The sequence below is a fragment of the Aotus nancymaae genome, unplaced genomic scaffold (assembly GCF_030222135.1).
Source record: "Aotus nancymaae isolate 86718 unplaced genomic scaffold, 86718_ANA_hifiasm-v0.15.2.pri h1tg000064l_1, whole genome shotgun sequence".
NCBI classification, from domain to species: Eukaryota; Metazoa; Chordata; class Mammalia; order Primates; family Aotidae; genus Aotus; species Aotus nancymaae.
The window spans coordinates 10,285,601-10,527,241 of record NW_026988479.1 but is presented as its reverse complement, the minus strand read 5'-3'; the positions used below and the strand labels follow the sequence as shown (position 1 = coordinate 10,527,241).

The window sequence follows — 241,641 nt, the reverse complement described above, 5'->3', positions numbered from 1 at the left end:
AGCCAGATGTGTCCAGCCAATAAGGTAGGTAGAAGCCAGAGGGACTTGAACCCAGGGGAGGGGAGAAAGCCTGGTGGGGCTGGGAGGAGGGCTCCCCCAACACACACTCTCTGGAGTGTCTTCCTCCTGCCTCATCCCACAGGATGGAGTTGCAGGCTTGGGTTTCTGTTTGCCCAGAACAGCTGGGATCCAAAAGGCACAGGACAGGCTCTGGTGGACGGGCTCCTCTTTGGTGGGAGACCTCTGTGAGCTCTGGATGGTTCAGTGGAGCAGAGAGTAAGGCTACACAGCAACAGTGAAGCTTTCTTCCTGAGGGATTCTTCAGGGTCTCTGGGCTGTGAGATTAGTTTCTGGGAGTTGAGCTCTTGTGTTTCCAGCCAGGCCTGAGAGCGTGGTTGCCCAGCCCAGCTGTCCTTGGTTCAGTCTATATCCCACACCTCAAGAAAAGGCTTTCTGGCTGGGCATGGTGACTTACGCCTGTAATCCCAGCAATTTGAGAGGCCGAGATGGGCGGAACACCTGAGGTCAGGAATTTGAGACCAGGCTGGCCAATGTGGCGAAACCCCATCTCTACTGACAATACAAAAATTAGCCGGGTGTGGTGGCGGGAGCCTGTAATCCCAGCTACGCGGCAGGCTGACACAGAAGAATCACTTGAACCTGGGAGGCGAAGGTTGCCATGAGCCAAGATCACACCACTGCACTCCAGCCTGGGTGACAAAGTAAGACTCCATCTCAAAAAAAAAAAAAAAAAAGCTTTCTTTTCTTTTTTGTGAATCTGCTTCTCCCCAGTAGCTGGTTCCCTGCTTGGCTCAAAGGAGGACTACAGCCAGATGGGGTGTGGGCAGAGGCATATGTGTGTCTGTGCCTTAGGGGAAAGGGAGTGCACTGAGGGGCTCCCTCACTAAAAGACAAAAAGGTCCCAGCCATTAACCTACTGCATCTAAAAGGCAGGAGGGGCAGCAGGTTCAAGACCTGGAGGGACATTGGGATCCAGCCACCTGCAACAGACCCCCTGCCTCAAGGCCTTTGAGACCCCATCCCATTTGTGGTTTCTCTGGGTGATTTCACCGTGTGGTGGAGGGGGGTGAAGGGGTCTTCTCATTTAGCCACTTGGCAAATGTGCCCTGGACATTTATGGTGGTCAGGCTCTATCTGTGCTGGGCAGTGGGACACAGGGCAGCAAGAACTGCAGCCCCAACCACACCCAGCCCTCAGGAGGCCTCAGGGACAGGGAGAGGAGCTGCGGGAAGACAGGACAAGGGCCCACAGAACTTGGGCATGAAATGCAAAGATGGAGTGAATGGGGAGTAAGGATGGCCAGGTGTCCTGGGGGATCCTCCCTGCTGTGGGAGTCAAAAGGCAGTGAAAGGTCACCTTTTCCAGGGAAGGGAGCTTCCTAGGAGAGGTAACATTTGACCAGGGCCTTGAACCATGAGCAGTATTTGGACACAGAGTTTGGGATGGAAGAAGCATTCTTAGGAGAGAAATAATGTGAGCAAAAGCCTGAGGGCGTAATTAGTTATTCAAATCTGCTCAGCGCTTGGTTCTGTTGAAGGTGATGGCAGGTCCTGGGCCATATAGTGTTGGTAGATATGGCAGAGATTGTGTTCCTCAAACCCATGCAGCAACAAAGCTGGCCATTGTAAGTGGCCTTCCAGCAAGTGCCAATAGTAACCACTTGGAGCGTGCTAGCTGTGTTTACTCTTCACTGGGGTTTCCAGGCAGCCTTTCTGGTGGCCAGGGCCTGGCTAAGCATCCTGCTTCTGTGTCCCTCCAGACATCATCCTGGAGCTAGAAGCACCTCTCTCCTCCACCAGTGGGTGCTCCCGAGTGTCAGGGCTCAGTTCGTTGTTAAATCTGCTTCTCCCCAGCAGCTGGTTCCCTGCTTGGCTCAAAGGAGGACTCAGCAAGGGTTTGTTGTGTGACTGTCAGAGATAAGGAAGGTATAGCCGGTCTGTCTGCCCTTTCCTTTCCAAGAAGCAGGGCCAAATTGTCTCCCAATAACCAAAAGATCACCAAAACCCTACCCTGCAAGCCAGCATGCCTTATCCCTTTCGTAGACAAGGACAGCTATACCTATACTACAGAAATCCAAACATCACAGAGAGTAGGTGGCATGTTCTATTTGGAATATGGGAGAGATTAAGCTCATGACCTTCCACACCAATTCCAGCCTTGGCTCCATCCTGGCTTGGGCAGAATGATTGTACGAATAGGCACAGGGCCCCTGAGGTGGGCCAGTGTGTCTGGGCTCAGGGAGCCACAGAGGTCTCTGGCTCAAGCTGAGCCTATGTGTCCATGTTCCATCTTCCCAGGCCTTCTTCCATGGAGAAGCCTCTCACGGTCCTGCGAGTGAGCCTGTACCACCCCACGCTGGGCCCATCTGCCTTTGCCAATGTCCCACCATGGCTGCAGCATGACGCCAGCCCTCTGCTGCTCGGACGGGGGCAGGACACCCACCTCCAGCTGCAGCTCCCCCATCTCTCCCGCCGTCACCTGTCCCTGGAGCCCTACCTGGAGAAAGGCAGTGCTCTTCTGGCCTTCTGCCTCAAGACCCTGAGCCGCAAGGGCTGTGTGTGGGTAAATGGTCTGACGCTGAGGTACCTGGAGCAGATCCCCCTTAGCACCGTCAACAGAGTCTCCTTCTCAGGCATCCAGATGCTGCTTCACGTAGAAGAAGGCACATCCCTGGAGGCCTTTGTCTGCTATTTCCATGTCAGCCCTTCACCCCTGATTTACAGACCTGAGGCTGAGGAAACTGATGAATGGGAAGGCATCTCCCAGGAGCAGCCTCCTCCTGGTTCAGGACAGCAGACTCCAGGTTGCCTGGGGTTTCTCCACAGCCCTTCCTGATTTGGGACAGCCCTCTCCAGCCAAGCCCTGGAGGAGGAACAGAAATACAGCTCCAGAGGGAACCCCTAGACAGTGCACTCTGCTAGCCCTGCCACTAAAGCAAGCCTCTGCTAGATGAAACAGGGCTTGAAATATTTGAGCTGCATCATGCAAGGTTGACATGCAAAACCCGCTGGCTGCCTTGCTCATAATGAACCAATTCTGCAAACACGGAACAAACAGCCCGGGGTGGAGAAGCACCCTCTGTGGCCAGAGCTATGCAAGGTAATGGGAACTTCATATATTTTTAGAGGCCCTGAGGGGTTCTGGGGAGCCTCTCTCAGCATTTCCACACATTTCCCCCTCTTGTCTGACTAGGAGTTACTTTATGTTGTTCATTTTGCGTGCTGCTTAAGAGCGGGAGTTTGAGGTTGCACCAGGAATGCGTGGACACATGTAACAATTACGTTTGTAGTAACTTGGGGTTACCTTCAGCTTTCAAATACCCACAGGCACTCGGGGCTTAGGAAAGCCTGAGTTTAATAAACTGCAGGTATTTCATTAAGCTGGCACACCCAATAGGATTCCCTGATCCCCAGATGGGCCACATGCACGTCACGTTGTCATGCAGAGGTGGGAGTGGGAAATACAGACGAGGTGTAAGAGGAAATTGGAAAGGTGGGACTCACGTGTCTGGAAAGGATGGAGGCAGGGCTCGGTTTCCTGAAGATGGGAGCTGGGAGCTGGGAACTGGGTCTGCCTGGAAATTCATTGTCCCCATCATCATCTTCATCCTCACACTCCCCATTCTGTCACTCCTGCATCAAAGCCTTGGCTGACCTAAGGACAAAGATCTTCAGGGAATGAGGGGATGGGGTGGGGGTTTGTATAAGAATTCAGCCCAGCAGTTATTTCACTCAGGGTGGGTCACACACCAACAGGTATGGGGTGGTCCTTCCAAATAAGAGACTCGTTAGGTAGGATCCAGGCGTGCCAAGGGTGGGAGGATTTTCTCAGTGAAGAAGGGAAGCAGCCACTTGCCACGCTATGCTGAGAAGGGGAGAGCATGGTTTAGAAACAACATTTACCAGTGTGATGCAGGGAGGGATCTATGTGGTCACCATGATCCCAGACCCCACTATCCAGGGAATCCGAGGCGCCGAGGGCATGGCCCTTTTCCCCTGACTGACAAATCCCCAGGTCTGCAGCTGCCAACAATTTGTTTTCTGCCCGAGAGGCAGATCGTTTTGCACCCAGCACAAGCTACAAGGAGGTCCAACATCACTCACAGGCCCTGAGCATCTTCTCCATGAAGGAAACAGCAGCGGGCAAGACCCAGGATTGCCCTGGCTTGGGAAGCTTCCTCTCCTATAGGGATGAAGCAAAAACACTCAGACCACAGCCACAAGGCAGGGAGAGCAGGCTGCCAGGAAGGGACTGTCCGATGCTGCGAATGACCCCAAAGCAGTTCCTCATGCATTCAGCAAAACTTCACCAAGCACCCACCTTGTGCCAGTTGTGTGCAAAGCCACAGAACAGAACCAGAAGTGAATAAGGCAAAATTCCTCAGGGAGTTTACGTTGTGCTCCGGAAAGTCAGCATTCAGGAGTGACTTACTTATTCGATTGCCACCATGATTAGTGCTGTAGTCATTGTATTTTTCTCTCCCCTCCAGCTGGGCTCACATTCTCTTAAGTGGCCTTGCCTGTTGAGTGCCTACTATGTGCTTGGCACTCTGCTAAGTGATATGTGTATTGCCCCATTTAAGGCTCATGACATCCCAGAGAGACAATGGTATTAACCACACTTTACAGATTAGGAAACTGAAACTTGGAAAGGTTCCATATCCTGCCCAACATCACACTGTCAGTAGCTGTGTGCTTTGGGCCAGTGATTCGGCCTGCTCTTGCATCTATTCCTCCCTCTGGAAAATGGGTAAGGTAATAGTACTACCTGCTAGAGTTACAAGGGTCTTAGGACGTGGTACCTGTAAAGCACTCAGTCGGTGCCCGGCACACCTTAATAAAGGGTAACTACTATCATGAGACCTGAGAGAGGAGGGCTCACCATCCACATGGAGCTAAAGAAGACTCACGCCCCAGTAAGCTGGCTTCAGAACCCAAGGGATTACCTATGCTCCCTGATTCCTCAACTAGGGATTTAGTCGTAGCCATGGACCTGGTGGGCAGCCAGGAGGGGATTTTAACCTGTTCCTTGCATCAGAAGGTCCAATAGGCAGGGTTGGTGTAATGAGAGATGCCCTGGTAGGGCTGGCAAGGAGAAACCAGTATACTTTGGTCTGATATAGTTCGCTATCTTGGAAGAGTCTTCATATTTCACATAAGGATTAAAAAAGCAGCAGTGATCTGTCACAGACCAAAATGGTCCCCCTGCCAACTATGCATTACAGAGCAGCCGCCCACATACAGAACCTGAGAAGCCACGGCCTGGAGACTGCACCTGAACACCAAAGGCTGGAGAGAGGAGCTGGTGGGGAAACACCGGAGCCCCCAGGGTGCTGTTACCCGGCTCCACCACAGAACCTTGGGAACCAGCTGCTGCTCCAGGGCCTGAGTGAGCAACTCTTCCCTCCAATGAGGAGTAAGCCCTTCCCAGCTAGGGTCCTGCGAGAGGGAGCAGTTCACTTCTTCCACAGGGGACTCTGCAACTCAGACCTTTGGGGTGAAGCATCTGTGAGGCCCTCAGGGACCCAGGATGAACTGCACAACAGCTGAAGGAAGACAGCCAGACCAGGGTGGGAGGGAGCCAGGAAACATCTGGCTTGCTGTTTTAGACTCCACCAGTTCACAGTTCACACAAGCTCCCCAGGAAACTCACACCTTGCCCTGTACCAAGTTTTTAAGACAGTTAAGCTCTGCCCATCTGAGACTTCACTTCTCTTGAGTAGAAAATCACTGAAATCATCAGATCCATGGCACGCACCCTCACTCTCTCCTAACAGCTGGAGCTGTCAGGCTGGCTTCAGGTCCCGGTCTTCACACTTAATATGACTCTCCTTCACTTGCTCAGACAGCCAGAGCAGGCGGGTGAGTTCCTCGCAACAATCTCCACTGCATTCTCTCAGCTCCCACCGCAGGGCAGCTCATGTGCCTGAGTGAACATGCATGCATGTGCACACACACACACATGCACACACACAGGTATGCACAGACATACACCAAACACAAACATACAGTGACCATGAACACTGCTCCAAGCTAGGACCCTCTGGTCAGACTGCTGCCTGGGTTAGAATTCTTCACCCCCGCCCCCCAACCACTTCCTAGTTCTGTGATCTTGGACAAGTGACTGAATCTCCCTGTGCCACAGTTTCTTCTTGTAGAAACTGGGAAAGATCACAGTACCTACCTTCTTAGAGTCATTGTGGAGGTCAATGTGAGGTACCACATCTAAGGCACCCAGGCATAAGGGTCAACAGCATTAGCTATCACTGTCCAGTTTGGCGGATGAGCCGAATGCATGTGAACACATGGACTCAGTGTACACGCAGGCACAAAAGGAGCTACATTGGTTACATTCAGGCATATACCAGAGCACTACAATTCTTTGAGACATTGTCTGGAAATCTGGAAATCATCTCCTTGCCCTTTAAGGCATTTTAACCCTCACATTCCTGTTTTTCCAAGAATGTCAATCTTCTCAAGCTGTGCGTGAGAGACACAGCCTTCCCTCGAGGGAGACATGCAAATGCTCCATAAACAGCCATAATGTGGGGCTCTGCCATGAGGAAGAAACAACAGACACGCTAGACAGCACGGTCCTGGCTGCAGCCAGGAGGAAGGAAGACCCGTGGTGGAGCATTCGCTCCATGCCTGTCTGCCCAGTGAGACTTCAGGCTCCTTGCAGACAAGGGCCATGGGTTGTTGGCTGTTGTGTGCCTGGTGGCCTTCACAGAGATGAGCAAGGGACAGACACACAGATATGTGGGGCTTGGGTGGTCAAGGCAGCAGTCGCCTTGGATGCTAAAGTCTGAGCCAAGCCCCTCAGGCCCAGCATGGACAGGGCAAGGCCCATAGTGGTGGGAGGTCGGTCGACCAGCTGGGTTGAGAAGGTGACGAAGCCATGGGCAGATAGGAAGTAGAGGTGAATGTCTCTGCCTCCTGTGGGCCTCCTGTAGCAGGGGCAGTGTAGACCCTCTAGCTGGTGCTTCCTTCGAGTCCTTGAGCCTCTATAGCTCAAACCCAAGCAGAGTTTTGGGATTCTGTGTGGTGATTGCTGAGGAAGGTTTATGGATTTGACAGGGTGCATGCCACGGGGAGGCAGTTCTCACTCAGCACTTCCTGTCCCCAGCAGAGGCTCACGGGGGACAGCCCCAGCAAAGGAGACCCCAGAGGCCCTTTGAGGATAGCAATCAGAGGTCGGGCTGGCTGGACGGAGCCCAGGCCTGTTGCCCACCAAGCCTCTGTAGGCTGTAGTCTGACCCCTCTCTCCACCCCTGGGCTATGCAGGCCAGCCGACGCAGACCACACCCCATGCGTCCACTAGCAACACCCACCTCCCTGTGCCAACACTCCATCCAACAGGAAAGGACTGAGAAGGCAATGCTTAACCCCAAGGAGTGAGTTTTATAGAAGGAGTGGCATTAACAGTTTCACAGCAGGCCATTGAGGAAATATGTTCCTGCCCCTTCAAATGGACGGTCACTACAGAAATGTGTAGAGTAAGACTGTGTCTAGGGGGTGTTTCCAGGTCTCCCTGTCTAAATAGCAGAGCTGGAATGGGAACCGAGAACAAATTCTTTCCACAACCACCCACTGAGCAGCAAGGTCGCAGCCAGCAAAGAGGTGTGCAGAAGCAAGTAAGCCCCATGTGGTGTGGACAGCGCATGGCCACTCCACCGCCCCCTGCGACAGGCTGCCAGCTGGGCCACCTGCCTTCCACTGTATCTACTGTGTGAGCTTCTCCAGTTCTGCTTTGTTTTCTCTTCCTCAGCATCTGCCCCATGGCACCCCATGGCATGCAGTGGTGGCTGATGTTGCCACAGTACCATGAGGTTAACAGGTCTTCCCTCCAGCTGCCCTCATGGTGGCAGCCTCAGCTGCATTCCTGCCATTCACCGGACACCGCCCCAGACCCTCAAAGCCCGTCCAAGACTGTGGGGGAGGAGTAAACAACACAGCCCAGTTCAGAGGAGATGCTGAATTTAATGAACTCTATTTGAATTGCAGGGCTGTGATTCCTCTTACCTTTCACGTGAACTCACAGGCGGATTAAAGTGAAATAAAACCTACCATTTGAGGTACATTCTCAGCTGATTGGAAACATGCATTACCTCCCCATGACCGGGCCGTGAGAAGGGAAGTTATTATCTTTCTTCAGAGTTTGTAAACGCTTTATGGCTGAGGCAGCTTTAATCCTGCTGAGGGAAAAAAGATCCGGGAATCAGTTGCTCCCATTTACCTTTGTTTTCCAATCACACGCTCCAGTGGGAACGAAACATCCTAAGTGAAGGGATACGGGGAGCCAGGTGATCCCTGACAGAAGAGTTTGATTATTTTCTTCTCTAGGCATGTGAGTTGAAGGAGTATTAGAGTGGCATTTGGCAAGGGGGCTCGTTTCACAAAAATGTGCACCCCAGCAAGGATGTCACCACTCCTGGGCCATTACGAGTTCCTCTGCCTTTTCTTTCCAGAGGAAGTGCCCTCCATTCCCCAATCGTGCCCACATCTTTAAGGGGTACTTGCAGCAAAGGGTCCAGCTCCAGGCATTTGGCCAGGAAGGAGTCTGAGAACAAGCAGATTTGAATCCAAATCAAATCAGTCCAGGAACAAGGAGAAAACCTGCAGAGACTGGAGCTGCGGAGGAGGCTCTAGGCTCCCTTTCTGTCTCTGCCGCTTCTCCGACCTTCCCTGTGTGTTACAACACAGCTCACATGCAGCAGGTCCCGAGCAAGGCCAGCAGGAGGGCTCAGGCTCCGAGCCAAGCACTCTAACTGCTGCAAAGAGGCTGGGCTGCGATGTCTGCCTCGCTTTCCTTTAAGGATGTGGAGGCAGGGCATAGAGATGGGAGTCTTCAGAATAAGGCAGAGGCAGGGGCCTTTGGAGCGAGAGCTCAGCCAGGCAGCCAGACATGAGGCTCCCATAATTGTTTCTCTGAGGGCTCCGGGGCTGTCATGATGTCATTCGCTCAGAGAGCTTGCTACAGATGGGCTGGGAACATGGACCCTATTAAGTCACCTTGTTTACAGGGAGGCCCATCATTCAGGATCCAGTCAGAAACACAAAAACCAGTCTAAGTACGCAAGCAATGTAATTCAGGGAATTGGATATGGAATCACTGAGAAGCCAAACAGGGGATGCACTTCAGAGATTAACAGAATTGCTCCCACTGCTGGCTGAAGGCTGGAGGGCAACAGAGAGGGGGTGTTACTGGAGTCACGGTGGGGAATGTCCAGCCCAGGGCTAGAATACCGTGGAGGCCCCTACGGTAGCTAGGACCTAGAGGGAGGGGAGCCACAGAGGAGAGGCAGCTGCTGCCAGCAGTTGATGAGGTGACTCCACCTGAGAGGCTGACAGAGGAAGAATACCCTGGCTTCTCTCTTACTCTGGTCCCCCAAACCCCATCAGCTGAACCCAGCCAGAGGCAAGCTGACCAGCAAGCCTGAGAATGCAAGCTGCAGGGGCCAACTTCCTCACAGTACAGAGCAGAGGATGAAAGAGAGAGCATGGACCTGAGGACAAACAGCCACATGGTCAGCACAGGGAGCATGCCATGTCAATGCCACTCAGCCTCGCCTGGGGCCCTGGAGCGGCCACCACGTAGGGAGAGCAGGGAAGGGAGGTCACACTGCAGAGGACTCTACCACACAGGGACCCTTGAGGGGCAAACACAGATCCCTGCCATCACTGTCACCCCAACCTATGTGACCTTCAGCATCTGTAAGGAGGGAGGGAGAAAGGCAAGTACCACACAGTGAAGCAGAGAGAAGAGCCAGGCACAGCCTGGCTGGACCCACACACCCCTAAGCAGATGCCCTGCTTTGGACACCAGCCACCAAGATAGGCAGGGGGCAGGGCAGAGACACCTGTCCTCAGGAAGTCAACAGGCCCAAATCTCTGCTGCCTTCCACTTACAGACTCTGGAAACTTCCCTCCTCTCCCAAGCCACTTCTTCCTCACCTACATGATGAGAGTACTATTAGTACCTCCCTCACCTCAGTGAAGATGAAAAACACAACATAAGTGTGCCAGGTGCAGGGTCGGGCCCATTTCACATGCCAGCTGGCCGGAACCTCCCACCGGCAGAGCCCAGCCTGCGGCAGAAACCATCTTGGACATGTCTGTAGACAAGCAGCCACCTACACACAGTAGGTCTTCAGTCAGGGGTCTCTGGGCAGGAGACAGAGAGTTGAGAGGAAGAATTTGGGTGGGGTGAACACAGAACACTAGGGAGCAAAGCTCTGAGAAGAACCTCAGGCAAACTGCAAGACAGCCGGTGACAAAAAGGAGAAAATGCACTTTAAATAAATAAGTGATCTGAGTGAGAAGAGAATAGTCAGTGATCTTGCTCAGTGAATGGAACCACAGCATCCAGGGGACCCTGAGCCCAGAAGCCCATGGTAAATTCCAGCAGGGCCCCACACCCCGTTCCTCTGCTACCCGCCAACAGGGTTTCCTGTTTCCAGATGGGCCTCGTCTCCTCGGTGCGACACGACCACCCAGCCCTTCACCACTCAGAAACACACGCACAAGGTCCAGAGCTCCCAAACTTGGAGAGCTGCCCCGGGAGTATTAGAAGCAGGCAGGCTGGAAGCTTGATGTTGGAGGCTTCCAGATCCAGCGCTGGGCCTCATTACTGGGGAACACATGGTCATCCCCTGTGGACACTCTTGGAGGCCAAGGCAGGAAGCTAATCCTCTGGGGTCTCTATCTTTCAGTTTTACGTTCCTCTTCCCCTGGGCCTGCAGGGTCTGTGGTTGCTGTGCAGAATTCAAGTCGAAACATCAGAAAGCCTCATGTGATCTGACTTCTTCTTCCCCTCCCCATTTCCCAACACACACACACACACACACACACACACGCACGCATGCATAAACGCACACACATACATACATACATGCATAAATGCACACACATACATATACACACGCATACACACACACACGCAAACACACACACCCCTGCCTCTGGGCTCTGTCAAGCACCCCAGGTAAAGTGTCAGTTAGAAAACCACATGATGGGCTGGGCATGGTGGCTCATGCCTGTAATCACAGCCAAGGTGTGTGGATCATGAGGTCAAGGGATTAAGACCCTCCTGGCCAACATGGTGAAACCCCATCTCTACTAAAAATACAAAAACGTAGCTAGGTGTGGTGGTGCATGCCTGTTTTCCCAGCTACTCAGGAGGCTGAGGCAGGAGAATTGCTTGAACCTGGGAGGCGGAGGTTGCAGTGAGCTGAGATAGTGCCACTGAACTCCAGGCTGGTGACAGAGAGAGACTCCGTCTCTAAAAGAAAAAAAAAAAAAGGAAAAAAAAACACGTGATAATTATGAGCTGTGGCTTTTCCTCCACAAAGGAAGGGAAAATACTTCCACTTGAGATTCTCAGCTTGCTTTACAAACCAGAGTGAATGTTTTGGCTCAGCTCAGGGGAAAACAGAAGCAGAGAAGTGACTCCACCAGATGAATGGTAGGGAAGCATGCTGAGAAGGCCAGAGTGTTCTGGATAAAGAGATGCATGCCGTAAGACCTGGCCACCAGTTCCTGGGAAGGCTGGAACAGCTAAGTCTGATGAAGAAAGCACTGGATTGAAAAAGACATTTAACATGGCCAAGCAATTCTGAGAAAGTCACCAAGAGCTCTGCACACTTCATTTTGCCAATATCTGTAGTCAGAATTGTGCTGGCAAATGTTTAGCAGCTCTCTAGAGTGGCAGGGGAGCTCTGATTGTAGTGTTTGCCGATGTCTGTGATGTGAATTGTCTTACCATGGTCAATTTCAAGGTATCAAAAAGACATCACTGAATGTAGAGTTGGAAAGAGACGCACAGTAAGCACACCATCACATGGCATTCCCACCACACAGATACAATCTGTGTAAATAGCCCCAAGGGCATAGATATAGTAACATACAGTAAAATAATTAGGAAGCAGTGAGTTTTGATTATTTATTCACTTTGCACTTAATATCATTTAACAGTAAGTTCAGATAATTGTTCATAACTTAGTTACATTAAAAATTTAACAGTTTAGTGAGTGATTACACATAATTTAATCATTTAACAATCAGCTTTTATGAAACAGCGTGAGACAGCGCCAGCTCACTACTGCGTGGAGAAAGTTCCAGAGCCTTGTGCTCGAGTGCTGGCTGGAGAAACAAATGAATGCCTTGGAAATAAGCATGGTACCTCTGCAGAAACCCTGGAAAGGCCAGAGTCACTATTCTAAGAAACAATACAATATTTTGCTATTTAAAAGTGAATTCATTTATATTTATCATACTAAATGTTTAAGATAACTTGAGAATGTTAAACCATTCCATGATATAGAAGAGGAGGCAGGATCAGAGAGGGAGAGGGAGCCCAAGCTCACTCAGCTGGTCAGGGGGACGCAGCATTTGATTTACTCTAAATCCCTCTCTTGTCTCCACCCCTCCCTTCGTGGGCTTGGTGAGGGGCAGCCCACACCAGCCCGCAAGCTCTTATTGCGCACCACGGTCGAAGCTCACCTAACAGGCGTCAGCAGACACAGTTCACAACTGGAGTGCCTGTGCCGGGCCTGGACTCAGCCCTTTGGCTTTGAAGGAATGTGAAGTAAAAGGCCACACTCACTTCTTTCCTAGGACCTCTGTCACAGAGCTCGGGGGCAGTGACAAGTTGCCTAGCCTTCAGAGGCTGCTTTCCTTCTAAGATTGGAGGAAAACATAGCTCTCTGAGCACCACCCCTTTCTCCGCCCTCCGGGACGCAGGATGTTAATGTCTCTGCTAAACTGATCAGAAGGCAGCAGAGGGGCTTTAAACTCAATTCTCTGAGCTGTAGCCAAACCCCAAGGCCTCCTGGACACCAAGAGCAGGGCAGTGCCTGGCTGGCCACCCAGGCTGCATGCGGCGTTACCCAGCAGCCCCTTGGAGAGCCCCAGACAGGCGACTACCCCGCCCTCCGACCTGGAGCAGCCAGCACTGGATTCCAGGACCTCTGCTTGGGGCTCAGATCCCAGATCGCCAAACTCACATGTGGCTGGAAACCAGCCCTCACAAAGTCCACCCGTGCAAAGTGAGCCTTTCTCCCCGCTCCCACCTTCTCCCAGCTTGGCTACTACCTCTCCAGCTTCTGGTTGGGAGACACCCCATTGCCCAGGCCACACCCCCTCAATCCTTTGTCATTTCAAATTTTCTGGCATATAGGTTTGGTATGCTTGGCTCTTTTAAACATCACGCTTTATGGCCTTTTGCAGTGTAATTTTGTTCCTGTCCTGCCATTCAATTTGAATTAAATATCAAACAGATGTGAGTCATTTTTTTTGCTCTTTTTAAAGAAAAAGTTTAATATTAGAGAGCATGCCCTCCTATAAGATCAGGAAAGCCATTTGGAGAAATAAGCCCCTTCAAATTAAAAAAGAATCACATTGATTAATGTTAAGATGCTTTCAAGTGATACATTGCGAAGTGCTAAGGGAAGGTGTTTCCAGCAAGCTATAAAGCAGCCCGTAGAAAGAAGGGGAAGATATACGGCCCAAGGCTGATGGGGAAATTGGAGCTCTGAGAAGGGGCAACCCCACCTGGGAGGAAGCTCTGAGCTTGGAGATGAGGTTCACAGATGATGCTGGGGGAGGCCATCTTCCCTGAAGGCCTTACGTGGGCCCCTGTGCTCTGCAGCCTGTGTGGTCAGGCTGGGAAGAGAAGCAGGAAGGAGCTCCATTCTGCTGAGAGAGCCGGCCTGGCCTGAGGGCCCATCCCTGTTCCTCACCTGCTTGTGCTAGCTTGCCTGTCTCCCTCAGCCAGCCGTCTCAGGTGATTTTCATGTGTGGACATGCTGAATGGCTTAAGCCACTCATTCCTGCTGCAGGCTCTCGAGTAGCACAGTCTTTAGCTTTTTGTGGGTCTTGGACACCTCAGAAAATGCTGGCTATGGCTTCTCTTTGCACATAGGAATGTGCGCAACTTACATACAACCTCAGGAGCCTATGGTTTCCCCCTCACCCAAGAGAGCCAGAGCATAGAACATTCCATGACCTGGACACTCGGTGCACAGGGCCACAGCCCTCCTCTCACAGAGAACAGGAATCTATGTTTTCTGAGCACCACGTACCTAGCACCGTGTAGGGGCTTTTGCATGAGCCAGAGGAGCTGGTCAGTCTCCAGACCCCTCTCCCTTCTTGGCAACATGCATACCTGGAACTCGGTGTGATTGGACCTGCTGCCGTTCATGGCTACAAGCCAGGGCTGCTCCAGTGCTGCCTCCGGCTAAAGTATTTCCATGTGGTCCTTCGACTCGCTGCACCTAAAGGCAGCTCTTCAACCACAGCCGGCTCACTACAAATGGCATTTCCACGTGGCAGGGCGAGGGGCCAGAAGGCCTCTGATTCTAGCTGGACTTGAACGTCCTGGACCCTGGGATGAGGCTCTGCATACCCAAGGTTTGCCTCTGGGGATGACGTGCAAACACCCAGAGACCATGGGGAGCATCAGGCCCCACTGATGAGAAACAGAACCAGCACTTCCTAGAATTCCTCAGACAAAAGAGAAGTTGAGCAGAGGGATTTAGAGCAAAGAAAAGCCTTGACTTTGGAGTCAGACAGCCAAAGTCTGGATCCCGGCTCTACCACTTACTGGCTCTGTGACCTTGGGCAAGAGCTTAGCCTCTCCTAGCCTCAGTTTCTTCTGTCTGTGAAACAGGACTATCATAGGTCTTATAGGGTATCTGGAAGGATAAAATGGGGTGACTGTGAAGGACCCTGCACCATGCTTGACCAACACCAAGGCCACAATGTGTAGAAATCATCTTTTTGCCCCCTTCCCGCCAAGGTAACAAGCCTCCTACATGATGGCACTTGCTGGGGCCTCGGGGACTGGGAGGTGAGTCAGAGCCAGGCTCAGCCCCTGAAGTAACCACACCAAATGCAAAAGGAGTGTGTGTCACTGTCTCACAATTCCTGTTTCAGGGGAAGGAAGAGGTGGGAGGAGAGAGGAGAAGAAAGCAGCAGAAATATCTGCAAGTGGTTTTAGAAGAGGAATTGAAATTCACAAGCCACTGCTGCTATTCCAACCGTTATTTTCATCCACGGCAATTCAGTCAGAATGTACCAAGAATCATCCTCAGAGCCTTGGGTGTGGGGGCTGTGTCGGGTGCAGCACAGAAATGGTGAGGCCCGGCTCCTGCCCTCCAGGGTCCCAGAGCCACATCCAGATTCTAGAAAGGCTCTGAGCTCAGCCTGGCAAAGGCTGGACTGGTCAGAAGGGGTTTCTGAGGGGGCAGGGATGGAGTCATATGTTGAAGGATGGGTTGTCTGCTAAGGGAGAGGGACAGTCCCCCTGTATGCCTTGCTGCCCACTGGGCGGGGGCCCAGGGACAAGGTAGCCAGCTCTCTGAGGTCTCCATTTAGCCCGCTCCACCTCCCAGTTCACATAGCCCCACACAGCAGGCATTTATTTGTGTTTCACTAAGAACAAGAGGTCCTTTCTAAAGGGGCTGCTCAGTGCCCAGCCTGGGAACTTGTAACAGCAGTGAAAACACATTTCTCTTACTCTGCAGCTAACAAGGTCAGCAGAGTGTCACTCACAGTCCTGAGGATGTGGGTGAGGCTCCCCTCCCAGGCCCTCCTTGGGAGCCCAGGCCTCTCTCCAGGTGATGGGGCAAAGGGACACATGAGGCCCCAGGCTGTTAGAGGGGGCTGACTATGGCAGTGGCTTAGCACCATACCCTCCAAGATCCCCAGGATGCTCAGTCTGAGCCCGGAGCCTCGTGTGGTAGCCACACTCATTCTGATGACCCTGCCTCCTTGTTCCTCACGGGGCAAAAGCTCAGCCACAGGCTTTTCTCCAGCCTTTGGGACCACATGCATTTTGTTCTGGACTGATGACATGGGGTCTCCTCCAAATAGGAACTTGATAACTTAGACACATTCCTACTGGTCTCTGCTCTTATTTAATTTTCATGTTTTAATATGCATTTAACGATGTGAATGACTGAAACATATTTAAGTAAACAATATTCACTTACATCTCCCTCCAGTCTTCCTCAGGGTACACACTTTCTGACAGTTGTAATCAGGCTATACAGACCCATTTTCTTCAGTTATTTCTTGGACATTTCATATGGCTCCATCCTTGTCATATTGATCTTATTGGTTACACATTATTGCACCACAGCCACCTTAGCCTATAATTAACCAATGAACATTTTAATTGGTTAAAATATTTTTGCGGTGGTTAATACAATACTTCAAAATAATCATAAAATAATTTTTCTTTGGAATAATTCCCTTGAGAATGTTCCCAGGAGCTGCATGCTCTGTGGATCCTCTATGTGCTGATGTTTTGCAGACCCTCTCATTAATCTATGTGCTGATTCAGCGGAATTTGTTCCTATGATGCCTATTTTACAGATGGGAAAACCAATGTGGGCAGGGCGGGAGTGGACATTTGCCCAGAGCCAGCCGGCATGTCTCTGTGAGCATTTCTTGGGATGCCCCTCCCTCCAGGTACACTCTGAGTGTAAAGGGAGCCCTGAGTGCCTTTACTCAGCGCAGTGGATGACAATGGTGGGATGCTTCTACAGCAGCATAGAGCTATTATGGGATGAAGAAAGCTGCTTCTTCAGCCTCTGAAACTACCGCTACAGATGGCCATCTTGAACCAAGCCCAGAGCCGCCCTCCTCGACCCCTCCAGAGACCCTTTAAGTAAAGGAGGAGGTGCTTTTTGGACCTCTAAGCCCCTCTGAAGATGTGAAAATGGGGGCAGGTCAGCCACATGAAGTGCTGGCTACAATGTGTAAACACACCTCAGGGCGATGCTAATCTCCAGGTCAGGCCCTGGTGCCACCAGCCGCCCACTGCAGATGCAGAGGCTGGGGTGGCTCTGGCCAAGGGTGCTGTGTGATCTCATGTCCATGGCAGAAGGTCACCGGGTTCCCAGGGCCAGGCAACGGAGCACTGGTTGGCACCTCTGTCTGCCCTGCAGCAGTGTGAGTGCCCTGCCCAGCCTTCCCTAGATGCAAAGCTGCCACAATTGCCAGGCCAGAGAGGGGCCTGGGGCTCATGCAGGCATCTCAGCCCCCGGTTGTGCCCCTGGGTGAGGTGCACAGGGCTAATCAGAAACACCTGTGTACATGGAATTTCCTGCCCCAGTTCAGCCTTCATTTCCTCTGCCAGTAAAAACCCAAGACGTGCAAAGGTGAAAGAAACCAGCCAGTCAATCACCCAGACGACGGCCACCAGGGCCGCAGAGACAGGACTTTCTAAATTAAATTTTAATTCCCACCCGATGGCCCGGCTGGGACAGCCATGATTCAAACCGTGCAACTGGCTGCCTCAGCTGGGCAGACCCTCACCCAGGTCCAGGAATTAACCCCACCCCCTGGCCAGTGGACGGTGCTGTCTGCCTGGGCCATCGGGTTGTAGAATGAGACCCCAAGAATGAAAGGGACCCCCTTTACCTTCAACTTCCTTGTGCAGCTGCAAGGTTGCCCAGCTGATTAGCTGCTCACTACTTCAGACTGTTTGAATTATTAGGTGCTGGAGAGATCAGAGGCCGCCAGTGACTCGGGGACATTTAGCAAGACAACATCAAAGCCAGGGGCTGCCCGGGTCCAGAGTGTAGGATAACGCTCAGAGCCTGAGGGTCTGGGCTCTATCCTGGCCCAGCAGGTTTAGGTGAGGAGAGAGTCGTAAAAATGCCTCCGTTTTTTCCAGAACATTTTTCCAGAGATTCCTGCAGGCCCGGGGAGGAGGGGCTTGGAGTGAGAAGAAGGGAAATATTGAGCTGACCACTTGATGGTCAAACTGAAGCATCTTCTGGGAGAATGACTTGCCTGACCACATGGCTGACTGGGAGTGGGTTGCCAGGCTGAGCCCATCACCAGAGACTGAGTCATGACCCCCATCTCCCAACCTCAGCCAGATATGGGAGGGGCAGGGAGGTGGCCTTTAGAGGCAAATATCCAGGGCTAAGAACTTGGGCTTGGGAGTCGCGGAGTCCTGGATGCAAAGCCTAGCTCGTGCCCTTCTGCAGGCTAACTTTCCCCAGTCTCAGCCTTGTGGTCCACAAAATGGGAAGAACTGTAGCCCCCCCAACCCCCGCCCTCATAAGGTTGCTGCAAGAAGAACAAGGGCATGGGGTGCTTTACGCTGAGGAATGTGATGAGTCAGGGGCCAGATGTCATCGATCTTTGAGACGGAGTTTCTGCTTCTCTGCCCCTGGCATATCAGCGACAGTCACCATGGGAGCAGGAAGAGATGGCCCTCCTTTCAGGAGGATCTGAGCCCCTCCTGGACACCCAGTGCCCACTTCCCACCAGCCTTGTGTCCAGCACACCATGGTGAGACCCACACTTTCCCTTCTCCATCTTATCTAATTGGCCTCCTTGTCAAGGGACCCACACACACAACACTGGTGATGGTGGGCGAGCCGGCAGTGTCAGGAGGATTGGCACAAATCCTCCCTGGTTTTGGAGAAGCAACAGCACAAGAGAATCTTTGGGATCTTCAGGGCAGCAGATGGGGCTGGAGGCCGTGGACCGACTTCCCAGCAGAAGGACTGTGTAGCGCTCCCCAGGAAGCAAAAAGTGTCCCAGGGTTTCAAAATCTGCTGTCTTTTAAAAATAGCTTTATGATTTTTAGATGATACACACTCGTTCTCTACTGCAAGTACATACAGTAAAAACATGGGTGAATCTCACCAACTATGTTGAGCAAAGCGAGCCAGACACAAATGAGTTCACACTGTGTGATTCCATTTATATGAAGCTTAAAAATAGGCAAGCAGAATCTATGGTGTTTAAATCAGGAATTGGGTCAGCCCTGGGGGGTGGTGACTGGAAGCTGACACTGGAGGTGGGAGCACCTGTGATGTTGTTCCCTGATCTTGCTGCTGGCTGCATGGGTATGTCCACATAGTGAAATCCCCTGAGCCACACACTTACGACTTGTGCACTTTTCTGTATGTCTGTCATATCCAATAATAAATTTCCTTAAAATAAGTGGTCAGGCTCGTTGTATGTCCAAATAACTAAATATAAAATATTGGGTTAGGCACGGTGGCTCATGCCTGTAATCTCAAAGCTTTGGGATTCTCAGTGGCCATGGATTACCTACATCAGAGACATTGGGATGCTTGTTAAAAAGGCACATCCTGGGGCCCTACGCTGGGCTTCCTGACTGAACCAAGATCCACCTGGTTTTAAAAATTGCAAAAAAAATGCATAAAATAAATATAAAACATTGACCCTTATTGAAAAAATGTTTTTACAATAGAAAATTGGAAACAGGACATTTATCCTACCATCCAGGTTAAGTCTTGCAAGGTTTTATTGTATTTCCTTCCCACCTCATTCCATGTACTGTGTGTATGTATTTGATACTTTTAGTATTATTCTTCTATGTAAAATTATAGGTATAACTTTTGAGTGTGTGCTATATTGTGAGGGTTTTTGTACGTATCTTTAACAACTTCTAAAAACTATCCTGATGAGTATGTTATGCCGCCACATGGACACATCATGCTTTAACTTAGTGTTTCTCAACTGGAGTGGATGTTGCCCCTCCCCCAGAGGGCATTTCACAACCTCTGACTGGGGGAGAGGATACTACCAGCATCCAGCAGGTAGAGGCCAGGGAAGGGCTGTGTCTTGTTCACTTCCATTTCCCAAGGAGCTGGTCCAATCTGGCACCTAGTCGGGTTCAGTAAAAGTCAGTGGGATGAAAGAGCGACCCTCCCTTCTTCCTCCCTTGCTTGTGAGATGACTGGTACTTACATTTGAGTTTCTAGGCCAGGCTCTTCTCTGTCTTTTTCCCTGGATGGGACATATTAGAACAGTTTCTGAAAATGTGTCTAAGGGACTCAGGGTGAAAGTGAAAACCAATCTCAAAGAATACCTGAGTTGCCAGGCAACAAAAAGACACCGGCACACATTCTCGAAGATGAGCCCAGATGTTTCGTAATTGCCCAAGACATTCTCATTACTAGTAATTTGCTTACTTACATGCAAAGAAAGACTTATTCAAAATATACAATATATTATGCTGATTCGTGGGAGTAGAATACTGGAAGAGTGATCATATACGACCGATGGAAGAAGTACAAACCTGACCCTAGCACTGGGAATATTAGCGAGAGGGAAGCATCTCTCTCTCTCTTCATTAGGGCACAACCATATCTAACAAAAAGCCAGAACCCAGAGTCACCTCCCACCTTGGGCCTTTGCTGGACCTAGCAGAGGTGGCTGGCTGGAAAAAGCAGTGTGGACAAGGAACCAGGACAGGGCTCTGAGGCCGCCCTGGAGATGGGTAGATGCCGCTGCAAGGCCCCAAATCTCAGGGCCACAGGGTTGATTGTACAGTCACTGCTAGTCCTTTAACCCCAAGACTGCCATAATCAGACTCAGCCTGGATAAACTAATGTGCCCTCTGGACTCATTGGGACTCAGTGAACCCCTGGACCCCTGCATGGAGTGGCACACCTTCCTCCTCGCAATGTGGAAAGTGCTCTGCTTTCAGGAAAGCTCAGGAAACAGCGTGAACTTCTGTTTTGTTTCCTTGTTTTACACGAGAAAGCCAGTTGGCACAGCCTATCTGTATTTCTAAAGTGGCCATGGATTACCTACATCAGAGACACTTGGGATGCTTGTTAAAAAGGCACATCCTGGGGCCCTACACTGCTCTTCCTGACTCAACCAATCTGGGAGCAAGTGCCAGGAATCAGCATCTCAATAAGCTCTTCAGGTAATTCTTTTTTTAAAAAATTGTGATTTTCATAAAATCAAACACCGCATGTTCTCACTCATAGGCGGGTGTTGAATAATGAGAACACATGGACACAGGGAGGGGAGCATCACACACTAGGGTCTGTCGAGGGGAAATAGGGGAGGGACAGCGGGGGGTGGGGAGTTGGGGAGAGATAGTATGGGGAGAAATGCCAGATATAGGTGAAGGGGAGGAAGGCAGCAAATCACACTGCCACGTATGCACCTATGCAACAATCTTGCATGTTCTTCACATGTACCCCAAAACCTAAAATGCAATAAAAAAAAAATAAATAAATAAAAATAAAATAAAATAAATAAGTTGTGATTATATATATATGTGTGTGTATATATATATATATACACATGCACACACACACACATATAACATAAAACATGTCATTTTAACCATTTTAAATATTCAAGTTGTTGTGATTAAAATTCACATTGTTGCACAAACATCTTCACTATTTCCAACACTTTTTTTCTGTGTGTGTGTGACAATGTCTCATCCTGTTGCCCAGGCTGGAGTGCGATGGGGCAATCTCAGTTCACTGCAACCTCCACCTCCCGGGTTCAAGTGATTCTCCTGCCTCAGCCTCCCGAGTAGCTGGGATTACAGCCGCCCACCACTATACCTGGCTAAGGGTTTTGCCATGTTGTTCAGGCTGGTCTCGAACTTCTTACCTCAGGTGATCTGCCCACCTCAGCCTGCCAAAGTGTTGGGATTACAGGTGTGAGTCACTGCACCTGGTCAGTTTAGAACATTTTTTATCACCCCAGACAGAAACCCTGTCCCCATTAAGTATAGCTTCATGTTTTCCCCTTCCCCCAGCCCTTGTAACCGCTAATCTACTTTCTGTCTCTGTGAATTTATCCAGCCTAGACAGCCATCTGAGTGGAATCATACCACGTATGTTCTTTTGTCTCTGGTTTAATTCACTCAGCATGATGTTTTCAAAGTTCCCCATGTTGTATCACGTATCAAAACTTTATTCTTTTTATGGATGAATAATATTTTATTATATATATGCACGCTACATTTTGTTTATCCACTTATCCATCTATGGACACTTGGGATATTTCCACCCTTTGGCTATTACAAATAATCCTGCTATGAGAATTAGTGTTCGAATATCTACTTGAGTCTCTGCCTTCCTTTTTTGTGTATGTATATACCTAGAAGTGAAATTGCTGGGTCATATAGTAACTCTATGTTTCACTCTTTGAGGAACTGCCGTACTGTTTTCTACAGTGGCTGAACTATTTTATATTTCTACCCACAATGTGTGAGCGTTCCAATTTCTTCACATCCTCACCAATGCTCATTATTTTCTCTTTTTTTTTTCTGCCTAATGTGCATAGCTTTGGGATGTGGGAGGAAACCCACACAGATATGTGGAAAATGTGTCAACAGCACACAGACAGTGGCCCCAGGCAGGAATTGATTTTTTTTTCTCATCAGTATTATAACGAAGCAACATTGGGTGAACGGACATTATCGGAGGACCCACTGTGTAGCCATCTTAGTAGGTGTGAAGTGGAATCTCACTGTGGTTTTCTTCAGATCATTCTCACACACGCTGAAGCTGGAGAACTCTGTTGTCAATAAAAGAGAACATTCAGTGGAGAGGGACCCAGGGTAAAGGGAAGGGGATTTTTGCCACTTTTCAAACCGTTCATTTTTTTGTTTTTCTTTTTCTTTTTTAACAAATGCTGGTTGCTAATGCTGAGTTCAGTGGCCCATCACGAGCACTTCATAGTCCTGAAGTGAATTTGAAGAGTTTGGGGGCTGCAAAGACTGGATTTAGAGTTGTGAGGCTGCAGGCAGGCTTGAGTGAGCAGGGCAGCAAGCCAGTGCGGGTGACAGTGGTGCTGTGGAAGCCCACGGGCAGGGCTGCACGCTCATTAAGCTTTTGCCTGTGGAAGGGATTGAGTCTGAGCATCTCTCCAGGGTCTAATAACTTTATGAGTCAGCTTTGTGGGATAACTTTGCTTTTTTGGAAGCACTGTAATGAGAATGAATGCACAATAGGAAAAGTGCCAACTGGCTTTTTAATAAAGTCATCTGAGGCAGGGGTGAGAGAATAACTTCCCGGCCTTCCCACCAAAACGGTTTGTGCAACAGGACTCAGAGGGGAAGATACCAGGCTTCGGGCCCATCTTGACAGACATCAAATAGAGGGATTTTCTTGTATTCCAGGACTCTGGTCCAGGCTGAGTAATAAATCCCTCTGGAAGCAGGGGGATGCCTCCTTATGACCCTGCATCAGCCTGACCAAGAAGCAGGTTCCCATTAGTCGTGGGGGTTCTGAGGGTCTGAGAAGGGTTGGGTGGTACCCAGAACTGACCCGTAAGCCCCGTGGAGGCTGCTTTCTTCCAAATGCCAAATCCTGCCAGAAGAAACACTCATTGTTTTAGGTGTGATTGTGCTTATTTGGCTACACTGGGACAATTAGCAAAGCAGAACTCTGTGGGTAAGAGCACTCTCAATGGGACTTGTAAGAGCCACAGCCAAGAGATCAAATAACCCCTTTGCTCTCTGTGCAGCAGGCCTGGACTCCATCAGAGGGACACGCCCAGCCAGCCATGATGTAACTTTAGTGCAGACAGCCAGCGGGGCAGTGAAGCAAGCAATAAAAAGGCCTAATCTCTTAAGGCAACATGAATTGTTGGTGAGAACATAAGGAGAAAGCAACATTAGCCGAGGATCATTTTCTTCTTGTTATAGATGCCTGCTGACTGCTTGGAAAAACCAAAGTGGGGAAAAATCATGCTAACACTGGTGGGCAGCAAGATGCAATTTACAGGACTGGTTCTGTACACTGTTAGTCGTCCTGTAACGATTAGTGACCACCATCAACTGAGCGCTTCTTCTGCAACAGGTATTTTACATTTAATAGCTTGCCTAATCCTCATGATCCTGAAAAATTAGTAGTATTATCACCCTGTGTCAGTCAAGTTCAGTGTAAGAAACAGAAGTCACTCTAAGTATTTCAAGCAAAAGAGGATTTTCATAGAGGGAATCAAATGTTTATAAGATTGTGGTTAGGTCTGGAGGAGCACATGCATGGGGGTGCTGATGAGCAGTTGGATACATGGACACATCACACAGCTGAAATATCAGGAAGCTGCTGTAGCTGCTATCAGAGCCACTGTCGTGACTACTTCTCCCACCCTTGAAGCTGGTGACCACCTTCCTTGGCTGCCTCTAAACTCACCACAACCAAGTTTACCAGCAACCTCAGAGGGAGGAAGAAGGTGTCCCTCAGCTCTGCCTTCCAGATTTCTCTCATAAGAACCAGGACTAGTGGAATTTACTTCTAGCCAGAGCCCTAGCTGCAAGGGAGTCTGGGAAGCTTTCCAGGCTGCCCAAGGAAGGAGAGTAGAAGTGAGAATTCGGTTGAGTCCAGAGAGGTTGTCATTTGCTCAGGGTCACTCAGTTGGTAGTGGAGCCATTACTTGAGCCCAGGTTCGTAGGACTCTGAAGCCTGATCTTCCTATTGCTTTACAGAGAAGTTAGGAAAAAGAGCATTCTACATATTTTAAGCATCCTCTTTAATCATAATTACATTGGATGGTTATTATATGATCTCAGATTAAATTCCCAGTGGATTACTCTGAGTTTTAGAGATAATGACTCTGGCCATTGTGAGACATGAATTGTTCCAGTATGAGGGAAGAGAGGGTAAAAAGGGGAGTGGTGAGAGAAAATAAATGGGACTAGTCTGGATTTAGCTTCAGAGCAAACCTGTTTTCCCCTGGATCCCCATTCCAGGCTCCAGGTTCTTGAGCCCCAGCTATGGGCAGCCTGGGGAGCTTTACAGCATCATTGTTGAAGGGCAAGCATGGAAAAGCAACACTCACAGCTTAGTCTTATTGGCACTTAGGTGCCATGGATTAGGGCATTTCATCCACACAACAACATATGAAGTAGGCAACTATCTCCTCCAAATTTCATAGATGAGGAGATTGCGTCTCAGAGAGGTTGAATGACTTATCTAATGTCATACAGACCATCTGTGGGAAAGCCAGAATTGGCACCTGAGTCTGTTTCAGTCCATATTCTTAGCCCTTGGCCATGTCTATACCTCCCTGACCTTATGAGTTCTGGCAGCCTCTTAGAGCACACACAAACCTGGACTAGTCCAAAAAGGCTGACCACCAGTTGCGTGGAAACTGCCTGTGGCAGAGCCGTAGTGACTGACTCCATTCTGGAGAACTCAGGGAAGTGGGCTCTAGCAGGCTTGGGACCCACCTGGGGCTAGGCCATCTCTCTCCGCCAGTGATTCCTTCCAGATGCATCGTTCAGTTGCCCACTGCACCGCGTCTTGTGAGACCTGGGGCAAGTCCTGAAACCACATTGCTCCAGTTGAGAAATCTTAGTGGTTTGCTAATTCAACCCTCCCATAGCACAGATGGAGAAGCAGAGACTCTAAGAAAGTCCCCTGCCAAAGATAATTCCCATGACTGGGATCGGGGAGGGCAGACTCCAGGCCTCTTCATCTTCTCTTCAATTTTAGTGCTAACATTTTTAAAAAGAGGCATTATAGCCCAAAATAATGGGCCAGACACCGAACACCACTTGAATTCCTCTCATTGCCGAGATCTCCTCCACCTGCCCTTCTTTGCTGGTAGCTTCTAAGACAGTGGTAATGTTCCATTTCTTGATCTGGGTGAGAATTACTTGGCTATACTGAAATGGTGAAAATTCACTGGGCTGGATACTTAACTTTGTTTTTGTATTTTTCTGTATCATGTGATGCTTCAATTAAAGAAAAAAAAAGAAAGCAAGCTTACTTAAAGATAATGTTGGCCGTACACCTCTCCCAAGACCAGAAAAATATTCCTGTGTTTTAATTGAAAGGTATCTTCCTCTAGTCTTATGACGCTGAAAAAACTGTATCCAATGCTGCTGTCAACTCAGGAGTTAAGTAGACTTGGAGATGAAAAGACCAAGCAGGTTCGAGAGTTCTGATGGAAGCTGAGACATTCCTTTTACTTTACCTCAGAAGGCAAAAATGCACCCACACAAATGATGCCTGTGGCAGAGACTTGATAGTTGTTTACAAACTATTTACGTCTTCCTCCTGGGCAACCAGCTAGACTACATTTCCCAGTCTCCCTTGCAGGTAGGTGCAGTCATAAGGCTGAATTCTGGTGGGGCACAGTGGCTCACACCTTAATCCCAGCACTTTGGGAGGCTGAGGAGGGCATATCACGAGGTCAAGAGATCAAGACCATCTTGGCTAACAGGGTGAAACCCTATCTCTACTCAAAATACAAAAATTAGCTGGGTGTGGTGGCGCGCCCCTGTAGTCCCAGCTACTTGGGAGGCAAGAGAATTGCTTGAACCCCGGAGGCAGAGGTTGCAGTGAGCCAAGATCACACCACTGCACTCCAGTCTGGTGACAGAGACTTTGTCTAAAAAAAAAAAAAGACTGAATTCTGGCCAATAGAATGCCTAAGGTGATGGATGCACATTCCGAGTCTGGCCCATAAACACTCCCTTGTACACCCCTTGATTGCCTTTTTCAATCTACTGAGTAAATAGAAAATTTTCTGAGGCCCTAAGGAGAGTGGTGCCATTAGATGGGAGGAGATTGTGTCCCTGTGACATCACCTGGAGGAGAGCCACATAGGAGAGTTACCTGACCAGGAGGACTTATGATGGGTCAGTGCATGAGCAAGACATAAACTTTATTATGCAAAGCATTGAAGTGTATAGCTTATTTTTGGCAGCAGTTAGCTTACTCTGAATAATACAAGAGCCATTTTAAAATTAGGCAAATCATTTTCTCAACCTAAAGTCAGCTCCAAAGTATTTTTAAAAATCTAAGAAGCTACAGTGGCCTCTTGCCTGTTACCTATCGACTCATAAATCAGAAACAGTTTTAACAAGGGCAATTCACCTGTTTCCCAGGTTATCAGGGAAGCAAATCAATGGAGAAAGACTCATTCTTATAAAATGTGAGATTTGGCGGTCATGTTTTTAAAAAACTATTGTTCTGTCTCCTTCCTTGTTGACAAAGAGCCTGTAACAGCAACGTTCTGGACCCCTTTAATACAGGGGCTAACAGTTCTGTACCACCAGAGGGCGATACTATGTAATAGCTGATGCACAATAGAAGAATCCTTATGACAGTGAGCAATGGAGTCAACATTTATAGAAAGGGACCAGAGGCAGACACCAAAATTGTGGGCAGGTTCCTGGGCAATAGGATGGGAGAAAGCACAGGAATCTCCTTTCACATTTACCCCACCGCTACCATCTTCTTTGCAATTGTCCTCACAACTAAACTCTGCCTGTATTTTTCCTGCATGTATAAAAATTCTCCAGCTGAAATACCTGATTGCATAAGGCAAGGAAAAATATGTACTCAAGCTACCTTCTACCAAAACATCCAAACATGCAGAGCTGTTAGAAAATGAAGACACTGAGGGAAAAAAAACAGAAAGAAGAAGATAGGCACACAAGGGAACAGGCCCCTTTTGTTCTCTGTTGGGCCTGGGGCCTGTAAGAGTCTACAAGAAAACAGCAGTTTCTCCAGCATTACCCTGCGGTTTCCGGTTAAAACCATACGTTGCGACTTCTGCTTCCTAGAATGGGGAGCTAGCTTTTTTCCAGACCAAGCCTCTGGCTGAAAATAACCAGAAAAGGACTAAAATATTTCATTTAATCTGTGTGATGGCATTGAAGAGCAATGACAGACCTGGAGAAGCAAGATCTAGAGGAGAAGGAGGGAGCCCAATTTTCTTTCTTCCTTCCTTTCTTTCTTTTATCTTTTTCTTTTCTTTTTTCTTTCTTTCTTCTTTTTTTTTTTTTTTTTTTTTTTTTGACAGAGTTTCGCTCTTTTTGCCCAGGCTGGAGTGCAATGGCACCATCTCGGTTCACTGCAAGCTCTCCCTCCTGGATTCAAGCGATTCTCCCGCCTCAGCCTTCCAAGTAGCTGGGATTACAGGGGCCCGCCACCATGCCCAGCTAATTTTTGTGTCTTTAGTAGAGGCAGGGTTTCACAATGTTGGCCAGGCTGGTCTCAAACTCTGAACTCAGGTGATCTGCCCACCTCGGTCTTTCAAAGTGCTGGGATTACAGGCATAAGCAATCACACCCAGTCAAGGAAGCCCAGTTTTTAGCAGCCCTTCTCCTTGGGATATTTGCCAATTTGAACTTTTTGATCGAAAAGCTGATCAGAAAGGTGCAGCTGAGAAGCTGAGAAGAACTTTTGACCATCTCTCATCAGGGTGCAGGTACAAAAATTAGAGTTCAAGATGTGCCAATCAGGAGAGGCTATGATAAGCAGCTCAGGTTTTCAGCTGGGATCTCAAATACGTACATCATAGAAATAAGAGAATTTTGGCCCAGGTTTCCTAGAATACAGAGCCCAAAGCAAAAGCTTGCATGCTTCCTAGGAAGTATAATTGCAGGGAAGCTGGAGTGAGGAAAAAAGGTGAGTGAAGCAGAGAAATGTGAGCACATATAAGGAAGTGGATCACTGAGCTTTGCAACAAGCACAGCTGACTGCAATGTTTCACAGGAAATGCTATGTGTCTTTGAACAGTCCTTCCAAGGGCATGTGGGTTGAAAATTTTCCTTCCAGTGCCTTGCATTTCTTGTCCCCTAAGGTAAAAGTTCACTCCATAGAGGGTTAACTCCTACATTTCAAGATTATACACCAATCCCTTTTGCAGCCTCAAGACAGCTGTATTCCACACCCTTTATATCTGTGTGTAGAAGCTGTAGGGGAAGCCAGAGACACTTCACAGCAGACTCATGTGTCTTGAATGCCTTTTTCAGAGTCAGTAACCCTTGTGTTGGCCAGGGCTGAACAGGTAACCAATAGCCCTAAAGACAGGTGAAACTCATAGGATCTGAAAAAGAATGTAAGCGGTATCTGGTCCACAATGAGTAGACCAGAACTAGAGCAGCACTAGCCAAATCCAGCTTCCAATATTAAATCATTTCAATCTCTGATTGAATTATGGAGATCTGCCCCTGGAAAGGCAAGACTAAGATAAAGTCCAGTGAGGGACTCCCACTGGGTGCAAAATTAAGGGGGCTCAAAAAAGTCTTCATGCTTGTGATAAATAATCTACAATTGCAATATTTAAAAAATCAAAATTAATGCAAAATATTTATGATGAAGAAATACCAAAATGGTGCTTTGATTGCGAGACTAATGACAAAAGGAACTGCACAGAAATAAGGAACTTTACTTAGTGAAGCTGTTCCTCACAGGGGTATAAGTTAACAATTCTGAACCTGCTGCACATGTGTGATAGGACTGAACAAATGAGTAAATGAAAGAGAGAGAGGTGGTCAGAGCCAGGCTTCTCACTGTTAGAGCTAGAGGGTGTAGAAAGGAAAGTGGGGAAGGCTAGAAAAAAGCATGTGGTTTTAGATTAGTGCAGACAGCAGTACTAACTCATGAGTAGCTCAAAATAGATACAGATGGAGAGACATAGAAATAATTACAGACATGTATGTATATAAATATATATGTGGGTTATTATACATATGTACATATATTTCCTAACTCTGTCTACTGAGAGGGCCTAGGAGCTATGGTGTTCTAGCAACAGTGAGGAGACCCAGTGCCCTAATCTTGGTTTCTGCTAAAAGCACCCAGGGATCTTTGGAGAAATGGCTGATTCTAGGGCTGGGCCTGAAGCTCATCTTGTAGTACCAGAATATAAGGAAGTGCTCAAAAGAAGTAAAACCACAGGGACATGACTCAAGAGCCATCCTGAAAGAGTTCTCAAGAGCTAAATCTGAACAATTTCAGCAACGTGAAATTACAATACTGGATTATAACCCCAAGTGTAAAATACATATCCATGAAGCAATACTGATACCAATTATTGAATAAATAAATCAAGGAATTCCAGATAATTAATGTGGTTAGTCCCTGCTCAGGAGGTGGACTTCACTCTCCTCACCACTTTCAAATAAGCCATGCTCAGTGAATTGCTTCCTAGAAATAGAGTACGAAGAGGGGAAAAAAATTTACTTTATGGAGGAGAAAGTTGGCCAGCACTCCCTCAGCCCAGGGATAATCAATGATGAGTCATGTTGATGGCATGTACCCTTGATATGATGTGATAAGACTGGCATCTCACCTCTGGTCTTCCTCCCCCAACCATGAGAAAAACATCAGATAAGCTAAAATTGAGGGACATTCTACAAAACACCAGTACTCCTCAAAACTCTCAAGGTCTGAGAATCTGGAGAAACAAAGGAAGTCTGGGACTGTCACAGCCCAAGGAAGGCTAAGGAGACATGAAAGCTGAATATGATGTTGCAGAAAAAGAGCGTTAGGGAAAACTAATGAAATCCAAAGGAAGTGTGGAGATTAGTTAAAAGTTATGCACCAGTGCTGTTTTCGTAGTTGTTACAAATGTACCATAATAATGTAAATGTTTAACAATGGGGGAAATTGGGTCCAATATACGTGGAACTTTCTATACTACCTTTTCAACTTTTCTATAAATTTAAAACTATTTAAAATAAAACTGTCATTTAAAAACAAGATAAACAGGTAAATCCAAGTGAATTTTCACTGTTGAAAACATCAATAATAATGTCTTGGGGGGTTATATACATGATGTATGATATTATTTATAATTAAATCACATAATAACAGACAATATATTTATCAAATGTTAATAAATATATTGTCTGTTATTATGTGATTTAATTATAAATAAATAATTACATTCTTTACATATTAAATCTTAATAATATAAGCATACATAGTTATAAACATAATTAAAATATGCAACAATAATAGCACAAAAAGGGACTAAATGGAGCTAGGATGTTCTAATATCCTTGCATTGTCTGGATAATTATAAAAATAGTCATTTATACTAGATTTTAATAAATCAAGAATGCATACTGTAATCTCTAGGTTAATCACCAATAGAATGTAACTAACAATGAACAAAGAAGAAAGCTAGAAAAGTAAAAATAATACAAAAGGGAGTAAGAAAGGAAATGGAGCATAAAAGAGGTGAAACAAGTAAAATAAACAGTAAGTTATAATGCTGAAACCCAAATACATCATAAAATTAAACATAAATGAAGAAAGTGCTCTAAATAGAAGTGTAATTAGATTAGATTTAGATGCAATAGCAGTGACAACCAAAAGCTGCTTTAAATACGTGCTTAAATATAAGGATACAGAATTACTTTAAAATAATACGGTGAAAAAACATTTAATTCAAACATTAATTTTTAAAAGGTTGATGTAGCTAAGGGGACTTTAAAACAAAAGCATTACTAGAGGGAAAAAGGGGTAATGTATGTTTAAAAGATCAATCTACCACAAATATACAGCAATTCCCAATTTGTATTCATTTCATAGGTTCAAAATATAAAGAGCAAAATTCACAAAACTAAAAGGAAAAAGACAAATCTACAACTAAATGGGCAATTTAAATACATTTATCTTAGTAACTGATAAAACAAGCAGAAAATAATAAGCAAAGAACAATATGATTAAAAGTTGATCTAATTAACATACGTAGAGTATGACCTCCCAGCAGTGAAAGAATATACATTCTTTTCAACTGCACATGAGAATTTGCCAAAATTGTACATACATTGAGCCACAAAGTAAATTTCAACAGATTTCAAAGAACTGAAATCACACAGAAGATATTCTCTACCCACAGTAGCATTAAACTAGAAATAAATAACAAGAAAATTACTAGAAAAATCCTCAAATATTTGGAAATTAAGCAATATATGTCTAAGTAAATCATGGGTCAAAGGAGAAATCACAGTGGAAAGGAGAAACTAACTGAATAACAGTGAAAATACAACAGATGAAAACCATACAGTAAACCCAGACTTAGAGAGAAATGTATACCCTGGTATTCATATAAGGGAAAAGAGGAATGAGCGTCTATCCCTAGGCAGCTAAAATTATAACAGCAAATCAAACTCAAAGAGTTCCGCTTTTTAAATAGATGAAGTAGATAGTGGAAAGGCAATGCTCCTGCTAAAATGACCTAGAAAAATCAGAGATCTTATAAAAATTACATATTCAAAAGCATCAGAATTACAGAGATTATGGAATAAGGAAGTAAAATTCCATTGAAAGGAGAACCTTTCAGGGCCAAGCGGAATATATCTATCCTTGGGGTATTCGTAGATCCTGGGCACAGGCCACAGATTGAGAATCTGGGGTGGGACCTGTACAGGGGTCTCTTAGGGCAGAGTTTTAGGAAGTCACATGAGACTAGACTCATACAATTGGAGACTTGAGGAGCTTCAGACACATGGCAGGTTTCCTTTTCAAGACCTTAGCTGAAATCTCAAACTTCACATGTCAGGAGGCTAAATAATTAATCCAAATTCTTGGAAAGCTGAGAATTTTCTAAAGTCTTAATATGCTTGGTAGATAAAAATCTGCTTGGGGAGTGAGCAATGAGAGCCCTAGGAATGATAATAATTGACACTGACAATCTCCCACTCCCTTCGCTAACAGCTGGGCATACCTGGAGGTCAAGAATCCAGTTTTGGTGCCTAGCAGAAGGCTACTGCCATAGGACTGAGAAGCCAGCCTGAGGTAGTTGGAGAGCCTCAAATACATAGTTTTCCCTTTCAGAATGACTGCAAAATTCTGAAAGTACTCAAGGTGGGAGGCTAAAAGTTTAAGCCAAAAACCTCTGAAAAGCAGAGTGAAAAGTTCCCATGTCTTTAGAGGCTGAGAAAAAAAAAAACACAGCCTCTCAATTCTGGAGAGCCACAACCTAGAACAGGGACAAACCAAAGGTAAAGTGCATTGAACTTAATTTGTGCCATAGGTATAACTGAGTGTTATAATGTGTAAATTGTAATAAATGCCGTTAATGACCTGATCAGATTTCTTTGGGCCATATCACTGTAGCACACAGTGACCTAACTTCCAACAGTTTGATGGCTTTATTCGAGATGCTGAAGCCCACTCTATGCATGCACACATAAGAACCAGAGAATCAGTGTCTCCTGGGAGCGGCCTTCAATGAATGACTAATGAGAGCTAATTAGTAAATATCTCCACTCCTTCATCTGTCAGATGGGCAAACTCTTAGCATGTATTCTACATGGATGCTCAACATTCCCAAGCAAAAGAAAGCTCCAGTTACTCACAGTGAGAACTTGCTGGATAATGAACCCTTAGTTGACTGTATTTGCTCTCCTGTCTCACTTCCCCATTCCATTACCAATGTTTTCTGGGATCATATTTTACATGAACAATTTGTTCTCAAATTCAATATCAGGGTCTACTTCTAAAAGAACCCAAAGAAACCAAGCAGAAGACAGAATCAATAAACTTGAAGACAGATTAAGAGAAAAATCCAAGCTGAATCACGGAGAGAAAAAGAATGTGGGTGGGGGGATGGGGAACCAGGACCAAATGTAAGAAACCTAAAGAATACAGCCCAAAAGCTTAACTTGTGTAACTGAAATTAGCAAAAGAGGAGAAAAAGAATGAGGCAGAAGCACTATTAGAAAAAAATATGGCTAATTATTTTACAAACCTTACAAAGGGCATCAAACCACAGACCAAGAAACCTAATAAAACTCCAACAAGATAAATACAAAGAGAACCGCACCTAGGCACGTTACCACAAAGCATTGAAAACAAAGACCAAGAGAAATCATGAAAGTAGATAGAGAAAATAGACACACCATCCTCAAAAAATCTCAGTAAGAGGGAGAGAGAAATTATTACCAGAAATGAAAACCCAAAGACAATGAAATAATTCTTACTTGATGTGCTAAAAGAAGCTAGACATGGTGGCATGTGCCTGTAGCTTCAGCTGCTTGGGAGGTTGAGGCAGAACCATGCCTTGAGCCCAGAAGTTCAAGGCCAGCCTGGTCAATATAGCAAGACCCCATCTAAAAAAAAATGAAGTTTCAAAAGAAAATAATTGTCAACCAAGAATACTACATTCAGTGAAAATATTCTTGAAAAATAAATATGAGGAGTTCTAGCTTCTGGTCAGACTAACCATTCTGCAGATAACAATCTTTTAAATTCAGACAGATTTTAAAATATAATTATTTGAGGATATTGAAAATTGAATAAACCGCACAGAAATTAGATGTAAGCCCCCCCTTGAAAAATGAACTGTAACAGATGAATAGTAAATTTACTGAGCTATAAGTGGTGCACATGGCAGAAAGCCACAATCTTACTGGCTTGTGTTGTTAGAGAACGAGAGTGAACAATCTTCTCTGTTTGCCCAGGACTATCAAAGCTAAAACAGGTACAACCCCACACAAACCAGATCAGTTAGTCATCCTACACAGAGTTCTGTCAAAATACCCAGAAAATTAGGAGGAGAATCTTTAAAATAAGAATACACAGAGGACAGTGGGCCCCAAAGACTGCACATAAAATTAGCCCTAAATCAAATAAAGTCCTGGTTGACTGGATATCTATACATGGACAGGGAATCACTAGAAGACTCAAAGAAAAAAAGCAACAGCCGGAATTGTGAAAGAAGTAAACAGAGATTACAGTTGCTGTCCAGCATAAAAGAGAAACAGTTTTGAAAAGTTTATTTAATGGACTCAAAGTTAACTGTTTACTAGAATAAAGATTATTCTTCAGAGGAACGTAACAGAACTCAGTTCTACAAAATACTACTCATGTTGTCCACTATTCAATTAAAAATAAACAGACTCATGAAGAAACATAAAAATATGACCTACATTGAAGAAGAATATCAGTTTATGGAAACTCAGATGTTGCAAATAATAAAGCATTTAAATAACCATCATAAATAATTTAAGTACTTAAAGGAGATGATGGACACATTAATGGAGAATCTCAATAGAGGAAAATATTGTTTTAAGCCAAATGAATATTTTGGATCTGGATAGTACAATAACTAAAATGAAAAAAAAATTCACTGGATGAGCTTGACAGCAGATTGAAAATGATGGAAATGAGAGCCAAAGACACTGCAAGAGAAGTTATCCAACCTGAAGAAAAGAGAAGTGAAAGAATGAAGAAAATGAACAGAAATTCAGAGACATTGTGGCCAAATATCAAGTGGTTTACTGGTTTAACACACCTGTGACATGCAATTGAATTCCCAGAAGGAGAGGACACTTTTATTGCTTGTATTAAAAAAAGGAAAAAGAACTTAAAATAAGTGATCTAAGTCTCTGCCTTAGAAAGCTTAGAAAAAAAGACAAGCAAATAAAACCCAAAGTATGTAGACAGGAGATGATAAAGATAAGAACAAAAGATCAGTGGAATAGAAAACAATGAGTGGAGAAAATTAACAAAGCCAAAAGTAGTATCTTTGGAAAAAAAATCTATACAATTGATAAATCTTTAGCAAGACAAATAAAGAAACAAGAAGAGAAAGCACAATTACCAATACCAGTAATGAAAGAGGGGAATATTACTATAGTTCTTACAGTCACTCAAAAGGGAAAAAAGAGAATAGTATGAATACCTTTATGCAAACAAATCTGATAACTTAGATGAGATTAATATATTTTTTAAAACACCCTGTACCCGCGGTGAGCCGAGATCGTGCCATTGCACTCCAGCCTGGGTAACAAGAGCAAAACTCCGTCTCAAAAAAAAAAAAAAAAAAACACCCTGTACCCAAACTTTCATAGAGACAAAAAATAGAATGTAGTTGCTAAGGGCGGAGGGGAGAAGAGAGTGGGGAGTTATTGTTTAATGGGTAGGGTTTCAGTCTGGGAAGATGAAAAAGTTCTAGCAATAAGATGATAGCTATGGTTGCACAACAATGTAAATGTACTTAGGCCACTAAAATGTTCACTTAAAATTATTAAAATGGTAAATTTTATGTTATACATATTTTTCTACAGTTTAAAAAATGATTTAAGAAACTGACACAAGACAAAATTTATAATCTTACTACGCTAAATCTGTCAAAGAAATTGAATTTCTTATCAAACCCTTCCACAAACACACACATCTCTCTAGAATGAGATGATTTCTCTCTAGAATGAGATGATTTCACTGGTGAATTCTGTCAAACACTTAAGAAGACTTAATGCAAATTCTACATAAACCCCTTCAGAAAATAGAGAAAGGAGAAACACTTTCCAACGCCTAAGACCAGAATAATTTTGATAACAAAACCACACCAAAATATTATCAAAAAATAAAATACAATTATAAACCAACATCTCTCATAATATTGATATGGAAAAAAACCCAACATGATACTTGTAAATCAAACTGAGCAACATATAAAATGGGTAGTATATCATGACAAACTAAGGTTTCTTCCAGGAATATAAGACTGATTTCACATTTCACAATCAGCTAATAAATTCCACCATACTAACAGAATAAAGGAGTAAAATTATATGATGCTAGAACTGCAGAAAAAGCATATGACAGATTTCAATGCCATTATGAAAATTCTCAGAAAAATTGAAAGATACTGGAATTTCTTTCATTTGTAAAAGGACATCTACAAGAAATCTACAGCTAACATCATACTAAACATTTTTCCTCTATTATGAAAAGGTAAAACTGGCTTCTATCACCAGTTTTATTCAGTATTATACTAGAGGACCTAGTTAGTGAAATAAGATAAGAAAAATAAATAAATTGCATTCACACTAGAAAGAAAGAAGTAAACCTGCTTCTATTCTCAGACAATGTTTTTTAACCTAGAAAAAAAACAAAGAAATGAACACCAACAATAAAACCCCTAAATATGATAAATAAGTTTAGCAAAGTTTTAGTATAAAAGTTTATATATAATACTCAATTGTATTTATATTAGCAACAAATAATTACAAAAATGAAAATCAATTGCATTAAAATAGTATCAAAAACTTAAAATGCATAGAAATGCACTTAACAAAAGACATGCAAAACCTTTACTCTGAAAAACCACGAAACACTGCGCCAAGAAATAAAAGACCTAAATAATATGGTAGGTGGATATTCCATGTTTATGGATTGGTCAATTCAATTTTTTTAAGTTATTAAGTTTCCTTAAATTATATTTTCTTTTTTTTTTTTTTTTTTAAAGAGAGAGAGAGAATAGGAAGGAGGAAAAAGGAAGAGAAAGAGAGAGAGAGAATGGGGAGGAGGGAGAAGGAAAAGAAAGAGGGAGAGAGAATGGGAGTATTGCTTTCTTGCCCAGGCTAGAATGCAATTTAGTAATGGGTATTGAAAACCTCTTTTATACTGATAATTATACTTCATGATGTAGTCAGGAAGGAATAAGGGAAGAAGATAACAAACAGCCAACCAATATTTAATTTAAACCTATGAAATGCTCTGCGATTACTGAGGAGTGATTTACTTCCAATTATATAGTCACCTTTGGAATAGGTGTGAGGTGGTAATGTATGTTTTGTGTATTTGAAGTGGAGAGTTCTATAAATGTTTATTAAGTTTACTTGTTCTGGGTCTGAGTTCAAGTTCTCAATATCCTTGTTAATTTTCTATCTCGTTGATCTATAGAATCGTTAGCTCTTCTTGTTGCATTGATCCTTCTGCCATTATGTAATGTCATTCCTCGCCTCTTTTGATCTTTGTTGCTTTAAAGTCTACTTTATCGGAGGTGAGAATTGCATCTCCTGCTTTTTGTTTATTAGTTTATTTTTACTCTCTGTTTGGTTGGTAAATCTTCCTCCTTCTCTCTGAGTCTTTGTGTATTGTTGCATGTAAGATGGGCCCGGATGCAGCATACCGATGGGTTTTGGCTTTTTATCCAATTAAAAAATATATATGTTTAATACCAGCGTTTGATGCTAGCTGGCTATTTTGCCCATTAGTTGATGTAAATTTTTTATTGTGTTAAAGTTCTTTGCTTTTTGATATATTTTTGGAAAGGCTGATATTGGTTGTTCCTTTATATGTATAGTGCTTCTTTCAGAAGCTCTTGCAAAGCAGGCCTGGTGGTGGTGAACTCTCTAAGTACTTGTTTGTTGGCAAAAGATTTAATTTTTCCTTCGCTCATAAAGCTTAGTTTGGCTGGATAGGAAATTCTGGGTTGAAAATTCTTTTCTTTAAGGATGTTAAATATTGGTCCCCACTCTTTTCTGGCTTGTAGGGTTTCTGCTGAGAGATCTGCTGTGTCTGATAGGTTTCCCTTTATGGGTAACCTGACCTTTGTCTCTGGCTGCCCTTAGTATTTTCTCCTTCATTTCAACCCTAATAAATCTGGCGATTATGTGCCTTGGGGTTGGTCTTCTTGAAGAATATCTTTGTGGTGTTCTCTGTATTACCTGGAGTTGAATATTACCCTGCCTTGCCAGGTTGGGAAAATTTTCCTGAATGATATCCTGAAGAGTATTTTCCAACTTGGATTCATTCTCTTCATCACATTCAGGTACACCTATCAAACGTAAATTAGGTCTTTTCACATAGTCCCATATTTCCTGGAGACTTTGCTCATTCCTTTTCATCCTTTTTTCCGCATTCTTGTCTTCTTGTTTCATTTCACTGAGTTGGTCCTCGACTTCTGATATCCTTCCTTCTGCTTGATCAATTCGACTGTTTAAACTTGTGCATGCTTCGCGAAGTTCTCGTGTTGTGTTTTTTAGCTCCATCAATTCACTTATATTCTTCTCTAAATTGTCCATTCTCGTTAACATTTCGTCAAACCTTTTTTCAAGGTTCTTAGTTTCTTTGCATTGGGTTAGAACAAGTTCTTTTAATTCACAGAAGTTTCTTATCACCCACGTTTTGAAACCTGCTTCTGTTATTGGAACACACGTGTAATCTATTAAGCCTTGTTCTGTTACTGATGAGGAATTGCAATCCCCTGTAGAGAGAGAGGCATTCTGATTTTGAGTATTCTCTACCTTTTTACGCTGGTTTCTTCCCTTCATTATATATTTGTCCGTCTGTCGTCTTTATAATTACCGACTATCTAACTGGGTCTCTGACGTCCAACTTGTTGATTCCCTGCGCCGAAATCTGAGCAATCCACTGAGCCGGCCAAAACAGCGGTGTTAAGATTGATGGTGCTTTTCTGCCCAGGAATCTCCGGACTCTGCACCAAGAACTGGCGTGCTAAGGCACCAGCAAAACCGCCACGCCGGCCACAAGAGTCACCCTGGCGACCCGTGGAGCTCCTCCACTGGGAATCTCCTGGTCCGTGAGCAACTAATATTCGTCTGAAAGTGTGGCGTCCTCTCGTTCTTTGCGCTTTCACTGGGAGGTACGTGCCCGAGCTGCTAATCATCAGCCATCTTGGATCTCTCCCTTAAATTATATTTTCAACACTGTCTTAGTCATAATACTGAGCTGTTTTTAAAAATAAGAATTAATGACTGACTTTTAAATGTATATGAAATGCAAAGGACCTAAAATAACCAAATAATCCAGAAAAGATGGACAAAACTGAAGGACAGATATCATTTAACTTCAAGATTTAGTATAAAGTTAATCAACAAAGTTTAGTGTTAGTACAAGGATAGACAAATAGAGCAATGGAACTGAATAGAGAGCCTAGAAATAGAATGGCATATATAGTTAATTTGTTTTCAATAAAGGTGTCACATCAAGTCAACTGGAAAAGAAAAGCCATTCTATCAAATGGCGCTGAAGCAACTGTATATCCATATGGAATAAAATGAAGCTTGACCTCCTAACCTCACACTTTATACAAAATTTAATTTAAGATGAATCATAGACCAAACTGTAAAAGCTAAAAGTGTAAATATGTATAAATACCTATCACCTGGGGCTAGGTGAAGATTTCTTGGATAAAGCCAGAAAGATATAATAAGAAAGAAATTTATTGATGAAAATTGAATTTATCAATACTAAAATATTATGTTTATTAAAAGACACCATAAAGAAAATAAATAGGCAAACTACAGATTGGAAGAAATTATTTGCAAGATACATAACAGAGAAAGCACTTGTATACCAAATACATAAAAACTCCTATAACTAAATAATAGAAGTGACAAAAAAGTCATAAAAATGAGCAAAAGACCTGACAGACACTTCACAAAGGGCAATACTCAATTAGCCAATAAGCCCATGAAAAAAAAATGTTGTTGTAGTTGTTGTTGTTGTTGTTATTGAGATGGAGTCTTGCTCTGTCGCCCAGGCTGGAGTGCAGTGGTGCGATCTTAGCTCACTGCAACCTCCACCTCCCAGGTTCAAGCGATTCTTCCACCTCAGCCTCCAGAGTAGCTGGTACTACAGGTGCGCACCACCGCACTCAGCTAATTTTTGTATTTTTAGTAGAGACGGGGTTTCACCATATTGACCAGGCTGTCTTTGAACACCTGACCTCATGATCCGCCCACCTCAGTTTCCCAAAGTCCTGAGATTACAGACGTGAGCCACAAAACCCGGTCTGCAATTTTTCTTTTTAATTAATTTTTAATTTTAATTTTAATTTTTTATTTAAATAGCCTTAAGGATACAAATGGTTTTTGGTTACATAGATGAATTGTACCATGGTGAAGTCTGGGATTTTAGTGCACCCTTCACCTGAGTAGTGTACATTGTACCTAACAAGTAGTTTTCATCTCTCACCCCCCACCCAACCTCTCTGCTTCTGAGTCTTCAATGTCCATTATTCCATTCCGTGTGCCTTTGGTAATTTCTTATTAAGTTAAATATGCACTTATACTTTGATCCAGCAATTCCAATTCAGCCATTTATACAAGAGATATAAAAAACAAATGTACGCAAATCAGCTGGTACAAGAATGTTATCTCACTTTTATTCACAATAATAAAAACTTTGAAAAAAAAACATTCAAAGTTTGAAAAACACAATTTAAAAAACTAGAGCTAATTGACATTGCACCAAACAACGATAGAATTTACATTATTTTCAAGTGCACATCAAATTTTTGACAAAATAGGTCCATGAGTGGAACCAAAAAGAGGCTCAATAATATTCCAATGTTTACAGTCATCCATAGTATAGTCTCTGAGTACAACTGAATTAAGAAGTAAATAGCAAAATCCACAAGTGTCTAAAAAATCAAACATGTACTTCAAAAATAATCTGTAGTTTAAAGAAGAAACTACAGGTGAATGAGAAAATATTATGAACTTAATATAATGAAGAAGCTATATATCAAAACTTGTAGAATACAACTAAATCAGAGAAAAATTTATAATTCTAACTATGTATGTTAGAAAATTTTAAAAAAAATCAATTACCTAAGCTTCTGTCTCAAAAAGATGTAAAAAGAACAGTGTGTTAAAGCCAATGAAAGTAGAAGGAAGGAAAGAGGAGCTGAAATTTAATTAAATAGAAAACTTTAATAGAGAAATTAAATAAAGCCAAAAGTAGGTTCTTTGAAAAACTGATAAACCCTTAGAAATACCAGTTGAAACAAAAGAGAGAAATCCCAGGTTATCAGTACCCGTAACGACAAGGAAGACGTCACTACAAATGCTGTATTAAAAGGATAAGGGAGTATCTGAACAATTTTTCTTCAAGCCAGAAAAAGAGCCCTCATCAGTAACTGAATACGCTGACATCTTGATCTTGTATTTCTCAGCCTCCGGAAGTGTGAGAAATAAATTTCTGTTGTTTAAGCCACCTAGTTTATGTTTTGTTTTGGTGGTTCAAGCAAACTAAGACAAGTAGAGAGCCTAGAAACAAATCCACAATCAATCACTTGATTGATGATGCTATGGTGCAGTGTGGAAAGTGTAATTATTCATTAACTGGTGCTGGAAAAATTAGAAAAAAATTATCTTTATTGTATTTTCGCATTCCAGATGGATTGCAAATTTAAGTGTAAAAGATAAATTTTTCTGATTTCTTTTTTAAAATGTTTTTATTTTTTAATATTATATGTACTATAGTTTTTATATACTACATATTATATATAATATATATAGTATACATATAATATGTAGTATATATACTATAAGTATATAGTATATATAATATATACCATTATAGTATATACTATTATAGTAAAGATGTCCATTTTTCCAAAACTGATCTATAGGTTTAATGCAATTTCTATCAAAATTGAAAGGGTTTTCTGTATATATAGACAATCTTATTCTAAAATTTATATAGAAAGGTATAGGTTCTAAAATAGCTATGACAATCTTGACAAAAAAGAACAAAGCAGAAGTAACCACTCTCCAGGTATTAAGGCTTAATATATAGTTCCAGTAATGAAGACATGGACTGACACTGGCATATAGAAGAGGAAAGAAAAAAATCTTAATCTAAGCCTCACACTTTATACAGAAATTAATTTAAAATGGATTCTGGACTTAAATGTAAAATATATGTCTGAGCGCCGTGGCTTACTCCTGTAATCCCAGCATCCCAGCACTTTAGGAGGCCGAGGAGGGTGTATCACTTGAGGCCAGGAGTTCGAGACCAGCCTGGCCAACATGGGGAAACCCATGTCTCTAACTAGCTGGATGTGGTGGCACACACCTGTAGCCCTCACGACACAGGAGGTTGAGGCATGAGAATCACTTGAACCCGGGAGGCGGAGGTTGCAGTGAGTAGATTGTGCCACTGCACTCCAGCCTGGGCTACAAACAGAGACACTGTTGAAAAGAAAAAAGAAAGAAAGAAAGAAGGGGGGGAGGGAGGGAGGAAGGAGAGAAAGAAACAAAGAGAGAGAAGAAAGAAAGAAAGGAAAGAAAGAATAGAAATAAAAAAAAGGAGAAAAATCTTTGGAATCTAGGGCTAGGCAAATAATTCTTATTATGATGGAAAGAATGATCCATAAAAGGAAAAACTGATAAACTGGACCTCACTGCAAATAAAGAGAGACACTAGAACAATAGAACATTATTTAACAACAACAACAACAACAAAAAAAGAGTGAATTACTGCTCCATAGAACAACATGAATGAATCTCAAAGATAACAGGTCAAGCAAAAGAAGCCAGACATACAAGAATATATATTGTATGACTCCATTTATGGAAAGTTCAAAACAGGCAAAACTTATTCATGGTGTTAAACATCAGGATAACATCTACTTTGGAGGCTGGAAACCGAAAGAGGGTACAGAGGAGGAGATTCTAGGATGCTGATAATATTCTGTCTCTTGATCTAGGTGCTATTTACACAGGTATATTCACCTTGTGAAAAACTACACACGCTTAGAATTTGTGTACTTTTTTGCATGTTTATTATATTTCAATAAACATTTAAAAATTAAACCCCCAGTAGAAAGAAATAAGTAATAAATAATAAATAAAATAATAGAAATTGATGAATTAAGGAACAAGCACAATAAAGATGATCAACAAAGTTGGTTCTTTGAATAGGCTCATAAAGTGGATAAACCATAGCAAAACTGATTAAAAAAATAGAAAAGACGCTCCTCCAACACAGCTTATCCATCCTGTGTCCGCTCTCCCAGGGGTCAGAAATGTTGGATAGAGAAAACCTTTTGCAAACGGGAATGCATCTTTGTAATTCCTAGCCCAAAAGACCCTAACAGGTGTTGCTGTGGCCAGTTCACCAACCAGCATATCCTCCCTCTGCCGAGCGCAACGCCCAGCAAAAATGAAGAGGAAAACCAACAGGTGGAGGCTCAGCCTGAGAAATGGTCTGTCGCCAAGCACACCCAGAACTACCCAACCGATTCCTACGCAGTTCTTGAATTCCAGGGTGGCGGATACTCCAATAAAGCCATGGTGAGAAAGGCATTCAGACATGGTGCCACTGGGATCACAGCTGTCACTGGCGGCCAGTCTCCCAGCCCCAAACTGCAGATACTTGGTCCCCTTTATGGCTGTGGCTCAATCTTCCTAGATAATTTCATTGAAAAACCAAGAGATATATCTGTGCACATGGCTTTTAGCCATGAGGCTTGGAACTGGACACCACTGTAAAGAACGCGTAGTGTCCCGTAAATCCATACCAAAGCTCCGAATCCACAAACCAGGCTCTGGCCCAGCCCTGCAACCATATTCCATTGCTCCATCTTCAGTAATGAAAGACAAATTCCTTTTTCTAATAACTGTGGACCTTCAGTCCCCTTAGATGGGTTGAGAGTCTTTGGAAATATTTTCCTCTGAGGTCTGTCCACAGCTTCCCTGAGCCTGCACCCAGCAGGCCCAGGAAAGACCAAGGTCCCTCACATTTGCATGTAAACAAGGAGTGCCCTCTGCCCTTCCAGTGAGCCCTGCCAGAGGCGGGAGGCTTCAGCTCTGTGATCTGTTCCAGCTCACTCTGAATTACACTCCCACGTGCCCAGTCACAGCCTTTTTGCAATTTCATTTTATTTCACTGGCCCAACATCATCGTTCAAATAAAATTCAGTTGTGTTTAAAAAAAAAAATAGAAAAGACACAAAAAAGCACCAGAAATTAAGAAAGACCTATAGCAATAGACCTATGGATGTGAAAAAAGAGAATTATGTAATATTATTAGTAATTTAATGTCATTTAATTTGAAACTTCAGTTGAAATGAATGAATTCCTAGAAAAACACAATTAACCAAAATTTACACAAGAACAGATCATCTGAATAGTAGATGTGCTTATTGCTACAGGGATGTCTTTCATTCTTGGCCCTTTAAGCAGACAGAGCTAGGAAATATATGCATGTGTATACACATATACACACACACACATGCATATGTATGTATATACATGTGTGTATATACACATACATATTTATATATACTTATTTTAAAAATCATGACTTCACATCTTTGCCTCTGATTCCAGTACATCCCTATGTGGTATTTTCTTGTCTTCCTCCATTCCATTGTTCTATATCTCTTCTTCCACAGGGAGAAATTTGGCCCTCGATAACATCAGCACATTTACTCATTTGCTAAAGCCTATAATACATCAAAAATTATTTTAGAATGGATTTCCCCATGCCACTACGAAAAACAAACTAAAATAATAATAGTTCAGGATGTGTTTGTAATTCCTCCCTGTCTCTCTTCCCCACCATAGACTGAGAATATCAAATACTGTGGTCATAAATTTCTTGAATTATTTCTTTCTCTCCCTTTTAGTGGGATTATGATATTCATTTGAAACACAATTAGATTCATTGGTTTTAATTTGCTTTATGTTTTAGGAATTTTCTCATTGCCCGTTCTTATAGGTGTCATTTTAGTTTTTGAATATGTAGAACATTAACACCCTTCTAAAAGTCAAAAGTATACAAAAAAGTATACTGATAAGTGTCACTCTTTTCCTTATTCTTTCTGCCCCTCACTCCTTATAGGTAACTATTGTCATCATTTTATAGTTTATCCTTCCTGTGTTTCTAGTTGTATCTGTAAGCAAATAGACATATGTTTTCTCAATTTCCCTTTTTTCTTACACAAAATGTAGCATATGTATGTTTTCTTAATTTCCCTTTTTTCTTACACAAAATGTGGCATACTCTCATTTGCACTTTGCTTTTTTCACTTAACAATATCTTCTGAATTCACCTCATATTAGTTTATAGAGATCTTCATCATTCTTTTTTACAGCATCTAATATTCTTTGTGTATATTATATCATAATTTATTCAACTAATTTTCTATGCTTGTACATTTAAGTAGCTGCCAATATTTTGCAATTACCAATAACAAGGCAATGAATAACCTTGTACATATGAATTTTTGTATTATTGGCAATGTAGCTTAGGGATAAGTTCTAAAAGCATAATTATTTGGTTAAGGGTAAAGGCAGAGATAACTTTTATTAAATATTGCTAAATTTCCCTCCATAGAACTGAAGCAGTTTGTATTTCTACAAGTCTCTTCAGAGAAAGCCTGTTTCCTACAGCCCTGCCAATATAGTTTCAAGCTTTTTAAATTTTGCCAGGCTGGTAAGTAAGAAAGGGTTTCTATGTGTACTTCTATTTGCACTTCTCTTACGAATGAAGTTCAACATCTTTCCATATTTTAAGTACCATTTTTATATCTCTTTCTATTAGATGTTCATATTTTCTGGATATCTTTCAATGGGACATTAATTAATTTTCAGAAGGTTTTTTTGTTTGTTTTTTGTTTTTTTTTTTCTTGAGACAGGGTCTGGCTCTGTTGCTCAGGCTGGAGGGCAGTGGCGTGATCTCAGCTCACTGCAGCCTCAGCGTCCCTGGGTCAAGCATCCTCCCACCTCAGACTTCCAAGTAGCTGGGACTACAGGCACATGCCACCACACCAAATTAATTTTTGTATTTTTTGTAGAGATGGGTTTTTACCATGTTGTCCAGGTTGATCTTGAAATCCTGGGCTCAAGCTATCTCCCCAAGCTGTCTGCCCTCCCGAAGTGCTGAGATTACAGGCATAAGCCACCCCGCCCAGCCAGAAGATATTAGGGAGTGCTGTGACCTGAATTCTGCCTCCCACAAATTCATATGTTGAAGCTCTAACCTCCAATGTGATGGTAATTGGAGATGGAGCCTTTAGGAGGTAACTAAGTTTAAATGAGATCATGAGGATGGGACCCTAATCCAATACAATTAGTGTCTTTATAAGAAGTGACATCAAAGAATGCTTTCTCTAGCCTCCCAAACCACCCACACACATCCATGGAAAAAAGGCTATGTAAGGACAAAGCAGTTGTCTACAAGCCAGAAAGAAAGCCCTTTCCAGGAACCAAACACTGTTGGAAGATCTTGGACTTTCAAGCTTCCATAACCGTGAGAAAACTAATTCCTGTTGTTTAAGTCACCCAATCTATGGTATTTTGTTGTGGCAGCCCAAGAAGACTAAAGCAAGGACAATAGTTTTTTTTGTGTTATATTTTGCCAATGTTTTCTTCCAGTTTGTCATTTGGCTTTTTAATGGTGTTTTTCTTTCCATGCAAAAGTTTTGTTTTTCTTTTAAAGGAAGGAATATTACAGTACCCTTTTCAGATCATTGTGGATATGTTCTCTGATTCTATACCAAAACTCAAAACATCGCTAACTTTTCATACTCTGTGACATTAAATCCATCGGTTTACCTTGCACTTTGAATGGATCTTTTAATCTATGCATGATTTTGTGGCATCATACGTTGGTCACTTCAAAAATATTGGTTTGCTAACATATGCAGATCTTTCAAATGTTGATAGATTTTAAAATACAACATCAAAAAGTTATATTAGTGAATACTATCACCAATCTCATCAGAAAAGTATTGGGAAGCTCTCAAGTTTATGGTAGTAGATACAAGCTTTTAAATTTTTTAAAAAATTTGTTTCACTAGGGACATTCTTAATTCTTAAGTGAAACTAATGCTCTCTTTCTGTGGGCTGTGTCTGTGTGTGTGTGTGTGTGTGTGTGTGTGTGTGTGTGTGTGTGATGAGGTGAAGAATTCTATGACTGCTGGTACAGTTTGGGGCCACTGCCTTGATTCATGCTAAGGCTCCAGCAGTTTACCCACCAATGCTTTTGTGTCATCAGTGCAAATATCAACACAATGAAAAAGGCACATTATTTTGAAAGTAGTTTTGACCGCAGACCACATGAAAAGGTCTCAGGGATCCCATAATGGTCTGTAGAGCACACTTTGAGTTTCACTGCTCTATAGGTATCCTAAATCCTTCAACTAGTAGTTTCAATCCAGCTCTCACCTCAGGGGGAAAAACACATTTAAATTTAGAGACGCCTCTAGGCAAGAAAAGAGGTAATACAGCCCTCTTCCTTCCTACCAACTCTTTAGGATGGTTTCCCCTGGCCCCTTTGTTATTCCTTATTAAGGGTAACTATTCACCTATACTTATCTTAAAGAAGGGCATTAACTGCTTAAAAAAGCCAGGTGGGGTTGTTGAAAACAAGGAAAAGTGTCAGATGTTGCCGCCAGTTGCAGATCAAAGAGTAAGAACCCATCCCTGCAGTAACCAAGTGAGGAAGAAAGGCTTCAGCCTACAAAGATGCCATGAATCTGTTCGATGGAATAAAGCACATGTTTGTTAGTGGAGGGCAGAGGACACTAAGGGGGAAGTATGGAAGGTTTGCCTGAGGCTTTCTTTCTGGATCTCCCCTCCCTGGCTACCCCACTCATGCACACACATTCCTCTTGGTTTGAAGTGTGTTGATCAAAAGTTTAGGAGACCTACTCTCTGTCCTTCCACAAAGGAAGTCAAGATAAACTGAGGAAAATGGTGACACCTCCATCGTTTGACTCTCAGATTATCATAGGTCTTGGGGAACACTCAGAGTAGGGCAAGAAGGTTGTGGGGAAACCAGAATGCTCAGCCTTGCCTATTGGCCCAAACACTGTCCCAGCTTCTATGGAGAGCCATATTTGACAACCTGTGTTAAAGCTTTTAAATTGGGATCTTTAATTCAGCAATTCCACCTCTAAGAATGTATCCTTGATAACCAGATGTACACAAATATATATCTTTTTTGGGGGGAGACAGTGTCACTCTGTCACCCAGGCTGGAGTGCAGTGGCGTGATCTCAGCTCACTGCCACCTCTGCCTCCTGGGTTCAAGCGATTCTCGTGCCTCAGCTTCCTGAGTAGCTGCAGTTACAGGCCCTCACTACCACACCCAGCTAATTTTTGTATTTTTAGTAGAGACGGGGTTTCACCATGTTGGCCAGGCTGGTCTCAAACTCCTGACCTCAAGGAATTCGCCCATCTTGGCCTGCCAAAGTGGTGGGATGATAGGCGTGAGCCACTGCGCCTGGCCAATCTTTAAGAATATTCATAACCCCTTTATAATAGAGTTGGAAGCAGCCTGAAGGAATTAAAAATAAGGAGTTGTTTAAATTAAGAATGGCCCAGCTTGTGGATGTTGTGAAGCAGTGCTTCTCAAAACGTGGTCTGCAGACCCCCGAAGGTCACTGAGGCCCTTTCTGGAGGTACCAAAAGTCACAACTATTTTTATGTTAACATTAAAACATTATTTGGCTTTTCACTGTGCTGATCTTTGCACAAATAGTGCAAGAACAATAGTGGGTAAATCTGCTGGTGACTTACCACAAATTAGCAGTGGCATCAATGATCATCATTTTACTATTATTATTATTATTTTATTATTACCAAGCACTCACAGACATACAAATAAAAAGAACCAGTTTAACTTAAGAATGTCCTTGATGAAATAGTAAAAAGTATTAATTTTAAATCTGACACTTTGGAACACAATTTTAAATATTCCATGTGACCCAAAGGGAGGTATGCGTAGAGCACTTCTGCTAGGATGGTCGCCTTGAGGAAAACACATGTGCGATTGAGCTGTGAGTTAAACTAGCTGCTTTTCTCATGGAATACCAGTTTTTCTTGAAACAAGGACTGACGGCAGGGCTGTGTTACACTTTCATGGCCCTAGGCACTTTTACCTTCCTGAGTTCCCTCTTCTATAAAACGATAGAAAAAAAATTTACCACTGTTTGTAAAAAGACAAATATATTAACATTATATATTAAAATATTTTCTTCAATATAAAAGAACTAACCTTCATTTTATTCTGATTTTATTTTATTTATTTTTTATTTTTGAGATGGAGTCTCACTCTGTCACCCAGGCTGGAGTGCAGTGGCACAGTCTTGGCTTACTGCAACCTCTGCCTTCTGAGTTCAAGTGATTCTCTTGCCTCAGCCTCCCGAGTGGCTGGGATTACAGGCACATGCCACCATGCCTGGCTAATTTTTTTTTTTTTTTTTTTTTTTTTGAGTAGAGACGGGGTTTTCACCATGTTAGCCAGGATGGTCTCGATCTCTTGATCTCATGATCCACCCACCTTGGCCTCCCAAAGTGCTGGGATTACAGGCGTGAGCCACCGCACCCTGCCTTATTCTGATTTTAAAAGAAACAATATTTTTGTGGTCCCATAAAGTCATGGGAGCCTGGGTACTGTTTCTAATGGAGAAACTACACCTGACAGACAAACTATGGGTATTCAGAATTGGGTGTATGTAGGGCTGAATGCTCCATGAGGCACAGTCTTAATATATAATATTAATGTATTTGTCTTTATACCAGTGCAGTTGTCTTTTTAGTGGAGGAAGGGGCCCATGAAGGCAAAAATGCCTATGGCCCTTTAAAGTCATAATGTGGTCCTTCGTTTGTGATAGACATTTTCTTGAAAATGAATGAAATGAACCTGTCCCTTCTAGGAAAATCACTGTGACAGTATGTTGTCGTGATAAACTTCAGCTTTCAAGCAGAAATTACAGTTTTGGGAAACTCATATCTGCTACCATGAGCTTGACAACTTCCCAATACTTGAAAACCTTCAGATGAGATCAGTGGTGCTATTAATAGATGTGATTTTCTAATATTGTACAATGGAATGTGTTTATATTTGGAAGATCTGTATAAATCAGTGAACTGATATCTCCCAAATGGCCAATATATGATTTTACTAAATCATGCATGGCTAAAGGACCCAGTCAAGATATAAAATAGGCCAATGGATTTTAATGTATTAACTGAGTTAAAAAGTTTATTGATTTTTTTTTCAGGTTTTACATTGCACTTAACCTTTAACAAACTACTCCTTTTTGCATTTTGGTGTAGGGGGAAAGAAGAACATCTGTAATTACCTGAAAAGGTGATTGAAATCCTCTATTCTTTCCCATATACATATCTACATAAGACTGAATTTTCTTCACATATTTCAAACAAAACAACATGTAGTACAGACTGAATGCAGGAAGCGACAAGAAACCAGCTATCTTCTATTACACCAGACATTAAAGAAGTGTGCAAAATTGTAAAACAATGCCACTCTTCCCACTATTTTTTTTGATAAATACAATTATTTTCCTAAAATATATTATTTATGTAATATAACTCGTTTACATGTTAACATTTTAAAAAAAATAAATATTCACATTTTCTCAGTTTTTATTTCTAATAAAGCAGATATTGACAGATGTAACCTGTAAAACAAAAGCTCTTCAGGGTTCTCAATAATTTTTAAGAGGGTCAAGGGAAACCCAAACAGTTCCAGTAATGTTATTGTAGAATAACTACCCGGTAAAATGCTCATAAAGCACCATTAAGTTTAAAATGCAGGTGGCAATCACTAAACAGAGTAGAAACTCTATATGTTTAATATGAAATAGATACAAAGGCTGGAATGGGAGCAGCCTGTTCTCCTAGCAATGAACATAGATTGACTTTTATTTTTTGAGGGTTTTTATTTTCCATATTTTCAGAGTGAGTATACTTTTTTTTTTTGTAATTGGGAAAAATAAAAACCTTTAAAAGAAGAAGCAATAGCAGCAGCAGCAGCTGGTATACTTCTCTGAGCCAGATTAGGGGAGGGGACAGGTTACTGAAGTGGAAGAACAGGAACCACCAAGTGCAGGAGGGAAAGGGGAGAGAAGGTGGAAGCTTCTGGAGAAGGGTGAGGTCAGAGCTGCTGCATTGAACAGCTCCAGAGGACGAAGGTCCTAGTGTGTTTTATGAGAATGGCACGCTGTGGAGCGGCATGGAGGTGGAGCCACCCCAAGATCAGCTCTTGGAGGAGTGTAAACTTTAACTTCAGCTGGTGGTCCCTCAAGAACTGAAAGTCCTTGCCCAAGGACCTAGAGAAGGATCGAACCACAAGGTGGGGCATGGAGGGAGGGTCTCTGCACCTTTCCTGACATCCCTTCCCTAGGAAATCCTCATACATCCATAATGCTTTGTTTTGGGACCAGAAGCATCATAAGCATCATCATTTTTCCAGCTTCATCTCCTTTTACTTTCCCCCTCACCCATTCTACTTCACCCATTCACCCATTTGGGAAGCTCATATCTGCTACCAAGAGCTTGACAACTTCCCAATACTTGAAAACCTTCAGATGAGATCAGTGGTGCTATTAATAGACATGACTTTCTAATATTGTACAATGGAATGTGTTTACATTTGGAAGATCCGTATAAATCAGTGAACTGATATTTCGCAAATGACCAATGTATTATTTTACCAAATCATGCATGGCTAAAGGACCCAGTCAAGATATAAAATAGGCCAATAGATTTTAATGTATTAACTGAATTCAAAAGTTAAGACATAGTCATAGTTAGAGACATAGTCAAAAGTCAAGACATAAGTCATAGTCAAGATACTCACTGTGTCTCAACTATTTTGGACACACTCCTACTCCTAGCCATTGCACGTGCTATTCCTCATGCTTGGAGCAATTCTTCCCCAGACATCCCACAAGGCTTGCTCCCTCAGTTTCTTCAGACCTTTGCTTTAAATGTTGACTGCTCCCGAGAGGCCTTCTCTTATAATTCAGCCTCTCATCTCACACTCTTATCTCACACTTCCTATTCCCCTTCTCCGCCTTATTTTTCTCCACCGCATCAAGACCCTCTGACATATCCTCCCGTTTGTTTTTCTTTCCCCCACTAGACTGCAAACTCCAGGAGGATAGATATTTCTGCATGTTCTCTTGGGTGCTTCATACCCAGCACCCAAATTGATGCATGACACAAAATACGTTCTCAGTACTTAGTTGAATTAACGAATACATGAATGGCAAGTATTGGACATTGTTTTGCAAACTTTTAAAGTAAGGTGTAAAGCATCCAGGTGAGGTGGAGGTTACTGCCGCTGCGATTCCCAAGCAGCCTGAGGACTGGGGGTCTCTAATTACCTCCATAATCCCCAGCAGCGGCACTTTAAACTTCACATCAACCCTAAGGGATGTGTATTACTATCCAAATTAGTTCACAGCTGGATGGAGAAGTGGCTTCCCGCTCCATACTTTGGAGGGAGGGGAGTAGAAGGAAGGCCTCTATTTAAGTACCCGGGATGAGACATTAATGCCCTCAGGCGATAAACCAATTTAGGAAGACTTGGCGGGCTTTGTGGCGGCCCCTCCTCTTTCTGCCAGTCCGTAGTTTTTAAAAAACGTGTGTGATGATGAAGAATCACTGTTTATATTAGTAATTCCCAACTTGGGTCCGAAAGAGAACTTTTGCTGAAGCAAAGTAGGAAACCGCTTCCAGGCGCAAGGCAGGTTCCAGATTTCGGGATGATGGAGGTTAACTGAAGAACCCCAGGGGAGCCGGGTGCGCAGTAACTGATCTTGGGGCAGACACCGGCTTGGGGGTGGCCTGTATCTAAAGACAGCGGGGCCTCTGAGGCGGGGGAATGGGAGGGTTGACAATGACTGGGGAGGGAAGAACGATCGCGATCCCGGATAACCGCCGTCGTGCCTCCCCACTGAGTTAGTGGGAAGGTTCCTAAGGATGCAGTGGCGGCGACAGTCCCGTGCTCAGAGCCAGGCACACAGCAGGCGTTCACTCGAGACGCAGAGGCTGGGACGCGCCCTGGAGAAGCGCCTCTAGAGGGGAGAATTTGGCCCTTTCCAAGGACTGGGCTCTGGGCGCCCCCGGGGTCACGGGTTGGACCTCGCGTCCGGGGCGCGGGCGGGTGCTTGGGCGCACAGCGGCCGGCATCAGTGGGCAGGGCGCGGGCCCGGGGTCAAGGCCGGAGCGCAGGGCGGCGCGGGCGCGGAGGCCGGACGCGCGGGGCAGAGATGGGATGTGACGAGCAGCGCGCTGTGCATTGTGGGAAGCCGGCCGTGAGGACTGGTTCCAGTTCACTCCGCAGCGGCGCCGGGCGGAGGGGGCGAGCGCGGGCTGTGCGGGCGGGAAGCGAAGAGGCGGGCAGGCCAGCGAGGAGCGCAGAGAGAAAAGGCGCGAGCGGCCGGGAGGGCTCAAGCCGAGACACCTTGCAGCTGCAGCCGCCGCCGCCGCCGCGTAAGTGCCGCGGGGGCCCCCTTGCCGCACGCCCCGTCCCGGCCGCTCGGGTCCGGCCGCGAGTGCCTGGGAGCGGCCCGGCCTGCGCACACCGGGGTGTCGCTCGGCCGGGCTCGGGCCGCCGGGCTCCGCGCGGCCCACGCCGGGTCCTCGCGTGCGCACGACGCCCTCCTAGGCCCTGCCGGGCCGCGCGGGATTCCCTTTGGTTTTGTTCAAAAAACAAACCCGGAAACCAACTTCTCTTCGGAACACATCCCCTGCCCGCGCCTGGGCGCTTTTGTGGGAAAAAGGCAGTGCTGGCGCCTCCCCTGGCGACCCTTCCTGGGGCGGGTGCACGGGCCGGGCCCACAAGCCGGGCCCGAGGCCTCAGGAGGCCCCGCTGCGCTGGCTGGCCGGCCGGCCTGGGCCTGGGCGCCCGGGAGCTGCTGTGCGCGGAGTTGTACTTGGTGAGGCTCCCGCCGGCCAGTGAGTTGCTGGTCAGGGCACAGTAAGTCGGGCCCGAGCCCTGGGGGGCCGAGGTGTAGGCGTCTGGCTCGTTATCTGTAGGGAAGGTAGGGCGGGAGCTGCTCACGGGGCCGGACTGCAACGGGGGACGGGGTCAGGGAGGTGGTACAAGGATGGGCTGGAGAGGGGCCACGGGAACCCCCGCTGCTCCCGATGGTCTCGGTATCAGCCTTTTGTTTGCTTTGTGGCAGGAAGGGTTTTGTTTTGTTTTGTTTTTTAAGGTAACTCCGGAAGGCTGTAGGCTTCCCTGGGTGGAGAAGGCCAGCAGGAAAGAGCCTCGCTGGGGGTGGGGTGGAGTGGGGAGGTGAGTGCGCAGGATGCTGCTGGCAGTGTCACCTGACAACAGGTGTGCGACATGGCGCTCCCCACCCCCACTTCTGCAGGGGCCACAGATCACTCAAGGAGCTGGTCAGTACCTTGCTTGAAAGCTTCTTTTAGACAAGATGTTAGGGGAAATGTTTTTGAGTTTGAAAGTGAGAGACTTCTGTACAAACAACTGGGACAAACCTTGAATTTAACAATTACAATGAGTATAAAGTCCTTGTAAGATTTTAATGACCCAGTAAACAGCACATAGGAATAGACAAAGGGGGCACTCCTGCTAGCTTCCCTCTTTTCTTCCACCTTTGTGGTTTGAGGTTTTACCGTTAAAGTGAGGGGGAGTGCTTTGTTCCGAAGCTCCCTGCTCCAGGGAGTCGGGCATTTTTTAACAGTCTTAGGTTTGAGTGGGAGACTCGAGTTGTAAATTAGGTGGAATTCACCTACTGCAGGCCAGCGTTAGGCTACTAGCCTGCTGTCAGAGGTGTTAACTCTGAATAGACACCTCATGCCTGCAACTGGAATTAATACCCTTTGTACACATTTAACCAAAGTTGGGCAGCAGCATCTCGGTCTTGCACAAGAGACTCTCCGATGAGGAAGAGTATGTTTTTAAACTTACTTTTTCTTAAACACAACAACAAAACTCTTGAAAGACTTCAAATTCTTCCCCCTTCTAGTTTTACAAGGAGAGAGAAATCGCTCCAGTCTGTTCTTTGGTTTTGATCTGTTACCATTGTTAATGCTGATCCCTGGATAAGGGATTAAGAGGGGTGTGTAAATGAAAGTTGTTTGAGGTGAGGCCTTTAGAAGGAGGCACAATTTAACTCACATTTTATTAAACTTTGAGAATTGTCTGGAACTTCACATGTGGCATTCTAATACACAACCATGCCACTGGTTTAGTTTTTACCAAATGGGCCAGTGTCAGGGAGTGGTGCATCTCCATCTGCTGTTTCTTCTGGTGCCTGAGAGAGGAGAACTTGAGGAGCACCTCTCCTTCCTTCCCCCATTGAGAAGCTCAGAGTGCATGTGTTCTGGGACCTGCCTTCAGAGCTAATGCGGCCCCAAGTCACCTAAAGGAGATTTATTTAAAAGCATAAACTGAAAACCTCAAGCTGAAGAACCCAACAAGATTCTATATGTGGTGTTCATCAGAATTGCAACAGCCTTTGGTTCTTATTTGAGTCTCCCCAAGGATTTGTGACAGGCTTTTCAGAGCCCCATTCCCAGAACATGGGCTAGGAAGGGGAAGAGTGAGTGAGGCTCAGATCTGTCTGTGGGTTCTTCCCACATTCTGTAGATTTAGAGGTCCACTGGACCCTGCCTCAACGATTACAAATGAACCTGAGTGAGTCAACTCTTCATTCCTAAGAGTTGTATAGCTTGTTTGCTTGGACCAAACCTGTCAGGTCAGCGTCTCACAGTCTTTCCATAAATATTTCCTGAGAATTAGCTCCTGTTCAGGCACTGGAGACACAGCCATGATTAAGAAATGCCTAGCCCCTGCCCTGGGGGAGCTGACGTTAGGGAGAAGGCAGGCAAGTGGCTGTTGTGAGGTCAGTGCAGAAGGACCCAAGTAGCCCCCAGCAGGGACAGTAACCTAGCCAGGATTGAGCCCTTATCTGACATAGAAAGGTCAAGTAGGAGTTGGCTGGGCAAAGAGGGGAAGGTGGGGACAAGTGTTTGGGGCCTGGGGAACCACATGTGTGCATCTTAGAAGAAAAGGACAGAGGTTATGTGGGGAACTGCCAGAGGCTCGGGATGACTAAATCCTGGTGGGGAGTCAGATGAGGCTTCAGGGAGGGACAAACAGGACAAATTACAAAGGATCCTGGGCAGACCCACACTGTATCCCAAGAGCAATAAGAACTGCTGAAGGGTTCTAAGCCTGAGAGAGACAGGATCAGGTGTTCTTTTTATTCTTATTGGGACCACGTCTACTCAATAAATACTGAGTGGATTCTACATGCTAAACCTGATCAGAGTCCTGCCCTCTGAAGCCCACACTTTGACTTTTCTCTAAATGGCCTTATCTTAGACTAGTTGGTTATCCTAGAGTTTGGCACAACCTTTAAAAGAGAGAGGAATATGTAGGAAAGTGTTTTTGTAAAGTAGGCAGGCAATGACTTGCTGTTAAAATGTAGAAAGCTGCACAGTTCCTTCAGTGCATCTCTGGGAAGCACATCAAGGAAAGGGTTTGCAGAGGTGTAATTTCAACCCCAGACTAGCTTCCCCAAAACTATTTCTTGCCTGTGGTGAATGACGCTTGTGTTTGTGTTTTGTTTCTTCCTGCCACTGAAAATCTAACACAGGAGTAAGGCAGGTCTGCTGGAACAAAATACATGGCTTACAATATATTTACTATCTTAGTTGGTCTGTCTCTTCTGTTTGCAATCCCTTGGTTCACTGAGAGTGGACTGCAGGTTCTTTAATCATCTGGCTCACTTTATGATGTGGTGTTTTATGAATGGAGAGAGATATCTTTCCTGATTGGCTAGAGTACAAGAACAGGTCTCTGTTCCAAGCCAATCAGAGTGCAGCTTGTGAACCCCAGCTCTGTGAGCAATGGTTGTGTAGTATATCCACGTGCCTCTGGGGACATGACAGTGGTGACACGTTAATCATTTGGTGCGATAGGGAAAAGAATACCGTAAACAGGATTAGTGTCGTGCCCTTCAGAATTAAGTGTCTCAGGTTTGCCTTTGTGATTGGAGTTGATGGGAAGGTGACAAATGCATGTGGATATGCAGGCATTTATACAGCTGCCAGAACAGATGGGGCAGTTCTTCCTCATCAACAGTGATTTGAGCACTGATAGCTCAAGCTCCTCTATTCTCAGGGGCTGAAAATAGGGCTCTTTGACAAGCAACTCCCCAGCAGTTCTAATCAATATTGCATGGGATCAATATGCATGTATTCATTGCTTAGATAATAAAAGACTTCATGATTAACTATTCCAGTGGTTTCATGAGTGCCCTGATTGTTTAAGCGTTTCCTGTGCTGAAACTTTAACAGGAGTCAGTCTCTTATAGGTGTGAGGAAGGTAAGTATTTTCTTGCAGTCTAGGGTACTGAGCTAGAGGCAGGAAGAGAGGTCACTGGAACCATAGAACTGTCACAGAGTCATAAGGCCTCTGTGTGATCTATGCCTAGCTGTCAGGGCAACTGGAGTGTTCCTTTCCTGAGAATTCCCAAGGTAGCTCCACAAGCTCCCTGAATTTTGAGTGTCTGGGCTCCCATAGGGATTTTGCCAAGTATATGTACGTGAATGGCCCAAGAGAAGGTCCCTGATTGGTGTCCCACTAGCCATAGCTCCAAGTCCTGTGGCCCTTGGAAATGCTGTCCTCTTTTTTCTCAAGGGAATCCCATCCACTGTCAGTGCCAATGAGTCAGCTACCATGTAGCCAGCATTTGAGTGTCTACCAGGTGCCAGGTGGGGTGGTGGTGGGTGCTTGGAGATACAGTTGTGTGCAGAGCAAATTGGTTCATTTCATCAAAACAGACAGGTACACAGGCAAGGACGATACAGTGAACTGAGTGCTAAGAATGGGATAGCTGGTTTCAGAATTTATGTGTAAATGGGATCTAGAGTGGCTGGCAATCAAGATGGAAGGAAGGGCTGGAAACTGCATTTGCATAGTACTGTACATAACACTGAGAAGAATAATTGAGTATATTAAAGAATAGGGGCAGGCTGAAGGAGATTGTGAGGCACTTTTAGCTGGGCCCTGGGTTCTGCAGCTGACATATCCATTGAGGGAACTAAGAGGGAGAGATTCATCCTGGTGGATCTCTGGTTGCTGCAAATAGAGATGGGTTGGAGGTCAGCAGGGCCTTTGCACAAGGTTGGAGTCTGGACATGCAGCTGCCCCAAACTAGACTGTGACTGACAGAAGGCATGGGCACGGCAGGAATGCAGAGGAAGGAGTGCCTTGATGGATCATCGCCAGAGAAGGCATTGGGACCACTAGGCAGGATTACCCTAGACAGAGGGCTAGAGCAATGTCCAGACTGAGCATGCTGGATGTGCTGAAAGTGCCAGTGGGAATGAGGGTGTTTTGCAGTGCAGGGAGCAGCAGCCTGTTAGGATGCCTGCTGGGGAGGGATAGGAAGGTGTGGCAGGGCCTCCATGGCACTTTGGTTCCTCGCCCCTACTTCCCCTCATAGTAGTACACAGCTTATTGTTCTCATGTTCACCTTATTTATGGGGTCTACGTAGCCAGCCTTCTAATTAGTCCTGTGCTACAAGAACAGACTGCGTTGTTGCACTCACATCTTGATTGCTGAGGGGCCGGTGGTCAAACTCTTGCTTCTCATTCTAGTCTGACTCATCTCTCCATACAGCTCCTCTACAAAAGTTTGTCTTTGGGTAAGCTTTGAGGTTCTGTAAACAAGGTTAATGTTTATTGTGATTGACTTGTAATTGGAGGAGTTGCAGAAATAAAGACCACAGAGATCCCTTCAGGATCAACCACAGAACCTTCATTTTCTACCCTGATAACAGCCAAAAGGGCAGTCAAGTTAGCATGCAACGATGAACGGACACAGTTGCCTGAGGACCTATCATTGTCTTCAAAGCATGCAGAGCCATCAACATTAGTGAAGCCTCCTGGTTTACTGAAGGAAGAACATCTTTGTCAGTTTGACCAGATAGTATAGCTGTCTCCTGTGACCATCTTCGCTGCCCTGCAGAGATGCTGAGTGCTTAGGAAGCTGCTTTGTCTATGATATAGGGCTGTCTATTTCTCAGACCAGGCTGGATGCAGAACATGGGTCAAACAGGATCCAATAGGTTTTGGCTGGTCACTCATTCTGGCGTTAGGGTCAGCATTCAGATTGGTTTGTTGTGTGACAGAGACTGGTTGTTTCCTCCTTTCTTCTGAGTAAATAGCCAGAGTACATTTCCCAAACTCTCTTGCAATTAGCTGTGGCCACATGACTGAATTCTAGTTGATGGATCATGGTCAGAAATGATGTGCCCCACCTCAAGCCTGGCCCCTTAAAACCCTCATAGGCTATTATCCATGATCTTTTTCTTTCCATGCAATCCTGGGAATCATGCATTGAAGATGTCAGAGTCACAATACGGGAGGCATCATGAATCACTATATGGAGGAGAAGCACCAGCCAATCACGGAAACCCATTTTGGACTTTTCAGGAGTAGAAATAAGTTGTAGAGACTTATCTGTTACAGCAGCTAGCAGTATCTTCAGTGCAAATGTCCAAGATCTGTTCTGCAAGAGGATGGCCTTTCTTTCATCTTAAACAGATTGTTGTTTTTGTTAACTACTGAGCATTTGCTCAGTGAGTGAGTATCAGGCCCTTACATGGATGCTTTGGTTCACTTCTATCACCAATGCTTTGAGGCCCTTACTAGCATCATCCCCACTTGTAAGATAAGAAAATAGGTTCAGATGGGTTAAATTACTTACCCCAAAACACACAGCCAGTAAGTGGCAGAGCCATGGTTATAATCAGGTCAGTCTGGCTTTGGACTTCTGGTTATTAATCATAATGTTCAATTGTCATTGGCCTCATAGTCACTCTCCCCCTCATCATGGGTGCCTGACTGGAGCTTCCCACACCTGCATAGATCTTGGAAGAGCAGGATGGACCTGGCACATGCATGGGTTTATCTGAGACTGCACAACTATGAGGTGATTTTCCAGAGGGTATTTTGAAACCCACCACATGTTGCTAGATGTCATAAGGCTTCATGGCTTAGTCAGAATTCTTTCATAGCTGTGGCTGCAGCTTGGGGAACTATAGTTAGAAGTGCAGGAAGAACATGGGGAGGGGTAAAGAACAGAATCTCTGCAAGACAACCCCGTTGGTGGGGAGGCTGCTTTATTGGACAGGAGTCTGACTCAAAATGAGAAGTGAAGTTCTTCTGCCAGCAGGGTGGCACCAGAGGAGTTGTGATATTTCAGGCCTTTCTTGGGATGAGTTGACTATAATGCCTCACATCGAGTGGCTTGCAGTTCAGTCGAGTTGTAGAGGCATGTGCTGGGATATATACCATGGGAACATGGAGCAGTGAGTAATTCTAGGCTGTGGTCACATCCACAAAGTCTCTATGGCAGAGGGAGGCTGTGTCAGTTCAGCAAGTTGACAAGAGGACAAAGGGCATTCCAGACAGAAGAACTGCATGTTCAGAGACATCCTTAACACAGTATGAGAGGCTCAGGAAGTCAGGGGGGTCCTGAGGCATATGAGCCAGGGCAGGGATGGTGGGAAGCAGTGCCGCGGAAGTAGCTGAAGGGTGCTGTTTGTGGCTAGCGTAGGAGCTCAGGCCAAAGGGGAATCATCAGAGTGGGCAAACTGCCTCTTGTGTCCATGGATAAAGACTGGTGCAGTGAGAATAGGTCAGAAGTAAAGAGGCTGAACCAACACAGGGAGGGTGAAAAGAAGACACCTGAGAGGTTCTGCACGCTGTTTAGCAGAGCTTGGCTAATGCTTGGGTGCTGTGGGGTGGGCAGAGAAGTTAGGGCCAGGTTGACTGCTGCTTGGCTAGCTTGGTACATGGCATTGCCACTGATATGGCTGAGAGACCCAGAAGAGTTCAAAGCACCCATGGGACTTGTAAGTGGGCCCTTGCCATCAGTAGTCAGAACAGAGCTCTGAGGCTCAGCAGCCAGGTGTTGCATTGGCATAGAGACCTTGGAGTCACTGGCATGTTGATGTAAAGATTCGGGTAGAGTCAGAGGAGGGAAAGACAAGGAACATCACTTTTAAGGAGTCAGTGTGTCTAGGACCTGCCAGGTCCCTGAGTGCTAATGGCTCCTCCTTGGAGGAGAGCACTATCCAGTTCCCACACAGGCAGCCCCAGACATGCCCAGCAGGTCAGCTGGAAAACAAAGCTGAAGTCTGTGCTCTAGTAGGAAAAAGGATTGAGCTGCTGTTAATCGTCACTGACCACGGGCCTCCCCTGCTTAAAGAGGGGAGACATTCTGATTTAAAAGCTCTTAGTCCAAAGGCATCAGGTTGTTGGTCTGTGAAACACATTTGTAGTAAAGCAAAAGACTGTTAGGAAACCCAATGACAGCTTTCCCTGAAAACACAGGCACATACACATGTACACATACCATTTCCTGCCCAGAGTAAGCACAGGCACCTTTTTGCAGGGAATGTTTTAAAATGAAGCTCATTACAGCAAGGAATGGATCCAACTAATTGTTGCAGAAAAACTTAGACCCTTCTGGGTCTTTCTAGCTCTCAGTGAGCAGTTAAAACTTGGTCCCTTTGACAGGGTGCTCATAACAGGGGCCTTTACTCTTCTAACATCACTCCAGAACCAGGGCCTTCACCACCTTACCTCTGTTGGGCCTCTCAACACAGCAGCCCCAGAGTACTCAGAATTCTGTCTGCTGCCCTCACAGCCATCTGTCAGGCAGATGATTTGAGATGCTGCTGGGGTCAGAGAGGTGTTAAGTGTGGACCATGGCATGTCCTGACACTGTCCCTAGTATAGGTGGAGCATCAGAGTAACAGGGAATCCTATTCCTGTGGCCTGCAGTGGTCACAGCATCAACTGCTGGAGCCAGAAGGCCCCAAACACGATGGAGCCTGACCTCAGTTTATCAATACATGGGAGACCTGCCCAATTGGTTCAGTGAGCATGCATGTTCGTAGGACTTTAGGGGGCTCTAGAACAGGCCAAGTCCCCTCGTATACCCTCTCCCAGCACGCCGCACTGGCCCTTTGAAGCATACATCACATTTATCTTTTAAATGACTAGGGGGTTATTTATTGTCTTTTTTCCCACCAGTTCCATAGGGACCACATCTGCCCAGCAGAGTCCCTGAAGTGAATGCATAAGTGAACAGGATGCTGTTAGTACACATTCAAGAACTTGGGTGGCACTACAGTAGGAATATGGTTGGGGCACCCCTCCACCTGCCTGAAGTCTGATGGGAGAATGGGCCCTTGTACATCAGTGCTGTGGTGTGCAGCACATGGGGCCCTGAGGATGGAACAGCCAGACCCCAGCATTTGGGAGGACTGGCAGAAGACAGAGGCAAGCCTGAGGGATAATGGAGGTCCCAAACAAAGCGAGCAGCCACTGCCTAGGCAGGGAGAAAAGAAGTGGAAGAGCATTTGGGGGGAACCTTGCGTGGCTCCCTGTGTTCGAGTTTAGACCATAAGTGGCCCAAGGCAAAAATGGACAGGTGTGCCAGGCATAGATTTCTAGGGCATTTTGTGGCAGGCAAAGAGTCCTGGTTGTGTCTTGAAAGTCGTGGCAGCTACAGAAAGCTTTCAGGCCAGGGCCAGGGCATGTTCAGATGTGTGTGTACCCAGATTGCCCCACCCATGGGGTAGAGAGTGGATTAGAGGAGAGGGGGCTGTGGTAGGGAGACATTCTCAGGAGACGTTTGTGACCACTTGATTAAAATAGTGATGACCAGGATCCCATCACTGGGGATGGAGATAAAGAGCTCACAAGAGGTGTAGAGGAGGGTTTTCCTCTGGACTGGGTGGCTGTTTGGATGGGGACTGGAAGCAAGAAAGGAAAAACACCTCTCTCTCTTCTCTAAAGATTGGCCCATCTGGCAGACTGGAAGTGTTCAGGTTGCCTCTTACTGCAACCTGGCTATGTACTGTACTGACTCCTGTAAGCTGTTCTTGCCTCTCACAGATAAAGAATCATAAGATAGGCCGGATGCAGTGGCACATGCCTGTAATCCCAGCACTTTGGGAGGCTGAGGCAGGTGGATCACAAGGTCAACAGATCAAGACCATCCTGGCCAACATGGTGACACATCATCTCTACTAAAAATACAAAAATGAGCCAACTGTGGTGGCATGCACCTGTAGTCCCAGCTACTCAGGAGGCTGAGAAAGGAGAATCGCATGAACCCAGGAGGTGGAGGTTGCAGTGAGCTGAGATCACGCCACTGTACTCCAGCCTGGTGACAGAGCGAGATTCCATCTCAAAAAAAAAAAAAAGAAGAAGAAGAAGAATGATAACATAGAGACACTGCTCTCATCAAAGAATCTAGGTACCTGCCTTTACATCATCTTTCTAGGGGCAAGTGTCATAGTTTTCTTTTCTTTTATTAAGCCTTCTGTAAATTTATCAGCCCTGGTCTCAAGTGTATGAAAATGCAATTATTAAACAAGTGTATAGAATGTGGCCAAGAAATCCCATTTTCCTTTTCATCATGTGGCATAATGGCAAGGCACTTAAGAGCAGTCATTGTCAGTAACATTTAAGTGGAAGTGGCCAATAAAATCAGTGTCATGCTATAAACTATGCAGAGCCAAGCCTTTCTCTTCACAGATCAAACTGTTCCAGCGGAGTGCATCATGTGGACTCGGAGGGCCACACAGCTGCAGACAGTGGCATCTGCAGGCAGACCCCATTCCTTCCAGGGGACCGGCGTGTACCTGGAAAGGGGACATGTGCTGTCCCCAGCTACCCTGACCAGTGTGCCTCTTGCCTTCACAGTGTACTCACTGATCCGCCTCCAAGGTCATCGTCATGTCGAGCCGCGGCGGGAAGAAGAAGTCCACCAAGACGTCCCGGTCTGCCAAAGCAGGAGTCATCTTTCCCGTGGGGCGGATGCTGCGGTACATCAAGAAAGGCCACCCCAAATACAGAATTGGAGTAGGGGCGCCCGTGTACATGGCTGCCGTCCTGGAATACCTGACAGGTGAGTGTGCCTGAGTCAACCTGGACAGTTCTTACAGCTCTCCAAAGACCACTTTCATTTCTTTTATTTTGAAATATCTCAAACCTGCAGAAAAGTTACAAGAAGAGTGCAAGGAACATTTTCACCTAGATTCTCTAGTTGTTAACGTCTTGCCTCATCTACTTTATCTCCCCTCACTTGTGTGTGTGCATGTGGGCATACATGTGGATATTTCTGTATTTATTTTTGGCTGTTATATAGTCCATTTTGAAATTTCCTCAGTTGTCCCAATAATGTCCTTGATAATTTTGTTTGTTTTCTTTCCTGATCCAGGATCCATTTCAGGATCATACATTGCATTTGACTGCCAGTTTGTTAGTCTTATTTAATTTTGAACAGTTCTCCAGCTTTTAAAACAATCTTTCATGGCATTGATACTTTTGAAGAGTCCAGGCTAGTTGTTTGGCAGAATGTCCTCCAATCTGGGTTGGTTTTAGGATTAGATTTAGGATGAGCATTTTCTTAGGAGAATGGTATCAGAGATGCTGCATCCTTCTCTGTGCGTCACGTCTGGAGGCATCTGACGTGGTTCGTCCCATCACTGGTGATGTTCTGCTTGCTCATTCAGTTAAGGTGATATCTGCTGGATTTCTGTACATCCCGGACCATGGTATTTCACCCAGTGGCTTCAGTAATCCTTGATGATTTTACCTGAATCTGTTATTACAGTGGTGGTTACAAAATAGTGGGTTTTTTTTTTTCATTTCTTGGTGGTTATAAAATAGTGATTTCAAAAATTCTTTTATTTCTGTATTTCTTAGTTGGCATTCTTCTGTAATAAAAGCTTTCCCTGTGCCTTTCTTTTTTTTGTTGTTTTTTGTTTTTTGAACTATAAATGTTGGTTTACAGATTTTTTTAAATTTAGTAAGTTATTTCATTACTCACTTTAATGCTTACATTACCTTAAATTTGATCTTCAAGCTGGTTCTGATGTCCTTTTGCCATGTCTCCATCAATTTCCATATATTTCCTTGCCTTCTAACACAGTAAGATATTACACCCTCACCCTGGACTTCCCTTGCCCCAGTCTTGGACTCAGCCATCTCTCCAAGGGGTCCTTGGTCCTGTTCACAGATACAATCTTATTTGTGATTTCATAGCACTTGTGGGAGGCCAGCTGGGAAGGGAGAGAGACTACCCCCATTTTTAGTGATGGAAACACCAGGCCTCAAAGCATAAAGGACTTCTCTGGGGTTTGTGTACAACCTATAAGGGGTTGAGAAGGGACCCAAATCCTGCTGTCCTGTCGTAATGCTTTACTATGTGTTGCTTGAAACATGATCAGGTGGGTCGGTAGGTGCCAGGAAAGAGTACTCTGATTCTTGCAGCCACCTTTGCTACAGCCAGAAAGGGGCGACTCAGCAAGACAGGATGCCTCTCCCAAAGTGATACATCCAGGCAGCGGAAGAGCTGGGTGGCTTCCTGCACTCCCAGCTCTCTCAGTAAGGCAAGGTCAAGGGTTTCCCCATAGCAAACACAGTCATCAGGAAGGTAAAGTTTTTGTGTTCTGTTTAAAGCCTCTGGGCATGAAAAGTAATAGTGTTAGATTTAAGAATTTGTACATATTTTGGGACTTTTGACTTTCTGCTTAGCAAAGACTTTTATAGGTGGCAGGCCTGCTAATGTGAGCTAAGCATGATTTTTCAGTGTAGATGAGGAGACAAGCCCAGAACTTAGGTGACACACACAGGAAAGCTATGTATAACATTGGCAGTCAGCCAGAGAGACTGGGAGACGTTGCTAGATAGGAAGCAGAAGACATTCTAGTTCTTGCCTGGTTAGTGTACATGCTGTGCAACCTAAAGGGAGTCACCTAACTTCTCTGGACCCCAGTTTTCTTACAACTCAAATGGAGTCAACTGTCCCTACTCCAACTCCAGGATGCTGTGAGGGCCAAAGGGGCTTTGAACATAATGGGAAAGCTAATGTGCTACACAAACCCAGGCAGCCCCTGGCTCCCGAATGCCATGATGCCTGTTCCTGAGGTGTTCAAAGACACTATCATTAGGTCAAGTACAACCTCAGTTTCATTTCTTCCATCTAGCTTTCTCTTCTTTTTTGAAGTGCATGATGGGGGAATACCATTGCTTTGTCATATCTCAGGCAACTACTACCTGTGCTGCACATAAATCTGTGTTTTCCTGGTCTGGGCATGGCTAGTTTTGAATCTGAGCCCAGTGCTCCGGAGGTATGTGCCAGCGGTCCATTCTCATGAGGGCCAGTGGCTCACACATCTATCATCCATATCCCTAGCTATCGTGGGTATTGGAGAGGTCACAGCAGGGCATGAGACTGGCCAGGACAACCCATCACTATCACTGGAAAAGTAGCTCAGAGCAGATCCTTACTCTGGCATCAGCCACATCAGCTCTTGTATCTTAAAGAATAATGTGTATTTTTAAGTTTTATGAAGACTTTCCAGCAGGCCTATACTTGGCTGAATCTGAGGCATTTCCTCTGCCTGAATGTGGCACTGAAACATTGGCGTGACCATGCCTGCCCCAACATGGAGTCAGGTTCAACTGACCTCAGGAGGATGTCCTGAGCTGTTACTACTGTGCCCAGTCACTGCTGGTCACTTATGTCCTGTTTCATGATGGGAGAGAAGCCAAACTCTGTGGCCATGTCTAGTGAGAATACTGCTCTGTTCCACCCCTCACAACAGTCTACACACCCATACTGACTGTCCTCAGAAGGTGGGCCAGCCCTTAGCCTATTGGGCGGGGATGTGGGAGCACATGGATGTTAGACATTCTGGGTATCTGCCCACTTAGAACTTTGTTGGCCCTTGAGTGAGAAGGAAATGTGTCTAGGCCCTCTTTCTGCTCTGTTCTTCAGTTTTGTTTCCCTAGAGGCCTCTTCTCATTCACTCCACATGCTGTCTGCCAGGCACCAGGCTAGGCTCTGTGTGAGAGCATAGGAGTAATCAGAGCAGAGTGACCTCTGCTCTGTGGAGCTCACACTCTTGTCTGGAAAAGAGACAGACAGCCAATCTAGACAGTTTAGAGACTGAAAGTGCTGTGAGTAGTGAAAGCAGGTCAAAGGAGGGCCCAGGCTTCTGGGGGACTTGGAGATGAGCTGGCCAGGGAAGGCTTCTCTGAGGAGGAGAAGTCAGCTGAGACCTAGAGAGGTGCCAGCCAGCCCTGCAAGAAGTGGGAGAGGGGCTCTGGCAACCACTTACCTGTCTTGATGTGCCTGCTGGGTGCCAAGTCAGCCCCTTTCCAGAACATAGGGAAGCTACAGAGAGAGGAAGAAGGTGGAGTACCAGCTTTCGGGCAGCTTAGGGTCTGGTCAAGGATGTGACCCCAACACTGTGCTCCAACACAAGGCAGACATCTGAGGGAAGTCCCACCCTCTCAAGCTCTCCTTGCTGAGAGCTGTGATGTGCCTGGCATAGCTACACACCGACTCATCTCCATCCCCAAAGGACTTCCTGTCCAGACACGGGTATAGGCAAGAGAAAGGCTGTGGTGATGCAGAACCACCCGTGCTGCAAGCGGGGAACAGGACCGCAAGTGGGTTTCTGGAGAATGCTTCTTAACAAGTTATCAGAGCTGTCCTGCTTGTTTAGGTGTCACCTGAAGTCCCTAAGAAGGAATTGTTTTCTTCTCTGCATAGCCCAGACTCTTACAGGTGGCATCAACAATTGCAGGCATGGTGATGGGGTGTGCCACATGGATGCCCATTTGAAGTAGCTGGGCCAGGCCTCCTACCTTCCAAAGGTACCTGTGGGAGAGGTGGGAGGGGTCTGGATGCTCAGGAATTGCTAAGAGGACTCCTGAGCTGCAGGGCCAACCTAGGACTAGGTGCTTCTCAAGGAGGGAGCTGACATCTCCTAGGTGACCAGCTCTGGGGACCACTTGGGGTCCACTGTGTTCTAGAACTGGGCAGTTTAGAGTATGGGCACTGGTGCCAGAGCTGCCACTTCTTACTTGTGGCTTAGGCAAGTCACTTACATCTCCATGCTACGGTTTTATACTCTGTAAAACGAGGATCACAGTAGTTGTCTCATGAGGTTCTTACGAGCGCATACATGTGAAGTCCTTATTCCATGCCTGCACATCATAAGTGCCCAAATGTTAACTGTTACTAAGATTAGGGTTAAAGTATGAGAGAGGAAGGGAGTCTACAGTAATCCTGTTCCTTTTCTTGTCTCTTATCAATGACCACAGCCTCCATACTCCTCTAATAGACACCCAGCATCCTCGGATAGCAGATGCACCAGTTTGAAGCTGCCTGTAGTTATTTGGCCAATCCTTGTGAAGTTATGGAGCCAGCTCCTGACCTGGGGAAGAAGCAGGGTCCCATGAGTGATCTTATAGCCACTTTACTGACTGGATGAGGCCAACCCTTGGGCTTGACTACATCCTGAAATAAAACCCCAAGGAAAAGAGATGGTTGTTAGAAATATATCTTGCCATCTGGTTTTGGCTAACAATGTGATTGTCCTCATCCTGAGTTCTGGCTTGTTTGACTTCCAGTCTCTAACTCAGGTCAGGTGTTGCATATCCCTTTGGTGGTAGTCATTGGACCACAACCCATCCCTGCCTCCATCTCCTAGAAGTGGAGAGAGAGCCCACTCCTGTCAGCAGCACATCCTTTTACACTGATAGTCATTTCAGCCAGCATCCATCTCATTTGGCATTTCTCATGTGGGAAGCAATCCTACAAGCTTGGAAGATTGAGGTAGACAGAGCCTGCAGTTGGCTTTGTCGCTTACCTTGAAAATAAGTCCCAAACCCCTTTACCACCTTCCTATCCAGGACACTACAGTGTGTCCTGGACTCAGACAGCTAAAAATTGATCAGGAAGAAGAGGACAGTCAGGCTTGGCTCTTTGATGCTCCAAGGCCCTAGGAGCCCCCACATCCTTGCTTGTTTGCATGAGTGCACCTCCGTTAGACTAACTGACACATCAGGCCAGAACCCAGCTAATGCTTGCTAGTACTTTCTTGGACACTCATGCTGCACTGGGGCTTATGCCACAACATGTGCTGTGTTCTGCAAAGCCCCTCCCTTACTCTGTTTTCCTTAAATTAAAACACACACACTCGCGCGCGTGCGCGCGTGCACGCGAAAGAGATTAAGAATATTAAGGAACCATGGGGTTACAACTAGAGAAAAAAACACTGAACACTGCAGAGTATATTTAAATGTATGTTCCCTTTTCTGGTTATGTGAGTAATTTGTTTGAAAATTAAGAAACTAAAACTCATTCATAATCCCACTACCAAGAGATAGCAGCTGACACTTAATGCCTTTTGTGTATGTGTAAAAGACAGTTAGATTTTAGTCTAATTATTTGTTTTTATTAACATATGCTATTGATGATCTTCATTGACGGCCAGTCACAGAAACATCACAGTGCATAGTTTTACAAAGAAATTGTGTACTTGAGGAGATGCTCCCCACATACACTAAGTTGCCAAGCTTCCTTCAGTCTCCTTGGGGAATAGATGATTCCATGGTGGATAAACATTCACAGAGCATTTGAAAAAGAATCAGTTCAGCACTATATGCCTTTGACATTTCCCTGATGATGTGATGTTCTATGGCCAGCAAGTTAACAGACCCAGGTGGGTCAGGCCTCAGGATTTGAGGCTAGAGCCTGGAAGCCACCAGGAAGTGGAATTCCACCAGTACTTCTCTATCTTACCCAAGATGTGAAGGTGCAGCATAGCTTGATAACATGCTTCTCATAGGGCACATGACTCCAGCTGTAGAGCTCAAAAACTGAATTTTTATCTAGTTCTTCATGGTCTTTCTAAAGAGTCCATGAAGTTGTTCAGGAGAGTGTAAACATGATCTGGGCCTACTTTGTGAAGCAATGGCCCCATTTTCCCCTGCTTTCCGAAGGCCAGCAGTCAGACTGTAATACTTGGATCTGAGAGGGGAAAGACCTCATTGCTTCTTCATGCAAATATTTTCTTCCACTCTATGGCTTGCCTTCTCATTCTCCTAACACTGTCCTTCACAGAGTAGAAATGTTTGATTTTCATAAAGACCAGCTAAGTAATTATTTATTTTATAGATTGTACACTTGGTGTTGTGTTGAGAAAGTTACTGCCAAACCCGAAGTCATCTAGATTTTCTCCTATGTTATCTTCTAGAAGTTCTTTGGGTTTGCATTCTACATTTAGGTCTATGATCCATTTTGAGTTAATTTTTGTAAAGTGTGTAAAGCCTGTGTCTAGACTTGCCTTTTTAATGTGGATATCCAGTTGTTCTAGGACCATTTGTTGAAAATCTCATTGCTGTCTTGAAGATAAGCCATGCTGCCTATAAATCTTCAAAAGTCAAAGGAGTCTCATGACAACACTTTTAAGGGCAACAGGCAACTGTTACTTCTACCATCAGGGTCTGCAGATGGGTAAACAAGTTCCACATGAAAGGTTCTGCTTTTGCTTGGGCCCGCAGACAAGCACACAGCACCACAAAACCTATTTCTGAAATCAGGCAAGGAAAAAGTTGTGACTAAAACTAAGTGTGCCTTCTTTTCATCTAGACCTTCCATTTGGGATATGTTCGCTTGTTATTGAAGTATACCCTTTAGAATCTTATTTAGTGAGGGTCTTTTGGTGATATGTATTCTCAACTTCTATTTTTGAACATGTCTATCACATCTATAAAGTTTTTAGCCATCCTTTCTTCGAACAGTTTCTCTATTCTAATCACTTCTTATGGAACACAAATTAAACATATGTTAATACTTTACTGTCTTCCATATCTGTTAATCTCAGTCATGTTTTTAATGTCTTTCTGGACTACTTGCTGGATAATTACCTTTTCATCTGTCTTCTAGAACTATCTTCATGTTTACTAAATCTTTCTCCAGCTGTATTTAATCTTCTTTATTAAACAGATTCAGTCACTGAATTTTAAATTCAGTTATGATATTTTCATTTATAGAAGTCCTATTTCATTCTTGTTGGAATCTGCTTGGTCATTTTTCTTTTCTTTTCTTTTCTTTTTGGAAATAGGATCTCACTCTGTTGCCCAGGCTGGAGTGCAATAACATGATCATGGCTCACTGCAGCCTCAGTCTCCTGGGCACAAGTGAGCCTCCCACCTCAGCCTCCTGAGTAGCTGAGACTACAGGTGCATGTCACTGTGCCTGGCTAATACTTGGCCATTCTTTATCATCTTTTTTTCTCTTCATTTTCAGTTTTATTTAAATATATTTCACATGGTTATTTTATATTCTTTATCTAAATAACTCTAATATAAGGAGTCTTCTTGTCTATTTCTGCTGGATTTTGAATAATTGTTAGGAAAGCCTGCCTCCTTCCAAAGTGATAAAGACATTTCTTCATGCTTTTGCTCAGTATTTTTATGGTTTTTCACATTTATACTTTGACCCATTTTGAATTTATCATGTTATATGGTGGGAGATAGGAATCAGGTTAATTTTGTTTTACATGATTACCCAGTTATCCAAACACAATTGAATATTTCATCTTTTTCCCAGTGATCTGAGATGCCAGCTTTATCACACATGAAATTTCTAGATATAATTAGGGCTATTTCTGGACTTTAATTTTCTGCTTTATTTATCCATTTGTCTTGTTACATACTTTATATTTCCCATATCTAGTAGGTCTTTGCCTTTTTACTTTTGTTGAACTTATTTTCTCTAATAAGTAATAACACCAATGGTAAAATTCACACATTATCAAAGGATAGACTGTGCGACATGCATTGCCATTCCCGCTCTTTTGCATATCCGGTTCTCTTCCCAGGAGATAATCCATGTTACTAGTTCTTATATATGTTACATATCTTTTAAAAGATAATCTTTTCCCTTTTTATTTAAAAATAAATCTAGAAAATAAAATGCCAAAATACAGAAAATCAAAAGGATAATGGGCACATGCAGAGGCTGACTTATTAATATTTGGACCAAGATCTTGGGAGGATATGAAGATCTTTAATTGACCCTTAATCCCTCAATACCTCTAGACCCGTCAGCTAACCTCAAGGCTGACTTGGGACTGTGAGTTAAGGCCTGCCTGGATCCTGAGCCCAGCCTGAGGCTGTGTTCCCTGGGATGGTAGTTTTATAGTTCATGCTGCCTGCTATGGAGCCCAAGTGTATGTTCTAAAACATGAAACTAGGCCTGGGCCTTAGAGAACCTCCCTGAACTTCCATCCTTCATCACCACTGACCTCTGCAGTGCTTGGTTCACTTGTTTAGTAATTCATTTGGAATTATCCATTTGTGAAAGAGTTAAGTACAAAGTGCCAAGCTGGGTGCTGGAGTCAAAAGAATCATGGTTGATTTCCACAGAGTTGTAGGGTGCCTGTGGCGTGCCATACATCAGAGCCACATTAGTGACCCCAGGGCTGGGCCTGAGCCTTCCCCACCCCTCCCTCACCTTTGTATACAGCTCCCAGCACAAGGCCAGATATTCTGCAGCCACATGGTAAATAGTTTTTTATTGAAGGCTAAGAAGACCAGTTAGAAGAGTGATGAGTTTCAAGGGGAGAGAGTATTGGTAATATCAGATACTACCAGGAAATTGATGAGGATGAGAATTAAATGAGACCCCAGGATTTTTAAATGAAGCATAATTAGGATTAACACCTGGGCAGAATGGGCCACGCCTGTGTGAGGGCAAGCACGCAGCAGGGCAGCTGTTGCTGGCAAACAGGAGAGTGTTAGAAGCGTAGCAAGGGCTGATCCTCACATTCACCAAAAAAAGCCACGGAGGAGGTCTCGGCAATACCTTGAAAAGCAGAGAAAGTCAGGAACTGCCCAGCTGATTAGAGATAGCAGTGTCCCAGGAGTGGGACCCAGCATCCAGGGGTCCTCTGTGGATGACCATTAGGACGGGCTTCTAAAAGAACTATTAATACTTTCTCACCGAAAGGAGAAGGAAGTAGGTAAGAATTCCACAAATGTCTTCTCTCCCACTGTCTTCCTGTTAAAATATCAGCAACCGATAGAACATATTTACGGTGTTTTTGCTTGCTTTCTCCTGCCCGAGGGCTTCTGTGTCTAGTCAAGTCAACCCAGAGTAAAATCTCCTAAAAGCAAAGAGCCAGTCCTCAGAGCTATAAATAAACTCTAGCAAGAAGACAAACCCAAAGGGTATTAATCATAGTCAGACTCCCTCTGTCTCTTCCCACCGCCCCCTTCCAGTTCTGGTTGCCAAGAAGATGACATAAACCCTCCTTGGATTTGCCAGGCTGCTCAGCTCAGCCTACCACTCTGACCCTGGCTCCCTCCCTTTCTTCCTCCTCTTCCCACCACACCTGCTTCCTTTTTAGGTGCATCTTCCATTTAGTGGCCAGAATGTGTGGGTTCCCTGGCACCCAGTGCTGGGCTCTTTAGAAGCCCATAGTGGTACCTGGTGCTGAGATAGCCTCTTACAGGGTTGTCATCACCCCATCTGCCTACAGGGGACACTATGGGTTTTTATAGAAGATGTGATCCCTGCAGAGCTGTGGGAGCCATGTGAAAACAAACTCAGGGCCTCTGGAAATGGCTAATGTGTTGGTTTCCCTTGCTGTTGATATCCTGATTGATGCTTCTTGTGGTAACTGGTAGCTGAGGTAGTTTTTGGTTCACATTTATATTGCCTCTATAAATCTGGATATTGACTGCTAAAAGTCAATATCTGCTATTAATTCAGAAAATGAGGGTACTTGACTTGAGTAGCATTGTTTTTCTTGCCCTTTCACTCCCACCCCAGGCCCCAGCAGTCTCCAGTTCATATTCTAACTGTAGCTTGTAATATTAGTTTTAGGGACATGGGGGGAAGTGCTCTGAGTTCTAGGTAAATGTGAAGCAGTTAAAACATCTGCCGTACGTTGAATGGTGACTGTATGCTAGGCACTGATTAAATGCTTTGCATTTGGTAACTGTTGAATCTTCAAACCAGCTATCTTGCTTAGGAGCAAATTGGCTCAGAGTTTAAATAACTTCTCCAAAGTCACACAGCACAGAGACCATAGCAGTCAGAGGGAATTGAACCCCAGAGCACTTCATCCACTTGCCATTTCCTTTGTCTTGAAGCAGCCAGCAGACACCTCAGGAAGACTGGTAAATGCCCAGTCCCCAAGGCTGGCTTGATGAAGACACAGCCTGAGGGGACAGACTCTGCAACAGTCATGGGTGATTTGCCAGAGACATTCTTGTGGTCTCGTATGGGCAGGGAGGACAGGGGTCCTGCAAGATGGGCCTTGAAGGACAGGCAGTCCTGGACAGGGATGAGGAAAGTCTAGAGCATGCAGACGGGAAGGTGAAGGCCCCTGGAGTGACATGTGCTGGCCTGCAGGGAAGGGGCGATCTGGTCTGTGTTGGAGCTGCTGCTGTAGCAGCGGCAGAGCAAGTGAGGTACTGGGCAGAGAGCTGCCCTGAGGAGCCACAGCAGGCCTTGGAGAGGACAGTGCCCAGTCAGGTATGGGGAGCTTGTGTCACTCAGTGGCGCTGAGGAGGGCTGGAGAGTGGGAAACTTTTTGGCCAATGTCCTTTTATTGTCCCCTTAGTGAAGGGGGAGATGGAATCCTAAGTGTCAGAGCTTAGGCAAATCCTTAGACAAGCAGCCCTAGGCATGAGGAATCTACATGGGAAGACAGCACAGAGGCGGGGTTGGTAAAGACCCCAGGAGCTGTAGTCACTCTTGGGAGCCTCCCTTTCTATGACATACTGACACTGCTCTAAAAACAGCCATGAAGAAGAACCTAGAAAGTCTTCACATTCCCAGAACCTTTTCTGGGGAGAAGGAGGATTAAGCAGGCTGGGACAGAGTGTCTGAGGGTAAGGGTGCTTGTGACGTGTAGTACCAAAGGTCAGCTGGGGCAGCAAATAGCAGAAGTGCCTGCAGCTTCTCATCTATCCAGCATTATAATTCTTTTCATTTTGAAGGGAGAATATGCAGAAGATAAATTCAAACAGCACAAATGGGAGTAGAGCAAAACGTCCCCCTTTGACCAAGTTCCTGATTCTGCTCCCAGTGACCAAAGCTGCTCCTGTCTTGATGAACATGTGTAGCTCGATGGCAGACGTTGCCTCCTCCCCGCACACAGTGCAGCCCACGAAACTCACTGTTCTGCTCCTTGCTTTTTCCCTTTGAGTCCATCTGGGAAATGGTACCATGACAGGGCTCCTTAAATGAGTTTCCTCTTTACATTATACTCTTCAAATCATTTCATTTCAGCAGACATCGCTGATTGTTCACCCCTTCCTGAGATGAATTAAGAACAAATGGCTGTGGTTTTCCCTATCAAAACAAACATACATATTAACCATTTCCTTGTAACTTAATTGAGAGTCCTTGACAGCAAGTGATTGGTGGGTCAGAGGGTCCTGCCCAGCTGCCAGCCAGGCCTTGCAGTAGAACAAGTTTCTCAGGGCCTCCCCAGGCACCTTCCCCTTCCCAGGGCCTTGACTTCTTCTACCTGAGCCGCTGGCTCTGCATGCTCTGCTGGGGTCAGGCAAAAGTTCCAGACTTCATCCCAAGGTAGAGATGCCTGTGGGGGCGCCCTGGGTTGCTGTGTTCCATCAAGGCAGGTCTGGCAGCACCGAGGTTAATCAAGTTCAAGTGCATTTTTCAAACATATGTTAACTGTTAAGCATAACAGCAAAGAGTAAACTATTGGCAGAGGAAACACCAGGTTTTCTGTCGCTTTTTTCCTCCTTTTGGCACACATCCCCCCATCCAAGTCATCCGGTTATAGATAGAGGAAACCGAGGCAAAGGAAGTACAGTTTTCTCTTGTTAAGCTTGTTGCACTTTTTTATAGTGCAGTTGTAGCCTTCACAATAGTAGCTTGCATTTACTGAGCGTACTAAACATTTTACTTGGTAACTTATTAATCTCATAAGCCTAGAGGTAACCTCAGCTATCACTCCCCCTGTATGGAATAGGAAACTGAGGCTTAGATGCACTTGACCACGTCTTACAGATAATTGAAGGAGCTGGGATCCAAACCCCAAAGGTCTGACAGCAGACCCCAAGCTCTCACCACAGTGCCATTTGTGGTTGCTGCTCTCCACTGCAGGCAGAGGGGGTAGCTGAAACAGTACCAGGCGTGAGGAAGGCAGAGGAAAACTTTCCTGACAAGGAAGATATTCGGCATTGAGTTGGGTTGATGGGTTAGATTAAGGTAATGTTTGTTAAGAATCATAGCTCCCTTTTGTTATGTATGATGTAAAATTAATTTTTTTACTTTGAAATAGGGCTGAAAGTGCCAGCCAGTAGAACTTACTTTACAGATTCCCAAATTAAGCTGCATTTCTCTCTTATTGGGAGATTTTGTGGGAAGGCAGAAGACTGGACTAGAGGCTGTCTCTGAGACCCCTGGCTCCTGGACTTTTCAGAGGAGTCTGCAGTGGGCTTAACGACAGTAGATGAGTTTGTGTCAGACTCAGAACTGTCTTTGGAATACTACTTTCACGTCACTGCTGTAGATTTTATTTTCTCTAGGGAATTCTGGTTCTTCTGAGGCCCCTGGGACAAGTAGATAAAGAGCTTTGCTGTGGCCCAGAGTTCCAAACTGATGGCTCTGCAGGCTTTAGACCCCGACACTTAACTCCTGAAAAGGTGGGATGGGGGCAGTGGATTCTGGGATGTGGCTGCAAACACTCGGGGCCACCAAGGGAATTGGAGGAGGCTGTGGTGTAGTCAGAATGCAGGAAGCTCTTAGCAATCACCTTCTGATTGGGGTTGATTGGGTTAAGGCCTTCCGGAATGGTGTAAAACAGTTCTGAACTCAAAGGACTGCTGATGGAAGGATGATGAATTAAAAGAAATACAATAAACAGATTCCTTGTCATGTTGTTGGCTTTGTAGCAAACATGTTTTCTCCTTGGGATTACGTGAACACTTGCTTTTCTTTGATTTCTGGTTGTTATTTTCAGTATTTCTTTTGTTAGATGAGCTCTGTTTTACAGAGCTTCAAACAGCTCTGTTGAAGCCCCTGACTCTTTCCTATTTGCAAGGGCTGTGTTTAGAGTTTGGCTCAGGCTCAACACATCACCTGTTAGCTGTTAGGAGTCTAATTCTGCAAACCATGACTTCATCTCGCTGAAGGAAGATAGACAAATGCTTCAATACAACAGATATGGTTTAGTTCAAGACATTTGGAAAAAAGAAAAAGGACCCTAAGCCTTTGGTCTCTGGGTGAACTTGGAAAGTAGACCTGTCAAAGGTATTCATGTTGAGACGGCTGGTCTGTAGTCAGAAAAGCTGCCAAACCATGCTGTTATCCAAGGATGTGGGAATTTTGTCAAGCAGCCTTAAAACAGTCATGTTCAATGAAGCTGGGAATGTTTGGCCCAGGGTGCCTCTGCAGGGCTTGCAGCTCTGAGGAGAGGGAATATGGTTGCATCATCTAAGCCACTACAGATGATGGTGCCAGCTACTCACTAGTTGCCAGAGATTGGCCCTGGCCAGGAGTGAGAGCCAGAGGCTTAGGTGTTTTGAAAAACAAAAATCTTAGAAGTGCTAATGAGCTGGCCAGTTTGCTCACCATTCAACTTGTTCCCTTTGCACCATTTATAATTGGGGAACTTTACTACACTTACAGTCCTCTTCAGAGTGGACCCCAAGTGCCTTGGGTCCCCAAATCAGTCTAGTATTGGGCATTGGTAACAAAGCTTAGACTGTCACTGGCTGAGAAGACTTGGCTTGATGGGGCGAAAAACTTGGTAAGGGGTTCTGTTTCTTCTCCTAATTGTTATTTTCTCAGTTTCCTCCTGTGGTTTCTTACGGATTCCATTTATTTTGGTTACAGTGTCCAGGCTGTGGCTCCTGAAAATTCCCTCCAAGGGGGGATGCAAGGGCTGAGCTCTGGAAACTGGAGAAAAGGATTTATGTCCATAGATCTGGTGTTTTCCTGGTTCTCTTTCTCAGAATCCCTTTTCTTTTAGGCCAGCCGCAGGCAAAGCTTTTAGAGACACACAAAACCTTCCAAAATATGAAATGAATTGAGAGCAATAATCTCCACCCCCCTCTCCCCACCTTGCGGGAAGGCATAGGCTCCATTCAGGTTGAGGCAGAGGCTGAAGTTGGCTCTGTTCTAGCCTGGTCAGAAGCCCTCCTTGCTGGTGGGGATGTGAGGGCCACCCCAGTGTGCGTGGGGAGTGGGGGCAGGCATGAATTGCTGTACAGCCCTGATCTTGGGGCCTCCATGACTCCATATTATTGCAAAGCAGAGGATCACTTTCAGGGAAGAAAACCTGCATCAGGACATCTCCTTTGGTGATGTGTGCCCCGCTGCAATTCCTCAGCAGTCAGTCACCCTCTCTCTCTCTCCTTCTCCTCCTCCAAACACAAACATGCCCTAGAGAGCAGATGGAACCCATTCCATCTTGTTGCATTGCTGGCATTTTGCACCTCTACTCTCTCTCTGCAGCAGGCCCCTCTTTCTTAGCCAGGAAAGCCCTTTATGATGACTTTTTCTAAACCTGGACTAAGGATGAGAAGGTGGATATTACTGATGCTTGGCAAGGGATGAGTGTGTGCTCTGGGCTACTGCTTTTGTTAAGTTGGGCATCCTCTGTCTTCCCTGGCCATGGTGAAATGCCCGGACCCTCTGCTGCTGCAGCACAGGGGAGGGTGGGGCACTGAACACACTTCTCATAAAAGGTATGTTTCTGAGGTGCTCTGCCTTGTGTGTCCTTTAACGATGGGTTACTATGGTAACTATCCATCTGAAAACAAAATCCAAGAGTAAACAGAAGGTAAAGCTCTTGCTCAACTAGCTGGAGGGTGGATCTATGCCCCTCTTTGTTATCTCTACTTGACACAGCTCCCTCCTACCTACCCATAGCGCTGAGGGCCCACTCTATGGTGGTAGGAGTATGGGGAGGCAGTAATTTTGGCTTGTACAAATCAAAGATGAGCTGGGGTTTTGCAAAAAGGAAGAGTCTTGGATTTGGGGGCTCCTTGGTAAAGAAGGCAGCAGAATGACATCTCTGCCCAGCTCTTTCCAGGGAGCTGAGATGTTCCTCCTTTCTGTTCCTCCTCATCCATCTTGCTACTCACTGTCACTTTTAGTTGGTCCAGTGTGGCATCCCTGATTCCCAGTTGAATCAGCAAAACCTAAGCATAGTCCTTGAAGTTTTCCTAGTAGAGAAACTGAAGCTACTGAACTTTCAGTCACAAAGTAAGAGCATAAAGGGGTAAAGCTTGCAAAGCCAGGGAGAATATCCTTTAGCTCTTGAAGAATGTATCTTCAGGTTTCTCAGCCCCGTGAGCATATTTCTGGGCTACTCCATTGCTTTCTTTTCTTATTTACATACTGCCTGCCCTCACCCAAGTCAGGGGCCCAACCACACTCTTCCAGGTTTTTTTACCCATCATTCTAATTTTCCCTGTACACACAAAAAATGAAGGCAGCACTACAGAAAATAAAGACCACATCCCTCCCTCCTGCCCCACCACCAACGGCCACTGAGCCTTCTCTCAGGGAGGGCCTTCCTCTAATGTTTTGGGCAGGAAGAGGAAACAGGCCACCTCTACTTTCCTGAAAAACTGTACCTTCAAACGATTTTCTTGCCAAAGGGTTGGGCTTAGGACTTAGCAAAACAGGTCACCACTGTGGGCATTCTCATCCTTCCTCCCTTCCTCTTTGTTTTTAATGAGCGGGCAGATAAAGCATTCTTAGCACATTATGTTCAAAAGATTGTAATCCATCAGCCTCCTCCTGTATATTCCGTCTCTGCCGATACGGATGGCCCAAGACTTTGCTGTGGCCTTCGAAAGGGGAAGGTTGAGGAAGGGAGAGGAAGCCAGCAAAGTAGGCTATAGCTCCATGGTACCTGATATGCCTCTCAGGCCTTCCTGCTGTGAAGATTCTGCCCAGGGCCCATCGTGGCTGACTCTCCTTCCTGTCCCATTGCTCCCAGGTTCTGGGTTCTTGTTGGGCTTAGACTTTTGGTTTGGCTTCCTCTTGGGCTATGAGCAGGACAGTGGCATTGGAGATGTGCTTCCCTCTCCATGAACACAGGAGAATGAAGGCCTAGCTGGGCTGGCCAGGCAGGCATTTCTGCATTCATGGCACCTGGGGCCCAAGGTCACATAGGCATCACAGGCACCTTTTTCACTTGGCCAAGATGGGCCCATCGCTGCTGGTCATTGGGACACTACCATGCTCAATGATAGGGAAGCTTCAGTGAAACTGCTGGGTGGCCATCTCCCTGCACCACTGGTAAACTAAACTGCACTGACACTGGTACAGGGAAGGGAATAGCCCTGTGGAGATGGATGGGTGAAAGTGGGAAATGTGAGCCCTCTCCACCAGAGTCCATGTAAGTACTGGCTATCTTGCTTTCTACCCTGCCTTGCTTTTGTGGCTCTCACATGTATAAAGCCCAGGTAAGGGACCCTGTGGCACCCTTTATCACTCTCTGTATCATTGGCATGTGCAGCCCTGCAGGCCTGGGAACACTGAGAAGACAGGGGCCTCATGGTGCCTTGGGTCTCTCCCGCCAAGCACAGAGTTGTATGTCATCAGTGTGGTGATCATCGAGCAAATGAATTCTGCCTTGGATTTAGGGGGAAACCTGCTGTTTCAAGTGTGACTGATCCCCTTATACCCCTGCCCCCCACAAAGCTAATATGAGACTTTCCTTGAATAGCCAAGCAACTTTTCAGCTTTACACACATACAGCAGGTTTTTTGCATTGGGTTGAGCTCTTAGTACCTCTTTTATCATACTGTGTTATATACAGCTTGTGTCATACTGTAAATTTTTAACACATGATTTTTATACAGCTAGATTTTTGTTCCTAGTTAATTCATAATGATTCTGAAGTGCTGATGTTGCTGGAGAAATCTAGTGTTTACAACATAACTAAATATTAGAAATTCTTTGGTACTGGGAAGAGGTCAGACTTGAATTGGGCCCAAAAGGGTAGCCTAGAATGACATCCCACATGGGCAGAATTGGGCAGAATCTGGTGGAGGGGCTCACATTTCCTACTCTCACTCATCCGTCTCCACAGGGCTATTCCCTGCTGGCCACCCAGCAGTTTCACTGAAGCGTCCCTATCATTGATCATGGTAGTGTCCCAACGCCCAGCAGTGATGGGCCCATCTTGCCCAAGTGAAAAAGGTGCCTGTGATGCCTGTGTGACCTTGGTCCCCAGGTGCTGTGAATGCAGAAGTGGAGAGTATAACATCCATTCTGGGTCTATTCGTATGCCTCACTAAGAAAACAAGGAGACGGTGATGAGGTTGACAGGTTACCAAGAGCACTGTAATGCCAAGGAGAAAACCAGGTCTTGCCAAAGGACACTTCCTAATTCCCACCATCTTTGGTGCTGTGGAAAACCTGTCTTGTCTTGTGAGACTGTGCCCAGATGGCAGGTAAATCAACTCTAACTTACTACTAACTATGGGTTACACTCATAGCCCTTCTAGTTTTTCTTTTCTCTCATACTTTTTATTTAAAAAAATTTAAAACATACAGAATGTCAAGAATACTCTTATTTCATCACCTTACATACTTATTTCCTTGTGTTAGAACTTTTAAAGTCTATTGTTTTAGCAATTTTAAAATATACATATTGTTAATTATAGGTACCATTCTGCACAGTAGATCATTAAAACTTCTCCTAACTGAAACTTTGTCTTTTGACTAACATTCACCCCGACCCTATCCCCAGTCCCTGATTCCACATAGAAATGAGCTCATGTTGTATTTGTCCTTCTGTGCCTGGCTTATTTCACTTAACATAATGTCCTCCAGGTTTATCTATGTTGTTGCAAATGACAGAATTTCCTTGAAAGAGGAACATTCTTATATACCTAGATTTAACAACTGTTAACATTTTGCCAAACTTGCTTTATTCCTTAGAGCTTTTTCAGAATGGAGGGCAAGTTGTAGGCATCAAGATGCTTCACCCCTAAATACCTCAGTATGTATCTCCTAAGAACAAGGATGCTCCCTACAGAATGGCAATGTCATTATCACGCTTAAGAAAATTAATAATTCCCTAGTGTCTGATGCCCAGTCCACATTCAGATCTCTTCAGTTGTCTCCAAAATGATTTTCATAGCTTTTGTTAAAAGAATCAGGATTTCATCAAGGAGTGACATTATTTTTGGCTGTTACGTCTTTTTAGCCTTTTTAAATCGACAACACCCCCCTCTTTTTAGCCTTTTTAAATCGCCAACACCCCCCTCCCACTTTTAAAAATGTATTTATGCATTGACTTTGTAAATAATCCAGTCACATCCTTCTAGTTTTGTATCCAGATGTATAGGCATTCAGCATTGATGTAATCAACAAAGATTTAACAGGCTTCCTCGATAAGCCATCCTGTCTTCAAAACCCTATAAGCAGGCATGGTACACTCTCACCACACTGAAGACTTTGGGTTTGGCCTGGTGACATCTGCAGTGCTAATTTCAAGCACCTTTCTGGGAAATAGGAGTCAGATCTCAGCCCTCCCACTCACTCACAGAGTGATCTTCAGCTGGTCACTTCTCCCTTAGCTTCAGTTCCTTCATCTCCCAAATAAGGGCATTGGACCTGGTGCCTCCTAGGTCCCACTCAGCTTTGCCATTCAGCACCTCTGTGATTCTGCCCACAGATTCTCACCTCAGGGTAGTTGCTTCCTGAAGCAGCTGCCTGTGCCCATTCCTGGCACTGTGAATGGGGGAACCGGGGCAGGGACACATGGTCCTCTAACATGACCATACGCTCATCTCTGTTCCTCAACAGCGGAGATTCTGGAGCTGGCTGGCAATGCAGCGAGAGACAACAAGAAGGGACGGGTCACACCCCGGCACATCCTGCTGGCTGTGGCCAATGATGAAGAGCTGAATCAGGTATGGGGCTCTCCCACCCATCCCCCACTGATGCTTGAGGAGGTGGTCATACTGCCCAAGAAACATAGCTGAGTGTGGACTGCATTTTGGATTAATTAGCAGATTCCCTGCCTCCCATGGCAGTTTTTTCCCCAAGGCCTTATTGGGAGTGTTGGGGGAAGTAGGATAAAACAGCGTATTTGGCTCTCCCTGAAGGAGAGAGATTATCTGAATTCCATTCAAGTAAGGGACTCTGGGAACTGGATTCCTGAGCCATGAGCCTGAGTCCTGACAGCATCCTCATGGAAAATGCCATGGAGGAAGGAGCTGCACCAACCAAAGCAAGACTGTCCTGGGCAGGGCTGGCTTCTTGACGGTCAGAAGCAGGGTATCTGGCTCACTATCTACTATTCTGGTTTTCCTGAAAGCTGCTAAAAGGAGTCACCATAGCCAGTGGGGGAGTGTTACCCAACATCCACCCCGAGTTGCTAGCGAAGAAGCGGGGATCCAAAGGAAAGTTGGAAGCCATCATCACACCACCCCCAGCCAAAAAGGCCAAGTCTCCATCCCAGAAGAAGCCTGTATCTAAAAAAGCAGGAGGCAAGAAAGGGGCCCGGAAATCCAAGGTACGTGATTTGGCAGGGATCTATGAAGTGGGATAGGATGGGGTACAAATAAACAGAGTTACCAGGGCTCCCCTTCCCGCTTTGGGCTCATCGCACTCATGAGGGACTAAAGGAAGAAGATGTAGGAGCTGATTACACTCCAGAGGGGCTAGTACACAAAGTAGCCAGAGTCAGGAGGCCCTTCCAGAGTCTGGACCCAGGTGGAGGACAGAACCCCTGCAGGCAAGTGGGATGGACAGTGAGCTTTCAGGGATAGCTCTAAGCTGGAAGGACTCCCAAACTGTCCCTTCCAGGAAGATGCACACAGCTGTGGGAAGGGGACTTCCCTGTGCTAGGGGACAGCCACTGTCTAGTCCAGTGGCCACCTGCCTGCATGCTGGGATGCTCAGTTGCAGAACTCCCGTTGTGTTGCTGTGGCTGCATATCTTCTACCAGGGCGCTCCAGACAGTTCGCTCCAGAACAGTTGCCTCTGACAAGGAGGAAAATGGATGTATTACTCAGGTGCTTCCTCCTGGACCTAACTTGGATTGGCCGAGTCCTAGGTGCTGGAAATCCTCTAATTAGCATCATCTACTGTCGTCTTGGGTGGGGAAGGCCAACAGACTCCAGGTCATGATCCTCAGTGTGGAGGAGCACCCTCCGGAGGTCCAGGCCTGTGACTGCTGTGCTCATCTGTCTGAGCATGAGCCAGAGACTACAAGGCAACTGGGATGCATTTTCTTTGTTCCTTCCTTGCTGAGTCCTACCTGTCAGCTGTTGTCTCAAACAAACAATAGACAGTACAACCAAAGCTTGGTCTCTAATAAAATGGAATCTTGAGGCTGCCCTGCTCTCAAGTACCCCTTAAGGAGTCCTCCTTCTGGCCTCCAGCCAGATCAGGAGGAAATTACCCCTGGCAGAAGGTGACTTCTCTCAATTAGAAGTCCCTGGAAATACCCTGTGAAATCTAATGATGCAGTGTCAGGAAGTTCTTCCTACATGAGACCAAATCTTCTCACCTGAGACAGTGAGGACACCTTCCCAGGACAGGCTCAAGGAGCTGTGGCCAGGTGAACAAAGCTCCTTCTGTCCTGTCAGCACGTCCTCTCCTTTGAGCCTGCCTGTGCCTCAGACTGGCCCCTCACTGCCCCCGCATATAGGGGCATCTTCTGTGACCCCCAGCCTTCTCGCATCCACACTGTTTGTAGAACTTTCTTCAGTTGAGGTGGAAGAGGCTGTATTTCTTTGCATGCACAAAAGCTAAAGTTCTCTTGCCAACATGCCACCCACCCCTAGGCCCAGAGTCACTCCCAGCTCTTTCAGAGAGAAATCCAGTATTGAGGAGTGTCCTGTAAGTTATTTCCAGACACTTGCATTCCACCTAGCTCACAAGTCCTAGAGGAGGCTTGAGGCCAGGCAGAGATTTTACAGAATGTTCCACTGCTCATTCCTGCTAACTATAAAATGAGCAGATTGGATGGTTTATTTTTCCCTTTCAACATTTGCAGTTAGGAGGAGGGCAGGGAAGGGTAGGCAGGGGGAAAGTTCATATGTAACCCTTTTTAAATGTTAAAAAGGCAACGAAGATATTGAATCCATCATCTTTTGATAATGAGCCCCAGAGACCTGGCTGCCTACAGAGCAGGGCCCTTGGTGCTGAGGACCAGCAGGGGCAGGACCACGTCCTCAGGTTAGCCTTTGCTCTGGCTGTGTCCTGAGCCATTGCCGTCTTTCATGCGTTCACTGTTAATATTTCAATGGGTCTCGCAGATGCCAGTGTCTGCTGGCAAACCTGGGTTGAATCTTGTTCCCGTTACCCTAGTCTTCCCCTAGTAGTTTTTGTTCTGTGACTTTCTGAACTTTCCGATTTACTAAACACTAGGAATTCATCTTTCTTTTTGGACTTGAAATATTGGGGGGTGGTGTCTTTAGCTCCTAGTAGCTATATTTGGAACTTAGTGTTTCTAATAACCATATGCCAATAATCACTCAACCACTCAACTTTTCCCTTGATTACAAAAGCAGGAAGTCTGTTATGGTGGTCTGTTTTTCTTCCACACAATAAAACACATAGTCTGCTTACTGTACCAGTATTTGGCTAACATTAAACCCTAGGGGAAGCTGAAATTGGAACCGTGAACAGCTAATTTTCAAAACATTTGTTTAATGTAAATTGTGGTGTCAGCTCCCAGAAACAGCAGAGAACCCTGCATCTCTAGGTTTAAGTGGAACGTTCTGAAAATAACCTTTCCAGGGACATCCAGAGAAAGCTTTAGTAACATGCTAAAGCACTTGTAGTGAGAGTTGGTATTTTTCAAGTGTCAACACTTGAATTCCAAATCATAATTTTTCCCACAATTCTATGTAATTTGGAGGTTTTGAAAATCTCCAGTTGTGACAGCTGAGTCAGCTATAGTGGAAATGGTTGGAGAAGGCAACAAACTGTACCAGGGACTGGGTGTCCAGAACCCTGGCTGTACACTAGGGCTCCTCCTCTCTACTTGGGTGGTTTCAGGCAAGTCTGTTCCCTCTGTGTGCCTCAATTTACCTCCACCCATAAAATGATTGGGTTCATTCCAGCCTTACAGTTCAGTAACCATATGCATATTGCATAGCATTTTTGAGTAGCGCATATGTGTATGAGTTTGGACAAAAGATTATGAAGTAAAAAAAAAAAAAGGCTTGTTCCCGCTGTAGTCCCTCCCCCTACTTCTTCCCAGGGTACTCTCAATGAGTTTTTATGTCTCCTTTCAGAAAGTCTATGCATATAGAGATGTAACTCCCTCCCCATCCTACTTGCTCTTCTTCTTTTTTTTTTTTTTAATATGACCTCCTATTTTAGCAGTGTTGCATAGTGGTCAAGGGTGCAGGTTCAGGGGTCAGCCATTTCCTAGCTGCATGATCTTGGCAAGTTACAGAACATCTCTGGTGTTCAGTTTCCTCATCTTTAAAAAGGAGATGTAACACAAGGTGGTTTTGAGGCTTAACGGAGTTCATGGAAGTGTATAGAACAGTGTCTGGCACTTGTGTTCACTGCCACTCTCATTCTCTGACCAGTCCTCCCATATCTCTGCATGCAGAGCTGCTTTAGTGTTGCATGGGGTGGCTGGTCACTTACATGATATATAAAACCTGTGTAGCCAGCTGAATTAGTCCATTTTTATATTGCCTAAAGAATGGCCTGAGACTGAGTCATTTATAAAGAAAAGGAGTTTAATTGACTCACAGTTCCACATGGCTGGGAAAGCCTCAGGAAACTTAAAATCATGGCAAAAGGCATCTCCTCACAGGGCAGCAGGAGAGAAAGGAGCAAGCAGGGGAAATGCCAGGCGCTTATAAAACCATCAAATCTCATGAGAACCCATTCACTATCAGGGGAACAGCACGGGAGAAACTACCCACCATGATCCAGTTACCTCCATCTGGTCCACCCTTGACACATGGCATTATGGGGATTACAATTTGAGGTGAGATTGGGGTGGGGGCACAGAGCTAAACCACTTCACCGGCCTTCTATAAGTGGACTTTTAGATTGTCCTAGCATTCATTCTGACAAACAGTAACTGCCACTGTGCATCTCTGTCCTCACATGCAAGTAAATGTATAGGATAAAGTCCTCAAAGTAAACTTACTGAGGCAAAGAATGAGTGTATTTTTAACTTTGGCTATTACTTACAGGGCATTTTAACTGCAACTGCATTAAGAAATCTCAAAAACCACCTCATCCTCTTAACGTTTAATACTGAGTTTTTAAAAAATGAATATTCATTAGACCAATTTGTATCTACTCTGTATACACTAGTTACTATTCTCAGTAGTGGAGACGTGGCAGAGAACAAAGTCCCTGTCCTCCGTCAGTGTTCAGGGAGGAGGTGCAGATTCATTACAGAAGGTGGGAAAGAGTAGCTGCTATGACAAAAATAAAGTATTGTGATAGCAGAACCAGTGTTTTACATAGGCAGGAGGTGAGGTTTTACTGTCATGACACTGGAGCAGAGCCCAGGCAGAGAAAGGTATTTGGCCATTCGAGTGACTGGGAACCAAGAGCTCCTGGCAGAGGAATGGCAAGTAGGCCTGAGGTGGGAGTATGCCTGGCCCCTCTTGAGAGAACGTGACAGGACTTGCCTGCAGGCTCCCTAATGTTTTTGTAACATGGATACTTTTGGCAGTGGGAGAAGCCTGGGGACCTTACTCAAGATAAAGATTCCAAATGCATAAGATAAAATACCTAAAATTCAAAGGAAACTGGGCCGGGTGTGGTGGCTCACACCTGTAATCCTAGCACTTTGGGAGGCCGAGGGGAGCGGATCACCTGAGGTCAGGAGTTCAAGACCAGCCTGGCCAACATGGAGAAACCCCATCTCTACTAAAAATACAAAATTAGCTGGGCATGGTGGCACGTGTCTATAATCCCAGCTACTAGGGTGGCTGAGGCAGGAGAATCTCTTGAACCTGGGAGATGGAGGTTGCGGTGAGCTGAGATGGCGCCATTGCACTCCAGCTTGGGCAACAAGAGTGAAACTCCGTCTAAAAAAAAAAAATTCAAACAATACTATGCCTAATTTTGTCCCTCAGGTTAAGATCTATCAGAGTGTATACTAAGAATCACAAAGTAACTTCTAGGGGATCTCTAAGAAGCCAGTTTTTGCCAAACTTTTGGATAAATAATGATCTCACCAGGGATTTTTTCAAACACAGACCATCAACAAACCTCACCCTATCCCCATGTGAAAGCTACTCTCCTAGAGCATAAATCTAGGCTTGCTCCTCACTGCCCAGCAGAAGTGCAAGGTTGATTTTGGTAGAATGTCTCTTTCTCTTGTTGAGGAATATTTAAACTGCAAATTCTGTGATTAATGTTCTGGTAAGGGAAGTCAGAGAAAGGAATTGGTTCATTTGAGAAGCTACTATTACAAAATTTTACTTGCCTTCTAATGAAATTTTAGGCTATTCAAACAGAATAAAAGAGACTAAACATAGGTAAATGTGGGGTGATGATTTTACGTAAGTCTTTCTGGATGCTCAGTTCTACAGCTTCTTAAATGTCTCCCAGCTGATTCTGACCTAACATGTTTTCTACTGCTCAACACAAAGCTGGGCGAGTGTCCAATACATGGGAATTTATGAGTTTGCGGGACAATATAAAATTATAACAGTCATTTTGGAGCTGACAGACAGGATTGCTTGCTAACTTTTACTTCCCCTAAACGGAGATATAAAAAGAATCTACCACAGTATCACTATTTCATAGAAGAAAAGGCATTTTAATACCAAAACACTAGGAAGAGACATAATTTCAGACAATAGATTTTATGAAAAACTTGGGCACAGTTGCTATGATTTTAATGCATTAACATCTCACAAGACAACAGTGCTGATCTTAAGCACCTGCTCTGTTGTCCCATCAGGTGGGAACCTTGAAGGAAAAAGGCAGAAGTTCTCTGCCAGTGGGCGGACTATATAGAACCAGGCAGTGATGACTTGTTTCTATAGTGCTTTACTGCTTTCTAATGCCAATCGCTTAATTAGGAACTCTCCAGTATTGGTCTCATTTTCTGTCTTTTGCATTTTTGGTAGCAACAGAGTTTTGCTGTGTTGCCCAGGCTGGTATCCTCCCACGTTGGCCCCCCAAAGTGTTGGGATTATAAACATAAGCCACCACTCCCAGATCCAGTCTTATTTTCCAAATAAGGAATCTAAGGCTTAGGGAAAGGGAGCAATTTTCCCAAGGTCACACTGTTAAGGGAGCCAGGACCCAAATACAGAACTTCAGAGTTCAAACATAGTATCACTTTTATGTCCTGTGACCATGGACCACTTCCCCTGGCAGAAAAAAAGGTCCCTTTGTTCTGATGGTGGAGGGCTGCAAAGCCACCCACTACAGGGTGAGTTGGGGGCAACAGCCTTAACGAATCATTGCTGAAAATCACCAGTACTATTGCAGCTAAGCCTTAGAACCTGGCTGCAAAGGTGACTACTAATTTGTATTAGGAGCACAGGGAAGCTCAAGGGCCTCCCTCCTCCCAGTAAAACCAGCTCCAATTCCCAAATGCCTGAAATCCTATCAGCTAGGACTTTCTCACTTCTTAAAATCCAAGTATCCTTGTCAGGAAACACTAAATCCTCATCTATTTATCCTTCCGTGTAAGCACCGATTACCTCATTTCCAAGCATTTACTGAGCACCTCCTGTATGTGTGGTATTGCACTGGCTAGGGTAGAGCAGTGGTTTTCAAACTTTTTTTGCTTGTATACCTTCTCAAAGAATTTTTAAAATATGACAGCTAAAATTCTCATAAATTTAAATCGCCACAAAGGGTATTTTTCATATACTGTAAATATGGACATTTGAAAAGAACTTTTCTTGTTTAAATGTATCCAGTGAAATCTGAATACTAAAACAGATTTGATACATCTATTTAAAATGTACAAACAAGCTCTTTTTTTTAACAGTTGGAAAATTTACATTTTCTCCTTATTTCTCTTTCACTTGTCCCATAAACTTTCACCTTAACACATTTCTTTGAATTCTACAACAAAAATAATGTATATAAATTTCAATTTTGAAAAATTTTCTTTTGATTTTTTTTTTTCCTTTTGGCTGAAATTTATTCATATATTATCTGCCCTTCTTCTTTTAGTCACTCTCATGAAAAGCATCATTATTCAGTCATTGAAGCCAAGCCTCCTTCACCAGCCCCCAACCTCTAGACATGAAGTGTTAACAAGACATCTTCCTAAATTTATCTGGAATTGAGCTCTTCTCTGTTAGAGTTTCCTTTCCAAGTCCATTTCTTCATAAATCTGGCATGTGAGATTTTAATTGGCAGATCTTTTGACTTTTATAAACGTGCTAAATAGTAGATTCTACAAGATTGGATAGTTAGCACATTTAATATGCAATTGATCAAACTGATAAATGCATTACAAATTCTAATAACTGTTAAGGAAAAGGTAAAATTTTATTGGAAAAGCATCTTGTGATGGGCTGGCTGGATTTTCCCCCACTAACTTGTTCAAGTATCCTCAGATAAATATTACTTATTGCTGAAATCAAACACAGTTCAGTATCCTATTTTTATATGTTTCTAGATATAAATGTCTGGAAAATGTTTGCTAAACAAAATGGAAATTGAAAGGATTTTGTTACAGCAACATCATTCAGTCCTCTGAACTCTGATATATGCCAACAGTACATAGCGTAATCTCATCAATTTGTTTCAATAAACGTTTTATTTTTGAATAGTGTTAGATTTACAGAAGGGTTACAAAGATAGTACAGAGTGTTCTTGAACATCCCTCACCCAGTTTCCGCATAATTATCACCTCACATAACTGTAGTACACTGGTCCATTACTGTTAACGCCACTAGTCTGTTTTCTGATCAGCTGTTAACTCAATTAGGTATTTCTTCAGTTTTGTTGAAGCACTGCATTAAAAAACATCTGACTTGTGAAAGTCTGTTATGCAGCCTTTCCTATTCTTGGCTCCTGAAAAGTATATCAAAAAGGGCTTCACTAAGATTTACCATGTAATTGTTACACCTGTTTCTCTTTCACTCTTCAAATGTTAAACACTCAAAGTATTAGGAAAACCAAAATAGTGATAACTGCTTCTTTGCCAGTACCATATTTCTAGACAAAATGCTTTTTCTCCTATTTGTAGCATTACCTTTAGCTCATTAAATTTATGAAAAATGCTTGCCATATAACATAATTGCTAAAGCAGCCCTTGTTGTTAAAGCTGTTAGCAAAATTAGACGTTACTTTTCATTGTAAGTAAAAAGTGTTAATATGTTTATGTTAATGAATTTGAATCCTAAATAGGCATATGGATAGAACACAGGAATTGCCCTGAGTTTATTCAGATACATCCTTCAGGAAGGCACGGCCATCTGTAATATTTCTCACCCTTTCTTTCTGGATTTCCTCTCACTAGACCCTCCCTCAAGAGTGAAGTACTTTTTATTTGGGGAAGGGAAATAAAAACCAACATTGTTGTCACTATCCTTACTCTACAATTTATTTGAATGCAGAAAATCTCCAAATTAGCCAAAGTACCCATTTCTTTTTTTTTTTTTTGATACTAAAGAACTTTTTTTTTTTTAAATTGCATTTTAGGTTTTGGGGTACATGTGAAGAACATGCAAGATTGTTGCATAGGTACACATATGGCAGCGTGATTTGTTGCCTTCCTCCCCTTCACCTATATCTGGCATTTCTCCCCATGCTGTCTCTCCCCAACTCCCCACCCGCCACTGTCCCTCCCCTATTTCCCCCCGACAGACCCCAGTGTATGATGCTCCCCTCCCTGTGTCCATGTGTTCTCATTGTTCAACACCCGCCTATGAGTGAGAACATGCAGTGTTTGATTTTCTGTTCTTGTGTCAGTTTGCTGAGAATGATGGTTTCCAGGTTTATCCATGTCCCTACAAAGGACACGAACTCATCGTTTTTGATGGCTGCATAATATTCCATGGTGTATATGTGCCACATTTTCCCTGTCCAGTCTATCATCGATGGGCATTTGGGTTGGTTCCAGGTCTTTGCTATTGTAAACAGTGCTGCAATGAACATTTGTGTGCATGTGTCCTTATAGTAGAATGATTTATAATCCTTTGGATATATACCCAGTAGTGGGATTGCTGGGTCAAATGGAATTTCTATTTCTAGGTCCTTGAGGAATCGCCACACTGTCTTCCACAATGGTTGAACTAATGTACACTCCCACCAACAGTATAAAAGTGTTCCGATTTCTCCACATCCTCTCCAGCATCTGTCTCCAGATGTTTTAATGATCGCCATTCTAACTGGCGTGAGATGGTATCTCAATGTAGTTTTGATTTGCTTTTCTCTAATGACCAGTGATGATGAGCATTTTTTCATATGTTTGTTGGCCTCATGTATGTCTTCTTTTGTAAAGTGTCAGAGTACCCATTTCTAATACAGGCTTTGTCCTTAGTAGAAATATGCCAGAAACATGCATCCCTACTCCCACAGTGGTGTGCCATATTAATATTTACTCTGGGAAGTGGGAGGAGGGTAGTTACGAAAGGAGCTCTGGTGTAGAACCTTGACCACAGGTATAGATCCTTCTTAGGACAGATCAGTTGTAGAAAAATGTTAGGAAGTAGGGGATTGGAAAGTTGGTTTCTTAAACTCTTGTTGTCATGTACCTCTCTCAGAAGATCTTTGGGAACTCCAGGGCATACATATTTCAGCCTTCATGACACTGAGGAAGAAGCTGAAGAGCAGGCCAAGAACCATACCCACTACTGGGGTCAGGGGGTCCCCAGGGTGACAGATGGTTCACCACAGCCACCACATGCATCCTTCTCTAAGGCTGGCTTCAATGAAGGAGGGTGGAAGCGAGTCTTACCTTCTGGAATCGAGAAGACTGGAGGGTTATGGTCCTCAGTCTGCTTTTTGAGAACTAGTGACCTAGAGCAGTTTTGCTTAAGCTTGAATAGTATTACAGACCTCTAGAAAGGAAAGACACTTGAAGATCCTTAAGAGACATTTACTTGGTCTGAATTTATGAAAATGGTTCTATTCTAAATGATCACTGTAAAGTGAAGTTTTACCTTTAGGTAGCTGGGGTTTTTTTGTTTGTTTTAGATCAAAAAGTGATTAAAATATAATTTAACATACTCCATAGACTCTTGTACCTCAAAATGAATCTGAGCCTCCCACTTGGAGAAATGCTGAGAACTGGTTGTGGTTTAGTTTTCTGTTCCCCTCGGGTGTTATGGGCAAGGCTTGGGAGCTGCCTCTCTGTTAGGATGCCTGTGCCTGTGTGGCCCACATTCTGACTCTTCTGTCTGTGCAAGAAGAAGCAGGGTGAAGTCAGTAAGGCAGCCAGCGCCGACAGCACGACCGAGGGCACGCCTGCCGACGGCTTCACAGTCCTCTCCACCAAGAGCCTCTTCCTCGGCCAGAAGGTAGGCAGATGCGCAGCCTCAGTCTACTGGAGGGCCCCCGGGACAGATGAGCACAGGCCATCTCCACTGGAAGGCTGGGGGGTCCCGGGGGCCACTCTCAGCCTCATGGGTAGAGAGAGTGGGACATGAGCTTTGGGAGTGGCCTCAGGGAGGGCCAAGTGCTGGGGAGGCCACAGTGCTGGTGGGGGTGGGGACCCTGGCAGCTGGGGAAGGGAGACAGTAGTAAAAAAGAAGAGGGCAGGAGGCTTCTGTGGGAGATGGGGACCCTTGGTTAGTCTGGAGGAGGAGCTGCTTCTGTGGGATAAACTGGTCAGCAGATAGCACCGGCCAGGAAACTAGGCAGAAGTCAAGCCCTGGTGGTGGGAAGTGAACGATCTAGCCGGTCAGCTTGCTTGTTCTGGGGGCACTAAAGGTAGAGCCTCAGGTCTGACCCAGGCCTGTACAGGGGATTGTTTTGACAGTACTGATGGGTGCATCGGGTTTCTTCACTGAACCACCAGATGACTCTTCCAGCTAATTGTTTGTTTTAACCATGGGCAATGTATTTTCAGCCGCCCCAGTGATGCAACTTTGCCAGGACGCCATGGTTTTGTAAAAAGACGATTCACTTTTATTGAAAATAAAAATGATGCAAAGGCTTTTAAGAACTGAGAATGAGAGTTAACTAATATTTCTTGACACCAAAAAAGGGGTGGGAAGAAAGAATTAATCTCATCTTAATTTTTTAATCCTATACTTAAAAAGTTAAAGGAATGAATTTGACTTTCCAAGTTAATCTGTGTTTAGTTTGAATGTGGTAACAAACTGGGATCTGAAGCTGCATCATTTTTAAACCCTCACTGTCAATTTCTTTTGCATCACAGTGACACGGTTCCCTCGCTCACGTCATTGCAAGTTCTCCTCCTACCCCTTTCCCTCTTTCTGTCACTAATTGCACTCTCTCTCATGATGCAATTCCTGTGGTGAACTCTGTGTTCCAGAAAATAACCATTACTGTTTACATTTTTAACCATTCTCTGTATTTCATATGCATTTTTCAAAAGAAAAAGTAGCACTAGTTGTCATCTTAAGGTCTCGGACTTTGAAAGTTTTTGTTTAAAATATTTTTTGCTCCTTTAAAAAATTTCAACTCAGCAGTGAAGGCAACTGCCAGGGTCTACTTTCACCCCGTAACATTTCCCTTGGGTAATGTATTGAAAGTTAATGTGACCCATCATCCACATTGTTTCTGTTTGAACTATAGAGCAGTTCAGCCCCTGGGGTCACCTTCTCCCTCTTCTCCCCACTCTGCCCTTAGGCACTCCCACCCTGGCCTCTCCCATCCCTGTGTTCTTGCTACCTCCTGCCAGCCACTCCAAAGGCAGCCTCAGATCAGAATTCCTCACACCTCCCTTGCTGGATGAACTAAAATATTTTCAAAGTAGCAGCAAACACGGCTCTAAAAATGTCCATGCACAGATGCAGATGCCCTTCTTGTTGCTCTGATCTTCTGAAAGAAATGGGATCACAGCCGCCTCTGGGCTCTGTGAGCCCTGGAAGGGAGGGGGCAAAGGCCACAGACATCTTGCTGGCTTCTCCCAAGAGCCAGGAACATGTCAGCTCTCAGCAACTCTTCTTTTCCTTTTCAGATAGATCTGGTCTCAGGGCCAGATGTCACACGAATAAAAATAAAATACAGTAAAGTAAAATTTTGGCTAATAATGACTGATTACTACTTAGAGTTGTAGGGTGAGGATACAAGAAGGCACAGAAGATTGTTGATACTCTATAATTAATTACAAACATATCATTTAATGTTACTTTAGAAGTGGAGAATGAAAGTGAGCTTAACAGTGAAACTAATGTGCTTATCTTGACTTCTGAAGGGAAAATTTGAAAGGAATGGTTAAGACAGAACCCAGTGTAAAATGGTCAGCCATAACAGGAAGGGCTGAATGTAGACCCAGCCTAGCCTTCTTTCTCATATTACATACTTCTTAGTGGTGAAAAGAAAACACCAAGCTACCAAGAAACTGCTCTTCCTGTTTAATGTGCTTGCAACTTTACGACCCAAGATTCACATATCCAGGAAGAGGTACCTGAAAATTAGTGCGGCAGACACTGTTTAGCAGAAGAAACTCCATGTTCCCAAAATAAAGCAGCATCTTAAGTCAGCCTAAGCATCAGTGATACAAACTAGGGTTCCAACTGCCCTTTCTGGAACCCTACACCCCTGCAGCTTGAGATGGAGTAAGTGTTGATATATACAGCATTATTTTGAAGCATTACTTTCTGGCTTTTTATTGGCTATTACTGTCAGGTGAAAATCATGGCATATAGTGAAAAACAGGGCAAGAATCACGAAACTGATACACAGTTTTTACACAAAGCACATTTAAAACGTTATTGACATTAATTTTGACTTGGATTTTAGGAAATGTTTCACAAGGGGTACTTTAGAAGGTGTCAATATGGTACCCTGTGTTCTATGAATCTCCTTTTTCCATCTGTGACATTGAAACCAGTGCTTGAATATTGCAAGCAAGCTGGGGTGGAGAAAGGTGATACTGTGCATGCTACAGCCCTGTATGTCATGGTTGCTAAGCTACTCACAGGAGGCATGGCCCAGGCTTAGGAGCCTGATAATTGTTGTTAATGATGTATTTCACATACTGAAGTCTCACGAGTAATCCCAGTCATTACTCTCTGAGTTTGCCCAGTGTTCACACACATTGTTGAATTGTTTTAAAAAGAAATCAGTGCTGTGAATCTGAGTCAACTAAATGCTTTTGCTCTGTGACCCAGCCAAGATTTGCAGCCTCTTTTTAGAGGTTTTAAAATTTTCAGAAAAGCATTTCTAATGTGCCTACTGTGTCACTGGTAGTAAATGATTTAAGTTTCCTTGGTAGAGTCAGTATTATTTGAAGGAGTTGGGAAGGCAGTCTGAGGGTGTGATGAGTCTTCTTACCTCCCAAATGATCAAGATCACAACCCCAGCTCACAGACCATTTAAGGCGGCATAACGTACCATGGGTTTTCTCTCTTTGATCCACACACCCTTCTCCTGGGGGCTGGAAGAACTGTGAGGAGAAAGGGAGCTCTTGAAGCATCAGTGAGGGAGAAAAACCATTCACCCCTTCCCACCACTGTGGCTGAGGACTGACTTCTGAGACAGTTTAGGAAAGTGACAAAGCCATGAAGGAATGGCTCAGCTATAGGCCATCTGGCCATCCAGCAGTGTCTATCCATGTCCTTTTCTTTGTGGGGCTCTTTCTAGCTGGACACACTAGATTTTGCTGCCAGTCCCAAGGCCTCTGTAGAAATCCAGGCTGGGCATGCATGCATGCAGGGAGAGCCATACATCACAGCTGTGAGGGTAGGAGCCAGCCTTGTAGTGTGCCCCAGGGAAGACACAGCTCTCAGGAGGAGTCTGGGAAGGGTCCTGTGGAAAACATTGCCCTTCCCATTCGCCTCATTGAAGTGAACTTTGGGGACAGGAAAATAACTGTATTTTAGGTGGCCAGCACAGGGAAATGAGACCAGCCAGGCTTTCTTCCTTATGAGAGAATGAGAGACACCAAAATCTGACAGTCACAGGTTAGACTCAACATACCACTCAGGCACTATTTTTTTTTTTTTTAAAAGAACCAAAAAGGAATGTACTATTTCCTGTAGCCAAGTAGGTCAGGTCAGGCAGTCTGCATGTCCATCCAGGCACTCTTTCCCTGTCATCATCAACAGACTGCCTCCTGCCCTGCCCTAAATGGTAGGGGCCCCCTCTTATCCAGGCGAGGGCACCTTGGCTCTGGGCTGCCTCAGATCCAAGCCAGGCCCAGGGCTCAATTTCTGAGCTCTGGCATTTCCATTAACCTTGCCTTAAAGGAAAGCAGTGAGGGGCAGTTTCATCTGAGTTACGTCTGAGGATGTTTGATATTCAGTTCTAACTCTACATGCCCAGGGGAAGCCCAGCACTGGCTTAGGCATTGTGCAGCACTCAGGGTTAGGAAGCCACACCAGATCTTGCCTTCAAAGAGACTTACTCTGATGAGCGCCACACCATGAGTAAGGAACGAGGGTTCCCACGGACATCCCCACCACAAGGAAGACTCGGGTACTGCTGGTCTCAGAAAATGACCCAGCAGAGCCAATGAGATTAGGATCATCGGATCCCAGTGCTAGAAGGGATCTCGAAGGTTCCTTGGCTAAGACCCTTTCTGCCAACTGCATAGCCACGTGGGACCCCCTCCTGCTTTATAGCTGGCAGTGCCCTATGGTTACTTTCTCCAGTGGCTGACAGTCTTCATAGCTACTTTAAATTCCTCATGTTGTGATTTGAAACTTAGTTTTCCATATTTCCTGATGATGGTACAAAGAAGCAGTCACCTTACCCAAATTCTGAAGCCATTAATGATCCTTATTCCTCCCAGCAAATCAGACTAATCTTGGGAATTTTTACAGTTCCCAGAAATCTGATTTCCTAACCCACAAGGATCACTTCTCTGCCATGTGCTTCAGATGGACACACATCCCTGTAGCTGAGAAGCCCCATTGGATCTGACCCTCGCTGGTTGGAGGGAACCCTGGGGCCTCCCAGGACTGGACCTCTGTCTTGGCTCTACCTTGCCTATTCATGTATGACTGGACAGTTGGGCCCTGTCCAGACATTGGTGTACTTGGTCCATTTGCACCCTATGCTCATGGGCTTTCTCCTGTACAGTGAAGCTACTGTCCTTTGTTCATGGTCATCTTGCTATTGGCTTCTGCCCACTGGCCCACCTGCCAAGTTGATCACCCATTTGTCTTTCCAAAGTACTTGAATTAATTTGTCTTCTCCCCTCCCCCTTCTTTTCCCCTGATGCACACATCTCAAGCACATAGTTTCTAGTCAGGATTATTTAAAAATACATATTTGTACACATTTTATAGCAATAAAACTTTTGTGGCTCAGCTCCGTAACATGAGGACTTCTGCTGAGCCCCAGTGTATAGCAGAGCATAGTTGGAAAATCACAACTCTAGCCTCATCCACAGATGTGGAGAGAGTGAAACAGTATTTGATTGTCTGGGAATTCTCAATGCTGAGTTGTAGTGGCTCCCTGAGGTACTGTAGTCTGCACTTCCAAAAGTGGGTCTGCCTCTGGTCAGAAGGGAAGGCAGTGAGTCCAGAGGAAGCTGGGAATTCTCCATGAGTTTGAGTTCTGTTCGCAGCTGCTCCCTTGCTTCAGCAAAGCCAAGTTTCCTCCAGAGAATCCTATTCCCCTAGGCAAAGTGGGTGGTTCTCCCCAGAAGAGAGTCAGACACAGGCCACTGTGGGTCTTCCTGGCTAGCTGAATCAGAGCCTATGAAAATAGCTACTTTTCCAGTGAAGCATTTCCGAATATAACACCAGAAGCATCTATACAATTGGAAAAAATTGTGTGAATTTTAAGGATTGAACATGTATTTTAAACAAAGGAATTCATAGATGCCTTAAAAGCATACATATCCACATTACACTGAGTAGACTGAGTCTTTTTCTCCTTTGCCTGCCTTCCTCACCAACCTCCTGCCTCTTCACACTGTGTGGGGCGTGTTTTGGTGGTGTGTAGCAGGGAGTATTGGCTTGATTTGAGTTTTTATAAACAGCATTTGCTTGGAGCCAAATGCAGAACTAAGTAATAGAGTAAACTCCTTTGCCTTGTTCTAAATCCTGGGAGTTCACTTGCCTTACCCTAAGGCCTCCCACTCTGTGCCTATCCACGCCCCTCCTCACTGATGGCAGCACTCAGGCCCTGGCCCCCGTGCTGCCTCTTTTCTGTGCCTCTGTCCTGGTGCCAGGGCCCTAAGCTGCTGAGGGCTTCGCTTTGTGAGATCACTCCCATGGGCTTCCTTCAGCTTCAAGGGTGTGGGTGGCCTCTAAATCACTCTATAGTGCTAGGAGCAATAACCCAGAAAGTCCACATGGATAAAACTTGGTCCTCTTCTCTGAGTCTTTAACCAAAAATGAAGTCCACTGCCCTGGCCAGAATTCTTCATTGGCTGTATGACAATACTTAATTCCACAACTGTTTTCTCCCAGAGGATGACTTTTAGTGTAAGCACGCCCGTCTTTGAGAATCTGACTGCTTCTGGGAATCAGAAACGTGGGTTTATATTTCCGATGCTTCTGGAGTGCCAGGTTTTTTGTTTGGTTTTGTTTTCAACAAAATGTTTGGCCCTAGAAATGCAGCGACTTGCCGCTCTGTTGCCAGGAGCTTCTCTGCCAAGTGTCTGTGCACAGCCCTCTCCTGGGTGAGCTCCTGGACAAAGCCTCGTGCCCTGGTGAGCCTTGCAGGCTGCAGCCACTATTCTAGCCGAGGTCATAGTCTTGAGCACCAGCTCTGATTGGGCTACTCAGGCATTGCACTTGTCTGCAGGCGTTAGGAATTTATGTCAATGAAGAGTGAGCAGTGTCATTGAAAGAGCATGTGCAAGAGCAAGCTTTCCTGCAGACACTTGTACCTAAAGAAAAGCAAGGGGAATAGTAGGACCCAGGACAGCAGTCCTAGGCCCATTACTTCCCCTTACCCCTCTGACAGAATTTCAGATTCAGAATTCCTCGAATACTCAGATGCCAGGATTGCCATTGTAACAGAATAACAGTGGCTGTGGGGACACCCATTCAGTGGCTCTTCAGAAAGAAAAAATTCATTGGAGTAGATATAAAACTTAAGGAAAATGTTCAATAAACCACCCATTGAGACTCACAGCAACCTGACCAACAAGGTGAAAACCATTCAAAAGATACATTGTCTTACTAGAGAACTTTCCTGCCCTGGGTTTCACCAGGGAACTTCAGCATTACATGACTAATGGGCACGTAAATTAGATGTTACTAAGCAACAGACTATTCTCACTTCTTGCTGCCCTGATCAGGACAGGGAAGCCAGCCAGCAGTCACAGTGATGGGGACAGCCTTAAAGACCCATAATCACTTGGATGACAATGGCAGAGCCACTAGGGGTTTGCCCCAGCCAGGTAGGATGTTTGCACCAGGCCAGCACTCAAGGATGAGGACACTTACATACACCAGCCCCCCACACTCAGCAATGAGTACTTATTCTAGGTCCTGACAGCTGTCTTACTTTGGCCCCCATATCACAAGTCCCTTTAAAGGAAAGCTGATTTCCTTGTCCAGTGTGGCTTGTGCTTCCTTTTGCCCCAGGCACCTCCCACAGGCTCTGAACATTCATCCTAGTTTGCTTGCTCCCACATCCCAAGCAGCATTTGAGTCTTATGTTTGAAATGGGTTCATTTGAGCCAGCAACTCCCTGCTTCCCTTTGTGCCTCATGCACTTGGAGTGTCCACTGCCCTTTACCTGTATCCCAAGGCTGCTTCTCTGAGACTTCCCAGCTCTCCTGTTATTTCCCACCTCATGCTTTTCTTTGCAGCTGAACCTTATTCACAGTGAAATCAGTAATTTAGCCGGCTTTGAGGTGGAGGCCATAATCAATCCTACCAATGCTGACATTGACCTTAAAGATGACCTAGGTAATTGGGGACGGGGTTCGGCACCACCAGCTGTCAGATGAAGAGTTACGGAACCCAGAATTTAGGCGTTTCATCTTCCCAGACTTTACAATGGTGAAGCCAAATTTCCAAATCCAAGATTGATATTTGAGTGTAGACACTGAATATCGACTTACTCCAGGCCCTTCCAAGTATAAATGGTCTGATGTTTCATTAAGTGTGATTGGCTACTCTCTCCTCAATTGCAAACATATTGCCATCTAAATTCTCTTCCGTAATGATCAAACTGACTGCTGGTTACTTGGGGAGGGATTTTTAAACATGTGTTGTTTTTTTTTTGTTTTGTTTTGTTTTTATTTTAGAACTGAAAAATCTCAGGTAACTACAAAATGATAGTTTCTCCATTTAAACCTTAATTAGAAATGACAAAGCTTGAAAGAGAAGACAAGCCACATCAGTATGGTATTAAGCTGCCTTTAGTCCACAACTTACTACCGTCACTTCAACTTTTTTTTAGAACTGAAAACAGTATATGACTGAATGCCACCTTCATGAATTATTTGGCTAGAGAATGGTATTAAACAGAAGGGCAGTATCTCCAAGCAAGTTCTTATGGAAAACTGCCCCAGAACCACGGTATCTCCCTGCTCAAGATGGCGGATGGTTCAGGGTAGGCTGAGAGGTGCCCCTCAAGTGTCCTGCCTCCGTTGCTTTATCTTTGCATGTGAGGCACTGTCAGCTCAATGGCACAACAAAGGCTCCTCTTCTGCTCTTCAGTGTAGAGGCTTGCCGGGAAATAAGCTACACAGATGCAGCCTCCTTCCTAATCCTCAACTGCAGTCTATTTTGAATGCCTTTAGCTCTCAGCTTCTGCTGCTTTTGTCAGACGGCAGATTTCCTTATTGGGAGATATACTCATTCCATGAGCCCAGGCCTCACTCACACAAACTGGGTGCAACAGTGGACTGAAAACATGAGGACCGGACTCAAGAGTGTCCAACTTGAACTTGTTTTCCAACTGCCTTATACAGATACTTTAAAAAAAAAAAAAAAAAAAAGGCCACAAGCTAGAAAAAGCAAGGATTCTATCCAAAGAGCATTTTATACTAAAATACAAAGGCCAAGTGCAGTGGCTGACACCTGTAACTCCAGCACTTTGGGAGGCTGAGGCAGGAGGATTGAGTGAGGCCAGGAGTTGGAGCCCAACCTAGGCAAGATAGTGAGATCTCATCTCTACAAAAAATAAAAAACTTAGCTGGGCTTGGTGACATATGCCTGTAGTCTCAGCTACTTGGGAGGCTGAGGCAGGAGAATTGCTTGAGCCCAGGAGTTTGAAGCTGCAGTGAGCTATGATTGTACGACTGTACTGCAGCCTAAGCAACAGCAAGACCCTGTCTGTAAGAGAAAAAAAAACTAAACCATAAAAATAAGATAGGCTAGAGTAAGAAATGGGCCTGGAAAAATATTGATAGAGATCAGCCCATATGTTGAGGGGGGGAAATAAAGGTAATTCTCTATGTGTATCAATACTGTTTTCTGGGTTTTCAAGAGAAATCCCTTGAAAGTAGACAAAATGGTAAATGTTACAAGAATAAAAAATCAAAGCCTGCAAGTTGACTGCTGCAGACAGAATGGAGAAACTTGTTGTTTTGGTTGGCCTGATGGTCCACTTTTTTTTTTTAAGCAGATGCCATGTTTTAGTAGCCTTCTCAGTGGGATGCCAGTTTTATAGGCTTTTGCGAAGTGAAACGGGGCATTCGTTTTATTTCTTTTAACCTTTGGAAATGATCTCATGTGTGTTTCTTTTTTTGGACTTGTCATTCAAATGTTTAATTTAAACATGTCACATTTGATATTCCTCCTCCTCCTGTCCTCACCCCCATCCACATGTGCGCACACTGCGTGGACTGATTGCCCCTTGGGCTCATATGTTGGAATCGACCAGGTAGGCCAGCCCTACCATTGGGGCATTAGTAAATGTGCCTGTGCGTGGGTCTCGGTCCAACACAGTTGATATACATTTGTTTACCTGTTATAGTTGCAAGTTGTACAGGCTGACATTGCCTCGATCGACAGTGATGCTGTCGTTCACCCGACAAACACTGACTTCTACATCGGTGGTGAAGTAGGTAATGCCTAGCCGGGTGCTGCCGAGTGTGTGTGTGCATGGTCAGTCGGCCGCCGCAGACAGCTTGATCCTTTGACAGCTATGCAGGGCTGCATTCATTTCACACTTCCAGCTGTCCTGACCTTCCCAAGGTCTCCTGTCCCTGGGTCGTGAACCTAGAAATAAAGCTAGCTGTCAGTCAGGATGTGATGCGTCACAAATGGGCATTTCTGGTTTGAAAACTGGTTCAGCAGGATCATTTCTTCACCTGCCCCACAAGGCACAGCTTTGTTGGAGACTGGGTTCACTGATGATTTCAGCTGCAGGAACAATACAGTCACATGGACTGAGTGGCATCCAAGACCACCTCTTTGCACTCTGAAGAGCAGACAAACACAAATGGCTATGCACAGATCATCCCCCAACCCTGCTAATCTGTTTCCATGTCAGAAGCACACTTATTTCTGAAAATGCCCTTAAAGCCTCAGGTGCACAAGGAGGACCCTTTCCAAATGCTTGCTCACACTCAGGGTTCTCAGACCTCAGATGCATGAAAGTCATATCAATCTGACATGGTGTCCTTAGACCACTCATGAGAAACATCATCCTAGACCCAGAAAGCACCTTCCTTTCCCCTGGAAGCTGACAAGGCATTGTTGGTTGATTCCTGGTGTGCTCAGTAGCTGAGGGTGGCTGAGACAGAGGGCACTTGAGATGCCACATCCCGAGGTTGAAGATTCCTGGCAGGAGCATCAGATAGTGCCCTGCTTTCAGATCACACCAAGGGGCCTGTCTGAGGAGGAGACACCCACGTGTGATAGAAAAAAAGCACAGCTTTGGAACTAGGTGGAAGGAATTAGAATCCTAGCCTCACTATTTACTGATCATGGGGGCCTGGGCAAGTCATTCAGCTACTCAGTGTTTCAGGTTCCCTATCTATAAGGTAATGGTAATGATGGGAATTACATTAAATGTAAGCAAAGCACCTTATTTTGTAAAGCCTGGCTCATGATTGGTGCCTGCTGTAAGGTATCACTTGTGTGTGTATATAGGATATAGATGTGCTGGTCCTGAGAGCAGCATTCTGAGTCTGGATTCAAATACCAGCTCCAAAAGAGAATGGTTACATTTCTAGTCAGCACACAGTGAAGTCATCTGGCAGGATGAGATCGGGATTTCCACAAGGATCCCAGATACTAGATGTGCAGTAGCTTACAATCTCTGGCTTCCCAGCCGTGTTTGGCATCACTAGCAAAGACTGCCATTCAGTCTTCCCCAGCCACTACAATTTGGACTAATCACTCTCCTGGGCATTTTGGATTTTGGACATGGATGGAAAGAAACTGGATGGAAAGTCAGGATTTGCCAAGTCTGCCAGGCCAAAATGAAATCGGGCTGTAGGCAATTAAACTCCCCTTTCACAAGACTTTGGAGGAGTTAAAGGGCTCCAAAGTCAGACAGCTTAAGAGAAAGATGCTTCCTTTTTTAACCAAGTAAAAATTTAATGGGAGGGAAGTACTTATTTAGAGAAAAATAAATGAGAACAGCTAAGGGCTTGTCTTTGTCATATCTAGGAGTGACTAAGGCCTGGGTTCATCCTGCCATCCAGGACATTTGGCAAAATGGGAATTATGAAACTTCCTGGGCAAAAGTATCTTACCTAAGTCCAGGGAGAGGAGAAAGTCAGCCTGCCTGCTGCAGCCTGAGGAAGGCCGTGCCTAGTAGGATTAGCCATGCCAGGAGGCAGAGTTGCAGCTTTGAGACAAGGCTGAAGCTATGAGGGAGTAACAGGCAGAGCAAACTGTGCCACCCAGAAGAGCCCAGTCGTTCCTGAACTGTGACTGGAACGGATCTCTTTGGAGTAAGGACAGTGTTAATGTTTTTCCTCTATGACATGTTCGCCTACAACCCACAGATAGCCCCAGGGTGGGGATTATTAGCTTCCAAGCCACAGGAGCAACCTGGACCCAAAAGCTTGCCAGGACTCTGGCGCACACCACTCACTGACATTGTCCCAGCTGCAAAAATCCTCAGCAGGTTCAGATACCCCAGCTGGCTAAGGCAGAAAGACTGCCAGGTCAGAACCCAGTCTTCCAAAGCCCCCCAGGGCTTTTTCTGCCCAGTGGACCAGCCCAAACCAGTACTGACCCCAGATATCTTTTGCAATCCCAGTGATAAACCAGATTCCTACATGGCTTCAATTGGTTCCAGCTCCCACTTTGATGTATGAGAGGAGAAAAGAGGAAGCTAGTAATCACTCCATTTCTCATATTTGGTGTGAATTCCTGAGACTGCTGGAAGAAGGAATCCGAGTGCAGGAATGCTTAGCCCCAGTGATTAACTTTTACCCATCAAAAGTTCTTTCTAACAGTGAAATAGACCACAGGCTTAGCCTGACATTTGTCCAAGCCTAAATTTTTGCTTAGGCTGTTTTGAACACTGATACTTATGCCTGCTTTCTAAGCATGAAATAATGTTCTTGTTCTCATGGGAGTAACACATGTTTATGCTTGGGGGCAAATAAGCCAATTGCTTTATGATTAACCCTGAAGTTAAGCCTAAAAAGAAAGTCTTACAATAAGAGTGTTGACAATATGGTTGAAAATGGGCCTGTTTCTTGTTAAAAAGTACACGTGTGTCTACATGAACATGTGCATACATATGTGTGTGTAGGAGTCAAGTCCTGACTGGGTTGATTGCCTGCAATCTAGGGTTCAGTTTTTAAGTTTGGGAAATGCATTTAAGTGTATTTTTAACTTGCAAATTTCACTTTTAATTAAAGCAATATTAATAAGTAAAAATTTTAAAGTAAACACTCTTCCTAAGATAAAACACCTTTAATTATAAATCAGACCATTTTCTTAAATATTTTAGAAAGGAGTTGGTAATCATGATAAAGTGAAAACATTATTTTACCTTTCGGATTTCTCAGTTCTCACCAAAGAGTTAATTTGGTAAATAATGAGAACCCTAACTAGTCCAGCCTCCAGTGTCTTCATTGCCCTGCCTCAAGCCAGGGAATGGGTTTAAAAGCAAAGGCTCGACTGGGTCCCAGGGGCAGCAGTGTGTGGAATCCAGCTGTTTCACACTCCAGATTCCCTTTTCTCAGCTGCAGGAATAGTTTAGGTGAACCTGTATCGGGGTCTCACTCACCTGGGTTGCATCTACTTTGTGATGGTGGAGTTGGGCTCTAAGCCCCTAGCTTGCTTCCTCCAGTGCATGGCCCATTCAGCTGCCACCTCTAATGCTGACTTAACTGGAAACATGCAGCAACAAAAGGCATGACATTCTGACTCTGCCATTTAAAGCCTGTGCTGCTTTTCAGGACAAGTAAAGGCAGGAGGACAGTCTGAGTTCATGAAGAGTGACACAAAATCCCACCTCAAGGGTGCTAAGTTGTACCTCTTCCAAAGCCCCGCCCTCTCAGTCACAGCTGAGTGCTCCTTTGGTCTATGGCTGCTGGTCACGTTCCATCTGCACACCCCAGGTTTCCTACACGGGTGGGTACAGGCCCAGTCCTAGCCATTAGCCATTGTTCTTATTTGGGAACCCCCAGGCTGTTTACTTTTCCTCCAAAACACCTCCTGGGGTTAGTTTACCCCTGCACAACAAACATTGAAAGGAGGCAAGTTTCACTAAGATAATTAGCCCTACTCATCACAGGGTGACTCCAAAGAGAATTTGGGCTGGTGCATTCCAGTACAGACTGTCCCATACCAGAATTGTGCCAGGTGCACCTGGAATTTTCTAAGACAAATGGTGAATCTTAAGGGGAGTATTTTGTCCTCTTATGAGGAAAAGTACTTTAAAATGTGCAAAACTGAGGAATCAGAGCTTAAGGAAGACTCAGACCCATTTTGGCCAAACTTGAAAGGCTGATATTGTTGCTAACTTTGATTGCCACGTGCTATTCCACATGAGCATCAACCCAGATTTCTCATGGGTGTTGGTGATCTTGTTTGGGAACTTGGTTTTCATAGCAGGAATTGATTACTTAGCAAGTGCCCTAATTCAAGAAAACACATTGCCCAACCTCCATTGGCTTTTATAAAAAATCTGGTCCTAAGCAGTTAGACATCCTCCTTTCCAAGCTTTTTATAGAATACAGATTAATCTTTAAGCTCTGCTTCTGATGTTGCCCTCCTTTACTGAAAATTATTCTGAATCCTTAGTGTAATTAAGAAAATACCGTCTAAGGCCATTTTTATTTTGTATTTGCATTTGACACCAAAGCTGCAAAATAGGAACTAAGCATGGTAATAATGCTGGTCCAAAGGTGGCCAAGTATGAACACTTCTTTTAAGCCTGCTGCCAAGAGGAGAGCTGGCTTCTTGATGGGAGCATTGTGTGCTGCTGAAACCTCCCTATTTGGGGGTTCTCCCCAGAGACAGAGAATAAAACCCAAGGCGGGCATTAGTCTTGGAAACCAGTACCAGCTGGTATCCCATGCCAATGAAAAGCATCCAGGACAAGCATGCTTGCAAAAAAACAAGCGTCTCCTGTCTCCTTCACATCTCTGGCATATCCATGATGTGAAGAGTGTTTACTTTAAAATTTTTAAAGGTCATCCATGACCCTGAGTCAGACCCAAATAAGGGGCAGCAGAGACAGCCAGGTGAAGCAGCAATGCAAGGCTAGTAACTGGTGATGACAAAGCCCTTCTCAATTTCACTTTACTAACTCAGCCAAGACTTAGTTCCTGTTTTGCAGCCTGATGGAAATTTAGCTAGTCAGATCATTTGAAGTATGTAATCACCTGACATGCTAAGTGTCTCTGTGTGCCAGAGACACAGAATAGCAACCTGACCCCACCCTGTCCTTGTCTAGGAAACACGCTGGAGAAGAAAGGTGGCAAGGAGTTTGTGGAAGCTGTTCTAGAACTCCGGAAAAAGAACGGGCCCTTGGAAGTAGCTGGAGGTGAGTTGGGAAAGCCACTGTGCTTATTTTGTTGTGGCATATGCAATATTAGGAAAACCATTTTGTGAGACAGCTTAGAATTCAGGGGTACGTGGTATTACAGCCGCATCTTCAAGATGGAGGCCAAGGACAGCCTGTAGCTTTACAACTTAGAGTTTCATCACATGCGTTGTCTGGGAAAATCACCTTTGCATTTTTTTTTTATTGCTTGAAAGAGCTCCTATACGTTTGATGTCTAGATCTCAAATTTTAAGGAATTATAGGAGGTGAGTTTGGCACATGTAAGAGCTGAAAGTGAGTGATACTGAGCCATCTGCAAAACTGCTGGTGAGAGATGCAAATTAAAAATCTTCAGCCATCTGTGTTTGTAATAGAAAACATATAAATACACATTTCTCATTTGCCAATTACGCCTTCCCTGGTATAACAGGAAGAAAATGACTTGGCATCTGATGTGGAGAGAATTATTGCTAAGACTTGGAGGCAGGGTACTTCTTGCTGCTTCAGGCCTGAATTTAGGGATTTTACGTGGTAATTTGGGGTGTGCAGGACAGAGAACCTCCTGAGGACCTGAGAGTTCAATCAGTGGGGAGGCCCAGCTCCCCCACCAGCTGTTTGAGGACAGGCCACCCACTTCCTCACTTCGGGCTCTGGTTTTCTCTTCTTACTACCTGATCCCACTGCCCATCCTGTCTTTCAAATCCTCTGTTGTAAAAATGAATCTTAACTAAAGTTGGACATTGATAATTTCCACATAACGTTCGAATAAGCTCTCTCTTGGAGGGTTCACTAGGCCTTGCCCCTCTATTCCCAGTGACTACAAATTACACCCCCTCCAGGCTAGTCTCAGGGTCCAGTAGGGATTCCCTTTGTTGATCTGTGCCTTTGACCTCTGCTTTGCCTCTTCTGTTTTGCTTTCAAGGGATATGACATACAGGGCACTAATTATAAAGTTCTTCCAGGCAGTTCCACCAAAGTCCCACATTGTACAAGGGAGGGCATACACAGTGTTAATTACCCAGCCAGGGGCAGCTGGCCTTTCCCCAGGCCTTTTAAAACACCTGTTTGACCAGCCTGTGGGTCCTTTCCCATCAGGGTTCCAGCTTCAGTCCTGCTGGTAGCCCTTGGCACTAGAGTCTCCACACCACTGTTGGTGTGGAGGCAGCCTGGTGCTGCCATGTACCAAACTCTGCTGGGGAAACCTCAGCCACAGTAGATGCAAACCCATTATCAGCAGGGTTCAAGATATTTTTGCTTGTTTCAGCAACACTTCTGTTCTTCATTTTAAGAGCTATTTTAGAAAATGCTTTAAAATATTTTTAAAAGTATAAAGAGGCAAATAAAACATACTCCTGTTCGAGCGCCCAAAGATAGTCACTGCTAACTTTCCAGTCTTTTTCTCTGCGTAGTTGAGCAGTGACTTCTTCTCATGGGGACAAACCCTTTGGTTGCATTCAACACCCCCGCTCCATGTCAGGTTTTTGTAGGTCAGCCCAGAGTTCTCAAGCCAAGACTCAAATTCACACCCTGTGACTGAACTATTTCTACTGTACTATCAGACACTACCCAGAGATTACTCCTTCTCCAGTATCTATGACATGACCATAACAACCCGTACCCCTTGGACAGATGTTCCTTAAAAAATGGGTTTCAGAAATACCCTACCAACAAGTTTGGATATTTTACTTTAGTGGTGGTGTGGAGACGCATGTGCTCCTGTATAGAAGTATAGTATGCAGCACCCACTAAACCCAATGCCCCCACAATCTTTGCAGAGCATCTATTGAACAGATATCCTGGAACATGCTCTGGGAGACATGATACTTTGCAGTTTGTGGCAGACCCTACCCTAGGCTTGTGTCTTCAGATCTGGCAAGGGAAAGGCAGGTCTTTGGTGGAGATAGGTAGCTGGAAAGAGGCTCCTCTTTTAGGAAAAGAAAATAGTTCCTTCTCAAAAATTAATCTAATTCTGCCACAGATAAACAGGATCAGTTATTCATATGGTAAGCCATCCTCAGCAGGGAGAAGACAAGGGCAGCAGAAATGCTGGTCAGGTTGCTTAGCAGATCATTTAAAGCAGTTGATTTCCTCATAGCTTAGTCCTGAATTGGGTCTGGGAGATTGAGAGATACATCATAGTAGAGACAAATACATATATCATACTGGTATGCAAGTTGATAATTTGCACACCAGTCGACTTAAGGGGGGTTGGAAACCCAAAACATTTATTTTGAGGCTGCAAATGTTCTGATATGATCAGTTGAATTAGATGGGTAAGGCTCTGCCTCTGGGAGAACCCTGTATTCTTTCTGAGAGTGGAGACAGGCTTACTATGAACTTGGTAAAAAATTCCTGGTGGTGACACATCGTAATGCCAGCTTTCCAAGGGTGGGGCTTGGCTTGGCTCCCCCCTTTAAGTGGAAAGACTAAATGATGAGCAGTTCTTGGCTCGAGCTCACATTGGAATCACAATGCAGCAGACAGCTGTGGAACTCCCCAGACACAGGCCATTGGAGGACCCAGGAAGATGTACTGTGGCAGGGGAATGGGTCTGTGTTTGGCGTCTTGTGCTTTGCAGTGAACCAGAGCTCACTATTTCTGTTGCATCCCCCTACCACTAGCTGCTGTCAGTGCAGGCCACGGCCTGCCCGCCAAGTTTGTGATCCACTGTAATAGTCCAGTCTGGGGTGCAGACAAGTGTGAAGAACTTCTGGAAAAGACAGTGAAAAACTGCTTGGCCCTGGCTGATGATAAGAAGCTGAAATCCATTGCATTTCCATCCATCGGCAGTGGCAGGTAGGAGCACATGCTTGTTACATAGCAGTCATGGGTGTGTCTCCCTGAACACACATGGCCCATAATTGTGGAGCTCTCACTCTCTGCAAGGCCTGTGGAGGCTAGGAGATCAGAAGCACAACCTAGGGAAGAATGCAGATTAAACAAAATGCTGAGGGACAATGAGAGAGACCCAATCCCAAGGATAATATAAAACTTCAGTTTTGATAGCAGATGTCATCACAGAAGGGGACCCCTGTGTGAACTGGGACCACAGAGATGGCACCTCAGAGAGTTAAGTTTTGAAGGGCACAATGACTTAGATGGCTGGAGAGGATCTGGAGGTGTGAATGCAGGAATACAGATGAACAGCATGCTGTCTCAGAATAAGTCTATAGCTGTGTTGTGGTCTGTCCCTCAAACCACAGTATTCTTTGGATAAAGCCCTCTGTCCCTTGCCTTTCTACTAACAAGCATCTTTTATTGAGACACAGTTGTCTCTACCTGACTGTCTCACTGCCCTAGGTGACCCTGCTGGCCTGCTAATGAGGTAATGGGACCTGGTGGAATGGAATGGGGAATTATGTGAGATTTAAACAGGGCTGGGCCCTACCCCACTTCCTGTCCCAGAAATATCCCCAGGTAGACTCACCAAGGTCTTCAGGAGCAACAGAATTGCCCCTAAGACACAGACGTACCCAGAGTACCACCACTGGAGAAGTCTAGTTTTTCAACAGCTGAGGCAGCTACGGCTCAGGGTAAGCCCCCCCAACACCCCCCTGTGTGCACCCCACAGATGACAGCTAATAACCTATCAGGTTCCTGCCTGTTGGAGCAGCACTGCACTCTGGCTTAGGAGTCAGGCCTGGGGTTGCATCCTGGCATGGCCACTAACCAGGTGAGTGATGATATGTAAATTAAGCCTTATTCTGAGAAGTTGGCATCATAATCCCCCCATGCAGTGTCTCAGGGTTGCTCTAGAAATTAAGGGAGCTCCTAGAAGGCAAAGTGCTTTCAGAAGTGTGTGCCATGATGCAGATATGAGGACCTGTCAGGGCAGAGCCACCTCCAAGATTGTGTCCCACTGCCCATCACTATAGTCCTCCCTACCAAGGGTCTAAGTCCAAGGCCTCTGGAAGGCTCGAGGTCTGCATTGGGCACTGAAGCAAAGAGAAACTGGCCTGTAGAGGCTGCAGCTCTTAGCAACTTGGGCCCAAAAGGAGCCATAACCTTGGGTTCTGTATTGGCAGGGGGTTGCTTTGGACAGAGTACCTGCCAGTGCTCCTGGGGCTTCCCACCCCAGCTTGTGAGCCTTCTAGGGTCTCTGCCCATCAGTCCCACCCAGCACCCAAGGAAGGCAGGGCTGTGCAGCACCAACTGCCTGTGACCCTGCAGGCTGCCCCTTCCTTCTGAGTAACCATGCCCTGAACTGGATAGAAAGCTGCTCTTTCCAAAGCACTTTCCTTCCAAACTTCTGAGAGGATAGAGAGTGGATTTTGCCATTTTCCACTTAAGCAGAGTTTGTGATTTTGCCTCCTGCATGCTGCCATCACTGAGGTCCCACACCTCAAGTACTGGTGGCAGAACTAGTACGGAGTGGGCTTCCTGGCACTTGGCTGACAAGCACTGCAACCATTCCCCAGGGCTTTCTGTGGCCAAGGCCATGTGCAACTGGCAGGCCCCACCATTACCTGGCTCTGGGGAAAGAGCTCCAGTTGCACCTGAACCTTCTCTAGAGCCTCTAATCACTGCCCTCCACACCCCCCACAACCTCCCCAAATCCCAAATCAAGGGCAAAACAGCAGAATGAGCATTTTCCCAGCAACCCCTCCCCAGTCAGTGAGCTACAGGCAAGCTTGCCTCCCCTGGCCTCACAGCTCTGGTCCTGGGGCTCTGTGAGTGAGGCTTCTCAGCTCTCCTGTCCTGTGTGACCTTTGGTTAAATGAATCAACCTCTCTGCCCTTGTCTGCCTTATCAGCAAGTGAGGCTGTAGGGACTGCCCTTCCTCACAGATGGTTCTGAGGCCCAGTTAATTAATGCTTCGGATGCACTTTGATCTGCTCTGATGAAAGGTGCTTCCGAAGAGGGAAGCAATAGGAGACTTTATTGGAGGTAATAATTTCACACCCTTTCATATGGGTATTGGGAAATTTTTAATTGAAGCATAAAAGTAATTCCCATAAAAGAGCATCTGTTATTACAAACTTATTTACATTTTTCATGGAGTAAAACGTAGGAGTAAAAATAATCAACTGAAAGCTTTAAGGGGGGGAAATGCCGAAGGCAGCACATGTGCACAGCTACCTAGGCCACATCTGCCAGGCAGACCTCACCCCACAGAGCTGTGTAAACAGCTGCCCTCTCTTTCATGAGTAAAAAAATGGGATTACACCAGAGCCAGCCAGTAAATCACAGTGGGTTTTAGGAGGGGAAATAAAACAGCTTGTTTGTTGCATCCAGTGTCTCTGGCATGAAAGTCATGTCAGAATTAAGCATGTGGGGAAACAGCCATTGGTAAAGGATCACTCTTAGCTGAGACACAGCCTACGTGGAAGATGACCACAACCACACCTGTGTGATGGCTCCTTCCAGCCTGTCCACCTTGCTGGGGGCAGGTGAAACCCAGGCATCTGGATATCATGTCCTCAGCCATTCTGGTCATGATAGTTATGGATACCTCACTCCCTCAGCTCTGACATTAGGGGTGACCCCTCTCCAGAGGGGGTAGTACATAGAGAGTACTAGTAGTTTGGGGCTTTGATTAAACTTTCCTTAGATTTATGAGCTTAAAAGGAAAAGCTGATTTATTTTTTTTCAAGCTATCTATTTATGGGTATGTGTCGAGCCCCAGGCACTGTGCTAAACCCTTTATCTGCATTATCTCACAGCAGCCCTACAAGGTGAGTGCTATTACTAATTCCTTTCAAGGGCAAAGAAACCGAAGCATAGAGGGGGTTAAGTAACTCATCTGAGGTCACTCAGCTTGTACTTGGTAGAGCCAGAATTTGATCAGAAGCCCTGGGCTTCAGAACTGTTAGGCTCATGGAACCCCTGCCTCCTTTGGTCAACCAGACCCTAGCTCCCACCTCCTCTCATCCCACCGCAGGGCTGCCCCCTGCCTGCATACTCTGTGCATAAAACACTATCTGGAAACTCCCTGACCAGGTATAGCCGTCAGCCTCTCTCCCCTCCTAAGTGTTGGCCTCAGGGGAGAGAGAAAAGGACAGAAACTCAAAGACCTTTGAATGGGGGATAATTTTTCATTTACCCAAAGCCTGGGGGCCTGGAGTAAGAGGCCACTTTGGGGCAGCCCTAGCCCTTCCTTAGCTGCAGGGGGGACAGCTCAGGGGAGTGGTGGGCCCATCACCATTGATTCTGAATGTTCTCCCTCCTATACCATTGCTGTCAGCTCAGGATCCTGATGGCTTGGTCTTTTGGATCAAAGTGGTCTATGGCTGGAGCAACTTCAAACAACCAGGCAATTACTCAAAAATGGTTAAGGCCTAAGAGCAGCCCACAGCACAGTGCGAGGAAACCTAATCTTAGCAGAAGAGTGTCTATATCCTGAGTGACAGACATTTTCCCAACCCTGCCCACCAAGAATACCAGAATCCACCTCTACTCCTCCCCAGCCACCAAGGACAAGCTCCCAGTCTATCTGCTCCAGAAAGTCTCCCTGGCTCCCAAGATACAGCATTCCCTCTGACTCTGAGGTCCCTCATGAGCTCCTAGCCTGGCCCCGGCACTAGAGGGTGAGCTTGCTGAGAGCAGGGGTGCTTGCTGAAGCCCCACACAAGGAAAGGGCTGAGCAGAGCTGGTATGTGGTCTTTGGTGGACCTAGAGTCTCTGCATGTCTAGATGGGACCGTGGGACATGCATCCAATGTGTGTGCCCCCCAGCCATCACTGACCCAAGGGGGCATCTTGCACTGGCCCTGGGAAACTGAGGTCCAGGACTCTTGGGAAAGGCAAAGGCTTTTACAGAGACAACTGGAGTGACTTTAGGGGAAGCTCAGATATCTCTTTAGTCCACTCAAGGTCCCACCTCTATCATGTAGGAAACACTTCACTCCAGAGACACTTAAGGAACATGCCATAAACACAACCCACAGGTCAGGTCAGGCTGAAGAGAGTGGAAACAACATGCAAAGCACTCATCTCCCAGGTGGGAATGATGGTGGCCGCGGCACTGGCAGCCTTATCACCACCACCATTATCGTCATTGCATAGACCCCTGAAATACCTCATTTCCAGTGGAGGAAACTATGCTTAGAGGGGTTAACACCCCAGCAGCCCAAAGCAGCTGGTATTCAAGCCTGATTCTGACTTTAGAGTGGAAGTCCTTCACCCGTCTTTGCTCTGTGGCAGCTGGAGGGCAGAGTGGCTGTCACAGGGGCCAGGCCAGGCAGAAATGGCTATTCAGAGTGGCTGTGGTTATGCAAGTAGCTAGTGAACCCAGCTGAGAAGCCAAAGATGTGGTGCCAGGGGGCACTGGTGCTCTGAAAGTGGTCAGCACTATGCCGGGGAGCCTCTGTGTAGCCCCTGCTGTTGCAGGCCCACAGTCACGGCCAGCGGCTCTCTGGGGTCTGAGGCCAACATTGTAAGCACAGACTGCAAGGACAACAGCAGTCACCCAGTCACAACTATCCCAGGGACAAGGTTGGAGAAGGCAATTTTCTATTGCATAAGCCTTTTAAAAGACCCTTCAAGGCCACCTACTTTATAGACAGCTCCTCTTAACTGAAGACTCTCTGTGCCATACCCTGGTGTTTACTGTGCATTTTCTTGTTCCATACTCTGACTCCATTTCACTGGATGGGGAAGCAAGGCACTGAAGCGGGACCACAACTCAAATCCTGTGTGACTCCAGGAAATCCCGAGCTCTTAACCACTCTCTCTACTCTGGAGGGAGTAGGGCTGTCAGTCTACCCGTGCCTCAGAGGCAGAGCTGGGACTGACCTGCCCCAGCTGCTGCACATGCCACCATCGCCTGTGTCTGGAGGCTGCAGGGCTGTGTGTGGAGTGCTCTTGCTAGGGTATCCACCTACATATTCCATTTTGCTACAGGCATTCTAACTGGCAGCAAGACATTTTGAGGCCCACCAGAAAATGTTAGGAAAGCCATTACCTCCACCATTCCTTCCTGGCAGCCTGCACAGTCCAGAGCAGCCACAGTCCCATGGCATGGTTTCTTCCTTAGGCTGTGGCTTCCTAGGACAGAGGGAGGGATTTGTCAACAGAGGTTTTTCCTGGAAACAAATCCAGATTCATGTTCACCCACCAGCAACCCTGAAATGCTTGCAAGTTCCGGTGGTACTGTCTGCTCTCTTTTTACAGGAGGGTAGGCAGGTGGGGATACTGCAGGTCTAAAACTTGATACTGACCCTTCTCCCGCATTTGCAGAGCCTCAACCTGTGGGTCCACCCTGCCAGCTTAGATCATAAAGTCCATGCTGGCTATTTGTAGAATAGCAGTTGTCACAGAGTGGTCTCTAGACCTGCTGAATCAAACTCTTGTGTTTTGACAAGCCCTCCAGAATTCTGATACAGGCTACAGTTTTAGAACTGATGACGTAGAGGAATAGGAAAGAACACTTTCTGAGTGAAAGTCACATACTCTTTTGCAAGGGTCCAAAGCAGAGGCAGGGAAAGCCCCAGGACGGGTCTGTGTCAGAAAGCACTGGTCACAGGTGGGAGTGACTGGCACACTTTTGGTGTTCCATGGAACCCCATTGGGACCTCCCAGTCGGCATGGCGTGGGCATGGGCCAGGCCATGCCATGCCTGCATCACCCAGCTTGTGTAGCCAAGTGTTAGAGACAGCTGCCTGGGCAGGCAGCCTGGCTGCAGCTACAGAAGCCCTGCCCTGGGGTTAGCTCAACTAGGCAGACCGTCAGGCCACATGACAGCTGCTATTTGCAGCAGTTCCATAGGCCCTCACCACAGCCCAGCTCTCTGTGCAGGTGTGAGGCTGAGACAGGCAGGAGGGCACCTCACTGTGGGGAGCTTGGAACTGGAAGAGCATGGTCTTGGGCTTCACATTCAGAAAGCAGCTTCTCACAGCTCCTCTCAGCCCCCATTCATCCAGGTCACATCCACAGAGTGGCTCTGCCTGCTCCAGAAGCCCTTGTAGTTCCCTTGACCCAAGTGCAGGCTACAACAGGACCAAGGAACCCAGCCCAAGCTGGAAGCAGCATTAGCTGCTGGAAAGATGCCCTGAAAAATGGAAGATTGAGTTTCTCTCTCCAAGCAATTCCCAACGGAGCTCATTCCAGACAACCTGTCCTCGGTTCTCCTGGACTCCTGTGAATATAGTCAAGGCAGCTGTGCCTGAGATTTCACATCTGCAAATGGCACTGGTGCCAGAGGAATTACCTGCCCACTCTCAGCAGAGCCCTTTTTCTTCCCTACCGATGCCACACTCCATCCTGGCCCACCTATTGGTCTAGAATCACCAGGGTCTCCTGGGGAGGAAGCTGTGCAGGTCTAACACCACAGAGATGCCCACCGTATGCATCTGGAAACCCCTCTACCTGGCAGCAGGTGCCCCACGTGAGGAAGAGCTCCAGCTGAAATAGACAGGCTAGACCAGTGCTTTGGACACCAACATGCCCTCAGGCTCAGGCAGATTGATGACTATAGATCTGCCAGTGAACAAAGAACTACCCATGAGAGCTGGCCCCAGACTCAACCTCAGTATCCTTAACTATAAAATGGGACCAGTACAGGATGTGAATCTAGGGCCACTGGCTCTAAACCCGGGTTTTCACTAGACTATACAAGCTGCCCCTGTCCTCATGGGTCACCCACATGCCATGCTGACCAGAAGCAGCCTCAGGCACACCACAGAGCAGTGAGAGCCACTGTTGCCAATCCTGACTTCACCTATTGGTGAAATCTGTTGGCCAGGATATTTTTAAGTCCAGAGCACCTACCTCCAAAAATTGCCACATGACATTGATTTGAAGTGGAAATGTATGTGGATTCAAATACATTTGGCCTGGAAACTTGGATGATACCCCTGAGTAGAACAGCTCACAGCTCCCTGCGTTCTGGCCTCTGGGGTGGTACTGCTGATGTGTGTTGGAGGGTGGATTCCTGGGCAGTGGCCCCTGGTGTGAAGGGGTAACTCTTCTGTGTGAGTGGACAGAGGTCAGTGCCTTCCTAGAGAACCTGCAGCCATCCCCTGGAACTGGCATTGACGGCCCTGGGCTGTGGCTCAGGCACTGTGCTAGTGGCAGGGATGATGGAAAAAGAAATTCAGGAGCTCACACTGCACTTCAGGGCCTTAATGCACACCACAAAACACTATTCTGTGTGCTGGCTGCTGCATTCCCTAGAAGCATATTGCACATCCTTCTGCAGGTGCCAGCTCTTTGCCCAGTTTTCTGTCCCCCATCCTGTCTTCTGGGCACTGGGCTTTCCCACACTGGTGTCCAAGCAGACATGGGGTTCAACACACACCAACCCAACCCAAGGCAAGCTGCAGCACAGAGGGAGGTGGCCCCATAGGGCGGGGCAGGTCCTGTGTCCCCGGTTGCATCCCAGTTGCTGAGCGCTTGTCTTCTCTCCTACAGGAACGGTTTTCCGAAGCAGACAGCAGCTCAGCTGATTCTGAAGGCCATCTCCAGTTACTTTGTGTCCACAATGTCCTCTTCCATCAAAACGGTGTACTTCGTTCTTTTTGACAGCGAGAGTATAGGGATCTATGTGCAGGAAATGGCCAAGCTGGACGCCAACTAGGCTGAGCAACGACAGAACCAGCTGCACCACGTACCCCACCTCCAATTTAAACGAAAAAAAGAAAAATCCCCTTCACTCCTACTGGGAGGTGGGAACCCTTTCATTTTCAATTTTGCTCATCTAGGGAAAATAAGGCTTTGGTTTCCAGTTTAATTGTTTTTGACCTTCTAAAATGTTTTTATGTTAGCACTGATAGTTGGCATTACTGTTAAGCACTGTGTTCCAGACCGTGTCTGACTTAGTGTAACCTAGGAGATTTTCTAGTTTTATTTTAATGAAACCCTGATTGGCGCACAGCAGTGAGGAGAACAGCGTCTTTTACCTGTCGCCGAACCCAGGAAGCCCCATTTGTAACCGTGTGTTGTGGTGCTTTCTCGTACACCCAGTGGCGTTCTTTTTACTCTAATGTTCTTTATTTTTTTTTCCTCAGAAAAATCATGAATTTGCAACAAACCTAATTTTTGGTTACTTTTTGTCTTAATGATGGATTTGAAAATGAAAGATTTAAAAGGAAAAGCAGAATCTGTTGTCCTTAATTATATTTGCAGTTTGGAATTTGTGTGAGTTGATTTAGTAAAATGTTAAACTGTTGTTGTGACTGGTGTGTTTCAGTTACTGTGCCCATGAGTCGTGGGCCCTGTCAGCCTCTGCAGTCACAGGATGCGGGGGCAGGGCGGTCCATCCCCCTCAACCCCCACCCCGCCCCCACAACTCCTTGGACGCTCCACAGTTTCACTGCAACCTGGGCTGATGTGGGCCATCTGCTGGCCCCAGTGGTTTGTAGAAAGAATTCTTATAAATTATTTCCTTTTGGTTGTGTGTGACCCTTGGGCTGGGGTGTTATCCTCATTCCACAGATGAAGGACGGAGTGTATCAAAAGCCGTGCGGGTGGCATGTGGCAGGCTGGCACAGAGCCAGGGCTCCAGACCCTGAGCCCAGCTCTCTCCTACCATTGTCCCCTTCTGACAGTCTCTGGCTCAGGGCTGGGCCTAACCACTTGCTAATGGAGCTGCTGGAGCCTCATGCCCTCTGCCGGGGCTGTTGGGTCTGTCATCCCTGTAGGACAGGATCCCTGGCAGAAGGGTGCCAGGAACTTTTCAAGGACAAGCCGCCATGGCTAAGGCTTCTGGGATTTGCTGACTGCTGTCACATGCCTTCTCACTCCCAGGCTGTTGAGGGATGTTGATTATTTAGGAAGACCTCAGCCAAGCCAGAGTAGCTAAAATATATGTTAGCAAAACATGGACACTTTTTGCTTCAAAGGGCACTTGTACCGTAACCTAAATTTGCCTAAAATACACAGAAGACTATTTCCATCTCTTAAAAAAGAAAGAAAGAAACATGCCTGCTTCTAAAGCAGATTTTAACCAGGAGGAAATATGCAGTACACTTCATATCATGGAAGAATGTCAAGGATCACTTTTCCTTCCCAAACTGTACCTAATACAAACTCTTCAAAACAGAAGGTCTTAGACCATCACACAACCAATCTTTTCCATGAAAAGGCAACGACTTCCAACCAACCTGAAAGATGATTTTTCCAAATTTCATCTGAACATAAGGGGCTACATTACGTTTATTTTCCAAGATCTTTGCTGGGTCTAGATTATGTATTCCTACTTCTTGATTAGCATTTGAAACGAGAGAGAGCAGTGGGGAGGGGGAAACTTTGCATTTTTTTTTTAAGAAGATGCATCTTAAAATGATACCACTTCATAGTTAATAACAGTAAACTGCTTAGACAAACCATACTATGCGGCCCTCCACCCGAGAGCATTATTTCTGCAGGTAGGATCTGCAGTGTGGATGGAGGGTAATGGAAAATTGTGGCTACTGTTAGCTTATCAGACTGATATTTACTGTATGTCAGGTACTGTGCTGAGTCCTTCATGGGCATCATTTCATTTGGTCATTGCAATAACCCTATAGGGCAGTTCCTATTATGAGATACATTTTATAGCTGGGAGGAGATCACACTGATGAAAAGTGACAACCAGATTCAAATGCAGTTTCTGACTACTGTGATATAGGGTTCCTGGTGGCACGCTCTTAGCAGTCAGAGAGAGTCCATTCGGCCTTGGTGGTATTTCTAACTCAGACACTGAAACACAGAGGGACTTTTACATGGACACAGGGTTTAAATGACTTCTTGATTAATTGGATGGGCTTAACTTTAGAGGAACACCATAGAAGCAAATGTGTTTTTCAAAGATCCTCCACTAGATGTCACTAAAAGGATTGAGAACTAGAAAAAAGGGTTGCAGATGTCTGCTCTCCTTGTGATTGCACGAAAGAAGAAACTGCATTTATCCGTTTTTGCATGAATGATTTACCATGATCACCTAAATGTTCCTAAACTTTGAATAATCCAAAGTGCATCATGCCCTGTGATGTGCATACACTGAAGAAATTCTTTTCAATGAAACTGAGGGGAAGTGAGCCAATAAGCTGCCTGAGGTTTCCACCATTTCTAAGCCACTCAGTTCATTTTTAAAACTGGGATCAAAAACTGTTCTCTGATGTCAGCCTCATGCTTTAAGGGGGGGAAAAAAACTCATTACTTTTAAAAAATTGGTACAACTGCAAGGAATGTCTTGAAATGCACACATGCCTCTATTCAAATGACAAGTTTGCAGTTAGTAAACTTACCAGAAATGAAAGTATTTTGTGAGGGGGTAAAATCCTGCAGGTTCTAGAGAGGTTAAGTGTTACAGCCCAGCCCTTCCCTTCATTGTAAGCCTTCAGAGGCAGGCATGCAGTGGGTGCCACTGACAGAGCTGCCCATCCACTGTTGCTGTGCTGAGCCCCCACCAGCCTACCCCAGCCTCAGAGCCATGCCACCCTGTGATGCAGCAGCAGTATTAGGCAGACAACACCCGCTCCCATTCATTTCTCAAGAACAATTCTTGCCCTCAACAGCTGGGCCCTACCCTGAATAATCCAGATGATTTTCTCAGTGCTCCTCCATAGGCCCCTTATTTTAAATAACACCTGAGATCTAACGCAATGCTGTGGCTCCAACTGGGACTACATTGACATCAACCACTGAGTGTGTGTGTTCTCTACATACATTACTGACTTCTCATGGCAACCCTATGAGGTAGGTAATACTATCCCTGTTTTACAGATGAGGAAACTATGACTATGACACAGAGAGGTGAAGTGTATTCCCCAAGGTCACACAGCCATGAATGATAGAGGTGGGATTTGAACCCAGCTCTGACTCTACAACCAACTCCCTGAAGCTGAAGTCTCCTTTGCTATCCATCCCAATATTTTGTTCTTCAGGTTATGTAGGGCTTCTTGCCTACTCACTGAGAGGTCCTGTGTGGCTGGCCCTGGGAACATAAACAGAACTTGTGGGATGACAGATGAATAGAAACGTGCATTTAAAGCAATCCAATGGTCAACAAGGACTTACTGAATGCTTTCTATGAAAGAGGGCTCAGATTAAGGGTTTCTTACAAAGGTGGGTAAGCAAGCATTGTCCAGCAAGCACTAACCCAGAGAAGTACCTGCTAAAAAGGCAGGGGCTTAGAGCTGAGAGTTTTGCTCACTGGCTAAGCAGGCTCAAGAAGGGCTTCTTGGAGCAGTAATCCTAGTTCTGGATTTGGTACAAAAGGTTGGAATCTCCCAGACCAGGAGAGCAAGGCGATGGGTAACAGAAGGAAGGCTGGCATAGGGGCTGTTCCTTCAGCCCCCGGTGGGGAGCTCCTGCACCCTCTGTGGAGAATCTCAGTCTGCACCCTCTTCCCACCTAGGACAGCCACTTCAGCCCTGGCCTCTGCTTGCTACACGCCATCTCCAGCATTTGGAGTTGTCCACCCATGAGTTTGTCTGTGGCAGAATTCCCCCTCCCATTCAGGGTCAGGGGGCTGTGTTTGGTCACAGCTGTAGTCAGTCCTGACAGAGGACTTGGCCTACACCAAGGCAAAAACAGAAAAAAGGGAGAGGTGGGTGGTAACTTCCCTTTCTCACCCAAGGTCCTGCCCTTCCCAGTCCCAGGGTGGTCAGCCTTTCTCGGGAGGTGGAAGCCCCCACTGGGCCTGTCTACTCTGGGCCTGTCTACTTTGGGTCAGGCAAGCCTCTCGTTTCCTTATTTGTCACTCAGACTGCCTCGTCCATCGCCCTGAATGGTCCTGGAATGATGGCTTGCTCAATTTATTCATTAGCAACTACGAAGTTTAATTTTTTGCTGGCGGGCACCCCTAGCCGATGTTATCTTGGGAGCTGGCCTTGGTGCCGCCTTCCAGTGATCCAACTCAAGGCACTGAGGTGAGTAGGGGGTCCTGGGGCCCACTCCCGGCTGAGAAGAAAGGGGAACGCTCAATGGCAGGGGGCGAGGCCACCTTTTCTTTGCCTTTTCTTCCATTTATAACCTGGCCTGTTGTGTTTGCTTCTGGGGGCCCCCCATATCAAAACAATATCACATGAGCCTCTGCTCATTAATCCTTGGCCCCCGCCCTGCCCTCCATGCACCTCTGCAAGGTGTGTAAATAGAGTGGCCTTTCCCTGACCCTGGAAACCAACCCAGCCTGGGCTACCTTGTCAAACTCAGAGAGGAGAGTCTTAGAAACACTCTCTGTAGGAAGCACTTCTTCCTCACTCCCCTTCTCCATGCTAAGCGACCCCCACCCTCCCACACTCACCCATTCCCATGCACACACGCGCGCGCACACACACACCCCCACACACATTCATGTGCACATAGTGAGGCCCCAGAGCCCTCTGTGTTGGCAAGTATAGAAATGAGGAACGCGCAGACAAATACCCTTTGAACTTGGGCAGAGAGCAGCCAGGGTTCTGTCTCCCACAAAACATAGCTGACATTTCTCCTCGAGAGACCTTCCTTGGCCTATTTTGCCCTGTGAAGTGACCAGAACTGTCTGCAGACCTTCCACTAACAACTCCCTTGGCTCACTTAGAACAGGGCACCTGGGACTCCCTGGGGTCTGATGAGGGACCCAGCACCCACAGCAGAGGACAGCAGCCATGCACCACTGTGGCCTGCGCACACTCAGTGTCTTCATGAATGTGCCCTAGAGCACCCCTAGCAGGTCATGTGCTCCCTGGCAAAGAGGCCCTGTGATGGCCCTGCTGGGCAGAGGAGGAAAACGGTCCCAATGTCATGGGTTAAAGGTCACCTTGGCTTCAGGTCTGTAATTGCTCCTTGAGTTTAAAAAGCTCAAAATCCCAGAAAGACACCCTCCAAATCTTATGTTCAAAGCCCTGAAACCAGAGCAGTGATCACTAAGTGATGATCACTAGCATGGCCCCAGAACACAAGCAGGCAGGAGGTCAGATCAGCCTTGCTGGGGAGTCTCTTCCTGTCCTGAACCCTGGGACAGGCACCCTGGATCCCGACATCAGGTGTCACACCATCCGTCATTCCCATACATGCCCTTGCCATCCATGAACCTGGACTGCTGGGTGAGAGCGAACTGAGATGGCACATCCCCTGCTGACCACCACTGCTCACCCGGGTCGGGCCCCAGGCACGACCCTCTTGGCTCATCTGCCTATGCACTCCCTGGCCAGACTGGCTGGGAAACCTGATATTTCTATACCTTGAAACGACAAGGCTTCCTAAGCTTAAGAGAATAAATTAGAGTTGAGTTCAAGTAGGCTCAGCTGCGGCGGATGGGCAAATTGATTTGCTTCCCATCTGGGAGATTAAATTCCACTGCCCAGAAATGGCAGTGGGGTAATGAGCTGTCAGTCAAACAGCCCAGAGCCAGGGCCGTGTGCGTAATTGAAAGCCAGCAGCTCCTCATTAGGTCCCATGGAGGGCCTGGCTGTGGATTCCCACCTAGAGGAGGCCTCTGGACCCTGGAGAGAATGCACTTGGTCCGGAGGCCACATCCTCTAGAGGACCTCGAGCCAGTGCTGGGCTAACTTATGAAACTTTCACTGAGCTCAGGGTGCTTATGATATATTTGTTCGCAGTCACTGACAGGCCCTCCAGGAGGGCAAATCCACTAAGATTCCACCCAAAGGGCATCTTTTTCCAGGGCGCCCTCTCCTGAACTCTCCTGTCCTCCTCTGTGTGTCCCCAGTCACCCCAGGTCATCTCAAAGGGCAGCAACCCCAAAAGCATCACCACACCCCACTCAGCCCTTTATGCATACAAAACACCCACACTCGCCCTGCCCGTGTAATCCTACAACACCTGCAGATAGTGATGGCAGTGTCTCCATTTGATAGCTGAGGAATCTGAGGTGCACGGAAGTTTAGAAGCTGCCTTCTAACAGCTTGGCAGGCCTGGGAATGGAGAAAGGAGTGTTCTCCTCTTCAGCCGCATCTCACACCACCCGCCTTGCATGCTCTCCACTGTACTTCCTATGGCCACTCATATCTCACTCTCAGGCCTTTGCATGGACCAGTTCCCCACCAGCATACACTACAGCCTCCACTTACTTATAATCCTACTCAACCCTGCAGGGTTCTGCTGTTAAACATCTCTTATGCCTCCTCCAGGAAGCCCTCCCTGACCACCCTGTTGAAGGGAGGTTCTCTCTCAGCACACCCTGCGCACCTGCCAGCCACACACTGTGCCTTCTGAACAGCTGTCATGTGGTACATGGCCATCTACCTCATCAGACACTGAGCACCACTCAGGCACACATTCCCTGAGCCACCAGGCCAAGCTCTGTTAATAGGCTCTGGGGATGAGTAAAGGAGAATCTGCCCTCCATGAAGGCAGAGGCCAGGGGCGGTGCACCTGCTGCATCCTCACTGCCTCACCCCAAGGGCACAGGGCAGGGCAGGGGCTCTCTCTTGGTGGCTCTATGAATCAACATGACTCAAAGGCCAAGCAGCAGGCAGAGGGCCTGATTCAGAGAGAGGAACGTGGGAATAACATGCCCATGCTTTCTCTCTCCCCTCATGCCCATGTGAAAGTCAGCCCAGGTGACAGCGGGGGAACCCATCACGCTGGACCTCTCACTTCAAGCAGGTGCATGGTGGCTTCAGAGTGGAGTCTGATGTTGGCTCCAGGCCACAGCTCAGGCCCATCTTGCCACTGCTAACCACAGCCTGGGTCTCACGGCATCTAGTGCTTCTGCTCTTCCAGGTTCCTGACTCGAAAAGGGAGTGGACATGGGACCTTTCTGAATAGATGCTAAATCCAGTGTCAATCAACAGGGAAAATAGTGGGCCATGTCTGCAAAAGAGGCCTGTGAATTATGCCAGCAGAGAGCCCTTGCCTGTGTGCCAGTTAGCGTGGGTGGGCACATAGGCTGAGGAGTCTGCATGCTTCCTTTCATCAAATCCTCCTAACAGCCCTGCAGAGGAAACACCATAGCCCTGCTTTCTCGGTAAAGGGAGCTTAGATCAGAGAGGTGAAGTGACTTGCCCAGGTCACACAGCAGGAACCTGGCAGAACCAGGACTCACAGCCAGTGACGAGTGACTCTGCAGTCAGCTCTTTCATCCTGATATGCTGCCTCCCAGGGGCCTCAAAAAGGGAGGAGAGGCTCGGATGAGCACCTTGTCCAAGATCACAGAGCTGGCACGAGCAGGAGCTGGGGCCGGCCCTGAGAGTCTGCGCTTCTTCCTGGGCAAAAAGAAGAGGGACCGCAGCAAAGCCCAAAGGGACACAGGAAGACACAGGAACGGGCCCAAGTTCTGCTCCTCCCAGGCTGGGGTCCCGGCCCGGACCTTCCAGTAATTACTGCGCCCTTGTTAAGACTCAGTCGCGCCGTTCTCCGGCCAGGACTTGTTTTTGTTCCCATGCGAGGCCCTCGCAGGAAGGCCGGGCGCACGTGCGCAGCCCCATAAATCCAGCCAGAGTCACTCATTACACGGTTCCGCCTCACGGCTCTGCCGGCCCCACCCCAGCCTTCTCCGGGACGGGCCTCCCTGCCGCCGAGCTGCGCTGCCCCGTGCCGCCCACAGCCTCAGACATGAGCTCATCCAGCACGTCGCGTGTGAGGAAGTGGCGGGACGGCGCTCTCGCAGCGGGGGACAATGTACCCATTAAGGCCTGTCAGTCCCCCGCCCTCCGAGCAGGACCACCCCACTCCGGGTATGCCCAGCCTCTGCGGACCGCGCTGCTGGAAGCCAGATCTCGGGGATGTGCCCTGGGTGTGGCCGTCCACCCAGGAGTGCCACAGGAAGTCCAATAAGGCGCGGAGGACTTGCCTGGAGGGAGGGGGATCAGGGCTCAGTGACGGCCTCCTGGTAGCTGGCCCTCCCTGTGGGATCTCGGGCAGGGGCTCCACCCCTCTGAGCCTCCATCCCGCAGCTGTAACACGGGAAGCTACTCACTGCCCAGGCCACTCCACTGCCAGAGGCGTTGTCAGGACAGATGACAGGATACAGGTATCAGGACAGATGACAGGATACAGAGAGGCATCTCACCGTTCAGGGAGGCCCCGGGAGGGGGAGGGAGCCAGGTGAGGGAAGCCCTGTGCACCTGTACCCGTGACCTTGAGCCTCTGCACTTGGCTCACCTTCGGTAGGAAACCCGGCTGGTCCTTTACTCTGTGATCGGAGGCACTGGTTATGGGCATGAAGAGGTAGGCTACCATCGTGTGCACTTGAGACAAGTCACTGCCCCTCTTCAGGGCATGTTTTCTTCTTCTGTAAAATCGAGTTGGCCGCACAGCATCAGACGGAAGTGCTTAGTGGACGGGAACTGTGTCTCTCACTTTGATTCCCGTGGAGGTGGAAGCTGTGTAACAGCTACACCTGAAACACAGGCTCTGGCTACACTCTGTGCTCCGGAGGGGCCAGCTCACGCCCAGGTGGCGGTCACTACCACACACCATCAGAGCCCACCTTTGCTACATGCGGCCAAGGGTGCTGGAGGCATCAGCCAGCCCCTTCATGCAGTGCTGTCACAGCTCAGAGAGGAGCGGGGCAGCGTCCACCTGGGAGAAACATCTAGAACCACACTGCCAATACAGTAGACGCTAGTTGCATGTTTATTTAACTTTAAACCAAAGTAAAATTAAAAATTCAGTTCCTCATTCACACTAGCTGCATTTCAGATGCTTGGCAGCCACGTGTGGTTAGTGGCTACCGTACTGGACAGCACAGATTATAGGACATCTCCAGCATTGCAGGGAATTGCACTGATTGGCTCTGTTCGAGAACACTGAGCCATGGAGCCCTTCAGGGTGACACCCCATGCTCTCGGTATCATTTGATTCAGTGTATGGAGCAAAAGCCTCAGCCAAGTCATTTCCCTAAGCAAACGGTTCTATGCTAGTAATAATGACGACAGTGGTATTGTGATGGTGGAAACCGTAACACCCATGGACCCAACATTTCTATGACACGGCACAGTGCTGGGTGCCTGACATTCATATCACATTCAACTCCCTCCAAAATACTTCACCATTAGTGACACATCTCTATCTTATGGACTCAGACAAGCTAAGGAACTCCAGCAAGGTGGCGTCACAAAACCAGCTCTGACTTCAAAGCCAGCCTGCCTCTCAGGCACAGAACCTGTCTAACCTCTTCCTGTGTTTTGAATAGAGGTGCACCCAGAGGGATGACTGTCCTTTTAATAAGACTTTTGTGTTTCCTTTCCTGGCTTTCATTTAGCTTTGAACACCTCCTCCTCTCAGGAAAGCTCAGACTTGTTTGAATCTGGGCTGAAGGTCACTTGGGTGCTGGTGTGGAATTTCATGCCCTGGCCAGGCCTGTAAGGGGCCAATGGGGCTAGTCTCGTCCCACCAACCATCCCCGGTTTCCAAAGGGACCTGCTCACTGCCTGGCTTCAGCCACCTGAGGCCAGGTACCAGGTACCCTGGGGAGTGAGAGCTGATGGACTGAGGCCCCAGCTGTACTTGCAAAACCCATTCAGGGACACAGCCTCCTGCACAGGTCAGGTCAGCAGAGCTGAGAGAGACGCAGATGCCAGGTGGATGCCCCGATGCATATGCACGTGGCTGTGAGCAGCGATGCCCCAGGTGCTTCTGCTCAAAGCCATGGCATGGCACACACCAGGGAATGGACAGCAGGACAGGGAAGCCCTGGCCAGGCCCTCGGAGTGACCCTGCACCTGCACCCACTCGGCTGCCTGTCAGCTAATAGGTGAACTCATGAGTGTTAGGCCCTGGTCTCCACACCCGCTGGAGTCACCTGGCCATCCTACAGTAGCTTCTAAAGAGCTCTGGGCCACAAAATGCCTGTACTGCCATCCCCAAACTCTTCTCTGTAACTATATCCTCATGGCAACCCCGAGGGACTCACAGGCAGAGTAGGGACCACCCTCCAACCTGACAGATGTGGAAACTGAGGCCTAGTGAGCAAATGCCATTTCCAAAGCCTGTGACTGCCTTCTGGTGCTTGTCCATGAGGCTCGTCACCTCTCCCTCAGCCGTCCTCTCCAGATGTGTCCCACAAGCACCTACACTGTGGGCTCCATGGCTCCCAAGGCCACACAAGTTCACCAGAGGGACAGCTCCAGGTGCCCTCCTCTCTGCCCCAGGCCTGTCATCCTCCCTCGCCCCTGCAGGCTGCCCCCGGACCTGTCACCAAGGAGGATGATTGCTGAGCTCTCCTGGCCTGAGTACTGCAAACAGGACATTTCCCCCACAGACAACTGCTTGTTTAGAAACCTAGAACACCAGCGGGCCCAGCCCAATGTTGCCGGGCACGGGAACTCTCTCACCCTCATACTCCAGAGGGCCATGTGGGCCAGCCAGCCTCCAACAGGGACTCACCAGATATAGCCTGGCGGTCTCAAGGACAGTCCCCACATCCAGACCCTTCTGCCCGCTGGCATGAGCCTGCAGCAGTTGTATCTTAAACAGGCTCACACCTCATAGCTGAAGTCTAAGGGAAGCATGCACCCCCACAAGGCCTGATCCTACATTTGTCTCACTGAAGCCCTAGGGCTCCAGTTTAAGAGACTGTTTATAGACTCCTATAAAGGAGAAAGTGAACTTTTAACATGTTTGCACTCCACTAAGTCAATACGCATAAAAGGGACAGCAGCTGAGCTTCCGCTGCCCACTTGCAGTCCAGGGCACTGTCAGTGCCATCCAGCTCTGGTGGGCACCTGTGGCTGCTTCTCCTTGCCCATGGGCCTGGAGCACGGCCCCCAATTCATAGGCCGTCTGTCCACCAGGACCATGGGCAGGCACTAATGAAGCCAGAAAGTCCCCACTTCGGCTGGGCTAATGGGTGGCTCCCATCCTTGTTCAGCCGAGACGGCCTCCCAGACGCCTGATTTTCGTGGGAAGATTTAGAGGAGGGGAAACACGGAAGCTGTAAAGTTTTACTAGGAATTCTCAACCATCCTCCTTTGGCCCCGACATTCATGCTGCCCTTCATTTTTAAGGGAGCTTCCTTTTTGCTTTGAACTTACCCCTTAAAGCTAAGCAACCCTGTGCCTGCCTGCAGGATCCAGGGTCCAGACTCAGACTCCAGAGGTGCCTGGCTGCCCAGAAGGAAGAGGAAGAGACTGCTCAGGGCACCCTAGAGGGCATTCTCCTGCCAAGCCTTGTCCTGGAACCGTCCCTAAGGACGTCATCTGCCCACTTGCTGTCCTGTCAAGGTCAAAGGAACCAGGATCTTATGACTGAGAACCAACACACGCTCCAGGGTTGGGTCTGCAGACATCTGCACACAACTCTCCATTCATTCATTGGTACTAAGCACCGCCTGTGTGCCAGGCACAAATGAGTGATGCTAATAGCAGCCTCCACTGATTGGGCATTTGGTGGATGTTGGCTCAGTGGTTCAGAAAGGGGACGTTAAAGTCAGTTCCTGGGTTTTGAGTCTCAGCTCTGTCACTTACTACTATGACCTTGGATGTCACATAGATTCTCTGAGTCTATAACTTATCTATACAATAGGAACAATAGTTACCCCCCCCACACACACACACACAAAACCATCATGAGATTATTGCATAGATTAAATGGCATGGTATATGTGCCTAGCATATAGTAAGCACTCAATGAATGGTAATGTGGAGCTCTAATAAATCTGTGATTAAGGAATAGGAAATGCCATTATTCCCTTTTTGAGAATGAAGGAGTGGAGGTTTAGAAGATTAAATGACTGACTCAAGATCATGCAAAAGAGACAGAACTGAGCTTGGATCCCAGTCCTCTCAGACTCTAAAGTCCACAACTTTAAAAGCTGTCATGCAAAACACTCCAGGCCTGAGAAGCAATGCAGGTCCCTCAATAGGCGAGAAAAGTTCAGTGTCAATAAACTTACGATCATCAAATCTACAAAGTGATTAATTTCAGCATCACGGTTCAGTGTTGGTTCTTGTTTGGGGTTGGCAATAGTGGGGGTGGAAGGAGTAGTATTACAATGTTTTCAGTGCTTAGAGGAGTCAGTCTAGTGCATGAAGCCAATTTTTTACCTGTTGCAGATCAACCGGACGTGGTTCCCGAGAGGACAGCCCACCAGAAGGTCTCTGACTGGCTGTGCACCCAGGGAGAGGTGGAGAGGGAGCCACTGCAGGCGGATGTCAAGGCTGCCCAGTGACTCCTCACAGAGCTGGCATCGCTCTGCCACACCCTGGTCTGGAATTCTCTGGGAAATTGAGATCTCTTTGAAAATTCTAAGGACTGTCTGCTGAGCCTTTCTGTAGAATTCTTTCGAACTCTTCAAGAGTTTCTCCTTACTTCTGAATGCATCAACAAGTCCTCAGCGCTAATGTTATAAAGCTAGGACTGGGATGATGTTCCAGCCTGGAATTAACCAACTGCCCAAGTCAGAAATGGATGGATCCATGGAGCAGGTCGGGAAACTGAGGCCCAGGGTGCAGAGGGACTTGCTCAACAGCCCATCACCGACACCTGTCAGTGCCCAGAGACAGGTGTCACTGTCTCGTTTGTCTGGCTTTCTATCTGTGCCTCACCCTCTTTTATAACAGCCTTGAAGTGCCCAAATCCCATGGCAATTGTCTGAGCTAAATTCCTCTAGATAAAGAGTTGATTTGTTTTTCTAAGTTGTTCAAAGGTCTGGGGATGTGTGGATCCATCAGGTTCTGGGAGGAGGCCCACTGTGAGCAAAGGCTGGTCTGTTCATGGAAGATTCCCTAGCCCTTAACAAAGCAAAACACCAAAGCTGATTGTCCCGGCCAACCCGCCCCCATGTCCATCCTCACAGCCTAACAGTTCCTCTCAACAAAGTCAGTTGCCAATCACACCCTCTCTTCTTAAAGCTGCGGATGAAGGTGTTGGTTTAGTGCTTGGCTCCAAGTACACCAAAGCCAAAAGGTATTTCTGAAAAAAGCTCACAGACCCCACCACTGTTTTGGCTTTCTACACAGGGACAAAAGTGGAGTGAATTCTCCTTCCTGTTCCCTGACATCACTGAGAAGCCATCTTCTGGCTGGCAGTCAGCCTTCTGGGAGCCCTGGCTCTCCAGAGCACGGCCACAGAGCCAGAAATTGTTAAGAAATGCAGCCAAATGGGGAGAAATCACTGTCATAATGCTCACAATCGTGATCCCATGGGAAAGAAGGGGCACCTTCCCACAGCAGTGACGTGGACATTGTCCCTGTGGCCTGTATCCCTCTGTTTGCTCCATGTGCTGTCAGGTGTAATTCCAAAGGAGACAGATGCTGAGACGCTGCAGGTGCTAGGGCAGCCAGCTGGCAGCAGGGTGGGGACCGGGCCTCCACAGAAAGAGCGCTTAGGACCAGTGGCCTGCACACAGCAGCAGGGCCTGGAGGTGGGCAGCTCTGGGGTGTCAAGGACTGGGCTCTGCTGGTTTTCTCCTCCAGCCTACCCTTGGATCTTTGTGACTATACTAGTTTGCTCCTGCTGCTATGACAAACTGCCACAAGATTTGTGACTTCAAATAACATGAACTTTCTCACCACTCTGGAGGTCAGAAGTCCATGATGGGCCCCAGTCTACTACAAATCAGGGGGTTGTCGGTGCCATGCTCTCCTGGAAGCTCTAGGGGAATCTGTTTCCTCGCCTCTTCTAGCTGCTGGAGGCTGCTCACATTCTTTGGCCCATGGCCCCTTCCCCCATCTTCAAAGCCAGCTGTGGAACATCTTCAGATATCTCCCTCTCTCACTCCTGTCATCGTGTCTCCTTCTGACTCTGACACCCCATCAAGGGAAGAACATTGAACCCAGGTGGAAAGTCCGGGATCCTCTCCCGCCTCAAGGTCCTTCACTTAATCCCATCTGCAAAGTCCCTTTGCCATGGAAGGGAACATAGGCGCAGGTTCTGAGGTTTAGGATGCGGACATCTTTGGGATGATGATGTCCTCATAGATCCTTGAAACATAAGTATGCCTCACACCACCAGAAAGAAGGATGAAGTGTCATCATCAGGAAAGGTAATGGGATCTATGCGCTCTCTTCTCAGAGAGAAGGAAATCCAGTAGATGAGGCTCAACTTTCCCTATTCTCCCAGCGTTGCCTACCCTTGGAAGGAGCATCCCGTCCCCTCAGGATGACTGGGACTGCGAGGGCACCTGCTGGCCAAGGGAGAACAGAGACCCTCTCCTGTGGCTGGGCTAGTCCCAAGGCCAGCTGGGCCCATCTCCCTTGCAGGGATTAGGGCCCAGGTCCTCTAACTCTTAACCTGTGTTTTCCCACAGCAGGCGGCCATGCCTCTCTCCAGTCTTTCATAGCCCCCACCTGACGAAGCTCAAACACAGGCTCCAGCCTCCTGCTTTTCGAGTCAGTTCTTGACACTGCAAATTCCTGGTGGGGGTGCCATATGAATGCAACAGAGCCACAGGCAGTCTGGGGGTGGGGGCAGACTCTGGGCTCTCCCCAGGGCAGTGAGGGGACACCAGTGCTGGCTGGCAACACGCGCTGGAAGCTGCTGCTCTGCAGCCCCCATGCTGGGTTCGACTGCTGCTTCCGCTGCTGTTTGGCTGTGCCACCTTCGGCAGTGGGCCACCTGGGCTTTCTGGATGCAGTTTCCTCATCTGGGAAATGGGGGTGTTCGTGTCTCCTCCCACAGGCCTACCATGAGGACACAAGGAGGGGGAAGATGGCAAAATAGAGCAGGGGATGGACAGTCAGCCCTCAGGATGGTGGGTGCTGGCGCTTCTTGTTTTATTTTTAAATCCTGAGATTTTGGCACCTAGCGCATCCTCGTTACATATTTGCTATTGGACTTGAAACACTTTTTGTTTGGATTTTGAGGTACCCTGTCCCAGATGAACCATGGCGTGAGTAGCTGAGAAGCCTGACCACGCCTTCTGGAAAGTGAGCATGGAGAGAAGTCCATACATTGGGCCTACCTCTGCCCCTTAATTCCAGGTCCCTGCATCTGCCCCATCACGGGCACTGAAGGGGACAGGATGCCCCTATCACACCTGTCCTGGGGATTCCTCCCACGGACAGTGTTGCTGCTATTCTCCATCTGCTCTTCCCATGCCTAGACTAGGATAGATTCCCAGCCAGCAGGTCAAGCACCAATCTACAAAAGTCATGTGGGATGAAGTTGGTGTGGACATTCAGAGCCTTCTCGTCAGGGACCTCCTTAGTTCTTCAGGTGCCTCCATTAGCCACATGGAGCATCAGTGATGGATTGCCAGCACTCCTCCCTGCTGAGCCCACAGACCCAACATGACCAGAATCCCAGGCACAGTGCAGCCCAAAGGATAAACTTCTCCCCTTTTCCACACATCGGGCATGGAGGTTTTCTCCTAATTCCCTTTGGGGCCCTAGAATGCCTGCCTTCTCTTTAGATTTTTGTCCCCAGCGTAAGCCTCCTCCACAGCCTTCATTTAGGAAAGGCCCTGGCAACCCAACTCACATTTAGGCACAGGCACATAAGCACAGGCTCCCCAGCCTTTCAGGAGGACTCGGACTTGGGCAGGCCAGGGCAGACCACCCCCAGCTGAGTGGGGAGCAGGGGACTCATTTGCCAGGGACATGAGGAAGTCGGTCTGCCCCCTTCAAGTCTCCTGCTCCCAAAGCTGGAGGGCCATCGTCTGGCCAGACTGTAACTCACAGTGTGAATTACTAATTCTTTCATCTGAGCTTCCCTCTATCACTCAAACCAGAGCCAACAGAACCCAGCACCATGGACTCCAGGGAGCCTTTCACCACCAACAACGACAGAAACATTTGTTAATTGCTTATCCTGTGTCAGGCACTGAGCTACAGGCCCTACCACAACAGCAACAAGGGAGGAACCATTACCCTCATTCTCACTGGTAGGGAAGCCAAGGCTCTGAGGATTTAAGGATTTAAACCTGCCCAAGTTTACATGGGCAAGCGACAGACCCAGGGCTTGAATCCAACTCTGAAGTCCACTTTCCTAATCACCATGCTCCTCTCCCTGCCCTGGCGCTTCCCCATCAAAACAGAATTCCATCCAGAGGTCCCAGCTTCAAGGCTGCTGCACTCAGAGTCTTTCTGAACCTAACTCAGCACACTGCATCCAGCAGCTCGGCCACCAGACCATTCCAGGGCCCGAACAGAACACTCAGCCCCTGCCAGCCTAGGAAAGTGAGGCTGACACAGGACAAGGGCCCCTCTTGTCCCTGAGGCTGGAAGTAAAACCAGTTGTCAGGCTGCTCTGATCGGCTTCCTTTTCTCCTCTGCCACTAACATTGCTGGAGTCTTTCCTCCAGTGATGGGGACATCTTAGTATCAACAGAGGTGACCAAGCAGAAGAACAGGCCACATAGGAGCAGCGGGTAGTGCTTGGGGAGAAAGATGGAAATGGGACTTTCTCAGTGGAAAAGGTATACCTGGTGCGGGAGAAGATTTAAGTCCAAACTATGTGATAAACCCACTGTCCTTGGGAATTAATCCTGATTTGAAACAAAAGCTGAGGAGCCCAGGGCCCCATAAGATCTTGCTGGTGAGCATTTGGGAGTCACTCAACAAAACAGCCACTTACACCCACACCACACACACCTGTCCCTCAACCCTGAGCATCCACACTCTAGTGACCACTGGCTCCAGATCCTGACAAAGACGACAGTGCCTCGGTACCCCTCCCGTCCTGATCATACCACACAGCCCTTTGTCTGTGTGTACTGCATCCCCACACCCTCATTTTAAAAGATTTACTCTTCTGTATCATTTGAATGTCTACTACTGTCATGAAAAGGGAAGAGGACAAATTTCCTCAAAGCCCACCCCAGCTGACTCCCACAGTCAGCTTGCACACGCCACACTCAGAGGCGCGGCTGTGCAGGGCTGTCTGCCTGAGCAGGGGTCGTTCTGTTCGTGCTGCCACCCATGCAGCCTGGCCCAGCCCGTTATGCACTGCCAAGCCTTGTTTTCTGAAGCAGCACAGGGCAGTGAAGAGGGGGTGGATTTCAGAGCCAGGCAAGCCCGGCTTCCCAGCTCAGCCACCTACTAAGCTTGTTACAGCACCTTTTCTGTAGCACTTGCCATTTTTCAGACTGTTTCCTCATTTGTAAACACACTTCAAAAGGCTGCTGTTTAAATACAATTATTAATTGTATTAAATACAATTATAAGAATAGGTGAGACACTAACGTAGGGTCTTGCACACAGTAGATGCATTTATTAATGCATAAATCACTAGGTTCTTTCATCATAGCTTCCCTCTTGCAATGCAAGACGTAATTCATGCATCTTTTTGTACTCGTATGTCCTGTCCTCTCTCTGACAACAGCCTTCATAAAGAGAAATTAGGTCTTTTCCTCCTCTGAATGGCCCCTGGGCTGAGTCCAGGGCTGTGCCCTTGAGGCTTCTTGAGAAACAGTGCCTACTATGTGCCAGGGAAGAGTGAGGTCAGGGTGCTGTGCAACAGATACCCGCTCCTAGCAATGTGGTAGACCACCTTCCCACCATAACAGCCAGAAATGCTGGATAAGACACAATAAACATAACTTTACATGTAAGACTCAGCTGAAAAAGAAACGGGAAAAGAACAGCTATGGAAATCCGCACTGCTAAAAGCTGCAGCTGAGGCCAGAGTTGCATGAGCACTGCAGCCATGACTGCGTCACCTCCACCACGATCTGCCAAGCCCAACTCAGTATGCCAGAAGCCAGACCCACAGTTCTCTGGAGGTATCCATCATGCATGCATGCACACAGTCTCTCGCACGCACTCAACTTAATTCGAGGTATTTTGAGCTCTTTAGGCTTCCATAGGAGCCATTTTGCCCTGTTAAATCAATCTACCAGGTATGGCCTAAATCTAATCAGAGGTTTTAAGATTTTACCAAAGTTGTGTGATGGCCATATCTGCAATCTGATTTTTGTTCTAAGACAATGTCTTAATGGCTGTGCTTTAATTTGATCTTTGACCTATGGCTATATATTAATGGCTACATCCTTAATTTGGTGAGGAAACAGTTCCATTCTGCAACTGCAAAAGTCTAAGAACTTCAGGACTGTCAATTGTTCGCAAACTAGCCAGTTCTTTACTGAGTTCATTTCTTTCTTGTAGCGCCTTATAAAATGCAACTAGTAACAACTGACTCACACAAGGAAGCCTTGAACTCCAACTTTCCACCTGCAGAAAGGAGGCTGAGAAAGGCACTCAGCCACTCTAGGGAGAGCATATTTTTAATGCTTTTTTTTTTTTTCTGGAAGTAGACAAGGAAAACGGTGGAAAGGAAGGAACTCCCAGAGGGTAAAACCAGGAGCCAATGCATCTGGGAGCTGTTTGCAGAGAGCAGAAGCAGGACTTAATCCAGAAATATTGTCTAACCCCAGGATAGGAGGACCTCACAGTATTTTCCCCGAAGGAAGAATCTGCTGTGAACCCTTGCTCTGTGCTTCCTGCCTGGTCCACTTTCAAATGGGACTGATAGTTGTGTTTACTTTGTCCCAGCTCTTTAATTGTATATTGTGGTCTTTTGGTGGGTGGATTAGGGACAGATACTTGTCTCTTTAGTTCACAGGCCTCTGGGTCAATAGGAACTGATGGAGACGAGACTCTGAGTCTGATGCTGTGATTGGACTGGAGATTTCTGAACTGTTTTGGGGAGAAATTAAGTGCATTTTGCTTGAAGGAAGGAAGTGAATATTTATGATGAAGACAACAGGCTGGGTTAGATTGTATTATTGCTCAGCAAATAATCATCTTCCCCAACCCACTCCATGGCTGAAGTGGACTTCCCACACCCCTTATTTGGGGCTTTGCCATGTGACTTCCTTCAGCCAATGGAATGTGAGTGGCCATGATGTGTGCTGAGGTTAAATGTACCTCATTTTGGCGCTACATAGCCTGAGAATTCACCCAGGTAACTGTGCCCCTGCAGCATGGATCCTAGAAGGAGAGCAAGGTGGATCAGACCTGAACCAAGTGACTCTGGATAGAATAGAGCCTCCAGGGTCAGTCCACAAACCTGTGAGCAAGAAGCAACTGTTTTGCCGTATTTGGTTGTATTCCTCTCAAAAACGTACTAGTAGACTGAGAAAGTTTATTATATATCTCATCAGATTTCCCAAAGATAATAGAATGAGGATGAAGAATTATTTTAAGAGATGATGGCAGATACTTTTCCAGAATTGGTAAAAATTGCTAACCCTCAGGTTTTGGAAGCCAACAAATTCCAAGTAGGAAAAGTTTTTTTAAAAAAAATTCACACTTAAAACATACTGTAGTGAAACCATACAGTCCTGAAGACAAAGAGAAGACCTGAACGGTTGCCAGGAAGGACGCAACATGCAGGAAGGATGCAGTCTCCCACCTGCATGAGTTCCCTGCCTGAGGGGCTGCAAGTGGAGACAAACACCTACACCCTTTATTGAGGAGAATTGCCAGGTAGGTGGCTTTATGGGTGTTATGTTATCTGGAAGAAACCTTGGAGGGCCTCTAATCTGGCCCCCTCAATGATAGATGAGGACACTGAGTTCAAAAAGAGAGGAAATGTCTGCATCTGTTGTCCCATTTTCTTGGCAGACATTAGACTTGAGGCTACAGCACCCACCTCCCAGCCTATGTTTCCTATCACAGAGGCTGAATGTTCCTGGGCTGGCCAGAGAGCAGGTGCTCCTCAAAGCCATGTGACAGCACCTAAGAAGCCAAGGAGAGCCCTCTAAGACCCCGACACACAGGTTCTTTAAGCAGACCCTCCTTGGCTCATGACAGCTGTCACTTGGAGGAAACTGATGTGATGCAAGCTGGTGTCTGGGGTCTCTCCCAGCACTACACACCCCCTTTAGCCTTCCCAAGAGAGTGCACAGCCCAAACCAAAATCAAGCCCTGCCAAGAAAAGACATGCCCAACCCTATCCAAAAAGTCCCCAGCCAGCCACTCATCCATCATGGAATAACCCTCTCAACGCAGACACAGCATAATCTCCCTCTTATTCCCCAGTTGACCAAGGTTGTTCTAAGGAGAGTGGTCGACAGAAACAGCACATAAAAATGAGCCCAGAAACCAAATCCCGAACTCCACGAAGATGAGCATCTATTTGTGCATGGTGGATCCAACTTCCTGGGACAGCGTCCCACAGCCCAGGGTCATCTGTCATGTCCCATAAGCCCAGAGGTGTTGGTGGCAATGGGGTCTCCAGAGACAACAGTTGTCTCGGGAATCTGCTCTCACAACCACCTTTCTCCCAGGCCCTAAGAAGAAAGGACAGCTGCAGGTTTTACAATGGCACAGCCAACATGGGATACCAGATGCAAACAAAGAGACTCTGGAACGTGTGAATTGGCAACTGAAGAAACAGCATTTGTCCCTGAGCAGAAGCTGCTGGGCCTGGAAGTGCAGCTGAAGCCATTACTCAGCTCAGTCACAACCAAGGGTTTCCGTACTTTCATTAAAGAATCATCAGGCTAGTGTTTCGCTGGATGGCACCCCTGGAATCACCTCACAAGTGACTACCTATGGACAATTCATTCTGTGGACAACCTTGGCCCATTCATTCACACCTGGCAAATCCTGGGCTCCTGTGTTGGCCGGAGGGTGCAAATTCTCACATTAACCTGAAGTTAATGCAGAAGAAGCTTCTCTAAGACAAGACTTGGAAAGTCCCCCCAAACCAAATGTGGTTACAAGTCGTTAACATGGAATGCAACTCTCAGGCAATCTTACCTCTTCAGGATATTTAGGAGCCGAGAAATAGGCCACAAGGTCTTTGAATGACCCAAAGAATTGTCACAACTTCCAAGCACTGAAAGCTCATTCCGCTTCCTCACAGGGCACCTCCCTGAGAGCCAGGGATGCTGCCCCTAGCAAGCAGGTGCAGACAGAAGCAGCAATGACAAAGTGAGCAGGACCACCCGCAGGTGGACACTGACACCAGCAGAACGTGCGCTGCCAACTGGAGCAAAGGCACGCAGGGCCATCTGAACAGATGTAAAGCAACTTGAAAAATGTGGCCCGCTAACATTCAGGGCAGGGACAAACAGTGCGACGTAGCTAAGCTCTGAATTATAGCACACAACAAGGCCTGGCACATCATAGCATGCAAATATGTTGAACTTTTTAATTTGAAACAACTGTAATTAATTTTGCCTGAATTAATGATTATTACAATGACTGCCAGAGATCTTTCTGACCCCATCATTCCTTCCGTATTGATCCGTTGGCATTCTACAATGAAAAGGAGCGTTCTCTTCATCCACACTTACTTATTTAAACAAGTGTGGGCTCATGGATTGTTGCTTAATGGGTTTTACTCCATCACCATATTATACATTTTGATGTTCAAATGTCCCAGATTAGGCCAATGAGAGCCCCTTCAAGCTGTTTCCATGTCCTTTTGACATGTCTACATCCTTCTTTGAGCACTTCCCTACTCTCTGGCATAATGAGCTGCTCATTATTACTTTTCCTGTCCCAGCCCTGGAATCAACCATTTCTCCACAGTCCTGGTCTCCTTAGCAGAAAATGGTATTAGAAACCATCATCAGAGCAACTAAGTATGCTATTTGTTATATAAGTGTCATTGCTTCTAGGCTTACCCAATCCATTGAAAGAGCTCAGAAGCTCGTGTGTGTGTGTGTGTGTGTGTGTGTGTGTGTGTCACATAATGGTATTTTAGTCAGTGACAGACCACATATATAAAGGTGGTTCCATAATATCATAATATCATATTTTTCCGTACTTTTTCTATGTTTAGATACACAGATGCTTACCATCGTGTTATAATTGTCTGCAGTATTCGGTGCAGTCACATGCCGCACAGGTTTGTTCCTAGAGCTACAGGCCATACCGTATAGCCTAGGTAGTAAGCTGTACCATCTAGGTTGGTGTGAGTACACTCTGATGTTCACGCAGCAATGGAATTGCCTGATGACACATTTCTCAGAACATTTCCCTGCAGTTAAGCAACACGTGACTGCGTGTGCACATATACATGTGTATATACATATATCATACATTTACATCTATGCTTATTTCTGTATCTACATTGAAAACCGTGAGTTTACATCAATACCTCCAATAACCCTGGGTTCATTTGACACTTTCCCCCTTCCATGTCTGTAACTCTGTTTTTTAAAAGTGAGAGAACTGGTCTGTTATCCTCAATATATTCACTTATCTGGTCAATCCCCCTATATGTAACCAAGTTCTTGGACCCACCAGGCGGCCACCTACTCAGTTACCTTCCTCATATGGCATTCAACCTCTGCCAGGTCCTATTCCCTGTTGGGCTTGCATGAATGCTTTTTTTTTTATAAATAATTTTAGCAAATTACAAATTACCATAAAATTAACTCTTTTAAGTACGTGATTCAAAGATTTTTAAGTGAATTTATAGAATTTTAGACACTTCCATCATCCCCAACAAACTTCCCAGTGTCCTTTTACAGCCAGTTCCTGTCCCTAGGCAACCCTGATCTGCCTTTTCTAGAAATTTGATATAAAGGGAACTATGTGACTTTTTTGCATATGACTTCACTCAGCATGGTTTTGAAGTTCATCCATGTTGTAACATGTATTTCATTTCATGGAGGTATCACACTTTGTTTAGCCATTAACCAATTGATAGACCGGATCTGGATTACTGCAAGCTTGGGGCTACAGTGTATAATGCCACTATGAACATTCATGTACAACTCTTTGCGCAGGCACATATTTTCATATGTCTTGAGTAGTGTTGCAGGAAGAATAACAGGCTCCCAGAGATATCCAGGTTGCTCATCAGCCGATCTTAAGAAAGATTATCCTGGATTATTTTATGTTATGTCCATGTCCTAATCTGCAGAATCTGTGATATTACATGGCAAAGCGGAATTAAATTTGCAGGTGGAATGAAGTTTGCTAATCAGCTGACCTTAAGAAAGCAAGAGTCTCCTGGGTTACCTGGGTAGGCTTTGTATCATCACCTAAGAGACCTTAAAAGTGGAAGAGACAGAAGAGGCCACCAGAGTGAAACGATATGAGAAGTAGTCAATCTGCTGTTGCTGGCCTTGAAGATGGAGGACATGGTGATGAGGGGAGGAACTGTGGGCAACCTCTGAAAGCTGGAAAAGGGAAGAAAAAATATTCTCCCTAAAGCCTACAGAAAGGAACGTAGCCCTGCCAACACCTTGATTTTAGCCCAGTGAGATCCTGTTGGACCCTAATTCCAAAAGTGTAAGATAATAAATTTGTGTTGTTTAAAACCACTAGGTTTGTGGTAATTTGTTATAGCAATGATAGAAAACCAATACAGGTAGATACCTAAAAGTGCGTATCAGCTGGACGGCAAATTTATATTTAACTTTTTAAGAATCAGCCAAGCTGTTTTTCAAAGTGGTTGTACCATTTTATGTTTGTATGAAATGTATGATCTTGCTCAGTTTCTAGAGCCTTTCAGGTGGTTTTTACAGATTTTATCCAGTTTTATCATTGCTCTCAGAGGAGAGGATTTTTCAAGCTTCTCATTCCACTATACCAGAACCCAATGACTTTTTGATTAAACGATTGAAAGAAAGGAGGAGGGAAAGAGGGAGGAAGTGGGGAAAGGTCAAATATTTGTTGTTGACTTATTGGCAATAATGGAGGGCAACAGATTTCAAAGGTTCAAACACCTACCCATCTCTTATTAGTTGTATGACTCTGGGAAAGTTGACCCACTTCTGTGAGCCTCAGTTTCCTCACTATAAAATAGCACTGGCAATTACAGGATCTGCCTCCTAGGTTTGTGATGAGGATTAAATAATACAATCAAAGTACATAGTCAGTGCGTGGCCTCTAAGAACTCTCAACTGTTGACAATGTTTGTAATGGTAAGGGCAACAAGAACAGGTTAAAGTTTGTAATATTCTGTTCTATTTAGGTAGAAAGATGTATAATTAATTGGAAAAACCACAGAGTATGGGTTCCTAGAAATATAAACAGCTGTCTTAACTGGCATATTTTTCAACTCACTCATTGACTTCAGACACCTAAAATCTAACTACAGAATTTTACAAGTCATCTGTTGCCAATGATTATCCATACACCACCAAGTCCTTCCATCAATAACAATCCTATACAATTGTATAAGATTTTATGCTTTTTAAACATCTTTTCAGTATATACTTTCACAACATCTCTAAATCAACCCAGTGGATAAACCAAGAATTCTCTCATTTGACAGATGAAGGAAATTGAGGACCAGAGGTTCCAAGTGATTCCCTCGAGATTTTACAGCGAGGAGGTGGCAGAGCGGCTTCCATTTCCTCCTCTTCAATGAATGTCACTGGTTTCCACCCATGGGCATGGTTTCCTCCTCTCTTTCACTGACATCATTCATGTTTGCTCACTGAATGTGGAAAAGATTAGGTTTCATTTAATTCACAGATACTAATAACACACTTAATGTCCATGAACACATACTGATTTTATTATAATCTTGCTCTTCTTGCTGGAAGCAGCCATGCCTGGCTTGGTGAAGATTCAAGACTCACCATTACAAAGAGTAAGCTATGCTTAGATTAAATTGGCATTTGAGCCCAGTGGCATTTTTAATGCATTTATAAAAATGGAAATGAGTCGAGGCACCCAAGGCCGATTAAACAGGCAAGTCAAACACCCACAGAGCCCACAGTGAAGGCTTTGCCTGCAGATTCACAGCCCTGCCAACAGCTCCCACGCTCAGCCCTTCCAAAGGGCTGGCCTCCTCCCAGAAAGCCTGCCATCTCAGACAAATCTTCACAATGGCCTTATGACTTTCAGTCCTGTCCCTCTCGCATTTCACAGATGAGGAAGCGGAAACTCAGAGAGGTTAACTCACTTGCCTAAGACACACAGCTGGCAGGTGGAGCCTGGTCTCAAAATTCTATGAGCTTCTCATGCTGCTCACGTGTTTATTTGTTCATTGCTAATGAGACCCCTTCCTCCTGCCCATTCCTTGCTAAGGCCCCTCTGATCCGAAGAGCACAGCGTACAGGCTGGATAAGTGTACAATACAAGGGAAGTGGTGTGCAGAACCATTTCAGCCACCCGAGGCCATCTCTGTGCAGCCTCTGCCCTCCTCAGGTTCAGATACAAAGTTAATTTCTGATTTGAGGCTCTTGAAACAAAGAAGACGTGGAGGTAGAAGACACTGGTACAGAAGAACAATGCCTCAGAGTCTCACCGAACTTGTCAGTTTCACTGTTGCTATTATCATTTTTTGTTCTCTTATGGTTTTGGGGTTTGCTGCCCTGGGAAAAGCTAATCCATTAAATAAGCGATGCCTCACTCTCTTGAATCAAGTGTTTCACTTTGTAGAGGGCACGGAGGAGGATGCAGAGAACAAGAAAGTAATGTGCAATTATACTAGACCCTATTTAAAACCCAGGGTAGATGAGTCAGAAAATGAAGACCCATGTCTGTCTCCTCTGTCTCCACGTCCTCTCTTGCAGGCACACATATATATGACCAAAGTTCACATTCTAGTCCTAAAGGATGTTTTCTCAAGCCCCTCCTCCAGGCTGTTCCAAAAGCCTGAGAAGGCAGTCCCTGCATTCAAGTCGGTCCTGCACTGACAGCCCACCTGAACACTGCAATAGCTGAGTGGCAAGGGCCACACCTGCACGACCTCAGAGGCCAGTGAGGGCCAGGGAACATCTCCCACTCGTCTTCCAGAAAACCTGGAGAGAGGGGCCACATCTGCAGCTCTCCCCTGTGGCCCTGGAGTGAGACCACTGAGAGCTCCCAGTCTCCAGGGCTGATCCCCATCTTCCCCAGGGTTAGGAAAACTTGTAGATTTGGAGAAGGGAAACAGATGAGATACACCAACCCTATTTTAGAAGGAAGGTTATTCACATTCATTCATTCAGCCATGGCCAGCTCTGGCAGATGGCATGCTAGGAACTGGTAACTGGCAGACTGCACATTAGGAACTGGTAAGTGGCACTGGCACAGCACTTTGTGGTTTCCAAAACTACTTATTTTCCGCACATTTTCTGGTGACTCACACAGGGCTCCTACTGCCGGACAGGGTAAATGTCATGCCCATTTTACAGACGAGCACGCTGATGTCCAGAAGTAACATGCCCAGATCACAGGGCAAGAGAGTAGCAAAGCCAGGCTGGGAACCCAGAACGGAGGTGTGTAGGCAGGCCACGCAGGCCCAGGCTTAAGAGCCTTCAGGGTCCTCTTGTGGAAGAAAAGGTGGGCTGAAGAGTGACACATCAGAAATGTTTTGGCCTCCACCTCAATTCCAGAGATGGTGGACGTCAGCAAACACCTCCCTGCCTGTCCCCTCAGGGGACATTTCACCAGCCAATCCCCGCCCCATGTTCCCTGCACATAACTGTCCTCATCTTTAAATGCACACATCACGAGTGGCTGCCTCGTGAGAGTGCCACAGGAACTAAGTAGGATAAAGCCCACGTGGGTCCCCTTACCTTGCCAGGCACAGGGCAAGTGCTCCCTAGACATCAGCTGAATGCATTATGATGAAACCTCAGTGTCCAGCCTGGGCACACCATCAGGGCTTGGGACCTTCACCTGGATTGACCAGGGCCACAGGTGAGTAGGTTGGTGTCTTTCGTGCCCTGGCCCCCCAAGAGAGAGGAGGGTGCTGGAGGGAGGGAGAGGTGGCGTCCAGCAGGGCTCTGGGCCACCTCGTGGCCGGGCATTCCCTCTCCTCGCCTTTGTCTGCACCCCTGTAACTGAGAGGCCTGTCTAGACTGAGTGGCTACTAGAAGTAATCCAGGGAAAATCTCCCTGAAACCCGATCCCTCCCCTTATCGAGGGGCAGGCAGATTAGCCTGATTGATTGAACAATGGACGCCGAGGCTTTAACACAATCTCCATGTGTCTCTCGTGAGGAAGAGGCTCTGGGCAGATGCAGGGCCTGCCTAATGGAGGAACCTGTCCTGCAGGGTCAGCACCATCAGCCTCCCAGGCTGCTGGAAGGAGAGAGCTGGGAGGACCCACTGCTACCAGAGCGACACTAGAATCCTGACCACCACTTGTACCACGTAGAGGCTCCTCTCCATGCATGACCGAGTCCCTGGTCGGGCTTACATGCTCCACCTTGTGAGTGCCTACCATCGTCATCGTCATCACCAGCCCTAATTCACAGGTAAAGGCACTGAGCCTAAGCAACTTGCTCAAGGTCACACAGGGCGAACATAGAGCCCGGAGTCAGCGCTGGCCTGTTTGACACTGAGGCCTCAGCCCTTACCCGCCCTCACGTCCAGTCCCTTGGTGTTAACACTGCTGGGGTCAGCATGACACAGGCCCTGGCCATTGTTCCAGATGACCCTACGACATCTGTCAGCAAAGCAGTCCTCAACACCACCATAGGTGTGGAAATGCTCTGCAAGCCACACACCCCTGGCAGCCAGCATCAAGGCCAAAGGGCATCGTTCTCTTTTGTTTTTATCTAAACCACCATGATTGGGAACTAACTTATAAACAAAGGCAAGGCTGTCCCTAGCTGCCAGCACCGAGACCCTTCCAGAGTGTGATGTCCAAAGAGAGAGCAGGGACACTGTCACACATGGGGACCATCGAGTCAAGAATAAAAACGTCACCCTGGTCACAATCTGCAGGTCCTCACAAGGGTTGGCTGCAGGGAAGCCCCATTGGTACATTCTGTAATCCATGTGCTCTGGGACAGCTTGCGAGCAGGGGATGCAGGGAGGAGGAGACAGACAGATGGAAGGATGGACCAGTCACAGCCTGGCCCATGCCTAGAACAGGTGAGGCCAGCAGAGGGCAGTCCACGGCAGGAGCACTCAAATGGGCCACACCTGACTTCCATGTACCTCTGCCAGTCACCTGTGGAACCCTGGGACAGTCACCTACCCTGTCTGAGCCACATCAGCTTCATTTTACAAACGAGATACTAGTCACTCACCCCTATCCTGCTTTCCGAGGGTAGACAGGAATTAAATGAACCAACCTGCACCCTAAATGTAGGTTAATCTCTTTCCATGGCAAGAGACTCAACTCCCTAAGAGTGAAGGCCCCGCCCAGAAACTTATTAAAACTCAGAATTGATGTAATTTATCAATGAAATGTAATGGCCTGATAGCAACAAGGCAGGATAGTCACATCTGACTGTCCTTGGAGTGCTGATCCGAGATGGTGCATGCCAGGCAGCCCCTCATCACTGCCCACAGCACAGGGCCAGGGAAGCCTCTCTGCCTTGGGCACCACCTGTGTGGCTCTGCAATGCTGAGAAGTGTCCACTAACAGGAGGGCTGTGGCATATGGGCCTCATCCCACAGATGAGGAAACCGAGGCCCAGGGTGATTTCATCAAGGAAATAACAGATTTCCCCTTAGGTCTTAGCAAAAGGGTTTCCATGGAAGCATTATCAGCTCATTAACTAGAGTGGGTAACACTGATCCCCCAATAATACCACTTTGAGATTCGTTTGCAACCTGAACAGCCAGCTGGGGTCCTAATTCATTTCAGCAAATGTCATCCAGTGCATGTCTATCCCTGTGATCTCAGGTTGGATAATCCCTACAGTTCTGGTTTCCCGTTGGCCAGGTAACACCTGTACTCCCCAGCAACGCCCTCCCCACCCTCTCCCTGTGCCCCTGAGCAGATCTGTGTCTGCCCCTACAAGCCTCCCTGCAACCATTCTTGTATCTTACTCCAGGTAGACCCTCAGCCCAGGGCCTGGCCCATTCTACCTCTGGGATTGTGGCCCCTTGGGTCCTTTTTTCCACTGCCTCAGGCAGCCAGCCTACCCAGTGTGGAAGACACCTGCCTACTGGGCCGGACGGCAATACCTTCATCTCAAATAATGGGCCAATTTCTTCCTGTGACTTTATTATCAGGCAGGGAATGGCCACTAAGGCAGCCCTCCCTTAGGGATGACAACCATGCCAGTTGGAGAAGGGGTCTGGGATAGTCCTGACACTGGCATGATACTGGGCAGGACAGGACCATGAGAAACTCTGGGTGCTAAGGACAAAGGGGACACAAAGGTAGGTGTTTCCATGCAAGTCAGTGTGCATGCCAGCTCCTATGTGGCCAGGAGGGGTGGGGAGACAGCCAAGATCCAACTGCTGCCCTCTGGAACCCCATCCAACCCAGGCTAAGTATGCTGAGGGCAGCTGAGATGTGATTTTGGGGAGTTGTTCCCTAGAAGTGGGACCTCTGGATTCTGCTTTGAGAGAAAGGCAGGAGGTACGGAGCACAGGTATCCCAGGAGGAGGAAAGATGTGAGGGCGGAAAGCGCACAACTCAGTGGGACTCCTGGGGGAAGGTCGTGCCAGGCTTAGATCACAGGTGAACTGTGCACTGTGGGAAAGGGGAAGCCACTGAAGACACAGAGCAGGGCTGAGTTCTCCAGAGACCACTCTGGAGGCAGAGGATCAGGTGGATGTGGGGTGCAGGCAGAAAAAGCAGAGCAGTCATGGGGCATCACAACAGTTGAGGCCACAGAGGGCTCCAGGCTCTTTACCTTTTACAAGCTGGGTAACCTTGGGCAGATTACTTAAACTTTCTGAGCTTTGGTCTCCTTCTGGGTCAAACAGAGACTACAATAGCAGGGCTGTCAGGAGGATTGAACCGAATAATGCATGAAAAGCATTTAGCATGGTGCCTGGCACACAGTAAATGCTCAATAAATGTTTGCTTAAAAAAAAAACAAAAAGGCAAAGGCTGACTTCTTAGAGCCTCCTCCCTCCCGCAATCTCCCCAATCAATAAAAGCAGCCCTTTTATCTAAATCCCCGGGACCAAAGGGAAACCAAACACAGCAGCTGCAGCTCTGCCTCCCAAGCCCTGTGCCCCGCCTGCCTGAGCTTCTCCTGCTGGGGGCCCGCCGCTGAGGCTGTGGCCAAGGAAAGAATGCTGGCGCAGTGACCTGGCCGTGAACCTTCCCCCAGCCCCCAAACACGCACAAAAGCATTTCTTCTGCCTCAGCAACACAGGCACCACCCAGCCCAGCTCACCCGGCCCTACTGGGGAACCCACAGAACCAGAGTGATCCATGCAGAATTACACACCTGCCTGGGTTTTGTTGCCTGAGACTGATGCTGGGACACAAGAAAAGAAAATGAAAGGAAAATGTGTTCTTAATATTCATGACTCTGGTGGCATTTTTGAGCACAGCGCTGAGTTCCTGCATAAAGACAGAAATTCAATCCAGTGTAAAATGTGCTTGATAGAGGAGGGGGAAACACAAGCTCCTGAAACCCTGAGAACGGTTCGCTGGTCTTTTCACAAGAAAATTGTGGGATCTTCCAGGTGGGTCAAGAGTTTGGGAGGCACACATTCTGCAAAACTTTCGGGGAAACAGATCAGCCCAGACTCTCAGGAACTACAGAGACAAGTCCTGCTGGCTGCTGTTCTTGGTGACACGGTGGTGGCCCGCTCCCTGGCATGGTCCTCGGTGGCTCGTATACCATGGGAACATGCAGACCATCTGCCATGGGCAAACGCAGGCAAGATGGCATTTCAGATCTCATAAAAGGGGGACTACTTCCTTGGCCATAGTTGGATCACAATTTACCTCCTGTAGTGAGATGTAGCAGAAAGATCACAGGTTTGGGGGTGGGTAAGATCCCAGGTTTGAATCATATTTCACAACTTAAACACCACATTGCTTACCCAATTTGACCCTCAGCCACAGGTAAAACATGGAGAAAACAGATGCTATCAGTGGGGCCTCTTGTAAGGGCAAAATTACATGTGATTATGCCCATAAAGCACCAAGCCCTGTGCCTGGCACATCACTGGCACTCCGTAAGTATCTGTCCCCCTCCCTCAACAAGTGTCCATGCTGGAACACGGCACATCTACACCCCCCTCCCATACACACACCAAAGTGTGCCAGTGAATCGATTATCTAGATGAAGCAAAATAATTTTTCAATGACCGCCACTAGATAATAGAAATCACAGGGATTTTTTTCCCCATGGAAATTATCTAATAAGTCTCAAGTGTCTTGTGGCTGCAATAGACACGAACTGATAAACAAGGGACTTACTCGCCCTGGATGAAAATCCAACCCCTGGTCAGATTTCCAGAGGACAGAAGGGCAAGCTTACCTTTTCAGAAACTGAGATACAAATGCAATTCCCAATCTCACAATTATTGTTTAGTACAGAGAACCAACCTAAAGAGAGTCCCTGGGAGGAAATTCATATTAAGATGGTAGAAATTAAAAATCCTAATGAATGTGACTTTACCTTTTGACTTCATCTCAAAAGAAAAAGCAGCTTTTAAAAATTGATTTATGTTTTCCATTTTTAAGCTAGAATACCTATAATCAGACTGGGGGGGTGCTCTAAAATCAGAATTAGGCATCAATTCTTGTTACTTAGTGAAACTTTCTGTCCATTAAAGGTCTTGGGAGGCACAATTTACTTAAAGTAAAATGTACCCATTTTAAGTGTACAGACCGTGGAATATTGACAAGACTAACCTAGTATAGGCAAGATCTGGAACATAGCTCCCTTAAATATTCCCTCATGCTCCTTTGCAGTCAGATCCCCTCCCGCTAGCCAATAGTTTTGTTTGTTCTGAAATGACATATAAATGAAATTTTGCAAGGTCTACAGTAGTCCCCCTTTATCTAGGAGGGATACGTTCCAAGACCCAAAGCAGATCCCTGAAACCACAGATAGCACCAAACCCTGTATACACTGTCTTTTTCCCATACATATATACCTTTGATAAAGTCTAGTTTATAAATTAGGTGCAGTAAGTAATTAATAAAATAGAACAATTACAGTAATATACCATTAACAAAAGTTATGCGAGCATGGTGGTCCTTCTCTCTCTCAATATAGCTCACTGTACGGTACCCACCTGTTTTCCACGATGGCTGGCCTGGGAAAGTGAAACCTTAGGTAAGGGCAAGCTCCTGTGCTCTACGCTATGGTACTTGCCTCCTCAGCATGTCTCCGAGATCCATCTATAAGGTCGTGTACATCAGTAGCTTACTGTTTTTTATTGCCAAGTAGTATTTCATTGTATGAATGTACCACAATTTGTCCATTCACTTACTGATGAACATTTGGGTTGCTTCCAGTTTTTGACTCTTGTGAATAAAGCTGCTATTAATATTTACATAAAAGTTTTTTGGTGAACATATGTTTCCATTTCTCTTGAATAAATACCTAGGAATGGAATACGTTAAGTGTGTGTTTAACTTTAAAAGAAACTGCCAACCCGTTTCCCAGAGAGGCTGTACAATTTTACTGACCCACCAAGATACAACAGTTCCAGTGACTCCATGTCCTCACTAGCACTTGGAATTGTCAGGTTTTTTTCCATGTGAAATATATTCTTATTCTGTGGATTTTGTGAGGTATAAATTACAGTCAACATTCACCTGCTTCAAGAACTCAGTTTGATTAACTTTGGTAATTGTATATAGTTGTGTAAACCACAAGCAAGATATAGAACATTTCTTTCACCCAAGCAAGTTCCCCAGAGCCTCTCTGCAGCTGATCCCCTTCTCTGAACCCAGATCCTCAGCCACCACTGATCTGCTTTCTGTAACTGTAATTTTGCCTTTACTTGAAATTCACGTAAAAGGAATCATATAATGTATAGTCTTTTTTACTTAGCTTATTGTTGTTTGAGATTCAGCCATTTTGTTGTGTGTGTGAATATTTTGTTCCTTTTTATTTCATAGTATGACTCCATTACAATTTATCTGCTCACCAGTGGATGGTCACTGGACTGTTTCCAGATGGTTTCCATTATTCTTTGTAAATAAGGAGCTTAAATGCTGGGCTTGGAAAACATGTATAACTTTATAAAACACACCCCAATAGAATAAACTACACAACCAAACTCTTTTCCGTTGTGTCTATCTAATTTGCATCCTCACACAATGCAATGTATGAGCATTCCAGTTGCTCCATGCCTTTGTCAACAACACTTGGCACTGTCAATCATTAAAATTTTAGCCATTCAGTGGATGTGATCTCATTGCATCTCCCTGTTAAAGATACTAAACATACAGTGATATGATTATCACCCATTCATTTATGTTCTTATGTGAAGTGTCTATCCAAATACCTTGTCTGTTTTAACAATGTATTGTTTTTTCTTCCCCTGTTGAAAGAGTTCTTTACATATTTTGGCTAAAAATCCTTCACCAGATATATGTGTTGTGTCAATTTTATCCCAGTCTGTCATTTGCCTGTTTTGTTGTTTTTTAATTAAATCTCATTTATAAATTTTTATGATTAGTGACTTATTTCTTCTCCAAGAAACTTTAGCCTATTCCAATGCTGTGAAGAGTTTCTCCAATTGGTTCTTCCAGAAGTTTTTAAATTTTAGCCTTTACATTCAGGTCCATGATCCACTTAAGTTTTGGGTATAATGTAAGGTAGTAAAATAAAGTGCCTCTCTTTTCCATATAGCCAGCTGTTCCGGTACAGCTGTTGAAGCACATATTCATTGCCTTAGAGGCTTTGCTGCAAATCAAGTGACTGTATATGTGGGTCTACTTCTAGGCCCTCTGCTCCATTCTTTTGATTTATATTCTCTCCTTACATCGGTATCCCACTGAAGATTGCTGTACGTTTACAGCAATCTAGGTTTTGAAATGAGGTTAAGTTCTCCAAATTTATTCTTCTTCAACATTACTTTGGATATTCTATTGTGTTTCCATATAAATTTCAGAATCAACTTGTTGTCAATTTCTATTTTAAAATATGCTGTGACAGACGTGGGTTGCATTGAGTCTATAGGTCAATTTAAGGAGAACTGACATCTTAATTGTATTGAGCACTCCAACCACGAGCATGGCATACTGCTCAATATCTTTTATTTAAGTCACTTTTTCTCAGTAATGCTTTGTAGTTTTGGGGATAAAGGTTGAACACATATTTTATTAAACTTATTCCTTATATAATTCTGTTTTTTTGGGGGGAGGGGGTTGTTTTTTGTCATTGTTGTTTTTTGAGATGGAGTTTTGCCCTTTTTGCCCAGGCTGGAGTGCAATAGCATGATCTCAGCTCACTGCAACCTCCGCCTCCCAGGTTCAAGCAATTCTCCTGCCTCAGCCTCCCAAATAGCTGGGATTACAGACACCCACCACCATGTCCAGCTAATTTTTTTCTGTATTTTTAGTAGAGATGGGGTTTCGCCATATTGGCCAGGCTGGTCTCAAACCTCAGGTGATCTATCCACCTTGGCCTCCCAAAGTGCTAGGATTACAGGCGTAAGCCACCATGCCTGGCCCCTTACGTAGTTTTTAAATGCTGCTGTAAGTAGAATTGCCTATTGAATTATGTTTTCTAATTGTTTACTGCTAGTATACAGGAAAATTCTGATTTTTGTAAATTGACCTTTTATCCTCTGCATTTGCTAAGCTTGCTTATTAGTGCTACGGGCTTTTTCACAGATTCCTTAGGATTTTCTACACACATGATCATATTGTTCATGAATGAAGACAGCTGAATTCTTCCATTCTACCTGCGTATGCCTCACTTCTTTCCATGACTTATTGTACTGGCTACAATCTCTAGTTCAATCCTGAACAGAAGTGATGAGGGTAGATAACCTTACCTTGCATCTAATGTGGGGGGATAGAGAGTGCTTAATATTTCACTATTAGGTGTGAGGTAAGCTGGAGGTTTTCTGTAGATGCCCTTTATCAGGTTGAGGAAGTCTCCTCTGCTTCTAATTTGCTGAGAGTTTTTATTATAGTAATGAATGTAGAATTTTGTTCAATGTTTTTTCCTGTCTGATATAATCATATTTTTTCCTTTAATTCTGTTCATGTGACTTACACTGATTTCCAAATATTAAATCAACTTTGCATTCCTAGAATAAACACTGCTCAATCAAGGTATATTATCTTTTTTAAACATTTCTAGATTTGATGAAGTTATATTAAGGATTTTTAAGTCTATGTTCACGAGAGATGCTGATCTAGAGTTTTCTTGTATCTTTGTCAGGTTTTGGTATCAAGGTGATGCTGTCCTCATAAATAAGTTTATTCTTATTCTTACTCTTCCACTATTTTTTGAGTTAGGGTAAGTTTCCTATTTTTCTTCCCTTAAATGCTTGACAGAATTCACCAGTGAAGCCATCTGGGCCTGGAATTCTCTTTATAAGGAAGTTTTAGATAATATATTCAATTATTTTGACAAGTATATGCCTATTCAGTTCTGGCAATGAGTTCCTGGATACGACACCAAAAGCACAATCCATGAAAAGAAAATCTGGTAAGTCAAACTTTATTAAAATTAAGAGCTTCTGCTCTACAAAAGACACGGTTAAGAGAATGAAAAGACAAGCCACATACTGTGGCAAATATCTGCAAATCACATATCAGATGAAGAATTTGTAAACAAATTCCCAAACACCCTTGAAACTCAACAAGAAAACACCAACCAATTGTTTAAATGGGTGAAAGATCTGAACAGATACCTCACTAAGGAAGATGTTCAGTTGGCAAATAAGCATATGAAACGATGTTCAACATATCATTGGAAATACATTTACCACACATTTCAATACACTCATGTGTGTGCGTAGTATAAATTCATTAAACAAAACCTTCATAAAGCTATGTTCTCACTACTGTTATGTACTATGAAATGCTATCTTCATGATACTATTTTAAAACGCAGAGACACATGTGATAAACATTTGGTCTAGAAATGTGTTTTTAGAATTCTTTGCCTAAGAAATTAAATTCATTGTCTCAAAAATTCACTTCAACAGAACATCCCATTCCCTGAAATAAAATTGTTTTTAATTATCACAATGATTGTAATGACACTAAAGAAAAGAAATGCCTATTGTATCCATGCTGCTAGTCACTTTTCTATATTTGGTTCAAATTCTTTAAAGATTCTCCAAGATAGATCTTATAACCTGTGTGTTACAGAGGAGGAAACCAAGTATCTTAGTCTGCTCTGGCTGCCATAACAAAATACCAGAGACTGAGTGGCTTCAACAACAGAAATTTATTTTCTCACAGTTCTGAAAAGTTTAAGATCAGGGTGCCAGCATGATCAGGTTTAGGGGAAGACTGTCTTTCTGGCTTGCAGGAGGACTGCTTCTTGCTGTATCTTCACATGGGGGAGAGAGAGGGAGGGTGAGGGATGAGAGGGAGAGGGAGGGAACGCGCCCTCCAGTCTCTCTTCTTATAAGTGCACTAAGCCCATTATGAGGGTCCCACCCTCATGACCTCATCTAAACCTAATCACCTCCCAAAGGGCCCACCTCCAAATACCATCTCACTGGGGGTTGGGGCTTCAACAGAGGAACTTTGGAAGGATACAATTCAGTCCATAGCGCCACGGTTCAGGAAAGCTAATTTGATCAGTAAGTGGTAGGGGCCAGGCTACACTTTTGCCTACCTGACTTGAAAATTCGTGTTAGGTAGACAACATCTCCAGTTAATAAAGCTGGGCTCTGAGACAGCCTCCAACTTTGAGTTCCTGCTTTTACTAATGTAACACGTTCACTGAAGAACGACGAAGCTGAGCAATGAAAACCAAAGCAGCAGCTTTAAGAGCATAGGGTTCATGTCCCCACACCACTCCTGAGGCCAAGAAGGTCTCTCGTGGGAAAGCTCATGAGGGAAAAAGGGCAGTGGAGACTGGGGCAGGAGGGGGAACGGCAAAAGGAATGAAGCGGGTGCAGGCCTGGTGCGCTTCTCTCTGCTGGGCTATGGGCCACTCCGGCCTTGGGCCCCACCAGAGTCCAAACCCCAGCTTGACCTTTGGATTCCCTTCGAGTGAAAGGAGGCCCACAGTGAAGAGGGGTCTCTGGTAAGGATATAGGGCTTTTAGATACAGCATCCAAAAATAAATCAGCCAAGTCCTAATGTCTGCCTACCACCAAGAAATATAGTTTTAAGAAATTTCATCACATCCTCCTCACCCCTGCCCCAACCCAGGGCCTCTCCCATTCTAGAACCTCCTATTCAGGGATGGAAGTAGAGTCAAGATGTCTATTATTCCCATCATTCAGTAATGAAACAAGCCTCATCAGCTGAAATGTTAATATATTTGTAAATGTTTTTCTTTATCATGTCAAAATGTCCCAGTGTCAAAATAGCCAAGTCAACATCTCCTGCTTCTGAATGACATTCCTGAATCAGCCATATCAAAAGGCCCATAGTAACACCTCCCTAGGTGGGAACCAGCTGGAGTGACAGATACATTAACCCGCACTCTGGACTCCCAGACTAGGGGCGAGGTCACCACCCAGGAAATGTGTGTGTCACAGAGACCTTCACTGTGAATCTGCCTGTGCCTGAGATGGAAGGAGGTGGGGGTAAGAAGGAAGGGACAGGGCTTGGTAAGTACCTGGAGGGAACTAGGAGGCCTCTGGGAGGTGGCTGGGCTCACACCCGTAACAGGCACCTGAGTGTCCACAGGGCAGACTCAGGAGACAGGGAGAGAAGCTGGCCTGGGCCTGGGTTCTAGACCCACCCCCGTTCCTAATTGCCAGGACCTCAGTCTCTGCAAAATTAAATAGAAACCTTGGTCCTGCTCATTCATTCAATGAGACATGCATGTAAAGTGCTTAGTGCCTAGCAAATGCTCCATGCAAAACACTAATATTAAAAAAGAGAGAGGATAAACTATAGAAACTCTAGACATTAATAATAAACACCACAAACAGCTCTATGTCCATAAGTTAGACAATAAAACTGAATCAATTCCCCGAAAGACACTCACCCAAGAAATAGTAGATAACCAGAGTAGTCCTTTGTCTATTTCAGATAGTTTGAAACCTTCCAGTAAATAAAACTCCAGGCCCAGATGGTTTCACTTCTCATTTCAATCAAACATTTAAGGAAGAAATAATACCAATTCCACAAATCTCATCCAGAATACAGAAAAGGGTGGAAAGACTTTTAACTTATTTCATGAGGCTAGTGTATAACTTTAATACCCATACTAGAGAAGCACATTACAAGAAAAGAAACTACAAACCAGTATTTCTCCTGAACACAGATACAAAAATCCTCAAAACAGCACTAACGAGGCACATTCAGCAATATATTTTTAAAAAATCACAACCGAGAGGGATGGATCTTAGAAATGCAAGGCTGAGTCAGATCTGAAAGTCAATCAATGCAATTCATTGTTAGCCAACAGTATACTGTAAAGCTAAAGAGAAGAAGAACTGTACTCAAACACTACATTGTAGTCTGTGAACTTAGTTTCTCAGTTACCAACTATGAGAGTCACATAATACGTGAGCAACCCATACTCAGAGTATGAGTTAGCGATTCTGAAACAACATTCTACATGCTAGAGTTGAACAAATAAACATATGTAACTGGAAATAATGAGCCCTAGGTTTCTCATACTCTGAGAAAGCAATTATAAATAAGCAAACGTGGAGGGCTAGAATGACACTGTGGTAGTAAAATTAGAGGCACCGACATTAATAATTTTAAAAATATATTCAATTAGGTAAAAACAAGCAGAAATGAACATATGCAAGGGTTAGTATACATACATACATTTCCAAGTTCTGTGCACTGGTAAAACCTAGAGGCAATGACATCCCAGTAGCAACAGGACATCTACTGCCCAGATCCTAGCTTCTCAATACCATTCTCTAATTTAAAACAACAACAATAATAACAAAATCAGGGCTCCTTGATTCAGTGTTTAATTCCAGGGCTGGCACAGAGAAAATACAAGAGGAACCTGGAGCATCTATGGTGCCAGAAAGTAAAGAAGTGCTCAAAAAAGAGTGAAGACATGTATGCAGGGCATGGGAACCGGCCTCGAAGAATTCTCACTAGCCAAGGCTGAAACACTTGGAGCAACAAAATGCAAAACAGAATAGAATAAATTAAATAGACAGGGGTCAATACTGATATAAGTAAATAAGAGAGAAGGGACAGCTCTTTCTTACAGAAAAAAATTCAATTAATATAAGCAGAAGGAATAGGGGAAGAGAAGATCACCAGTGGAATACTACAGTAACTGCTGCAAACAAGATCTATGATGGATGCTAAAAGTAGTGAGAGAAATGTTGAGGAGAGATGAGATATCTGCATCACCTCATAATATCTCTTTCAAGGTATTTATGGATTACAAAGGGAAATATAGTAACCTCCAGTGGAGAGCCCTGGCCAACACCACCTGAACTAGGTAATCCATGTCAACACCACCACAGTATTAAGACTTAATGACCCCATGTGACCCTCGCCATAGAATAAACTGAAAAGGCCCATCACTTCTGGGGGATCTTTGCCTAAAGCGCACGATGTTGATCTGGTCATGTGAAAACATTAGGTCCAGCTTGAGAGACAGTCTACAAAATAACTCTTCAAGGTGTGAACATCATGAAAAACAGTAAAGATAAAGAACTATCAGAGATTGGTGGAGACTATGGAGACACGACAACTAAGCACAGTGTGGGAGCCTGAACTGGCTCCTGGAACAGAAAAAGGACATATTAGAAACACTGGTGAAACCTGAATAAAGTCAATCATTGAGTTAGTGGTACTGTATCAGTGTTAATTTCTTAGTTTTAATAATTATACTATGGTTTTATAAGATGTTAGTTAACATTAAACGAAGCTCAGTGAAGGGTATACAGGAACTCACCATGCCAATTTTACAACTTTCCTGTAAGTCTAAGTTATTACAAAATTAAAAGGTCTAGGATTTCCTTTAAGAGGGATTTGGCTCTTTAATGCACCCCGTGTGTGTGTGTGTGTGTGTGTACACACACAGGTATATATATGAGACAATGATACATAAAGAAGTAAAACATAATTTTAAAATAGCACAGGAATAGAAGTGAGTAAAGGGAACTGTACTGTTGTATAGCTCTTACATTGTAAATGACGTGTTATAAAATTAAAGATGCGTATTTTAAAACTTAAAGCAACTACTAGAAACTGAAACTGAAAAGAAGCTGCACCTAATAAACCATGAGTGAAAATAAAATGAAACCATAAAAATTCAATTATCCCCAAAAGGCAGAAAGATGCTTTTAACAAAGACATTATAAACAAATAGAAAAACAAATATAGCAAGACGGTAGACTTAAACCCAATCCAATTATATTGATAATTACATTAAATGTAATTCCAAATAGTCTAATAAAAGGCAGAGGCTCTCAATGTAGGTGGGAAAAAACCACCAAAACTATACATTCTCTAGAAGAAACCTGTTTTAAAATAAGACATAGATATATTAAAGTAAAAACACATTAAAAGTACATAAAAGATACACCAGGCAAACCTGAATCCTGAGAAAGCTGAAGTAGCTTTATTACTAAGAGACAAAATAGAATTAAAAGAAAAACTAATATCAGATAAAGAGGGTAATTTCGTAACGATAAAGGGGTTAATTCATTAAAAAACATAATCTCAATATGAATAAACTAAATGATAGTATTTCAAAATACAATGAAATGAGGAAATATTTTTAACCCCAATGAAAATAAAAGTGCATCATATCTAAATTTGTGTAAAAGCACTAAAGTCAAGCTTAAAGGGATATTTATAACTTTAAATACTTAGGAAAGACAGATGATTGAGAATAAAGATTGAGGCTTTACCTTAGAAAGCCAGAAAAATAAGAGCAAAGTAAACTCAAAATAATTAAAAGGAAGAAAACAATTGCAGAGATAAATGAAATGGAAAATGAATAAACAATAGAGGAAAGTCAATGAAACTAAAAGTGGATAATCTTTAAAAAAATCAGAATTTGACTCTTAAAGAAAAAAGACACAAATTAACAATACCAGAAATAACAGAGGACAGACATTAAAATGTTCACCTACTATGTGCACCTACTATGTGCCCACAACAATTAAAAATATAAATGTTCAGATATTAAAACAATAAGGGACTACTGCAAACAACTTTGTACCAACAATTTTGACAATTAAAAAGAAATACAGAAGTTCCTTAAAAGATACTAATTACCAGAATTTACTCAAAAAGAAAGATAAAAATCTGCAGGGCCTGTATCTTTTCTAATTTTATGTTTTAAATTCATATACAGTCAAACTGACTTTTGGTGTATAGTTGTTTATATCCTTTAAAAAGCATGAAATTCATAATTTAAACTATTCCCAACATTTCAGGCCCAGATGGCCTTACTGGAGAAATCTTCCCTTAGAAAAGGGAAGAAATGGGAGTGACTGCTAATGAGAATGGGATTTCTTTCTGGAGTCATTAAAACATTTTGGAATTAGATAATAGTGATGTTTGTATATTCCTATAAATATACTAAGAACCACTGATTTGTACATTAAAATGATGGATTTTATGGTATAGAAATTATATCTCAATATTTAAGGGAAGAATAACAATCCTCCACTAGTATTTCAGAAAACGAGGAAAGAAGAAAATTTTCAGCTCATTTTTTGTAACCAGCATTATCCTAATACAAACAAAATAAAAAAATAAAAGCAATGCAAGAAAACCACAAACTATAAAACATTATTGAAAGAAGCTAAAGACAAGCTAAATAAATGGAAAAGCATTCAATGTTCATGAACTGGAAGACTTAATATCGTTAAAATTGCAACACTCCCAAAATTGATTAAATGCAGACCCTATCAAAATTCCATCTGCCTTCTGTAGACATTGACAAGCTAATAATAAAATGTATATAGAAATGCAAGGGACTGAAATATCTAAAACAATCCTGGAAAAGAATTACATAGTTGGAAGACTCCCACTTCCCAGTTTCAAAATAGAATTCTACAAAGCACTCAATTGACAAGCTAACTCTTAAATTCCTATTTTCTACAGTAATCAAGAAGTGTAGTACTGGCAAAAGGATTGATATATAAGTCGATGGGATAAAACTGACAGTCTATAAAAAAAATCCCATATATCTATGGCCAACTGATAACAAGAGTGTCAAAACAATTCAATGGGACAAAGAGCAGTCTTTTCCACAAATACTGCTGGGACAACAGAATAATGACAAGCAAAAAAATGAATTGGATTCCTATCTCACACCATATGCAAAACTTAACTTGAAATGGATCAAAAACCTAAATTTAAGAGCAAAGACTGTAAATCCCTCAGAAGAAAATTTAGGCATATATCTTTGCAACCTAGGATTGGGCAGTGGTTTCTTAGATATGATTTCAACAGAAACAAAAGAAAAAATAAACTGGACATCATCAAAATTTAAAAATTGCACACTGCAAAGGCAGCATCAAGAAAGTGGAAAGACAACCCACAGAATGGGAGAAAAATTTTGTACATCATATACCTGATAAGTGACTTGTATCTTGACTGTATAAAGAACTATTACAACTCAATAATGAAGTGATAAGTAACCCAATTTTTTTTAAAGGGGGCAAAGCATCTGAATAGACAGTTCTCTAGACAAGATATTAGAATAGCCAATATGCACATGAAAATAGGCTCAGCATCATTAGCCATGAAAGAAATGAAAGTTAAGGCCACAGGGAGATACCACTTCATATCCGTTAGGTTGGCTACAATCAAAAAGATAGATAATAACAAGTGCTGGCAAGGATGTACAGAAACTGAAGCTCTGGTACACTTTTAGTAGGAATATAAAATAATGTAGACACTATAGGAAACAATTTTGCAGTTCCTTAAAATGTTAGATTTACCACATGACCCAATAATTCCACACCTAGGTACATCTCCTATAGAATTAAAAACACATGTCCTGTAATCCCAGCACTTTGGGAGGCCGAGGCAGGTGGATCACGAGGTCAAGAGATGGAGACCATCCTGGTCAACAGGGTGAAACCCCGTCTCTACTAAAAATACAAAAAATTATCTGGGCATGGTGGCACATGCCTGTAATCCCAGCTACTCAGGAGGCTGAGGCAGGAGAATTGCCTGAACCCAGGAGGCAGAGATTGCGGTGAGCCAAGATCACGCCATTACACTCCAGCCTGGGTAACAAGAGTGAAACTCCGTCTCAAAAAAAAAAAAAAAACATGTCCACACAAAAGTGTACAAGAATGTTCATAGCCGCATATTCCTAACAGCCAAAAAGTATAAACAAACCAAATGTCTACAGCTGGTAAACAGATAAATTGTGGTATGTCATATACACCAGGGAATATCATTCAGCCATAAAAAGGCATAAAGTACTATGGCATGCTAAAACATGGATAAGTCTCAAAAATTGTATGCTAAATGAAGGAAACCAGATACAAAAAGCTGCATAATGATGCTGGGCACAGTGGTTCACACCTGTAATCCCAGCACTTTGGGAGGCCAAGGTGGGCAATCACCTGAGGTCAGGAGTTCAAGACTAGCCTGGCCAACATGGTGAAACCCGTCTCTACTGAAAATACACAAATTAGCCAGGCATAGTGGCATGTGCCTATAGTTTCAGCTACTCGGGAGGCTGAGGCTGGAGAATCACTTGAACCCAGGAGGTGGAGGTTGCAGTGAGCTGAGATCACGCCACTGCAAGACTCCATCTAAAAAAAAAAAAAAAAAAAAAAAGGCTGCATAATGATACCATTTATATTTAATGTCCAGAATGGCAAAATTCAGAGACAGAAAGTAGATTAGTAGTTGCCAGGTGCTTGAAGAAGTAAAGAATGACAAGTGACTGCTAAAGGGTATGAGGTTTGTTTTGGGAGTGATAAAAATGTTCTGTAAGTAGAGAGTTGTCATGGTTGCACAATCTTATGCATATACTAAAAAACCAATGATTTGTATGTTAACTTTAAATAGTGGATTTTATGGTATGTGAATTATATTTCAATAATAAAATGAAAACCACACACTATTATCTGTCTTAAACACAGATACAAAAACCCATAAGAGAATGTTAGCAAATTGAACCCAACAATATATAAAAAGGACAAAATGACCATATTGCTTATTTGGAAATACATATAATTTACCACATTAACAAAAGGAAGGATAAAAATATATATAATCATCTCAATGGACACAAAATGACAAAATTCAGTACCAGTTGATGATGACAACTCTCAGCAAACAAGGAAAGAAAAGGAACAAACATTTATTATCTCACAATTTCCAGTGTCAGGAATCTGGGTGTGGCTTAACTAGGTACCTCAGGCTCCAGAGTCTCACAAGATTGTGGTCAGACTGTTAGCCTGGGCTACAATCAGTCTCTTCTGAAGATTTAAATGTTAGAGGATACGTTTCCAACTTCATTCACATGGCTGTTGGCAGGAGTCGGTTCCCCACAGGCTGTTGGGCTGAGGACCTCCATTCTTTACTAACTGTTGGCTGGAAGCTTCTCTCAGTTATTTGCCCTGTGGGCCTCTCTCCATAAGCAGCTCACAACATGGTGGAGTTGGTTTCTCTCACAGCAAGCTAGCAAGAGAGGGTGAGCCCCAAGATGAAAGCCACAGTCTTTTTATAACCTAAACTATGAAAGTGATAGTCAGTCACTTCTGCTGTATTCTATTAATTGAGGCAAGTCAACAAGTCCAGCCTAAACTCAAGGAAATTGCAGGGTCTGAATAATAGAAGGTAGGATCTTTGGGGGCTATCTCAGAGACTGCCTATGACAAAGGGCACATGAAAAACTACAACTAATAGTACTAATATATTTAATGGTGAATAACTGAAAGCTTTCCTCCCTAAGATACAGAACAAGAAAAGGATGTGCACTCTCACTAATTCCACTCAACATTATACTGGAGGACATTTTCAGTGCAATAAAACTAGATAAACAAACCAAAACTAAACAAATATATAAGGCATAAAGATAAGAAAGAGAAATAAAACTCTCTCTCTCCTGAGGATATGACTGTTTATACGATAAATTATAAAGAATATGCAAAAAACTCTCTCTCTCCTGAGGATATGACTGTTTATATGATAAATTATAAAGAATATGCAAAAAAATCCATGCTACTAGAAATAAGACAATTTCACAAAGAATAAAAGTCAAAATGTAAAAATTAATTATATTGCTATATGCTAGTACCAAACAATAATAAATGATATTTAAAACAGAATACTTTATTGTATTTATTTAACCACAATGAAAAAGTGGGGGAAAGCACAATACTATTTACAATAACATCATAAGCACAAAATACTTAGGAATAAATTTACTAAAAGATGTGCAAGACCTCTACACTGAAAACGATACCATATTGATAAGAGAAATTAAAGAAGCCTTAAATAAGTGGGGAGCTATACCGTATTAATGGATTGGAAGACGCAACATAGCTATGGTGTTCATTCTCTTCTAATTGATCTAGAATTAACACCATCCCCGCCAATCAAAATACTAGCAAGCTTTCTTATAGAAACTGACAAACTGATTCTAAAAGTTATTTGGAAATTCAAAGGACTTAAAATAGTCAAAACAATCCTGACACAAAAGAAATTTGGATATCGACTGGCCAAACAGCCCTACGCAGAGGACTCCATTCAACAGCAGCATAATATGCATTCATTTAAATACATGTGAAACATTCTCCAGGATAAATCATATGTTAGGATATAAAATAAGTCTCAACAAATTTAAGATGACTGAAATCCTATCAGGTATCTTTGCTGACCACAATGCTATGAAACTAGAACTCAATGACAGGAGGAATCTTGGGAAACTCACAAACGTGGAAATTAAACAACACACTCCCAAACAATTGATGAGTCAAAAAAGAAATCAAAAGGGAAATTTAAAAATATCTTGAAACAAATGACAAGGAAACACAATATATCAAAACCTATGAGATGCAGCAAAGGCAGTTCTAAGAGGGAACTTTATAGCAATAAACACCTACATTAACAAAGAAGAAAGACCTCACATAAATACCCTAATATTATGTACCTCAAGGAATTAGAAAAAGAACAAATTAAATCTAAAGTTAGCAGAAGAAAGAAAATTTTAAAAATCAGAACAGAAATAGAGAAAAGCTATAGAAATAAATCACAAAACTAAGGATTAGTTTAAAAAAAAAAAACAAGTAAAACCAACAAACCTTTAGCTAGATTAAGAAAAAAGAAGACTCAAATAAATAAAATTAGAAATAAAAGTGGAGACATTGTAATGGATACCTCAGAAATAAAAATGATCATAACAGACTATTACGAACAATTATATGCCAACAAATTGGATAACCTAAAGGATACATTTATGAATAAATTCCTAGAGAAATAAAACCTACCAAGATCAATAATCAGGAAGAAATAGAAAGCCTGAACCAAACAATAATAAATAAAGGATTGATGTTGCAATTAAAAACCTCTCAATAAAAGAAGTCTAGAGCCAGATGGCTTCATGGCTGAATCCTACCAAAAATTATTAGTTTTCCAAAACATAGAACTAGAAGGAATCCTTCTTAATACATTTTATGAGGCCAGTATCACGTCGATATGAAAGCCAAAGACACCATAAAGAAATATATAGGCCAATATCTCTGATAAACACATATGTAAAAATTTTCAATAAAATACTAGCAAATCAAATTTGACATGTCAAAAATATTATATATCATGATCAAACAGGATTTGTCCCTGACATGCCAGGTTGGTTTGAAGTATATAAATCAACCAATATGATACACTGCATTAACAAAATGAAAGACTAAAAAACCCACAAAAAAAACCCCACATAATAATGTCAATTGATGCAGAAAAAGTGCTTGACAAAGTATAACCTCCTTTCTTAATAAAACCTCTCAATAATTTAGGTAAAGAAGGAAATTTTCTCAACATAGTAAAGGCCATTTCTGAAAAGCCTACAGCTACCATCATAATCAAGAAGGAAAAACTGAAAGGTTTTACTCTAAAAATCAGTATTAATATACTCTTACCACGTCCACTCAACACAGTAGCGGAAGTACTAGCAAGAGTAACCTGACAAGAAAAATAAATGAAAGACATAATACATTGGAAAGAAATAAGTAAAATTAACCCCATTTGCAGATGTCATGATACTTTATGTAGGCAACCCCAAAGACTCCACAAAACTACCATTGGAAGTAATAAATTCCATAAAATTGTGGGACACAAAATTAACACACAAAAATTAGCTGCATTTCTGTATACCAACAATAATCTATCAAAAAAAGAAATCAAGAAAAAAATACATGTAGGATAGCATCAAAAGGAATAAATTTAACCAAGGAGGTAAAAGAGCTGTACACTAAAAATTCTAAAACTGATAAAAGGAACTGAAGAATACACAAATATGGGGAAGATATCATGTGTTCATCGATTGGAAGAATATTAGTAAAATGCCCATACCACAAAAAGCAATATGCTGATGCAGTGCAATTCCTGTCAAAATTCCAATGGCATTATTTACATAAATTTTTAAAAAATTCTAAAATTCATATGGAACCACAGAAGACCCTGAATAACCAAAGCAATTTTGAAAAATGAAAACCAAGTTGGAAGCATCACACCTCCTGATTTCAAATTATATTATAATGCTAATAATCAAAACAGTATGGTATCAGCATAAAAACTGACATATAGACCAATGGAACAGATAGAGTACAAAAATAAACCCAAACATATATGTTCAACTAATTTTTGACACGGACACCAAGAAGACAAAATAGGAAAAGAATTATTTATTTATGGAAGTCTCTTTGATAGATAATGCTGGGAAAACTGAATATCTACATGCAAAAAAAGTTAAATTGGACCCTTATACCATATAAACTATATACCTAATAAAGGGTTAATATCCAAAATAAAGAATTCACACAACTCAATAGCAGAAAAATCACCCAATTTAAAAATGAGCAAATAATCCAAATACACATTTCTCCAAAGAAAACATAAAAATGGTCAACAGATACATGAAAAGGTGCTCAACATCACTAATCATCAGGGAAATGCAAATGAAAACCACCATAAGATGTCACCTTATACGTGTTAGGATGGCTATTACCAAAAAAATAAGTGATAACAAGTGTTGCCAAGAGTGTGGAAAAAAGGGAATCCTTATCCACTGATGGTAGAATGTAGATTGGTGCAGCTATTATGGGAAACAGTACAGAGGTTCTTAAATAAATTAAAAATAGAACTACCATATAACCCAGCAATCCCTCTTTTTGATATACACCCAAAAGAAATGAAATCCCCACTCTGTAAAGGTACCTGCACTCCCATGTTCACTGCAGCATTATTCACAATAGCAAAGACATGGGAAACAACCTAAACGTGCATCAGGAGAAGAATGGATAGAGAAATTGTGGTATATATGTAAAATGGAACAGGCTTGAAAAAGATCCTGGCTGGGCGTGGTGGCTCATGCTTGTAATCCCAGCACTTTGGGAGGCCGAGGCAGGCAGATCACAAGGTCAGGAGATCAAGACCATCCTGGCCAACATCGTGAAACCCCATCTCTACTAAAAATATATTTATATAAAAAGAAGATGATCCTGCTATTTGTCATAACATGGGTATGGGTGAACCTGGAGGACACTGTGCTAAGTTAAATAACACACGTACAGAAAAACACTGCATGATCTCATTTTTCATGTACGAAAATATTGCATGATCTCATGTGAGATTATAGATATGTTAATTTTCTTGACTATAATAACCATTTTACTATGTATATCAAAACGTCATGTGGTACATCTTAAATATATATAATAAAATACAAATTCAGGAACAAATTTGAAGAACTTACATACCTTATTTTAAGACTTATACAACTACAATAATTAACACAGCATAACGTTGGCATAAAGCTAATCAAATATATCATTGGAATAGAATAGATAATCCAGAAGTGGACTCACACATGCCTGATTTTTGGCAAAAGAGCCAAAACAATTCAACTGATAGAAGAAAGCATTATTTTTAAGAAATAATGCTAGATAGTTTTTAAAATAGTGATCAACAATTGGATACTGATATGGAAGGAAAATGAATTTTAAATAGATGATGAGGTTAAAAAACTCATTTTTACCCATATCCATAACCAGTTGTCTCAGCTTTTCTTCTTCTCCAGTGCTGGGTGTTGTTAGTCTTTTTCATTTGACACATTAACATTATCATGGAAGAACAGCAAACAAAACTCTCATGTACTGCAGGTAGAAGTGCAAAATAGTGAAACCATTTTGGAACACTGACACTTCCTTAAAAACAGCAAATACACATCTATCTATGACACACAATTCTACTCTATTACTTAAAAGAATAAAAAATAAGTCTGCAAAAAAACTCTTGTTCAGAAAAATTGAATATAATTAAGACACAAAAATCCATACAAAAGGTCAATGAAACCAAGAGTTGGTTTTCTGAAACAATAGGAGTGGTAAGCAGCTAGCTAGATTAACAAAGAAAAAAAAGGAAAGATCCAGATAAGTACGATTAGAAAAGACAAAGATGACATTACGATTGATCCCACAGAAATACAAAAGATTCCCAGAGACTACTACAAACAACTCTATGCACATGAATTAGAAACTCTAAAGGAAATGGATAAAATCCTAGAAACACAGAATCACCTGAGATTGAATCAAGAGGAGATTGAAACCCTGAATAGACCAATATCAAGTTCTGAAATTAAATCAATAATTTAAAAAACCTACTGTGTCGGTCCGTTTTCACATTGGTATAAATAAATACCTAAGATTGGGTAATTTAGTTTTTTTAAAAAAAGGGGGTGGGCGTTAACTGGCTCATGATGCTACCAGCAATTCAGGAAGTGTGGTGCCAGCATCTGCTTCTGGTGAGGACCTCAGGAAACTTACAATCATAACGAAGGCAAAGGGGCATCAGGGACGTCACATGGTGAGGGCGAGAGCAAGAGTGAGAAAACAAGTGGAGGGAGGTCCCAGACATTTAAACAACCAGATCTCACGTGAGCTGAATGAGAACTCATTTATCACCAAGGGGATGGTGCTAAACCTTCAGGAGGGATCCGCCCCCATGATCCAATCACCTCCCACCAGGCTCCACCTCCAACACTGGGAAACACATTTCAGCAGGAGATTTGGAGGGGACAAACATCCAAACAATATCACCTACCAACCAAAAAAAAGCCCTGGACTGGGTGGATACACAGCCAAATTCTACCAGACATATGAAGAACTGGTACCAATCCAACTGAAACTGCTACCAAAAAATCAAGGAGGAGAGGTCCTCCCTCACTAATTCTATAAAGCTGGCATCAGCCTGATACCAGGCAGAGACATAACCAAAAAAGAAAACTTAAGGCCAATATTCCTAGTGAACATGGATGCAGAAATTCTTAACAAAATACTAGCAAACCGTATGCAGCACCACTTTAAAAAGTTAATTCACCATGATCAAGTAGGCTGCATTCCTAGAATGGAAGACTGATGAAACGTATGCAAATCAGTAAATGTCATTCACCACATAAACAGAATTAAAAATCATATAATCTGAAGAGATGCAGAAAAAGCTTTCAATAAAATCCAACATTCCTTCATGATAAAAGCCCTTAACAGATTAAGCACTGAAGAAACATACCTCAAAATAATAAAAGCCATCTATTACAAACCGAAAGCCAATATAATACTGAATGGGTAAGAGCTGGGAGCATTCCCCTTGAGAACTGGAACAAGACAAGGATGCCCACTCTCGCCACTCCTAGTCAACATAGTACTAGATGTCCTAGCCACAGCAATCAGCAAGAGAAAGAAATAAAAGACATCCAAATAGGAAGAAGGGAAATCAAACTATTTCTACTCACAGATGATATTATTCTTTACCTAGAAAACCTAAAGACTCTGCTAAAAGCCTCCTAGAACTGATCAATGACTTTAGTTGTTTCTGAATACAAAATCAATATAAAAAAATCAGTAGCATTTCTATACACCAGTAACAGTCAAGCTAAAAGTCAAATCAAGAACACAATCCCATTTACAACAGCCACAAAAATAAGATACCTAGGAATACAGATAAACAAGGAAGTGAAAAATCTCTACAAGGAGAACTACAGAATACCACTGAAAGAAATCAGAGATGACATAAATCAGTGAAAAAATATTTTGTGTTCATGGATTGGAAGAATCAATATCATTAAAATGACCATCCTGCCCAAAGCAATCTACAGATTCAACACCATTTCTACCAAATTACCAATGTCAATTTTTGCAGAACTAGAAAACTATTCTAAAATTAATATAGAACCAAAAAAAATAAACCAAATGGCCAAAGCAATCCTAAGCAAAAAGAACAAAGTCAGAGGCATTGTACTACCCAACTTCAAATACTAAACTATAAAGCTACAGTAATCAAAACAGCATGGTTCTGGTACAACAACAGATACACAGACCAACAGATCAGAACAGAAAACTCAGAAATGAATCCGTAAATGTACAAACATCTAATCTTCAACAAATCTGACAAAAGCAACAGGGAAAGGAATCCTTATTCAATCAATGGTGCTAGGATAGCTGGCTAGCCATATGCAGATGAATAAAATTGGATCCCTACCTTTCATCATATACAAAAGTTAACTCAAGATGGATTAAAGACTTAAATTTAAGACCTCAAACTACAAGAATCCTAGCAGAAAATCTAGGAAATACCCTTCTTGATACTGGTCTTGGCAAATAATTTTTGGCTGAGCCCCTATAAGCAATTCCAATGAAAACAAAAATCAACAAGTGGGACCTAATTGAACTTAAGAGCTTTTTGCACAGCAAAAGAAACTATCAACAGAGTAAACAGACAATCTACAGGATGGGAGAAAATATCTGCAAACTATGCATTTGACAAAGGTCTAATATCCGGAATCTATAAGGAACTTAAATAAATCAAGCAAAAGAACAAATAATCTCCATTTTAAAAAATAGGCAAAGGATATGAACTGACACTTTTCAAAAGATGACATACATGTGGCTGACAAATTTATGAAAAAAGGTTCAACATCACTAGTCACCAGAAAAATGCAAACCAAAACCACAATGAGATACATCTCACACCAGTCAAAATTGCTATTACTAAAAAATCAAAAAATAATATGCTGGTGAGGCTGCAGAGAAAAGGGAATGCTTACACACTACTGGTGAGAATGTCTGCCACTGTGGAAAGCAGTTCAGAGATAACTCAAACAACTTAAAATAGCTAACATTTGATCCAGTAATCCCATTCCTGGGTATAGCCAAAGGAAAATAAATCATTCTACCAAAAAGACACATGGCACTCACAAGTTCATCGCAGCTCTATTCACAATAGTAAATAAATGGAATCAGCCTAGGTACCTATCAACTGGATTGGATGAACAAAATGTAGCAAGTATACACCATGGAATACCACGCAGCCACAACAAAGAATGAAATCATGTCCTTTGCAGTAATGTGAATGCAGCTGGAGACAGTATTCCTAAGCAATTAATGCAGGAACAGAAAACCAAATACCACATGTTCTCACTTCTAAGTTGGAGTTGAATATTGACCAAACATGGGAACAACAGATACTGTGGACTACTAGACGGGAGGAGGGCAGGGGGAGTGAGGGGAATGTGGGTTAAAAACTACCGATTGGGCACTATGTTTACTAACTGGGTGATGGGATCTGTATTAGTCTGTTTTCATGCTGCTGATAAAGACATATCCAAGACTGGGCAATTTACAAAAGAAAAAGGTTTAATGGACTCACAGTTCCACATGGCTGGGGAGGCCTCACAATCATGGCAGAAGGTGAAAGGCACATCTCACATGGTGGCAGACAAGAGAAGAGAGAGCTTGTGTAGGAAAACTCCCCTTTATAAAACCATCAGATCTCATCAGACTTATTCACTATCATGAGAATAGCACTGGAATGACCCAACCCAATGATTAAATTACCTCACACTGGTCCCTCCCACAAGGGAGCTATAGTTCAAGATGAAATTTGGGTGGGAACACAGCCAAACCATATCAGGATCCATGCCCAAAAACTTAGCATCATACAATATACCTATATAACAAACCTGCACATGTACCCCCGTATCTAATACAAAAGTTGAATTTTTTTTTAATCTTGTTCAAGAATGTTTGTATCAGTTTCACTCATAGTAGCCTCAAACAGTTAACAACCTAACCTCCTTCAAAAAGAAAACCAGTAAACAAACTATGGTATTTTTATACAATGAAAATACTATTCAACAACTTTAGCAATGAAATACTGATGCATGCAGACAGTATGGATGCATCTCAAAATATGATGCTGAATGAAGAAACCAGACACAAAAAGTACATACTGTGTGATTTCACTTACATAAAACTCAAGAGCAGACTAAGCTCATCTATGGTGATAGAAATAAGAATAGTTGCCTATTAGAAATAGACAGGACTGACTGGAAGGGATACAAGGGACTCTCGGTGGTAATCAAAGTGTTCTTTGTCTTGGCTCTGGTGTTGGTCATAGGCGTGTATATTTGTCAAAATTCAGCAGGTTACGTATTTAAGCAATATGCGTTTCCCTGTAGGTAAATTTTGCTTCAGATTTTTTTTAAAAAGTGATCATGCTGGCTGCTGCATGAGAAAAGACAATCAGGCTAGAGGGATTGTGGGCAGAGAGCAGTCAGCAGGCTGCAGCAGTTACCCAGGGCAGAGATGGCAGCGACTTGAACTCAGTGGCAGCAGTGGAGAATGAGACCAATTTGGAATGATGGTCTCCTCTAGAACATCTTCTCTCTAGGGGTGACAGCCCTCATAAATCTCCTCTCACCCCTTTATGGTATGCACCATTGGGCCCATTGCACTAATTCCACAAACACTATTGATAGCCCTCCATGCCAGGTACCTGATCATATTCCTCTTCTCAGGATTCTGTTTATATATGTTGGGATCCTGCCTGCATTCCAAATCAGGCTGTATCCCTTATTAGTGCACAATGTTGGGCAAGTTCAGTAACTTTCTAGAGCCTCGGTACTATTTTTAGGTACATGGGGATAATAATTATATTTATCCTGAGTACTTATAAGGATTCTATATAGATAAAATAATGTTTATTATTAGGTTTAAATCAGACAATAATGGCAAAGTGGCTAGTCCACTATCTGGCACACAGTGGGTAGTAAAGAAGGGATAAACCCTTCCCTTCTTCCCTAGTCTCCCTAATTAGGCTGGTGCTTCTATTCTTGTCTTCCTGACCACATAGTGGGCCACAGTGACAGGTGTGCTGCAGGCACTAAATAAATATCTACTTTGGTTATTGCCCAAAAATATCACAAAATAAAGATATCTTGTGGAGTGGATTCTGGGTGCAGAATTTGCTCAGCTGAGAATGTAGTTTTAGAGAACATGACTTTGCTCTAATTAGAACCCAGCAAAACTTAAAATTTCAAAATTAACTCAGATCTTTGTGGTCTTGACTCAACTTTGTGGCTGGGAAATTTTGAAAAAAATGTGGTTCTAAATAAAAGCTAAGGGAAAAGTCTTGCTTAAAAAAGCTAATAAAGACTATTGATTTAAATAGTGTTTTATGAAGCAGTATTATGATGTATTAAAAGCAAAAAGAAAGATAGAAACATATGGATTAGATTCCCCTGGAAATATATCAAGTTTTAAAGTATAGGGAAATGGCACTCAGGAAAACGTGGAGGCTTTGTTCAACTGAAAGCACAAACCATTTTCTGAGTTTATTAAGACATTTGCATCTTGTGATAAGCTCAGAGAGGGCTCCCTATTTTTTGGTCAAGTGGCATCAGACCACTTGTCTTCAAAAGCCAGTCAATGCATCATGCAGCAAAATCAAACATATTTGAATAATGAAGAGACATTCTGTGAAAACACCAGAGTTGAGGGAGAAGTGGACTTGGAATCAAAGCGAACTCGTCTGATGGGCTTCTATTTCCTTTCAACGGAAGATGATATATAGCTTCCAGTCAAAATGGGGAATTAAACATACATTTACCTGTACTCCCTCGAGAAACACCATTTAATTAACAGTCAAAAGAATTTTGTTATGGTATAATCCCCATGGACAATGAGAACAGGAAAGAATACAACAAGAAGAACGTTTTGGAAGCTGGACAAGTGATAACCAATTTAGCTGATCTAAACGATTTCATCCTAAATAAACAGTAATGAAATCCAAAAATTAACTGGTCAGGAAATGGCAACAAGATTATCTCTGGAAGTGAAGACGAATGTCCATTTAAAAAGAAGAGGATTGGTTTACAATCTGTTTCGGAAACGGCCAAACCTTCAGATACTCATCCGCACTCCGTCTAGCTAGTGATAGCCTCTTCACCACTCCTGCAGAAGACCATAAGATTATTTTCTGGAAAGGATGACATAGTATTATGATCACCAAGCACTGTTGAAGGTGGAAGTATCAGAATGAAAACAGAAAGATTAAGTGAAGTTTTACATACTGTTATGGACTGAATTGTGGCCCCCACCAATATCAATAGTCGAGGCCCTAATCTCCAATGTGACCCTATTTAAAGATAGGGCCTTTAAGGAGGTAAGTAAGGTTAAATAAGGTCATAAAGGTTGGACCTAATAGGACTAATCTACGTATAGGAGAGGAAGAGACACCAGAGTACAAGCTTTCTCTCTCTGTGGACAGGCACAGAGGAAAAGCCATGGAGGACATAGTGAGAAGGCTGGCGTCTACAAGCCAGGAAGAGAGCCCTCACCAGAAAGCAGCCCTTCTGGTACCTTGATCTTGGACTTCCAGCCTCCAAAACTGTGAGAAAATAAATTTTTGTTGTTTAAGCCACACAGTCTGTGGTGTTTTGTTATGGCAGCCCCAAAGAACTAACATGCATATTGAATAAGGAGATGTTGAGCCTTCCCCTGCTGAGCTCCCAGAATGCTGGTAGTCAGACATATATCCTCCAGGCAGAAGACTGGAGAAGATTTCTCCAAGCAATCTGATTAGTCTCAGAAAAAAGAGCAAAAAGATACCAACATTGAGAATTTTCTATGAAAACAGTCCAGCTAGATGACGCTACATGAAGTTCATGGTTCAAACAGCCCCACCCGAGTACCTGGAGCTTTCAGGTCAGCTTTGTAGTTACCTCCACTCTTAAATATGAGCAACAACAAACAATCACTAGGCATTTGAGGAAAGTGCCAGCAGAAAACATAGTGTAAAAAACAAATAGGTAAGGAGAAGAAAACTTTGGTAAAATTATTAATATTAGAGAATATTACATCTATGAAATAAAAACAAGATGCTATTTTAAAAAGGAACATTTAGAAAACAGAATTCTTGAAAATGTTTTTTTAATTATGGTAGAAATAAATGCAATTTTTAAAAAACCTCAAAGATTTAAAGAAATGGTTTAGAAAACAGAGAAGACAAAAAGATGAAAAATAAGAGAAATAAGAATTTGGGAGAAAATTCAATAGATCCCATATCCAAATACTAGGAGTTCAGGGTAGGGGAGGATGGTAGAAAATAAGAGAAAAATGAGAAAATCATCAGGGAAATAATTTTCACAAGTAATAACCAGAACTGAAGGATATGAGTTTCCAGATTGGAAAGACCTACCAAATGCCTTGCACAATGAGCAAAAATAGATCCAAATCAAGGAACCTTATGAAATTTCAAAATAACAAGGACAAAGAAGAACTCCTATAGTAAGAGAGGAAGAAAGTTTTCATACAAGAGCCTTCTTAGCAACACTGGAAGCTTGAAGACAATGGCACGAGTCTACCAACATTCTGAAAGAAAAGTATCTCCAACCTAGAATTTTATACCCAACCAAACCATCAATTAAGAATGAGGACTCAGTGGTTCATGCCTGTAATCCCAGCACTTTGTGAGGCCAAGACAGGTGGATCACAAGATCAGGAGATCAAAACCATCATGGCTGACACGGTCAAACCCTGTCTCTACTAAAAATACAAAAAATTAGCCAGACCTGGTGGCGCATGCCTGTAGTCCCAGCTACTCAGGAAGCTGAGGCAAGAGAATTGCTTGAACCTGGGAGGCAGAGGTTGCAGTGAGCCAAGATTGTGCCACTGCACTCCAGCCTGGGCAACAGAACAAGACTCTGTCTCAAAAACAAAAACAAAAACAAATAGAACGAGGATCCAATAAATACATTCTCAGACATGCAAGGTCTCAAAAAAATTGCTTACCTCTTTACAAGTTAATGGGAAAAAAAATGTGCTCCTCCAAAATGATGAAGTTACTCAAGAAAGAGGTCATGGAACCCAAGAAGCAAGATTAGTAGGAAAGGAAACCAGAGGAATCGCCAAGATATTCATGAAGAGTAGTCCTCAAACAATAGCTAAAAAGCAGACCTAGGGAGTACCCAGCCCAGCTCCGAAGGCTCCAGGAGGCATGTCCTCAAGAAGATGAAATTGGCATTACCAGAACCATGAATATAATTTTGAGACAAATTGTATTCAACTCAGGGAGAGTTTGGTGTTGGATTAGTGACACATACATAAAAAATTAAGCAGAGAAGGATAAAGATTAACTCCAGGGAACAAATGTGGATCAGGAAAGCACAAGTCATCACACCTCAGCTGTGAATAGTGTTTTCAGGGTCAAAGCAGCAGCATCACTGAATACCGATCTAATAAAATTACACTAAAACTGTTTGGAAAGATGGGGGATGGGGAGCAGGGGTGTTGACAGGCAGTGGGGAAAATAGCTCACTCCTCTTCTTCTCCAGTGAGAAGTCAATACACAATGCTGAAAATGAAAAATTCAAGCAGCAAAAATATAAACATGTCATGTAGAGATAAGCATTTTAAAAATTAGCCAAATTACTAAAAGTAGATGCCTCTAAATAGTAGAAAATTGTTGAGGAAGGGTGATGGACGTGTGTTCGCAACAGGCATGCTGGAACTATTCAACCCTCTCAACTATGTGCAAAGGTAACTTTTATTTTGAAATTAAACATAACAAGAACTAATTTTAAAAAAAACTCTAGGTGAAAAAAGAGGAGGAGGAGGAGAAAGGGAAGCAGGGTGGGGAATGAGAGCAAAAAAGGCATGGCTGCTGTGCCTGGTGAGCCTGATGAGGAGACACCACAGTCCAGCTGTGCACACTTCTTCCAGAGGCGCCCACCTCTCTGACTGCCCTCCTGACAGAGGCCCAGCTAGCTCCCAAGGATTCAGGGGCAGAGAGTATACATTGTTCCCCAAATTCCATACACTTGAAAGCTGTCTAGTTGGCTTTCACAGAAAATGCAGATTTGCATATCCATTTGGAAGATTCATTTTAGTCAAACTTCTTCCAGGATAACCTGACCCCTGGGTGTCTCCCCTGGAGAACACCTGCTCACCAGCACAGGGGTAAGGTTGGTTCTGAGGGTGCATGGAGATCTCAGCCCTCAACCCAGCAGCTGTGTATCCTAATTCAACAGGGTGACTTAAGAACATATGACCCACTGTCTATTCTTCAAGCCCTGGAAAGAACAAGGTTCCCTGGACACTGGCAAGTTCAGACCCAACCCCTTCTGTTTCACACTGGTCCAAGCATGGCAAGACCCCATTTTAAGGTTGAACCTTCTAAATAGGTGACTATGCCTGCAAGTCATTTCTTAGATAGTTCTTAGCAGGATCTCAGAGGAAAAACACTGTTTATCAGTCCAAACACTCGCAAAACCTAGAACAGCATTTTACTTATTAACTACTAATATGTAGTTTACATTGGTTTGACTTCTTTCTTTATAATGATAAAAGTAATTCAGGCATATAATAAGAAATTCTGACACTATGCATAAGTAGAATAAAAAGTCTGTCTCCCTGCCAGGCTCCTAGGACCTCTGTCTAAAGGCAACCACTGTGAATAGTTTCTTAGCATTCAACAAGGGTATAATCTAGACATACACGTATGAACATACACCTTTCATTTAATGCAAATGGGAGTATTCTCTACATAATGCTCTGTACCTTTCTGTTTCTGTACTTGACATGTCTTGATGATCTGTAAGATTTTCAATACATTATAGGCCCTTCAAGTACTTTATAACAGCTTCAAGGTATTTCACTGCACAGATGAACTTAGTTTCATCAGTCCTCTCTCCATGGACATTTACAGTTTTCTCTTTTTTGCTGTCATAAAAAATGACATGATGGATGCTCTGAAATTGATATCACTGCATTCACTGACGAACACTACTATATCTGCAAGACAAATTCCTATGTAAAAAAAATGCTAAATCAAAAGGGTGGTACATTTTTAATAGAAATTGCCAACTCCAAAAGTCTTGCACCAATTTACACTCCCTGCCCTCTCTGGATGACTGTGCCTGTTTCCTCACTCCTTTCCAACAAAATGTATTATCAAATTTTTAAATTTTCATCAGCCTGCTGGTTAAATGGTATCTTGGTGTGTTAACAGACATTTTTAAAAATATAAGTTTCTTTTCATTTGCTTACAAGCTTTTTACTCAATGATAAACACTTCTTTTTCTGTGAACTTCCTGCTCAAGTCTTTACCCAACTTTCCATTGAGTGATCTTTTTTTCTAATTGATTTTTAAAGGTTACGCATAAACTCAGGAAATTAGTCAACTCTGAACCAGAATTACACACCTGACTTATTGAGTGGCTTCTTAAATATTAAGAAACGGGGGAATATTAAGAAACAGGGGGAGAGTTCTCCCAGTCTCATGGAAGCACCTAAAGCAAGAGTGAGGGTAGTAACAGCAGCAGTACTAACAGGTGCACATGTAATAGGTACTACTAGAGTGCTGAGCTCTGTTCTAAGTGCTTTTCACACATCATCTCATTTAACCTTTACCATAATCCCATGAGGAAGGTATCATTATCCCTATTTTATAGACAAAGAACAGGTCTAGGGAGGTAAAGTAACTTGCCTAAAGTCTCACAGCCAGTAAACAGCAGAGCAAGGATACAAAACCAGGTTTGTCCCATTCCAGAGACCCAACTTCTAACCACGCCCACACTGTCTACTGTCTGCTTCCCAGTGCTTGGCATGAAGTAGGGACTGAAGGTCAGGTTCGTCACTCCAAACCTGGTACAGCTTGATTCCACCTTGGAGACGCAAACCATCAGTCTAGCATGTGGACTCCGAGGGCGGGAGCCAACTATTGTCCTGCCTCTGCTTTGTTCTCGGTTTCTAGGAAGGTCTCTGACACAAAGCAGGCATGCAGCAAATGGTGGCTGAGTGACAGCATGAATGAGGGAATTCACCTGACTTCTCACTTCACCACAAGCTCCTTGAGGGCAAGGACATGGTTGGCCAGCTTGTTCTCCCAAAACCTAGCCCAGTATCTTGCACAGAAAAGACAAGCAAATCAAAGAATGTTTGTTGAATGCAGTGAGCTCTCCACCGTTTTGAAAGATGGCCCTGCCAAGCTTCAGCTTTCAGTCCAGGTGGAAGACTACCACCAACGCCAGGAAATATTTTATTGGACAACATTTGATGTGTCACCCTGGGGAAACCCAAGGTAAAGGAGTTGGAGGTCCAGGAAAACAGGTCAGGAGGATAAGGGTGTCCCCCCCAACTCACAGTCCAAGTCACTGGTTCCCTTTCCCCTCCCATGCCCCAAGATTTTGGCCGTTCATGTTTCTCAGCTGAGAATAACAGCAGTCCAAAGCCAGCACACGGTTACCTCCCAGTTCACTGAGTATAGACCCAGCTTTCTACCTGCATTAACCCATCTGCTCTTCCAAACAACCATATGCAACATGCACTGTTAGTGTCCTCGTAGGCGAGGAAAGGCACAGAAAGGTTAAGCAGGTTGCTCAGGGTAGCATAAGGCAGAACCAGGACTTTAATCCAGACACACCACTGGGCTCCTCTGCCCAGCAGCAATGCTCTTCTCTCCTGAGTGCAACTCCCTCACACCCTGTTCATCTGTCCAGACTCAGCTCCAGCCCTCCCCACTACACAAGAGTCCCAGTTCCCACCCACGGTCCTTGGGTTCCCTCGGCTGGGGATGACTTTGCTCCTGTTCTGTTAGCTGCGACAGGACCAGCCTCATCTTGTTATTAAGCTCTTTGGGGTAGAACCACAGACTCTCTCTGAGGGTTTGGCTGCCCAGGCTTCCTGTCTTGTCCCCAGCATCATGTGCCTGGCAGTAGGGCCCTTAAGGGCAGCCTCCCCAGCCTAGAAGAGACCTGTCCCTTCAAAGGGCTTAGTGGGCACAGGTGCTACTGGGTGTGCCCTTTCCTCTCCTGTCTGGCCAAGGCAGCCCCTGATCCTGAGGGAACTGCAGTCAGGCCACAGTGAGCTGAGCCCCCTCTCCCAGGCCCGGCTCCTTTAGGCAGGCATTCCTGCCAGTTATGTGACCTGTGCTTAAGAGCCTGGCTCTGAAGTCAGACATGGATTTAAATACGCTTACTATCCGTGTGCCATTAGACAAGTTACTCAACCTCTCTGAGCATCGGTTTCCTCAACGGTAACATAAGGAGAGTAAGTGTATCCACCTCACACCACCAGGGTTTGTGGGGAATTAGATTAGTTGGTAAGATCCCTTACTTTCCAGGAACCTATGCTGTAGTCAGGCACCCGTCTCATATCACTATGGGGACCTGCATTATGGAGCCGGTGGAGCGCTGAAAGCCCTGAGGAGCCCTTTCCCCAGGAGCGGCCCTCAGCCTCCCTGCCACTCCCACCCGGGCCCAGCCCCCTCTCCTCGTTCCCAGCCCGGGATCTCTGACAAGACAGTTCTAGTCTGCAGCCAAGCCCTGCTGGAGGGGCCACATGACCCTGCGTCCAAGGACTACCCTGACTCCCTGCAGCTCTAGCCCCCCATGCTCCCATCTCCAGGTGAATTCTCAAGCCTGGCAGGAACCCTGAGAAGGGAGAGCCCCGAGAGCTGTGAGGAGGTGCCACCGTCCTCACACGGGATCCTCGGCACCACCTGTCCTGTCGGTCACTTGTGGGCCCTTGTCTACAAGAAGCAATAACAGCCCCTTCCTCCCACCTCCCAGCTGCCTGGGCATCCCCTTCCTCTCCCTCCTCCCTTCCCAGAGCTCGGCTGAGCTCGCTCTTAATTAGCCTGACAAAAACAGTCACCAGGGGAAGTCCTTGAAGTTGGGGATTTCAACAAAGCTAAACCACTAAATCCCACGGCCGCCAGCCTGTCTTCACAGCTCCTCCAGCTCTGCCAGAAATCACACTTACTCCCAAGCAGAAACCACAACCCTGGCGGCTTCAGTGTCCTCCTGGCCCACCCCTAGCTCGGGCCACCTTATCAAGACAGGCCAGCCTATCCTTTATCTGCCTGCCATCCCTAAGTGCTTCCATTCCCCGACAGGCCCCATAAAAGCTGGTAAAAGATAAAGCTGCCCCACTTTTGACAACACTGACTTCAAAGGCCCCGAATTAGGTGGGGTCCATCCAGATGCCTTGCCAAGTTAGGAGTGATGCTTGGTGCTCCTGGGATGGCCCTGCTAGCCTGGAAATCACTCTGGGAACCACAGAGCTTATCAATAAATGCACAGGCGTGGTTAACAGCAAGGACTCTGGAGCCAAAGCAGTCTTGGTTCAAGTTCTAGCTCTGCAACCTGGTAACTGGGCAATTCACTTACCCTCGTAGACCTCAGTGTTTCCATCTGCCAGATAGGGCTAACAAAATTGTCGTGCCTATCTGATCCTCCAAACGTCACTGGGAAAGGCTTGACATGGGACAGAGGGTGCCCTCCTGTATAGGGATGGCAGCTTCTCAGGGCCCCTGAGAGCCATCTTTATAGGGCCCTTGGTAGCAGAGAGAGCTCTCCTTGCTAGAATGCATCAGGAAAGAATGAATGAAGAAAGGACTTCAGCCACATGGTATCCCTAGTGTCCACTCCCAATTCCCCACCACATGCCCAGACCCATCAGAGTTCAGGTTCCAAAGCCCCTTATCCTTTAGTGACAAAAATCTGCCCCATAGGGAATAGGGAGTTACTGTTTAGCAGTTACAGGGTTTCAGTTTAGTAAGATGAAAGCATTCTAGAAATGGATGCTGGTGGTGGTTGCAAAACAACATGGATATTTAATGTCAATGTGCTTAATCCCACTGAACTATACACTTAAAAATGATTAAAATGGCAAATTTTATGTTATGAATATTTTGCCACAATTGTTTATTTTTTGAGATGGAGTCTCACTCTGTCACCCAGGTTAGAGTGCAGTGGCACAATCTCGACTCAGCGCAACCTCCATCTCCTGGGTTCAAGTGATTCTCCTGCCTCAGCCTCCTGAGTCACTGGGATTACAGGCACATGCCACCATGTCTGGTTAATTTTTATATTTCTAGTAGAGATGGGGTTTCACCACGTTTGCCAGGCTGATCTTGAACTCCTGACCTCAAGTGATCCTCCTGCCTCAGCCTCCCAAAGTGCTGGGATTACAGGCGTGAGCCCCTGTGTCCAGCCAGCAATTGTTTTTTTTTCAATAGTCTGGTTCCTTTGCCTCCCCTCAGGTAGAGGAAAAAGTGGAGAGTAATAGAAACAAGGTGCTTAGCTCTTCCAAGGGAAGGCTGCTTAAGGGAAGGCTGACAATGGCAATGAAGCCCAAGCCAAAAGCTGCCTACCTCTTGCCAGCCCCCAAAGCCATATGTGACCCCTTTAGTCCCCTGTCTAGTGGCTCACCACATGAGCATAGGCAAGAGAGGATTCTGGGGAGGGGGACAACTGCCATGCTCTCTGCCCGCCTCCCAGAGGCCCTGGAGTCCAATCCTGCCTAGCTACGCCCAGAAACAGTGGCTGCTCTGGACCCCTGCTCCAGGCCCTCAATACAAAGAAATAAGTGCAGAAAGGGGAAGAGGGAAAAGGGAATTAAGTCATCCTCAGCTTTCTCCCAGGTTTCACTAAGAAGAATCAAGGCATTTTTTGGGCCCATTGCCCAGAGACAAAATAGGAGATGAAAATATTTATTTGTTCCTAAGGCTCCAGCAATCCCAGGCTGAAAAGCCCACCTTGGTTGTAACTTACTGCAGCTCAGCTGCTTCCAAGGCAGGCCGTCCCCACAGGCCACCTCCCCATCACTTAGCTCTTGAGGAAGAAGTTCCACTGCCCCACTGGGGCCAGGGGGGGAAATGGGATCCCTGTCCCAACAGAAACTGAATCTATTAAATGAGAATTATCCCCTATTGGCATCAGGGAGCCATAAATAGCCCAGCCGCCCCAGTTGAATCACCAGAGCTAGCACTGTGTCAGCATTTCTGTATAAACCAGGGCTTGCTAGGGAATTAGCTCACAGTCATAAAAAATTTGCTCCAGGCTGAGACTTGGCCTAAAGAAAATCTCAGCCCGAGAGTAGACACCAAAAAGAAAGCCAGGCAACACTGCTCCAGACTCCCGAGGACAAGGCTGCTGGTGACCAGGACCTCTTACATTGGGCTCTGGTCACCAGCACAGAAGCAGCCAGTGATTTCATGCACCAACTGGAGTTCTCATAATTCAAAATTTGGCTTGTTTTTATTTTTCAAGCTAAAAAGAGGGATATTTTCTGCTTTGAGAACTTAGAATAGATCTGAGTTTCAAAATGTGTAATCCAAACCCTCCCCTTTTCCCTCTAACAGTTAAATACTAAGCAAAAAGAGATGTACCTCAGCAGTGAGCCAGTGCCCATGCTGATGCCTGGGACACTGTTGGGACAGTGGGTGTGGCCTCCCACCCCAAAGTTTTGAAAGCAAGTTCAGGGAGCCCAGTAGATGAGAAGCATAGAATAACTCCATATAGGACACAGGAGCAGTCAGTGGGAAAGGATGTTTTGTTTTGTATTTTTTCTTCCTCTATGAATGGCCAGTCCAACACCATCTATTAAATAAAGCCAGGCCCTTCCACATTCCATGTACATAAATAACTTCCTGGTAGATTCATGATCTAAATGAAAAGAAAAGCTATGAAAATATTTGAATACATTTAAAAGAATGTGTATGTAAAGCCAGAGTAGGAAGGGCTTCATAAGTCATTTTTAAAAAGTCATGAAGAAAGAGAATGTTTTAATATTTAGACAATATAATTAGTTTTACATTTCTCGGAAGGCAGATTTGTCATAAAATTAAAACAATAGATGGGAGAAAATATTTGCAACACATACGGCAAAGTTTCTATACTGTCATAATAAAGGACTCATACAAAGTAATAAGAAAAAGGAAAGAATAGCAGAAAAATGGACAAAAGACATAAAAAGGCAACTTAAGAGAAAATTTAAGTTGCCAACAACGACAAGATGTGAAACTCCACTGGTGGGTAGGGAAATATATATCAAAACAAACATGAACCGCCAGATTGACAAAACTAACACAGATTGGTAATGCCCAGTGCTAGAAAGGGAATGGGGAAATAGAAGGTCTCATTCATTGCTAAAGGTGATCAATTGCTACAACCTTTATGAAAGGTAACTGGCAGCATCTTTTTTTTTTGAGACAGAGTCTCACTCTGTCACCCAGGCTGGAATGTAGTGGCAGGATCTCAGCTCACTGCAAACTCTGCCTCCCAGGTTCAAGCGATTCTCATGCCTCAGCCTCCCAAGCAGCTGGGATTACAGGTGCCTGCCACCACAACTGGCTTTTTTTAATTTTTTTTTCGTATTTTTAGTAGAGATGGGGTTTCACCATGTTGGCCAGGCTGGTTTCGAACTCCTGACCTCAAGTGATCCACCCATCTCAGCCTCCCAAACTGCTAGGATTACAGGCGTGAGCCACTGCACCCAGCCAGCATCTAGTAAAATTTAAAATACCTGCAGTCTCACTTTTAGGAATGTGCCCTATAGACCATACCTACAAGAATGCCTATTGCAGCATTGCTTGTTAGGGCCAAAAACTAAAAATGAATGTCTACCAGCTAAAATGTTGAAAAAATTATGTTATGTTTGTGCTACTGAATATAAATATGCAGCTATTAGGAAAAAAAGAATAAATATTTACATTTACTAACATAGAAAAATGATGGATTTTTTCATTTTTAATTCCTCAAGTAACGCATTCTCCTTTAACATATTCTGCTTTATTAACAAGTTTATCTGTTTTTATTGTTCTTTTATATCACTTTATATTCTTCAAAAGTTATTCATATGGATCTGAAAGTTTGCATCTGCCCATGCCCGTTGCTGATAGGGGAGATATTTTTCCGCAAGTTCACTAGCTAATGTAATATACCATGATGTGGCATTCATTAAAAAGTAATGTAAGAATGTCATGTTTAGCAGGAGCCAATTTTTATTTTTTTAAAAGAAGAAACAGGTAAAATCTCTAAATATGCACCTATATTTTTATTTAAGTGTTTGCATGAAGAAAGGCATAGCGGTAATCACCATCGACTGTTGACACTGTAACTTCAGGGTATGAGATTGAAAGGGGGACTCACAAACTTGATTTTTTCTTTATCCATCTTTATACTCTTTGGCTTTTTACAGCAAACATATATTAGTTTCATAATATTTTAAGTAGGAAAGTTTTCAATTACACCAAAATACAAAGTTTATTGGTAAAGGGGAAGTGGCTGCAGAATCTCAAGGTGTGCTTACTGTTAATAAACACTGTAGCATACACTCGTCAACAGCCACTAAGGAGCGGCCAGAGAAGTGGCAGTTTCTATACCCAGGAACTCATGACAAGTAGGGGAGACAAAATACATGATATCCTGAGGGAATAATTTTTAAAATCCATAGGGGTGCAGGGGCAGACAAGGTATGAGCGCTCAGATATAAGGGCTTCATGGTAGGGGCTTCTGAGGCCTTTAGAATGGGAGGACATGGACAATGGAGGACTAGGGCCACGCAAGAGATAACAACAGCATCAGCAGAAGATCTCTGGATCTGAATGCTGTAAGGAGAGGCCAAGGGCCCAAGAAAGGGTCTGAGCTCCACCTGAAAAACTTCCTACTCTTCTGAAGGTGACCGTGGTAGAAAGAGAGTTTGCACATCAGTCTGAAAGCTACCTCTGCAAAGGACTCATTTCGGTTTCCCTTTAAGGGACTGGTTCTCCAGGGAATGATTCACAACCAGACCACCCTCTGCCCCGAAATGCTGAGCCAAAGGCAGCCTCTCTGCATGTCCAGGAGCCCCAGCAGGGAAGCACAAGCCTGAAAGGCTCACTTCCAGGGTCACAAGAACAGCATTCACACTGGGGCCCAGCCACAGTCAGTTCCCACAGCCACCCCCAACTCCAGGTCAACTCACCCTCATCCAAAGCACACAGTCAGTTACTATCATCCCAGGTATTTGAGTTCCTGGAGAGCAGCAACCACATCTGTCTGCTCACTCTCCCATGCCCAATGCCCGGCCAGAGTGGGTGCTCAGGGAACACACACTGAATTACGTTTGCCAAGAGAGTTGGTCTTTGCAGCGGAGATCTCTGACTCTTGTCTTTGGTCTCTGGAAGAGGGACACTACCGCCAGGGTCTGGGAAGTAAGAGGTGGAATCTGGGGGCTATAAGGCTGATAAACAATGTTTTGTTTTAGGGACCAAAAGAAAATAGTGACCCACAGCAATATTCTTAAGAGAGTATTTGAACTACAGAAGAGGGCAGGCTATGTGTTATTTTCCATGAGGAAGGAGGAAAGGGGAGAGTTTGCAAACTATTTTCATTGGAGGCATAAGCAAGCAGTCTATTTCACATGTGATTTCTAAAGGAGGAATAAGGAAAAAGGGTGGTTTTCCCACAAGCACATCTTTAGTCAAAAGGGTAGCAGTTTATTTGTTTCGAGCCCAGGAATGTCTTGATGGGGTTTTGCTCCTAAATTGCTCAGGAACAGCAAGGCCGGCCCTGAAGTGAGACTCATCCTTTCCTGCCAGTCCCGTGTCTCAGCCCTCAGACTTCATTCCTAACCAGGAAGCAGACAGACCTTCTTGCTACAGCACATGTGAATTCCCAGAAGAATCATGCCCCCAGCTCCCTCCCCAGCTCCAGCCCGCAACTGGAGGTATTCACTTCATCCTGCTCAGTCTACACCCCTTCACTGTCCTAAGAGGGTGCAGGAAGGACAGACAGGAGCTCCCAGGCACGCAACAGAGGGCTCATCCAACCCACCCCCTTATAAATACCAGCTCAACACCAGAGTGTTGAGTGCCCACTCAGCATTAAGCCCCAGGCAAGGAAAATTTGCTCCTGAACTCAGAGCTGGCAATCCCCAATCTGAGACTTGTGGCTTCCCTCCCAGAACCCATGAGAGGGACGACTCCTTCTTCCTTCCGAGGCGCTCACTACTTCTCCCAGAACACCAAGGGACTAGCTCTCTCCCTCAATTTCAAAATCTTTGGTTTTAAAAATCTTAACTTTCTGCTCAGAGGTACCAAGTTCTCTTCATTAATTCAACAAATATTTCGCGAGTGCTTCCTATGAGCCAGGCTATGATCTTTATGGTGAAGAGGTAGCAGTGAAGAAAACAGACAAAAATCCCTACCTTTCAGGGGCTTAAATTTTAGCAGAGGCGGCACAGAGAAAATCTAATTAATAAATAAGTCATTTACCTAAGTGCTCTAAGATCAAGCCAGGTCCAGGCGTGCCGGGGTGGGAAGGGATCACGTTCAACGGGTGGTCGGGAGGTTCCTTCCCAGCTCCTGCCTGTCCAGCCTTTATCTTCCTGCCGAGATGGTGTTATTATGGTTCCCAAATGTTTGAGGTTCAAGTGAAGAGTTCATCCATAATGGGATTATTTCTCGCCCTGTTTGCTTTCATTACAGTCCCACTCTCTCCAAGCATGAGAATCTAACCTTACCGAAAGCATATTTTGGTAATATGATATAAACTAAATTTAAACTTTGACCTCCAACAATAAAAATGCTACTTTCCTTCTCTGAAGACCTGAAATTCAGATTAAGGGCCTGCCAGCTTCACTTTCCGGGTCTCTAACTGACTTCTAATTAGATTCTAAGCTTTACTCAGAAGGGGCTGGGGACAGGCAGGGGCCCATGGCAGACAGCAGCCAAGTGGCCTGGCTTCTCCTCATTCCCATTAGAAGTCAGGCGCTGCTAGCATTCCCACACCCCGGCTCCTGTTTTTTGATATTGTCACAGAGTACCACGAGTGCAGAAAACTCAAAAGCAAACTGCTGTCTCAAGCCACGTTGCAAATGTGCTCTGATCCCGTTTTGCACGAACGGCTTTAATCCTGCTGCGGGTAAAGGTTAAGTATGAGCTTACTCGCATCTGCCCCCGAGTCTTGTTCTAATTCCTGTAGGTTATCTTAGTCAGAAATTAAGGCAAGCAACTGCAAGTCCACATGGGGGCTGTCTGCGGCCGGGGCTGCTCCCTTCATCTGAGCCTTCAATGGCCTCGCCTGCCACCCCGCATGAACAATGTTCTGTTTTTCAGAGCCTGGCATTCGTATGTTGCTCAGGTTTGCTATAAACAAAATAAATGCCATGCATTTTTTTTTTTTTTAAGAATGAGATTAAATAAATGTCACAGTCTGGACCAGAATACGCAACTGAAAATTCAAATTCAGGGATGTCCTACATTAATAACTATTCACCGAGGAAGCATTTCCTGTTTATACATTGAGCTAATGAGAATCCATCACTCCTGTCAAATACACTGAACACCAAATTCAAATGTCAAACCAAATGTAAGAGGTCACACATTTCCTTTGCTAACTAAAAGTGTAATCCATAAATATTATTGCTACCAAACTCTCCATCTACAACATTTGTTTAGAAATATGCACATGTAATATAAATTGTGATTAAGTTAAATGGGTATATTATTTCCTGTTTTAAGGGCTAACAGCAGCATGAATTATGCTTTACTGCAAAGAAGGCTCAAGTCACAAGCGAGTCTGCTCAAGCCCAGCCCCACATTTTACACCCCCAGATTGTTTTTTGCACGTTCATTCATAAATACTTTACATTACCCAGCCGTGCTGATGACTTTCACTTCTGCTGCCTTATAAAATAGCTCTTACCATTGAAAAGGTCAGCTAAATGGATATAAACTTTGTATCTAGCTATACTTAAAAATAAAAGTGGAAAAACAAAAGAGATTTACAGAGCCAGGGTCTTCATATACCTCTGTAAGCACAGTACCAGGACTCAAATTAAACTGAAACTTCGCATCTGTGGCATGATTTAGTGAGATGAGAACTGTTAGCCCGGGAAGTAACAACACAGCATTTTAACTTTCAAAATTGCCAGCGAGTAGATAAACAACTGGGAAGCGACCTTTCATTCCATTTTTGTCAGCAAATAATTTAGACTAAAATCCTTAGTTTAAAAAAAAACCTGTATATACATTAATATTTGTATTACTGTAGGAGAACAAAATGTATCCTAGCAAAGAAAACAAGGAAAGCAGAAAAAACAGAAACAGATTCTCACGTAACAACCTGATAGGGAAATGTCCTCATGCCATTCAAATGAAAGGATGAAAAAAAAGATCAGAATCAAAGCTGACCTTTCCTGGTCATGCTCTGGCAGTTTAAGAAAGGCGTATAGTTTCATTCCTCCACACAAAAAGAAGTATTACCAGTGACCAAAGGAAAAAAAAAAAAAAAAGAAGCAAGTAAACCCTACCTCCCAGGCCTAGATTGAGAGGTTTCTTCCCTATGGGCAAGCAGGAGAGCTTTGCTCCAAATCCTAGCAGAGCCAAGCCAAGTGAGCCCCACGTCCACATCAGTGAGGCTCTGGCCAGGTCTCCCTGGGCCAAGCCCACGTGGAGGAGAGAGGGTGGGTCAGGTGCTCTTCGGAGGAGCTCTGACTCAACACTGTGTTTCAAACCCTTCCAAAGGGAAGCCGGCCTGACGCCATCGTTCCAGACGATTTTGCAATAAAACCAAGTCTTTGATGTCACAGACTTTGAGAGAGAGGGATAAGCTGGGCTCTTGAATAGATAACCAGGATGATGCCCAGCTTTTGAAGTGTAGTGAAGAGCATTTCATAAACTCCAGATTTAGAAGCAGATAATTAACAGATACCATTGAGGTTCATATCTGTGGCTACAGCTGTAACTGTTGCCTCAAAGCTCAGAGGGACAGCCTGCCCACGTGCCACAAGGCAGGCAGGGGCCCAGATCGTACCTGCCCTGACCTCCCTGAAAGCTTAGGCTGAATGGGCAGATCTGGGTTCGAGAACAGATGCTGCTGGAGAATAGATTTATTTAAAGCATGTAGCCTTCATTCAGTATTTCAAATCAGGCTTCCAATAGTTTTATTCTAATAGTTACATCTCTGGGTTACATTAAGTATAGCAACTTCAAATTTGTCAAGTATGACTTGAAGCCCAGTGAAAGAAATGACTTTTATCTCACTTTTTTTTAATTAAAGTATAATTTACATAAAGGGCCCAGGTCTTAAGTGTTCTGTTCAATCAGTTTTGATGAATACATGTAAAGTATAGGATGTTTCTCACACTTTCCAAGCAATCTCCCACCCCCAGAATCAACCACTGGTTTTATTTCTATCATCATAGGTTAGTTTTTCCTGTTTTGGATTCTCTTATAAGTGGATCATATTAGCATGCACATTTTCATACGCAGCTTCTGTCACTCATCCTATGTCTGATATTCATCCATGATGGTGCATGTATTAGTCATTCATTCTATTACACTGCTTGGGAAACCTGTTGCATTAACTAAACCACAGTGCGTTTATCCATTCTTTAGTCATGGACAACTGGGCTATTTGCCAGTTTTCAATTTTCATGAATGAAATGGCTATGACCACTCTTATACAAGGATTTTTGTGGAAATATATTTTCATTTCTCTCATGTAAATACCTAGGAATAGAAACACTGGCTATAAGGTAAGTGTATTTCTAAATTTTTAAGGAAGTATTAGTTTTCCAAATTGGTTATACCATTTGACACTCCCACCAGCAATGCATAAGAGTTCCAGTGCCTCCACATCCTCTCACTTTTAGTGTCATCAGTTTTTTTTCACTTTAACCGACTTCTAGTTGGTATCTAGTGGTAACTCACTATAATTCTAATTTGCATTTCCCTGATGTCTATTAGTGTTTAAAACTTTTTCATGTGTGTATTGGCCATTTGTATATATTCTTTAATGACATTTCTATCCAAGTTGTTTTACCATTTTTAATTATATTCTTTGTCTTCTTATTGTTGAATTGCAGGGATTCTCTATGTATTCCAAACAGAAGTCTTTTGTCAGACATGTGGTGGCAAATCTGTGGCTTGCCTATTTATTTAATAATGTCTTTGATAAGCAGAAAGATTTAATTTTGTTGAAACTCAGTTTATCAAGTTTTGCTTTCATGGCCTGTACTTTCCATGATTTATTTAAGAAATCTTTGCCAACTCAAGGTTCAAAAAATACTGTATGCCTTTTCTAGTAATTTTATCACTTTAGTGTTTGCATTTACATCAAAGATCCATATTGAACTGATTTTCCTATATTACTAGAGGTAATAACAAAGGTTTTTTTTTCAAATGAATATCTAGTTGTTTCTGTACCTTTTGTTGAAAAGACTTTCCTTCACTACTGAATTTCCTTGGCACCCTTGTCAAAAATCACTTTCTCATATATTTTGGGTCTGTGCATGGACTCTATTTTGTTCCATTTATCTCTTAACCCATCCTTTTATCCATACCACATTGTGTTGATTAGTGTAGCTATGTAGTCAGTCTTGTAGTCAAGTAGGGTAAATCTTCCAAATTTGCTCTACTTCTTCAGTACTGTTTTGGCTATTCTAGGTCTTTTGCCTTTTCATACAAATTTTAAATTATTTTGTCCAAGATAAAAGCTTGCTGGGATTTTATTTAGGACTGGTCAGTTTGTGAGAAGTAACATCTTAGTGCTGAGTCTTCTAATTCATAAACATGATACATCTCTTAATTTATTTAGGTCTTTAATTTCTCTCATCAGTTTTATAGTTTCCAGTCTTTTGTATCTTTCATTAAATTTATCCTTAAGTATCTGAATTTGTATGCCACAATTACTATTTTAACATTTTCATTGTTAATTGTTGATTGCTCACATATGGAATTATAACTTAATTATATCCTGCAACACTGAAAAAATAAATTATTAGTTCTACTTATTTTTTTAAATCCCTTAGGAAACCCAAAGCAATCTACAGATTCAATGCAATCTTTATCAAAATACCAGTGACATTCTTCACAGAAATAGAAAAAACATTCCATATAAAATAACCCTAAAATTTATATGGAATCACAAAACTATCCTGAGCAAAAACAATAAAACTAGAGGAATCACATTGCCTGACTTCAAATTATACCGCAGAGCTACAGTAACCAAAACAGCATGGTACTGGCATAAGAACAGACAAATAAAACAATGGAACAGAATAGAGAACCCAAAAACAAATCCACATGCCTACAGAGAACTCATTTTTGACAAAGGCTTCAGGAACATAAATGGGGAAAATGACAGTCTTTTCAATAAGTAGTGCTGGGAAAATTGGATATCCATATGCAGAAGAATGAAACTAGACCCCTGTCTTTCACCATATACAAAAATAAAATCAAAATAGATTAAAGACTTAAATATAAAATCTCAAACTATGGAACTACTACAAGAAAACATGAAGGAAACTCTTCAGGACATTGGGCAGGGCAAAAATTTCTTGAGTAATACATCACAAGCACAGGCAACAAAAGTAAAAATGGACAAATGGGATCATATCAAATTAAAAACATTCTGTGCAGCAAAGGAAACAGTCAACAAAGTGAGGAGACAACCCACAGAATGGGAGAAAATACTCACAAACTACTCTCTGACAAGGGATTAATAGCCAGAATATATAGGCAGCTCAAACAACTCTATAGGAAAAATTCTAATAATCTGATTTTAAAATGGGCAAAAAGATCTGAATAGACATTTCTCAAAAGAAGACATACACCTGGCAAACAGTCTTATGAAAAAGCATTCAACATCATTGATCACCAGAGAAATGCAAATCAGCACTACAATGAGACAGCATCTCACTGCAGTTAAAATGGCTTGTCTCCAAAAGACAGGCAGTAACAAATGCTGGCAAGGATGTGAAGAAAAGGGAACTCTTATACACTGTTGGTGGGAATGTAAATTAGTACAACTACTATGAAGAACAGTTTGGATGTTCCTCAAAAAACTAAAAATAGAACTACCATATGATCTGGCAATCCCACTGCTGGGTATATATACCCAAAAGAAAGGAAATCAGTATATCAAAGAGATATTTGCATTCCCATGTTTGTTGCAGCACTGTTCACTATAGCCAAAATTTGGAAGCAATCTAAGTGTCCATTGACAGATGAGTAGATAAAGAAATTGTGGCACATATACACTGTAAGGCCAGTCGCTTCGCCGGGCACTCAGACACGCCCACTCCCCCTCCGGGAGCTTGGACACGCCCACCCCCTCCTCGCCTAGAAACCACATCATCATCCCACGCCCACTTCTGCACTCAGCACTAGGCTCTGCACTCGGCATCTAGCCAGCCATTGAAGAATCCCGCCAAAATTTAGAAGAAGCCCTGCCAAAACCTGCCCAATAGCATTTTGTATCCCACTTACCGGCCAATGGCAGCTTGCCCCACCCACGACCTGCTTCCCCACAACCAATCAAGACGCGTCCACTCCCTATAAAACCCCACATCTGAGAGGAGTCAAGCGCAACTTCTCTGGCCCCTCCTGTCGGACCATGGAACCTCGCCCAGGAGCTTAATAAGTTTGCATTCAATCTTCTTGTGCTGGCCTCAGTTTCCTCATTTTAAATTCGGCAATAACCCTTACATACACAATGGTGTATTATTCAGTCATTAAAAAAAGAGAATGAGATCCTGTCATTTGCAACAACATGACATGGATGGAACTGGAAATCATTATACTAACTGAAATAAGCCAGGCACAGAAAGACAAACATTGAATGTTTTCACTTATTTGTGGGATCTAAAAATCAAACAAATGAATTCATGGAGAGAGAAAGTAGAAAGATGGTTAACAGAGGCTGAGAAGAGTAGTGGGAGGCTGCAGGAAGGTGAAGATGGTTAATGGGTACAAAAAAATAGTTAGAATGAATAAGACCTAGTATTGGATAACACAACAGAATGACCATAGTCAGTAAAATACTTTTATTGTACATTTAAAAATAACTAAAAGAGTATAATTGGATTGTAACACAAAGGAGAAATGCTCAAGGGGATAAATACCTTATTTTACATGATAAGATTATATGCATTACATGCCTGTATCAAAACATTTCTTGTACCGCACAAATATATACACCTACCATGTACCCACAAAAAGTAAAATATTTTTTTAAAAAAAATTAAAAGTTTCTTAGGAATTTCTCTGTACAAAATCATGTCACTTGTAAGACAATTCCACATCTTCCTTTCCAATCTATATGTCCTTTATTTCTTTTTCTTATATTATTGCTTTGTCTAAGACTCCAAGTTAAATGATGAATACAAGTTGTAAGAGAGACATCCTCATCTTGTCTCCAGTCTCTGGAGGAAGGCATTCAATCACCAGTAAGTATGTCAGCCATAGGTTTTTTTGTAGATGTTATGTGGCAGATTGAAAAAAGTATTTTCATTCCTAGTTTGCTGAGAGTTCTCATCTAGAATGGATGTTGGAGTTTGTCAATTGCTTTTTCTATATCTATCAAAATGATCTTATAATTTTTCTCCTTTAATAAGTTAATGTGGTAAATTATATTGATTTTTAATATTATACAACCTTACATTCCTGAGATAAACCCTACTTTACCCTTTTCTTTATATTATGGAATTTTATTTGTTAATATTTTGTTAAGGATTATTATCATTAAGGACTTAGTTATGATAATGAGAAACTTTGGTTTATAACTTTCTTTTCTATGATTTCCTTGTCTGATTTTGGTATCAAGGTAATTCTAGCCTCACAGAATGAGTTGGAAAGTATTCCCTAGCACTATATTTTCTGAAAGAGTTGGTGTAGAATTGATATTTCTTCTTTAAATATTTGAAACAATTTGCCAGGGAAACTAGCTGGACCTAGATTTCTGTTTGTGGGAAGTTTTTTTAAATTACAAACTCAATTTATTTAATGAATACAGGGTTTGTATTTCCGATTTCTTCTTGTGTCCATTTTTTAAGTTATGTTTTTCAAGGAATTTGTGCCTTTCATCCAAATCATTGCATTAATGGGCATAAAGTTATTTATAATATGACTACATTATCATTTTAAGGTCTGTAGGCTATTTAGTGCTGTCCCTTCTTTTTTTCTTGATATTGGTAATTTGGATCTTCTGACTTTTTATCTTGATTAATTTTCCTAGGCGTATATCAATTTTATTAATCTTTTTAGCAAACCAATTTCAGTTTTTGCTGATTTTCTTGATTGTCCCTTATTTTATTGATTTTTATTTCTTATTATAGTTTGGTTAACTCATCTCTTTTAGCTTTTTAAGGTGGAAACAAAGGTCATTGATTTTGTACATTTCTTACTTTCTAATATAAGCATTTAAAGCTGTACATTTCCCTTTAAATTTTGTGTATATCAAAGATTTTGATTTTCATTATTGTTATCAAATTTTGATAGTTTCATTATCATAAAATTTAAAATATTTTCGAAATTCCCTAATGATTTCTTCTTTGACTCATGGTTTATTTAGTCATGTGTTGTTTAATTTCCAAACAGTCAAAGAATTTTTGTAGGTATCTTGTTATTACTGATTTCCACTTTATGTTTCATTGTGTTCAGAGAATATACTTAGAAATTCAATATAAGAAGTTTATTGAGACTTGTTTTATGATCCAGTTCATGATCTCTTTTGAGAAATGTTTCATGTGCATTAGAGAAATATGTGTGTTTTGCCTCTGTTGGGTGGAGTAATCTAAAAATGTCAATTAGATCAGGTTATCAGCAGTGTTGGTCAAATCTTCCAAACACTTAACTGATTTTTCAGCCTATTAATTACTGAGAGAAGGTATATTAAATTCTCCAGCTATGACTGAATATATATAGTTTCCTTTAATTTTATTTTTGCTTCATATATTTCGGTACTTTGATATTAGTTACAAAAACTTTTGTGATTTTTATGTCTTCTTGATTAATTAAGCCCTTAATATCATTATAAAATGTTCCTTATATCTTTTTATCAACTTGAGGTCTACTTCACCTGATATTAGTTTCACCTGTTTTCTTATGCACAGTATTTACAGGTTATCACTTTCAAATAGTTTACTTTCAACTTTTTTGTGTCTTTATATCTAAAGTGTATTTCTCCAGTTGAGTCTTGCACTTTTACCCAGTCTGACAAACTGTACCTTTTAATTGGGAAGGTTAATCCCTTTATATTTAATGTAATTATTCATCTATTTTGATTTTAAATAAATTTTGGTTTGGTTTTATCTTTTATGCTCCTTGTTTTTATGTTCCTATTACTTTTAGGATGAAACATATTTTTAGTATTTCATTTTGTTTCCTCTATTGACATTTTAGTCATGCTCCTTTGAATTATTTTTAGTGATTTCTCTAGTGACTACCATCTTTAATTCATCACAGTTTGCTTTCAAAAAATATTCTATTATTTCATGAGCAATTTAAGAATCTCCCCACCCCCATGTTATCATTTTCATTCTAAAATACCATGTTCCTTTGTTATTATTTTTACTTTTTAAAAAAAAATTTTTGAGATGGAGTTTCCCTCTTGTTGCCCAGGCTGGAGTGCAATGGCGAGCACCACAACTTCCTCCTCCCGTGTTTAAGTGATTCTCCTGCCTTAGCCTCCCAAGTAGCTGGGATTACAGGCATGCACCACCACGCCCAGCTAATTTTGTACTTTTAGTAGAAACGGGGTTTCTCCATATTGGTCAGGCTGGTCTCCAACTCCCAACCTAAGGTGATCTGCCCGCTTCAGCTTCCCAAAGGCTGGGATTACAGGCATGAGCCACGGGGCTCAGACCATTTTTACTTTAAATGGCCAATTATCTTTAAAGAGTTTTGATGCTACTTTTTATTTATAGACCTATTCATTCTTTCTGATGTTTTCCATTCATATGAGTTCTTCCCGTAGGACCAGGTTTCCATCAGAAATCATTTCCTTCAGCCTACAGAACTCCTTTTAGCATCTCCCCTAAAGATTGCTTCTTTCTGGTTTTGTCTGCTTAAAAATATCTTCAATTCACTTTTATTTTTGAATGATATTTTTATTAAATACAGAATTATAGGTTGACAAGATCTTTTGTTTTTTCCTGTAGCATGCTAAAGCTGACATACCTTGGTCTTTATCCTTTGTTTTTGGCAATCTGACTGATTCTGCTTGGGATTCTCTAAACTTCTTGGTAAGGTGTATATTTACTCCCTAGTTTTAGAAAATGTTTTATTCTTTTATCTTTGAATATTTCTTCTTTCATGTTCTCTCTCACCTTCTTCTTCTGGTACTCTAATTATAGATGTGTAAGATATTTGATATTATATCATAGAACTCAGATACTCTTATTTTTTTCATTCTTTTTTCTCTTTTTGTTTCAGAGTGGATCATTTCTATTGATCTCTTTAAGTTTTTTTCTTCCTGTATCTAATCTTCTAATAATTTCAGTGACAGAATTTTTCACGTCTGACATCATGATTTTCATTTTTTAGCGTTTCCATTTAGATATTTTTTTATATATAGTTTTTATACCTCTGCTGAAAATCTCCATCTGTTCATACATGTTGCCTACCTTTTCCACCGGATCCTTTAACATATTTATCTTAGCTATTTTACAGTCTCTGTCTGATAATTGCAACATTTGGGCCAACTTTGGTCTGGTTCTATTGACTATTTTGTGTATTGACAAGTGATCATATCACTGTTTGCTTGTTTGCCTGGGGGTTTATATGCATTAGATAAGTTTATATTGAATGCCATACATTGTATATAAAAAGTAGCGATGAGGTAAATACACCAAAAAATGGAGAATTGTCTTCCTCTATCAGTCTGTTAATATGGGAAGCTGAATTAGTATCTAATCTGAAATTCAGCTGGGTTTAGACTTTGCCATTGTTTTAGTTACATTCAATGCACTAGAATCTTCAAATTCTCTTACTAGTGAACTATTGCTGTCCCACACTTAGCATGAAGCCTAGTGTAATGGACAGTTTCTCGCAATTCTCCTGTACCACCTTAGACTTCAGTAGGCTCTGCACTGTAGAAGAGATCTCTCAACATTCTTGCCCCTCTCCTAGTTTAATACTACCATCTGATGCCTAATGCAAGGCCCAGCATTCATAAAGATTTATTTAGGCAGCCCTACATACCTGGGCCTTAAAGAGGATCACTCTTAGCTCTCCTCTCTCTCCTCCACGTGACATTATCTCACACTCAGTGCAGAACCTTGAGCTTGGGTAGGTTTCTGGCCCTCACCCAGTAGCAGATAACAGCTGCCTTATACTCAGTGCAAGATCCTGAGTAAGGCCTGATTTTCTGCCTCTTCCTCAGCAGCAGATAACCACTAACTCTTGCCCATGCAGGGTCCAGGAGGGTTTCTCTTGGTTTCTCTGCTCTAGCCTCAGTGTTGGGCAGGCCTTGAGGTCATGAGCATGGGAGAATTTTTACTGGTTCTCTTGCTAAAGACTTAGATAGGTCCTGAACCATAAAGAGTTGTCTATCCTCTTACTCCATCCCCAATTTTTTTTGTGTAAGCTCTCGGTGGAAGCTGAAGGACAACAGAAAGACACCCCTTGTGTCTGCAGCTTATGATAATTCTAAACCGTTATGCTAGCCAACACTTGGCTCTTAAAACATGATTACGATTTCAGTTGTTTTCTTCTTACTATCTCTGACATTTACCTCCTCCTCCTGCTGCTCTGCCCAGGGTAATATCCTTGGAGGGACTGCCACTCTTTTGATTTAAACTCATTAGGTTACCTCGTGTCCTCAGGGCGGCTCCCTGACAGACTTAAAAATATGTGATTTTATAAACTGTCTCATTTTTTTTACTGTTAGGGTAGAAGCAATATTCTCTTGAAGTTTTATATTCTATGTGGAAACTCTCACTAATATGAATATTAGTAATGATCTCTCTCTTTTGGTATAAATTTATATGCTTTGAAACACACTTTTACTTTCTGTGCGTTTATTCTTCTTTAATGCAACTGAAATGAAATCTGACCCTTCCCTCTTTGTCCCATAGCTCCCTGCACGTGGAGCTTAGTCACAGTAAGTAAGGTAAAAAGCTTGTGAACAATCAATCTAGGATTAGAATAACATTAGAATAATTATAACTACAAAGCAACAAGAAAATTTGGTAGGGCACAGAGCAGATAAAGCAGGTAGTGTTTTATTTATGCATTATTTAATTTCTCAAAATTCAATGAGCTAGATGCTATTTTCTAGATGAGGAAATGTATGCTTAGAGAAATTAAATGACTTGCCCAAGGCCACACAGCTAGTAACTGGTGACACTGGGACCCAAGCAGTCTACATTAAGGTTCACACTCTTAATCTCCACGTCATGAAGACATGAGTGAAGCATTAAATGTTTACTTAAACAAGACTTTCTTTCACTGATGATCTGACATCTGAGTTCTAATTCATATAGCTCTCCATGAATTGAAGGCCAGAGCAATACACACATATTTTTTTCCCCTCACACATCTTGCACAAGGAATTGTTGCTTCCAGACTTAATCTCACCGGAATGCCTTTAAATCATTCTGCTGTCTCAGGAGGTCCCTCTCCCCAGGCTACCTGTTCAACACAACAGGCAGAGGGCCAAGACTGGAGGTTGCAGAGTATGGCACCAAAACAGTGCCCTGAAGCAGGAGGAGCATACAGATGACTCCTCAGGCAAATGCAGACAGATCTGACTGTCCAGAGCCAGCCTCTGAGGGGCTGGAGACTTGACAGGCGGCCCCACTCCAGGAGAAAGTGGGGAGCCTTGGTGCACTGTGGGTCATCAGCTAATGCATCTAAGGGACAAAGTCACAATTTTAAGGTGGCAGAAGGAAAAATTCGCCCAACTCCATTTACAATTCAACAGCGTAACTTTCCAGACACACTGTCTAGAAATAGGGTGGGCTCTTTTTGAAGCAACCTCTTGACTGTTCAAAGAAAGACTTCCCCAAGTCGTTTTTAAAACTAGAGACATTGTCATTAGGGGAGAAGAGATCAAAAGCACCTTAATCTCCTCTATCAGCGAGCCAGCTACTTACCAAGTCTGAGAATGTTCCCCATGTGCTGCTTCCTGAGTCTGCCCAATAGTCCTGGGACTGGTACCTTGGATCGTGAAGAACAGAAATGTGGTTTTACTTATGCAGGTCCCTATCTCTGGGAGATGCGTGGAATGATAACACAATGGCCTAATCAACTCCCACCCCAACCGCTGCACAAGGGTATTTCCACATTCATAATTGGGATAGCTGCGGTTGCTTTCTTTAAAGAGGGATCAAAACATTGAAATCCATCCAAGAACACTGCTATGTAACCTGAGAGCGGGCAGCATTCATTAATGGAAAACGCACAAGGCACTTGCCCTCATGTTCTTAAATAAGATTCCTTAAACATTCCTCAGGGAAAAGTGGGCCCTATGTCTCCAAGCACTCAAGAAGGCTCCTCTTGTATGAGAGGCTTACATTGTAGGCATACCTATCCAAGGCTATCTCTTATACCACCAGGCTGCTGCAAATTAAGGTTGCATTAATAGAAGTATGCTTCCAAGAACACAAGAGGTGAGGTCTTTCTTTCTTCTATGAATAACTCATACAAGGGTATATGGGATTCAATGCCTTTGCACTATAAAGTGAAATTTGCCCAATTAGAAGAAGGATCAGCACATGTGAGATTAGAGTGCACAGTAAAAATGGTGTGAGTATGAGTTAGAGTGTTAATCAGCAGTGGAAATACTAACACAAATAGGCTAAATTTGTCCATATTTTACAATTATTTCATATGTCCTGGTCCCAGACCTCCTGTCACCCTGAGCACCCAGTGTTGCTGTTGACTAATACACTCACACTTCCTTTACTCTGCACTCCCACATGTCCTGACCCTTCTTCAACTAAACTGTGAGCTCCTGAGGGCAAGGATGGTAGGTGGTTAGCACACAGTGCCTGGCATGCTCGAGACATATTTGTTGAATGAACAAATAGACAGACAGACAAAAGGACTGCCTTAGGGAAACGAGACCCCAGATACTCATATCCATGGGATGAAGTGATGAGCCTGGCCTGATCATGGAAGGGGTAATGAAATTCCAGGCTGCCTCCCACAGAGATGCAGAAGGATAAGGCTCTTCCAGAGTCTATAATTATAGCAAGCTGCACCCCGACTACAGAAGCAAAGTTACATATGCCAAATCTGAAGAAACCAAAGATAGGAGTCAAAGTGGCATTAGGAAGCTGTGGAACCTCAGGCAAACTCAGGCCAGTCTGTGCCTCTGCTTCCATTTGCTGTAAATGACTAAGCTCACAGCTGGCTCACCAGGGTTGCTGGATGTATTAGTCCATTCTCACACTGCTATAAAGATACTACTCAAGACTGGGTAATTTATAAAGAAAAGAGGTTTAATTGGCTTACAGTTCTGCATGGCTGGGGAGGCCTCAGGAAACTTACAATCATGGCGGAAGGGGAAGCAGGCATGTCTCACGTGGCAGCAGGGGAGAAAAAGCGTGTGAGCATGCAGGGAAAACTACCATTTATAAAATCGTCAGCTATCATGAGAATTGACTGTCATGAGAACGCATGGGGGAAACTGCCCCAATAATCCAGTCACTTTCCCCCTCAACATGTGGGGATGACAGGTCCCTCCCTTGACACATGTGGGGATGACAGGCCCCTCCCTTGACACATGTGGGGATGACAGGTCCCTCCCTTGACACATGTGGGGATGACAGGTCCCTCCCTTGACACACGTGGGGTTCACAATTCAAGATAACATTTGGGTGGGGACACAGAGCCCAACCATGTCACTGGGAAAAGCAAATAAAACGCTATCAGCAAAGGGCACGTTAGAAACTATGAAGGCCCTACATGGGCAAGGAGAGAAGACAGAGACAACAGATAAGCAGCATTCTAGAAGGAGGGAACTGTCCAGCCTAGGACATGGACAGGAAGTGCAGGGAAGAGCTCTGGGACTGGCTGGGCCCAAGAGCACCCAAGCCCTTCACTTGAGGGATGGCTACCAGGACGTCCTGGATGGCATGAACCCAGCCAGGAGGCTGGCACCAAAGGGAGGCTGACAGCAAGGCAGGAGAGAAGAAAGCATCTCTGCACAAGGCCTGGAGGTACCTGCGTCATGATCTGCACACCCAGGACAGCAGGATGAAGCTACTGTTGCTGCATTATTACCAACACAACACTGACAACACACCCAACCCCTCATAATTGTATCCCCCTCTTGCTTTGACTGCCAGGAGACTCACAGTCTAATTTGCAGCCTATTCCTAGTAAGAGCACTGGATTCATGGTGGCCTTTCTTCCTCCCTCCCCCACCCTACTCCTGTACCTCTCCTATTAGCCTGTAAGCTCCAGGAGGGCAGGAACCATGTCTGTTTTTCTGTTCACTGCTGTCTCTACAGAGCCAGGCACATGGCAAATCCTCAGTATCCTTGCTGAGTGACCAGCCACACTCCTACTTTCTTACTTTTCTTTTCCATTTGCCCAGCTTCTTCCTATTTAATGTTTGTCCTGCTGCAGCATTTGTATTTCTGAAAGCCACCACAGATCCTCTTTTGCACAAGGTGGGATATCAATACATACATAAGGAAAAGAAGTCATAACAAATAAAGAATCCACAGATGCACAATTCCCCCAAGCGGTTTATATGACAACATGGCTCTGCTGATTTGCCCCACCCCTCCTAGAGGCAAGCGAGGCAGGTGCAGTTGCAGAAGACGCTGCTTCTGAAAGTTCAGTTTTGTCCTTAGGAGGCCTTCCTACCGGGCTGCTCCCAGAGATTGTGTTACCTCCAGACCCAGCTGAAAGGTTGCCTAGCAACACTCAGCAGCCTCCGCGCCTCTAAATCCCTAATTTTTGTCTTACATGTACACGGTGCAGTGCTAGCATGACCCCGAGCAGGAGACTCCTCTACAAATCCCCATCTAAAATAGGCCTGATCTGCCTGCATTACCAGAGTCTGAGGCCCAGAACCTTCTCTTCTTCCTGGCCTGTGACTTCCAGCATGGACCCAGGGGTGCCCACAGAGCATGAACACAGAGGCAGGCGCTTTGAGTCTTGATGCTACTGTGTCTGGTTTGCCAGGAGGAAGCAAGGAAGAAGCTATGAGCTTGAGCTTAAAGCCCACACAGTTTAAGTCCATGAAGATCCCATCACCCTATGAAGAGCCGCCTCATCAGAGATTTTCTGCTCTCAGGCAAACACTTTATTTTTCATCCAGAAGGGTCAAAAACATGCCAACGTGTAAATAAATGAAGTGTTGCTTAAGATCATGTCTAAACAGTGAGCAAAAATAAATATCCTCACTCTAAAGGAAGATAGTATACAATATCCATCTGGGGAAGCAGGAATATGAGGAGTAATTTGGGAGGAAATTGCTTTATGAGACCCAAATTTCACCTGTGGCTTCCCGAAACCATGACAAAGAGTAAAGAGCCCCAAACTCATAGACTTCCAAACAAAGTCCAGGGATGGAGACATGAGTTCTCATCCCTTCCTCCTGGCTCTAAGCAACTTTGCCAGCAACCTCCTTGCTGCCAGTAACTAGATTTTACTGCATACTCTCCAGCTGCTTCTCACGCTTAACTACCAGGCAACTGTGAGCCACAGCACTGTCCACAGGAAAACACTCTCTTTTCCATTTCACTTAAAGATGAGGCCATGCTTTCTTGTACTGGGTCTAAAACCAGTCAGTTCCATCTGGCCTCTGTCTCTAAGCCAAAAGTTAAAACTTTAAGCATTACATACACAAAAAACAAAAGAACAATTTCAGTTCTTTGTGCTAAATTACATTTTCGGTAGTGAAATGAAAAACAGATGAGAAGGCGTGAAATCAAGAGACTTTGGAGCTGCGATGCTCAATACAGAAGCCACTAGTCCCATAGGCCTATCTAAGTTAAAACTAAAATTTAAATTTAAATTAAATAGAAGTAAAAAGTCTAGTCCTTCACTTGCACTGGTCAGAGTAGGTATTTCAAAAGCTCAACAGACACACAGGGATAGGAGCCACTTTGTTGCACAGCCCAAATCTAACTAAAGAACACTGCCATCACCACAGAGGGTTCTGTTGGATAGCACTGCCCTGGATGAGCCCCTGAGGGGACCATGGGCACTGAGGTCCATCCTGAACATAGTAGAGCCTGTCAACACCTTGATCATCACTTCAGAGCTGGGCCCTGAGTCTTCCGTCTAAGAAAAATCTCTACAGCCGAGGCCTAAACACTTCTGGGAATTTGCCCAGGACCCCCAGTGCAATGTCTCACACAGACTTATCCCCTCATCTCAACAAAAGCTCCCTTTTGACTCATCTCCCAAGGCCACACTGTCACACCGCTTCTGAGGTGTAGTGAAAATGGTACCCCCGCCCCAGGATATGTCTACCCAGGACCCATAAGCATGAACTTATTTGGAAAAGTAAGTCTTTGCAGATATAATTAAGTTAAAGATCTTAGGATGAAGACCAGGCTGACTCATCCAAGTTGTTCCTAAACCTGATGACAGGTGCCTTTATAAGAAGAAGAGATGTAACAGAGCAGGAGGCCACATGAAGGCAGAGGCAGAAACCAGAGTTACACAGCCACAAGCCACAGCGTGCCAAGGACTGCCAGCGGCCTCCAGAAGCCACCAGCAAGAAGTAGGACAGGTCCCCCTCACATCCTCCTGAAGGAAACAACCCTGCCAACACCTGAGCTTTGAACTTCCGGCCTCCAGAACTCTGAGAGAATCAATTTCTGTTGTTTTAAGCCACCTGATGTGTGGCAATTTGTGGCAGCAGGCCTAGGAAATTAACATAAGGGGTTAATGGCAAATTCCAACTGAATGGGTTTGCTCTCTTGGGAGAGATGCATTCAGTATGGATGACTGGCCTGTGACTTCCAGCCTGGACCCATGGGTCCCTGTTGAGCATGGGCACTGAGGCAGGTAAGCAGATGGAGCCTCAGGCCTCAGGGCCACCATCTGATCTGCACATGCCAGGAGGAAGCACCTGATGGCAGTGGCAGAGAACAGGATGTGGGGGCAGTGAGGCCTTTGCAGAACCCCTCAAAAGATGCTACTGAGATGGCTCTGGTGCCCCCCCTACCCAGTCTCTCCTGACCCTTCTCCCCTTGTGGCTCCCTCCTCTATGCCATCCTGGGCCACTGTGCTCTGCCCCTTCTCGCCCCTCCTCTCCTGCTGGTCTCATTCCTATTCTTATCTCAAGGCTCATCTCAAAACCCACCTCCTACAAGAAGCCCCCTCGGACCAGCACATCCCAACACGACAGCTGCATGCCATGGCAGAAGGAGCCCTGGGTTCCAGGCTTGGCCTAGCCGCACTCTCCCTATGAGACTCCCATCAATCTCTTCATCTCTCTCTAGGCCTCAGTATCCCCATCTTCAGCATGAGAGATGAGGCTAGACCAGCTCTAGGACTTCTTTTTTATTTTTGAGATGGAGTCTCATGCTGTCACCAGGCTAGAGTGTAGTGGCGTGATCTCAGCTCACTGCAACCTCCACCTCCCGGATTCAAGCAATTCTCCCGCATCAGCCTCCCAAGTAGCTGGGACTATAGGCGTGTGCCACCACATGGGCTAATTTTTGTATTTTTAATAGAGACAGGGTTTCACCATGTTGCCCAGGATGGTCTCTATCTCTTGACCTCGTGATCCACCTGCCTCGGCCTCCCAAAGTGCTGGGATTACAGGCATTAGCCATCCCACCCCGCCGACCAGCTCCAGGATTTCTAGCTCTCACGTAACATGCTCACCAATTTGCACCATTATTCACCTTTTTTTGCCTGGCATGCAAGAGATGTTAAATAATAGCAATAAATATTTTTAATTTTATATTTTTTGAGACAAAGTCTGCTTTGTCGCCCAGGCTAGAATACAGTGGCACGATCTCGGCTCACTGCAACCTCTGCCTCCCAGGTTCAAGCAATTCTCATGACCAGTCTCCAGAGTATCCAGGATTACAGGTGTGTACCACCATGCCTGGCTATTTTTGTATTTTTAATAGAGATGGGGTGTTAAATTATTTAGAAGGGGTTAGAATTATTTAGATGGGGTTTAAAATTAAACAGAAGTAAAAAATCTAGTCCTTCAGTTGCACTGGCCAGAGTGGGTATTTCAAAAGCTCAACAGACACACAGTGATAGGAACCACTGTGCCGCACAGCTCAGATCTATCTAAAGAACACTTCCGTCACTGCTCTCCAACTCCTGACCTCAGGCGATCCTCCCACCTTGACCTCTCAACGTGCTGGGATTACAGGCATAAGCCACCACGTCTGACCTAAGAATATTAATTATGAAATAAAAACTAGCAGATATGGAGCTGATCATAATGTTAAATACTTTATGTGTGTTATCACAATAACATTTTTTGGATGGATAGATGCATAGGAGGAGGGGAGAGGCTAGGGAAGTGGGAGGAGAGGCTGCACTCTAAGCAAGTCTCATACCCAGGAAACCAGAACCCTTGTTCCCCTGGCTGGTCCCAGCACTGAGCTTCACATACTACAAGGGGTTCAACACGGTGGCCTGCTGCTCTGAGCCACCACACTCCACCTGCACTTGTTTACCATGAGTAACCTGACCCCAGTGGGCCCAACCCAGCCGTGTTAGTTCTGACACAGTGGAGAGGCCAGGACAGCTGCTGTCTGGCCTCGTTCTCAGTACCCTGTGGAGAAGGGGCAGCTCACTCACATTACCCCATCATTCTGGCACTAGGACACAGAGCTGGCTTCCCTGGGGGCAGAGCTGCTGGTTCCAAGGGCACAAGGTAAACCCTGGAGGTCCTAGCAGTTCCTAGCGCATCTGCTAAATGTAAGGCATTTGCTCTCCTTCTCCCCCACAACCCCAGGGAAGACGGCACGGCCCCCGGTGCACTTCGCAGCGCCAGGAGAAAGGCGCCTCATGCTATTAGCTCAAATAAGGAAAATCATGCCGGGAAGATTGAATTTTCTGCAGACTTGTTTAACCTGGTGATTTCTGAGCACTTGGCGCTGGCAGCCACAGGGGAGTGGGCTGCCAGCCGGCACTTTATCAGCCACTTCTCAGGAATATTCCTAAGCTTATTAAATCAGCATGAGTCACTCCCTTGCCTTCCTCACAAGCATGAATCACGAATCATCAAAACCCAAGCAAAATGCATGACTCAATAGTTTCTCCGGGGCCTAAAGGGGCTATCGAGCTGGCGGCAGGGTGTTGTCAACCCGAGACTGCCCCCCACCAACAAGCGGTACTTTCCAGGCAAGGCAAAGGGGCTGCCACCAGGCAGAAAGAATTGCTCAGGGGGACCATCAGGACCTTGCATGGGCTCAGAAACACACAGACCTGGGCTCAACCACACACTCACTCAGTCCTGCTGTATGCCAGGCACCTTGACAAACACACCAGAGACAAACACATAGCCAGCAGATAGCAGGACTAGCCAGTCTCTACAGTCTACAGGGAAGTGTTTGAAGTGATTGGAATCCTATTTCTATTTCCTTCCTAGCTAGGAAAACTTGGGCAAGTCATGTAACATCTCTGAGCCTCAGTTTCCCCATTCTAATGCCTGCTCACAGGGCTGTCCTAAGGATCAAATGAACTAATACACATCAAGTCTCTCACACAGTGCCTAGCTCATGGTATCTGCTCAACAAGCATTTGCCCTTTCACTGGAGAGGGAAGAATGACCCATGATGTCCCACAGAGCTTAGGGAATCCTCTGCCAGTCCCCACCTGCCCTCCCTATTACACCCAGACCTGAACTCTGGGCACCCCTGCAGCTGTGGCAGGAGAGGGCAGTTCGGCCCAGGATCTCCTTCCTGAGACACCTGCTCCCAGCACCAGTTCCAGGTCTTCCTTCCTGGTAACCCACGGCAACTTTTCTTTCTCTGCAGCCTTTCTCCTCTGGTCTTTTGGCCAACAGGTCTTGACCACTTTCAGCTTCTGGTCCTCATCTTTCTCCAAAGAGCTAAAGACTGCAATCAGCAGCTTCCTCCCTGTGGCCTGAGTCCCCCTCCCCTGCCATTCCTGCTCACTCTCCCAGAGCAAAAGAATTGAGTCTTCCACTTTAACTGCCACACTGGACTCCGCTGCCTCTCCAAAAAACTTTTCTCCTGGACCCTCATTTTCCAGTCCCAGGCCTGGAAATATCACCTTCCGGGCCGCCACATAGGGCAAAGGCTGTGCACTGCCTCATAGGGTCAGGAAAGGTCACATACGCTGACATGTGTGGGCACCCTCAGATTGAGCAACAGGGTGGCCCCGTGCCCAGTGCATACATTGAACCTGCGTTATTGGCCAACGTTTGCTGAAACCTTCTGCATGCCAGATCATCTCCTTTAATCCTCACAATCCTATCGGGCAGGAACTATCAACTCCCCCACACCCCTGAGCAAACTGAGATCGACACGCAGCAAATGCTTGAGCTGAGTGAGGGGCCTGAGCCGAGACCTGGAAGAGATGAAGGGTGAGACTGCCAGGTGGAGGAGCTGGGGTGTAGACAGCCGAAAAGAGGCTGTGGGGACTAAGTCAGGGCAGGGACGTTCCCGGGGCTCTGCCTTCCTTCCTTCGCACCTCTGGGGCTGGATTCTGATGCCAGGGAGCAACTTTATAAAAAGCAGACTCTCCTCATGACAGCAGGGAGGAGACTCTATCTACCCACCCCGCTTAGGACAAAGAACTCTAGAAAAGGCCCCGTGTCCACAGGTGATGTCAGGGCTGCCCTAAGTGAAGGGGGATGTCGCTTTCTGGGGCCCCCACAGCCCAGATGGAAAACCTAGAAACAACAGAACAGTCACAGTGACTGTGTTTGAGCCATTTCACTATAATTTCCTTTTCCTACTTTTATCCAGTCCCTAAACATTACATAATTTTTAAGTGGGACAAAATTTTAGCAAATACCAAAGGTGGAAGAAGTGGAGGCAGATTTGGAAAAGGAGGAGAAGGAAGAGGAAAAAAGAGAGGATATGAAGATTGAGAAGGAGAGGGCCAGAGGAAACCATCAGAGCTAAGTGTGAGGCTTTTACCATTTTCAGGCCCATCTTCCCCACAGAGAAAACAATGATAGCTCCCACCAGCAGAGAGTGGGAGCTGTGCAAGTCCTCACCATCATCTGAGACAGAGGTCAGAGCCAGGCCCCTCTAAACAGAAGAAGGGGGCAAGAAGAAAGGGCCTGGCCAAAACTGGGGACTTCAAGACACCAGTTTGCCCATCAGGGTCGCAGAACACAGCAGCCACTTTGGGCTGAAACTCCAGAGGCTCCTTGACAACTCTTGCTTCTAAGGAAGTATTTGCTGGTCACAGGTGCCCTCCATCCACCAAGCCTCCTCCAACAAAGGAACTGGGATCCAGACTCCCAAGGCTCATTCTGAGCTCCTCCTTGACCTTCTGCTCAGAGCAGCCACCTTCACAACCGAGATCCCTTTGGGGCTGACCAAGCACTTGCCCTCAGAGGCCATCACAGGAGACCGAGAGGAGCTCCCACCAGCACATACACCCATCACTGTAGGCGACTAACTGCACGGGAGAAAGAGCCTTGCCTGGGTTCCAAGCACAGACACGGCACCACAAAGAGGGGTGAGAGAGTCAACAACTTTCCATCCCAGTCTGAATGATGTCCAGCAAGGCCTTCTTCTAATGCCAGAACCAAGAGGAACCCGGAAGTGACAACTGTGTCATGGTAGGAGCCAATTACCCATGCAAGTAACACGTCTGTGCTGGGGGCCAGGGTCACCCAGATGGTAGGGGGATTTATGGCCCAAACCTGACTTCCCAGAATCCAACGAATTCAAGAACAGAGAGAAGCAGAGAAAGAGCTCTCTTCCAGGTCTCGCTGGGAGCCAGTATATTTTTGGAGGGCTTTGGCCTCGCCTGCTTGCTGTACTTTATTGCTGGCAGAAAGATGGGAAATTTATTACTTTACAAATCATACCCTTCGCAGCATAAATGAACTGTCTGGCTGCAGCACGCTCGAGCCTAGATGATTTGCGAAACGTCTAATGGTAAGCGGGGTTATGCTATCTGCTTACGGCCTCCGAGACAAAAGCAAGCCGTAAGGCAGAGCATCTGCACAGTGTAACTCTAGGCCGGCAAATTGGCTGCGACACGTAAATGTTGGCTCAGCAGCATTACATAATTCGGTGCGCTCGGCCGGGGACTCAGAGGAGCACAGGGCAGCCCCTCAGCCCAGGGAGCTGGCCCTGACAGGGCTGTGCATGACAAGCAGGGCACCAGTGGAGTTCAAGGCCCAAGGTCAGGGCCAGGCCGAGCGCCACAGCCTGGCTAGTCCTGAGGCCTGCTAGTGATCAGGAGCCTGGGCAGACCCCTGGGGCTGCCATGGCAAGGGAATGCTCTCCATATCCCTTCTGCTCCAAACTCCCCAAACCTGAGGAGAGGGGGATGGTCTTGAAATCACTGCATCCCCAGTGTGCAGACAGGAGCTGGTCAGTGCCCATGGCCCATGGGCCCATGTTCCCTCTGCTGGCTGGCCTGGCTGGCAAGAGGAGAGGACTGATCACAAAATCCATCATTACCACCAACAGGCTCATCCACTGCCTGCGACACGGGATGTGACTAGGCGGGAAGGGAAGGCATGCCCACGTATTCAGGAAACTGAGCAAATCACTCCATCTCTCTGAGCTTCAGGGTCATGTGAGTGGTAGCGCAAGATCCAAAGTCAGACTGTGAGGATCTAGCTCTCATGTGTCTATGCTGTACATGGCACTTAACGCTCATTATCATCATGAAGCAGTCAGAACAACCCATGCAGCATGGATGTCATCATCCCCATCTGACAGGTGAGTAAACTGAGGCTCAGGAGAGTCATGGCACTTGACCAGGCTCATGCAGCTAGTGAGTGGCAGAGCCAGGATTCAAGCACAGGATCCACTGGTTCTAAAGCTTCTGGTTTCTTTCCCACAGCACTCCTCTGCCTCTCAGAGTCCAGGCTGTCATTTCATGGCTCCCCAGCGTCTCATGCTGGGCTGTTTGCTAGACAGAAGGGTCCTCAAGTCAGGCCTTGAAGGTCTATAGACCCAACACAAGCCCTGCTCGGCCCAAGCATGCTGTAGAGACTTTGACTTGAACAAACCTTCTGTCTGCCTTGGCTCAGGGACTTGGGTGACCTTCCCAGGAAGGAGAGGAGCCAGCAGAACTGGCCTACTTTCAGATGGGCCAAAGGACGCTGCCTGAGTGCAGAGATCATCTTAAACTCAGCCTTAGGATGTACAACTGGGAAAAGATCAACTGATACTGCTTCTTAGCCTGACGAAGCCTCTAGCTAAAGAGTGAAAACAAAAACGCTTTCGAACCATCGATTTCAAAACAGGGAATGGTATTTTTAAACACTTTAATCTTCAAAAATAACAAAACTGTCCTGTTACCATGGCTAACTTTGTGCCACTTGGCATTAAAAATAAAAGGCTGTTTACTGAATACCCATCCAAAAATAGCCTCACTTCTATTCACAGCCTTGTGAGACAAGCAGTTGGCCCCAGGGATATCGTTCTCTCACTCACTCACCTAATACATCCATTCACCTACTCACGCCTTCTGCGAAGCTCTCTCTTCAATCCCGGCAACGGCCCAGCAGAAAGGGTCCTTGGGATTTTCAATTCCCTCCACGTCAAATGCCAAGTACAGATTAGGCCCCATGATCTCTGGAGAAGCTTAAATTCAGCTAATGGACTTTTTATGGCATGTAAACGTTGCCCTCAGTAAGGAAGCCTATTAGCCACATAAATAGTGCACACATGTCCACGTGAAGCACAGACTGCAGGAGGGTGACGGTACCCACTGTCAGCACCACAGCCGCCACCGGGATGAATGTTTTCCGGCATTCCAACCAAGGCCATTGGCGTGTCTCCGTTAGAACTTTTTGGCACATAACTAATACCTTGTATGACAGCTGCTCAGGAGAGGGTGAAGCAGCCATTCACTGCTGGGTCTGATCTCTTAAGACAGCCCCTTAAAGCCCAGGAAGCTTGGCCTTGACCTAGGCAGGAAGCCACAAGGGGAGAATTCTGGATATGAGCCTATGCCAGCTTGAGTCATTCCACCTCCCCCTGCCTCCAAGGGCCACGAAACTTAAAGAGGTTCTTTACCCTGCAGTCACACACCCCAGGAGGCTCTCGTGGCTCCCCTGGCCCCAGGAGTACTCCTGTGGAAGAAGCACCGGGAGAGGAAGACAGAAAAACTTCTCGGCCCAAGTTTCTGTGCTCTTCTAAGCCAAATACTAACGCCAGAAAAGGTGAAACAAGAAACTCTTCTCTTTTCACATGCATAAAACACAGCCCCTGTGCACTTGTCTTGCACACCTTTTCTGATGATAGACTCCCCCAGAGCTTGCCTATGGCAACAGCAGCCACCAGGAAAGTGACCAGGGAGGACAAAGCCTCTGAAGACACTTCCACATTCCTTTGATGAAACCAAGCAAGGCCATTTGCTCCACAGATCTCATTGGTTGAGGACACAAGGAACTAGTGTAACTCAAATGTTCCAGGAAGCAGTGCGTTTTCACATGCCGGGGACCAGGGGCCCCTGGAAGAAGCTAAACGAGGCATGGACCCCTCTCCCCAGAAAAGTTCACACAGCACAATACTTCTTATCCAATGTCAAACAATTCCTAAGCCCCTGAAGCTTCACAGGGGTGCTCAGATTAAGAAACTGTAATGAAATTCCTTAAAACAAGAAGACCAAGACAGCCAAGTAATTCCCAAGCCTGCCATTCCTCTCCCAGGACCCAAAGCTCTAGGAGACACAAAGAAGGAACTGTATCTATGGCCGTGAAAGGTCCAAGAGCCCCCTCTGCACCCACATAGTCTCTGACCTCATGCTTGAAACAGAAATGAGGACTCTAGCTTGTGAATCCCCAAGTCTTCTAGCTCTGTTTCCCTGCCTGCACATGGAAGCCATGACTATCTGCCTGCTCTCCCTGATGGAGATGCCTCTGCCAGGCTTCAGCTTCTCAGATCCTCAACAAAGATCTGTCTTGATCATGGCCACCACCTGCCTGCCCCACCCCTGGCCCACTGACAACCACGTTCTGTATGTTTGCACTCCCATCTGCTACCCATGGCACCAATCTAGGGGGTATCATGGACCTTTGAGTTGGGCCAATTGGATTCCCTGATTGAGTGAGGAAATTCCAGGAGAACTGCGGTGCAGAAACAGATAAAGATAAAACATCATGATGCTTCCAAAAGTTGGCAGCCTCTGGTTCTTTCAAGTTTGAAAAGAATAAAGAAACTCGTGCAGAGGAGATGGTGAGAGCCATCCACCATGAGATGGAGAGAGGTTTGCATAGGGAGTGGCTGAGCCCCCATCTCCTGCCCCTGGGACCCAGAGGCACTGTGATCCAGAACTCGCCTCCCATGGCCTGAGCTGAACTGCGTGCCACAGGGGCACTGAAAGCCAGGGAGAGTCCATCAAATGTCTCTCCAGTGACTGAGGTCTTTGCACCCCAAAGAACCTCTGCAGGAAAGGAGACAGGCGAAATAGAGCCAACCCGTGCAGTAGGGAGGGCTCTCTGGAGCATGGCCCAGCATCCTAACCCTCTGGGAAGCTTCTAACAGCAGATATCTAGACCCCATCCAAGGGCAATGGATTGGAGAGGGGCTGGGCATGCACAGGTTTACCAGCTCCCCGGGTGCTCAGGATGCTAGGCAGGATTAGGATCCATTCATTTAGGCCACATACCCCCTTGCCTGCTTCACCAAAACAGAATCCCCAGTGTGTAGATGGCAGAGGACAGAGTGTGGGGAGCACTGTTGTTTTCCAGTTCGTATCAGTCTGTCAAAACCTGCTTTCTTCTCTTGTGGGCTTCCAAATGCCACCCAGCCTACTCCAGGAAACCCACCCTCCTTATCTGAGTCCCGTCTTCCTCTTTCCCTGGATATCCACTGTCCCCTGTGGTTTTCAGCCTATATCACGTGTGGAACCCTTTTGGGGAGATCCTGGCCTGAGGGAGAGAGGCCTGTGTCCTCTAAGGTGTGGAACTGTCCCTGGCTTCCACTGAGCTCTGCTCTAGGCTAGGCTTGGCTGCAGGCTGTGTGGGTGGGGCTGGAAGTGGGAGAGGGGCTAGCTTACTGTTGTTCTTTTGGATCTCTGGTGGGCCCTGTGGAGGGTGTCCCAGCGCAGTGGAGGCAGGCTCAGAAGGTATTCATAGCCAGAAGCAAGACATGCAGGACAGTGAGTGGAGGGGGGAGGGGGAAGGAGGAGGAGGAGGAGGGGGAACCAACGTGATTCAAGCTAACCTTTCATACCCCTTCTTTCTTAGTATAAGGCACTCCGAAGGTGGGTATGGGAGGAGCAGGAGTAGAGAAGAAGAGGGAGAGGAGGAGGGAGGAGTTGTTCTGAAGCTCCTTCTAACCCAGGCAAGAGGCCGGCTCTCCCAAAGCTCAGGCTCCAGTGCCAGCTACTGGCCTGGTTTGCCACAATTCCAAGCAATCCGGTGCAGCTGGAAGAGTGCAGGCGTGGAGAAGGCCACACCATGCAAAATGTGCATTTGATCAAGGTTGAAAACATGGTGTAACATGAGTTCTCCTGATCTATTGGATTTCTACAAAAGAGCCCTGAACTCCTCAGTCAAGTTCAACCTCAGGTCTCGGGAAAAATGAGTTTGTTAATTCAAGCAATTCCCCAGTGGTCAGTAGTTTATACCACATGCTTTGAAACAATGTGGCCTAAGTCAGGGGAGAAGTTGAATTACTTCCTAGGGGAGAGCCAAGGACTATCTGTTAACCTTGACAGGTCCTGCAGCCTCCTGCGCGGGCTGGCTGGGCTCTCTGCAAGCCCCTTCCCATGAGGCTGGGGGAGGACTCCAGCCCCATGGCTTGCACATTCATGCAGAGCAGCCCCCTTATTCAGAGAAGGATAGCTTTCCTACCATCCCCCTCCTCACAGGCTGGAGAGCTGGGGTCTGCCATCACCGGCCTCTCAAGAAGCCTGTGCCTCCAGCAGCCACCAGGATCCACCAGAACTGTGACCCTCCTGCCAAGCAGACCCAGGGAAGGTGTGCTGGCCACTGTGGATGAGAGGCAGGCTCCCACCTGCAGGTCAGTCTCCAGCAGGAAGTTGTGGGGAGGATCCTTTTAAGAGAAGATTAATTATTGCCCAAGGCCTCTAGGCCACCTGGTAAATTGCATTCTCTCATCCAGTGAATACCTACTGGACATCCATCATATGCCAGCTTCACCACACTAACCCATAGGCCCTTGTGGATAGCAAAGTGTGGACCTTGGAGAACACACAGATGACAATAATCACCACCAACACATACAGAGAGACCCTGTAGGCCCTTTACGTGGATTAGCCACTTAATCCTCACAACAGCCCCTGAGCAAGTACAGCTGCTATCCTATTGCACGCATGAGGAAACTGAGGCACCTGCCCAAGGTCACCCAGCTGCTAAGCAGTGCTTTGGTGATTTGAACTCAGGAGGCTGGCTCCAGGGCCTTTGCCCTTTATCACCTCTCCATCACGATTCCCATCATCATTACAACAAACGCATTCAACCTCCCTGCTTATCTGTCCCAGGCAGGAGTACCTGGCACACAGGAAGGGGTTTTTTTTTTTTTTGAGATGGAGACTCACTCTGTCACCCAGGCTGGAGTGCAGTGGTGCGATCTCGGCTCGCTGCAACCTCCGCCTCCCAGGTTCAAGCCATTCTCCTGCCTCAGCCTCTCGAGTAGCTGGGACTACAGGTGTGCACCACCACGCCCAGCTAATTTTTGCAAATTTGCAGAGACAGGGTTTCACCATATTGGACAGGCTAGTCTTGAACTCCTGACCTCATTATCCACCCACCTTGGGCTCCCAAAGTGCTGGGATTACAAGTGTGAGCCGCCGCGCCCGGCCAGAAGTGGTAATTCTTAGGGTAAATCCAGGGTCTGTCTCAGTCCAGAGCCCCTGCCGTTGGCCTCCCTGCTCTGCCTCAGTGGAGTTCAGACGAGTTATTTCACCTCTCAGCCTGTTTCCCTCACTTTCAAATAGCAATAGTAATTACCCACAGGGTTCTTGAGATAATTAAATGAAATAACAGATATAAAGTGCTTCACACAGTGTCTGCAAATAAGAACCTACTGCGTTGGCTACTCTTTAATTTATAATTATTAATAACATTATGGCGTTAACAGGTGATACATGAAATTCCAGCACATAGAATCCCTGATCAGGCCAAACTGGGAGGGAAAGAATCATATCTATAACACTTTCATAATCATAACATTATTCTTTCCAACTTTGGGCTGCTCAGGGTTTATAAGGGCTCCCATTTCACTTTTTACCAAAAGAAAATATTTTTGCATCATGATAAACTGTCTAGTGTTCCCCTTTTCTTCCATCCTCGTCCCTCCTCACATCCCCCAAGCATAAGCAGCAGGGCCCCCAGGTGTGAGCAACAGAAGCTGCCACTGCAGACAAGACAAGGAAAAAGAAACACTTGCCACTTTTCAGGGACTTCAGCATCAAAACCCCCGATGAACTTGATCTTTTTTGGCAGGGTGTTCACTCATGGCTCCTTCCAGTAATCAAGCAAGATGGAAACACTCGAGTGATGCAAGGCGGCGCTGCTCGGGAAAAGAGACACCGATATGCCACATCAGCGAGGACCACCAGGAAAGACGATTCCTTTCCAAATTCCAAGCCTCAACAAAAGCGACCACAGCAGCCCAGACTCCTGTCTCTAATCCTTACCTCCAAATGCGGACAAACGGTGGGGCTCCTTAGGCCTGAGCTCATGGGGTCAGTCCAAAAAGACAGAATGCATCCTTCCTGACAGACAGGGATAGGCTGGGGACCAGAGAGACCCAGCTGGCTCCACAGGGCAGAGTTGACACAGGGCCAGGGGAGGGCTGTGGCAGCCCACATTGCCTGTCTCTACAAGGCTAAGCAACTCCTTGTGCTGGCTGCTGAGCTGAGAGGTTACAGCTCTGTCCTATAGCACCCTGGCCAAGTTTTCCATGAAATCATCCAAAGCCCACAGGAGTTCCAGGAACCGTCCATCTGTAGCTGCAGCTTCCTCCCTGGCTGTGGGAATTTTCAGAACCCTTGGGCCTGGGCTAAGTCCACTCTCCACACATGTAGGGGAAACACACCAGAGGGCCAGCCCTTGTTCCTAGACACGGCCCTTGCCCGTGGCAAGCCCACTTAGACCCAGGGGGATGCAGCCCTTCCTAGCTGGCTAATGTCTCCCTAGCAGCCAATTACAGCATTCACTGAGGGACTAGGCAGTCATGCAGAGGCCAAGCTCTAAAGGTCACCCACCCCAGCCTGTCCCCCCACACCCCAGACACACAGACCCACAGCTGCATCCCTGTGCAAATGCCATAATCCCAGCTTGGCTGCACGAACACGCGCACCTCTCCCATCCATGGCAGTGGGCCCAAAAGACAGGCAACAGGCAGGAAGCAGCTGGACACTAGGGTAAGCTGAGGAAGACCAGCCTTCAGCCCCTTCCCCTCTGCACAGAGTGGTGGAGAGACGAGGAGGGGTGATGCATACCGACCCAGGCCTGAGGAACACCTGACGCAGCAGCATAGAACACACAGATGAGAAACGGGCTCCATTTCCATCCCCCACATCCTTCAGGATGACCACTGAAGCTGCAAAGAATCAATTTTCTGCAGCTTCTTCGGAAGCCAGGATTTATTTTCTGAGTGTGCAGAGCTATTGGCTCAGCTGTTTCCCATCAGCTTCCTGCATGCTTCCAGGCAGAGCATGGCCCACTACCTCCCTCTCCTTCTCTCCCCAGTGCTCAAACCCACACCCAGGCTAGACCCCTGGGAAAAGCAAAGGGTCTTGACTTGGGAAAATCAAGCCAGGTGTCAGGGGCTCACCTTGGACACCACCACTTCATGTCACTTGCAAAGGACCTTGCACACGCCCCAGCTCAGAGACAAGGCTAAAGTCTGGGGAGTCAGAGGACTAGAGAGAGGAGAGAGAGAAGGGGCAGGACCAAAGAGCCGCTGGACCCCAGATTCACGGGCACAGATGCAATCTCTAGGTGGTAATATCAGGGCCACTGCTTTTCCGTGTCAGTCTTTATTTACTGAGTGCCGACTGCCCAGGACCCTGTGCCAGAGCTGTGACCCAACCCCATCCAGCCCGAGCTTCAGGGTCCTCCCTGACGTGCAAGGCCCCTAACAGTAGTGATCATGAACTCAGAGGCACGAGCAGCAACTATCAAACACTCATGCACTGGTGTTCAGCAAGGGACACTGCAGACCTAGCCACACCCCTGGGGGCACCTTTAGTGAAGGCTTTGTGCCTCACTCTCTCTCCATAGTCATTCCTGACAAATCCCGGCATGGTCTGCGTTTGCTCTAGATCAGTGCTCTCAAGGTGTGGTCCCTGGACCAGCAACATCAGCATCACCTGGGAACCTTAGTGAACTGCATTCTCAGGCCCCACCCCAGGCCTCCTGAATCAGAAATCCCAGGGTGGAGCTCAGCAGTCCGTGCTTTAACAAGCCCTCTAGGTGATCCTGCAGCACTCTCAAGGTTGAGAACAACCTCTCTACGCGGCCATGTTCCCGGGGAATAGGCTGCAAGGGTGGGGAGGGCTGCCACCCAGCTCCTCTGCCCTTCCAAAGCCAAGGTGCTATGCCAACCTGTCAGCTCACAAGCCTGAGGGAAGCCTTCTGCCCATCAGATTTCTCCTCTGCCTGGATCTGGGGTCCTCCTAGGCCCCCACACCAGCCTGGTGACTCCACCTCTTGCTGCAGGCTCCCAAACCCCAAGTGCCCAGTCTTGTCATGTGCTGGTGAGTGTAAAATCTTCATTCTCAGCATAATTAAAATGCACATCATGCACTGATCACATGCCGTCTCAGGGGTCTTTGCACTTGCTGTTTCCTAAGCTGAAACCCCATTCCCCAACTGGTATGCTTCGCTCCCTTGCTTCACACAGGTCTCTGAGTAAATATCACCTTAGATAGGCCCACCCAGACCTCACCTAAGGGAATGCCTCCTCTGCTCCATCTTCTTACGCAACTAACTTTTCCTTCATCTCCACCGAATATTTTGTTGCATGTCTACTCATTTGTTTATGAGGTTTTGGTTTGTTCAGGGTTCTTCTTGTTTTGGGGGCTATTTCCGCCTCTAGATGGTAGACTCTACAAGAGCTGAGCTTTCTTCAGCTTTACTCACTGCCGCATCCTCCCGGCCTAGAGCATGCCTGTCACGCAGCAGGAGCTCAGGCAATATCCCGGCTACATGAATGGATACGTATATAGAAACAAAAATTAGTGCAATCCACTCCTTGTATTTATCACCCTTGAACACATAAAAAGCCAAAGCAAATTTGGAAATAAAATACAAACAAAACTACCAATAAAATTAGATGATGTGTTTTGCTAAAGTTAAATTGCCAAGAATGGGTTTAATAGTGGAAAGATGTGGCCTCAGGCCAGTTCTGTTTCTGTATTTCAATTTAATTAATACCAACGCAGAGAGTGAATGCCTACAAACAGATGTATGCAAACAGACAAAGTAGCATTAATAACTTTAAGGCTTTGTTTTTAAGTTCGGGTTAACCAGCCTTGATACAAAACCAAAACCTGGCATACAACCACCCTGAGGCATCAGTTTTAACAATGGATTACTTGATAACTCTATAAAGCTGTCCTGTTCACTTGAAGCCACATTAGCCTATGGTGCTACTAAAATCTGCCTTAAATAGACAGTTCATTTCTTCCCAATTCTAATTCCAGCAATCTCTTCCTCACATATTTCCCAGCACATTTACTGCCAATGAACTCCAGCAAGTTGCCATATGGCAAGCCAGAATCTGTTTGCCATATGAACGTGACCCTGGCCACCAGCTAAAAGGTACCCGACCTCCGTCCTGCCCACTGGCATGGGCTTTGTTCCACCTTCACTTTTCTCTGTCTGAACAAATGCAAGCACACTGAACTTCCTTTGTACCGTGGACCTCGGCAGCGTTCAGCCTTCCCTTGGTGCAAACACCATGACGAAGACATGTAAAGAGTCTCTTAAATGGTGCTGCAAATCCAAGTTATGAGGTGAGTACCCAGATAATCTTGATGAGATTGTATGAATTTTAACAGATTTTTATCAAAATGAAAACAGACTCTTGAACATTGAAAAACAGGGCCCCACGCCTCTGATGTCTTCACCTGTTTCAGGGCCTGGACACTTGTCACCAGATCCCTCTGCGCAGTGCAGCAAAGCACTGATGTGCCAAATTCAAGCACACAGACCAGGCGCAATCTTACCAGCCGAAAAGGCAATTGGTAAGCCACCACAAACTGTTCAAGTTCCAACCACAGCCGTGCCCCCGCAGAGCTGCGAATCGTCTCACTGGATTCACACGTGTTTGAAATGGTTCTACAATTCTGGCAACTGCCAGAGCTTTCCAGGGATGAAGGTATAATGGGTGCCAAAGGTTTAATTAAAAATTTATGGAAGAAAAACTTACACTTGAGAACATTACATCCACCCTCTTTGGTCTGAGTTTTATTTCCCCTGCCAATACGGACAAGAGTGCCATGATTCTGTTTCATGACAATTTCTAAGTCTCGAGCCTCGCACCTAGGGGATGGCAGCAGGGTGCATGCTCTGAAATGAGACCAGCCTCGGCATCCTGACCAAAGGCTCATCCTGAGCTGGCACCTGTCCTCGGGAGTGGTGGGGGAGGGTGCCAAGATCAGCCACACTGGAGGCAGATAACAGGTTCAGTTGGCCAAGGGGTTATCTTGTCCTATCTCCTGCCAGCCAGCAGGTCCCCAGCAAAACCATGGGATTTAGTGGATTCTCCTAAGACTTAGCTCCCCAGTCTTAAGCAAAAACAACTCTCCTTCTTCCCACCTTCCATCTCCGCAGCTTCTGAGGATATCGGCAGTACAGGAAACGTCCAGGGAGAAGACTACTCTCCCTGGCCTGTTTCTCCACACGCTGCAGGAAGAGTTCCTACAGAATCTAGAAAAATAGCTCAGGCTGCTCTCCATGTGTCCTGAGAGCCAGCCCTTACTCTCCTGTGCTCGCTCTCTCCCACACGCCAGGTACAGCCTCTGTCCTGGCACACACACCCTCCTGGCCCCTGGCACACACCCTCCAGTCTCCAAGAGGAGGAGGAAGTGCCCTGTGTGTCGAGAAAGCATCGCCCTGTCAGTCATCTGCATTCACCACTCAGATTGGGGGAAAGCCAGGAGCCGGTGAAGACAAAGGCCTGGCAGCCCAAGCAAGCTGTGGGCAGGCAGCAGGCCAGCTGGGACCCAGCAGCAACAGGGAACAGACCCTAGGCTGGCATGGCAGCCAGCTGCAGCAGCCGTCACCTTCCAGGGACGGAGCTGCCCTGCCATGGGTCCCTGAGGCCTGGCTCTATGCCCACCTGCCCCTCGCCTGCCCTCAGGGAGGCTTTTGTGCTCTTCCACGTTGCCACTGGCCCTCAGGATGCCTCCCAGCAGGCCCCTACTTTCAGCTCAAGAATCCCAGAAAGGAGAGTGGGATCTTAAGAAGAGGGATTGTCCAAACTCCCCTACAACCTACCCCTGCCTTTTTTATTTTATTTTTTGAGACAGGGTCTTGCTGTTATGCAGGCTGGAGTGCGGAGGGACAATTACAGCTCACTGCAGCCTCAGCCCCCTGAGTAGCTGGGACCACAGGCGCATGCTACCATGCCTGGATAATTTTTTGTAGAGAAGGGGGTCTGTGTTGCCCAGGCTGGTCTTGAATTCCTGGGCTCAAGTCATCTGCCCACCTCAGCCTCCCAAAGTGCTGGGATTACTGGCAAGAGACACTGTGCCTGGCCCCAGCTCTGCTGTTTTTTTTGTTTTGTTTTGTTTTGTTTTTTGAGGTGGAGTCTCACTCCGTTGCCCAGGCTGGAGTGCAGTGGTGCTATCTCGGCTTACTGCAACCTCTGCCTCCAGGGTTCAAGCAATTCCCATGCCTCAGCCTCCCAAGTGGCTGGGACTACAGGCATACACCACCAGACCCAGCTAATTTTTATATTTTTAGTAGAGACGGGGTTTTGCTATGTTGGCCTGGCTAGTCTCGAACTTCTCCTAGGCCCTCTCTTGATGGATGAGAAACCAGGGCTCCTCCAAGAAACACATTTTGGTTAATTGCTACATTCTTTTCATGTCTCCTCACTAAAAAGCCTTTCTCTGACCATCATTAAAGGACAGGGGATGTAGATATGGCAAGTGCATACAGCCTGGTCGGGCCGCTCACCCACAGCAAATATAACCCTCTGAGTCCCCACGCCAGGAGGCTGGGTGGGATGGGTGGGGCATCTCTGGCTTTTACCCCTCAGTGACCAGTGGATAAAAAGGGCAGGCTGGTTCCTGCTCATTGAAGTCATGGGCACAGTAAGGAGAAGGTGCCCTGAGGGTGGAGAGGGGCCCTGGAAGTCACTCACCTTGACCCTACAGGGCCACAGAAAGACTGTGAAGAGGCCTTGGAAGGGACTATGTGGAGGAAGACTTGAAAGGCTGGGTGTTGGCTTGGACCCTTGAGAGGCATCATCAACTAGTCCATGAACCAGGGGCCTCCTCTGCCTGCAGTTACTAAGCACCTGCTGGTACTGGGAGCTGTGTTAGGGCTTCTCCAGACATTCAACCCTCCCAAAGGTCCTAGGAAGTATATGATATGATTCTCAATTAGCAGATGAGATGACTGAGGCTCAGCATCACGGGCCCATGGTGCCGGTCCACAGGTGTTCTCCAATGCCACTCCATGCTCCCGAGCCACGCCCTCCTGCGGGGGGAAAGCAGGTCCTCCCTCCGACCCTGGAGGCCCAGGGAAAGAGACTGACCAACCCTGGCTCTGCCCTCTGTGGCCACCGTCCTGGGCCAGCCCTCCTCCATGCTTGTGTTAGTGGCCTCTAGCTCCACTCACATGCTCTGTGCACTCCCTCTCCACCTCCCTGGAGCACATCTCTGGTACCAGCACTCACCTACTCCAAAACCTTCAATGGCTCCTGACTTTCAGACTCAAGTCTGGGCAGCCCAGTCACTGAAGGCCTTGTGTGATCAGGCAATCAGTTGTCCTTTCTAGAGGTCTTTTATGGGACTCTCCTGTGGGGATTCCATCTCCCACTCCAATGGGACTACCCAATGGCACACTATCCTGGATCCTTGCTTTGCCTGCCATTTACCTTCTGCCTGAAACACCCCTCCATGCCCCCAAGACTTCAAATGCACTCAAATCCAAGGCTGCTGCCTGGAGTTGGCGAACATGCAGAAATGTGAAGAGAGCTTCTCAGCTGGGGCAAGGACCCCGTGGTGTGGAGAGGACCCAATAGGTACACGAGCAGGCCACTGGCCTAACGAGGGAACTATGGGCGCTCCCTGCTCCCCGCTGGAGTGCTCCCATAGGGCTCGGCACACGCTGCCCCCACCCTGGCCCAGTGGCTCACCATCTTGGCCTCCCTTAGCAACAGCATTGCTGAGTCATCCCTCTCCCATGAGCACGCGCCCCTCTCAGTTCTGTACAAAGTAACACAAGCATAGCCGCAGCCACACGGTTTTTGCACAATTTGGCCCTTCTCTGGAAGGGTGTTGGAGGGTGCTGCTGGAGTGGGCTCAGGGCTCTCTTGCAAGCCCCACCTGGGGCAGGTCTCCACACTCATGCCCTGCACATGGAGGCTGGAGGCTAGGCACACCTGGGCATTGGATGGGTCTCTGCCAACCTTGAAGCAGGCAGCTGGATATAGGGATTCCTGAGGAGGGAGGGCCGAGGCAGCACTAGTTCAGTTGACGTCTCTGCTGACAGCAAACGGGCCTGTCAGCAGGGCTGGGTGGCTGCTGTGGGCCCTTCTCCCAGCCACACACCTTTATCAGCTCCATGCCCCTGTGCTCCCCAAAGCTACCGAGAATCCAGAGGCAGAGGCTCGAGGCGCTGGGCTAGTGGACTGGAGCCTGAGTTCCTGCTCTGCCAGTCTGCTCAGAGCCAGTGTGACTGGGAAAGTCCCTGTTCCTCTCTGGCCTTAGTTTCTACATGCATAAAAAAAGAAGCTGAGAGTACACTGGTGGTTTCCCAGCTTTGTTCCTGGAAGCCCTGGAGTTTTGAGGAAGGGTCTCAGGGACCCCTTCACAGACATGCTGCTAAACCCCAAACCCTTCTGCAGCCACATCTGGGGCCTGGAGGCCTATCAAAGCTGAGCTCTCTGGTGCCTGGTGCATAATCCTGGGTAAGTGTTTTCCCTCCACAAGACAGAACTCTGGCCACACCTTTTCTTTCCACTGAGATACAGGGTTCCATGAAGCCACAGAATGAGGACCTGGCCCAGAGGTCAGCAGGCCTCCACCTTGGGCAAGGCAGAGCAGGGCAGGATGAGGGAGGAGGGGCCAGGCAGGAAAGAAAACAGGATCCAGGCAGGAAAACAGAGACCAGAGCCCATGCCCATAAATCTACACTGTGAACTAGTTACAAAGTTGTGAGAGCTACAAAGACAAGCAGGGAGCAGTAAGGCAAGCAGAGATGAGCAACACCAGAGCCATCTGGAGAACAGCAGCAGGAGGAGGTGCTTCCAGAGGCCGGAAACCAGGGCCACCCAGGAGGAGCTAAAGTCACCTAAGGGCCTCCTCAATCTGGGGGAGCTGAGGCCACAGAAAGAGGCTGAGGAATGATGGCTAGAGCCACAAAGAAGATACAACTGCTGCAGAGACCTTGCCTAAGCCAGAGCATGGAGGAGAAATACTCTTTCCTCTGTCTTCCCCCTACCCTCCAATCTTCTGTCAGTGCCTTTCATTGGCCAAACTTGGCCAGAGCCAGTTTTCAAGAAAGCCTGGGAATTGCAGTTTGCAAAGCCAGCCCTTGGGATATAGAGCCAAGCAGGAAAGGGGCAAAAATGGATCTGAGAGCAAAGAGGCAAATGGCAACCGTGAAGCCACTCTCCGACCCCCACAGAGACCCCTGGCCTTCTGGATCCTGCCCATATATCAACATCCAGCTAAAACCATCTTCCCTCAGAAAGCCTGGGCTGCTGGTTCTGGGCCACCCTGATCTCTCTGTGGCCACACTCTGACCTTGGTGCCTCCTTGTTCATACAGAATCAGGGCAGGAGACCCCCACTGCATTCTTTCCAGTCCCATAAATGTCCCTGCAGCTCAGCAGGCCTCTGTCACAGCTGAGCACAAAGACTGATGAGCCTTTTATCCTGAATTCCCCAGACAGGTTTCTTTTCAAGAAAATCTATTTTTTCCCAAATGAATATTCCCAGGTCATTTCTCGGGAAATATATGTCATTACTGGTTTTAAACAACTGGACTGCATGGATGTACAAAAGGAAGCCAAGCTCTCCCCTGTAAAACTGCTCTAGGGCTAACTGACCTTAGAGGGGAAAGGAACTGGGAGCGCTGAGATCTCACTGCCTCTGGAAGACTCACTCAGAAATGCATGTTTAGAGCAAGAGATTCTTCTGGACAGAAGGAAAGATTTTCACTTCACTGAATATGATGGGATCTGGCCCATCTCTTCCAAGGACCCTCCCACCCGTGCCTGCCCTGAAGCCTTACTGCTCCCAAGAGCCAGCAGTGGCCTTCCAACTGGCCATGTTCTCCAGCCTTTCTTCCCAAGACCTGATAATCTTGAGAGTTGCATTTTCAAAGTCTTGATGATGTCAACTCTATTACCTCTCTGTTTCCCAAACAAGCCGCAAGCAGCAGAACCTAAGAGATGAGGCCAGTTAGTGCCAAAGCCAGCTCCTGCCAGTTCACAGGAACCTAGTATTCAGTGAAATCACACTGACAACTTGAAATCGGCCATGGTGGGAATATTTACACCACGGAAATTGGCAAATGCCTCACATCAGAGACTTTTCTACTTTTTTTTTTTCCTGGAGAGCAGCTGGTTGTTAAATGCTTACCAACACACCACTAAGTGAGGTTTGATGCTCTGGGCCCGTATCACCCTACCCACCTCCACCACCACCAATCCCAGCCTCATGTCTTGTTATCCCCTCTCCCTCCCAGCTGTTCAGTCAACCCACCAGGTCTTTCCATGCCCCCTTGCCACGGTTCATGCCTCCCCCTCCAGCTGCTAGAGGGGAGAGACCATGAGAGTGCTTCCATCCTGGGTTCAGATCTAGCTATGGAACGTTGGGCAAGTTGCTTGCTCTCTCTGTTTCCTCACCTATAATAGGCAGATAGCGGCACAGGCCTTCTTGAGCATGAAATAGGAGCACTGCTGTTGCAGGCTCAGCACAGTGCCTTCCAAGGATGCGATCAGACAACGTCAGCCCCTTCTCTACTAGCAGAAATTCTCTCATGCCTCAAGGTTCAGCCTGAATTCCACCACCTTTGTGAAGCCAGACCCGTGAACCCAGCTAATTCCCTACTGGCATCCCACCCCTGGTGACTGGCTCTGTGACAGGAGGCCAGAGTCCCTTGTGAGAGGAGGGCAGGCAGCTGGCAGGTGGGGGGCAGGGGCGAAGAGAGGGGAACAGGGTTTACATGCAGCTTCATGAGAAGCAGGATTACAGGGCTGACAAAGCTGCCAGGACCGCTCATGCCCTTATCCATGGACCAGACAGACAAGAAAATAACAGAAAATACTCCTTCCTGGGATAGGGGTACTCCCTCCTTCTGGCCTCACACATCCGCAGGTACCTGCCTACAGTGGCAGGAGGGAGATACAGCATGTGCGGCATGTGGCCTTGTGTGAACTCGGGGTGAATCAGCCTCACAAGGCTCACCTCCAACCACCAGCCCACTTGCAAAGGCAATGGAAATGTCCAGAACGTGAACCCCCATCAGCACAGCCCGGATGCCACTGGCTAGCCAGGCCACAGGTGCTCTGCTGTCTTTGGAATGGGAAATGCCACACTCACTGCTTGGCTCCTGCCAGCCCTGGGCAGCTGAAGAGGGACACGCTGAAAGGGACTAATGTCATTTCTACCTCTTAGGAGGTGAAGAACCAGGGCTGGACGGTAGCAGAACCTAGGGCAGTCAAGGGGGCACCTCCACCTTCCTGTGAAGAGCTCAGCAGATCCCAAGCAACTGGCAATGTTCTTATATACCACTTACTTGCTGTGTAGCCTTCAACAAGTTGGCTGGCCTCCCTGGGCCTCAGTTTCCTCCTCTGCAAAATGGGGAGAATAATAGTACCTCTCCCTAAGAAGTTATGAAATAAGTGATGAAGTGCTTCAAGCTGTGTCTGACACACAATAAGAGGCTAATAGGTGTTAGCTATTATTATTTATTACCCCCTTTTTACACAGGAAGAAAGTGGACTTTAAAAGGGAACCTGGATAAACATAATTTGGAGTTTTTGTCCCAAGTCTCTGCAGGATCAAGTCTCTAAAGGAAATGCTATGGCTGAGCCTAAGCCAGGAGCCTCCCAATGAGAAAAGCCTGTTGTCTCTTCTGTCTCTAGCACAGACAGCAGAATGGGGGCTCCTGAAGGTCTGCGTGGAGCTCAGTGCTGCATCTTCTATCACAGGGATCCTTGTGGTTATCAAGACTCCACTTGTAAAGTGTAAATTGCAGAATCTCAGCTTTGTAAGAAACTCTAATGACCATCCAGATCCACAGCTGCTCACAGAAGCCCTTAAAACTTCCACCAGGACGTTCCTTGAACACTTCCAGGGATGGGGAACTCAGTACCTACAGAGGCCTCATATTCCAATCCAGATACACCTGAAGAGAGGGGAAAGGGAAATAAATGAAGGGGCCAGGGAGGCTGGGTGCGAAGGCCAGTTTTGCCAGTTTCTCAGTTGAGCCTAAGACAGGGCCAGCCTCCAGCCACCCAGCTGCCACTACTGCCCCTGCCTGAGAACTCGGGCTGTCTAGAAAACTGAGAGCCCCTCTGGGAGGCCAGGCTTGGCAGGAAGATGTGGAGGCAGGCTAAGCCACGAGCCAACTGGTTCCATACCACTAGGCAACAGGAAAGAAAACGGGTGGCCCCGGGCCGGGCACAGCAGCAGCAGCAGCCACAGCCACGGAGATCAAAACACCCAGATAACGAGCCGAATTCTTCTCCCAGAGACACCAGCTAACGAAGGGAGCACAGGAAGCCCCATGTCACGGGCCCAAAGTGTTTATACAAGTGTTAAAAATACATTTCAAAAGAAAGCTGGGAAGCCCAAGGAAAACCCTCTGCCGCCCTTGGAAAACGGTTTTTGCAAACCACGTTAATTTGTTTTCCAAAAGGTGTTTGAAGTCTCCCCGTATACCCCCTGGGCAACTTTAATTCCACCTCCTAATCCCCTATTAAACCTGATGCTCACTAACACAGCCCACTTAGGGGATTATGCTTTTTATTCTTCATTATACAGATACATATTTGGGCCCATGCTTGTTCCTATGTTGTCTTGTAAATTAAAAAGCCACTGTCAGCCACACTTCTCCAAGGGGCCCGAAATGGCCTGAGCGTCATTAAGGCGCTAAGGGGATTTGAAATGCAGTTTAAAGGGTCAGAAAGTGTGATTTTTAAAATTAATTTCCAAAGCCTTGTAACCTCACAGCCAGAGATGAATGGGTCCGTGGGAAAGTGCGAGAAGTAAACGTGCAAAGAGGCTGACCAGAGAGGGCGGGGGTCACCTTGGCCATGCGGAGCAGAGGCAGCGGGACAGCTGGCTCCGCGGTCCCAGCTGTGGTGGGGCTCGGGGTTCTGCAGGGGAAACAGGAATGCCAGCAGTAACTAGCATTTTCATCATTGTCAGCAGCAGCAGGCTGTTTGTTGAACACTTACTATGTGCTGTTTGCACATTTCAACTCATTAAATTCAGCAGCCCACTAAGGAGAGTATTATTATCCCCATACTGCACATGAGGACACTGAGGCATGGAAGACTCAGGTGACTCCCTAAGGTCTCATTGAAGAAATGGAAGGGACAGAATAACACTGAATAATGATGAGACCCACGAGATATATTGAGCTAGCTAGCACTCAATAGCTAATGTGCCTGACCCAATGGATAGGCATGATCTCAACCCCCACCAAAGCCAGAGAGGTAAATCCTGTTACGAACCCTACTTTACAATGAGGAAACTCAGGCTCAGAGAAGTTTCTGTTTTTAGTAAGACATCAAAGGTCACACAACTAGTAAGGACCTCAAACTTGAACCAAGGTCAGTGAGACTCCAGAACCCAAGCCCCCAGCTGCCCTCTCTCTCCATAAACCACAACCTGCTGCAGAGAGCTTCATAACAGTGGCACAAAAGATGTGACAAGGCAGCCTCCCTCCCACAGGCTCCAGCACCTCAGCTAGGAAGAGAGCCCTGTGGATAGAAGTAACCTGGTAAGGCTCCCTGGAGGAAGGGGACAAGAGGCAGGCTGGGGAAGTCTGGGCTAAAGCAGTGAGAACAGTGGAAGTGGGTCAAAGGAGCTGCACAGGTGGGAAAGGACATGTGTGCTCACAGGCACTTGGCCAGAGATGTCAGGAGACAGTTGGGCCGGAGGATCAGGAGGGAGGTCTGGTCTGGGGACAGATATTCAGGCAGAGACCCTAAGAGCCTTAGGGTCTAGACCCTATTTCCCTGCTTCCTATTTTGGCAAAAACCCCTTGAGAGCTATGTAGATCTGACATCTCTTCTCCACCCTCCCGAGCCAGGCCTCATCTCCACCACTCCACCAAACTGGCTCTCACTGAGGTCAAAGCCGGCTCTCAACAGTCTTTCCCCTCAACACCTCCTGTGTCCTGACCCCATCAGACTGCACACCTCCCTGGCTGTACCTTCGCAGGCTCCCCTACTGGTTCCTCCATGTCCAAGTTCTGCATTGCCTAAGGGCTTACTCCTCTGAGACCTCTTCACTTGTCTCCTCTCTCCAGCCACCATTTCGTCTATTCCCGTGGCTTTAGGCTTCACCTGGTCCTGTGCCACTGCCATGGTGCAACAGGTCTGTCTCCAGCCCCTACCTCTCCTCTCGGACTCAGCACAGCCAACTTGATTGACATCAGTATTTGCATGTCTAATAGGACTCTCAAATCAGACTGACCTCCACTACCCACTGCCCCAAACCTGCACTTCCTCTTCTCTTTCCCCATCTCAGCAAACAGCTGTTGGAGTGAGAAAAAGAGGGAAGTCCAGAATAGCTCTTGACTTGAGCGACTGGATGGATGGAGTGGCGATCCATCAGGAAGTCCTACTGACTCTACCTCCAAAACATATCTGGATCCATCCCTTCTCTCCCTCCCCACTGCCCCACATGAGCCTACACCATCACCATTTGCACCTAAACTCCACAATAGCCTCCTGTGACCTCCCTGTCTTCACCTTTGCTCCCTACAATTCATTGTTCATTCAACAAAGGGGTCTTTTTAAAACACAAATCTAATCATGTCACCACCATCACCACCCCATTGTACTTGGATGACATCCAAACTCCGAGACATTGGCGAGGACAGCCCTGTAGGATCTGAACCCTGCCTGTCTCGTCAATGTCATCATGTGCCATTCCCTTCTGGATTCCATGCCCAACTGGAGTTCATGGTCCATTCTCTCCTTGAACACACCAAGCTTGTTCCACCCCAGAGCTCTTGCACTTACTTCTTTGCCTGCCTGTAATGCTCTCTCCTGATCTCACAGCCCACTCTTTGCCATGCAGATCTCCACTGAGATGTCACCTCTTTGGGGAAGCCAGCCTGACCACCCATCACATCACCCAGGTTTAATGCTACACAGGATGCTTCTCACACCTCACAATCTTCGTGTTTGTTTATATCTGTGTGTGCGGCCTGTGTCTCCCCAGAACAGAAGGCCAGGAGGGCACAGACCTCGCCTGTCATGCCCATGGCTGTGGCCCCAGCATCTAGCACAGCACCTGGCTTAGATCTGACATTCAGTCACCATGGCATGAACGTCTGCCTTCTCCCATCTCTGCAACCCTCCTCCCCAACCCACCCACTTCCCACAAGGCCCTGGCCTTTTCCACGAGGACCAGCATGGTGAAGATGGAATGTTCTGAATAATGAGGGCTTGGGGTTAGGGGTGAAGAGAGTGGAAATCTTAGTGGCCATCTTTGATCTCCCAGCCTCAGCTGCCGCTCCCACCTCCCGACTGACCAGGCAAAACCCCTTGAGACCTGTGTGTGGCCCTGGGTCACACCTCCCCTCAGCCAGGGGATGGCCAGGCAGCCAGCCTTGAGCTTGGGAATACCAGCTCTGCAGTCAGACAGGAAAGGCCCACTTCCTAGCTCCCCCACTTATGACCAAGGGACTAGGTAGAAGTCTCTTCAATTCTCTGATCCTCAGTTTACTCATCTAGAAAATAGAGCTAGGAACAGCATCTTCCTCTTGGGTTATTGTGATCATTTGAATGAAATAATCATTGTAAGGAGGGCCTGGCACACAGCCCCTGCTCAATGAAATGGAGATGTTGTGTGGGTACTATGAGCCATGGTGGGGACTGGGAGAAGGTCTCAGGGAAAACAAGGGTTCCACACATGCTCCTCCTGACCCACGGCCAAGTGTGGCCAACAGATCTCAAGACTAAGAACTCAGCACTGTCTCTGCTAATCCCACCAACAGGTTCAAACAGCCACACCTCCTGTGCCCTGCATTCCCTCTCAGTCAAATGACAGGGCCTTAAGTCAGTTCATGATAAGGTGACATTACAAATAATGGAACCCACTTGTGCTGACATCACACATAATCCTGCCCTCCTTCCTGACAGGGGGCCAAGCTCCTCCCATGCAGGGTGGCGGAGAGGTCACTGATTCCTCCCTTGACACACAAGACACTTGTGTGAGAAGACAGACGGCCCACACGCCCTGAGTGCCCACGCCAGATCTGGGCACCATCCCACAGACCAAGCCCATGGAACGTGATCTAGACAATGGGAAGGAAGGCCCTGCACAGGGCCCCTTCCGGGGAAACAATGCCAGCTAAAACTCAGCACCAAGCCTAGCCCCAGGGTTCCCTCTGATAGGTATTTGGTAAAATGTGACTGTGCCTCTTTATGTCCTCAGCCTACCAAGTAGCTAGACCCAGCCCTGGATGCTATAAATCAATTGTACCATAGTTATAACATTAAGCTACACTTAATATCCAAAAAGTAAGAGCTCTCATTACAGCCACATTGACAAACCTTTCGTCCACCAAGCCCTTGACTGCCAGCCAAAAAAATTAGAGACTGAACCCTACAACCTGGTTACCTGGCAGGTTATACCTGGGCCACAGGAAAATGTCCAGCTCGGAATGGTCTGCAAGGTACTCACGGCCCTTGGAGTCAATCCGGCACCAAGATACCTTGGCCTCAACACCATTCCTAGCAACCAACACCATCAGTGCCAGCCCAGCACCATCAATGCCACTCCCAAGTACTTCCCAGCCTGTGAAAGAGCTTGCTGATACCACCCCACCGGCATGTGAGTGGCCCGGGGGAGAAAGGGGGGTGGGAGTTGCTGGTCCCTCTTGATAGGCAGGGACACTAAGAACCAAAGACAGGCAGAATTGGCCCATGGCCACACAAGAGTTAGGTAGGAGAAACTGGAAATCCAATAGCCTGACCCCTAACTCTATGTTCTTTCAATCCCTCTGTCCTGAACGGGTGAAAAAACAACAGCAATGGACTGGCTGTTATCATTACTACCCCCTTTTACATCTCTATTGGTAAAAACAAAAATTAAAACGCCTTCACAGTGCGCTGCCTTTATCATTGTTTTCAAATTCATGTTATTATCTGGGCTTCACCACAAGCCTCTCAGGTTGGTATTCATCTCCACATCTTACAGATGGTGAACTGAGGCCCAGAGAGGCTTCTGGCTCACCCAAGGTCACGTGGAGCATCAGAGGCAGGGGGCATGTCTCCTGACCCCCTGCTCAGTGCTCCATGATCTCCACCCACCACCTCCCAGGCCTAAATAAAACTCCACCCTAGCTCCTGAAAGAACCACAGAACCATAGCTCCTCACCAACTGCCAGTTGTTGGAGGTGCTACTCTGCCCCCTCCTGTAGCTCTCTCCTCGCTAACCTCAGCCCATTGTCCATGAGAAAACAGAGTCCATGGCCCTTGACCACGGGGCCTCTGGGATCCTCTGGAAGCCCCCATGAATGTACTGAAACATACCTGCCAAATATCACAGCAATCAGATTATCCTTCAACCCTTCCTAGAGCACAGCCAATGATGCCTCCCAACTGGGTGGGACACCGAGAAGGGGCCAGATGGCACAGGCAAGTGACTAACAGACAAGATACACAGACCCCATCCCAGAGTTCTGGCTGGGACTGGGAACCCCTCAGCATTTTCCATCCATCTATTCATGCAGCCAGCTGTTCAGGCCCCTCATTTCTGCAGAGGCTGGCCCAACCCAGAGGCCCAGCCAAGCCCCAGCTTTACCCCAGCCATACCCTGGGCATCATGAGAGTATCATCCCCACTTCCAGGCTTATCTGTGGTCACCAGTCAAGGGCAAGCACTTAGGATACCTTCTTCCACCTCTGGGACACCTGGCAAACAAGCCCAAGCCTCAAGTGAAATGTGTAGGCGTTCTCCAAGGGCCTCTGGTTCAGGAAGCTGACCCTGGGATGACTGAGCCTAACCAAACAGCACTGAGTCGGGGTGGGGGGCCTCAACAGAAAAGGGGCTGGTTCTCAGGGAAAGGCTTCAGTCAATACTGGAGGGATGGGACAAGGCAGGATAAGAGTCTACAAATATTTGGAAGGTTCAAATACCCTGGAGGGATGGAATTACCTTGTCTAGTAGACAAAGGTTTCAAGGCATCAGGCAAGGCCTTGCCCATAATTCACTTCTTGTCTGTGCATGAAAGTCCCACCAAGGATGGAGCATATGGCTGAACACTGGACCTGGTCTGGAGTGGAGTGGACATGAGACCGTCTGTCTGCTGACACTTCCCTTGCTGAACTTCCTGGGGTAGGGACAATAAAGGAGACCCACATGGCCAGATTCTCCGCATCATCCCAGATGCTGGGCTTCCAGGGCGTGTGGGAGGAATTACTCAGTGCACATCCCAATCACAGGGCTTCAGCATCACACCAGAATCTTTCTGGAGAGAGGCCAACCCCTGCCAGCCTCTCAGGATCCCCATGTGTCTGAGCTCTTCACAGAGATGGGGCAAGTGAGGCCCAGAGAGGGTCAAGAGCTGCCAGGTCACACAGGCACAGTAAGAGTTGGGAATACTCCTGGTTTCTCCTGAGGTCCATGGGTAGCGCCATGCCCCATTAGCAAGGCCTTGGCACTTTTTTATCTTCCCAGGACTTTTCCCACAGTTGCTTGGGCCATTATGAAACAGGTGATAGGTGGCCCTCGAGTGTTGTGACAAGAGCCCTTTGCTTCATCAAAGGAGCTTTCCCTGAACACGGTCTCTCCAGGGCTGATGGCACAGAGCAGAACACATGCCCAGAGAAAGGATGGAAAAATGGGTATAAAATGACATAATAATGTCTGAGGCACACACCAAGAAAATCAATGTTCTCTCAACCATGGAGACCCACTGGGAAAAGACGAGAGAGATGACCAAAGATTTGATGGGTCTTTTAAAGCTTTGTTTGGTCGAAATATTTGCTCTTATTTTAAAAACTTCTCTGTCGCAGACAAAATTGTTCTCTAATTTGGTCATACATTTGGATTTCATTATTTTCCGAATGTATTCCAGACATCTAAAATTAAACAGATGTCATCAACCCGGTTTAGACCTAAAAGACTTGTAACCAAACAGTGACTTCAACCCCAATACAATACCGACTTGGAACACTGTGTTTTAGTCATTAAAAATTTTAAAACTCTGCCCCATTTTTCTCATTTCCTATAATGAGATCTTTTCCCCCTCCTTGAAATACGCCAGTTCTTCAAGGGTCAGGGGAAAGTCAAACTGGAGAGTAAAGCAAATTTAAATATGAAAAATGGAAGAGTGAAATATGAAATCCTTATCCACCGAAACCCTCTCTGAGAAACCAAAGCTCAGTTTCATTGCAAAGGAGGAAAAATGGTAAGGCAGAGATATAGAAATAGTATGAGTGCAGGAAGGGGATTTGGCTTCTAAAGCCTGAATTGTTTTATCGTTCCTTCTCTGACAGGGATTAGATTAGTGAGAATCCTCCAAGCCTGCTCAGGGTGTCCTGGGGACAGTTAAGAAGAAAAGACAATTCTTTCTCCTCTCCGATCCTCATCTCTGAGCTCGCCCCCCAGATGAATTTGTTAAGCGGCATAACCAGGTCAGAGGAAAGTGCCCATTGGAGATGCCCAGAATTCACAAGCAGGGGCCTGTGGCCACCGGGGAAATGTCTAGGGAGGGGCTGAGGAGTATGTGCGTTTGGGGCTTGGAGGTCACATTGGGAGTCTGGCTGTATGATGTCTTTATGAAATGTCCTAAGCAAACTGTAAATAAAATAGAGAACGGGATGAGAGAGGAACAGAGACCAAAGAAGACCTTTGCCTGTCTCGTGGGCACTACAGCCATTCAGTCCTGAACCAGGAGGCAGGCCCCTGCCCCCAAGCCCAGGCCCACTGCACAGAGCTGGGGGCTTCAGGTGGGCCTGCTGCCCTCAGAAGCCCAAGCCCAGCATGTTGCCCTGCCCAGCCAGCTGCTCAGGCCCCATCCTTCCCCACTCTACCCTCAGCCACCCCTCGCGTGGAGGATCCAACACAGGAAGGAGGAAGGGAGAGCTCCAATCCACTCACCTGCGCTTCCTAATGCACATGGGGAGGCAGCGCATTTGCCCCATAACTCACCCCCACCCAAATAACCTTCTGTCTAGGGCACTCTGGGAAGAAGAGCATCTCAAAATATGAGAAACCAGCTTACTTCAAAAAGACAGCACTTCCTGGGGCACCCAGCCCCACATACCTGTTCCGGAAAAGGGGCTCAGGCCCCTGACCCCAGAAAGGGACATGGCCACAAATCTGCTCCTGCAGGGACTGGCAAGATTCTCACTGGGGTTTGCCTTGTTCACCCCGGGAGAGGAGGCAGGCAGGCAAAAGACAAGCCCAGCAACCTCTGTTAGAGGACAAGGTCAAAAGCCACCTTTGAGGTGGGCAGGAGAAAAGGTGATGCCCATGAAACACACACAGGAACGGGCCCATGTTGGCCCTGAGCTGGGTCCCTTTCACATGTCCCGAACTTGCCCATCACTTGAGGTGGGTGACACCTCTTGCCTCCCCCAACAGCATCCAGAGAGATGCTCACTCCTCAGTGGCAGGCAACACTTAGAGTCCCTAGGGTTCAATTCTCAACTGCACCTCCCAATGATTTGTGAAGATTTACTCCCCACAGCTGGCAAATAGCTTGGCCTCAGGTGCAAACCTGACTGGCTCTCCAGAGGGCTCTGCTGAGGAGGACTGCATCCTTGAAGCTCACCAGTGATGGCTGCCCTAATTGTGGGAGAAGAGAAAAATGACAGCATCTAGTTCCCCTACTCACCAACCCAGAATCAGCCCATCTTATTCACAGGTGCAGAAATGGAAGCCCAAGGACGTAAGGTGCACGTATGCAAGGTGGTCACATTGGAACAGAAGACCAAGCATTCAAAAGTTGTAATACTGGAGAGCTAATAATGTGCCAACTTGTAGATTTCAATCTTCAGGGTTCCCTGGGTTTGAATTATGTTGGACTTTTCAAAGCACTTTAATCCACTGTCTTAGAGTGGGCCCTACACACTTGTAAGAGGGGCATCAGGTAGGGGAAACTGAGGTAAGCCTGGTGAAGTGATGCCCCAGCTCACACAGCAAACCAGTGACAAAGCTGGGAGGAAAACCTCAGGCCACTCTTCCCATAGATCACCTGCCAGTCAAATTGGCACTGTCATCCAACAATACAGTTAGGTATTCCAGAGGGGATTATTTCGCTGGAACAGGGAGGAAGGGGAATGTGGAGAAAGCACTGGCTGTCCAATACCCTGGCGGGGTATGGGGGGGTGGTAGTAAACAGTGACAACTTATTAATGGCCTTTACATCACTTCAGAGACTTGGAAGGGAGAGCCAGCTGACCAATAAGACATCATTACCTCCAGGCCCCTTGAGTTTACTTGTACAAAGACTTTTTAGTCAGCAAACGTCACTCATTTCTCTAATAGGTGGCTGGCAAAGCTCTTTTAGTACCTATAATAAACTGAAGTCACAACAGGGACAAATTAGCTGGCAATTATTTACTGGTAATTATTTGTTTTACCAAAGGATTGTTTTCTCTTTATCCCAGAGTTCTTATAAATAGCAAAAGACTTTCTAGTATTTGAATATAATCCCATTCACAAAGGCTCTGAGTACACCCAGCCATTGAGAAGCTCAGAGCTACTCATTAAGTCGGGACTTCACAACTGCCCTGCATAAAGCACCAGATCCTCGGCTCACGGCTGCTCCAAACTCTGAACCCAACCCCAAAGAATGGGGCGTGGGAGACACGTTTGACCACAGAAAGGATGCCAGGGAAAGTGGGCATGGGCTCCCCATGATAATCGCCAAAGGGGAGGCTGGAAAAGCTCTAGTCCTTGTTGAACTTCAGATAACAATGCTCATTGCACAGGTGCAGATGGAGCACCTGCTGTGTGCCAGGCATTATGCTAAGGCATGGGTGAAATGGACAGCAAATCTGACACGATTCCTGCTTTCCCAGAGCATGGAGGGGGTGCGGAGGGGGAAGTGAAGATCAAGACAAATATCAATCAGAGAGCCACACTAATGAACACCTAACTGCAAAGACAGCTAAGGACTCTGCAGGAGAGGAGCTCAGTTCCAGAAGAGCTCCTGATAAAGACATGTGACCTAGCCTGAGGGGAGGCTTCGCAGGAGTTTAGATCTAAAGGATCAGTGACAGTTAACCAGACAACAAGGGGTAGGGCGGAAAGAGGTCCAAGAAGAGGCCAGGGCATGTGCCAAGGCCCTGGGATGGGAGGGAACATGGCATGTTTGAGGAATTGAGAAAGGAAAGCCAAAAGTGGCTGGACAGCAGAGAGCAAGGGGCAGTGTAATAACAGACGAGGGCTCATAGGTCATGCTAAGGAGTCTGGTCTTCATTCAAAGGACAATGGGAAGCCATGGGAAGGTTTAAAAAAGTGAAAGCCATGATCAGTCTTGGGTTTTGAACAGATGGCTCTGGGTGCTGTGTGGAGAAAGGACTGCAGGAGGGCAAGGTGAGAGCAGGTAGCCACCTAGGATGTGCTGTCCAGGTGAGGGGTAAAGGTGACTGGACCGGGGTGGCAGCAGTGATGACGGACAGAGGTTGAGGGACTAAAGAGCTCTTGGATATAAAACTTCAGGATGGATTGGACATGGGGGCTAGAGGGAGGGTGTATCAGGGATGCCTCCCAGGTGCCCCCTGAGATGGAGACACTGGAAGAGGAGCAAGGTGACTGTGCTACGCTGCGTGGCAGGGTCAGGAGTGCAGCAGTGACCATGGCTGAGTCTCAGATCCCTTTGAGACAGCCATGCAGAAGGGGACGCCGAGGGGCCAGCTGAGTACAGGAGTCCCACAGGGGGACACAGGCATATCCAGCCCTGTGGTCCTTGGAGGGCTGCTCAGGAACAAGTCCCAGGATGTCATAGGATACACATGTCTCTCCACAGCCCCCCTTAGTTCCTCCTTTTAACTCTTCTTACGAGGTGATTTCACGGGGAGATTGTGAGATAGAGCTGCTTGCCACAGAAGTTAGACATCTTTCTGCATGAGGAAAATCTGTCTTCTCTCCCTAAGGAAACAGCCAGAGGAAGGAAGCCTCAAATCTGGCCATGGGATTTAAGTGCAGACACTCAGGAGAAGTCCCTGGCTCCAAGGGTGCCACGCTGAAAGGCTTGAGTAAGCAGGAGTCTGGGCTTCCCTTCCCCTGAGGCTTCTGAGATAGCGTAAGATAGACGGAGATCTCTGGGAATGCCTGGACTGCAGTGCTGCCAAGAGGCAGGGGATTGGACCTGAGGAACCAAGAGGCTCCCTGTGCCCAGGTGACTACGTCGTAGTCACAGGAACTCTATACAGCCAGTAACAATAGCTCTATTCACCAAGCATTCCTAAGCATGGCATAAGTTCAGGGGCTTCATCCCCATTCCTTCATTTGATGATCGCAACAGTAGCCCTTGGTGAACACTAGCCCCACGTAACAGATACAACACTAAGGCTCAGAGAGGTTAGGTAACATACCCACAATCACACAGTAAAAAAGGTGCACTCCCAGGATTCAAACCCTTACCTTATACCAAAGCCCACACTTCTTCCTCTCCCTTCTCCTCCAACCCCCTCCTTACTCTAGCATTTTATTCTATTTGAGAAGAGCCTGGTACTAAAGTGCTCTTAGAAATGTTAATAAATGTTAGTAACGTGGGCTATGGGCCAGGTAGAAACAATCTGCAACAGCATTTCAATACAAAGTATAAATATAATAAACATGTATTTCTTGTCTGTGAGGAAAAGAAGAAAAGAAAAAGAAAAAAATCATAAACACATACAACACACATACACATACACACAACTGCACCCCACAGAAGGAAAAGTCAGCTGCTCACTAGCAGAAAGAAAAAAACCTGGGAGAAAAGTCTGTAGGAAATGCAGACTTTGTAGAAACAGACAAAAGATCTTCATGTATAGTTTAAATGTATCTAATATATTTTGCCAAAGCACCTTTCAGAGATGCGGTGACTATTTCACCGGCATTACATGAGGGTTCCTACCCCTACATCCTCACAAACAAGAAGGTTCTACCAATCTGTAAGAACTCTTGTAGATTCTTCATCTATCATATGGCACAAATGTAATTTCTCTGTCAGTTCCTGTCTTTATTACTTATTCTTTAGGTTATTTTCCTAGAATTTTAACTTTAATAATCTAGCTTACAAAGTACCTTACATTTATATTTTAAAGCAAAAATCAAGGCATCTGCCACCTGTAAAGACAACTTTCTGCAGGATTTTAGTTTAGCTATGGTTGACAAAGCCACCGTGTCTGGGGAGTGACAGGTGAGGACCCTCCAAAGGGAAGCAGGTCTGTCAGGTACCCTGGGGCTCACCAAGAGTGGCAGTGGTGGCCAGTGGGTGAGCCCTCCCAGGAGACAGCCAACACCTGCTGTCCTGCTCCCAGGGCCCTGGAGCCAGTGGCTGCTATTTGACTTTCGCATCAGGAGGCCCCACAGCTGCACAGCACAGCACCCAGACAAGAGAGCCACAAAGGAACCTAGGCACCCAGCTGCATCCTCCCAGGGATCACTCCCTTCGAGAGGCAGCTCCATGCTCACTCCAGGCCTTCAGCCAACCCAGTTATCTGTCACACACACACACACACACACACACACACACACACACACACACACACACACACGCCCAGCAGGTCTCCAAAAGAGCAATGATCAAAATGGGTCCATGCAACTCAAAGTTGCTCACAGGTCTTAGGGTGCAGAACAGGGAAACTGAGCTCCCCGGCCTTCCCTACACCCCACGAGAAAACAGCCAGGAGCCAACAGCAGGCCTTCCAAACACACTTTTCTTGCCCTCCACCCACATCACAGGACAAGGGTACCAGAGGTACACTGAGCAGCACACGCCCATCTGTCCCCAAATGGCTGCAGAGGGGCAACATTGGAGGGCTCCCTCCGCAGTACCCACCCCTCCCTCTGCATCACCCATGACACTGCATGGGGCTACTGCAGGGGGCGAGACCTTTGAAACAGGAGCAGGCACTGGGGTGAGACCCCCCATAAGCTTTGCGGAAGCAACTGCCTCTGCCTGGGACCTCAGAGGTTACAGTCAGAGAGGGCTCGGTGGGTGACAGGTTCTGGTGCCCCCAGAATGTGACCTACCCAAGGACCCATTGCTTCCTGGAAACAGGGCCTCTGAAGCCCCCCTTTGACTCCACAGCTTTACGTCTCTCCCCTTCCCCGTGTTGCCCAGCTATGCAAACAAAGGCATGTTTGGGGGAAGAAAGAAGGGCGTTCATATTTAATAACCCTCAAATCGGGCTCCACATGTGGCTATTGTTAGGCAGATTTAAACAGCAATTACAGAGGTACCTCCTTCCTCCTCAGCAACAACCTAGGCCCTTAATCCAGCTAAGACCCAAGAGTTTAGGGCTGAGCTCACTGAGAGATGAAGGTACCAGCTTAAGCGGGGCCTGCTCAGAGATGGGGGAGCTGGAACGCGGACAACCGCCCTCCCTAATTTACTCCGTCTTGCCGGCAAAAAAGAAAAAAAAAGACCAGGGTGGTGGTGGGGGCTGAAGATGGGGTTGCCTGGCTGAAGTCTTTGTGGTAAACTGGCTTCCAGAGAACTCACATGGGAAGTTTGCAGAAACGTTTGGACCAAGAATTCAGAAAGGAAGACGGCGTGCTCCCCACAGGAGCCCCAAGCTCCAGCTGAGGCTGGGGGATGGGGGCTCCTCTTTCCAGAACACTTGGTATTCAAGGCTGCCAACAGTCTGACCAGAGTAGAAAGTAAGTTTCCACAGGGGAAACATGGTCAGGGAGGGCGGAGGGGATTTACAGAAAGGCCAAACAATGCGCCATAAGCATGCCACCTGTGTTTCCGTCTCCTGCCCCTCTCTGCTCCTTCCAGTTCTCCGGCCAGGGGTGCCCTCCCTATCCTGCACTTGTCTGAGCCCCCCACTTTCCATCAGGCCCAGCTGGAAGGTTCCCACTGCTGTCCTGGAGCCCAGGCCTCCTGCGATGGTGACAGCACGCATGCTGTCTGTGCAGGGTTGTGGGGCTCACAGTGCTGACGGTTGACCCTCTGGGCCACCAGGTTCCCACCCACTTGAGGAAAGAGGCACTGCAAGACAGAGGGTTGTGACTTCTCTCCGCTGCCTGGGCTGGCTCCATCAAACCAACATCTACTTTAAGAAGCAAGTCCCTTCTCCTCGTCCCAGTGTCAGAGGAGGGAGTGAGCTGCCCACCACTGGAAGCCTTCCAGCAGGAAGACCCCGCACTATGGCGTGGCAGGACACTGTGTGGAGGCTGGAGGGAGCCACTATCTCTAGCCCTGAGGGCCTATGACTAGTGAATCGGCACCTCTCCAGTTACTATCCTTTCAACCCAGGATTTTCTCATCTACATTTTCTGAGTATTATTTGGTCTGCCTTATCACCAAACAATAATGAAAACCATTTGGTGTCAACTGTAATCTTGGATAAAGGCCCAAGCCTGTTGCTGGTCTAGAGAGGCAAAGGGACTGCAGCCAGCCTTCACTGAGCGTCTCGTCCCGCCAGGCAGCACCATGCTGGAGCTGGAGGTGAAGGCAGTGGCTGCGGACAGCACAGACCTGGACTGGGATTCCAGCTTCACCACCTAGCAACTGTGCGACCCTGGGTGAGTTTCCTAATTCTCCAAGCCTTCATTTCCTCATCCACAAAGGGACAATGACAATACAACACCAAGGGCTGCCGAGATGAATTCAGTGAATGTGTGCAGCCCCGCATAAAGTGTGATTCGGGATCAGCAGCAGCACCCGGGAACTTGGTAGAAATGCGAACTTTTCCACCTTAGACCTGCTCAATCAGAACCTCTCGGGATGGGACTCCGCAATCCCTCCTTCCCAAGTCCTCCGGGTGGTTCTCACTCACACTGTAGGTTGGAGAACCACTCAGCTGTGTATGAAGGTGATTAAGAACTAGCACCTGCCACACAAGCTACAGTCACAACTGCAAGAATCTCCATCTGCCCCTCTTGTCTCCCTGAATATACTGGAGGCTCAGAAAAATCCAGTCACTTCAAATTCAA

General features: G+C 45.4%; 3 protein-coding genes and 1 pseudogene across 8 annotated transcripts; all 4 read left to right on the top strand.

The window, feature by feature from the left end:
- Nucleotides 1–209: 209 nt before the first annotated feature.
- TIFAB (TIFA inhibitor) lies at nt 210–8,089 on the top strand. Of its 2 annotated transcripts, XR_010338768.1 has the most exons (3): nt 210–722; nt 2,319–3,120; nt 7,789–8,089. XR_010338768.1 is itself a non-coding variant. In XM_012437294.3 (2 exons), the coding sequence occupies exon 2, from the start codon at nt 2,329–2,331 to the stop codon at nt 2,854–2,856; it is 528 nt and encodes a 175-aa protein (XP_012292717.2). In that variant the 5' UTR covers nt 210–722; nt 2,319–2,328; the 3' UTR covers nt 2,857–3,407. The 2 variants fall into 2 exon arrangements, 1 of the variants encoding a protein (XP_012292717.2); XM_012437294.3 differs by lacking the exon at nt 7,789–8,089 and having other exon boundaries at nt 2,319–3,407.
- Nucleotides 3,513–5,954, top strand: DCANP1 (dendritic cell associated nuclear protein 1). The gene is given in 1 exon segment (XM_012437137.2): nt 3,513–5,954. A coding segment is annotated over 1 exon segment (738 nt). The 5' UTR covers nt 3,513–5,216.
- Nucleotides 7,574–43,566, top strand: LOC105715659 (uncharacterized; annotated as a pseudogene).
- A 9,599-nt stretch (nt 43,567–53,165) lies between these two features.
- Nucleotides 53,166–118,750, top strand: LOC105706810 (core histone macro-H2A.1). Of its 5 annotated transcripts, none has more exons than XM_021664972.2 (9): nt 53,166–53,330; nt 63,604–63,808; nt 82,523–82,629; nt 83,037–83,234; nt 93,046–93,153; nt 102,659–102,749; nt 107,555–107,644; nt 110,266–110,440; nt 117,994–118,750. In XM_021664972.2, exons 2-9 carry the CDS (start codon nt 63,637–63,639, stop codon nt 118,157–118,159), a joined length of 1,107 nt encoding a protein of 368 aa, XP_021520647.1. In that variant the 5' UTR covers nt 53,166–53,330; nt 63,604–63,636; the 3' UTR covers nt 118,160–118,750. The 5 variants fall into 5 exon arrangements, with proteins under 5 accessions (XP_021520647.1, XP_012293006.1, XP_012293070.1 ...); XM_012437583.2 differs by lacking the exon at nt 102,659–102,749 and adding an exon at nt 100,542–100,641; XM_012437647.2 differs by having other exon boundaries at nt 93,043–93,153.
- Nucleotides 118,751–241,641: the final 122,891 nt, after the last annotated feature.

Bases quoted from the DNA above. Each gene is read 5' to 3' on its own strand.
- LOC105706810 (XM_012437448.2), top strand. From the start codon at position 63,637: ATGTCGAGCCGCGGCGGGAAGAAGAAGTCCACCAAGACGTCCCGGTCT. The intron at 83,235-93,042 runs GTACGTGATTTG...TGTCTGTGCAAG, and splicing joins AAGGGGCCCGGAAATCCAAG to AAGAAGCAGGGTGAAGTCAG. The intron at 107,645-110,265 runs GTGAGTTGGGAA...CCCTACCACTAG, and splicing joins GCCCTTGGAAGTAGCTGGAG to CTGCTGTCAGTGCAGGCCAC.
- TIFAB (XM_012437294.3), top strand. From the start codon at position 2,329: ATGGAGAAGCCTCTCACGGTCCTGCGAGTGAGCCTGTACCACCCCACG.